Source organism: Gorilla gorilla, chromosome 21 (genome assembly GCF_029281585.2).
Source record: "Gorilla gorilla gorilla isolate KB3781 chromosome 21, NHGRI_mGorGor1-v2.1_pri, whole genome shotgun sequence".
Lineage (NCBI taxonomy): Eukaryota > Metazoa > Chordata > Mammalia > Primates > Hominidae > Gorilla > Gorilla gorilla.
The window spans coordinates 13,347,290-13,634,383 of NC_073245.2; the positions used below are offsets into that span (position 1 = coordinate 13,347,290).

The 287,094-nt window shown below is 44.5% G+C and overlaps 4 protein-coding genes and 2 pseudogenes across 57 annotated transcripts; 1 reads left to right on the forward strand and 5 right to left on the reverse strand.

Moving 5' to 3' along the window:
• Window positions 1-24,358: 24,358 nt before the first annotated feature.
• LOC134757833 (transcription elongation factor A protein-like 9) lies at window positions 24,359-24,675 on the reverse strand (annotated as a pseudogene).
• Window positions 24,676-30,234: 5,559 nt separating this feature from the next.
• On the forward strand, window positions 30,235-206,892 carry ATRN (attractin). Of its 3 annotated transcripts, XM_031004868.3 has the most exons (29): window positions 30,235-30,769; window positions 91,411-91,494; window positions 96,351-96,464; window positions 101,586-101,714; window positions 103,119-103,324; window positions 104,995-105,163; window positions 114,859-114,949; window positions 116,128-116,371; window positions 117,734-117,917; window positions 118,667-118,821; window positions 120,808-120,892; window positions 128,205-128,425; window positions 131,323-131,444; window positions 132,324-132,462; window positions 134,059-134,249; window positions 137,611-137,830; window positions 139,378-139,563; window positions 140,130-140,363; window positions 146,657-146,794; window positions 149,960-150,053; window positions 151,856-151,908; window positions 153,382-153,476; window positions 156,374-156,452; window positions 159,525-159,682; window positions 180,178-180,239; window positions 189,981-190,059; window positions 194,484-194,591; window positions 199,794-199,908; window positions 202,482-206,892. In XM_031004868.3, exons 1-29 carry the CDS (start codon window positions 30,357-30,359, stop codon window positions 202,604-202,606), a joined length of 4,293 nt encoding a protein of 1,430 aa, XP_030860728.2. In that variant the 5' UTR covers window positions 30,235-30,356; the 3' UTR covers window positions 202,607-206,892. The 3 variants fall into 3 exon arrangements, with proteins under 3 accessions (XP_030860728.2, XP_030860730.2, XP_030860731.2); XM_031004870.3 differs by lacking the exons at window positions 189,981-190,059; window positions 194,484-194,591; window positions 199,794-199,908; window positions 202,482-206,892 and adding an exon at window positions 184,573-185,135 and having other exon boundaries at window positions 30,253-30,769; XM_031004871.3 differs by lacking the exons at window positions 180,178-180,239; window positions 189,981-190,059; window positions 194,484-194,591; window positions 199,794-199,908; window positions 202,482-206,892 and adding an exon at window positions 171,230-175,547 and having other exon boundaries at window positions 30,253-30,769.
• On the reverse strand, window positions 47,968-49,522 carry LOC101153850 (splicing factor 3A subunit 3-like; annotated as a pseudogene).
• An 8,122-nt stretch (window positions 206,893-215,014) lies between the features above and the next one.
• Window positions 215,015-219,176, reverse strand: GFRA4 (GDNF family receptor alpha 4). Of its 2 annotated transcripts, XM_063702103.1 has the most exons (6): window positions 219,131-219,176; window positions 216,724-217,069; window positions 216,523-216,632; window positions 216,294-216,428; window positions 215,926-216,017; window positions 215,015-215,757 (listed from the first exon to the last, which is right to left on the reverse strand). In XM_063702103.1, the coding sequence occupies exons 1-6, from the start codon at window positions 219,174-219,176 to the stop codon at window positions 215,677-215,679; spliced, it is 810 nt and encodes a 269-aa protein (XP_063558173.1). In that variant the 3' UTR covers window positions 215,015-215,676. The 2 variants fall into 2 exon arrangements, with proteins under 2 accessions (XP_063558173.1, XP_063558172.1); XM_063702102.1 differs by having other exon boundaries at window positions 216,294-216,439; window positions 216,523-217,069.
• Window positions 219,177-223,723: 4,547 nt separating this feature from the next.
• On the reverse strand, window positions 223,724-237,875 carry ADAM33 (ADAM metallopeptidase domain 33). 50 transcript variants are annotated; one of them, XM_019017532.3, is made up of 22 exons: window positions 237,610-237,875; window positions 235,194-235,273; window positions 232,782-232,858; window positions 230,758-230,836; window positions 230,529-230,605; window positions 230,260-230,449; window positions 229,976-230,041; window positions 229,821-229,892; window positions 229,502-229,668; window positions 229,331-229,415; window positions 229,110-229,252; window positions 228,477-228,654; window positions 228,293-228,382; window positions 227,894-228,089; window positions 227,637-227,745; window positions 227,341-227,539; window positions 227,179-227,256; window positions 226,997-227,105; window positions 226,766-226,913; window positions 225,299-225,390; window positions 225,052-225,123; window positions 223,724-224,750 (listed from the first exon to the last, which is right to left on the reverse strand). In XM_019017532.3, exons 1-22 carry the CDS (start codon window positions 237,704-237,706, stop codon window positions 224,716-224,718), a joined length of 2,439 nt encoding a protein of 812 aa, XP_018873077.3. In that variant the 5' UTR covers window positions 237,707-237,875; the 3' UTR covers window positions 223,724-224,715. The 50 variants fall into 50 exon arrangements, with proteins under 50 accessions (XP_018873077.3, XP_004061783.4, XP_055228466.2 ...); XM_004061735.4 differs by having other exon boundaries at window positions 223,724-224,753; window positions 237,610-237,854; XM_055372491.2 differs by having other exon boundaries at window positions 230,758-230,833; window positions 237,610-237,839.
• A 4,807-nt stretch (window positions 237,876-242,682) lies between these two features.
• On the reverse strand, window positions 242,683-262,913 carry SIGLEC1 (sialic acid binding Ig like lectin 1). 2 transcript variants are annotated; one of them, XM_055372494.2, is made up of 21 exons: window positions 262,771-262,913; window positions 262,038-262,397; window positions 261,436-261,732; window positions 259,519-259,785; window positions 258,886-259,140; window positions 257,032-257,331; window positions 254,910-255,167; window positions 253,507-253,842; window positions 252,792-253,049; window positions 252,293-252,595; window positions 250,365-250,625; window positions 249,923-250,234; window positions 249,145-249,396; window positions 248,560-248,829; window positions 248,219-248,470; window positions 247,601-247,900; window positions 247,038-247,298; window positions 245,664-245,966; window positions 245,302-245,404; window positions 244,858-244,930; window positions 242,683-244,322 (listed from the first exon to the last, which is right to left on the reverse strand). In XM_055372494.2, the coding sequence occupies exons 1-21, from the start codon at window positions 262,817-262,819 to the stop codon at window positions 244,263-244,265; spliced, it is 5,130 nt and encodes a 1,709-aa protein (XP_055228469.1). In that variant the 5' UTR covers window positions 262,820-262,913; the 3' UTR covers window positions 242,683-244,262. The 2 variants fall into 2 exon arrangements, with proteins under 2 accessions (XP_055228469.1, XP_063558141.1); XM_063702071.1 differs by lacking the exon at window positions 244,858-244,930 and having other exon boundaries at window positions 244,214-244,322.
• Window positions 262,914-287,094: the final 24,181 nt, after the last annotated feature.

Below are 287,094 nucleotides of genomic sequence, written 5' to 3' on the forward strand. Positions count from 1 at the left end.
GTGTGCATATACACACACCCACAGATGGGTAAATACAGAAATAACTTTAGAAATAAATGTGTGTCTAAATGGATTAGTATACACATACATATTATTCTAACCCTCTGCTAAGAGATCCAAGAGCAGTGACACCCAATAAAACAAGCACATCCAGTGCCCAGATCTTGGTTTCTAAACCAAGAATGGTTTCTAAATACCATTCTCTGATTTTAAAACACCAGGGCTTCTTGAAAAAATGACTGAAGCTATTTCAAGGCAAGGAAAATACAAGATGAGCCCAGAGCACCTGATAGACCAGAAGGCAAGGAAGTACTCAAGAAAAAAAAAAGTCAGAGGGATACCAGAGCCAACTTTGAGGAGTTTCCAATGGCCAAAGCCAGACCAATTTGGGAACCAAAATAAATAATGTGGTATTGGATTGTAACCCAAAGTGTAAATAAGTATAGATGAGGCCATATTTACAGAGAGAAAATGATTGAAAAATAAATGACAGAAAAGGGACAAATTTCCTTATAGAAGAATTTCAAATAACATAAGTAGCTATGCTCTCCACCTTGCAAAAAGAAGTTTACTTCTTCTCCCCAACCCCTTTGAGGGTAGGCTGGACTTTGTGGCTCACTTCCAAATAACAGAATATGGAAGTGGGAAAAATGGTTAACTGTGTGATGGAGAAACCTGGAAATACCACCTTAACCAAGTGATCATGGTTAACATTATCAGTAATAAGAGTATACTACTTGTGCTATTCTTCTCAAAATCCCATAAGCCCAGTCTAGTCCTGAGAAAAATACCAGACAATGCAAACCGAGAAACATTCTACAAAATGCTGGATAGTACTCCTCAAAACCGTCAGGGCTATGAAAACAAAACAAGACTGGGAAACTATCACAGACCAGAGGAGACTAAAGGGACATGATGAATAAATGCAATATGGTGTCCTGGATTGGATCTTGGAACAGAAAAGGGGCATGAGTAGAAAAACTGGTGAAATCTGAATGAGGTCTGGAGTTTAGTGAATAGTAACATACCAATATTGGCTTTTAAATTTTCACAAATGTACCATGGTAATCTCATATGTTAACATTAGGGAAAACTAGGTGAGGGGTATATAGGAATTCTCTATATTATCTTTGCAAATTCTCTGTAATTTTTTTTTTTAAATAGTGGCAGTATCTCACTCTGTCACTCAGGCTGGAGTGCAGTGGTGCCATCATAGCTCACTGCAGCCTCCATCTCCTGGACTCACGTGATCCTCCTGCCTCAGCTTCCCAACTAGGTGGGACTACAGGCATGTGCTACCACACCTGGCTAATTTTTTTTTTTGTAGAGACAGAGTCTCACTATGTTGCCCAGGCTAGTCTTGAATTCCTGGGCTCAAGTGATCCTCCCATCTTGGCCTCCCAAAGTGCTGGCGTTATAGGTGTGAACCACCACGCCTGGCTGTAAATCTTAAATTATTCCAAAATAAAATGTTTCTTCACATAAACAGTTAGTGGCGCAACACATAAAATTTCAGAATATTAGAAACAATGGATTGTATGAGCTTCCAGAGAAGAAAAAAAAGCAGATCACATAAAAACAATCAGGAAACAAAATGGCATCAGACTGCCCATCAGGAACCCTGAAGCAATCCCCCACAACCTGGGAGAAGTTACAGTCACCTACTTGCCTCAGCCTTGAACAGGCCAACCCTGCCACTGCATAGGCCACATACTGCTTAGCCCCGAAGTCACCCTGGACTTCTACATTAGGGCAGCCCTGGCTGTGGACTATGTTTGCATAATGATAATAACATAAGTGCTAAATACCAGCATAATTATATATATTATAACTATTATTTGCTGGGAGTGTGATTGTAGGAGTAAAATTACGTGAGTATGTGACTGTGTCTGTGTGGTAGGGAACAAGATAGTGCAAATTAAGTTTATATGGTAAGGAGTCAGACAATATTTAAGAATGAAAAATAAAAAAATAGGACTTCCATATCTGGTAGAAAAGACGAGGTAATTGAATCAATTTTATAATGAAACTATTTAAAAACGCTTAAGTATCTGTATCTATTTGTCTCTAGTTCTCCATTTATCTATCAAACTGTATCTATCTATTTATATCCCTAAAAATATTGAGCTAAAAACGTAAGGGGAAATACTGAAGTCAAATTTTTCTGTTTTGAGCGTAATATCAGACTACCAAAGCTGCTTCTGTCTTGCTAATACTGCATACTTGGGCTTTTGTTCAGTGGTGTTGGGAGACAGGGCAAATGGATGAAAGTAGAGACTTAGGCCGGGCACGGTGGCTCACACCTGCAATCCCAGCACTTTGGGAGGCCAAGGCGGGTGGATCACCTGAGGTCAGGAGTTTGAGACCAGCCTGGCCAACATGGTGAAACCCCGTCTTTACTAAAAATAGAAAAATTAGCTGGGTGTGGTGGTGATGGTTGCCTGTAATCCCAGCTACTTGGGAGGCTGAGGCAGGAAAATCGCTTGAACTCAGGAGGTGGAGGTTGCAGTGAGCCCAGATGGAGCAACAGCAGCGAAACTCTGTCTCAAAAAAAAAAAAAAAATTTTTTTTAGAGGCTTAGGGCTTGTTTAAGGTGGGTAGACTCAAAGACCCTGTTCAAATCAAGCTGGGACCCCCCCAAAGGCCTATACTCTCAGGATAAAGGTAAATCAGAACCAAACTTGTTCCCTTCCACTACCCCAGGGGAGTTTGGAGAAGGCCGTCTTGGTCCTGAACAAAGAGAAAAAAAGATAGGAGAAACAAACAAACAAAAAATCTGTCTTTGAGAATTTGTGGCTACCGATCAGTCCTGACTTGTACCCGGAACAGTCTGTGCTACCTGGAGGGGACAGCTGTGAACTTAGTTTGAGGAAGTCATTGAGTGATGAAACAGAAGCAAAATAGAAGGTCTATCTGGAACTTGATATATCCATTCTGGGCCTTAGGGAGCACCTAAAATACATTTTCAAGGGTGATGACCAGCAGGAGGTCAAAGATAATAAACAAGAAAATAAGATAACATGAGAAAGAAACAGCAGAAACAACCAACTCTAGAAACAGATTCACACAGGCTTAGGATATTAGAATCGTCAGACAGATTATAAAAAGTACACTTACAATATTTAAAGAAATAAATGAAAAGCCTGAAAAATATCTATAAGAGATAGCAAATGCTAAAAGTTGACCAACAAGTTTTAGAAAAATATCAATTAAAGTTTCTAGTAAATAAAACCTAGAATAACTGAAGTTATTCTAATAAGTTATTCTAGTAAATTTTAGAATTTACTAGAATAACTACTAAATATTATATTTACTAGTAATATAATAGTAACATTTATAGTGTTATATTAGTATATTCAACATCATATTAAATATAATATATATTATATTTACTAGTAATATAGTATTATATTTACTAGAATAACTAATAATTTTCTAGTAAATATTAGTTTACTAGAATAACTGAAGTTATTCAGTTATTAGAGTTTCTAGTAAATAAAAACTGGAATAACTGAAGTTTAAAGCTCAATGAATGCTGGGTGTGGTTCATGCCTGTAATCCCAGTGCTTTGGGAGGCCAAGGTGAGAGGATCCCTTGAGGTCAGGAGTTTGAGACCAGCCTGGGCAATAAAGCGAGACTCCATCTCAAAACAAAACAAAAAATTAGCCAGGTGTGGTAGCACATGCCTGTACTCTCAGCTACTTGGGAGGCTGAGGTTGGAGGATTGTTTCAGCCCAGGAGCTGGAGGCTGCAGTGAGCCCTGATTGTGCCAATGGACTTCAGCTTGGGCGACAGAGCGAGACTCGGTCTCTAAAAAATACAAAATAGAATTCAGAAACAAATACTTTGTCATCTATAGATCATAACTAAATGAAAGTATAAGAGGTGTGTTTCTGGTAGAAAGAAAATGACTCTAATATAGAAGACCAGAAATGCAGAAAGAAATAATGAGTAACAAAATGGAACATATGTGGGTAAATATAAGTGTAAAATGTGGGTAAATATTAATGTACATTGGTCATTTAAAATGATAGTCATGATGTTTTGTTGGATAAAAACTATAGTTTTATCCAACTATATAGTTTTTTTTACAGGCTCATGCCTGTAATCCCAGCACTTTGGGAGGCTGAGGCGGGCGGATCATGAGGTCAGGAGATCAAGACCATCCTGGCCAACATGGTGAAACCCTGTCTCTACTAAAAAAAATACAAAAGTTAGCTGGGCGTGGTGGTGTGTGTCTGTAATCCCAGCTACTCGGGAGGCTGAGGCAGGAGAATCGCTTGAACCATGCAGTTGGAGATTGCAGCAGTGAACTGAGATCACGCCACTGCACTTCAGCCTGGTGACAGAGCAAAACTCAGTCTCAAAAAAAAAAACAACAAAAAACTATATGTATATGTGCAACAATGGCCATATGTCAGGTGTTTGTAAAAGGACTTAAAAGTGTTCTAAGGTCCTTGCATTGCCCAGGAGGAGGGTTAATGGATCAATTCACATTAGACTGAATGAGGCAATGATAAACATTATGATTTTGAGGGTCACTGCTAAATTACTAGAAAAAGATTGCTTAACATTCAAATTAGCAGAAACAAAAAATGGAATAATGAACTATATTAATCAGTCAGAAGGAAAGAAAGGAGAGGAAAAGGTGTTAGAAAAGCTGAGACAGGCCAAGCACAGTGACTCACACCTGTAATCCCAGCACTTTGGGAGGCTGAGGCAGGAAGATCACTTGAGGCCAGGAGTTTGAGACCTACCTGGGCAACATAGCGAGACACGGTCTCTATATATTAAAAAGGAAAAAGAAGAACTGAGACAAATATAAGACTCATAATTCACAATGATAAAATGTCATTTTGGCTGGGTGTAGTGGCTCACACCTGTAATCCCAGCATTTTGGGAGGCAGGTGGATCACTTGAGGCCAGGAGTTCAAAACCAGCCTGGCCCACATGGCGAAACCCTGTCTCTGCTAAAAATATGAAAGTTAGCCGGGTGTGGTAGTACATACTTGTAAGCTCAGCTACTCAGGAGGCTGAGGCACGAGAACTGTTTGAACCCAGGAGGCAGAGGTTACACTCTGTGAGCCGAGATCACACCACTGCACTCCAGCCTAGGTGACAGTGAAAGACTCCGTCTCAGAAAAAAGGCAATTTTCCAGGAAGATGTAATAATTCTAAATTTGTAGGCACCTACTAATATCGTCCTCAAAATAAAATGCTAAATCAACAGAACCAGAAGTAGAAATAGATGTGTCTATGATCATGGTGAGACATTTTAACATATTTCTTGCAGAAACTGACAAAATAGATCTACAGGCTTGTTGTTTGCCATTCTTTCTTTCTGCCTATTCTTTTCTTCCTTTCTCTTTTCTACTCTGAAATACAGGGAGCTACATGTCCTAGACTTTGGTTCAGCCGATAGGGGCATTCTCAGAAAACTAGCAGGTAGAGGGGAGAAAGCCATTTTCTCTCTACTTTGAGTGGTGTGTGTGTGTTTTCTCCACAGCCCCAGCTTCCACCTGGAAAAAAATTAATTAACTAGAAAACAAGCATACAAAAGAGAGGATTAATGAAGCCACACATTGGTTCTCTGAAAAGACTAATGAAATTGATAAACCTTTTGTGATCCTGATCAAGAAAAAAGAGAACAGTCTCAGGAATATAACAGAGGCATCACTTCTGATCCTATAAATTCTAAAAACTAAAAAGAGGATATTATGGACACATTTTATATCAATCAATTTAAAAATTAAGGTGGAAATCCTAGGGAAAATACAAAAATGATACAAGAAAAAATAGAAAACTTGAAAAACTCCTATAACTTTTAAAGTACCTGAATTCATAATTTAAAACCTCTCTTCAAAGAAAATTTAAGGCTCACATGGCTTTACTGGCAAGTCATATTAACATTTAAGGAATAAATAATTTCAGTCTTACACAGACTCCTTCGGGTAATAGAGAAAAAAGCATTTCCTTAATCACTACAGTAATGGAGCGTGATATTGGCTCAAGGTGGGAGGACTCGTTCTACCAGATACCAAGACTTACTAAAAAGTTAGAACCTGGGTGTGGTGGTTCATGTATGTAATCCCAGCACTTTGGGAGGCCAAGGAGGAAGAATCGCTCGAGCCCAGGAATTTGAGGCCAGCCTGGGCAAAACAGCGAAACCCTATCTCTACGAAAAAGAAAAAAAAAAAAACAACCACAAAAATTAGCTGGGCAAGGTGGTGAGTGCCTGTGGTCCCCGTGATTAGGAAGGTTGAGGTGGGAGGATCACGTGAGCCTGGGAGGTGGAGGCTGCAGTGAGCCGTGAGCACGCCACTGCACTCCAGCCTGGGTGACAGAGCGACACCGTCTTAAAAAAATAATAGTAATAAAATAAATTTTAAAAAGTTAGTACTCAAGACAGTATGGTATTGGCGTTAAGATAGAAAACTAGACCATATTTAAACAATTTATGACAAAGATGGCTCTGCAGAGCGGCAGGGAAAGGAGAGCCTTTTCGGTTAAATGGTGCTGAAACAGAAAAGTTGGTATAGAGAAGTGGTTAGACAGGTGATGGAAATCTGAAAGATCAAAAAGAAGATAAGGTAACCCAGAGAAAAGTAACTCCAGTCTCTTCTAGCATTTAGGGAACAAATGTAGGGGAGGTGGTGCCACCAGAATCTAAGAGTGCAGAGAAAGGAGCTGGGCCCAGGGAGGAGGAACATGTTGCCAGAGATTCGACTTTGAAGGAGGGGCCTCCCCTTCAAAGAGGAAGAAGGAAAGAGAGAAGAAAGGAAAAAGAAGAAAGACTTCTTTCTGCTGCCTTCTGATCTCCTGCCCATGTATCTCTTCTTGGAGAGCCTAATGGGAAACAATCAACAAGGAAGGCTGAGAAACATAATTCACAGGCCCGGGTCCCAGTGTTCACAAGCAGAAAATGGAAAGGTAAATTATCAGCACTAGTATCCATATGGAGAAATGAAAATTGACTTCTTTCTCATACCATACACACTATAACATCTAAATATTAAGGGCAAACAATGAAATGGTCAGAGAAAAAATGTAGGAAAAATGTTTCACTGTCAAAGAGTAGACAATTTTTTTTTTTTTTAGATGGAGTCGCTCTCTGTCACCCAGGTTAGAGTACAGTGGCACAATCTTGGCTCACTGCAACCTCTGTCTCCCGGGTTCAAGCGATTCTCCTGCCTCAGTCTCCCGAGTAGCAGGGATTACAGAGGTGCACCACCACACCTGGCTAAATTTTGTATTTTTAGTAGAGACGGGGTTTCGCCATGTTGGACAGGCTGGTCTCGAATTCCTGACCTCAAGTGATCTGCCTGCCTAGGCCTCCCAAAGTGCTGGGATTACATGTATGAGCCACGGCACCTGGCCTGACAAATATTTCTTAAACAGGTCACAAAAACCACTAACTATAAAGGAAACAATAAATTCAAAGACATAAAAATTAAGAATTTTTTTTTTTTTTTTTTTTTGGAGTTTGGCTCTTTCCTCCAGGCTGGAGTGCAATGGCGTGATCTTGGCTCACCGCAACCTCCACCTCCCAGGTTCAAGCAATTCTCCTGCCTCAGCCTCCCAAATAGCTGGGATTATAGGCATGTGCCACCATGCCCGGCTAATTTTGTATTTTTAGTAGAGACGGGGTTTCTCCACGTTGGTCAGTCTGGTCTCGAATTCCCGACCTCAGCCTCAGGTGATCTGCCCACCTTGACCTCCCAATGTGCTAGGATTACAGGTGTGAGCCACCGTGCCCGGCCTTTTTTTTTTTTTTAAGAGAAGGGTTCTCATGTTGCCCAGGCTGATCTTGAGCTCCTGGGCTCAAGCAATCCGCCTGCCTCAGCCTCTCAAAGTGCTGGGATTACGGTGTAATCCACTGCACCTGGCCCTGAAAATTAAAAACTTATGTCCACCAGAAGATGACATTGAATAAAGAGGTAAGCCAGAGAGTGGAAGATATTTGCCATATATATGTCTGAGAAAGGACTTGTATCCAGTATACCTACCCATTTTTCTATTGAGTTGTTTGCTTTTGTCTAATTGATTTGTTAATTTATTATTTATTTATTTATTTATTTTTATTTTTATTTTTTGACATGGAGTCTCGCTCTGTCGCCGAGGCTGGAGTGTAGTGGTGCGATCTTGGTTCACTGCAACGTCTGTCTCCCGAGTTCAAACGATTCTCCCGCCTCAGCCTCCCGAGTACCTGGGATTACAGGCACATGCCACCATGCCAAGCTGATTTTTGTATTTTTAGTAGAGACAGGGTTTCACCATGTTGGCCAGGCTGGTCTCGAACTCCTGACCTCAAGTGATCCACCCACCTCAGCCTCCCAAAGTGCTGGGATTACAGACATAAGCCACTGCACCCAGCCAATTTGTTAATGTCTTTAAAAGTCAAGAATTGGCAGTATAGGCCAGGCGTGGGTGACAAGAGCAAAACTCTGTCTCAAAAAAAAAAATTGGCACTACAAGCATGTTCCTTGGAACTATGGGTGTAAATGCAAGGAGAAATAATTTTAGCACTCACCTTGGGTGGGATTGGGAAAGGGAGTTTTTCTTTTCTTCCTTCCCCTCCCCTTCCCTCCCATCCTTGTCCCTTCCTTCCTTTCTTTTTCTTTCTAATAGGCTCCTGCTCTATTGTCCAGGCTGGAATGCAGTGGCATGACCAGGGCTTACTGCAGCCCCAGCCTCCTGGGCTCAAAGAATCCTACTGCCTCAGCCTGCTGAATAGCTGGGACCACAGGTGGGTGCCACCATGCCTGGCTAATTTGTCATTCTTTTGTAGAGACAGCATCTCACTTTGTTGCCCAGACGGGTTGCTTTTCAGTTTGAGCTTCACAGCACTATTTTACTTTTTAAACCATTTTCATTTGTTGCTTTGGTAAGAATTAACAATTAGAAATCAGTTTTAAAATTATTGAAAAAATAAAGAAAAATTGGCAGAATCAGATTAATGGAACACAAGACCAGAGAGAATCAAAACATACCAGTTAGAAGTTTAGGATCAAGTAAAAAGCAGGGCTTCCCAATGAAGTTAACCGATAATCCCAGCACTTTGGGAGGCCAAGGCAGGCAGATCACTCGAGGTCAGGAGTTCGAGACCAGCCTGACCAACATGGTGAAACCCTGTCTCTATTAAAAAAAAAAAAATACAAAAATTAGCCAGTCATGGTGGCGTGTGCCTGTAATCTTAGCTACTCAGGAAGCTGAGGCAGGAGAATGGCTTGAACCCGGGAGGAGGAGGTTTCAGTGAGCCGAGATCGCACCACTACACTCCAGCCTGGGCGACAGAGCAAGCGAGACTCCATCTCCAAAAAAAAGAGAAGTTAACCAATATTTAAACAACAGGGAATTGTTACATGCATAGAAGAACAGATCAATGGAGCAAACTGCATAATCAAGAAACAGACCCACAGAAATGTAGAATTTAGCTTTAATGAATGCAGCATTTCCAACTGTTGGGAAGAAGAGAGTACTCAATATACGGTTTGGGGACAACAGGTTTTATATATTGGAAAAGAATTAAGTTAGGTTTCTACCTCATACCATCAATAAAAATAAATTCTAGGTGACATATAGATCTAAAATGAAAATATCAAAAATTCTAAAAGCAAATATGTTGGAGGATTAAAAATTAAAATTCAGAGGGAGGAAGGTTTTCATAAGTGAGACACGAAAGGTTGAGATGAATATGGCAGCTGTTCAATACTTACAGGCTTTTTCTTCTTCTATTCTTCCATGACAAAACTCTTCTGTCTTGTGTGGAGCAGCTTGAGTAGTTTGAAATGCCTCATCCAGACACAGGAATGGATATATGATACACGTCAGTCAGAGTGCCCAACCTGGTTCAAAGACTCTTCTGGAATTCCTACACCCAGTCTGTCATGACAGTCTCTCTCCCTTCCTTTGAAATCATGAACTATAAGAATATGGGCCATATTTCCAACAAGGTGAAGGGAACTTCAACAGAAAAGAAGCCCAGAGAACTGAGAGATTCAGAGAGAAATAGTTCTGTTTTTCTGTTTTTCTTTTTTTTTGAGATGGAGTCTTGCTCTGTCGCCAGGCTGGAGTGCAGTGGCACGATCTTGGCTCACTGCAACCTCTGCCTCCCGGGTTCAAGTGATTCTCCTGCCTCAGCCTCCTGAGTAGCTGGGACTACAGGCATCCGCCACCACACCGGCTAATTTTTGTAGTTTTAGTAGAGACGAGGTTTCACCATGTTGGCCAGGATGGTCTTGATCTCCTGACCTCGTGATCCACCCACCTCGGCCTCCTAAAGTGTTGGGATTACAGGTGTGAGCCACCACACCCAGCCCTGTTTTTCATATTTATTTATTTATTTATTTATTTAGAGACAGTCTTGCTCTGTTGCCCAGGCTGCAGTGCAGTGGCCAATCATAGTTCACTGTAGCCTCAAACTCCCGGGCTTAAGCAATCTTCCTCCCAAGTTGCTGGGACTATAGACAAGACCCACCATGCCCAGATAATTTTTTTTTTCTTCTTCTTTTTTTTTTTTTTGTAGAGACAGGGTCTCACTCTGTTGCTCAGGCTGGTCTCAAACTCCTGACCTCAAATGATCCCCCTGCCTTGGCCTCCCAAAGTGCTGTGATTACAGGTGTGAGCCACCACACCCAGTGAGAAATAGCTCTAATGATATGGTTGGAATTATGATTCTGGTTGTGGCTTAATACTAAATAACTCCAGAATTCTCAATTTTGTTACCAAAAATTGTCTTTTTATTTGAATCAGATTGAGTTGGGTTTCCATCACCTTCAGCCCAAAGAACCACGTCTGATAAATCCAGAAATGATGTTGGTTAGCTTGTCAATTTAGACCACATAAAATTACAGCCTTCTCAACGTGAGAAATAGCAATAAACAAAGTCAAAGGTATGAGATGGAGTGGAAGAAATTACAGCAAACAATGGACAAAAGATCAATGTCTGGGCCAGGCATAGTGGCTCACACCTATAATGTTAGCACTTTGGAAGAGGCCAAGGTGGGAAGATCACTTGAACCCAGGAGTCTGAGACCAGCCTGGGCAACATAGGGAGACCCCATATCTATAAAAATTTAAAAATTTAAAAATGATGGTGTGTGCTATAATTCCCACTACTCAAGAAGCTGAGACAGGAGGATTGCTTGAGCCTGGGAGATGGAGACTGCAGTGAGCCGTGTTCATGTCACTGCACTCCAGCCTGGGCAACCGAGCAAGACCCTGTGTCAATAAAAGAAAAGGAAAAAGAAAAATCAGTGTCCAGAATATACAGAGTACCTCCAACTCAATAGGGAAAAAATAAGATGACTCAAAGGAAAGACGAGAAAACAAAAAGGGTACTGTGGCTGTCAAAGTTCTTTCCTTTAGGAATGATAAAGCTTAACTCTTACCCTTTTAAAGTTAAAAAACAAACAAAAAAAGGTGGTGGGGAGTGGATTTGTTGGTTCAATAATTGAATGAGAACCCAAGGGAGCAGTATGCTTCAGAAACAGCAGGATCCTTGTTCTTAGACACTGCTTACAGCTATTGCTTGCTCTCTCTTCCTCTCTTGGTTCTAATTCTTTCCTTTTTATGAGTAGATTTTATTGTCTCCCAGAGTCTCTCCACATGGCAGTAATGTATTTTCCAGCAGCTTCAGGCTTGCCATCATTGCAGTCTGTCAGAACTGTTTGGGTTGTGAGTGTTATAAAATTCATTGTAAATTAGCTTAAACAAACAAAATAAGAGAACTTACTAGCCTGTATAATCAAAGAGGTGTAATCTAGGATAGGGTTGGCTTGTAGGGGAGCTTAAGCTAAGAGCTCCAGCGATGTCAACCATTTGGGCTTATTTCACTCCCTCCATTAGGAGCCTGCCTGCTGCTGTGTTTGTTGGCTTCATTCTCAGAACAGTCCCTCATGCTACCTTCCAGCAGCCCTAGGTTCTTCTCATCCTTGATGCTCTTAGTCCAGGGAAAAAGAGTTTTTCTCTCTCTTAACAATCCCATATTTCAATGGCTCTCATTGGGACGCAAGGCTATGCCAAACAATCTCTGTGGCCACGGGAACATGACGAATCAGATGTGGGTTACATGCCTAACTATGGGCTCAAAGAGAATTCGCCTCCACTCAAAGTAGAGGAACTGAGAATGAGAGGAAGGTAGCTGCCTCCCCTTTCCTGCACAATGGGTGTAGTGTTATCAGGGGTGAAATACATGTTAGAGAGTAAAATTAACATGCACCTACCACAATTTTCTTACATCTAGCTCATAACCTTAGAAAGAGACATACCTGCTTCTTCCCAGAGTCCATATCAACGCCCCAGAAGGCTGTAGCTATGTTGGGGTCATGTGTCTTCCTCTGGGTCAAGCCATCATTGTGTCCTACTGAAGGGCTGTCTTTGGCTGGGCATCTTAGAAGCAGAGCCTGAGACAGCAAATTCACTGCCCCTGATTAATGGTGGGAGCACTCTCAGGAAAAACCTATAATGGAGGGAGGGATGGATAGGGCAGGGGAAGGAGTTAGGTGAAGATGAGTCCAACTGAAGTCTAGCTTCAGCCTGATCCCTAGGAGAGCTCTGAAGCATCAGTTGCCCTTATCCTTGTCCCCCATTGAGGTAAAGGGGGCTGACTTTTGTACCCCTCATCTTTGGATATGGAATGTCCCCTTGAGGGATAATCTTTCAAGCAAAGTGACCCTCTCCTGCTGAGGGCAATTTTCTGATGAAAGGTGCAGTTGTGAGCCTCTAGCACTTAGGGGAACTGGGGGCTGCGTGCTAGGGAGAGTAAAAGGGATCTGGCTGGGCCTCCAACTGTGCCTACCACAATGAACTAGCGAGATTGATCTTCTGGGGACATTTGTCAGTCTTGTGACAGAGGACGTGGTTGTTTTTGTTTTATTGTATATATTTAAGATGTGCAACATGATATTTTGACATACATGTAGATCAGGGGTGTCTGATCTTTTGGCTTTCCTGGGCCACATTGGAAGAAGAATTGTCTTGGGCCAACCATAAAATACACTAACACTAATGATAGCTGATAAGCAAAAAAAAAAAAATCGCGAAAAAGCTCATGATGTTTTAAGAAAGTTTATGAATTTTTGTTGGGCTGCATTCAAAGCTGTTCTGGGTCACACGCAGCCTGCGGGCCGCGGGTTGGACAAGCTTGCTGTAGACAGTGAAATGGTTACTATAGTCAGGGAAAGTAATATATTTATCACCTCACATAATTACCCATTTTTTGTGTGTGTGGCAAAAGCAACTAAAATCTATTCTTTTAGCAAAAAATCTCAACTACAATGCATTATTACTAACTGTAAATCTCATGCTGTTTGTCAGGTCTCTGGACTACTTAGTCCTACATACCTACTCTTTGTATTCTTTGACCTGCGTCTCCCTATTTCCTCCTCCTCACCCCCATAACCACTGTTTTACTGTTTTATTCTCTATGCATTCAACTTTTTTCCCCCCAGACAGGGTCTCTCTCTGTTGCCCAGGCTGGAGTACAGTGATACAATAAAGGCTCACTGCAGCCTTGACCTCCTGGGCTTAAGTGGTCCTCCCACCCCAGTCTCCTGAGTAGCTGGGACTATAGGCGTGCGTGGCCACATCCAGTTAATTTTTTAATTTTTTCGTAGAGATCAAGTTTCACCATGTTGCCTGGGCTGGTCTCGAGCTGCTAGACTCAAGTGAGCCTTCTGCTGCAGCCTCCCAAAGCACTGGGATTACAGGTGTGAGCCACCACCCTGGTCTTGCCTTTTTTTTTTTTTAAGATCCTACATATAAGTGAGATCATGCAGTATTTTTCTTCTGTATCTGGTTTATTTTACTTAGCATAATCTCTTCCAGGTTCAACCATGCTATTGCAAATGGCAGGATCTCCTTTTTTTATTTTTTATTTTTTTGTAAAGATGGGGTTTGCTATGTTGCCTAAGCTAATCTCTAACTCCTGGGATCAAGCATTCCTCCCACCTTGGCCTCCCGAAGTGTTGGGATCACACTGCACCCTGCTGCATTTCACTTCTTTAACTGCCTGCTATTCACACGTGTGCCTACCAATTTCAAAAATGCTAAAAAGTCCCCATTTAAGATAACATAGCTAGTTCACAATTGAAGAAAAGCTCTCCCACTTCTTGCAATAAACACTGTCATTGCTCTGCCCATACCCTTGTTCTTGCCACTTTAGTGCATTCTGGGCTGATTTCCAGCTGCCAGTATGTGCATTTCTTTGCCTAAAGGCTTTCTCTGACTGTTCCCTACTTTGCCACCTGCACAGCAGGCCAGAAGTACGAAGAATGAATGTTTCTCCCTCCTTGGGAGCTACTCTTAACCAATGACTGATGGGAGTTGATGTATAAATACCGCAGCCCCCTCACTCCTTGTAGTGGGATAACACTGTGGTGTGTGTTCTATGCAGGCTCCCAGAGTTCCCCATGAGATTGTGCTCCAATTGTACACAGTGGTAACTGGCTTGATAATGCGCCCTATATTAGTTGTCTTACTTTCCCCCTCTCCCACCAGTGTTTTCCCTTACCTCCCAAATAAACTCCTTGCAATGGATTCCTTGTCTCAGAACATGCTTCTGGGGACACACGAACAAAAACCTCCCCTCCCCAAACTGAAATAGCTCAAGTCAGGCCGTGTCTGCTGTGGGAGGGAATGTGTATGTGTGAGGGGGTGGCTTCCATCACTTGTGTGTTAGCTGCATTCTTTTTATTTTTTTAAAACGCATTTATTTTAAAATTTTACATAATCTTTGGGTAATTCAGAATTAGCTTAGGCAGGTTTCAGAAGTTTCTGAGACTGGTGTCTCAACTTTAAAGCAATAGCATACTCTAGTTTCTTTTCAGATCGTCTTAATCTTTCATCTTTTACTAAAAATAAAGATTGAAATACACCAATAGGCTGGGCACTGTGGCTCATGCCTGTAATCTCAATACTTTGGGAGGCCGAGGCAGGTGGATCACCTGAGATCAGGAGTTCAAGACAACTCTGGCCAACATGGCTAAAGCCCGTCTCTACTAAAAATACAAAAATTAGTCGGGGTGGTGGCAGGCATCTGTAATCCCAGCTACTCAGGAGGCTGAAGGAGGAGAATCACTTGAACCTGGGAGGGAGAGGTTGCAGTGAGCGGAGATTGCAGCACTGTACTCCAGCCTGGGCGACAGAGTGAGAAAAGAAAGAAGGAAGGAAGGAAGGAAAGAAGGAAGGAAGGAAGGAAGGAAGGAGAGAGAGAGAGAGAAAGGAAAGAAACAATGAAAGGAAGGAGAGAAAGAGAGATAAAGGGAAGGAGAGAAAGAAAGAGAGAGGAAGGGAAGGAAGGAAGGAAAGAAAGAAAGAAAGAGAAGGAAAGAAAGAGAGAAAGAAAGAAAGAAAGAGAGAAAACACCGATAGAAATAGCTTATTTGATTTGTGGAAGGATTAGAGAGGACCCCATGATCTAGTATGCATGGATGGCTATTGAAGAAGACAGAACCCCATAGACAAAGGAAGCATTAAGATGTAATTTTTAGGCTGAGCGCGGTGGCTCACGCTTGTAATCCCAGCACTTTGGGAGGCTGAGTCGGGTGGATTACTTGAGGTCAGGAGTTCGAGACCAGCCTGGCCAACATGGCGAAACCCTATCTCTACTAAAAATACAAAATTAGCCGGGCGTGGTGGTGCATGCCTGTAATCCCAGCTACTCAGGAGGCCTAGGTAGGAGAATCCCCTGAGCCTGGGAGGTGAGCCTGGCAGTGAGCCAAGATTGCGCTACTGCACTCCAGCCTGGGTGACAGAGAGAGACTCCGTCTCAAAAAAAAAAAAAAAAAGATGTTAATTTTAAATTGTCTGCCACAAATATTAAACAGCTCACCAGACCAACAATAACACCCATATCTTATTTGTATTTTACCAAAGTTCCCACATACAGATAGCATAGAAGTTCCACAGCTAAAAGTTTCATACACTTCAGAATCATATTTAAATTAATCTGATCTCTTGTATTAATAATAAAAATTAAAAACTAGATTCCACTCAGTGTGGTCTCAGTCTCCACACCAACATGTATTTACTACTGACAGAATGCCACCTTCCTCTGTACTCAGTGATCATGATTTATGATCTGATGTGTCAAATCAGAACATAAAGCAAACCAGGAATTCACGGGCCCAGAGAAGGGTAAAGAACTCGTCCCATCCAGCAGGTAAGCAGCCCAAGTGCTCTGCCCATTCCCAAGCAGAATCAGACCTGAGCAGCAGGCAGTGAGGAGGAGAGCACGTTCTTCCTTGTCCATTGCCTTGGGTGGTTTCTTGAGTGTCCCAAGTGGGGTAGTTGTTTCTCAATAGGAAAGTTAACTCTCTGAGGACAGGACCTCCTCCCACCTCCCTCGCAGAAGGGTCCAGCCCAAGTGTGAGGAGACAGCAGGTCCTTAATAAAAGAAGGAACCAGCATATACGGAGCACCTACTATGTGCCAGGTACAGAGCCAGGGCAGGTGCGTTCAGGTAATCCTCGCAACAGCACTGGGGGTGGGATCATCATCCCTTCTTTACAGATGTGGAAACAGAGGCCAGGGAACGGAATCTGCCCAAAATGGCACAGCTAGTAAGTAGGGGAGCATCAATTTGAAAACCCAGGTCTTCTCACTCCAGGGCTCTTTCTCCTACCTGTATAAGCTGAGGGTTTGGCAGTAAATGAGGATCCCAGCTCCAAGGTGGTTGCTTTGGAGCTCACACATTAGATCCCCTTGAGCGCGTGGGGCCAGCCCTGAGAGTCCAGAGGCCTGGGTCCGGGAACCCTGGCTCTACAGCACGACTTCATCATGATCTCGAGTGAGTCCTTTAACTTCTCTACACCAGAGCCAGACTAATCCAGTGGGGTTCCCTACCAGGGAGAGGGGATTCAGCAAAACCATCAGGGGAGTATGTTTGCAAACCACAGGGAGCCAGTGTCTGCCCACAGACTCTGATGTTGTTCCTTTGCAGGGAGTACGTGGTGTGCCATACTCCACTATCAGATTGGCATAGCAATCTGATATCACACCCCTCACACCTGTTGAGAATCAGTTATGATCTCCAAGGTTCTGACCTCTGAGAGTGACATAAGTCCTAGGGAAGCACAGCCCCACTCCCTGAGACACCTTTTTCAGAAGTCCCATGAGGTCAAAGACATTGGGGTCAGGATACTTTAAAGCCAAAAATGCTTAAAAGTAATTTGGGAGGGAAGACAGGTTTCAAAGGGAAAAGAAAGGTGATCGTTAGGAGGAGGTTTGGGAGTGGGTATTAAAAAGGAAGGGTTGGAGTATGGTATGCAAACCCAGCTGGTAGGACAGGGTCAGGCCAGGCCGAGCCTAGAGAAATCAGGTTTTAGGGATCTGGCTTGCCTGTTGTCTGTTGTGAGGTTGCACTCACTACCTCAGGAATGGGCAGGGGGCTTTGTCAAAAATGTCTTGAGGCTGGGTGCAGTCAGTCGCACACGCCTGTAATCCCAGCACTTTGGGAGGCTGAAGTAGGAGGATCACTGCAGCCTGGGCAATATAGGGAGACCACATCTCTACAAATAACAACAACAACAACACCACCACCAACAACAACAACAGCCAGACTTTGTGCTGCATGCCTGTCGTTCCAGCTACTTGGGAGGCTGAGGCAGGTGAATCAGTTGAGTCCGGGAGGTTGAGGCTCCATTGCACGAGGGCTTGTGATTGTGCCACTGCACTCTATCCTGGGTGACACAGCGAGACCCTGTCTCAAAAAAAATATATATATATAGATACATAGGTATATCCATATCCGTCCACACATACATACGTACATGTCTCTTGAGCCGCTAAGTTCAGGCAGGTCTTAGATAGTGAATACGGGAAGAAAAAAAAACACAACTCACATTATTCAGACATAATCTGCTTGCCATGTTTCTCCTCTTCCTCTAAGACACACTCGAATGCCCCAGTGCTATGAAGCCTTGTCTGACCCACAGACACCGTAAGTGTGTGGCCCTCCTGGGTGCACTGACAGCAAGCCCATCTCTCTACAAGCCCCCGTGCAGTGAGCACTCTGAATCCTAACTGCCTGTTTAGATGTCAGTCTCTCACACTGAACTGTGAATGACTAGAGGGAACTGTGAATAACTAGAGGGCTTATAAGCAAGCCCTTTTGCTTATAAGCACCCAGACTAAGGACCAGCCCAACCAACCAGAGTGACAGGAATATGTTCCAGGGGCATGGAACTCAGGAGCAATTTTGTTCTGGAGGAGTTGAGCATGTTTCTAACGCCCTGTACTGTTTACTTACCCCCCAAGAGCCACCCTACATCGGGCATAATTGTAATTTGGGAGAGTTTCTTTAAAACATAAAATCATTTATTTATTTATTTACTTATTTAGAGACAGAGTCTCACTCTGTCCCCCTGGCTGGAGAGCAGTGGTGCGATCTTGGCCCACTGCAACCACTATCTCCCAGGTTCAAGCGTTTCTCATGCCTCAGCCTCACGAGTAGCTGGGATTACAGGCTCCCACCACCATACCCAGCTAATTTTTGTATTTTTAGTAGAGATGGGGTTTCATCATGTTGGCCAGGCTGGTCTTGAGCTCCTGGCCTCAAGTGATCTGCCCACCTCGGCCTCTCAAAGTGCTGGGATTACAGGTGTGAGCCACCGCGCCTGACCCACAACATGAAATCAATATCTAGGTGCAGATTTCAAACAATATAGAGAATTGGTTTGTGAGAATGATATCATTCAGTTGGAACAAAGTCCAGCTTTGGCAGCCCTGTTGGGAAAGGTAGATCCGGCATCTACCTGTGTGGAAAGCAGGGAGGATGCTGTCTGGAAAGAATGCTGGTGTGTGTGTGTGTGTGTGTGTGTGTGTGTGTGGCAGGAGGCTCTCGGCTCATACACTCTTTGTGACTATAGGGGAGGCTGGGCCTGACTTCTTGCCATCAGGCTCCTGAGTCCCCAGAAATCTTGCGGAACTTTCCACATGAAAAAAACACCGAAAAACAAAAAATGACAGCCTCCCTTAAAATGCCTATGGGAGACAGGGACTGTTGGCTGGGGACCCAGACTATGGCCACAGCCACAGACTTCAAAGCTGCCTCAAGCCTAGGACTCCAGCTTGTGGACATCTTGCAGGTCTGCTTTCTTTCTGTCCTCTTTGAACCTTGTCCACAATCAGTGCCCTTGGCCCTGCCTTGCTTGGGTTCATAGCTAAACTCTCCCTGTTCCTTGAGCCATTTTTGATATGCCAATCTGGCTGCAGTCTGTTTAACTTGGTAAACACTGTAATCTGGGCTATACCTCCAGTCACAGGCTTTTGGTCAGCTAGTTCTGCACACAGGGTTATGTGCCACCCCTCCCCCATCTTGGGGTTCCTGCCACAGTCACAGCGCAAGTGAACGCAAGAACCACTTCACCATAAAAAAGGCTGCCTCACTGCCAGTGGCTTCTCAGATAATGGGAGTTGGTGCCAGTGGCTTTGGCAGCAACATGAGATAGGGACCTCTGTGCAGGCATCAGAGGCCTTGATCGTAACCTTGGCAGTGGTCTGTATCAGGGCCTTGAGTAAGCATGAGAAACAGAGATGGTGCTTCTGGTGGTGCCAGGACAATGTGCTTTGTTCTTTTTTTTGTTTTATTTTTTTGAGATGGAGTTTCACTCCTGTTGCCCAGGCTGGAGCGCAGTGGCATGATCTCGGCTCACTGCAACCTCCACCTCCTGGGTTCAAGCAATTCTTTTTTTTTTTTTTTTTTTTGAGACGGAGTCTCGCTCTGTTGCCAGGCTGGAGTGCAGTGGCACAATCTCGGCTCACTGCAAACTCCGCCTCCCGGGTTCACGCCATTCTCCTGCCTCAGCCTCCCGAGTAGCTGGGACTACAGATGCCCGCCACCACGCCCGGCTCATTTTTTGTATTTTTGGTAGAGATGGGGTTTCACCATGTTAGCCAGGATGGTCTCGATCTCCTGACCTTGTGATCTGCCCGCCTCGCCCTCCCAAAGTGCTGGGATTACAGGCGTGAGCCACCGCGCCCTGCCGGGTTCAAGCAATTCTTGTGCCTCAGCCTCCCAAGGAGCTGGGATTATAGGCGCACGCTGCCATGCCCGGCTAATTTTTTGTATCTTTAGTAGAGTTGGGGTTTTGCCATGTTGGGCATTGCTGGTCTCAAACTCCTGACCTCAGGTGATCCGCCCGCCTCGTCCTCCCAAAGTGCTGGGATTACAGGCGTGAACTACTGCACCCGGCCAATTTCTTTAGGTAACAATTAGAATACTTATCTGTTCTTATTAGGAAAAAAACCAATGTCTTCCTCTTGAGACCCTCTCTTTTCTACTGAATAAACCCAAGAAATCTGGGGCTTATTAAGTCTAAAACAGCCAGTCCAGCTTCCAAACAAGTCAGCCAAGCCCAGGTTGTGTATCTAACTTGTGAAAAACAGGTCACCTGGAGGGGACACTGTCTGAGAGCCACCTCACATCTACATGGAGATGGCACAAAGGAATGTTGCCAGTTGTGGCAACCGTGAAAATTCACTGTTCAGCTCTCCTGCTGTGGGGAGCGGAGTTGACTGGCAGACCCAGCTGCTCCCCCTCCGGGTCCCCCACTGCGTTTGTGCTACTGCAGGCTGATTCCTGCAAGATACTGCTGCTCTGACAGACAACTCTGGCTCCAGGACTCCCCACTGGCCTGGGAGAGCCTTCATTGAAACTGCACTGAGATCTGACACTCTTCTTAACCAATCTTTTCTTCCCGCTTTCCTTCACAGCTGTCAGATTTTTATTCCTGTCTGAATCCTCTCTTGCCATTTCCTGTTTGCTTCCGCTTTATCCTTCACAGACATTTCCCCCAGTAAATCCCTTGTATGTCTAATTTGGTTTTGGCATCTGTTTCTCAGTAGACCTCCCAGGCGTACATGGTGCTGGAGCTGGTTCCCACTGGCTTGTGAGGGCTGAGCCTATGTCTCTCTTTCCAATTCCACACTCAGTGACATCATGATGGGAGCTCGAAATAGGTCATGGTGGGAGTATTTACACCATAGAAATCAACTAGTGCTACGCATGAAGGCTTTTTCTTCTCAGTGAGCTGGTTGCTAAACATTTATGAGCAAACCTCTGGTATCTACCCAATAGAAATGTATGTATACTCACCAAAATACCTGTATTTGATTTCCAGATGATCATAGCATCATGATTCATAGTAATCTCAAACTGGAAACTGCCCAAATGTCCAGCAGGAGAATTAATCAATAAATTTTCATATCATGATGTGTGTATATAAGTTTCTATTTTATTTTTTTTAGACAGGGTTTCCCTCTGTCGCTCAGGCTAGGGTGCACTGGTGTGATCACTGCAGCCTCAAACTCCTGGTCTCAAGTGATCCTCCTGGCTCAGCCTGTCAAGTAGCTTGGACTACTGGTGCATGCCACCATGCTCTGCTAATTTTTATTTTTACTTTTGAGACAGCTTCTTGCTCTGTTGCTCAGGCTAGAGTGCAGTGGTATGATCATGGCTCACTGCAGCCTCGATCTCCTGGGCTCCAGAAATCCTCTTTCGCGTCCTAAGTAGCTGGGACTACAGGTATGCACCATCATGCCTGGCTAATTTAAAACAATTTTTCTTTTGTAAAGACAGGAGTCTTGCTATTGTCGCCTAGGTTGGTCACAAACTCCTGGCCTCAAGCAATCCTCCTGCCTTGGCCTACCAAAGCATTAGGGTTACAGCCGTGAGTCACCACGCTTGGCCCATAGTACTTTTTTTTTTTTTTGAGACAGAGCCCTGCTCTGTCGCCCAGGCTGGATTGCAGTGGAACAATCTTGGCTCACTGCAACCTCTGCTTCCTGGGTTCAAGCAATTCTCCTGCCTCAGCCTCCCAAGTAGCTGAGGTTACAGGCACCCGCCACCATGCCCAGCTAATTTTTGTATTTTAGTAGAGATGAGGTTTCGCCATGTTTGCCAGGCTGGTCTCAAACTCCTGACCTCAGGTGATCTGCCTGCTTCGGCCTCCCAAAGTGCTGGGATTACAGGCATGAACCAGGGTACCCGGCCCCATTGTATGTTTATACCACATTTTGTTTACCCATTCATCTATCTACAGACACCTGAGTTGCTTCCACCTCCTGGCTCTTGTGAATAATGTTACAATGAACATGGAAATACACCTATCTCTTCAAAATCCTGCTTTCAATTATTTGGGAAATATACCCAGAAGTGAACAGCTGGATCATATGTAATTCTATTTTTAACTTGTTGATGAGCCCCCATACTGTTTTTCGTAGTGGCTGCACCATTTTATATTACCACTAACAGTGCACAAGGGTTCCAATTTCTCTACATCCTCACCAACACTTGTTATTGTCTGTTTGTCTGGCTTTTTTGTTTTTAGAGATGGGGTCTTGCTATGTTGTTGCTCAGGCTGGCCTCAAACTCCTAGGCTCAAGCAATCCTCCCGTGTTCGCCTTATGAATAGCTGGGACTACAGGCACACACCACCACACCACCATGCCAGCTATTGTCTGTTTTTTTGTGTGTGTTTGTTTTTTTTTTTTTGAGACAGAGTTTCTCTCTCTTGTTGCCTAGGTTGGAGTGTAATGGCGCGATCTCAGCTCACTGCAACCTCCGCCTCCCGGGTTCAACCAAGTCTCCTGCCTCAGTCTGCTGAGTAGCTGGGATTACAGGCATGCGCCACCACACCCAGCTAATTTTTGTATTTTTAATAGAGGTGAGGTTTTGCCACGTTGGCCAGGCTGGTCTCCGACTCCCGACCTCAGGTGATCCACCCACCTCAGCCTCTCAAAGTGCTGGGATTACAGGGGTGAGCCACCATGCCCGGCCTGTTTTTTTTTTTTCCTTTTGTTCTTCTTTTATTTTAAATACAAGCTATTCTAATGGCATGAGGAAAGAGAGGAATTTTGATATCCTTTTTCATTTCTGCCTCCCAGAGCATAGATCAGTGTCTGGTATATAGCAGCCACTCAAAAAATATAAGTTGCTTAAATGAATACATTGAATGAATTGACTGCCTGTGTAGTGTGTGAAGTGGGCTGAATGGTGGCTCCCCCAAAAGATTTGTCCATGTTCTAATCCTTGGAACCTCTGGATGTTACTGTATTTGGAAAAAAAGGTCTTTGCAAATGTTGCCAGGCACGTTGGCTCATGTCTGTAATCCTAGCACTTTGCAGGCCAAGGCGGTAGGATCACCTGAGGTCAGGAGTTCGAGACTAGCCTGGCCAACATGTGAAACCCCGTCTCTACTAAAAAAAATACAAAAATTAGCTGGGCGTGGTGACGGTTACCTGTAGTCCCAGCTACTTGGGAGGCTGAGGCATGAAAATCGCTTGAACCCAGGAGGCAGAGGTTACAGTGAGCCAAGATCATGCCATTGCATTCCAGCCTCGGCAACAGAGTGAGATTCTGTCTCAAAAAAAAAAAAAAAAAAAAAAAAAAGGCTTTGCAAATGTAATTAATTAAGGAGCTTGAGGTGAGTTCATCCTGGATCATCCAGGTGGGCCCTAAATCCAATAAATGTCCTTATAGGAGATACACACAGAAGACGGACATACAGGGGGAGGTGACGTGAAGGTGGAGGCAGATATGGGATTTGTGACCACGAGCCAAGGAAGCCAAGGAATGTGGACAGCCACCAGGAGCTGGAACAGGCAGGGAAGGGTTCTTCCCTAGAGTCTCCAGAAGCCTAGCCTGCTGATACCCTGATTTCAGACTCTGGTCTCCAGAGCTGTGAGAGAATACATTTCTGTAGGTTGGTTTTTGTGGTTGTTTTAAAACTTTTATTGTTTTTAGCGATAATCATGTGTGTTCATTTTAGGAATATGGAATACACAAGTAAGCAGATAAAAAAAATCTTTTATAATCCTCTATGGAGAGATTGTACCTTTTGTCTTTCACCCTTCACGAGTTTTTATGTGCATATATGTAATATCCAAATGTACTCTTACCTTTCAAAAATGTTATTCACAATTGGGCATGGTGGTGTGTGCCTGTAGTCCCAGCTACTGGGAAGGCTGAGGCAGGAGGATCGCTTCAGCCCAGGAGTTTGAGGCTGTAGTGTGCGATTATCACATCTGTGAATAGACACAGCACTCTAGCCTGGGCAACGTAGCAAGACCCTGTCCCTAAAAACTAAAAAATTAAAATGATATTAGCATATTACTAGTAACCCTTTTTTCATTTTATATCCTATCAGGAACCTCTTTTTTTTTTTTTTTTTTTTTTTTTTTTTTTTTTTTTTTTACAAATGAGTAAAGCTCTTCTACAAAAGAGATTTGAAGATTGGTTCAAATATGGTAAACAATGAGATATGGATAAATGATGCATCTGAAACCACTAACAGCAACAGGTTAAAAGTAGAAAGATGGACAAAGGTATATCAGAAAAACGCTAATAAAAAGAAAGTTATATAGCATTGTTAATATCGCATAAAATAAAAATAAAAGGAAATTGCATTAAATAGGGGCAAGGATGGTTTTGATCAATTTTCCAGTACATCCCTATAAGTTTGTTTCTTACTCTCCTTATCTCGTCTATTTCATCCACTTCTCTAAACATATCTTCATTGCTTAAATGCCTCTTATGTACATGTTTATATTCTGGAGAGATGGAATTAGCCTTTCTCTAAAAGTTCCTTCTGCATTTTCCTCCTCCTCTGGCTTTTCCTCAAAATTTGGTTCACTATTTTCTGGCCTTCCTTCCATTTTTGGACAGGGTTTCATCTCATGTCTGTGGGGCTTCTCTTTCTTCCTTCTATTCTTTCTTTCTTTTTCCTTCCTTCCTTTCGTTTTCCTTTCTTCCTTCTTTCCTTTCTTTTTTCCTGCTTATTCCCCTTTGAGTGCAATAACTTCTGGCACTGATCAGGTAAGTTTCTTTCTCCTCTTTGTCTAGCCTTGGATTGTGCTAAGAACAACAGACCTGCACAATTCTCACAAGTTGACTCTTCCCTTCATTGGCCCCCAGCACCTTGGCCTACACTGCTGAAGGAAGCTGGTACCCAGGTGGGATCAAGAACCAGACTAGTAGGACTTCTGCACTGTCAACTTTTAAATTTCTGTGGTTTTATGCCACCAAGTTTGTGGAAATTTATTATAGCAGTCACGGGAAACTAATATGTTATCTGTAATTAGGAGAAATTATAAGGGATTTTAATCCAAAAGGATGGCTTCAGTTTGGGAACTTCTAATTTGAAGTACTTCATGGCCATATTTAGCAAAGTCATTTGTCTTTTAACAGTAGTACTGTTTTCACAGTATCTTATCTATACACAAGAGAAAATTTTTGTTCTCTGTTGTAGAAGTTTGAGGGAGGGGCATGAATCTAGCTCATCCAGTAGAAATTTCAAGTCTTCTGCCTTTAAATTGACGTGCTCATCCCAGTGCAGGGTCTTGTCCCTTGAGCCGACATAAAGGTGAACTCCTGTACTTGTGGGACTTGACTGAGGAGGCCACCAGGAGCTCTGCCAACTGCTCAGAGGTATAACTTTATGCTCCCAGATCAGGGACTCCTAAACACTTTCTCTTACAGTCTGCCAAGGACTATTGGAATCTTATTGCTGGTTGGTTGACAGTGGGATATCCATTGGAGCTTTCAATGGCACTTTATTCCTACCTAGAACCCTCTCAGTTGTGTTTGTTCCAAACCTTCAGGATCAACCTCTTTCACAGGCAACATAGTACCTTACCTTCTAGGTGAGATTTTAACACCTATAATTAGAGAATTGCTTGGTCACACGTTGACTAAAAGTATAAGGATAACTTTGGGACAATAAAATATATCGATGTTCCAAACAGTGCAGAATGAGGACCGGTGATGTTTGCGGGAAAGTCAGATGGTCAATCAGATCTTACTTGAGCAGTATTCAATCTTTGCTTTCTAGTAGGTATTTGATAAACAAACATTTGTTATATGTATTACACATACATGGAGCTATCTATTTGTATCTATTGGTACCCCTCCCAAATTTCCTTTATAGGATCCTTCTTATTGCTGTGAATGTTATCTGCTGAAAGAGATGTGTGTACAAAATGCTGCTCCCTTACCTCAAAGTGGAATCAATTCTATGGTACAATTCATGCTCTAGGGCTCTCCATAGGATCAGGCTGAAGCTCAACTCTAGATAAGACCAGACCACATCTTTTCTCAACCCCCTCCTGGGCTCTATCTTGCTTCCTTCACTGTGTTTCTTCCGAGAGCAATCTTCCAATGAATTATGCACTCAGATCCTGTTTCAGGGTTCTGCTTCTAGGGAATCTGACCAAAGACACTGCATGAGTAAAAGCCAAAAATTATAAAATCCATCTATGTCCATGACTTGGAGACAATGCAAGCAAAGATACAGGAAGGGATGACATGAAATCAGAGAAAGGGCCAAGGTGAGTAAGATGCCTTACTTAAGTGAAAAAGAATAGGCATAGGCACCTTCAAACCATTCTGCACTAACCTAGTGGAGACAAACCCTTTTGGTCATGCAGTTGGCAAGAACAATGTTATTTTAGTGTCTGGACTTAGAGTAATTTGTATCAAAGCCTGGGTATTCTTTGCCACTGGCATTACAGTTTCTGGGACCTGGAAATGACCACCATGACAAAGACCAGTGGAAAAAAAGGGATTTCAGGCAGAACTGCTGCAGAATCTTGGTGATAAGGCACTTGGGGTCCAACAGAGGCACTTCTGAAGCTACGGTGACTACGGTGACCTCCTTCATGAGAAGCAACTGGACAATGATACTAGTGTATTACATATAGATGACTAGTTGTAGATTATATATTTATATACAATTATACTGTCATTCTTAATTCTTAATCAAGTCCACATCACAAGACTTATTCTTGTCCTTGGAGGAACCAGGGTACAGAGTATTCTGGTAATTTGTTATTGTGTAACAAACTGTCCCCAGTTGGCTCATTTATTTTGCTTATGTATCTGCAGTTTGGGGCGGGTTCAGCAGGAACAACACCCCCGTGCTTCATGATTGGGGCCCCAACTGGGAAGACTTGAATGGCTGGGGGCTGGCTTCCTCACAGCATGGTGGTCTCAGGGTAGCTGGACATCTTTTATGGCAGCTGGCTTTCCCAGAGCAAGTGTTCCAAGACACTTCAGGAGGAAGCTGCAAGACTTCTTATGACCTAGCATAAAGTCCCATTTCTGGGACCTCAGAAATCCCAGTACATCACTTCCACCACAGTCTATCAGTCAAGCAAATCACTAAGGCCAGGCTAGATTCAAAGAGTGGGGTGGGGGTGGGGGTGGGGGTGGGGCCGGGGCCAAGGATTAGACCTGATCTCTCCATAGAAGGAATGTAAGAGAATCTGCAGCCATCTTTAATCTATCACATAGACATAGAATGTGTAGGGGACTTTTTGATAAACACAGTAAAGGAAAAAGAAGATAGCAGGTAAGATTTTGTTTCTTTGTTTATTTGTTTTTAGAGACAGGGTCTTGATCTGTTGCCCAGGATGGAGTGCAGTGGTCCAAACATAGCTTACTGCAGCCTCAAACTTCTGGGCTCTGTGATCCCCCTGCCCCAGCCTCCCAAGTAGCTGGGACTACACATGCACGCCACCACATCTGACTAATTTTTTAAAAAAATTTTTGTAGAGACAAGGTCTCACTATGTTGTCCAGGCTGGTCTCAAACTCCTGGCCTCAGGTGATCCTCCCACCTTGGCCTCCCAAAGCACTGGGATTACAGGCATGAGCCACTGCACCCAGCGTGTTTGTTTTTTAAGGACAAAATAATTTGAGCATGTTTGAAAGCTAAGGAAAAAGAACCAGAGAAGGGAGTAGATTAAGGAAGTAAGAAAGAATGTTTGCTGCAGCAAGATTCTAAGGCTTCAGAGTAGCAATATCTAGTCTAGGGATTGCTGTTCTTCAGATGCACACCTTTTCTGTTATCCCTGAATGTTGGTAAAATCATGTGAAACTTCCCAGTCTGGGTTCAGTCTTGCTGTGGGGAGGGAAGGGAAGGAAAGGGCTGGTTCACTTCTGGTCTGGAAGATTAGGGGGAGCAATGTCTCCTACAGCTAGGGCATGGCCTATGCCAGCCTCCCCATCTGATGGGGTCCTGCCGGAGGGTAGGGCCATGTCTTCAATTTCAAAATCCTACACGGCAAAAACATAACCTGCAAACCAGAATGTCAGTGTTAGGGCCTAGGCCGAACAATAGTTTTCCTGTAGGAATGGGGAGTATGTGTGGATGTAGAGCTGGGGGTAAGGCTTTTGTGTAATTCAGCTTCACCAGGCTTGAAGAAGATGCAGTGAGGACAGTCAGGACCTGAGTATGAGAGTGGGACCTGGGTATGAGTGTGGAAATCCATCTTAGAACCTTAAAATTCCATACTCTGAGGTAAAGCTGAGAGGCTCCACAGGTCTATGAGGGTTTTTCTTTGTTTCCCAGGGACTGTAAGGTGCCCAAATTCTGAGGTAGGTGCCATAGGAATATTCCTCATAGCACAAGCATTATGTCGGACAATGTTCTGCTTATCTATTACTGAGTAACAAACCTCTCTAAAACTTAGAGGCTTAAAATAACATAAATCATAATTTATGAAAAATTACAAATAATTCATCACTTAAGGGTTAAATGATAAATGAGTTATTTCTTAGGATTTTGGATAAGTCACAGTTAGGAAAGACCTGTTACTGTTGTAGGTAACATGGAACAGCCCAGATGGTTGGAATAACCCAACCCAGATAGCTTCTTCACTCAATGACTGATCCCTTAGCTAGGATGGCTCCACCAGCTGAGCGGCCCAGCTCTCCCTATCCAAGTCCAAGTGGTCTCTGCACGTGGTTTCTCTCCAGCAGGGTGGCTAACGGGGTGCAGCTCATGACCACCAACAGCTCAAAATCAAGGCTGCCAAGTCTTTTTTTTTTTTTGAGACAGAGTCTCGCTCTGTTCCCCAGGCTGGAGTGCAGTGGCGCGATCACGACTCTCTGCAACCTCTGCCTCCTGGATTCAAGCAACTCTCCTGAGTAGCTGGGATTGGTGCGTGCCACCACGCCCGGCTAATTTTTGTATTTTTTGTAGAGACAGGGTTTCACCACGTCGATCAGGGTGGTCTCGAACTCCTGACCTCGTGATCTGCCTGCCTCGGCCTCCCAAGGTGCTGGGATTACAGACGTGAGCCACCGTGCCCGGCCAAGGCTGCCAGGTCTTTTTTAAGCTCAGAGCTAGAAACAAGACATTGCTACTCCTACTAACTTCTTCTATTGGTGAAATTGAGTCATGGTTTCTCACGGTCTCAATCATGACCCAGCCCAGATTCCAGGGTCAAGGACCATAAAAGGCTACATTGATGGAAGACATGTCTCATTGAGGGACACCAGAGTAACAACTACCAGACAAGAAGGGGCAGGTCTGTGTGAGCGCCATTTCCTAATTCTACATTGCCCACTCTTCAGAGAAGATGGTTGGAGGGCAAATTGTGGGGAGCAAGGTAACTCCAAACTTTTACAGAATTAAAGGTAGGGGGTCTGGTCAGCTACAGTCCATCTGTTATCAAGAGGCCTGGCTGTGTGTCTTCATTCAGTTTATTAGGCATTTACTGAGCACAGCCTACATGCCAGGTTCTTCATTTTTTGACACAGGGTCTTGTGCTGCCCAGGCTGGAGTGCAGTGCTGCGACTGCGGCTCACTGCAGCCTTGACCTCTCCAGGCTCAAGCGATCCTCCTGCCTCAGCCTCTGGAGTAGCTGGGGATACAGGCGCGCACCACCATGCTCGGCTAATTTTTGTATTTTTAGTAGAGACAGTGTCTCACCCTGTTGGCCAGGCTGGTCTCGGATCCCAGAGATCAAGTGATCCGCCTGCCTCAGTTTCCCAAAGTGCTGGGATTACAGGCGTAAGCCTCCGCGCCCGGCCTATGCCAGGTTCTACATGTGTTCTTTCTTGACTCTTGTGTTACAGAGGCTCGAATGAAGCCTGGCTTCTACAGTACCGCACCCAGCACCTCGCTGCGATGCAGCCTGCTGTACCCTTTCCGTCCGGCAGCTGGAGTTAGGGCAGAGTGCCGGGTCTCTAGGAGGGCAACACTCAACGCAGTCGGCTCCTAGGCATCCAGTGGGGCTGCAACCCCGCCGCCGGGGGCGAAAAGCGAAGGGGGAAAACTAGAGCTTTCGCCGGCCGGGACAGCGCAGCCGGGTTTCAGCTCGTTCTGCGGTCCACGTCAGAAGATCGCCTCCGGCGCCGCGCGCGCCGGAGACCCCTGTCTGCGCCCCCGCACGCACGCACCCACGCACTCGCGCACGCGCGCGCCGGCCCCGCCCACCGCCCCGCTGTGGCCCCTTTGGACCGCACGAGCCACCGTCCGCACAGCCCCGCCCCGCACGGCCAGGCGAAGCGGAGCCGGCCGTGCGGTGTGTGTGTATGTGTTCGCGGGGCGCCGTCTCAGCCCCGGGAAGATGGTGGCTGCAGCGGCGGCGACTGAGGCAAGGCTGAGGAGGAGGACGGCGGCGACGGCAGCGCTCGCGGGCAGGAGCGGCGGGCCGCACCGGGACTGGGACGTGACCAGGGCTGGGAGGCCGGGGCTGGGGGCCGGGCTGCGCCTCTCGCGGCTGCTGTCTCCTCCGCTGCGGCCACGGCTGCTGCTGCTGCTGTTGTTGCTCTCGCCGCCGCTGCTGCTGCTGCTGCTGCTGCCCTGTGAGGCCGAGGCCGCGGCGGCGGCGGCGGCGGTGTCGGGCTCAGCCGCAGCCGAGGCCAAGGAATGTGACCGGCCCTGTGTCAACGGCGGTCGCTGCAACCCTGGCACCGGCCAGTGCGTCTGCCCCGCCGGCTGGGTGGGCGAGCAATGCCAGCACTGCGGGGGCCGCTTCAGGTGAGTGGCGGGTGGTGTCGGAGGGTCGGGCCCAACCAGAGGCTGGGGCTGAGGGGCGTTCGAGACAGCTCCAGGTCAGAGGGAGATGCTGGACAGAAAGTGGAGAGGGTAGGGCCGCCCTATGGGGTTTGAGGGCCATTTGCTTCCGGGGAGATCATCGTCTCTGGCCTGGGGTCTTTCTCTGTTGGAAGGTGAAAAGGTGTGGGGCAAGGGTGGGGGCACCGCGACGGTATTTGGGTGCTTAGCTTAGATGGGAAGAATGCTGAGGGACCCAAAGAGCATCAAAGCCGATCGCTCTAAAACTCGGCGTGTTTCAGCTAAACGAGGTATCCAAGGAAAGGTGATCGAGCCAGGTTTGCTTGAACACTTCCTTTTAACATCCACGTGTGCCCTAGGACCCGATGAGTTCCCCGATGCACTGGAGATGTGGGGTGCTCTGAAGAAACAGGGCCCTGGAAATGCTTTGTTGGCTGGAGATAAAAGGGAAAGGGTAGCATTGTAAGATATTAGGGATAGAAGGACCAGTGGTCCTTCTAAAGGAAAGTGAGGAAACTAGCCTTTTGGCAAAAGCTCACTGGAGGTGGCAAATTGGAATAGGGTCTGTGGTGAAGAGGGAATGGAAGGAGATTCCTATTTGCCTTGGTTTCTGGACAATATGCAGTTCTGAATTGGCTTAGTTTGGGGCAGTTCCTCTTGGAGAAATCAATAAATTAATTAGCAGTTATCGTTATTTGCTTCAGTTGTGCAATGATTTTCCAGATAATACAGACAGATTAGCCAGACTTTGGCCTTGTCCACAGGGAGTTTGGAATATAGCAAGAGAAAGATAATGTATGCACACAACCCTAGTCATAAGGGTTACAGAGTCATTCACGCCTTTGACAGGTATTTAGTTTACTGAACACATGTCTGATGTGGGGGAGTGGGGAAATGTGAACAAGACAGACAGGGTCTCTGCTCTCATTGACCTTAACATTCTAGTGGGAGCAACAGGCACTTAACAAGTAAATAAATGAGAGAAATGAACATGGTAATTTCAGGTAATGGTAAATGCTATCAAGAAAATAAAAACAGCGTGGTCTGATAGAGAATTATAACCGGTGGTGACTCTTGGAGAAGGTTCTCATTTGAAATGACGTTTGATCTGAGACCTGAATGAGGCAACAGGGAACTTGTGGGAATTCAGGGATGGAGAGGTTGTGGCTAGCTGGACGGATGCAAGGAGGACTTTGAGGAGGCGGTAACATTGGATTTGAGCATGTAAGGTTAAGTAGGATTTGGAAATGTGGAGCTGGAAAAAAATTACAGATGGAAAGAAGGGTGCAAACAAAGTTGTGGAGGCTGGAAAGTAAAGTTTTGCTGCTGCCTATGTGGAAGAGAGTTGTGAGAGAGGAGTTTGGAATAGCAAAATTGTAGACTTAGGTAATATTAGGTCTTCTAAGGAACTCAGAGAACGTTGAGCAGATGAGCTCTTTAGTTTTATGGATGGAGAAACCAAGTGACTTCAGGACCACTGATGCAGTGAGGCTGCTTTTGTAACTTAGGGTGTTCTGATTTATGAATTCCATTAATCTACATGTATTTGTTGAGGGCTCCTATGTTTTAGGTTGTGAGATACAGTGGTATACAAGACAGGCACAGTCCTGCTCTTACGGAGCTCACATTCCAGCTTGGGAGTAAAAAAATCCAACAAAAATTTTATTGTAATTTTGTTTAAGGCTGTGGAGGTAAAGAGCAGGAGACAAACAGAGGACTTGACTTAGTCTAGGGGTAAGGTAAGTCACTGAGGAAGCGAGGTGAAGTCTGAGGGGTGAGATGGTACTACCTGCGTGAGGGGTGGGGTGCTGAGGGGCCAGCAGGTACAGAGGCTTGGGGTTGAAGCGGATGGAAGGCCAGGTGGCAGGAGCAGAGAGAGCAAAGGGGAGCTTGGCAAGACGGGAGAGAAAGGCGGGAAGCCAGGCCAAGTGGAGATCTGTGGGTTGGATTGAGAATTTTGACCTTTAGCCCAAGAGCTGTGAAGTGGCGTAGTTCACGCCTATTTTCATGACATTATAGGCTTTTAGATTGGAGCCGGAATACAAATGGCCTTGAAGGTGAGGCCAGGGCATTTTCAATTTGACAAGCTTCCAAGGTCAGGGGAATGGATGGTTGAGTCAGACGAGGATCCTTCAAGTTCTGAAAACCTGGGACACTGTGGTAGGCAGTGGGGACCCGCGGTGTGGGAAGGGGACTTCATAGCAAGATCAATCTGTAATGTTCAGAGTAGGTACACTCACTTTGGGCATGAGAGATAGGGGGCAGCTGGGTGGGATCTGTTGGCATGGGTCAGAGCAGTGGTAATGAGAGCTTGTAGAGGTGAAATGGACAAGTCTTCCGTGTAAACTGGTTTGCTCTTGGAAAGGTGGGGGATGGTGAGGGAGAGAAAACTAGATCCTGTCTTGTGTGATTGAGAGGACAGTGCTACCATTAACAGACACAGGGACTCAGGAGCAGGTGTTAGACATTTAATTGCATGCATGCTGAGTTTGGGGTGCTTTCAGAGTACACACCTGGCAGATGTTAAGTTTGGAGTCATCGACCTATGAGGGAGATTGCCAGGGAGCTCTCTCTGAGAGTCCACATGGAAAGCCCAGAGGATTGGATAAGAGCTACTTGTTGCAGGGAACAGGCAGTCCTGACACTGGTTGTCTCAAATAGTGTCACAGGTGAGTGAAGGGACTCCCCTGCTTATTGTGGACATTCCCTTTGAGCTGATTCTAGGTGATGTCAGTGCTGTTTCCTGGGTAGACAGTTATGACTTTGGTCCTGATGATACCATTATATTTTGTAGGCTTTGGGATTTTGCATTTTTAAAAATGAAAGTAGGAGGAACTTATGACTCTGGTCTTTTAAAAAAAAGTCAGTAGGCCGGGTGCGGTGGCTAACGCCTGTAATCCCAGCACTTTGGGAGGCCGAGGCGGTGTATCACGAGGTCAGGAGATCGAGACCATCTGGCTAACGTGGTGAAACCCCGTCTCCACTAAAAATACAAAAAATTAGCCGGGCGTGGTGGCGGGCGCCTGTAGTCCCAGCTACTCGGGAGGCTGAGGCAGGAGAATGGCGTGAACCCGGGAGGCAGAGCTTGCAGTGAGCCGAGATCGCACCACTGCACTCCAGCCTGGGTGACAGAGCGAGAGTCCGTCTCAAAACAACAACAACAACAAAAACTCAATAAAATTTTAGTCGAGGCCGGGTGCGGTGACTCACGCCTGGAATCCCAGCACTTTGGGAGGCTGAGGCAGGCAGATCAAGAGGTTAGGAGTTGAGACCAGCCCGGCCAACATAGTGAAACCCCGTCTCTACTAAAAATACAAAAAATTACCTGGGCATGGTGGCGGGCGCCTGTAATCCCAGCTACTCGGGAGGCTGAGGCAGGAGAATCGCTTGAACCCGGGAAGCGGAGGTTGCAGAGAGCCGAGATTGCACCACTGCACTCCAGACCAGGCGAAGGTGTGAGACTCCATCTCAAAAAAAAAAAAAAAAAAAAAAAAAATTTTAGTCCAAGTATTCTTTTGGGGGCAAGAGTGAAATGTTGGTTTTGATTGCAGTGGTTTGTATCTTGATTGAACTTACAAACCTCTTTGTTATTAAATGAATACCTTTCTGATTTAGAATGGCATCAAGTTGGAGTGTTTTTTGAGCTTTTTAGTCCTGTAAATCCTGTGTTACAATTGCCGTTATAGGGTTTTTTCATTAATTGAAGGGAACGTAGGCTAACGAGGAGTGGATTTCCCTAAGGTTATCACTGAGTGCAGACTATGTGCCACAGAGCATTTTCATGTACATTGTATTATTTAATCCTCAGGACAACTCTGAGGGTGTTATATAAAATTTAGATTATTGAATTATTGTAGTTAGTAACATTTTTTCTAAATAAAAGATGACATAGAAATGACTGATTTTAAAGGATAAGTTAAAGGATGTCAGTTTAATAAAAATACCTATAGAATCTTTGGTGTGTGATTTCTAAGGCAGTACCACTTTCGTTCATTCTTATGTGAATCTTCATAATTCAGTGATCATTTTTTTCTACTTCTAAGGTCACCAGTGTAATTTTTCTTCGAAGGATAAATATGCCCATAGGATAAATTAAGCTCATTTTTGAATTTAATATTCATTCATTTCTTTTAAGTTCCTGCTGTAGAAAATGTTTGGGAGAATTGAATAGAATAATCTGGTGAATTGGATTGAGCCTGATAATGTTAAGATGTACTTTCTGTAGAAAAAAAAAGAAAGGAACTCAGCATTTATCAGACATCTGTTTTGTGCCCAGCACATACAGTAATAATAGTGGGTGGGTGTAGTAGCTCACACCTGTAATCCCAACACTTTGGGAGGCAGAGGCAGAAGGATCACTTGAGCCCAGGAGTTTGAGACCAACCTGGGCAACAAAGTGAGAGCTCCTCACTACCAAAAAAAAGAAAGTTAGCTGGGTGTGTTGGCATGTGCCTGTGGTCCCAGCTACATGGGAGGCTGATGCAGGAGGATGGCTTGAGCCCAGGAGGTTGAGGCTGCAGTGAGCCATAATCATGCCACTGCATTCCATCCTGGGCAACAAAGCGAGACCCTTGTCACAAGAAAACAAAACAAAACAAAAAATATGTATGTAGTGCCAACTGCCTATTAGAAATAACTCCCTTTTAGTCCTTAGAGTGAAGTTATTCCCATTTCACAGATGAGTAAACTTGGATGTACTCAATAACTTGTCCAAGGTCACAGAAGTTGTGCAAAATTGAGATTTGAACTCAGGGTTGTCTAATGCCCAAACCTGTGTTCTTTTTATTATACCATTTGGCGTCTCATTTTTTTCTGAGTCCAGTCACTCTTTATGGACGTTCTTTGAAGGACTGACCTAATTCCAACAAACATTTTGAGAAATAAAGGAAGGAAAATAGATTTTTACAATAGGAAAGCTAACATTTTAAAAATCTTAAATTCACTTCAGTCTCTCTGGCTGACGATCTGAGGACATAAATACCTTTTTAACTAGTGAAATGAAAATTCTTGCCTGGGCGCAGTGGCTCACGCCTGTAATCCCAGCACTTTGGGAGGCTGAGGCGGGCGGATCGCCTGAGGTCAGGAGTTCGAGACTAGCCTGACCAACATGGTGAAACCCCGTCTCCACTAAAAATTCAAAAAATTAGCCAGGCATGGTGGCGAGCGCCTGTAATCCCAGCTACTCAGGAGGCTGAGGCAGGAGAATCGCTCAAATCCAGGAGGCGGAGGTTGCAGTGAGCCGAGATTGTGCCATTGCACTCCAGCCTGGACAACAAAAGCAAAACTCTGTCTCGAAAGAAAGAAAGAAAATTCTTGAAAATAAAATGTGAAGAAGTGAAAAGTTAAAACTTTTTTTCTTATAGTAATTACTAAGTGATGTTAACCTCAAGCCCTAAATTTATGTTCACAAGTCCAATTTAGGCTTATCTGTTTTCCCCAGTACAATATAAGTTCCATGAGGGCAGGGGCCTGGAGCATAGTGAGCAGTAAATATCTGTTGAATGAAGGAATAAAATTCTGTAATTTACTTCTTATGACTTTTTAAAAAGTCATCTTTACCCACATGACTGCCATATATGTCTTCTGTCCTTATACTGCTCCTGAACTTCTCTGTCTTCCACTGTTTCGTGGGCATCTTTGCTGGGATGTTTTATTGTCACCTCATACTGAATCACGTATAACACCAAACTTCTATCCTCATTGAAAAAAATAGTCTTTTTCTTTGTGCTTCCTTATTTGTTTTAGCTAAATCCAAATTTAGCTAACCAAAGGTCAAAACTTAGGAGTAATCTTTGGCTCTTTCTACCTGTTTGTTTTTTCTGCTCTCACACTGTATAAATTTGTTTCTTTCCGTTTCTTTTGCTGCCATTCTAATGTACCTAACCCTTCACCTCATTGCTGACCTGCTTCTGTTGCACTTTTACTGTTTTCTTACACCTGCAGAGTCTGCTTCACACTTTGTCATATCAGTCTTCTAAAAAACATGTGTCTCTATGCACACGTATGTTTATTGCAGCACTATTCACAATAGCAAAGACTTGGAACCAACCAAAATGCCCATCAGTGATAGACTGGATAAAGAAAATGTGGTACATATACACCGTGGAATACTGTGCAGCCATAAAAAAGGGTGAGTTCATGTTCTTTGCAGGGACATGGATGAAGCTGGAAACCATCATTCTTAGCAAACTAACACAGGAACAGAAAACCAAACACCGCATGTTCTCACTCGTAAGTGGGAGCAGGGAGGGGAACATCACACACTGGGGCTGTCGGGGGGTGGGGGGATAGGGGAGGGATAGCATAGGAGAAATAGCTAATGTAGAGTATGGGTTGATGGGTGCAGTAAACCACTGTGGCACGTGTATGTCTGTGTAACAAATCTGCACGTTCTGCACATATATCCCAGAACTTAAAGTGTAATAAAAAACAAAAACATGTGTCTCTTATTTTGCTTCTTTTATTACCTCTAAAATGATCCTCAGCAGAAGGATCCCATTCCTTTCACATCCCTTTTTTTCCTAACCAAATCTTTCTACTTCGTAGTTTTTCTGTGTTTGCTAAATTCAGCACCTCCCTCCTCAATGCTCCCCCATTCTTTCTTTTCATCTCTACTTACCAAGGCCCACCTTCAGTTCTCTATAATCTATAATAGTTAGTTCTCCCAAATCATACCCTTTTTTTTTTTTTTTTTTTTTTTTTTTTGAGACACAAGGTCTTATTCTGTCATCTAGGCTGGAGGGCAGTGCTCCTGGGCTCAAGTGATCCTGCCACCTCAGCCTCCCAAGTGGCTGGGATCACAGGCCAGTGTGCCCAGCCAATTTTTAAATTTTTTGTAGAGATGAGGTCTCACTATGTTGCCCAGGCCAATCTGGAACTCCTGTCCCCAAGAGATCATCTCGTCTTGACCTCCCAAAGTGCTGGGATTACAGGCATGAACCACTGCACCTGACCCCTATTATCTTCTTTTGAAATGAGTCATCTGCTAATTCACTTCATAAATATCTGCTGAATACTGTGTGTTAGGTACTGTGCCCTTCCTTGAGGATATGAAGTTGTGTAAGAATCAGGCCTTGCTTTCCCCTAAGAGAACTTATAACTATGAAGGGAAGACAGCTACGTGCACAGCAATTAGAATTTCATAATAAAAATACAGGCAATATGTGGTGCTGGACTAAGATGTGATTGACTTAACTCTTTTGGGGGTTCTGGTGGAAGACATCACAGAAGAGAGGACATTTGGGCAGGTCTGAGAGGTTTAGTGTGAGTAGACCATCTGGGGGAGAAAGGCATTCCAGAAGGAATGAAGAGTTGATGTGCAAAGGCAAAGAATTAGGGATTATCATACTTAGTGTATTAATTTCCAAGGGCTGTTACAGTGAAGTGCCACAAACTCATGGCATAAAACAACAGAAATTTATTCTTTCATAGTTCTGGGGACTAGAAGCCTGAAATCAAGGTACTGGCAGGGCCACGATCTCTCTGAAGACTCTCAGGGAGGATCTGTTCCATGCCTTTCTCTTCGCTTCTGGAGTTGCCGGCAGTCCTTGGCATTTTGGCTTGTAGATGCATCGCTTCAGCCTCTGCCTCCGTCCCTTCAATCTCATGTGATACTCTCCCTCCCTTTGTGTCTCTGTCTTTTCTCTTAAGGGTACCAGTCATAGTGGATGAACGAGTATGACATCGTCGTAACTTTGTTGCATCTGCCAAGACCCTGTTTCCAAATAAGGTCACATTCACAGGGACCCAGGGTTAGGACTTTGACATATCTTTTTGGGGAACACAGTACAACCCACAGCGCCTGGAGAACTGAATGTAGGTGCATGTTGTTGGAACATAACTTGTGAGGGGTGTAATGGAAGGAAGGGGGTGAGATTGTAAGGTTATAATAGCCTCTTTTTGTCCCTTCCCAACAATCTCCAGCTTCCGGGTTTATGCTTGACCTAGGATAAGCCCTCAGGGCATTCCAGTTTCTGGCTGTGCTGATTGTTTTGAAATGGGCTTATGATTGATTTTAATGGACTCAATCAGAGTGAATCTCAGGACTTTTGTCGGAGATCCCTTTCCTCTGTGGGCGTTTAGGAGGACATGTGTTGCCTTTTCTGTGTGGCGAGGCCATAATGCCTAGAACTGTTAAGAGTTAGCGTTGCTGCTGTAAAGAATTCACCTCAGGTCAGAACAACTCCCAGAAGATGGAGGATGGCAGAGAAATGGAGCTGGAGACCTGATAACTTTCTGAATCTCTGGATCAAAACTTGCCTGAAGGTGTAATTTTTGGTTTGTGAAGTACTGCAGTCCATGTTTTTCTTAAGCCGGTTAGAGTTGGATTTCCTTCCACTTACAGTAGAACAATTCCTAACGTACAGAGGGAGGGAGGTAGAGTCAGCTGACTAGGGTTAGTCAGTTAGGGCTTCTGTAACAGATTACCATAGACTTTACCTCGATGAAAGGTTCCCAAGATGGGCAGATGCTTTTTATTTACCACAGTATAGAGGACAGGTATGTACGTAGGAGAAAAAGGAGAGTGTGTGTTTATGATCAGAACAGTTTTGATCATATAAATGTGATTAAGTGATTTAATACATTTGTAGGTTATTTTTATCTTAAGAAATACAGAAGTGAGTACCTAGTGTTATGATTGAACAGAAATCTTACACTGGTTTTTCTTTTTAATACAATCATATTTCCAAAACTGAAATGAAACTGTAGTTGTACTTTTTGAAATACTTGTGTCTGGAAATTGATTGGCCATTAACTTACTATGATACTTGTTTCCCACTTAAATAGTACTCTGCTATTTTCTGTGAATTCCCAAATGCATTTTGGCAAGTGACTTCCATCTATATACTATATACTGTTCTCATCTTTCATTTTTACTTTGTTCCTTCCATTTTCCCTTTTCTTTCTATACTTCAAACTGCTCTGTTATTATTAACATGACTTCCTTCTTATGAGGGCTTTCTTATATTTGTCTTGCTTTTTTTCCACTTTTCATTTTCTTTATGTCATATCTCTTTAACTGCTTTTCTTTTATCACTGAGACCATGGTTCGATATCCTTTCAATTAAAACATTGAAAAAGTTTTTTTTCTTTTTCTGCTAGTGGATTGATCTTCGAGTGTTTGAGACGGGCTTACCCTGTAACCCGTGCTGAAGTGCAGTGGTGCAATCACTGCTCACTGCAGCCTTGACCACCTTGAGCCTCTGGGCTCAAGTGCCTCCCACCTCAGCGTCTTGAGTGGCTAGAACTGCAGGTGCGCACCAGCATGCCTGGCTGATTCTTTAATTTTGTGGAGATGAGGTCTCACTATGTCGCCCAGGCTGATCTCGAACTCCTGGGTTCAAGCAATCCTCTCATCTGGGCCTGCCAAAGTGCTGGGATTACAGATGAGAGCCACCATGCTTGGACCCTTTAAATTTTTAATTCTTAAGTTTTCAGTTTTTTTCAGTTTACGTTTTGGGTGGACTTCAGTTCTAGCTGTTTATTTACATGCTTACCTATTGAGAATTTTCTGTTTTTCACTTAGAGAAGTTAATTTTAGTAATGGGTGAATTTCCTTTTTTTTTTTTTTTTTTAGAATTTGACATTAAAAGTATACAATTATTAAATGAATGAATTTTCCAATTAATTTCTCTTGGTCCTTTTTGTATTTTAAGAATTTTTTGATTGGTTTACTAATAAGCCAGTAAACATTAGGGGCTGGAATTCTGTCAGTTGCTGTTAAGAGTCACATAAGTAACCTCCCTTGACCTGTGTTTTCTAAATTTTTAAATTCACAGATCCTTTCACAAAAATGTATAATCTTATGGACTCCCGTAGGAATTAAAAAATAATAATCTTTTAAGAAATGTATCCTGTTTTTAAGATAATTTTAAATAAAGTAAAAGTAGTTTGTTAATAAAGATTATAATGTCTATTTTAAATATAATTTATAATAATATTCAGAGGAAAATTTGACCTTACTCTATTTAAAATGTGGTGCATATATTGTTTCATGTACTTTAATTATGTAAGGAAAAGCATGAGTTGTAGACAAAAAAAAAGACATTACATTTTGGGATAAAATGTATATTAAAATAGAGATTGAATTTAACTGTGTTTTGTGCTATTAAAAATAGTTTTCCTGTCCTAATGTTTGATATTCATAAATATGTGCTTTTACAATTATTTTTTAGAATTTTTTTGCGTGTTTTGATTCTAAATGATAAAATGATAGCGATTTTCAGCTATTTGTAAGCATTTCTCTGCAAATAACACATTTCCTGTTTGGATAGTTTTTCTCTAAATTGAATGAAAAGGCCAACCTGGCTATAATTGTCACTCAGTTTTCCCTTTTGAACACTGTTTTTGAAGTACTGGAGATATCAAGGATTTTGATCAGAAGGTTTGGCAAAGGTGATCTTGAGACAGATCTGCAGAATTAGATTCATTTTATGCCTTCTCGTAACTTATATATAAATATCATTGTGTCTTATGCTTCTCTTTTGATAGATGACATGACTGTCTTTTAATGGGAGCAGTATTTGGACAACTCTTTGAGAAACACTGACCAATACTGACAAAATGTATAACTCATTTTTTTAAAGTGATGATATGTTTAGTGCTGGTTCAGTCTCTGAACTAACTATAACTTATTAATATGAAATATTTGAAGCCTATGGAAGAGATGCGAGGAATATCTCTTTGTACTTGCAACCTGGTTTTTCTGAATTTTCTTCATATTAATGTTATTCTAAAAAATAAAATGTTACAGATACTGACCAAGGTCCCCATGTTACCACCCCTTCTTAATCCTCTTCACCATACCCTTTCCCCAGAGGTAACTAGTATGGTGAAGTTGATGTTTATTATTTCTCTTGCATGTTTCTACTCTTATTACAGAGAGTACAGAGAGATATTTCTGCAAACAATATCTTATTCCCAAAAACATGTAGCATTTTTTAATCTTGAGATGAGATATGCTGGAGATTTATCTGTTGATAAATGTAGTTCTAGTGGATTCATAGTTAATATTAATTACAGAAGGATTCCAGTTTACTTACCCATTTTCCTGCTGATGGGCATTTAGAGTTTTCCAACTTTTGCTGTTACAAATAGTACTACAATTACATTCTTTTTTTTTGTGACAGGGTCTCACTCTATGAACCAGGCTAGAGTGCAGTGATGTAATCACCGCTCACTGCAGCCCTGACCTTCAGGGCTTAGGTGATCCTCCCACCTCAGCCTCTGGAATAGCTGAGACTACAGGCATGTGCCACCACACCCAGCTAATTTTTTGTGTTTTTAGTAGAGACCAGGCTTCACTATGTTGCCCGGGCTGATCTTGAACTCCTGGCCTAAGCAATTTGCCTGCCTGGGGCTCTCAGAGTGCTGGGATTGCAGGTGTGAGCCACCATGCCCGGCCCAATTAACATTCTTTACCTATCTCTTTTTGCATACATGTGTGATTTTTCTCTAGGGTAGTGATCTTCAGTCTTTTGAAACACCTCCAAAATAACTGAAATTCTTTTTACTTCCTTGCTTTCAGGTTGACATGCAGTTGACACATATTATTTTTCAAAAAAAACGAATTTATAGAGTTGAAGAGATACAATTTCTGTATATCATAAATAGAGCTGCTGAAAAAATTCCCCATTATACAGTATTACTTTAAAAATATATATTGAGTAGAATCCAAATTCCATAGCAGTTTAATAACCATTCTCATTTTAAAAAATACATGAGGCCGGGCATGATGACTCACACCATAATCCCAGCACTTTGGGAGGCTGAGGTGAGAGGATTGCTTAAGCCCAGGAGTTTGAGACCAGTCTGGGCAACATAGGGAGACCCCATCTCTATAAAAAAATTTAAAAATGTGCAGGGCATGATAGCACATAACTGTAGTCTTAGCTACTTGGGAAGCTGAGGTGGGAGGGTCACTTGAGCCCAGCAGTTTGAGGCTGCAGTGAGCTAAGATCACACTACTGCATTCTATCCTGGATGACAGAGAGAGACCTTGTCTTTAAAAAAAAAAAAAAAAAAAAACCAAAACCCACATGTAGTAAATGTTATTATTCTTTTCCTTTATGGCTTGTCCTTTTTGTGTTGTGTTATAAAATTCCTTTCCTGTACTGACCTTGTAAATATACTCTTCTATATTTTACTTCCTCAAAATTTAAAATTTTTGCTTTATTCCATTCTGATCTTTTATCCACCTGTAACTTGTTTCTGTGAATGATTTGTTATATTGACCTAATTTAATTATCTTTATATGGTAAGCGGTTGTTGCAGTTCCATTTATAGAACAGTTTTGCCCCTGCTCCCCGTTTGAATTGAATTGCGCTATAATCATTTAAAACTTCAGACTTGTCTTGATTGTTCTTAACTCTTGGCTCCCCTAATTTCAACAAAAATCCCTGTTGATATTTTGTTGGAATTTCACCTGATGTTGAGATAAGCCTGGGGAAATCTGTCATCTTTATTATAGAGGGTCTTTCCATCCTTCGCATCCTTCTGGAAAGATGCTTTATATTTCCAGTTATTTAGGTCTCATATCTTTCGGTAAATTCTTATAGCTTTTTTCAAATGATCTGACACACTTTTATTACATTTACTACTCGATAGAGAATTTTGTTATTAGTAGAAACTAATTGATTACTATAGTACCTAGGAATGGATTTTAAAATTATTATTATTATTATTATTATTGCACTGAGTAATATTTAGCTCATGAGTATCTGTATTTATCTGGGCACCTCTCTGAAGTCTAGTAAACTTATTCACCTGTCTGGATCTAGGCAGGAGGTTGACTGGGCTCAGCTGGTGGGGATGGGGGTGTCACAGCTGTCACATCTCTTTGTACCAGAAGCTGGCTGAGCCTCACCATCATGGTGATGGCAGAAGTGCAAAGGCAGAATTTATTTCCTCGTATTTTGAATTTGTGTATCTATGAATCCTTCCTAAGCTCTTGTAGTACTGGTAGCTTGTGTGTGGATTCTCCTGTTCCCCATGTTGATAGTCATGCTGCCAATAAGTTGTGACAGTTTACTTTTAAACTGTATACACCTTCTTTCTTTTTCTTGTGTAATTAATGAGCTAGTTCATGTTGTTGAATATTATCAGTGTAGGACATTGTTGAATGGTCTTGATCCTGACTTTAAAAAGAACTATGGAATAGTTCCCTGCACATAGAAGGTGGCCTGTGATTATATTGATTTTTGTCTTTTCATCTGTTAATGTGGTAAATTACACTTACATACTTTTTAATTGTTAGACCATCTTTGTATTCCTGAGTTGAACCCATTTTGGCCATGATATGTTTTTTAATACAGATTTTTAGATTTGATTTGCCAATACATTTTTTTGAGTTTTTTTTTTTTTGAGTTGGAGTCTTGCCCTGTCGTCCAGGCTGGAGTGCAATGGTGCGATCTTGGCTCACTGCAACCTCTGCCTCCTGGGTTCAAGCAATTCTCCTGCCTCAGCCTCCCAAGTAGCTGGGATTACAGGTGCCTGCCACCATGCCTGGCTTATTTTTGTATTTTTAGTAGAGACGGGGTTTCACCATGTCAGTCAGGCTGGTCTCAAACTCCTGACCTCATAATCCTCCTGCCTCGGCCTCCCAAAGTGCTGGGATTACAGGCATAAGCCACCGCGCCCAGCCTGAATTTTTGAACTGTGCTTGTGAGCTTTTCTTTTGGCAAGCATGTCAGATTTTGTCTGTTGTTTTATTTTGTCCTCACCCTTGAATGCTCGTATAGCTGGGTCTGGAATTTAAGATTGATCATTATTTTCTTTGAGCAATTTGAATATTTTTTCCAGTGTCTTCTGATTTTTATTACTGATGTTTCAAAGTCAGCTGTCAGTCTAATTCATTCATAGGTAATTTTTTTTCTTTCTCTCTTTTTTAGCTTCTTATTCTGGAAAATTTCAAATAAACAAAAATGGAAGGTATAACAAGTCTGATGTGTCTGTCACCAGCTTCAACATTTGCAACTCATAGCCAGTCTTTTTCACTTTTACCACTGCCCCATTCCCATGCCTTCCCCTCCTCCCACCAGCCAGCATAGATTATTTTGAAGTAAATCTCAGGTGCCATTTTGTTTCCTTCTGGTTGTTTTTCTTTTCCTTTTTCTTTTTTCCTTTTTATTTTTATTTTTATTTTTTTGAAACAGAGTCTTACTCTTTCACCCATGCTGGATTGCAGTGGTGTGATCTTGACTCACTGCAACCTCTGCTTCCCGAGTTCAAGCGATTCTGGTGCTTCACCTTCCTGAGTAGTTGGAATTACAGTTGTGTGCCACTTTTTTATTTTTAGTAGATATGAGGTTTCACTGTTGTCTCGAATTCCTGGCCTCAAGTGATCTGTCCGCCTTGGCCTCCCAAAGTGCTGGGATTACAGGTGTGAGCCACCACACCAAACCATTCTGGTTTTTTATAAGTGCTCTTGCTTTTACTCATAGTCTATCTCTCTGTTATTTTTTTCTTTCCCTTTCTCTTTTGGTTGATTGTATTAATGTAGTATTACTATGATGTGACCAAATGTGGATTTATTTTTATTTTGCTCAGTGTATGTGCATTCTTTATCTGAGGACTCAAGTCTGTTATCATTTCTGGGAAATTCTCAGGTATTATCTTTTTAAAGCTTCCTTTACATTTTATTTGTTATTATCTCTTAGTACGACTTTTAGACAGACACATGTTGCCTATTCTTTTTATTCTGTTTACTTTCTACTTCTCATAATTTTTATCTATTTCCCTCTGTTGCATTCAGGATAATTTCCTCAGATCTGTTCTCTAGTTCACAAATTCTCACTTTAACTGTATCTAATTTGTGGTGTAACTTGTTAAATTTTCATTTTCAGTGACTGTATTTTTAATTTCTAGAGGTTTTATCTTTTATTAATAAAACTGGCTGCTTATTTTCATAGTGTTATTTTTTGATACTTTTGATCCTATTGTGCCTTTAAGCAATTTTAATTAATTAATTAATTTTTTGAGACCGAGTCTTCTTGTTGCCCAGGCTGGAGTGCAGTGGCATGATCTCGGCTCACTGCAACCTCCGCCTCCCAGGTTTAAGCAGTTCTCTACCTTAGCCTCGCGAGTAGCTGGGATTACAGATGCGTGCCACCACACCCAGCTAATTTTTGTATTTTTAGTAGAGACAGGGTTTCACCATCTTGGCGAGGCTGGTCTTGAACTCCTGATCTTGTGATCCACCCGCGTTGGCCTCCCAAAGTTAAATTTATTTTATGTTCTTTATTGGATTGTTCTAGTAACTGAACTTTATACGGTCTAATGCTGTTGTTAGTTTGCTGATTTTTGTTCATGGTACATTGCTTCAATTTTGTCAAAAATTTGAGTTTCTCTTCAGTGAGACTTTATCAATGGACATATGTCTCTAGAGAGAGTTTGTGATTACTTCTACTAGATATGTTTGGGGGTATTCTGACCTGGGGCTACTTTCTATGTTAATTTTATTTTCTTATGGGTACCTAGAACCCAAGTGAGGGTGGTATGTATTAGAACTCAAATGGGTGTGGGACTCGTTATGAAGTCATTGGGAGGGATTTTCCCCTGCCTTGGTCCATGCTGAAACTGCTTTCTTGTTGCTTTTCTGTGCCTAAGAGCTGGGTTTGGTTTTTAAAAGCTCTTTAAGGATTCCACCCTTCTTGAAGGGCTCTCGGTTCCAATTCCCTGCCTTACATGGACCTAGGCCTCAGTGTCTTCCTTTTGAGCATTTAGATCCAGATTATTTTATAGAAGATGATATGCTCTTGGATCATGGGGATTGACAGCCTCTCACAGGACACTATGGAGTTGGCTAACATGTTCCCTGCTCTGATTTTCAGGTCTCTATTTTTGGCCTTTACTGATTTCTCTTACTTTTTTTCAGGTTCAGCTGGCAGTTAAAATGATGTTATATTGCAGATTGCATTTACTTCTTGATTTTAACATAGTGAAATGTATTGATTTTTTTCCCTTTTTGTGTCTTGTTGAAATCTTTCCCTATTCCAAGATCGTGGAGATATTCTTCTGTATTATCTTCTGGACTTTTCATTGTTTTGTCTTTCACACTTAAATCTACAGTCCACCTAGAGAAAGAGTGTGTGTGTGTGGTGCGAGGTTAGAGACACATTTATTTGCTTTATGCATATTCAGATTCACATTTATTAGAGCCACATTTATTTGCTTTATGCATATCCAATCCCATTTTTTGAGAAGACCTTTCTTTTCCCAGTGCTCTGTAGTGCTGCGTCTGTTATCAATCAGGTGTTTATGTATATATGATCCGTTTCTGGACTTTCTGTTCTATTCCTTTGGTCCGTTTGTCTATCCTTATGCCAGTAATACTGCACTATCTTAATTAGTATGGATTTATGTTAAGTCACCTTACCTTATTCTTGTTCTTTTTCAAGTTTGTTTTGGCTCTTCTTGGTCCATGGCATTTCCATATAGATTTTAGAATCACCTTGTTCATTTTTGACAAGAAGAATATCTTGAGAATATGATTAGGTTGGTAATGAACCTATAACTCAGTTTGGAGTGAATTGACAGCTTTTATAATGTTGAGTGTTCCGAACCACAAACATGGTGTATACCTTTATTTATTTAAATCTTTTCTAATTTGTCTTAATGCTTTATAATTTTCTATGCAGAGGTCTTGTAGATCTTTTTCCAAGGTATTTGATGTTTGTTTGTTTGTTTGTTTTTTGAGACGGAGTCTCACTCTGTTGCCCAGGCTGGAGTGCAGTGGTGTGATCTTGGCTCACTGCAACCTCCGCCTCCTGGGTTCAAGCAATTCTCCTGCCTCAGCCTCCCAAGTAGCTGGGATTACGGTTGTGCGCCACCATGCCAGACTAATTTTTGTATTTTTATTAGAGATGGGGTTTCACCATGTTGGCCAGGTTGGTCTTGAACTCCTGACCTCAAGTGATCTGCTTGCCTCGGCCTCCCAATGTGCTGGCATTACAGGTGTGAGCCACAGATATTTGATGTTTTTTATACTTTTGTAAATTGTATCTTTAAATTTTTTTTTTGAACAAGGTCTGGTTTTATTTTCTGGCAGAATCTTTTAAAATATAAAACAGATAAAACACATCTCAGCCCTGCAATCTGCCAGCATGCCTTGTTTCTACAGGATGCATGCTAGACCATGAGACTACGTAGCAAAGGGTCTTTAAGAGAATTTGGTTGGGAGAAATAGAAAAAACAGATCTCAGGGAAGCCTGGGCTAGCCCAAAAGTTGAGCTACATCCCTGAGCACTAGAGCAGTCCTTGTCTTTTCAGATCCTCATATGTCTTCTTATTCACAACATTCCCACTTGAGTCTTCATATTCCTCAGTGTCAGGCTGCCATCATTCTGAAGCCTTCTGCAATTTGAGTTTGGCCCACAAGGAGACAGCATCTTCAATCTGTGTCACATTAGCAAAGTGAGCAGTGTTTGGGATGCCCAAACACCTCATGCCATGAGCATGATGCTATTCAGCAAAGTGTCACTGGAAGGCTTTGCGCCCTTGGTAGGTGTAGTTTCCACAAATCTCACAGTTATAGTTGATATTTAGGCCATGAAGCTTATATAGCCAGTAGGGAATGCGTTTCCCATCCCAGCCAAGTGGCAGGTTTTTGGGGTTGTAAATGATCTCGTTCTTTTCATCTTTACTCTCACTCTTACTGATCTGCTCTTCTTGCTCTTCTCCTGTCCTTGCTTGCTTGCACTGTGCATTTTCATGAGTGAGATGTTGCTGTTCCCTGAGAGTCAGAGTATTCATAGATCTGGGCTTCTAGAAAAGCAATGTCTTTGTTTTCTCAATGTCTCGCTTGGTGCCCTTTGATTTGGGATTTTTGGCAAACAAAGACTTATCAAGTGACTCCAGGGACTTTCCTTTGGTGCTGAATAGTCTCTGGGCTTGCTCTTCTACAGTCCGCCACATTTCAAGCCTAAAGCTAAGAGAGCAGATTTCAATCTATCCAAACCCAGAGAGGCCAACTCCTCCCAGGAGGAGAATGCGGAGAGGTCAAGATGGGCTCCAGCATGGGTCAGAGCGCTGCTTGTCTCTTTCGCCCATCCAGGAAGGTCACATTCTCCCATTTCTTCTCAAACTCAGCCTGAATCTTCCCAAAAAGTTCATTCTGATCTTGGAGAGGCTTTACTCTATCTGTGTAATCCTGAAGTTACTCAAGCAGCATCTCTAGGTATCTCTTATACTCTGCATTCTTCCTTTCTTTAGGAATGTCAAATAATTGGTCAGAGATGGACAGGTATGTGATATAATCCAGCTTCTCAGATGCCTTCACGTTAATGTACTTGAGGTAACAGTCACGGAGATCGAGGTAACGACCATATCCCTCTTCATCTGTGAACTCCACCAAGTTTTGTGCCTCTTCACTTGGATTCTCTGAGCCTTCAGGAGCTCCTCAAATTCCACTGACATTGGCACACAGATCTCATTTGGGTGCTTCTGGTGGAATTCCTTTATTTACTCGAGTCTATTATAGAATTCAGCAAACTCATTGGGTCCTGAAATGGCATTGAGTTCCTCCTTTCATAATCCATCTTTATCATCATACAGATCCCTCAGGTTCCCACTGACCTCCATATACCTATCTTGCATGGCCTGAGTGCGGTGATCAGAATTGAGCGTGGACTTCTTAGTGAGCATCTCTTTGGCCATGACGTCCATGAGCCTTTCCTTCTCCTCATGATAGCGCTGCTGCTGCTCCAGTATTGTCTCCATCTTCCTTTAGCCGCAGCCTCTCTTAAAAATTTTATGATTAGTTGTTTGCTGCTGGTTAAAGGAAATGCAGTAGACTTTTTGCACCTTTCCTAAAGTATTTTATTGATTCTAATAATTATCTGCAGATTATTAGCTCTCTGGGGGAAAAAAAAACAAAAAAAAAACCCTTCTTTGATACCCCGTGGCTTCTCCAAATGTGGCCTCATTTCTGTGTTTCATTTTACAACAAAACTCCTGCAAATGAAATTGTTCTCTTGTTAACATCTCCTACTTCCTCACTTCCAATTTTCTCATTAACTTATGGCTGCCAGAGATCATAGGAGCGGCAGTGTCCACAGCTTGTCAAATCCAGTGGTTAATTCTCTGGCCTTGTCTTACTAAAGTTCATAACGTTTCACTGCTTCCTTTTTGAAAACTTGCTTCTGGATTTCTGGGACTCCATGCTCTCTCTCTTTTTTGCCATGCTTGACTGACTGCTCATTTGCAGACTTTGTCTTCTTCTGGCTTCTAAAAGTTAGAGTTCTTCTGGGCACTTGCTATGCATCTGCACTCAGTCGTCTTTTGTATCTGTACCTGAAACTCAGATGTTCTTCTCAGTCTGGGGACTTTGAATACTGTAACATTGAACTTTTGATTTTTATTCCAAGCCTGTTGGACCCTCAGTTTTCTTAGCATTTGTATGAGACCACTCAGGCTAGAAACCTGGGTGTTTTCTTTATTCCCATTTACTCACCTGCAAACTATTATTAAATCTTGTCTGTTCAACCCCCAAAACTTACCTAAGTATCTGCTGGTATTCTTTTTTCTTCATTTGTGGGTAGAAGCAAGATTGTGTAGGTCTTTGTAGTCTTAAATAACCATAAAAAATTTCTGGAAAGTGTAAGGTTGTATGCAAATAAAAGTTATCAGATGGCTAAGAGGAGTGGAGTTAAATATCAGGATCCTTAAACTTCTTTTCTTTATCTTGCCCATTGCCTTTTCTTTTCTTTCATTGCTATATATTTACGTGGACTCTTTCAAAGAGATTATAGTTACAGAGACCTGATAGCCAACAGGTTGAATGTAAGCCTTATTTGTGCTTATTTTTGCCTAATATTCAGGGCCCTGTGAGAGATTCTGGTTGTTGAATATACAAGAAGGGTTGAGAGCATATTCTAGATAGGGGAGTGTGTGTGTGTGTGTGTGTGTGTGTGTGTGTGTGTGTGTGTGTGTGTGTGTGTATCTGTTCTCTGGGCAGGGAGGGGAATATGGTAGGAGCAAAAGCACAGGAGAGGTAGGAGTGGGCACTGAGTGTCTGGGGGACCATGAGAATTGGCTTCACAGGTGAGAGGAGAAGGATTGACATTCTTAATAGTTAGAATGTCAGGAACAGGAGGAGTTCAGACTTCATTCCACAGTCTGTGCAGAGTTATTCTAAATATTGACAAGGGTAGTGACATGGTGACATTGGTGCTTTAGGAATGTTGTTCTGCTGTAGGGTGCTTAGTAGGCTTTGTGGTCTCAGAAGCTGCTGAAGGTAGCCAGAGGTGTTAGCAATAAGACTACCATGAATTGTTTTTGAGCTTGGGGTAGAGTGGGAATGGAGATGAAGGAATACACCTAAGGAAGTCTTTGATGGCAGTTATATCATAAATTGTTCATACATGTGATGAATGAGATATCAAGTACAGGAAGAAACTAACAAAACTCATACCAACATTTTGCGCATGGGAGAATGGGGCTATTTTATCATTTCGGGTGAACTGTAGTTGAATGGGAAGAGATAATTCTGCCATAAGATCAGGGTTGAATTTTGTTGGTTCTGGAACTCAGTTTTTGCTGCTGTACTGTCCAGAGAGAGAGAGAAATAGAAAGGGAGAGAGAGAGAGAGAGGCGCACGTGCGTGAGTGCGCACGCACACACACACACACACACACACACACACACATAACTAATATATATAAATACATATATATGTGGGTATATATTATTTATTTATGTATATATAATATAATATACTATATAGATAATATATAATTATCTATAATTATGTAAAATATATTATAATTGTATATTATCTATAATTATATAAAATATATAATTATATATGTATTATAGATTATATATTATATATAATTTAATATATATAATATATATACATATGTAGGTACGTTTGTTTGTGTGTGTGTGTGTGTGTATAATTAAAAAAAATTTTTTTAGAGACAGGTTCTCACTCTGCCACCAGGCTGGAGTGCAGTGGCATGATCTATAGCTCACTGCAGCCTTGACTTCCTGAACTCAGATAATCCTTCCACCTCAGCCTCCTGAGTAGCTAGGACTGCAGGTGTGTGCCATACCACACCTGGCTAAATTTTTTTTTTTTTTTTTTGGTAGAGATGGGGTCTCACGATGATGCCTAGGCTAGTTTTGAACTACTAGCCTCAAGCGATCCATCTGCATCGGCCTCCCATAGTGTTTGGGATTACAGGTGTGAGTCACTGTGCTCAACCTATTTTTATTTTTTTGTAGAGATAGGGTCTCGCAGTGTTGCCTAGGCTGGTCTCAAGCTCCTGGCCTCAAGCGATCCTCCCAGCTCAGCCTCCCAAAGTGCTGGGATTACAGGCATGAGCCAGTCTGGCTAGCCTGAGTTTTTATTTAGAAAAACATGAACAACCTGTATATGGCTGCTGTAAACCAATGGACTTTCTTTGTTCTTGAACCAAGCTAGGCATCCACACGGCACCTATTCATCTGAGGGGATAGAGTCAGTGTTCAGATGTCTTTGAAAGAAAGGTCCACCTACAGTTCTTTAGCTTCTAAAATGTTTTTTTTTTTCCCATACTGTCATGGATACACACGAGATTGTTCTGGACTTCCTTTATAGTAAACTTTGCTCTTAATAAGAGCTTGAAAATTTTTGTTGTTGCAAAACTGTGTTAGAGTTGATACTGTTATTTATTAGGCAACAAATGTTACATGAATATCTATGATGTTTTAGGCACTGGCGAAAAAGAGGTGAATGAGATATGTTCTTGAGAAAATCTTGGCAGTGTAGTGGGCAGAGATTATTCTCTATAGCAGTAATAATCAAACCACATGATAAGTTTACCACGGAGAAGGCATTAATTAGCTCAGCACTGAAAACTTGGGGCACAGGTTCCCAGAGCTCCAAGGGACATTTGAAGTGAGATCTGAAAGGTTGGTTAGGAAAAAATAAGTTATTCTAGACAGAGAAGTCAGGCTGTGCTGAGCCATGAAGGCTTAATGCAGGTGAGTTGAGGAAGAAATACATAGTCAATATTGCCACAATATGGTCTGCTCAGTCTGGGGAGCAGTGGCTAGTGATGGAGCAGGAGGGGTAAGTTGGGGTTGGATTGTCACAGACCTTGCATGTTGTGCTAAGGCATGCAGAGGTTTCCAGGCAGGTTTTGACATGATCAGATTGCCCTTGGTAACATTATAAAGAAGATGACAGGTGGCTCTGCGAAGAACTGTCCAGACGGGGGAGCTGGACTGAGCCACAGTTAAGAGACTGTTGCAGTAGACTAGACTAGGAGGAGGAGAATTTGAATTACAGCATTGGCCTTAGCAAGGGGATCAAAGAGGGAAAAAGATGAGATTGGTTTGTAGGCTGAATGAATGGAGGTGAAGGTAAAGAAAGAGTCAATAATTTTTGGAAGATAGGGTAGATGACAAAGTTGTTTAAAGAAAGCATAAAAGAAGGGGATTTAATGACTTACATTTTTGATATAGGGAATATAAGTCTGAAACATGGGTCTAGCCTTGAGCTGGAAATACAGCTTGGGCAGTTAGCAACATAGAGATGGTAGATGAAGCCACGGATGCAGATGTAATTACCTGTAGGAGTATCATGGAGACCTTGATCTAGCCAGGACAATTTCAGGGACAGCCCAGGATTTGAGCAAAGGACTTGTCCATTGCTTTTATTGAGTCTTTCAAGGTTGATGATTTATTATTGTTTAAAAATATGAGGGAGCCATATTATGGTTGTTTTAATTATCCTTGTGGATGGGTATAGTAGAATGTCCTAAATATTAAAACATATAGAATTCATTTATAATGTTATATCATTTATAATGGTCATAGCTTTATTATTATTTTTAATAATTAGGACAAATGCTTAATATTTTACATTTTAGATCACTAGTATGAGTCAATATTCATGATGAATCTTTTTCTTTGTATTTCTTTTGAATTTAAGAAATTAGATCAAAATTTTCTGATAGAGATGAAACTTTGGAATGCAGAAATATTTTTAGTATTGGTGCCAAAAATTTAAGTCACTTACTTTAACACTTAGAAATTACAAGATCATATATGGAAAGTTTGTTATTGGTTTGGTGTATTAGAATCATTTGTGGAGCTTTTAAAGACACCAGTGCAGTGCTGGATTCCACTCAAGAGGGGTTTGTGTTAGGGCCACATCATCTGTATTTTTTAAAGCTCTGTGGATATTTTGATGTTAATCTGAGAACCCTGTATCAGGGGTTTGGGTAGGGGCTTTGTTAGCATATTTTGTGTCTTGCTTATTTAGTTAACCTTTTTGTTTAAAGCTGTTAAAGCAAAGGCCAGAATACCAGCAGGTTAGCGATTTGGTCATCACAGTGAAACCATTTGAATTTTCATGTGAATTTAAACTATAAAACAAAATTCAATAGCAGTTCAGTCTGGGCTTGTATTATTAGAGGGCTGGTTAAATAAAATATGACTTGTTCACAGAGCAGAGTACTATGTAGCTATAAAAGGGAAGGAGGAATAGCTATATACTACTGTGGGGGAGAATATATTGTTAAATGAAAAAAAAAAACCCACTGTAGCAGAACAGTGGTATTGTACACTGTCATTTTTTAAAGAAAGGGGATCTATAAATCTATAAATATATATTTTTGTGCATATATATAAACACACCAATGGAATGATAAACCAAAAACTAATAAAAATGATTAAGGAGAGAGAGGGAATGGGGTGGATAAAACAGGGATGGAGGCTAGACTTCTGAATGTACTTTACTTTGTGGATTACATTTAGAACCATGCCAATGCTTTACCATATTATAAAATAAAAATAAATTAAAATGAGAGAAAAAGGCAATCTCTAAAAATCAAGTGCATCCTTTCAAAAAACCAGCTCCTGGATTCATTAATTTTTTGAAGGGTTTTTTGTGTCTCTATTTCCTTCAGTTCTGCTCTGATTTTAGTTATTTCTTGCCTTCTGCTAGCTTTTGAATGTGTTTGCTCTTGCTTTTCTAGTTCTTTTAATTGTGATGTTAGGGTGTCAATTTTGGATCTTTCCTGCTTTCTCTTGTGGGCATTTAGTGTTATAAATTTCCCTCTACACACTGCTTTGAATGTGTCCCAGAGATTCTGGTATGTTGTGTCTTTGTTCTCGTTGGTTTCAAAGAACATCTTTATTTCTGCCGTCATTTCGTTATGTACCCAGTAGTCATTCAGGAGCAGGTTGTTCAGTTTCCATGTAGCTGAGCGGTTTTGAGTGAGAGTCTTAATCCTGAGTTCTAGTTTGATTGCACTGTGGTCTGAGAGATAGTTTGTTATAATTTCTGTTCTTTTACATTTGCTGAGGAGAGCTTTACTTCCAAGTATGTGGTCAATTTTGGAATAGGTGTGGTGTGGTGCTGGAAAAAAAAGTATATTCTGTTGATTTGGGGTGGAGAGTTCTGTAGATGTCTATTAGGTCCGCTTGGTGCAGAGCTGAGTTCAATTCCTCTGTATCCTTGTTGACTTTCTGTCTCGTTGATCTGTCTAATGTTGACAGTGGGGTGTTAAAGTCTCCCATTATTAATGTGTGGGAGTCTAAGTCTCTTTGTAGGTCACTCAGGACTTGCTTTATGAATCTGGGTGCTCCTGTATTGGGTGCATATATATTTAGGATAGTTAGCTCTTCTTGTTGAATTGATCCCTTTACCATTATGTAATGGCCTTCCTTGTCTCTTTTGATCTTTGTTGGTTTAAAGTCTGTTTTATCAGAGACTAGGATTGCAACCCCTGCCTTTTTTTGTTTTCCATTTGCTTGGTAGATCTTCCTCCATCCTTTTATTTTGAGCCTATGTGTGTCTCTGCACGTGAGATGGGTTTCCTGAATACAGCACACTGATGGGTCTTGACTCTTTATCCAATTTGCCAGTCTGTGTCTTTTAATTGGAGCATTTAGTCCATTTACATTTAAAGTTAATATTGTTATGTGTGAATTTGATCCTGTCATTATGATGTTAGCTGGTTATTTTGCTCGTTAGTTGATGCAGTTTCTTCCTAGTCTCGATGGTCTTTACATTTTGGCATGATTTTGCAGTGGCTGGTACCGGTTGTTCCTTTCCATGTTTAGCATTTCCTTCAGGAGCTCTTTTAGGGCAGGCCTGGTGGTGACAGAATCTCTCAGCATTTGCTTGTCTGTGAAGGATTTTATTTCTCCTTCACTTATGAAGCTTAGTTTGGCTGGATATGAAATTCTGGGTTGAAAATTCTTTTCTTTAAGAATGTTGAATATTGGCCCCCACTCTCTTCTGGCTTGTAGAGTTTCTGCTGAGAGATCAGCTGTTAGTCTGAGGGGCTTCCCTTTGTGGGTAACCCGACCTTTCTCTCTGGCTGCCCTTAACATTTTTTCCTTCATTTCAACTTTGGTGAATCTGACAATTATGTGTCTTGGAGTTGCTCTTCTCGAGGAGTATCTTTGTGGCTTTCTCTGTATTTCCTGAATCTGAATGTTGGCCTGCCTTGCTAGATTGGGGAAGTTCTCCTGGATAATATCCTGCAGAGTGTTTTCCAATTTGGTTCCATTCTCCCTGTCACTTTCAGGTACACCAATCAGACGTAGACTTGGTCTTTTCACATAGTCCCATATTTCTTGGAGGCTTTGCTCGTTTCTTTTTATTCTTTTTTCTCTAAACTTCCCTTCTCACTTCATTTCATTCATTTCATCAACAAAATTGATAAACCGCTAGCAAGACTAATAAAGAAAAAAAGAAGAATCAAATAGACGCAATAAAAAATGATAAAGGGGATATCACCACCGATCCCACAGAAATACAAACTACCATCAGAGAATACTACAAACCACCTCTACGCAAATAAACTAGAAAATCTAGAAGAAATGGATAAATTCCTCGACACATACACTCTCCCAAGACTAAACCAGGAAGAAGTTGAATCTCTGAATAGACCAATAACAGGATCTGAAATTGTGGCAATAATCAATAGCTTACCAACCAAAAAGAGTCCAGGACCAGATGAATTCACAGCTGAATTCTACCAGAGGTACAAGGAGGAACTGGTACCATTCCTTCTGAAACTATTCCAGTCAACAGAAAAAGAGGGAATCCTCTCTAACTCATTTTATGAGGCCAGCATCGTCCTGATACCAAAGCCAGGCAGAGACACAACCAAAAAAGAGAATTTTAGACCAATATCCTTGATAAACATTGATGCAAAAATCCTCAATAAAATACTGGCAAACCGAATCCAGCAGCACATCAAAAAGCTTATCCACCATGATCAAGTTGGCTTCATCCCTGGGATGCAAGGCTGGTTCAATATACGCAAATCAATAAATGTAATCCAGCATATAAACAGAACCAAAGACAAAAACCACATGATTATCTCAATAGATGCAGAAAAGGCCTTTGACAAAATTCAACAACCCTTCATGCTAAAAACTCTCAGTAAATTAGGTACTGATGGGACGTATATCAAAATAATAAGAGCTATCTATGACAAAGCCACAGCTAATATCATACTGAATAGGCAAAAACTGGAAGCATTCCCTTTGAAAACTGGCACAAGACAGGGATGCCCTCTCTCACCACTCCTATTCAACATAGTGTTGGAAGTTCTGGCCAGGGCAATTAGGCAGGAGAAGGAAATAAAGGGTATTCAATTAGGAAAAGAGGAAGTCAAATTGTCCCTGTTTGCAGATGACATGATTGTATATCTAGAAAACCCCATTGTCTCAGCCCAAAATCTCCTTAAGCTTATAAGCAACTTCAGCAAAGTCTCAGGATACAAAATCAATGTACAAAAATCACAAGCATTCTTATACACCAACAACAGACAAACAGAGAGCCAAATCATGAGTGAACTCCCATTCACAATTGCTTCAAAGAGAATAAAATACCTAGGAATCCAACTTACAAGGGATGTGAAGGACCTCTTCAAGGAGAACTACAAACCGCTGCTCAAGGAAATAAAAGAGGATACAAACAAATGGAAGAACATTCCATGCTCATGAGTAGGAAGAATCAATATCGTGAAAATGGCCATACTGCCCAAGGTAATTTACAGATTCAATGCCATCCCCATCAAGCTACCAATGACTTTCTTCACAGAATTGGAAAAAACTACTTTAAAGTTCATATGGAACCAAAAAGGAGCCCGCATCGCCAAGTCAATCCTAAGCCAAAAGAACAAAGCTGGAGGCATCACACTACCTGACTTCAAACTATACTACAAGGCTACAGTAACCAAAACAGCATGGTACTGGTACCAAAACAGAGATATAGATCAATGGAACAGAACAGAGCCCTCAGAAATAACACCTCATATCTACAACTATCTGATCTTTGACAAATCTGAGAAAAACAAGCATTGGGGAAAGGATTCCCTATTTAATAAATGGTGCTGGGAAAACTGGCTAGCCATATGTAGAAAGCTGAAACTGGATCCCTTCCTTACACCTTATACAAAAATCAATTCAAGATGGATTGAAGACTTAAACGTTAGACCTAAAACCATAAAAACCCTAGACGAAAACCTAGGCATTACCATTCAGGACATAGGCATGGGCAAGGACTTCATCTCTAAAACAGCAAAAGCAATGGCAATGAAAGCTAAAATTGACAAATGGGATCTAATTAAACTAAAGAGCTTCTGCACAGCAAAAGAAACTACCATCAGAGTGAACAGGCAACCTACAAAATGGGAGAAAATTTTTGCAACCTACTCATCTGACAAAGGGCTAATATCCAGAATCTACAATGAACTCAAACAAATTTACAAGGAAAAACAAACAACCCCATCAAAAAGTGGGCGAAGGACATGAACAGACACTTCTCAAAAGAAGACATTTATGCAGCCAAAAAACACATGAAAAAATGCTCACCATCACTGGCCATCAGAGAAATGCAAATCAAAACCACAATGAGATACCATCTCACACCAGTTAGAATGGCAATCATTAAAAAGTCAGGAAACAACAGGTGCTGGAGAGGATGTGGAGAAATAGGAACACTTTTACACTGTTGATGGGGCTGTAAACTAGTTCAACCATTGTGGAAGTCAGTATGGCGATTCCTCAGGGATCTAGAACTAGAAATACCATTTGACCCAGCCATCCCATTACTGGGTATATACCCAAAGGACTATATAAATCATGCTGCTATAAAGACACATGCACATGTATGTTTATAGTGGCACTATTCACAATAGCAAAGACTTTGAACCAACCCAAATGTCTAACAATGATAGACTGGATTAGAAAATGTGGCACATATACACCATGGAATACTATGCAGCCATAAAAAATGATGAGTTCATGTCCTTTGTAGGGACATGGATGAAATTGGAAATCATCATTCTCAGTAAACTATCGCAAGAACAAAAAACCAAACACTGCATATTCTCACTCATAGGTGGGAATTGAACAGTGAGAACACATGTACACAGGAAGGGGAACATCACACTCTGGGGACTGTTGTGGGGTGGGGGGAGGGGGGAGGGATAGCATTGGGAGATATACCTAATGCTAGATGACGAGTTAGTGGGTGCAGCGCACCAGCATGGCACATGTATACATATGTAACTAACTTGCACATTGTGCACATGTACCCTAAAACTTAAAGTATAATGATAATAAATTTTTAAAAAAATTAAAAAAATAAAAATAAAAATCAAGTGCATATGGAATAAGTGAATGTATATTAAGTTATGTTATATATAACTAAACATATGTTTACATTTAGTTATATATAACTAAATGTATATTAAGTTTGAGGCTGAAGCACATGATCTTTCAAATGACTTAGAAACATAGTAATTTGATTATACATTTCTAGAGGGACATATCCTCAAGGACAAAGAACTGCAAAAATATTGTAAACTGTTTTTAGTAATCGTATAACTGGTATTATTGGTATTGTTCTGGAAGCATGCATTGTTAAGTAAAACAAATGGATAATTATATTGGATTGGTGCTCTGGATTTTGGTGTGGAAAAGAGGAGATACAAAGGTAGAAACAGAGAAGTTGTTGATTAAGGATCTTGGGACCATAAATTTGAGTTGGAGATGTCCGTATGAACTCATGGTATTTTTTCTTTATTGAAAATGTATTTTCTGTTTTTCTCTGCTGGAAAATCCCAGAAAGCAACCTAGGTAGCATTGAGCACTTCTAATGCCAGACTCTGTTCTGTAAATACTAATTCCCACTACAAGGAACTTAGGGTACCTTAGAAAAATGGCTTATTTCATGTTGGGGTCAAGAATGATATAAGATGATCCTGGGACATCTTTTTATATCACAAAACAGGCTACTAGGGAGATTTTCATTTCTGTCAGTGGTAGAATAGCTTTTTCTAAGCCAGTGCTCCAACTGAGAACAACTAGTAGAGAAGCTGGGAAATATTGTTTTAAAAATCTGCTTGAAGGCTTTGGAAAGTGAGCAAGGCAAAGAAAGGGACTAGAGAGACCAAAATTTTGGAGAGAAGGTAAACTCAGGGGCGAGGGCCAACTTTTGGTACAGCTTTTCCCTTGGGGGGACTGGCCGATTTGAGATGTGCGGCTGAGAGATTGAGCACAAAGTAATGGCAGAGAGACTGAGATTCTAAGCAGAGTTTTGGTGGTTATGCAGCATCGGGGGACACAGTTGGATTTCAGGGGCTGCAAAGAAAGAAGGGGCACTGGAAAATACCTCAAGCTTTTAGTTGGGAACCCTGAAGGATGAGCTACACCCTGTGCTTAAGGGTGAACTCAAAATAGATCAGCTCTTACAAAGGCTGAAGCCCAGCTTTCACATTACCTCAATCCCTGATTGGATTAAAGAGTTTGCTCCTAGCTTTATTGTTTGCTAGAGGCAAATGTAGATCTGTGGAGGAAGACAGCATCAAGCATTGCCTCAAGTTATTATTATAATTACTATGTATAATATTTTACAACAAGTAATAAATATTTACAGTTATACAACTTAGTCTGGAATTCAATTAAAAAAAGACCTGAAAATTTAAAAATTGGCTGAAAATGAAGAGAGAAAACAGATAATTGAAACAGACTCATAGGGAGGCTTTTATTACAAATGAGATGGTATAGACTCAGTTTTCCTGCTCTTCCCTGCTAAGTACAACTCTAAATCTTGGAATTGGTACAAAAGACACCCAAAGGAGAATTCTTGAAGTTTATAAGAAGAAAGTGAACTGACTTGGGATCACAGCATTGGAAGAGCAACATAGTCGTAGAGCATCTTGCATCCTCCCATCCACCTAGACCCGGTGTTTCCTGACCCTCCCACCTAGCAACAGAGTGCAGGCTAGGTAGGTTGGCTCATTCCTCCCCTGAATCAAATGGAAGTCCCCCCGAAAACATCTGCCAAGGCCGACAGCATTGACAAAGGGGATCAGTTGGGAACTCTAGCCCTAATCTTAACCCTATAAGTGGTGAGAGGAGGCACATTCCTTCCTTGCCTGTCCTGAGATGTCCCTTTTCCACTGAGGCAGGTTGGCAGAACTGGTAAGAGAGACCCAACTATAGCTAGCAGTCCAGTTTGAGAAGACTCTTCTTCCCTGTGGATGTGAGATTTTCCTCTTCAGCCCAGAGACACCAGGGTGGGCACTGCCTGCAAAAAGGACATAGCCACAGCAAATGGCCTGGTCTGAGAAATCTGTGGCCATGTGGGCCTGAGCCTTTTCTCCCCTACCCAGAGATATGGGCAGGTAGGTGGAACTGGCAAGAGCAAGTGGCCCATTACAGAAGACCTCTTTGTCTCTGTGGGTTCAAAGCTTGCCTTTTTCACTCCAGTGATACTGGGGAAGCTAGGAGTAACCTAGGACTACCACACCCTCTTCCACCAAGAGACAACTGGCAGCCTGGCTCAGGGAACTTCTTTACCCTCTCAGGCAGTGCCAGCAGAGACCAATGGGAGCTCAAAGGCACTAGATAAACAAAGCAGGCTAAATAACACTGCAAAGGCTCTGTAAATTAGTCTGCTATTGCAACGATAGCCTAGAAAAGTAGACCAAGATACTCGTGCTAAAACTAAACAGGGTGGCTAACTGTTAAAATAAAAGATTTAATAGAAGCCTATGTTAGAGACTTCTAACATAATAGACAAAATGTTCATGATATAATAGCAAATCACTTGTCATACCATCAACAAAGGAAACCACAAATTGAATCAGAAAAGACAATCAACAGTCACCAATACAAGATGAATCAGATGTTGGAATTTTCTGACAAGGATTTTAAAGCATCCATCATAAAAATGCTGCAAAATCAATTAAAATTATCCTGAAACAAAAGATATAAAAATCTCAGCAAAGAGCCATATAAAATTAATTAAAACTAAATAAATGAAATAAAAAAGCACCAAAATGGAAATTTTAGAACCGAAAAACAACAGGAAGAAAAATGCTTACTGGACCGGCTCAATAGAGTGGCAGTGACAGAATCAGTAAACTTGAGGAAGGAACTATAGAATTCACTTAATATATTGGAAGAAAGCAAACTGCAAAAAAAGTGACTTGTGGGGCAATAACAAAAGACTTAATATTCACATAATTGGATTTCCAGAGGAAGGGAGAGTAAGTAGGTCTAAAAGAGTGTTTGAAAGAAATAATAGTGGAAATCTTACCACCTTTGGCAAAAGAAACAAACCTAAGGACCCAAGAAGCTATGCAAACTTCGTACAGGATAAACCCAGTGAAACACCAAGATACATTATAATTAAACTCTTGAAACCTAAAGGCGAAGAGAAAGTCTTGAAAGCAGCCAGAGAGAAATGATGCATTACCTATAGGGAACACCAATTCAAATGGCAGTAGATTTCTCATCTGAAAACATGGAGGCCATCTGAAATGTTACATTACCTATAGGGAACACCAGTTCAAATGACAGTAGATTTCCTGTATGAAAACACGAAGAAGGACAAGACATGATATTTTTCAAGTGCGGAAATAAAAGGACTGTCAATCGTGAATTTCTGTATCTGGTGAAATTGTGCCTCAGGAACTAGAGGAAAATAGAAACATTCTCAGATAATGGATACCTAAAGAATTTGTTGCTAGCAGAACAACCCTTAAAATTGGCTAAAGGAAGTTCTTTAAGCCAAAAGGAAATGATAGTAGAAGGAATCTTGGAGCATTAGGAAGGAAGAAGGAACAATGGAAAAATAGAAATATGGGTACATAAAATAATAGACTGTCGCAGGCCGGGTGCAATGACAACGCCTGTAATCCCAACACTTTAGGAGGCCGAGGTGGGTGGATCACCTGAGGTCAGGAGTTCAACACCAGCCTGACCAACATGGTGAAACCTCGTCTCTACTAAAAAAAAAAAAAAAAAAAAAAAAAAAAAAAAATTAGCTAGGTGTGGTGGCAGATGCCTGTAACCCCAGCCACTTGGGAGACTGCGGCAGGAGAATCGCTTGAAGCTGGGAGCGGGAGGTTGCAGTGAGCTGAGATTGTGCCATTGCACTCCAGCCTGGGCAATAAGAGTGAAACTCTGTCTTAAGATAATAATAATAATAATAATAATAATAATAGACTGCCCCTTTCCTCCCAAGTTTCATCAGTCCTATTTGATGATAGAATAAAAAATATAAAACCATCTAACACTGAAGATGATAATATTTAAATCAAGACAAAGGACTTAAATGGAAGTGAGGTTTCCACACTTTGTTCAAAGTGGTAAAATGTTGTTACTAATAAGCAGATTATTATAAGCCGTATGTTTATATTGCAGTAATTGAAGTAATCACTTAAAACTATACAAAAAGATAAACTCAAAAACAATATAAACAAATCAAGCTGGAATCCGTGATGATTAATTTTACGTATCAACTTGACTGGGTTAAGGAGGACCTAGATAGCGGGTAAAGTATTCTTTCTGTGTGTATCTGTGAGGGTGTTTCCAGAAGAGGTTGGCACCTGAATCAGTGAACTGAGTAAAGATTACCCCTGCCTAATATGGGTGGCCACCATCCAATTGTTTGAGGGCGTAGATAGAACAAAAAGGCAAATCTCATTTCTCTTCTGGAGCTGTGACACCTGTCTTCTCCTCTCCTTGGAAATCAGAACTCCAGACTCTCTGGCCCTCAGACTTCAGGACTAGCATGAGCAGTCTCCCAGGTTCTTGGACCTTTGGCCTCAGACTGAGTTACACCACCAGCTCCCTTCGTTCTCAGGCTTTGGGCTTGTCCTGCACTGCGCCATTGGCTTCCCTGGCTCTGCAGCTTGCAGACAGCCTGTCGCGGGACTTCTCAGCTCCTGTAATTGTGTGAGCCAATTTCCCTAATAAATCCTCTCCCATATACCCAATTTGTTCTGTTTTTCTGGAGAACCCTAATATAGGACTCTAAAAAATGTTCAAGTGACCTATAAGAAGGCAAGAAGAGAAGAACGAAAGACCGAGGACTTAAGCCTTAATGTATTGATAATTAACTTAAACGTAAATGGACTAAATATACCAATCAAAAGACAGAGACTGGCAGAGTGGATGAAGAAACATGACCCAACTATATATTGCTTATAGAAAAGTCACTTCAAATTGAATAATGTAGGTAGATAGAAAAGGATACAAAATTATACCATGCAAACATTGATTTAATAAAAAAGCAGAAATGGCTGTATTAATATTTGATAAATTAGACTTCAGAGCAAAGACAACTACCAGAGACGAAGAAGGGCATAATGATAAAATGCTACATTAAGGGTTGCCAGGGCACAGGGATAGGAGGTATGCTGATTGTAAAAGGGCAATGTGGGGAATCCTTATAGTGTTGAAACTATTCAGTATCTTGACTGTGGAGGTAGATCCTTGAATCTGTACAGGTGACAGAATTGTATAGACTTGACACACTGACACATACACATTCACACACACACACAAATGAGTACAAGTAAAACAGTAGAAACCTGAATGCAGTTGACTTATCAATGTCAATATTCTGGTTGTGATACTGTACATTTTTTAAAATGTTGCCATTTAGGGAAACTGGTCAAAGTGTACAAGGAATCTCTCTGTATTGCTCCTTATAACTACATGTGAGTCTGCTATTATCTCAATTAAAATTTCAGTTATTTAAGAAACAGACTCAAGGAGACTAAGAAGACATTAAAACTAAATGCACTGGCCTGGCATGGTGGCTCATGCTGGTAATCTCAGCACTTTGGGAGGCCGAGGCAGGTGGATCACCTGAGGTCAGGAGTTCGAGACCAGCCTGGCCAACATGGTGAAACCCTGTCTCTACTAAAAATACAAAAATTAGCTGGGCATGGTGGCAGGTGCCTGTAATGCCAGCTAATTAGGAGGCTGAGACAGGAGAACAATTTGAACCGAGGAGGCGGAGGCTGCAGTGAGTTGAGATCATGCCACTGCACTCCAGCCTGGGTGACCAAGTGAGACTACATCTCAAAAAAAAAAAAAACGTAAAAATGCACTGTGGGGTTCTGGATTGGATTTTGGAACAGACCAGAAAAGGCCATTAGTGGACACACACACACACATACACAAGTCAGTTTTTAGAATGATCAGAAATAGACTTTAAAATAAATGATTAGTATCTTTAAGAATTTATATAACAAGATCAATAATTTCAATAGAGAAATAGAAAGTATAAAAAGAAGCATTGGAAACTAGAAATACAATAATTGATTTTGAAGAGCCTTAGAAGAGAATTAGTTAACTGTAAGATATGCTGGGAAAAAATACCTGTATAGAAGCACAGAGACAAAGGAATGAAAAATACTAGTTTGGTGCAAAAGTAAATGTGGTTTTTGCCAGGAGGTTTTTTTTTTTTTTTAATGGCAAAAACCACAATTACTTTTGCACCAACCTAATATTTAATAATTGGAGTTAAAGGCCGGGCACATTGGCTCACGCCTGTAATCCCAGCATTTTGGGAGGCCGAGGTGGGTGGATCATGAGGTCAGGAGTTCAAGATCAGCCTGGCCAAGATAGTGAAACCCTGTCTCTACTAAAAAATACAAAAAAAATTTAGCCGGGCATGGTGGTCGGTGCCTGTAATCCCAGCTACTTGGGAGGCTGAGGCAGAGAATTGTTTAAACCCGGGAGGCAGAGGATGCGGTGAACCGAGATCGCGCCACTGCACTCCAGCCTGTGACAGAGCGAAACTCCGTCTCAAAAAAAAAAAAAAAATTGGAGTCAAAAAATGGCAAAAACTGCAATTACTTTTGCACATACCGAAAAGAGTGTGAATGATGTGGAACACAGTTGTAATTAGAACTCCAAAAGGAGAAAAAAAGAGTGGAGCAGAAGCAATACTTAATGAGATAATGTCCTAGAATGTTCACAAAGTGATAAGATGCTTAAAGCTGCCAATTCAGGAAATGCAACAAACACCAAACAGGATGAGGAAGGAAAAGCATACTCAGCATTTTTGCTAACAACCAAAGACAAAGTTAAAAATCTTTTTTTTTTTGAGACAGAGTCTTGCTCTGTTGCCAGGCTGGATCTCGGCTCACTGCAACCTCCACCTCCCGGGTTCAAGCAATTCTCCTGCCTCAGCTTCCTGAATAGCTGGGACTACAGGTGCGCCACCACGCTCAGCTAATTTTTGTATTTTTAGTGAAATACGAAAAATTAGTTTTAGTGAAACGGGATTTCACCATGTTGGCCAGGATGGTCTCGATCTCTTGACCTCGTGATCCACCCGTCTCGGCCTCCCAAAGTGCTAGGATTACAGACATGAGCCACCGCGCCTGGCGAAAGTTAAAAATCTTAAAGCAACCAGTGGACTGAGACACATTATCTTTACACAAGCAAGAAAAAGGCTGGGCGTGATGGCTCATACCTGTAATCCCAGTACTTTGGGAGGCTGAGGCGGGATGATTCCTTGATCCCAGGAGTTTTGAGACCAGCCTGGTAACATAGTGAGACCTTGTCTCTGTTTAAAAAATTTATTTTCTTATTAAAAAAAAAAAAGCAAGGACAAGACTGAAAACTACCTTCTTAATATAAACAATGGAAACCCAAACAATGGAATGACAGTTTTAAAGTGCAGAAAAGAAAATAAATGCCAGCATAGAATTGTATACCAAGAGTTGACAAACTTTCTTTTTAAAGGGCCAGGTAGTACATATCTTAGACTCCTGGGCCATGTAAGATCTCTGCCACAGCTATTCTGCATTGTTGCATGAAAGCAGTCATAAACAATCATAAGCGAATGGGCATGGCTGTGTTCCAATAAAACCTTACTTACAGAAATAGGCTACTAGTCCACGGGCTGTAGTTCCCTACCCTTCTATATCCAGTAGAAAATATACTTTAAAAATGAAGAACTAAAGATATTTTCAGATGAACAAAAACAGAGGGGATTAATCACCGGCAGCCTTACAGTAAAGGGAGTTCCGTAAGCAGAGGAGAATGACTGCAGAAGGAAATACAGAGATTCTAAGAGGAATGAGGAGCAGTGGAAAGAATAAAGTGTGGGTAAACTTAACTGAATGTTAATTGTATGCAATAATAATGTCCTCTGGGATTTAGAATATAGAATTGAAATATACACCAACAAAGCACAAGCAGCTGGTATAGGTGGATGGAAGAAGTGAAGCTTAAGGTCCTTGAATTGCCCAGGAAATGGTATAAGTACTAATTTATATTAGGCCTTGATAAATCAGGGATGCAAGTTATAATTTCTAGGGTAATCACTAATAGTAGTAAAAGTAAAGGTAATAGCAAAATAAAAGTAAATAGTAAAAGGATGCATAACATAATAGTTTATAAAGAAAAAAATGGAATAATAAGAATATTTAATCCAAAAAAAGGTAAAACAAGATAGGAAAAGGAACATAGAGTAAGTAGGCAGATAGAAAACAAATAGCGAGACAGTAGATTTAATGCCAGTTATGTCAGCACTGGAATGAAAACTGACTCAAGATACCAGTTCAATGACAGATTTGTCTAAGTGGGTTTAGGAAAACCAATGAACTATGATACAAAACTGTACTTAACTGTAATGAGTCAGAAATATTGAAAGCAAAAGGATAGAGAAAAAGGTATATCACACTCTTAACCCACAGACAGCTGGTTTATGTCTATACCTGACAAAATAGACTTAAGGATTGCTAGAGGCAAAATAGTAACTTTTCATAATGATGAAAGCACAGTTTACCAGAAAGAATGATTCTAAATGTGTGTGTACCTAATAATGTAACCTTATGTTATGTAAAGTGAAAGATGTCAGAGGTACATGTTAACAATTTTTTTTTTTTTTTTGGAGACAGAGTCTTGCTCTGTCGCCCAGGCTGGAGTGCAGTGGTGTGATCTCGGCTCACTGCAACCTCCAGCCCCTAGGTTCAAGTGATTCGTCTGCCTCAGCCTCAGCCTCCCGAGTAGCTGGGACCACAGGTGTGCACCACCATGCCCAGCTAATTTTTGTATTTTTAGTAGAGGTGGGGTTTCGCCACGTTGGCCAGGCTGGTCTTGACCTCCTGACCTCAAGCTATCCACCTGCCTTGGCCTCCCAAAGTGCTGAGATTACAGGTGTGAGCCACCACGCCCAGCCACAATTTTTTTATTTGTAAATAATTTTAAGCTCACAGAAAAGTGCAAGAATAAAAACAGTGCAAAGCACAACTTTGTATTCTACCCAAATTCATTGTTAACATCTCACTACATTTGCTTTATCATTCCTCACCCCTCCCTCCACATAAGCACACATACACAGATATGTGTGTGTATACATAATTTTTCCCTCTGAACCTTTCAAGGGTAAACTATATATATCGTGGCTCTTGACCCAAAATACTTTAGTATGTATTTTCTGAGAATAGTGATAGTCTTAAGAGTCTTAAGGTACAGTTTTTACCTTCAATATATTTGACGTTGTACAATGCTTTAATCTACTGTTTGTGTTTCATTCTGTCAGTTGACCTGCAATGTCCTTTGTGTAATTTTCAACGTGCAGTACAGGATCCAGTCTAGGGTTAGGTATTGCATTTGATTGCCACACTTTAATCTAGAACAGAGGTCAACAAACATTTTCTCTACAGGGCCTGATAGTAAATATTGTTGGCTTTGTCTGTGTCATAGATCTCTGTCACATTTAATCACCTCTGCTGTTGTAGAGAGAAGCAGCCATTGACTATAAGTATGTGAAAGGATACAGCTGTGTTTCAGGAAAACTTTATCTGTATAAGCAGACAGCAGGCCTGATTTGGCCTGGCAGCTGTAGTTTGCCGGTCCCTGATTTAGAATATTTGTACTGCCTTTCTTTTTCTTTATTTTTTGTTTTTTAATGATATTGACATTCTTTGATTAATACATTCCCCTTCTTTTAATCCAGTTCCTTATTTTGCATTTGTTTTGTTTTCCCATCATTAGATTCAAGTTACGAATCCTTGACCAAAATACTGCATAGGTGAAGGGGTGTTCTTCTTAGATCTGGAGGCATACGTTGCCCATCTGTCTGATTTTTTTAATGTTGATTTTATTCTCCTGTTTGAGGTGCTGTCTTATTTTTCCACTATATAATTACTATTTTTTTCCTATTTGCAATCAGTAAGCAGTCTGTGGGGAGATGCTTTAAGACCATGCACATATGCTGCTGCTCATCAGAATTTCCTTCTACTTTTTAGCATCCACTGCTAATGGGAAAAGTAATTTTAATACTCTCTCAGTAGTTCATAGAACAAAAAGATTTGAAAACACTTGGCCTAATTGACATATACAGAACATTGCACTATATAGTTTCTGTATACTTCTAAATATTCATGAATCAAAGAAGAAATCACCTTGGAAATTTGAAAATGTTTTGAGTGGAATGGCAATGAAAGTATTATCTGTCAGACCTTTGAGATACAGCTAATGGCATTCTGAGAATTAAAATTGTAGCTTTAAATGCATACATTAAAAAAGAAAGGTGAATATCTAAGTTTTCAACTCCAAGTAGAAAAAGCACTGTACAATATGTTCCTAAAGGGAAGAAAACAATAAAGATAAATTAGTTGAATATAAAACAGGTACAGAAGCAAGGATTAACAAAGACAAACGTTAGAAAAGACTAATAAAACTGATCAACTGCTGGAGAGATTGATAAAGGCAGAAAGAAAACAAATGACTGGTATCAGTAATAGGAAAGGGGAGATCATGGTAGATCTTAACAGACACTGACAAAATCAGGAGGATTTTTTTTAGTAGGTTTTTTTTTAATATAAGCTACATTTTCAGTTCGTTTTGTTGTATAATCTTTAAACTATATGGCACAATACAGTAAATACTCATAGGAGGTCGATAAACTATACAAGAAACAATTGGAATAAATCTGGTAGATTGTTTCTATTTAGACATTAACTCTGTTTATCATTTGAGGAATTCTCCATAGTTATACCAGAGGTGATTGATTATTAAATCTATTAATTAGATACAAAATACTAATATGTTCTGTTCAAAAGAAGTCAGCAAGGCGTAGTTATCACACAAATCAACAACGAAGAAAGACATGTTTTAGGACATTTGAAAAAAATCACACGTAGCTTATTTTCTTGACAATCTTAGTCATGACAAAACCTGGGTTTCACTGACTAGATATGAAATGTGTGGGGCATTTGTTTACTACATGTTTAAGCATGGTTAGGACTACAATCTGAAAAACGTTTTAATTGTACAGCCTTACAATTATTTCAATCTAAATATCAGAGGAGTTAATAACATCAATTAATTTCAAAATTATGCTTCTGTTTTTGTGAGGCCAAGTATAAACTGTTTTTGGCAAAAAGAAAAGCTAGTTTTACCTGATTTTTTTTTTTTTTGGAAGGCCTGCACTGGGTTATGTGTTCTTTTTTCTTATATATATATATATATATTTTTTTATTATACTTTAAGTTCTAGGGTACATGTGCACAATGTGCAGGTTTGTTACATATGTATACATGTGCCATGTTGGTGTGCTGCACCCATTAACTTGTCATTTAACATTAGGTATATCTCCTAATGCTATCCCTCCCCCCTCCCCCCACCCCACAACAGGCCCCGGGGTGTGATGTTCCCCTTCCTGTGTCCAGGTGTTCTCATTGTTCATTTCCCACCTATGAGTGAGAACATGCGGTGTTTGGTTTTTTGTCCTTGCGATAGTTTGCTGAGAATGATGGTTTCCAGATTCATCCATGTCCCTACAAAGGACATGAACTCATCATTTTTTATGGCTGCATAGTATTCCACTGTGTATATGTGCCACATTTTCTTAATCCAGTCTATCATTGTTGGACATTTGGGTTGGTTCCAAGTCTTTGCTATTGTGAGTAGTGCCTCAATAAACATACGTGTGCATGTGTCTTTGTAGCAGCATGATTTATATTCCTTTGGGTATATACCCAGTAATGGGATGGCTGGGTCAAATGGTATTTCTAGTTCTAGATCCCTGAGGAATCGCCACACTGACTTCCACAATGGTTGAGCTAGTTTACAGTCCCACCAACAGTATAAAAGTGTTCCTATTTCTCCACATTCTCTCCAGCACCCGTTGTTTCCTGACTTTTTAATGATCGCCATTCTAACTGGTGTGAGATGATATCTCATTGTGGTTTTGATTTGCATTTCTCTGATGGCCAGTGATGATGAGCATTTTTTCACGTGTCTGTTGGCTGCATAAATGTCTTCTTTTGAGAAGTGTCTGTTCATATCCTTTGCCCACTTTTTGATGGGGTTGTTTGTTTTTTTCTTGTAAATTTGTTTGAGTTCTTTGTAGATTCTGGATATTAGCCCTTTGTCAGATGAGTAGGTTGCAAAAATTTTCTCCCATTCTGTAGGTTGCCTGTTCACTCTGATGGTAGTTTCTTTTGCTGTGCAGAAGCTCTTTAGTTTAATTAGATCCCATTTGTCAATTTTAGCTTTTGTTGCCATTGCTTTCGGTGTTTTAGTCATGAAGTCCTTGCCCATGCCTATGTCCTGAATGGTATTGCCTAGGTTTTCTTCTAGGGTTTTTATGGTTTTAGGTCTAACATTTAAGTCTTTAATCCATCTTGAATTAATTTTTGTATAAAGTGTAAGGAAGGGATCCAGTTTCAGCTTTCTACATATGGCTAGCCAGTTTTCCCAGCACCATTTGTTAAATAGGGAGTCCTTTCCCCATTTCTTGTTTTTGTCAGGTTTGTCAAAGATCAGATAGTTGTAGATGTGTGGTATTATTTCTGAAGGCTCTGTTCTGTTCCGTTGGTCTAAATCTCTGTTTTGGTACCAGTACCATGCTGTTTTGGTTACTGTAGCCTTGTAGTATAGTTTGAAGTCAGGTAGCGTGATGCCTCCAGCTTTGTTCTTTTGGCTTAGGATTGACTTGGCAATGTGGGCTCTTTTTTGGTTCCATATGAACTTTAAAGTAGTTTTTTCCAATTCTGTGAAGAAAGTCATTGGCAGCTTGATGGGGATGGTATTGAATCTATAAATTACCTTGGGCAGTATGGCCATTTTCACGATATTGATTCTTCCTACCCATGAGCATGGAATGTTCTTCCATTTGTTTGTGCCCTCTTTTATTTCATTGAGCAGTGGTTTGTAGTTCTCCTTGAAGAGGTCCTTCACATCCCTTGTAAGTTGGATTCCTAGGTATTTTATTCTCTTTGAAGCAATTGTGAATGGGAGTTCACTCATGATTTGGCTCTCTGTTTGTCTGTTATTGGTGTATAACAATGCTTGTGATTTTTGCACATTGATTTTGTATCCTGAGAGTTTGCTGAAGTTGCTTATCAGCTTAAGGAGATTTTGGGCTGAGACGATGGGGTTTTCTAGATATACAATCATGTCATCTGACAAGCCCCAGTGAGATGAACCCGGTACCTCAGCTGGAAATGCAGAAATCACCCATCTTCTGTGTCACTCATGCTGGGAGCTGTAGACTGGAGCTGTTCCTATTCAGCCATCTTGGAACCACCCTCAGGAGGATATTATTAATGACTATTCCAATACATTGAAAATTTTAGATGAAATGGCAAATTTCTAGAAAAACCAACTTATAAAAAGAAAACTCCATGTCCAGAAAGCTTCACCAGTCAATTCTTCCCAACTATTATAGGTATTTCACCAATCTTACAGACTCTTCCAGAGCATAGGAAAATAGGTGAAATTCTATTCTTGTTTTCATACAGCCAGCATCATTTTGTTATAAAAACCTGAAAGAAAAGGAAAACAGCAAGTCAGTCTATCTTATGAACATAGATGGAAAAAATGTAAACAGAATATTTGCAGACTGTGTTTAGTGAAATACTGAGATAATCATGACCAAATGGGTTTATTTGAGAAATTTAAGGTTGATTTAATATTTGAAAATCAGTATCATTCGCAACATTTACAGTATAAATGATTATTTTAGTAGATAGATAATTTTAAAAAATAGAATTCAATACGTTAATGATAAAAACCTTTAACAAACTAGGAATGGAAAATACTTCCTTGGCTGGGTGAGGTGACTCATGCCTGTAATCCTAACACTTTGGGAGGCTGAGGTGGGAAGATTGCTTGAGGCCAGGAGTTTGAGACCACCGTGGGCAACATAGTGAGACTGTCTCTACAAAAATGACAAAATTATCCAGGCATGGTGGTGTGTGCCTCTAGTCCCAGCTGTTGGGGAGGCTGAAGTGGGAGGATCGCTTGAGCCCAGTTGGTTGAGGCTGCAGTGAGCCATGATCCCAACCACTGCATTCCAGCCTTGGTGACAAAGCAAGACACTGTCTCAAAAAAATAAAAGAAAAAAAGATACTTCCTTAATATATTAGGAGCTTGTACAAAGAATTTAGGATAACTATCACACTGTGTGGTGAAATACTGAAAGCTTTTCCCTGAGATTGGGAATAAGACAGGATACTTCTATCACAAGTTCTTTTCATTTTCAGTATTGTAATGAACGTCTAAAACAGCTGCAGTAAGGCAAGAAAAGTAATAAAGTGATAAATGTTAAAAAGGAAAAATAGAATTTTTTTAACAGATGTTATGCTTGCATTATTCCTAGTTTTTACTTGGAATAATCAGGAGAATGGTGTTACCATTCTAGAGATGAAAATTTGGTTGTTAAAAATGTATATAGGTGGTATGTAAAGCTTTGAGACAGTGTGAGATCACCTACCTAGTGAATTAGGCAGAGAAACAGGCTTTAGGTAGAGAAGCGAGGCTACTTTTTAGAGATTGGGAAGGCAGGTAGATTTACTAAAGTGAACTGAGAAGAAGCTGCCAGGGAATCCAGAGTGGAGGGTTTTGGGGACCAAGTGAAAAGGGTTTTAAGAAGAGAGTTACTAGCTTTTTGAATGCTGTGAGATTTACCTTATGTACCTTAACAAAGGGATTTCAGAGGAGGGTAAGGGTTAAAGTCCAGTTGGAGTTGGTTAAGAAATTTGGTGAGAGCGTTGAGTCAAAGTAGACAACTTTCAGCAAGATTTTTTATATAAAAGTGAGAAGGGAAGTAGACAGTAGCCTGAAGAATATGAGCAGAAGGGGGTTTGTTTTTTAAGAAGAGAATGCAACAGCTCGTCTGTAAGCTGATCCAGCAGAGGGTAAAAGTTTTGGGTGAAAGTTAGAATTAGGTTTGGTCTGGTGATGCCCTTGATTGGGTGGAGTTTGAGAATTCTGGACCCAGGTAGACGATGCAACTCTGAATGGGCTTAAACCATTTATCCTTTGTAACTAGAGGAGAGGCATAGTACGTGCATTTAGTCATGGGGAAAAAATATATAGTTCTCTCCTCATCAGTTATTCTTTCTACAACTATTCACTGAGTGCCATTAGAATGCCAGGCATACTTTTAGGCACTGGAAATAGTCAACAGAACAGGCAAAAATCCATGCTGTTGTGAAGTTTACATTCCACTGGAAGAAAGTAGATATGAAACAAGTAAGATATCAGCTAATTATCAGCTAAAATTGAAGAGAGGGAAGAAGGTTTAGCAAATTGAGAGAAAATAAGGTGTAAAAAGTGAATTGACCAGGGAAATGAATTATTGATTGACCCACAGTGCGGAGAGTCTATATGAGATGTGTGTTTATAAGTGTGAAAAGAGACCAAATAGCATAATATTTTGTCTCTAGCCTTATCTAGCTGCTTGTTGGTATATAAGAGTAAGCAGAGAGTTGGGCTTCTCCAGGTTTAGAGTTGCCATACGTATAACTGCAGCTTACCAAGGTGCCATTGAGTGTAAAATGCACTCTTATTTTGTGAACTGAGAAAAAACACTGTTATTTAAACTGTGGCATACCATAGATTTTATAATATATCCTGATTTCTGAGCTATTAGTTTTAAAAGTGTTCATTTTAGAATTAGTAAAATAAGTAGTTGGGATACTTTTGATTGGAAACAACAGAAAACCCAAACTCAGATGCACTTTAATAATAAGGAGGAGCCAAGGGGGATATGAAGAAAATGGCAGCCTGAATGAGGCCTGCTTCCTTGACTCCCTCAGCTACCTACTACTAGCTCTCTGGTTCTCTTGAGCCAGCCTGCTGCGGGGCCCTACAGAAAACTGTAGGATCTGGTTCTGTAGTGATCCTTCCAAGCAGAGAGAACTGGTGTATAGCTGGCCATTGTAGCAAGAGGCAAGGACCATGAAGCTGCAGATCCTGGAAGATGGGACATAGCACCCATATATGTAGTATATATGTAGGCCTTCTTGATCTCTACAGGGCCAGTGTATTGCTGAATGGTTGGGCAGAGTCTTAACCTGTGCTTGAGGCTGAAGCAGTACTGGGAGATCTGAGAACGGAGAAGATTCCTATAGGTTAACACACAGTGTACTCACAGCCTGTCTGCTTGAATACATCCATGTGAGACTGGCTTTCCAAATTTTAAATTAAAAATCTAGAACATTTAAAGAGAGTTAAATGTACTTTTTCAAACAAATAACTTTCTGGAGCTGAAATCTATGATTTCCTCATTAAACAATTCAGTACATGAATTAAAAGAGGGGCAGTGCAAGAAATTTTTGGAGAGCAAATGTATAAAGATAGAAATCATGAAAGCAAAGAAACCTGGAGGAGAAATTTGAGATGTCCAAAATTTGAATAATATGACTTCCAGAAGGAGAGAAAGAAACAGATGGAAGAAAAGACTACATATTGTGTACAGTGTACACTGCTTGAATGATGGGTGCACTAAAATCTCAGAGGTCACCGCTAAAGAACCCATCTGTGTAACCAGAAACTATCTGTATCTCCACAACTATTGAAATGAAAAGAAAAGAAAAGAAAAACGAAATGGATGGATGTGGCAGTAAGCCACAGGAGAAAAAAAGACAGGTATCACATTTCAAATTTGAACACTGTAGCTAAAAAGCAGTGGATTAGCATCTAGAGCTACTGAGAGAAAAATGACTGCAATCCAAGAATACCATATCCAGCCAAGGTATTTATCTGTACAGGTAAAAGAAAGATGTTTAAGGATCTATATAAATTCAGAGTATACCACTCAAGTATCCTATTTGAGGCAAATAAATGAAGCAGAACAGAGACTATAAAATTGAAGAAGAGAGTGAAGAGCGGTGAACAGTGAACTTGTTTTTAATGTTTAAAATTATATCGTAATGGATGAGGTTGGGCTGGGAATATATAAGTGCTACATTAGACCTCTTTAATAGAATGGACATAAGGAAAAGTTTTGAATGAGTATTGAGCTGTCTCTGCAAAATATAGGAATTAGGATGCTCTGCAGAAAAAAATGTGCCAAAGGTGTCATAGAGTAGAGAGGGAAGGGAAAGGAAGAAAGGGTAGATGTATCTTAGGAGTCTCATTTTTGGGGTTGGGAATAGGAAAGGAGTGGGTAAGTGTGGAGTATTTTTGTAGGGGAAATGTTTGACATCTTGTTTATAAATTATAGTAAAGACATATGCTTTCAACAGTGAAAGGCAGGAAAGGGAAGATAACCATTGATAAGATGGAAAAGTTCAGTAGTATTTCCAGGTAAAGGGGGAAATGAAATGAATGACAACTTTTTTTTTTTTTTCTTTTTGAGACAGAATCTTGCTCTGTCACCCAGGCTGGAGTGCAGTGGTGGGATCTTGGCTCAGTGTTACCTCCGCCTCCTGGGTTCAAATGATTCTTGTGCCTCAGACTCAGAGTACTTGGGATTATAGGAGTGTGCCACCATGCCCAGATAATTTTTTGGTAGTTTTAGTAGAGATGGAGTTTTGCCATTTTGGCCAGGCTGGTCTCGAACTCCTGGCCTCAAGTGATCTGCCTGCCTCAGCCTCCCAAAGTGCTGCGATTACAGGCATGAGCCAGCATACCTGGCCTGCACGCCAACTTTATCACACTAGTAAAATAAGGAAAAAGAAAAAAGAAGAGAGCAATGTAAATAGGCAACAAACAAAATATAGATGGAAAGAACAAAATTAATATTTAGGTCATCTACTAAATGTGAATAAATTATGTAGTCTCATGAAAAGAAAACTGGAGTGGCTATATTAAGATCGAAGTCGACTTCATGTGAATTAACACAGGAACAGAAAATGAAACACCTCATGTTCTTGTAAGTGGGAGCTAAACAATGAATACATGTGGACACAAAGATGGGAACAATAGACAGGGGGTACTACTTGAGAGGGGAGGTTGGAAGGCGGGGTTGGGTTGAAAAACTACCTATTAGGTACTATGCGTACACACAGGTCAAAGGAGAAATAAGAGAAATTAGAAAAAAAATTTTGGAATGAATGAAGGTGTATGCAAAGTATTAGGTACTTTGCATACAAAGGATTCTTTGTACATCAAACCTCAGCAACACGCAATTTACGCATGCAACAAACCTGCACACATACCCCTGAATCTAAAATAAAAGTCAAGAGAAAAAAAAAAACCCAAAAACAAAGTAGATTTCACACAAACAAGGAATATTAACAGAGATAGAAATATTTCATAAAGACAAACATGTAAATTCTTCAAGAAGACAGAACAGGCCTACGTTTGTAGGTGTTTAGCAACAGAGTTCTAAAATACATGAAGTACAAATGGTCAGAACTAAAATGGGAAATGTGCAAATCCACAATTATAGTTGCAGATTTCAACATTTGCCTTTCAATATCAATAAAACAAGTATACAGAAAAATAGGAAGGTTATAGAAGACTTGAATAACACTATCAATTAACCTGACATAATTGGTACTTAGAGAACATGATACATATCAACTGCAGATTACACATTGAAGTGCCCTTGGAACATTCAGTAAAATAGACTATATGCTGGATAATAGAACAAGTCTCAATACATTTAAAAGATTTGAAACCATATGTCATGTGTTCTGTTTTGAAGACAGGGTCTCGCTTGCTCTGTCACCCAGGCTGAAGTGTTGGGATTGTAGCTCACTGCAGCCTCTATCTCTGGGCTCAAATGATTCTCTCACCTCAGCCTCCTGAGTAGCTGGGACTACAGGTACACTCTACCACATTCAGCTAATTTTTTTTTTTTAATTTTTAGTAGAGATGAGGTCTCACTATGTTGCCTAGGCTGGTCTTAAATTCCTGGCCTCAAGTGATTCATCCACTTTGGCCTCCCAAAATGCTAGGGTTATAGACGTGAGCCAGAGTTTCTGTGGAATTGCAATAGAAATCATTAACAAAAAGATAACTAGAAAAATTCCCCCAAACATTTGGAAATTAAGCAACATCTAAATTACACATAGGTCAAAGGAGAAATAAGGGAAATTAGAAAAACATTTTGGAATGAAAGTGTAAACACAGTCTGTTACATTTGTGGAATGCAGCTAAAGCAGTATATAGAGAGGAATTTGTACCTGCAAAAGTTTTTATTAGAAAAGAGAAAAGATATAAATGATCTAAATTTCCATAGCCAGACTACCTCTCTAGATTCCTTCTCTCTGGGCAGAGCATCTCTGAAAGAAAGGCAGCATCCCCAGTCAGGGGCTTATAGATAAAACTCCCATCATCCTGGGACAGAGCACCTGGGGGAATGGGCGTCTGTGGGCGCAGCTTCAGCTGACTTAAACATTCCTGCCTGCCGGCTCTGAAGAGAGCAGCAGATCTCCCAGCATACCACTCGAGCTCTGCTAAGGGACAGACTGCCTCCTCAAGTGGGTCCCTGACCCCCGTGCCTCCTGACTAGGAGACACCTCCCATCAGGGGTCGACAGACAGCTCATACAGGAGAGCTCCAGCTGACATCTGGTGGATACCCCTCTGGGATGAAGCTTCCAGTGGAAGGAACAGGCAGTAATCTTTGCTGTTCTGCAGCCTCCAGTGGTGATACCCAGGCAAATAGGGTCTGGAGTGGACCTCCAGCAAACTCCAGCAGACCTGCAGCAGGGGGCCTGTTAGAACAAAAACTAACAAACAGAAAGGAATAGGATCACCATGAACAAAAAGGACGTCCATACAGAAACCCCATCCGAAGGTCACCAACATCAAAGACCAAAGGTAGATAAATCCACGAAGATAAAGAAAAACCAGCGCAAAAAGGCTGAAAATTCCAAAAACAAGAACGCCTCTTCTTCTCCAGAGGATCACAACTCCTCGCCAGCAAGGGAACAAAACTGGATGGAGAATGAGTTTGATGAATTAACAGAAGTAGGCTTCAGAAGGTGGGTAATAACAAACTCCTCCAAACTAAAGAAGCATGTTCTAACCCAATGCAAGGAAGCTAAGAACCTAGAAAAAAGGTTAGGGCAATTGCTAACTAGAATAACCAGTTTAGAGAAGAGTGTGAAAGAGCTGATGGAGCTCAAAAACAAAGCACAAGAACTTTGTGAAGCATACACAAGTATCAATAGCCGAATCGATCAAGCAGAAGAAAGCATATCAGAGATTGAAGATCAACTTAATGAAATAAAGCATGAAGACAAGATTAGAGAAAAAAGAATGAAAAAGGAACAAACAAAGCCTCCAAGAAATATGGGACTATGTGAAAAGACCAAACCTGCGTTTGATTGGTGTACCTGAAAGTGATGGGGAGAATGGAACCAAGCTGGAAAACACTCTTCAGGATATTTTCCAGGAGAACTTCCCCAACCTAGCAAGAAGGCCAACATTCAAATTCAGGAAATACAGAGAACACCACAAAGATACTCCTTGAGAAGAGCAACCCCAAGACATATAATCGTCAGATTCACCAAGGTTGAAATGAAGGAAAAAGTGTTAAGGGCAGCCAGAGAGAAAGACTGAGTTACCCTCAAAGGGTAGCCTATCAGACTAACAGCAGATCTCTCAGCAGAAACCCTACAAGCCAGAAGAGAGTGGGGGCCAATATTCAACATTCTTAAAGAAAAGAATTTTCAACCCAGAATTTCATATCCAGCCAAACTAAGCTTCATAAGTGAAGGAGAAATAAAATTATTTACAGACAAGCAATTGCTGAGATATTTTGTCATCACCAGGCCTGCCTTACAAGAAGAGCTCCTGAAGGAAGCTCTAAATATGGAAAGGAAAACCAGTACCAGCCACTGTAAAAACATACCAAATTGTAAAGACCATTGACACTATGAAGAAACTGCATCAACTAATGGGCAAAATAACCAGCTAGCATCATAATGACAAGATCAGATTCACACATAACAATATTAGCCTTAAGTGTAAATGCCCCAATTAAAAGACACAGACTGACAAATTGGATAAAGAGTCAAGACCCATCGGTGTGCTGTATTTAGGAGACCCAACTCATGTGCAAAGACACACATAGGCTCAAAACAAAGGGATGGAGGAATATTTACTAAGCAAATGGAAGCCAAAAAAAAAAAAAAAAGCAGGGGTTGCAATCCTAGTCTCTGATAAAACAGACTTCAAACCAACAAAGATCAAAAAAGGCAAAGAAGGACATTACATAATGTTAAAGAGATCAATGCAACAAGAAGAGCTAGCTATGCTAAATATATATGCACCCAATACAGGAGCACCCAGATTCGTAAAGCAAGTCTTTAGAGACCTACAAAGACACTTACACTCCCACACAATAATAGTGGGAGACTTTAACACCCCACTGTCGATATTAGACAGATCAATGAGACAGAAAATTAACAAGGATATTCAGGACTTGAACTCAGTTCTGGACCAACAGGACCTAATAGACATCTACCGAACTCTCCACCCCCAAGCAACAGAATATATATTCTTCTCAGCACCACATGGCACTTATCCTAAAATTGACCACATAATTGGAAGTAAAACACTCCTCAGCAAATGCAAAAGAATAGAAATCATAACAGTCCCTCAGACCATAGTGCAATCAAATTAGAACTCAGGATTAAGAAACTCAGAACTGCACAACTACATGGAAACTGAACAACCTTCTCCTGAATGACTACTGGGTAAATAACGAAATTAAGGCAGAAATAAATAAGTTCTTTGAAACCAGTGAGAACAAAGACACAACATACCAGAATCTCTGGGATGCAGCCAAAGCAGTGTTTAGAGGGAAATTTATAGCACTAAATGCCCACAGGAGAAAGCAGGAAAGATCTAAAATCGACACCCTAACATCACAGTTAAAAGAACTAGAGAAGCAAGAGCAAACAAATTCAAAAGCTAGCAGACAAGAAATAATTAAGATCAGAGCAGAACTAAAGGAGATAGAGACATGAAAAACCCTTCAAAAAATCAGTGAATCCAGGAGCTGTTTTTTGAAAAGATTAAGAAAATAGACTGCTAGCTTGACTAACAAAGAAGAAAAGAGAGAAGAATCAAATAGACACAATAAAAAATGATAAAGGGGATATCACCACTGATCCCAAAGAAATAGAAACTGCCATCAGAGAATACTATAAACAACTCTACGCAAATAAACTAGAAAATCTAGAAGAAATGGATACATTCCTGAACACATACACCCTCCCAAGACTAAACCAGGAAAAAGTTGAATCCCTGAACAGACTAATAACGAGTTCTGAAATTGAGGCAGTAATTGATAGCCTATCAACCAAAAAAAAGCCCAGGCCCAGACAGATTCACAGCCGAATTCTACCAGAGGTACAAAGAGGAGCTGGTACCATTCCTTCTGAAACAATTCCAAACGACAGAAAAAGAGGAACTTCCCCCTAACTCATTTGATGAGGCCAGCATCATCCTGATACCAAAACCTGGCAGAGACACAACAAAAAAAGAAAACTTCAGGCCAATATCCTTGATAAGCATCGATGCGAGAATCCTCAATAAAATACTGGCACACCGAATCCAGCAGCACATCTAAAAGCTTATCCACCACAATCGAGTTGGCTTCATCCCTGGGATGCAAGATGGGTTCAACATAACGGAAATCAATAAACGTAATCCATCACATAAACAGAACCAATGACAAAAACACATGATTATCTCAATAGATGCAGAAAAGGCCTTCAATAAAATTCAACAGCTCTTCATGCTAAAAACTCTAAATAAACTAGGTATTGGTGGAACTTATCTCAAGATAATAAGAGCTATTTATGACAGACCCACAGCCAATATCATACTGAATGGGAAAAAGCTGGAACCATTCCCTTTGAAAACTGGCACAAGACAAGGATGCCCTCTCTCACCACTCCTATTCAACATAATATGGAAGTTTTGGCCAGGGCAATCAGGCAAGAGAAAGAAATAAAGGGTATTCAAGTAGGAAGAGAGAAAGTCAAATTATCTCTGTTTGCAGATGACATGATTGTATATTTAGAAAGCCCCATCGTCTCAGCCCCAAATCTCCTTAAGCTGATAAGCAACTTCAGCAAAGTCTCAGGATACAAAATCAGTGTGCAAAAATCACAAGCATTCCTATACATCAATAATAGACTGTGCAAAAATTACAAGCACTCCTATACATAATAATAGACAAACTCATGAGAGCCAAATAACGAGTGAACTCCCATTCACAATTGCTACAAAGAGAATAAAATACCTAGGAATCCAACTTACAAGGGATGTGAAGGACCTCTTCAAGAACTACAAACCACTGCTCAAGGAAATAAGAGAGGACACAAATGGAAAACATTCCATGCTCATGGATAGGAAGAGTCAATATCGTGAAAATGGCCATATTGCTGAAAGTAATTTATAGATTCAATACTATCCCCATCAAGCTACCATTGACTTTCTTCACAGAATTAGAAAAAACTACTTTAAATTTCATATGGAGCCAAAAAAGAGCCCATATAGCCAAGACAGCCCCAAGCAAAAAGAACAAAGCTGGAGGCATCTTGCTACCTGACTTCAAACTATACTACAAGGCTACAGTAACCAAAACAGCATGATACCAAAACAGATATATAGACCAGTGGAACAGAACAGAGGCCTCAGAAATAACGCCACACATCTGCAACCATCTGATCTTTGAGAAACCTGACAAAAACAAGAAATGGGGAAAGGATTCCCTATTTAATAAATGGTGTCAGGAAAACTGGCTAGCCATATGCAGAAAACTGAAACTGGACCCCTTCCTTACACCTTATACAAAAATTAATTCAAGATGGATTAAAGACTTAAACGTAAGACCTAAAACCATAAAAACCCTAGAAGAAAACCTAGGCAATACCATTCAGGAGATAGGTATGGGCAAAGACTTCATGACTAAAACACCAAAGGCAAAGGCAACAAAAGCCAAAATTGACAAATGGGATCTAATTAAACTAAAGAGCTTCTGCACAGCAAAAGAAACTATCATCAGAGTGAACAGGCAACCTACAGAATGGGAGAAAATTTTTGCGATCTATCCATCTGACAAAGGACTAATACCCAGAATCTACAAAGACCAAATTTACAAGAAAAAAAGCAAACAACCCCATCAAAAAGTGGGCAAAGGATATGAACAGACACTTCTCAAAAGAAGACATTTATGCAGCCAAAAAACATGAAAAAAAGTTAATCATCACTGGTCATTAGAGAAATGCAAGTCAAAACCACAATGAGATACCATCTCCCACCAGTTAGAACAGTGATCATTAAAAAGGCAGGAAACAACAGATGCTGGAGAGGATGTGGAGAAATAGGAACGCTTTTACACTGTTGGTAGGAGTGTAAATAAGTTCAATCATTGTGGAAGACAGTGGGGTGACTCCTCAAGGTTCTAGAACCAGAAATACCATTTGACCCAGCAATCCCATTACTGGGTGTATACCCAAAGGATTATAAATCATTCTGCTGTAAAGACACATGCACACATATGTTTATTGCAGCATGTTCACAATAGCAAAGACTTGGAACCAACCCAAATGCCCATCGATGATAGACTGGATAAAGAAAATGTGGCACATATACACCAGGGAATACTGTGCAGCCATAGAAACAAGTGAGTTCATGTCCTTTGCAGGGACATGATGAAGCTGGAAACCACCATTCTCAGCAAACTAACACAGGAACAAAACCAAACACTGCATGTTTTCACTCATAAGTGGGAGTTGAACAATTAGAACACATGGACACAGGGAGGGGAACATCGCACACTGGGGCCTGTTGGGAGGGTGGGGGGCTAGGGGAGGGACAGCATTAGGAGAAATACCTAATGTAGATGACGGCTTGATGGGTGCAGCAAACCACCATGGCATGTGTGTACCTGTGTAACAAACCTACATGTTCTGCACATGTATCCCAGAACTTAAAGTATAAAAACAAACAAAAAAACAACCAGAAGGCCGGGCGTGGTGGCTCACACCTGTAATCCCAGCACTTTGGGATGCTGAGGTGGGTAGATCACGAGATCAGGAGTTCAAACCAGCCTGGCCAAGATGGTGAAACCCCGTCTCTACTAAAAATAGAAAAATTAGCCGGGCGTGGTGGTGGGCGCCTGTAATCCCAGCTACTCAGGAGGCTGAGGCAGAGAATTGCTTGAACCCAGGAGGCGGAGGTTGCAGTTGACCGAGATTGCGCCATTGCACTCCAGCCTGGGCAACAGGGCGAAACTCCGTCTCAAAAAAAAAAAAAATGTGGTACATATACTCCATGGAATCCTACCCCCTGTAAAAATGAATGCAGTTGTGTCCTTTGAGCAGCATGGATGCAGGGAGGCCATTATTCTAAGTGAATTAATGCAGTAACAGAAAACCAAATACCACATACTCTCACTTACAAGTAGGAACTAATCATTGAGTACACATGGACACAAGGGAGCAACAGACACAGGGAACTGCTTGAGGGTGGAGAGTGGGAGGAGAGTAAGGATTGAAAAACTGCCTTTCAGGTATTACGCTGATTACTTGGGTGATGGAATTATCTGTACATCAAACCCCTGTGAAACCTGCACATGGACCCCTTGAACCTAAAATAAAAGTTAGAAAAAAGGGCAAAAATAATAACAAGCACATTACAAAATAATATGTGCAAATGATCAGTAAACACCAGAAAGGGTACTCAAAATCTTTTTTGTCTTATTTTTTTGAGACAGTTTCTCCCTCTGTCGTCCAAGCTGCAGTGCAATGGCACCATCTTGGCTCATGGCAACCTCTGCTTCCTGGGCTCAAGCAATCCTTCTACCTTAACCTCCCAAGTAGCTGGGACTACAGGCGCATACCACCACACTTGGCTAAGTTTTTTGTGTTTTTGTAGAGACTAGGTTTCACTATGTTGCTTAGGCTGGTCTTGAACTCCTGGACTTAAATGATCCACCTGCCTTGGCCTCCCAAAGTGCTGAGATTATAGACATAAGCCACCGTGCCCAGCCTCTGAAAATCTTTAAATATCAGAAAAATACAAATTTATACCATAATGAGATAGAATAGTGCATACCTACTGGAATAAGCAATAAAAAGTCTGATTATACCAAATGTGGGAACTGATGTGGAATAAGTAGAACTCTCATATCTTGAAAATGTGATTGTAAGGTGGAAACAGTTTGGCAGTTTCTTAAAAATTTAAGTGCATATCTATACTTTAATCCAGTGATTTCATTTTGTATATTTATTCAAGAGAAATGTACATACCTGTCCACAGAAAGATACGTGTCTTAGCTTCATTTATAAAAGCCTATAATTACGTAATCCAAGTGTCCACCAATAAACAAGTTGTGTATTTTCATACAAGAGAATACTACTCAGCAGTGTGAAGGAGCAAACTATTGATACAATACTTAGAAAAGTTATGTTGATAAAAAGAAGCAAGACACAAAAGTGTCTTTGATTCCATTAAGTCAAATTCTGTAAAACTGATCTATAGTGGGAAAGATAAGATCAATGTTTGAGGTGGAGGTTGGGAGGGATTACCTGGAGAGGGATATAAGAGAGCTTTTGGGGGTGAGGAAACTGTTTTATATCCTGTTTGAGGAGATTACACTTTGTGTATACATTTGTCAAAGCTTATCAAATTGTACACATCAGTGGCTGCATTTTATTATATGTAAATTACTTTTCACTAAGATTGATTAAAGATTTGGTTGGAAGGAATCAAATTGGTATAGCAGTCACTAAACTAAACGCAAACAGATTATATATTGTGGCAGTAAAATACTGTCAGGTTAGTTTAAGAAACAAAACCTAACCAAGTCCTGTTTCGAAGAAGCAAACTATTGAAAACTTGATAAGTAAAGCTGAAAATAAAAGAGTTGAATAAAGATGTAAGATACAGGAAAATAACCAAAAGATCAATAATTATAATAATATTAGACAAGGTGAAATTTAAATATCAAACTAGGTAAGTGGATTGTTACCATCATAAAAGGCATATTTTATGAAAATCCAATAGCCATAATCTTGTATGGCTAAAAAGCTTAACACATAAAGCAAAAATAATCTGAGTACTGTGGTAGAGCAGGCATGGTATGAGATTTATATATATATATATATATAATACATATATAAAAATTATATATATATGTTTTTTTCTTTTGGAGACAGAGTTTTGCTCTTTCTCCCAGGCTGGAGTGAAGTGGTGCGATCTCAGCTCACTGCAGCCTCTGCCCCACAGGTTCAAGCGATTCTCCTCCCTCAGCCTCCGGAGTAGCTGGGATTATAGGCGCTTGCCACCATGCCTGGCTAATTTTTTTTTCTTTTTTTTTTTTTTGTATTTTTAGTAGAGATGGGTTTTTGCCACGTTGGCTAGGCTGGTCTCAAACTCCCGACCTCGTGATCCACCCACCTCAGCCTCCCAAAGTGCTGGAGATTACAGGTGTGAGCCACTACGCCTGGCCAGGATTTCAGTACATGTTTATCAGAATTAGGTCTAGTAGATGAAAATATGAGTATAAGGAATTGAATAGTGCATTTAATAAACTTAATTATATGTGTATAGAAATAGTGTTTTAAATTCCTGGAATAGATCTTTTTTTAATGTCCAAGGAACTGTGGTCAAAGTTTAATGTCCAAGGTACTTGACCATAAAGAAAATCTTAACAGATGAGAAAAGTTGAGATTTTATAGGCTGCGTTGTCTGGTAATAATACTGGTAAAGTAGAAAGAAATAACTATGAGACGAGTCCTTTGAAACCTGCCTGCTGTTCCCCTATTCTCCCTATATTTGTTTCCACTGCAGAATTACCTCAGTATTCTTGAACTAAGAAATTGGTGGTGGCAAGGTCTTTATTCTTCATATTTTAGCCTTACATTATTGAAATGCCTTTCAGTTTGATGCCTTTGTGTGACTGCCAGTGAACTAGGTTTTCCTAGTGTACAGGTGTTGCCCATGCCCACACCTAGATTATCAATGATACTGTAAAACTTGACCTGAAATTTTAGGTTGATATTCCTGGCCTTTCTCTTTCAAATTCCTTTAAACTTTCAGTAACCACTTGTTGGCCATTTATTAGAACACAGGGAATTTTGAATTAAAAACTCACATAATTTAAAAGAAACGGGAACACCTAGTGCTGAGAGGATGTGGGGAATAGCATATTCTCATACATTGCTGGTGCAAATGTGAATTGTTACAGCCTTTTGGAAAATAATTTGACAGCTTGGTTAACAATTAAAATTCATATTCCTTTTGGCCTAGTATACCTCCTCCTAAGATTTCTACTCTTAGACATAAAAGCCCAAATAAGGCCATATGTATAGGGATATTTATTGCAGTGATGTGCATATTGTCAGTCAACTGAAAACAAAATGAACATTAGTAGGGAAAGGCAGGAAAAAATGATACCTCCATAGGTGGGATATTATGCTACATAAAGAAAAAATAAATTAGACTAATACCAGATTAGTTTGAGAAATTTCCTTAAGGTTTTGTTGAGTGAGCAAAGAAAGATGCAGAAAAGTATATAATAATTTGTGTAACCAAAAAATAATTTAAGAGAACCATGCCTATATCATAGGCTCGTGAGTATGAAGAAAAGTATTTAAGAATTCCTGGTAGGTGGTTAAATGTTTACCTTGGTCAAGGGTGGGTCAGAGTAACTGGGGAAGTGGGTTAAAACAACAACAACAACAACAACAAAAAAATTTGTCTGTGATCATATCTATGCATTATCTGTAAAATTATATAAATATGTATGTTTAAAGATACTAAGTAAACATTTAAAATAAAACTGACCTATTTCCCAGCCTGGACAACATAGCAAGACTCATCTCTAAAAAAAAAAATTAATTAAAATAAATTAGCTAGGCATAGTGGTGTGTGCCTGTAGTCTCAGCTACTCCAGAGGCTTTGGTAGGAGGATCACCTGAGCCCAGGAGTTTGAGGCTGGAGTGAGCCATTGAGCTTGCCACTGCACTCCAGCCTGGGTGTCAGTGTGAGATTCTGTCTCAAAAACAAAAAACAAAAAACACAAATATTTGTTTTATAAAACTGATGCTGATTTGCAAACCTAAGTGTTCACGTGAAGTCCACTGAAACTCTTAGGAGCAGAAGAAGCATAGTGGAGAGCCATAAAACCTTTTATATTAGGCCCCAAGACAAAGAATCAAGGAAGTGTGTACACACACACATGGAATAAAACAATAACCAGTGGGAAATTTACCTAAGAAACTAGAAGCCTAGAGTAAGCTGGTTTTTGTGGGTGGTTGATACTGTTTTTCAGGGACTTTGCATTCCTTTGATTTGTCATTCTTGGTGTTGGCTTTGTGTTCAGGCATAGCACAGGCGTTGTGTTCAGGCTGTAGTACTTCCAGCTGTAAAATCCAGCTATAGCAAAGTCCAGATAGAGAAGAATGGTCTCTTCTTGGATGTTTATCATAGGTTGTTTTTTAAAAAGCATTTGCTAAGGCTGAGTTTGGGTTACAACTTGATTATAGTATTGTAGAGGAAGGTGTTATTGGAAGGAAAAGCATAATTAGGCAAAGGAAGAAGTTGAGCTCCAGTGCAGGCCTGACAAAGGGGAACTGTGGGGGCAGAATTGCTTATTTGAGTTGTCCCATGTTGGATTGAAATGCTTGGGCCTTTATACTCTTTTTTTTTTTGAGACAGAGTCTCACTCTGTCGCCCAGGCTGGAGTGCAGTGGCGCGATCTTGGCTCACTGCAAGCTCTGCCTCCTGGGTTCACACTGTTCTCCTGCCTCAGCCTCCCGAGTAGCTGGGACTACAGGCGCCCACCACCACGCCCAGCTAATTTTTTGTAATTTTAGTAGAGATGGGGTTTCACTGTGTTAGCCAGGATGGTCTCGATCTCCTGACCTCGTGATCCACCCGCCTTGGCCTCCCAAAGTGCTGGGATTACAGGCGTGAGCCACCACACCCGGCCTATGGTATGGGCCTCTTCGTGGTGTGGGCTGCCATGGGAAGGGCATGACCTGTAGCAAGGCAGCCCCTGAAGGAATTGATGTTCTGCTGACCACATTCCCTGCTGCTGCTGGCAGCAAGTCCTTCCTTGAAGAGGAGATCTAGGTGGCATGTCTCCCTGTCCACACACTTTCCTAAGAATAAGAAAATATTTCCTGGAAATCATCCATCAGATGTGCCCTCACATCTAAGTATTAGATTACATTCTGTGTCAGAGATTCATGGTTACACATCATAGCCTTTTTCTACTTCTCTAGTAAAAATAATTCTGATTTTTTGATGGGTACATGATCATCTGGGATAACGGCTGCATTTTTCAACCTTCCTCTACTTGTAGACATGTCAGTAACTTCTGGCTAATCGAATGTAAGTTGAATTTTCATGTGTGACTTAACAGAGGGAGAGAGGGTGTATCCCCCCATTTTCTTTTCCTCCTTCCTGCTGGGTAGAATTTGGGTATAATAGCTGGAGCTTGAGCCGCTATCTTGGATTATGAGGTAGAAGCCACATGTTGGGGATGACAGAGCAATAGTATAGAACAGCATTAGGTCCCTGATGATCATGGAAATGCATTGCATGCTCTGGATTGCTTATCTTTGGGTTTTTTTATCTTGGTGGTTAGTCCATTACTATTTAGGTTTTTCTGAGAGTTGCATTAAAGCCTAATCTTTTTTCTACATCTATATCTATATATGATGTATATCTATATCTATATAGATACATATTCTTTTTTTAAAATAGATATGAGGGTGTTGCTGTGTTGGCCAGCCTGATCTTGAACTCATGGCCTCAAGCAGTCCTCCTGCCTCAGCCTCCAAACTGCTGTGATTTCAGGCAAGAGCCACCATGCCCGGTCCACACCTAATTTTAATTAATACACATTTCTAATCAGTCAGTGGCAAGGGGCATGGGAAAACATGATTGGCTTCGACTAACATTTTGGGGTGGAATGGATTTTGGGGAGTAGGGCATGGATACATCTCTATCAGGCAAGTACAGCAGAGGAAGAGAAAGGCAAGAACATCAAGGAGTTTGCAGGATATGATTCTCGTGATGGATTATGGAGTCTTAACTAGGTATGTGAGAAAATGAAATGTGTGGATGGTAGGTGGTGAACAGTGAAGAAATGATAGTTCAATGGATTGGTGGTCTCCATGGGGCCAAAGTCTCGTTGGAAAGGGGGAAATAAACTGGAGAGATGAGATAGTAGTCAGAGGTCAGGGTGCTTTTTTTGTGGTAATGTTATTACTGGTAATAGCAAGGGCCAGAGAAGGGGATGGCTAAAGAGGGGTGGAGGAAAAGATAGTTAATGGTGAGGTTAAGAAATGGAGAGACTGGATTTTGGATGGAACATCTTAGATGTTGATGCAGATGAGTGGAAGAGAGTGAACGATTTGTTAATATCTTTAGTGCATTAGGAGTAGCTGGGAGATGACTCAGAAGGTAAGGGAGGCAGATCCAGAAGCGAGCATGTGTTCAGAGTGGCTGATGTTAATGAAAGAGGGAAGAAAAATATCTGAAACAGCCATGATGAAGGAAATAGCGTCCTTCTTAAATATTAAACATTTTTATATAGCAACAGATACTTGCTGGTTGCAGTGCTCATGCCTGTAAGCCCAGCATTTTGGGAGGCCAAGATAGGAGGATTGCTTGCGGCCAGAAGTTCAAGCCTGGGCAACATCGTGAGACTCTGTCTCTACAAAAAATAAATTTAAGAAATTTATCGCTGGGTGTGAGGGCTCAAGCCTGTAATTCTGGTGCTTTGGGAAGCCGAGGTGGGAGGATCTTTTGAGGCCAGGAATTTGAGACCAGCGTGGGCAACATAGCGAGACCTGTCTTTACCAAAAGGAAAAAGGATGACATAAAATTAAGATAAGATTTAGGTATGTTTTGTTCTGTTGGTTTTAATATGTTTCTGTCTTCTTTTTTAATGTATGCGATAAGTATTTGTTTCATCTAAATTTATGCAATCTGAATATAACTAGTTATTTTCTACTGGTTATAGTGTGTGTTAATGTACCCATTATGTTTAATTTGTATTATATTAAGAATTAAGAAATATTAATATATGAAAATATATAAAATATAAAAAAATATGAAATTAATATAGCAGACTTAAGTTTTCTTTCTTGATTTAAATTACAGACTAACTGGATCTTCTGGGTTTGTAACAGATGGACCTGGAAATTATAAATATAAAACGAAGTGCACGTGGCTCATTGAAGGACAGTAAGTAGAAATGGCTGACTTAATTTTTGTTTTTTTAGCATAGAAGTCAGTGTGACATTAGTTTTCCCACAAGTAAAATTAACAAACTGTAGCATAAAGTTCTTAAAACATTACTTGATAACCTTTCATTTGACAAGTGAATTTTATCTTAGCCTTCATTAATTTAAAAGTTTCATGTTGATTTAATGCTGCAAATGAATTGTACACACCACAAATTTGTGTATTTCCAACTGTAATAGTTCAGAAACGGTTACACACACACACACACACACACACATATATATATATTTATTTATTTTTATGGGACAGAGTTTTGCTCTTGTCACCCAGGCTGGAGTGCAGTGGCGTGATCTCCGCTCACGGCAACCTCCGCCTCCCAGGTTCAAGCGATTCTCCTGACTCAGCTCCTGAGTAGCTAGGATTACAGGTGCATGCCACCACGCCAGGCTAATTTTGTATTTTTAGTAGAGAAGGGGTTTCACCATGTTAACCAGGATGGTCTCGAACTCCTGACCTCAAGTGATCTGCCCGCTTCAGCCTCCCAAAGTGCTGGGATTACAGGTGTGAGCCACTGCGCCCAGCCACGGTTCCATATTTTTAATGGTTTGCTTAAAGCATTAGAAAATTGCAATATTGTGTTATTTCTCTAAGTATCTATTTTTGTTGTGGATAAGAAAATTGTAATAACTGTTATTGCCTAAATGATCCCTTCTCTGGACCCACTGTGTCCCTCTAGCTGTTGGCCTTTTTTCTCCTTGTCTTCATGGGAGACTTTTAAAGCAGTACTTCTCAGACTTTTTTGGTCTCAGGACCTCTTTACACTTTTAAACTTTGAGGATTCCAAATAAGTTTATTTATTATTTATTTATTTATTTATTTTGAGATGGCATCTCGCTCTGTGGCCCAGGCTGGAGTGCAGTGGTGTGATCTTGGCTCACTGCAACATCTGCCTCCTGGGTTCAAGTGATTCTTCTGCCTCAGCCTTCCGAGTCGCTGGGATTACAGGCATGTGCCACCATGCCCAGCTAAGTTTTTGTATCTTGTAGTAGAGACAGGGTTTCACCATGTTGGCCAGGCTGGTCTCGAACTCCTGACCTCAAGTGATCCGCCTGCCTTGGCCACACAAAGTGCTGGGATTACAGGAGTGAGCCACTGCACCCGGCCCCAAATAAGTTTATGTTTTTCTATTTGTGTTCACCATATTAGAACTTACAACCAAGAAATATTATTTATTCATTTAAAAGCAACAATTATAAGCCATGTTAGTACAAATGATATTTTAATGAAAAAAACCCTATATTTAAAAAATTGTAGTGAAAAAATGGCATTGTTTTACATTTTTGCAAATCTCTTTAATGTGTAGCTTAATAAAAGACAGCTGGATTGTCATATCTTCTGCATTCACTTTGTTGCAGTATGTTATTGTGGTTGAAGTGTGTCAAGAAGATGAGGCCTCACTTGAATATGAAATAGGAAAAAAGAGATTTTAATAGTACAGTATTTTAAAATTATTGTATATAGTCTTCTTTGATACCATATCAAAACTTAACAAGTAGTAATTTCTTAAAAGTAAATTGCAGTATGGAATCTGAAACTATGTTAAGGAACTTTTGGTACTTGTTAAATTAAAATCCATTGGTTTTCTTGCACTGAATGGATCTTTTACCCATCCATATTTTGGTAACATGATATGTAGGTCATTTGGAAAACAACAGGTCATTGAATTATGCAGATCTTCCATATGTTGATATATTTATTCCATTACATAATATTTTAAAAATCACATTGGTTAGTATCCCCATCAGTCTCCTCAAAAAGTTCTAAGTATGGCAGTTAACAAATTTTCCAAAATTCTAATTACTACTTGAAAGCTTGTATTTTATCTTTGGCAGCAAATACTGTCAGTTGTTTTCTTTGAAGTGGCAGGCTTGCTTTCCTCATTTTTAAGAAAATGTCTGCCAGATATCCAACTCTGAATAACCGTAGTTTATTGATTGTTCTTTCAAGTAAACATGGTAAATGGTGTTCTAAGAAAAAAGTAGCTAGTTCAGCTAGCAACTTAAACAGTTGCAAAAGTGGTTTTCATTGAGAAAACCACTGTGCTTCTATTAAGCAAAAGAAGTGTTTTATATTTTTTTCTTTTTTTTTTTTTTACATTTTTTTGTTTTATTTTTTTATTATACTTCAAGTTCTAGGGTACACGTGCACAACGTGCAGGTTTGTTACATATGTATACATGTGCCATGTTGGTGTGCTGCACCCATTAACTCATCATTTACATTAGGTATATCCCCTAATGCTATCCCTCCCCACTCCCCCCACCCCATGACAAACCCCTGTGTGTGATGTTCCCCTTCCTATGTCCAAGTGTTCTCATTGTCCTGTTCCCACCTATGAGTGAGAACATGTGGTGTTTGGTTTTCTGTCCCTGCAATAGTTTGCTGAGAATGATGGTTTCCCGCTTCATCCATGTCCCTACAAAGGACATGAACTCATCCTTTTTTATGGCTGCATAGTATTCCATGGTGTATATGTGCCTCATTTTCTTTTTTTTATTTTATTTTATTTTTTATTATTATTTTTTTCATTTCTTTTTTTTTATTTTTTAATTTTTTTATTATACTTTAAGTTTTAGGGTACATGTGCACATTGTGCAGGTTAGTTACATATGTATACATGTGCCATGCTGGTGCGCTGCACCCACTAACTCGTCATCTAGCATTAGGTATATCTCCCAATGCTATCCCTCCCCCCTCCCCCCACCTATTTACTCTCCATCTTGTCAGAATATTAAAGAGATGTCTACTAACTGGTCAGGATTTAATAACATTAGAAGTTTTTAACTGCTTAATCAAGATATCCTTAAATGAAACTGGCAGCTTTTCTTTTTTCTATGAGTGGTTCGTGGTGAAGAATAGCAGTGATCACTAGTACCATTTGCTGCTGTTGTCTTGATTTGTTCTAAGATGCCCACAGTTTCACCCACCATTTCTCCTTGAACCATTAGTAAATGCCAGCATGGTTATAAAATATATGCTATCTTAGTTTTACTGTAAATATAGTTTTGACCTCCTGGGACCTCCCGTAAGGGTCTCAGGGCCTGTAGCATTTTGTGGACTTCATTTTGAGAACTGCTGCTCTAAGGAGCTCTGCTGTGTCCTATCAGTTCATTGCCACCTGACACCCTCCTCCACTGTTTTTCTGAATGTGCTCTCAATGGTTGTTCCTCCTCAGTGTAAGTGAAAAACTAAGCAACAAACTCTCATTCCCCCTTTTCCTTATTCCCTACATTTAGCCTGTCAGTAAGTTCTGTCAGTTTTCCCTTTGGAATGTCTCCCCAATCCGTCACCAGACTGCTTTTCACCTCCATCTCTGCAACTGGGAGACCCACCATCGTCTCTCTCCTGGGCCACTTAATAGCCTTGAAATTGGCCTCCTGAGTTCTGCTTTTGCCCCTTGCCCACCTCCCGCTTCTCATCTCTTAAGGTTTTCTCTGTTTGCTGTGTTTCAGGCATGCTGATTTTCTTCATGTTGCTTGGACGCATCAACCTCTTTCTCCCTTAAGACCGTGCTGTTCCCTCCGTCTGAAACGTTTTTCCCAGCACTTTTCACATGGCTTGTCTCTTGTCATTCTCACATCTCCAAAGCTTACTGGCCTATCTCCCTACTACTTTTTGCACTGCCACATCACCTTCTTTTAATTTCTTCACAGTGCTCATCACCATCTGAGTTTACTTGTTTATGTATTTATTTAGTTGTCAACCTAGAGATGTTAGAAAAGTGTGGGGTATAGGGAAGGTCTAAGCTGGAGAAATAGAATTAGGCATCAGCAGGATATAATGATGTTGGTATTCCCAGAGCTTTCTGAGTGGAGTGTTGGGCTGAAGCCAGGCTAGAGAGTGAAGGGGTGAGTGAGATAGAGTCACTGGAGGAAGCAAAGTCTTCTGCGAAGTTTTACCTTTTTAGGAGGAGAAAGGGTAGGGCAGGTATTTGGTAGAGGGAGAGTTGAGATTTGAGGCTTTTTGTTTTTATTTTTGTAAAATATGTGATACTTAAGCAGATTTGAATGTGGATGCAAAAGTTCCAGATGAGAGGGAGATGTCAACTATTTGAGAAACAGAAAGAGAATTTTGGAAAATGGGAATTTTAGGGTTTTTTTATCTGGTTGCTGAGCATAAGCAGGGAGGTGGGACTGGGTGGTTTGAAATAGTCGTTGAGAGTAGCAGTTGTGGAGAGGGAGAGAGAATTGGTAGGACTGCTGGCAGAATCTAAGTGCCATTTGCAGTTGGAGAGCAGAGACCATTGCTGGAACCAGTCTACCCAGTGGTGTGGTATAGAAGTTTGGCTTTCTTCAATACAGCTTAGTTTTGTTTTTTTTTTCCCTCCACCGCCCCCTCCCACTTTTTTTTCCTGGTTCAATCTTAGAGCAGATAACTGGTTTCCTGTACAACAGAGCTTTTGCCAGCCAGTGTCATGAAAAATCAGAGGGGCTGGCAAATTTAGAGGATTGGCAGGCATGTTTATGAAATGACGTAGTGTGGAATCTGAAGTTGAATAAGGAAGTGCAGAAATGCAAGGGCTGATGGGTTGGTTCAGAAGCTGTTAAAGAGTGGCCACTGAATGGACTGTAAGGCCCAGAATCATGGACCACATCAGTTTTGTTTCCCATTGCATGTTTAGTAGTCTCTTGCACTTGGAGAATACTAAATAAATCTTTCACAAATGGAGGAATACTGGTGGGGCAGTTGTTAGACTGTGTTACATATTATTAATTTAAAAATCTGAATTTTTATATTCTCAAATGTCTGATAGTTGTGATAACTTTATTATAAATTACTTTTTTTTATTCTTTTCAGGCCAAATAGAATAATGAGACTTCGTTTCAATCATTTTGCTACAGAGTGTAGTTGGGACCATTTATATGTTTATGATGGGGACTCAATTTATGCACCGCTAGTTGCTGCATTTAGGTAAGCTCAGTCTTACAAGCCTTCTTTCATCGTTTGATTTCTAAATTTAAACATATCTTCTGGATTGCATTCTTACTGGGTTCACCTTTATTATCACTTAACACATTTATTTAATGGAAAGAATACTAGTTCTTCAGTCCCATCACTTGTGTGTTAGTGCTAACTTGGTTTCTGTAGCCCTGGGTAAGTTTCTAGGCATAGTACTTGACTTCTCTTTTCAGTGCCCTGATCAGTAAAATTGTGATAGTTCTATTAAGTTCACCTGCTCCTTGTGGTGGTGGTGAAGTTTATCGTTACAAAATGTTTTGAGAGTGATATACTGAATGATACTATTTCTGTGAAAAATTTAAATCAGGAATAATATCCATCACGTTCCTTGTGTATTGCCCACTGCATAGGCCTTCAGGAGTTATTTGTTGAATTCAAATATAATTGTGTGTGTGTGTGTGTGTGTATGTGCATCATGAGTGAGGGAAACTTTTTGGAACAGTACATATAAAATGAACAGTGGCTACCTGTGGAGAAATGAGGAACATACTTATTATATATATTTTTTTTCAATAAGTACATTTACATTAGTAGTTAAACAGAAGCAGTTTAACACCAAATATATGGACTGTTCTGAATTGTTTGGGTGTTTTACTTTTGATTAGCAGCAAGTAGCTGTGTTGTTTATTATGTTTTTGGCCACATTGGAATTCAAAACTATCTCTAGTTTTCTTCCTTTTACTTGATAGAGGATTTTAAGATACAGTCATGTGTCACTTAGCAGCAGGAATAGGTTTTGAGAAATGTGTTATTAGATGATTTCATCATTGTGTAAACATTATAGGGTATATTTATACAAATAGATGGTATAGCCTACTGTACACCCTGCTTATATGGTACAGCCTATTGTACCTAGGCCACAAATCTGTACAGCATCTTACTGTACTGAATACTGTAGGTAATTGTAACCCAATGGTAAGTATTTGTATATCTAAACATATCTATACATGGAAAGGTACAGAAAAAATACAGTATTATAATCTCATGCAACCTCTGTCATATATGTGGTCCATTGTTGATCATATGTCATTATGTGGTGTATGACTGTATATTTTCCTAAAATGCATTTCCCCTTAGGAAACCATAGTTTTCAGTTTTTCACCTGCAACTGGCTTTCTAAATTTCTTTGTCTCAAACATTTTATTTCCTTTACTTTAAAAAGAAATCAGTTCAACAAATATTTTTTGTGTTTCTCACATGGGGCTCGTCTGGCTGATGTCCCATGTGGGTGAGGGAGGTAACAGAGAGCAAACAGTACACAAGGACAGGAGATCAGGCGACTGTTGTGCCCTCGTGTTTTTCTACCCGCTTTGGCTTAGAAATCTCTCTGACATATCTTTGAACTGAGAACCAAGGCCATTTTCTGGGTTTAGAGGTTCACTTACAAGGCCAAAGAGCAGGGTGGAGGGCTTTGCTGAGCATTTAAAATGGCATTGGCCAAGTGTTGGAGTGTATATGTTTATGCCAGCATTTGAAACATAACTTGTAGCAAAAAGCACCCCAGACCTTAATACAAGCCCCAAAACTAAGTGTGATGTTATCATAATAGTACTTGTTGGGGATTCACTTGTTACTGTGTTTGTTAATCAGAATTCACAGAGCTCTTGTTGTATGCCAGGCACTTTGAATCAGCTTATCAGGAGCCTTATAGGAACATGAGCCAAGCAGGTATACATCACTCTGTGGTTCACCTGGACTGTGTATTTGATAAACAGTGGTAGCGGTGGTAGAGCAGAGAGAGTGGTTGAGAAAATTCTTCAAAAGAACATTATTCCTTTTAGAGTTTTTTTTTTTTTTTTTAGGAAAGTTATATGCTGGTGGGGCAGTTGTTAGACTGTGTGATCTAGAGGAACCCTTCCCCTTCCACCTCCCCTTCCCCTTTCTCCTTCCCCTTCTCTCTTCCCCTTCCCCTTCCCCCTTCCCCTTTTCCTTCCCTTCCCCTTCCCCTTCCCTTTTCCTTTTCTTTCTCCCCCAGGCTAGAGTGCAGAGGCAGGAATGTAGCTCACTGCAGCCTCAACCTCCTGGGCTCAAGAGATGCTCCCACCTCAGCCTCCCCAGTAGCTGGGACCACAAAAATGCAACACTACGCCCAGCTAATTTTTGTATTTTTTTTTTTTTTTTTTTTGTAGAGACGGGGTCTCACCATGTTGCCCGGGCTGGTCTTGAACTCCTGGGCTCAAGCAGTCCTCCCACCTTGGCCTCCCAAAGTGTTGGGATTACAGGTGTGAGCCACTGCACCCGGCCGAAGATTGCTTTTGACATACCTGTTTCCAGGTGGCCCTGATGTTGTCAGTACTTATTCCTTCTGCATTTCAAGGGATTCTGGTGTATATAACCAGTGAAAGCCTGATGATGGTTAACCCTTCATTTACATCTCCAATCAAATGTCACCTCTTCTAAGAGGCCTTCCTTTCACCCTTTCTAAAGTAGCACCTTCTGTTCTTTCCCTCTGCTCTCTTTCACTTCATAGCATTTGTCTCTACCTGGCATTACATATACACACACCTGTGTGGGGAGTATCTGGGCTTATCTGTTGTTTTTCTAATGCGAACTACATGAAGGCAGGGACATAGTCTTATTCACTGTTGTATTCCTGGTACCTAGAACAGTGACTCACATGTAGTAAGTGCTTAGTAAATATTTGTTAGTTGAATACATAGTAGAAAATGCATCACTGTTTTGTAACTCCTGGAGCACCAGAGTTTCAGAGTTCCTAGAGTTCTGTCTTCATATTAAAAATTGAAGGGTGAGGCGTGGTGGCTCACACCTGTAATCCCAGCACTTTGGGAGGCCAGGGTGGGCGGATTGCCTGAGGTTAGGAGTTCAAGACCAGTCTGGCCAACATGGTGAAACCCCGTCTCTACTAAAAATACAAAAAAAAATCATCTGGGCATGGTGGGGTGCGCCTGTAATCCTAGCTACTCAGGAGGCTGAGGCAGGGGAATTGCTTAAACCAGGGAGGTGGAGGTTGCGGTGAGCCGAGATTGTGCCACTGCACTCCAGCCTAGGTGACAGAACAAGACTCGGTCTCAAGAAAAAAAAAAAAAAATTGAATGAAGGGCCAGGCACAGTGGCTCAGGCCTGTAACCCCAACACTTTGTGAGGCCGAGGCAGGAGAATTACTTGATCCCAGGAGTTCAAGACCAGCCTGGGCAACAGGGTGAGATCTCATCTGTACAAAAAATCTTAAAAATTAACCAGTCATGGTGGTGTGTGCCTGTAGTCCCAGTCACTCAGGAGGCTGAGGTGGGAAGATTTCTTGAGCCCAGGAGGTCAAGACTGCAGTGAGCTGTGATCATGCCACTGCACTCTAGCTTGGGCCAGACCTTGGGTCTAGCTAGACCTTGGGTGAGACCTTGTCTCAAAACAAAGCAAAACAAAAGGAACGAAAATCCCTTCCCCTCCTCATTTTCATTCCTTGCTTATGGACTCTTCCAGCGATTTTTGTATGCATTTATATAGGTATGTGTAAGTATACACATGTACGGTCCATTGTTTTGCAGCTTGCTTCTCCCCCATGCCCTTATCAGAATGCCTGTTGAGCTTCTTGTTAGTCCCGCAGACCTAGGTAATATGCAGTGACTCATGCAGTCAGATTTCTGGGCATGAGCATTTAGATGGGTTTCAACCTGTTGCCATCTGAACAGTGCTGTGGTTCGGATTCTTGTATATTGGTCATCGTGTACATGAGCAAGTATTTCTTCTACAAAGAAATAGAATTGCTAGGTCAGAGTGAATGAGCATGAGGTTGTGTGTCTGGGACAGATTGCGTAGGGCCTGGCAAGGATATAGGCTTTTACCAAATGTGGTGGTGGTGGTGGTGGTGGTGGTGGTGGTGGTGGTGGTGGTGGTGAATCAATAATGGGTCAAAAATCATGGACATATGAAGAAATGCAACAGCAGGCAGACATAAGAAAAACAATTAACCTCAGGAGTAAAAAGAACTCAGAACCACAATTTAAAAATTGCTTTTTACTTATTAAATTAACAAAATAGAACTAGTAGTCCTTGCTGTTGGCAGAGTGAAGTGGGATGGACCCTTCATTCTGTATTGATACGATTTCAAATCACATATCTCTTCTGGAAAGCAAGTTGGTATTATGGCTCTAGAGTCTTAAAGGCATCATTTAGACCCTTTTACTCAGTAAGGTTTTTTTTTTTTTACCAGTCACACAACAAACATTTAGAATCTGTCATGTGCTGGGTTGTGAGTGAGGTCTTAAGAAGAACCTAGGGAGCTTTTAATGATATAGAAAATGCGTTAAGTTTTATTTGTAAAATGGAATCTACAATGTAAATAACATCAATTAGGCTAAGAAAATGCATCAGAATACTAACAGTGTTGGAGTTATGGGTGTTTGTTTAGCTTCTTCATATTCTTATATAAATATTTTATATAAAATATCTTGGGCACAATGGCTCACGCCTGTAGTCCCTACATTTTGGGAGGCCAAGGTGGATGGATCACCTGAGGTCAGGAGTTCAAGACCAGCCTGGCCTACATGATGAAATGCTGTCTCTACTAAAACTATAAAAAATTAGCTGGGCATGGTGGTGGGCACCTGTAATCCCAGCTACTCAGGAGGCTGATGCAGGAGAATCGCTTGAACCCCGGGACGCAGAGATTGTACTGAGATTGCACCACTGCACTCCAGCCTGGGCAACAAGAGCGAAACTCTGTCTCAAAAAAAAAAAAAAAAAACACCTCATGTCTTTCAGCAATATATGTGTGGTATTCATCACTCATAAAATTTGTTACTTTATGTGATTGTGGAGGTTTATTTTTTCAAAGAAGCAGTATAAAATTTTATAAGAAAAAGAATAGGGCCATTGATTTCACATCTCATTAGAAATACAACTCAGAATAAAGGAAGCCTAGCAAAAGATTCAGATCTATTCCTCAAGGATCCAGAACTGATAGGGTAGCACTGTGTGTTTATCACAGGAGTTTGCCTGTCTTCCTGGATGTGGTTTTTAAATTGTAAGGACGGATTTGTTTTTAATTTCTGTCTGCTACAATTTGACATGTCTGTGCTTGTGCTTCCCTCTGTAAGAAGTGTGTTTTCATTTCAGTGGCCTCATTGTTCCTGAGAGAGATGGCAATGAGACTGTCCCTGAGGTTGTTGCCACATCAGGTTATGCCTTGCTGCATTTTTTTAGTGATGCTGCTTATAATTTGACTGGATTTAATATTACTTACAGGTAAGATACTTAAGTCTAGTATTTGTGATTTCATTCAGGAGACTATCTACTATGTTTTAACAACAATAATGGCTAACATAGATTGAGAGCTTACAGTGTGCCAGGCATAGCGTCAGGCAGTTTACATGGATTTTCTCATTTAAAATTCTTCTATAAATTCAGTGAGGTCTGGGCTCTGTTTTTCTGCACATTTGTAATTGAGAAAACTGGCAGGAAAAGGTTAGTAGATTGTCAAAGTAACTGGTGGGACCACAATTTAAACCCAGGTGTTGGTGCTGTTGAACTTCTAGAAGAGAGGGACTTTTCTGCTAATGGACAAAAACGTTGGAATTTTACAAAGTACAGCTCAACAAATATTAGTAGTTGTCATGTACTCGATAGTAGAAGAAATCTATACTCATTAAAGTACCTTGATAGTCCATTTATCCCCCCCTTTTAAATTCTGAATTACATTGTTTCAAAGCACTGTCAGTACAATTATATTATTATGAGATGCGTTATAGTTCAACTATTTTTTTTTTTTTTTTTTTGAGACGGAGTCTCACTCTGTCACCTGGACTGGAGTGCAGTGGCATGATCTCGGCTCACTGCAACCTCCACCTCCTGGGTTCAAGCAATTCTCCTGCCTCAGCCTCTTGAGTAACTGGGATTACAGGCACCCGCCACTTCGCCCAGCTAATTTTTTGCATGTTTAGTAGAGACGCGGTTTCACCATGTTGGCCAGGCTGGTCTTGAACTCCTGACCTCGTGATTCGCCAACCTCGGCCTCCCAAAGTGTTGAGATTACAGCCGTGAGCCACTGCGCCTGGCCATAGTTCAATTCTTACATTAAGTTAAACTAGCCTGCCTTCTTCCATCTGAAATGAGTAGATAAAATTACTAAGGAATTTTAAATATACCAATCTGGGCAGTAACCTTAAATTCTATTAAATACAAATTTTCAGAGAGTGTACAGAGGAATATGTACCATGAGGATGGTAGTTTATTGTTGGCAGTTTGTTTTATTCTTTTCCTTCCCAGACTTCCAAGCATGAATTCAGCAACTCTGTAAAGCTTATCATTAGGAGGCTACCAAGAAGAATAGGATAGTCCTCCCACCCATGAGGAGCTAACAGTTCTGCACAAATCTCCTACCTCCTTTAATTTCTTTGACTTTATGAGTTATTTATTCTTATCCTCTTATTATGAGAATCCAGCAGGGTTGATTTGATTTCATTACTTGTACCTCAGGCTCTAGCTATGCAGTGCTGAGCAAACCCATTTGGACTGAATCCTTAAGTACTGCAGTTACACTTGTGAATGAACTGAGACAGTGAGATTCTTAAACTTGTGTGGGAGGAAGTTATGCTAAGTTAACAGAAGCGTTGCGTTGTGTTAATGTAATTTTCCCTGCTATTTTTACAGTTTTGATATGTGTCCGAATAACTGCTCAGGCCGAGGAGAGTGTAAGATCAGTAATAGCAGCGATACTGTTGAATGTGAATGTTCTGAAAACTGGAAAGGTGAAGCATGTGACATTCCTCACTGTACAGACAACTGTGGTTTTCCTCATCGAGGCATCTGCAATTCAAGTGATGTCAGAGGATGCTCCTGCTTCTCAGACTGGCAGGGTAGGAGCTTCTTTCATTTTTATTTTTTCTTCCATTTATAGAACATTCCCACTAAATAAATTATAGATTGACTTTATTCTTAGCACCTATATAATTTATATTAATCAAATACGAGGTAGCATTTAAGCTTGAAACATCCCTCTATCTAGCTGCTTATGAATTTCGGTTTCATACATGTGTGGTCGTGGTCTTTAGAATTATGGAGGGTTGGCCATTTTTTGCATCCTGTTTGTGAAAGTTGGAGAACTTAGACTCAGTCATAAAAGGATGTAGCAGAGAGCCAAGCTGGGAGATCGGACAAGAGCTGACAATAATGATATTTCCTCAGAAACACACTCTAAGTTCAGAGAAAATTGGTGTCAGTTATACATTAGAATCTTAAAGGAGTTAGCTAATAGTTATCTACAGAAATAATTAAAGAAGCTTTAGGGAATTATTTAAGGGGTGAGTGATAATAACTGTTATTAATTTGGTGATTTTCCTTGTAAACTTACCCCTTCCTCAGAACCTTTTTACTTCGAAAGGAAATATGCTGGTTTAAATACCTTAGTTTGTTGGGTTTGGCTGACATTTTAGAGTTAATAGTTGAAGAATTTCAGTATCTACCATTGTGCAAATATTGCAGCAGAAGCCAAACCTCCCAAGAATGGAGTCTGTTTCTTCAATTTGTTTAAGTTTTTTGATTTACCAGAAGATGGATAGTTTGTATGATTGCTCCCGGGTCTAGTTATCAAACTTATTCCTCCATATCCACAAGTTCTGCACCTACAAATTCAAACAACCATGTGTAGAAAATATTCAGAAAAAAAATAGAATAAAAGATAATACAGGCTGGGTGTGGTGGCCCATGCCTGTAATCCCAGCACTTTGGGAGGCCAAGGCAGGCGGCTCACTGAGGTCAGGAGTTCAAGACCAGCTTGGCCAACATGGTGAAACCCTGTCTCTACTAAAAACTACAAAAATTAGGTGGGCATGGTGGCAGGCACCTGTAATCCCAGCTACTCGGGAGGCTGAGGCAGGAAAATGTCTTGAACCCTGGAGGCGGAGGTTGCAGTGAGCTGAGATCATACCACTGCACTCCAACATGGATAACAGAGCCAGACTCCATGTCAAAAAAAAAAAAAAAAATACAAATAAAAGATACGCATATGAAAACAACCATTTACATAGCATTTACATTGTGTTAAGTATTATAAGTAATCTAGAGGTGAGTTAGAGTATATGGCAGGATGTGTGTAGGTTATATGCAAGTATTACATCACTAGTTTATATTAGGGACCTTGAGCATCTGTGGATTTTGGTACCAAGGGGGTCCTGGAGCCAGTCCCCTGTGGATATTGAGGGATAACTGTATATTTTATCCTTAAGATTTTTCATGTGAGTTAATTATTTATTTATCTGTGCTTTCTCCTGAGAGTTGCTTAAGCAGGTATTTCATTACCAAAAAAACCCTAACCTGGATATAGTCAAGTCATCATTAGAAAGTATGTGATTTACCCTTGGTCAATACCCTGAATAAATTAAAATAACAAATTAAAGGATTTGTCTGATATTTAAATGCTAAAGGAAAGACTTATTTAAATATTTGTTACATTTAGATAATTAAAACTTGAAATGCAGTAAGCTTTAAAGCTGTCTTTTGTGAAGCTAATTCATTATGTTTTTGTTAGGTCCTGGATGTTCAGTTCCTGTACCAGCTAACCAGTCATTTTGGACTCGAGAGGAATATTCTAACTTAAAGCTCCCCAGAGCATCTCATAAAGCTGTGGTCAATGGAAACATTATGTGGGTTGTTGGAGGATATATGTTCAACCACTCAGATTATAACATGGTTCTAGCGTAAGTCGTTTTAAACATTTTTGCAAGAAGCTTAGTTTTTTATTTTGAAAATTTATAAAGCACAGATAAGCAAAAATAAATCACCAGTCATTCTACTACCTAAAGAAAATCCCTGTTAATATTTTGGTAGTAGTCTTTCAAATTGTTTTGACATGTTGAGTTTTTAAAATTGAATGCTACAAAAAATTCATTGTCATGATAAGCATTCACCTCTTTTCAAATACTGTCTCTGATGTTTTGCTTTAAGTATATGTAGTAAGTTCTATATAAGTAGGGGATTATTTTATCTTTTAATTTAATTAATAGTTCCAAGGTCAAATGGTTTGAATTTATAGTTTGCTAGTGGAAATTATACCATTGTCTACTATGTCCCAGGGTTCAAGGTCTATTTGCTAATCTCGTGCTGCTCATTTTGTAGGGAGAATATGTGTTGTCATAGTGGAATTAGCTATGGAGGTGGACTTGTAGAAAAAAATTTATAAACGTTTAATCTTGCTGATTTTATTACCTGGAACTTTTTTCTAGGCATTTTCTATTAATGAAGATTGTCAAAAAACCCAGCATCTGTTCTTTAAGGGATTCTGGAAATATGGCAGTGGTGGCCTAGTTTCTGCATCCCCCCAAACATAGTCATTAAAACACATCACACAACTAGTCTAGCAAAATCAGAGAAACATGAGCAACATCTATAATAAAATTTGGTCAGGCTAGGCGCAGTGGCTCACGCCTATAACCCCAGCACTTTCAGAGGCTGAGGCTGGCGGATCACTTGAGATCAGGAGTTTGAGACCAGCCTGGCCAACATGATAAAACCCCATCTCTACTAAAAATACAAAAATTAGCCAGGTGCGGTGGCCGGCACCTGTAGTCTCAGCTGCTCAGGAGGCTGAGACGGGAGAATTGCTTGAACCTGGGAGACAGAGGTTGAAGATCAGATGGTTGTAGGTGTGAAGCCTTATTTCTGGGCTCTCCATTCTGTTCCATTGGTCTATGTATCTGTTTTTGTACTAGTGCCGTGCTGTTACTGTTACTGTAGCCCAGTAGTATAGTTTGAAGTCGGGTAACCTGTTGCCTCCAGCTTCGTTCTTTTTGTGTAGGATTGAACTGGCCCAATCTCTATTCCCATTGCTGCTGCCTTTGTTCGAGCCCTTTAATTTCTGATGAGACTCCTGCAGTGGTCAGGTCAGGTTAGTAGATTTCCTCCAGGTTCTTTTCTTTCCCCATACATAGATTCAAACTATTTTCTTTGCCTGGAACACAAATGCTTTCCTGAATATGAATTTAAAGTCACATCTTATTACAGTTTTTAGGTACACAGATTTTTGGCATTTTCATGTTTTTCATCAGAAGAGCTGTTTGCCAGCCCTAGGAGTGGCACAGGTGGCACCCAGAGATCTCGTAGGAGATTGGATCTCTACAGAGCTTTTCTTACACATCCCCCTTCCCTCTGGGGGAAAGAGACCTGTCAGGGTCCGTTCTTTCTTGGCTGGACAACCCAGAGGAAGCCCCAGAGTTGTTCAGGGGCTCATGCTCTTTCCAGACTCTACCTCAGCAAGTCATTTGTGTGGGCACCTCTTAGACTGTGTCATTATCAATAACTGCAGCCCCTCCATAATCTCATTTCTAAACGTTCCACATTCCACCCTGCTTCTTCTGTGGTGGACACTGTTGGTGCCTTGCCCAGATCTGTTTATCTTTACCTGGCTGGTGCAGTGTACCCAGTCACCTGATGCTGTGCAATTTGGCTGTTGTCAGTTCATAGCTGACCCTTTCTCTGAAGAATTCTCTCAGCAGATTGGAGCTGTCTTACCCAGGAACACCTAGAATACTATGCTCTATCCCCAGGATGTCCCCTAGTGTAGTGACCAACCAGTTTGCCTGGAACTCTCCCAGTTTTAGCACTGAGTCTTGTATCCCAAGAAACCCCTCAGTACTGGATGAAATGGGATGGTCACCCTGGCCCCCAGCTGCTGACTGGCTGGATGGAGGTACGTGAGTCTGACCCTGCTTCTACATGGGAAAATTCATGTTCCAGGGCTCCCCTTGGGATCAGGCCAAAGCTATACTTCAACTGAGACCACCTTTTTACTTATCCTCTCCTTCCTACTACCTTGCTTGTCTCACTTCCTGATGTTTGTCAAAAGAGTATTCCCTCAGTAAATCACTTGTACAGGAATCTCTATCTCCAGCTCTGCTTGCAGGGAATCTTACCTGAGACACTTTTCAATCTTTTCAGATATTTCTCTCTAATACCCTAACAGTGTTTGATCTCCACATGGGTCCATAATTCATTGATTCTTTCTCTTTCCCTCTCCTGTTCTCCTTCTTAACTCTAATATCTTCTTTTCATTTTTCAGATTCCTACCACCTTCCCTTCTGTTTTCATTCTCAGTTAATGGCCTTGCTTCCTGCTTCTCTTTTGAAAGATAAAGGTCAGAAAACGATTTCCACAAACTCCTACCACCACATTTCCCCTTCACCTATATCTGTGCCCCTTTATGGTCATCTTTTCTGTAGATCAGTGCTGTCTCATAGAAGTTTCAGGCATCATTCAAATGTTCTGTATTTACCCTGTTGTGTCACTGGCCACATGTGGTTATTTCATACCTGAAATATGGCTAGTGTGACTTAAGAGCTGAATTTTTTATTTTCCATTCTTAGTTCTTATCTTACTTGATCTGGCACCAACATTTGATACAGTTAATCCTTCCCTCCTCTTTTAAACACTTTCTTTAGTTGGCTTCTAGGACACCACATCCCCTTGATATTTTTTTTAATTCCATATTCCTTCTCAGCCTCTTTAGCTGGTTTCTCTTCAGCTGACTGACTTCTGAATGATGTCAGACCAGGGCTTAACCCTTGGTCCATTGCTGCCTGTTTATTCACTCTTTTGGTGACCTCATATAGTATCTTGGCCTTTATACTTGGTGACTCTCAAATTTGTATTTGCAGCCTAGACTTTTTACCTGATCCCCTATCTCCAGCTCTTTAATCGACGTCTCAACCTTCTGGCTGTGTACTAGGCATGTATGCTCAGCATGTCCCACACTCATCTTTTTCTCAAGGCTGCTCTTCCCCCAGATGTCCCTATCTCAGTTAATGGCCACTCCATCCTTCTATTTACTTAAGGCAGAAATCTTGGGTCATCTGTGACTTCTTGTTTCTTCACACCCCGTATTGGTATATTTATGAGTTATCTCATGCTACATAACAAATTACCACAAACTTAGCAGCTTAAAACAGTTTGCATTTATTATCACCATTTCAGTTGGTCAGGAGTCCTCTGTAATCAAGGTGTCAGCTGGCCTGCATTCTCATCTAGAGGCCTGAGTGAGGAAGAATTCATTTCCAAGCTCACTCAGGTTGCTGGCAGAATCAATTTCCTTGTAGTTATAGAACCGAGGGTCCCAGCTTTCTGCTGGCTATTGACTTGAGGCTGTCCTTAATTTACGGAGGCTGCCTTCAGCTCCTAGAGCTTACCTCAGTTCCTAGAGGCCACCCAGTTTCTTGTCAGCTGAGCTTCACCAGTATAGCTGCTTACTTCATCAGGCTACAAGAAGAGTCTCTAGACTGAGTCTGCTAGCAGGATGGATGTCACAGAAATGATATCCTATCATCTTTGCCATATTCTGTTTGTTAAAAGCAAGTCATAGATCCTGCTTACCTCCTAGGGGAGGGGATTGTACATGGTTATGAATACCAGGAGGTGGACGTCATGAGGACTACCCCAGTGTCTGTCTGACACGATAGGTCAAATCTTGTTAGCTCTACCTTTAGAATCTGTCCCAAATCTGATCACCTCTAGTGCTGCCACCATGAGAAGAGAAGGTAAAATTAAAGGCATGAAAGTGATTGTGCCTTCTGCTGTTATACTAGATGTTATGAAAGGCACATATTTACCATTATGTGATTTTACCCTAACATCCTCCCTGTCTCTTGAAGCAAGAAATCTGGGAGTCTTTAGATATTTCCATATGTTCTTCTCTTCGTACCGTAATTTCATATTAAGCCCTCTCAACTCTGTCACAAATACATGTCATATTTATTCTTTTATCTTTATGTACAGCCTGCTGTTATCTCTTACTTAGTCTTCAGCAGTAGGTTTCTATCAAATCTGTTCATTTCCATTTATTCCTGTTAATCAAATTGCTAAACATGAACTGGGGTGCCATTTAACAATATAAATAATATCATTTACTACCTTCTTAAAACCCATCAGTGTCTTGCCTTTGGACTTAATGGCCCTGCATGATGTGACCACTGTTTACCTTCCCAGACTCAGTCTTTTCCTCTCCTGCCATCATTCACAGTACTCCTGCCCCACCAACCTGCTTTCTTACCCAAAACGTACAGTGTACATCATTACCTTAAGAGCCTGTGTGTTTGCCATTCCCTTGGTCTAGACTGTTCCTGCTATTGTGCCTCAGGGCTGGTGTCTTCTCACCCTTTAGATCTCAGTGTGGTTTTCCCAGAGAGATCTTCTCTGACCATCCAGTTCAGACATTTCTCCCTGTTCTTTTTTATAGTCCTCATCTTCTTTATGGCAGTGTTAGTGATTGTTTGTTATGTCAGTGCACACTGTTGTACTTGCTCTTTGTCTGCCTTTGCCAAGTTCTTCAAGGTTAGGGACCTTGTTTACTCACTGCACTCAGAGCTTAGCTCATAGAAGGTACTCAGATAGGTATTTATCAGATAAACGGGGGAGTAAATGATTTATTTCCTTCACAAACATCTGTTCCTGGAAATATTAATATCACCTATTACTTTTTTTTGACTGACATACTTCATGAGCCACATTGTTTTTTAGATCATAACTTTTTTTTTCTGCTGATCAAAACATGATTTTCTACAGCTTTATTTGTTTCACGTAAATATTAGCATAGTTCCAAATAATGAACTTTCATGAAAAGTTAATTTAGTGATTCATTTTAGAAGTAGTGTTTCTGGAACTTAGATTACAGATTTTTATTTATTTATTTATTTATTTATTTATTTATTTTTTTTTTTATTTTGAAATGGAGTCTCGCTCTGTCGCCCAGGCTGGAGTGCAGTGGCACAGTCTCGGCTCACTGCAGGCTCCGCCTCCCAGGTTCACACCATTCTCCTGCCTCAGCCTCCCGAGTAGCTGGGACTACAGGGGCCTGCCACCATGCCCAGTTAATTTTTTGTATTTTTAGTAGAGATGGGTTTCACCATGTTAGCCAGGATGGTCTTGATCTCCTGACCTCGTGATCTGCCTGCCTTGGCCTCCCAAAGTGCTGGGATTACAGTCGTGAGCCACTATGCCCAGCCAGATTACAGATTTTATAGTCATTTATACTCTTACATAAAAGTATTTTAGGAATTGCTCTTCCTGTCATTTTCCTCACAGTCCTGTTAACGCAAAACTTTTTAGTTGCATTAGAAAGCAGTTCCCATTTTGTTACCCAATGGTCCTCTTGTGAAATAAGTGGTCTTGGTCCCCTGGATTGAGATTGCCAGTTGAAACTTCATTACCAAATTTCCTTCTCTTGGGCAGAAAAGCTTTTTTTTCTTTTTTTAAGTTAAAAAAAAAAAAAGTAAGAAATCAATCAGCAGTCAACCAAATAAGCAAAGTAGCATCACCGAATCCAATAAATGTTAAAGCAGACTCATGGAACACCAAGTGTGACCTGACCTCTTACATACCCCACAGAAACCACACTGGGGGAGATTCTGATAATTCTCGGTGATAGCCCAAAATCTAGAAGGAAGCAAACTGAGTGAGCATTACTGTTTTTGACTGTAACTGAAGAGTAGGAGACATAGTTGCTGGGGAGGATCAGGTGAAAGGGGGAGAAATTGACCAAGTGGCTGATTCCCTACCCAGAACTCAGAGCTTCTATTTAAATTAGAATATGATCTGAGCACTGTGGTAGACCACAAACAAAATCTCAGAGGAGAGGAGAGTCTGGGTATTTTATTCTGACAGACTGCATTCTCATCTGAGCCCCAACATTTCCTTAGACTTCAGAAGAGTAGATAGAACATAAAATACCAGCCCTCACACTAAAGCTGTGGAAAGGATAGAAATTCGATAAACTTGTCTTAGATACAGTGGGAACAGAATTGAGAAATCACCCACACTTTGCAAATAAAATGTCTGGAGAGCTATGTCTAACCTCAAACAAGATGAAAGAAGTGGCATCGTAGCTAGTGCAAATATTCTATGATGAAAAAATAAAGAGGAAGAAAGACTGCAGCCTGTAAAATCTAACAAGAACCCATCATGGAGGAAAAGCAGCTTCAAGGAGCAGAAGGAAATTCCTTCCAACTGCTTCGTGCTGCAGATCAACTTAATGAGAATTTGAGTTCAGAAAAACAAGCTAGAAGACAAGATGATAATAACAGAAGAATTGGGAGGTTGTAGGCCTAAAGAAATATGAATAAATTAGATACAGCAAAAATTAGAATGAAAATTTAATTACTGACAGGTTGAGATAATTGTAGTAATACATTGGAAAAAAAAAACAGAAAAGCAAAAACACACAAAGGACAGAAGGTGATCAAATAGAACTATAATTGCGGTCACTGAAGAAAAGAACCTAACATACGTAGCAGACGGATTGAAACAGCACAAGGTGTTTCAGAAAAATTTTATAGTTTCTTCATGACAAAACCTGATTTGATCAAGTTATTGAACTTTTTGTGCTTGGAGTGTATCCAAGAAAAATAAAGTCATTGAACTTTTGGGATAAAGGACAAATTATTATTTGGGAGGCCTCAGGTAGTTCTGTGCTATCTGCTGTCTGGGGTCATGTCTAGTCTCCACAGAGCCTTTGCCTTGGTCTTTAGGTGGCCCGATTGGGTTACCAGGCCATTATGGAGTTTGAAACCTGTACCCTGTGGTACATGATGGTCATTGGCTTGCCAGCCATCCTAGAGGGGTCGAGGGAGGTGCTGTCACTCTATGGAAGACATCTTTTTCTGAATTTCTGGAATCTATCTTTGTTTATTTGCTTGCTTAGGTCTTAGAATTAGTTGTTCACTATTCTGTTATCTTGGATTCAGCTCCCAGAAGGAGCATTTATCTCGTACTTGGAATTTATGTTTTATTGCATCAGTATCGTTCTTGTCTTATGTTTTTTTTCTCTGTGTTGAGAGACGATTAACAGCATGTTGTTTAAGTGTCTTCTGATGGTTCACCTTAGCCAGATTATGGGGACCTGCCAGCACCTAAGTGTCTCTGACAAGCTCTTGGTCTGACTTGTTGACAGAAGAGGAGCAAAATACATTAAGAGACGGATTGGGCACTCTCCGTGCCCTTTAACATAAATGTGGAGACCTGTTTCTGTGCTTCCTCTGTTTCCTTTCTTTTAAACATACAGAAACAAGCCTCTGGCTTGAACATAAAGTCTATATGTGTAGTTGGAAGCTATATGAGTCCTCAGGAAACACCTTTCATAGCCAGAATTCCAAAAAAGCTTTGCAGTGGTATGCAGTCCATTTTATAAAAACATATTCCTGGATGGATTTATTTCTATTTGAAGTAAAATACAATATCATGTCATAAAAAAAATAGAGGTTGCGGGTAGGCAGAGAAGAAGAGAGAATGAGAATGATTCAGAATTCTTCAGGCTTCCAGGCAGAAAAGCAAACCATGAAAAAAGAGGGAAATAAGCTGACCACAGACTTCTCCGTAGCAACATTTTCAGTACCAGCAGTGTTCAAGGGAGCAACATCTGCAGAGTTCTGGAGGAAAAAAAGGATCGTCCAAGAATAGTGTACCCAGCCAAGGTGTCATTCTGCTGTAAAGCTGGCAGGCGGATATTCTCAAACAAGAGTGAATTCAGGGAAAGAGTACTATGAGCTCTACTGAAACAAAACAAAACAAAAACCCTCTTGACAGTGAAATCCAGAGGAGAATTGAAGAGCTCAAGAAAGAGAAGTTGTGGTAAAAGGACTGTGAGGAGATTGAGTCAGCTAAAATTCAGGACTAAATAACTAGGGAATTACTGTTATTGAATGTAGTGCAAATGTTAAGGACCTGGACATTGTAAAAATTTTATAACAAAAATTGGAAGAAGAAATGAGAGGCAATGTGAGTGCTAAGATTTTTCAACTTTCAAAGCAAGAAGTTAGTGAATTCTGTACAAAAATAAATTGCATATAACTTTAAATTCAACCTCTAAATAATTTTTCATGTATTTTTAAGTGTGCAATATTCCAAAAATATGTAAAATAATAGTTATGTGCAATTAATATTTAATAGTTGTCACCATTTGTTGTATTTGCTTCAGATCATGTATAAAATATTTAAGATAAAAGGAAAGGCTTAGAGAAAATTAACACCAATGGATTCACCACCGGGTTAGAAATTAAAACACTGCTAACACAGTTGAAGTCCCTTGCATGTCCCTCCAAAGTCCCAGAGATAACCTGTATCCTGATTTTAGTGTCAGTTGTTCATACTTTCATATATAGTTATACTTTACATATATGTTATACATTACAGATATATGAAAGTATAGTAGAATTAATAAATTTTCTGTTTTTAGTCTTTATAGAAACAATATTCTGCAGTGTGCTATTTTAGCTTAACATTGTTTTGAGATTTATGTTGACATATGTTGCTGGAGTATATTTTTCATTCTGTATACTTATTCTTTATGTTATCTATCTGGATATATTACCATTTATTTGTTGATTTTCAATGGATGGACATTTATTTGTATTCTTTTTTGCTATTGTGATAAACTTTCTTATACCTTTGTGCTTATATGTGATAATGTTTTTCAAGATTTTTTAAATACTTGGAATATCCAGGTAAACTTTCATAGAAAAGAAACATTTACTTAAGATATAACAATATCATTTCTTTTTGGTTTTCTTTCTATTTTATGAAAATAATTAAAATTAACACTTTATTAACAGTATCCTCATATGCATAGAAAGATGTCTGGAATGATGTTTACTTAATGATATTTATTTCTAGATCATGGAATGTGGCATCTTTTTAAAAAAACTTTTAGCTCTTTATTCTTTGTATTGGTTACATTCTTTATAATGAATATGTATGATTTTTATAAAAACAGTAGAGTTTTTCTCAAAAGCAAAAACTCAAAAGTGAGTACTTTAAGATATTGAATGTGATTATTGAATAATGCATGAATAAGTATAAATTGCATGGCAGGATTATAAATTATTTTCTTTTTGGCATTTTTGTATTTTAAGGTCTTTATATTTGTAGTACAAGTGAAATGCTATAATGGTATTCTGGCTTTTGAAAATGTATTTTTAGTCAATTATATAAAGAAAAGGAAAGATTAGTAATTTTCTTTTACTTAATTATTATCCCTTTTTTGGTACCTATCTTCAGTTTCTCATGATTAAATAAAAGAAAAGTTATTGTAATAAAATTTTGAGTCCCTTGAGTACAATGCAACCTTTAAATGATTTAGACTGTGTATAGAAGAGGTTTTCAGGAAGTGTTAGAACCTTCCAGTAGCTTTGTATTCCTTTCTTTTCCCAGGATTTTGTAGTCCAGCTCCTCTTCCTGAGTTATCACTTGTCCAGTGGGCCCAGGCATCAGGTTTATTTGTGAAGGTGACAAGTGCCTCCCCTACATCCATGGCAGATTTAGTGAGCATCTCCAAACCGGATTATGTCACAAATAAAATAGTATGAGATGTTCTGTCTTATTAGTTGGGTGAAAATATGATCTGTTTGTTTTGTAGGTATGACCTTGCTTCTAGGGAGTGGCTTCCACTAAACCGTTCTGTGAACAATGTGGTTGTTAGATATGGTCATTCTTTGGCATTATACAAGGTAAAGCATCTCCACTCTGTGCTAAGCAAGAAACTAAGTTTTCCTCAGTTACTTCATGTATTACATGGTTGAAAAGCTACGTCAGTGTTGGTTTTTAATTGGGGAAAACTTTTTATTGGGGGCATTATATAATTGGCTAAGTTATAAGTAGAAATTAAAATGGAAACTTTTTTAACTCGAGATTTTAATGGCTTCAAACTGTAATGGGGTATTATAATAATGGCACTAAATGGTTAAAGATGTAGATTAAAAAGTATAGATTAGCTTTTATTCTCATAAGCAAGTTTAGCCAAGAATAGCCACATTGTAATGTGGCTGAACAAACATTTTCATTTCCTCATTTTTATAGATAGATGGTAGGATGAGGCAACTTTATTTTTCCAAGTCCTTTTATACTATAAAAGATTCATGTGAGGAAGTCCAAGAAAACTGGTGAAGTATTAGAGATGTAAAATATGATTAGTTTTATTTCCCTTTTTCCTTTTTTTATCCTTTTCCTAGTAACTCACTGAAAGGCGCCTTTTGCTAACCCTTAAAATTTTTTTTAATTTATTTTTTACTGAGGTAAAATATACGTATATAATGGTACCATCTTTACCATTTTTAAGTGTACAGTTTGGTGGTAATAAATATATTTACATTCTTTTTTTCCTTCTTCATTCTCCCCCACCAGCCTGCCAGCCTCTGGTAACCACCAGTCTACTCTCTATCTTCATGAGATCCACTTTTTTAGCTCCCACATATGATTGAGAATGTGATATTTGTCTCTCTCTGCTTGGCTTATTTTACTTAACATAATGACCTCCAGTTCAGTCCATGTTGCTACAAAATGACTGGATGTCATTCTTTTTAACGGCTGAATAATGCTCCATTGTGTATATATACACCACATTTTCTTTATCTAATTATCCATTGATAGACACGTTGATTCCATGTTTTGGCTATTGTGAATTGTGCTGCAATTAACATGGGAGTGCAGATATCTCTTTGATATGTTCATTTCCATTCTTTTGGATATATACCCAGTATCGAAATTGTTGGATCATAGGGTAGTTCTATTTTTAGTTTCTTGACTAACCTTTTTTAAGCTGAGAGTAATATTGAGCTTTTGTTCTTCTCTGTTCTCAGATTTAATCTTTTCAGTGTTTTTAAAAATTTTGTTTGCATTTTTTTCCTAGGATAAAATTTACATGTATGGAGGAAAAATTGATTCAACTGGGAATGTGACCAATGAGTTGAGAGTTTTTCACATTCATAATGAGTCATGGATGTTGTTGACCCCTAAGGCAAAGGAGCAGTATGCAGTGGTTGGGCACTCTGCACACATTGTTACACTGAAGAATGGCCGAGTGGTCATGCTGGTCATCTTTGGTCACTGCCCTCTCTATGGATATATAAGCAATGTGCAGGAATATGATTTGGGTAGGTATATTTTTTCCAGTAGATGCCTTTTGAACATCAGATTTAAAACCTCTAAGCTTATTATTTTCACTGTTTAGAAAGGTTCAACCTAATCTTGATTCAGTACTATATCTTGAAACATAGTAAACACTGGGCCCAGGCGTGGTGGCCCACTCCTGTAATCCCAGCACTTTGGGAGGCTGAGGTGGGCGGATCACCTAAGGTCAGGAGTTCAAGACCAGCCTGGCACCAACATGGTGAAACCCTGTCTCTACTAAAAATACAAAAATTAGCCTGTCCTGGTGGCGGGCATCTATAATCCCAGCAACTCAGGAGGCTGAGGCAGGAGAATCGCTTGAACCCGGGAGGTGGAGGTTGCAGTGAGCCGAGATTGCACCACTGCACTCCAGCCTGGGGGACAGAGTGAGACTCTGTCTCAAAACAAACAAACAAACAAACACAACATAGTTAACATTGATGTATTACCAGTGAAATGCAGATTATCGATGCTTCTATGTAGTATGTATTTGTTACTGTCAATTTGGTAAGGAGCCAAAGATGACGCAAAGTGCTTTGGGTATTTAAAATAAATAAATAAAAATGGTTCAAAACAACAAATATTGAAGAAAAAAAATATTTGCCCAGCCCTTTAGAGATTGGTTTAGTGGAGTATGATTTACCCTTAATATAAAATATTTCCCTTGGTTAAATTTCATTGTATCTGTTGTTGTGCAGTAGGAATACCAGGTATAATTAACATTTTGTGAAAGTAGGCCTATAAAATATATCTGTATATTGGTCACCAAAGGTTGTAGGGAATTAAATGTTCATTTGAGTGAACATTTTATTTATTGAGACAGGCTCTTGCTCTCTCACACAGGCTGGAGTGCAGTGGCACAATCATAGCTCACTGCAGCCTTGATGCCCTGTCCTCAAGTGATCCTCCCACCTTAGCCTCCCTAGTAGCTGGGACTACAGGTGTGTGCCACCACTCCTGGCTAATTTTTTAATTTTAGTAGAGATGGGATCTTGCTATGTTGCCCAGGCTGGCCAACATAGCAGGCCTCAAGTGATCCTCCCACCTTAGCCTCCCAAAGTGCTGGGATTACACATGTAAGCCACTTCGCCTGGTCCTGAGTGTTTTAAATTTAGTTAATTCTTTTCCTACATGGCATATTAGAACATCAGAACATAGAACAGACTGGAATTAGGCCACATGGCTTTGTTATAAGTTTTAGGTGGCTTTCTTTAAAATATAAAGATAAAAAAGTATATGTATCAGGTCTCCTGAAATCCATTCTCATGCCCTAAGCTCTTTGGACATTTTCAATAGTAGAGAGGAGGAGCCTGCCATGCTTGCCTTTAACTGTCTTTCCTTTCCAGATAAGAACACATGGAGTATATTACACACCCAGGGTGCCCTTGTGCAAGGGGGTTATGGCCATAGCAGTGTTTACGACCATAGGACCAGGGCCCTATACGTTCATGGTGGCTACAAGGCTTTCAGTGCCAATAAGTACCGGCTTGCAGATGATCTCTACCGATATGATGTGGATACCCAGATGTGGTGGGTACTTTTTCTTGAGCTTTCACTTTAAGGTGTAAATTCTGTAGAGGCAATTGTTGAGAAAATATTGTGCTATCTTTTTGTTTTCATGCCTGGCAGATAATTCTGTTCAGCATTATATATAGAGAAATTGGGAAATAAACAGAGGGTAATAAAGTAGCTAGTATTTATTTTGTTACATTGTTCTGTAATTCTGTAGCAGGTTGGTTAGAAAATACTTAGAGTTTTTTAACAAATGTAAAGCAAATTTGAGTTATGAAATAATGTAATTATAAAGCGATGGTTTCTCCTCTTTTTCATCACATATTTGATACCTTGCTATGGGTACTGTTTTATATTCTGTCATAAAAATTATCATTTTTAGTAGCTGTGCAATACTCCATTTTGTGGGTATGCTGAGACTATGCAGGTGAAAGTTTTGGTTTCTTTCTAGTTTTTATGTCATTAAGAAACCATTATGCATTAAGCTTCTGTCAGTATTTCACATGATTTCTGCCCAGAAACTGGAATTATATAGCTACAGGGTATGAAGAGTTTAAGGTTCTTAATATATTTTGCCAAAACTCTTACAGGTCTTTAAAATTATCTATATTTATTGTTGAAAAACTTACTTTTATGTAGGGAAAACTCTGGAAGGATTTGTACCTTTGGGTCTGAGGTTAATAAAGTGGTTGTGCTTGCATTAGCAGATACATAAATATTCTTTAAAAACTAACCTTGTATTTATTATTTCTAAATAAACTCAAAAGGACCATTCTTAAGGACAGCCGATTTTTCCGTTACTTGCACACAGCTGTGATAGTGAGTGGAACCATGCTGGTGTTTGGAGGAAACACACACAATGACACATCTATGAGCCATGGCGCCAAATGCTTCTCTTCAGATTTCATGGCCTATGACATTGGTAAGTTTCCCAAAACCATTTTCACTTCAGGCATCTTTTTGCCTATACTATAAGCAGCATTTAAAAGGAGACTGACAATATTGCCAGTTCAAAATGATCAGGCCATTTGAAAGAGGTCCAAATGGTATTTTGTATATTCATTTGACTAATGTTACGCATCTGGTAAAAATTATTTCTACATTAAATTCTTTTTGAAATCACTCCTGTTAATTGCTTGAATGCTAATTTTTAAGGCTGAGTTGAGGTGTCTAGTCTCTCCTTTGTCATGTTATGCCTACCTGGTAATGTTACATAGTTGCAACCACCAGGATTGTGTTAAAATTGGTTCACGTATTAGCTTTATCTCATTCCCTAGAAAACTGGTTTCTCACATGGTCTTGGTGTGGCAATATACCAGACCAGAAGAGGGCAGTATTTGTTCATGCAAAGCAAATGCATACCGGATGATCTCTTTCATAAAAATTGTCAGATGTTCATTTTAAACAAATTATTATTTTTTTGATTGTGGTAAAATACACATAAAATTTACCATCCTAACTATATTTAAATGTCTAGTTTAGTGATATTAAACACATTCATAATGTTATAAATCCATCACCGCCATCCATCTTCAGAACTGTCTTCATCTTGTAAGACTGAAGCTCTATACCCATTAAACAATAATGTCCCATTTCTTCCTCCCCACAATGCGTGGCAACCACTATTCTACAGTCTGTCTCTGTGATTTTGACTATTCCAAGTCAGACATTCGTTTTTAACAGACATTTGTGTGCCAGCCACTCAGTTTGTACATTGAGGAGATCAGATGAATAACTTAAAGCCCTTAGCCTCAAAGTAGAAGAGGTAGAGAAATGAGCAGACAATAGAATTGCACTTCAGGGTGTTTCTGGCTGAAAAGAATGTATGAGAGCACCTCTGAGTACCCTTTAAGTCATGGAGGATGGAGTGATAAACAGGGAACACTTTCTTAAGGAGGGGCCATCCCCTCTGGGTCCTTGGGGACACTAGGTGTCAGGTAGGTGAAGTTAGGCAGCACTCTCCAGGCAGAGGAAACCCACTTTGCAGAGACACAGAGGTGGAAAAGACCGGCACATATTTAAGGGCTCAAAGAGTGAGACACTGAGTGTGAGGTTGGCATGGTATAGCAGCACCAGTTGGTATTAGATCCAGAAGAGAAGTTGCTAGTATGGGTCACAACAAAGGAAAATTAATCAATCTATGGGATCTAGGAAACAACTTTTTAAAAATTAGGTAACATTTAAATTTTTTGAAATTTCATTTTCCACCTTTATTTTTCCATTTTAGCTACTAAATTTGAGCAAATCAATATAGAAAAGAGTGGAAAATAATTATGAAACCCATATGTTTTGCTGACATAAGCTTTGTAGAATGTAAAATTTGCTTGCTTTAAAAAACATTCTTGGCTGGGCGTGGTGGCTCATGCTTGTAATCCCAGCACTTTGGGAGGCCCAGGTGGGCGGATCACTAGGTCAGGAGATTGAGACTATCCTGGCTAACACGGTGAAACCCCATCTCTACTAAAAATAAAAAAAATTAGCCAGGCATGGTGGCAGGTGCCTATAGGCCCAGCTACTTGGGAAGATGAGGCAGGAGAATGGCGTGAACCTGGGAGGAGGAGCTTGCAGTGAGCTGAGATCACACCACTGCACTCCAGCCTGGGCGACAGAGTGAGACTCTGTCTCAATTCTAGTGCATCAAACTGATAGGCAGTTGGGTGAGTGATCCAGATGTCATGGATTTTGGGTGCGTTTGCTAGTTAGAATTGTGGTATGATCCCGCCTTTCTTCCATGCCCTGTTGCTCTGCTGCTGCTTCATTTTAACCCAGAAATGATGTTGTAATTGAGAAAATTGAGAGGCATGTTTTATGAGGTTATCTTTGTTGTAGTATTCTTCCGAAGGAAAATGTCAGGTCCTGTTGATTAGAAATGGTAGTCCGTTTAAAAATATATTTTTCTTTCTCCTAGCCTGTGACCGCTGGTCAGTGCTTCCCAGACCTGATCTCCACCATGATGTCAACAGATTTGGCCATTCAGCAGTCTTACACAACAGGTAATTGGAGAAGTGATTGCTCCTTTTCTTTTGTGTTTAAAATGAAAATAAAGGGCCGGGCACGGTGGCTCACGCCTGTAATTCTGGCACTTTGGGAGGCCGAGGCGGGTGGAATACGAGGTCAGGAGATCAAGACCATCCTGGCCAACATGGTAAAGCCCCATCTCTACTAAAAATACAAAAATTAGCTGGGCTTGGTAGTGCGTGCCTGTAATCCCCCCTACTTGGGAGGCTGAGGCAGGAGAATCGCTTGAACCGAGGGATGCTGAGGCAGGAGAATCACTTGAACCAGGGAATTGGAGGTTGCCGTGAGACGAGATCGCGCCACAGCACTCCAGCCTGGCAACAGAGCAAGACTCTGTTTCAAAAAAAAAAAAAAAAAAAAAAGAAAAGGAAAGTAAAGTGGAATTGGACTTAACATATTATTCACAAGATTCCCTCATCCCGGTAGTTTTTTTACAGGATTATGTGGGTATAAATTTTCTGATTCATGTTTAAAATATTTGATGTGGAGGTGAATTACTTTGAATGCCATGTTTATTGATCTGGTTTTGTTAGCACGCAAGAGCATGCTTTTTGGTGTGGTCTGAGTGCCTGGGGCAACAAAAGTTACGTGCATGTCATTGTCTTATGTCCTTTGTTATTGTTAGTGGTATTTAGGTTGTCAAGTTCCTAGTAGTTGTATCTGAATAGTAAGAAGTTTGGAAAAGAGGAGAGAGGGCACTTCAGATGGGGGGATAAGGTAGGAGAACAGAGGTGGAGAGATTGTGAAGTTTAATATAGCTCAAGTCTGTAGGCTCTGGATAATCAGAAGTCTGCAGTTCATTGCATTTTATCGCTCAAAAATGCCTGGCCCAAACTACCAGAGCTCTTTAAAAAATCGGCCCTTGGAGAAGTCTCAGTCAAATAAGGGAGATTCAGAGCGGCCACTCTACTTGTTCCTTACAGTGTGCTTTAAAGATTTTTAAGAAGTTAAACAGCCTAATCACGTTATTAATTTTTCTCATTCAGTTTCTGCTGTTACTACTGCTGTCTACTTTCCCTTTTTTAAAATTCTAAGCCATATAAATCCTAAGGATGTTTAAGCGTTATAATGCCTGCATCATGTTAGAACTCCTTTGGCTTTTGAAATTTCTGTTGTAAGGATGGAAGACAGATGAGGTAATTTAACTTAGATTAGGAAAGATGAGAGGCCAGGCACGGTGGCTCACGCCTGTAATCCCAGCACTTTGGGAGGCCGAGGAGGGCCGATCACTTGAGCCCAGGAGTTCCAGACCACCCTGGCCAACATGGCAAAAGCCCCGTCTCTACTAAAAATACAAAACAATTAGCCAGGTGTGGTGGCAGGCACCTGTAGTCCCAGCTACTTGGGGAGGCTGAGGCAGGAGAATCACTTGAACCTAGGAGGCGGAAATTGCGGTGAGCCAAGATTATGCCACTGCATTCCAGCCTGGGCGACAGCGAGACTCCATCTCAGAAAAAAAAAAAAAAAAAAGGAAAAGTGAGAAGGTGACATATTTTGGAGATGTTGTGAAGGAAGAGTTGAGACAATTTAGGAACTAGCTACTAGGAAAAGGTGCTATCTTTTATAAAGTAATTATTTCGTTTTTTAGCAATGTGTATGGTTTTACTATGAGAACATTTGACAGCTAGAGACTAAAATGGAAGGATTTCTGGCCACCTTGCTAATTTGAAGTGTTATTATAAATCATAATCTTGAACTTCCTCAGTACAGAAGACCCTTAAAGCTTTCTAGCAAGTGCCTCTTGAGATTTTCATCTGAAACACAGTGGGACCATTTTGTCATTATCATGCCTGTGGGAGCCTGGCCTCAACTGTCTTCGTTTGTGTTCCTAGTTCTCCTAGCACAGGATTTGGCACATAATAGACATTTGCTAAATGGCAGGTATTAGTACAGTAATAACTAGCAAACAAATGAATCTTTTATAAAACATTCTTAGGTTTTATTCAAACTCAGAGAAGTTGAGACTTTACCATAAAATATAATTTAACCATAAGTCAAAATTGGGAATGCCTTGCCTGAGTTGTAATGTTTTCATTTTATGTGATTCCAGTGGTATGTTTGAACCCTGATATGTAAGTATCTGTGTGTGTGAGACAGGATTGGGTAGGTGGCAGGAGACCCTGAGGGAGGCCAGCTACTAAAAGGCCATAGTTTTGGTTTAACTTTATGAAATAATTTACTGAAAAAGAAACTTTGATTCACAGCATTTCTTCATGCTTCAAGTGGATCAACAGCATTGGGTGAGCTGTGCCTTCCTTGGTTGTCATTGAGGTTTTGAGGGAGGCAGGAAGGAGGAGGAGAGATGGCTGTGACATACCAAGGCGGCAGGAGATGCAGCTGTGCCTCTCAGTTGCCTGCTCCATGTGTCTCTGAGAGACTCTCCCTAACTTTGCAGAGCCCCTGTGCAACCAGATGGATTCACAATTGCTGAGAACACCAACTGTACTGGGAAGAGGAGGTTGCTTATTTGGTTTAAGCAACAAATTAACTAGTTGAATCTAGCCTGCTTAATGTGGTACTGAGTAAGCCTATAGCAAGGTAAAAAATGAAACCTGGCCGGGCGTAGTGGCTCACGCTTGTAATCCCAGCACTTTGGGAGGCCGAGGCAGGTGGATCACGAGGTCAGGAGATCAAGACTATCCTGGCTAACACTGTGAAACTCCATCTCTACTAAAATTACAAAAAAATTAGCTGGGCGTGGTGGCGGACGCATGTAGTCCCAGCTTCTCGGGAGGCTGAGGCAGGAGAATGATGTGAACCCGGGAGGTGGAGCTTGCAGTGAGCCGAGATCGCGCCACTGCACTCCAGCCTGGGCGACAGAGCGAGACTGTGTCAAAAAAAAAAAAAAAGAGAAAGAAACCTTATATTAATTTTTTAGTTTTTGAAATCTACCAGTAAATATTTCAGATTAGGCCGGGCATGGTGGCTCATGCCTGTTATCCCAGCACTTTGGGAGGCTAAGGCGGGAGGATCACTTGAGCCCAGGAGTTTGAGGCTGCAGTGAGCTGTGATGACGCCACTGCACTCCAGCCTGGGTGACAGAGTGAGACGCTAACTCAAACAAATATATATTTCAGATTACAATTTGTTTTCATTATTCACAACTCTATAAAGTAACTATAAACACTGAATTCTTGAATATTGAATTATTGCTCCTAGGAGAAATACAGGGTTATGTTTCTATAAACCTCTGATGACAACATTTTCATCAACCAGTCAGCATACATAACTTTCTTTTATGTGTGTTTCTATTTAAAAACATCTTATTGAATATATATTCTTGATTTATTAACATTGAGCTCACAGCCAACAGCACTTTAACTCATGCCTGAACAAAGCTTATGTAACACACGTATTTTCTCAGTAAGGCTCGTCACAGCCTTCTTACACTTAGGAACACTAGACAGCACTTCAGCACTGCATAGGGGGCCATTTTCAGCAGTGAAAGCACTAACATAAGGCACAAAAATGCATAAAACATGGCACTAGATACATCATGGAAGGGACACTTGTTTGTAGTATGATAGTTGAAACAAGAAGGGAGAGCATCTCCTTGTTTGACCTTAGCCGGTAATATGCATGTGTGTCAACTGAAATTTTTTGCCATTCTTTGCACACACATGCTGGTAAATGACCATGAAACTACTGCAAGTATTGATTTTGGAGTTAGAAATAGATTTTATAAGTACGTGAATTTGCAAATATGGAATCTACAATCTGCAGATATGGTCATGTGTCACTGAATGATAGGGATACATTCTGAGAAATGCATCCTTAGGCAATTTCATCATTGTGCCACTATCACAGAGTGTACTTACATAAACTTAGGCTACACATCTAGGCTATATGGTATGGCTTGTTGCTCCTAGCTACAAGCCTGTGCAGCATGTTACTATACTCAATACTGTAGGTCATTGTAATGCAATGTAAGTATTTGTGTGTCCAAGCATATCTAAACATAAAGAAGGTACAGTAAAAATGCAATATAAAAGATAAAAAAATGTACACATGTACAGGCCACTTACTATGAAGGGAGGGAGCATGCAGGACTGGAAATTGTTCTGGCGAGGTCTGTGAGTGAGTAGACTGTACACTACTGTAGACTTTGTAAACTGTACACTTAGGCTACACTAAATTTATTTTAAAATTGTTTTCTTCAATGATAAATTAACCTTAGATTACTAGATGACAGCCATTGTACATGCCATCCATCATTGATGGAGACATCGTTATGCAGGACCACATACATGACTATAATGAGGATTGGCTGTCTTTTAAAGATGAAGACTTAATTTTTAAAACACAACCCCTATACAGTTATTACACTTTTAAAGTTAATTCTTTAAGCCAGGGGTGGTGGCTCACGCCTGTAATCCCAGCACTTTGGGAGGCCAAGGCAGGAGGATTGCTTGAGTCCAGGAGTTCAGCACCAGCCTGGGCAACACAGCAAGACCTCATCTCTACTAGAAATACAAAAATTAGCTGGTCATGGTGGTGCGTGCCTGTTGTCCCAACTACTCAGGAGGTTGAGGTGGGAAGATTGCTTGAGCCCAGGAATTTGAGGTTGCACTGAGCTATGATGGTGCTGTTGCACTCTAGTCTGGGTAACGGAGCAAGACTCCAACTCAAAAAAAAAAAAAGTTGTTCTTTAATATCTCTCAGTGTCCATTCAGTGTTTACATCTCCTAATTGTCTCAATTTTTTTTTAAGTTTAGTTTGTTCAACTCAGAATCCAAATAAGATCCATATGTTACAATTGGTTAAAATGTCTCTGAAGTTTCTCTTGATCTGTAGGGACCCCATCCATCATTTTCCCCCTTACTTGTTAAAGAGACTGGATTGTTTGTCCTGTAGAGTTTCCCATAGTCCAGATTTTGATTATTGTATCCTGGGCTTTCATATAACATATTGGTCTCTCTCCTAAACTTCCTACAAATTAACTTGATCAGATTCACTTCAGTATTTTGGCAAGATCACTTCATAGGTTTATTTCTTTCCCTTTGTTTACCAATCTTCAAAATAATGTAGTGATTTCTTAGCATTGTCCAAAGATGACAAATTAGGTTTTTTTTTTTTTTCAGGAGATGGGAGATGTGTATCATGATGAACTCATGGATTTAAAAATATTTCATGTGTTTTAATCTATTGTAGTTTGTGTTTTTATTAAATTTCAAACATTTTCCATCTTTAGCCAGTGAGGGCATCTTTACGTTAGCTTTTGAGTTTATCTGATACTACCCTCGTTTTCTTTTCTTCCCAGTAAAACAAGATCTGCTAGACTCATCGTGAACATTTCTTCATCCAGACATGAAATTAGGTTTTTCTCTAAAAAGTTCTAGTTTTTAAGGGGTGACAGGAGGGAGAAAGAATGGTTTTTAAATACGCACAATCTAAGCACTAGTTGTATTCATTGCTCCTGGGTTGGCTGTTGTTTCTAGGTTTTTTAAGAAGGCAGGTTAAAGAGAAACTGTGGTGTTCTTCTTTTTAAAAAGGAAAATGAATTATTTGTGCACGTTTGTGTGTTTGACCTTCTAGTTCCCTCAATAGATAAATGGCTACATTGTTTGAATACTTTTCTCTGCGTTCCATTTTTTCCCCCACGTAGCAGTATATACTGGTGCTCACTCCATAGAAGTATGTAGAAATTTTCCTCATTCCTTTTACATCTGCCTAATATTTCATTATGTGGATGTATTATAGTTTGTCACATCCCCAATTGATGGACATTTGGGGCTGTTTGAGTCTTTTGCTGTTATCATTAACCCATTTATGCCTAGTGTTCCATTATTGGAATGCTAAGCTTGTGGGAGTTATTTATATCCTGCTGCTCAAGGTCATCCCCAAGGTCTGATTTTTCACAAAAAAATTTGCCCTCTGGCATAAGTGGGTTAATGCTGTAGTGAATAGCCTCATGTACTTCTTTTTGTATTTTTGCTATTCTATCTTTGTGCTAGACTTCTAGAAATGTGATTTCAGGTTCAAAAAGTAAATGCAAAGTTTTGTTAGAGCTTGCCAAATCCCTCTGTAGGCTGCACCATTTTACATGCCCAGCAGTAGTGTGTGAGAGTGCCTTTTGCCCCATAGTCTCACCAATCCATATATTGTCAATTTTTTGTGCTTTTTTTTTTTTTTGCTAGTCTTATAGGTGAGAAATGCTACCTCAGTATAGTTTTAATTTGCATTTTTCTTACACTGAAATTAGAGCATCTTCTCATATGTTTAAGGTCATTTGCATTTTTTTCTCTGCAAACTGGCTGAAGCCCCCCTCTATGTTAGGGATAGTCCTTTTCCTATAACATAACTTGTAAATCTCTTTTTCATAGCATATCATTTGTTTTTTTACTTTGCTTATAGCATTATTTCCATGTAAAACGTCTTTTTAATTCATATGACCAGATTTTTCAATCTTCTTTTCCCCTACCTGCTGGATTTTAAGTCAGTTTTTTTTCACTCTCAGGTTATAGAGAAATTCACCCATTCTTCTACTGCTTGTGTGTTTTGTTTTTCTCAGAAGATGCTCTAATCCATGTGGAAATTATCCCAGAATATAGAGAAATAGATTCAATTTTATTTTTTTCCATATGTTTAGTTATCTTGATACCATTTACTAAAAAGAACATCTTTTCCCACTAATGTAAGATGCCACTTTTACTGTGTACTAAATGTACATGTGTGCTTTTATCTGTTTATGATTGGGCTCATATTCATGTACCAGTATGACACAACTTTAATTACAGAGGCTTTTACCTGTGCTTTAAATTTGTACATTTTTATTTTTAATATTTAAAAAATGAAGATATAGAATTGCTGTTTAGCATTAAAAGACGTGAGCATATCCTGACACTAAAATTTTCCAGTGACTCATGCTTAAAAGTCACCAGGCTATCATGAGAACTTTTTAATACAGTAGCTATGACGAGGAGGCAGATTATTGGAACTATTCTGGGTGTGTTATAGGCCAGGATGAAAGGATGGAATTTGGAAAGGAAGGGAATAATAATGTTTTTTAAGACCTTGAAAAATAATTTCTTAGAAGACTTATGATATGTAAGATTTGTTTGAAGATTGTCTGTAAAAAGTGTATCATGGTAGCTGGATGTGGTGGTGTGTGCCTGTAGTCCCAGCTACTCAGGAGGCTGAGGCGAGAGGATCTCTTGAGCCCAGGAGTTTGAGACTAGCCTGGGCAACAGAGTAAGACCCTGTCTCTTTAAAAAAAAAAAAAAAAGTATAGCATCCAATTGTTATCTGAGTCTCTAGTAAATTTCTTCTCTCCCTTTTTCCTCTTAGCACCATGTATGTGTTCGGTGGTTTCAATAGTCTCCTCCTCAGCGACATCCTGGTATTCACCTCGGAACAGTGTGATGCGCGTCGGAGTGAAACCGCTTGTTTGGCAGCAGGACCTGGTATCCGGTGTGTGTGGAACACAGGGTCGTCTCAGTGTATCTCGTGGGCGCTGGCAACTGATGAACAAGAAGAAAAATTAAAATCAGAATGTTTTTCCAAAACAAGTATGTTTTTTTTTCTCTACTTAGATTTTAATGAATTTGAGACCTCGTTTTATCTGAATTGTGAAGGAACTTAACATATGTATACTTTTTATGTTCACCTTATCCAAAATTAGTCAGTAATAACTTGTACAAAGTGTTTTTGGATATTTGAAAATTGGTTTGTAAACATCTCGGATGGGAACATGCCATGTGGCTCCTAGAAGCTGTCTGCGAGTGATAGAGACATAACCTTTTTGGCATTGCATAGGCTTTGCATACTGACCCCAGATTCTGGCTGCAGTTGCTCTGAGGCAGTGCCATCCAGTAGAACTTTATTTTTGATGATGGAAATGTTGTGTGTCTGGACTGTCCCGATATGGTAGCCACTAGCCACATGGGCTGTCAGATACTTGAAATGTAGCTAGTGTGACTGAAGAACTGAATTTTTAATTTAATTTAATTTTAATTTTAAAGACATTTGTGGTTACTGGCTACCATATTGGATGCAGATCTAACATTAAGGATGAAATTAGGAGAGTCAGCCCAGAAAAGCCATGTTGAAGTAAATTTTTTTGGTGGAGGGAGGGAGAGCTGCTGTCCTTGCAAAGTATTTTTGTCTAGCGTCTCTAGTTGGATACAACAGTGATATCAAGACAGACAGTTACTGAGGATGGGCGATGATCCCTGCTTCTAGAACCTCCCCCATGTTTTTCAAGCTGTTTCCTTCCTTCTGCCTGCTTTGCTTCTTGTCCTATATTGCTGTGACATAGAGCACAATGCGGTACAGTGAAGCGATATATTAAAAATTTATTTTTTATTTTATTTAATTAATTAATTTATTTATTTATTTTGAGACAAAGTCTCTGTCGCTCAGGCTGGAGTACAGCAGCGTGATCTCAGCTCACTACAACCTCCACCTCCCAGGTTCAAGTGATTCTTATGCCTCAGCCTGTAATCCCCGAGTAGCTGGGATTACAGTCACCTGCCACCATGCTTGGCTAGTTTTTGTATTTTTAGTAGAGACGGGGTTTTACCATGTTGGCCAGGGAACTCCTGACCTCAAGTGATCTGCCCGCATCAGCCTCGCAAAGTGTGCGAATTACAGGCGTGAGCTACTGTACATGGCCAGAAAGTTCTTTAAAAGTAAGAATGTTGTCTCTACATCAATTAATTTAAAGTATGTTGGCTGAATTTCTTACTAGTAGGATTGGTGTTGCAGTTAACTTGAGAGTTATGATGGATAGAAGCAGCTTTCATTCCTGGGATGCTGCTCCAAGTTAAACTTTTCACGAATATAAATTCTCAGTAAGAACACCCAGGGTCAGCCACAGGGGCTCATGCCGGTAATCCCAGCACTTTGGGAGGCTGAGGTATGGGGATCGCTTGAGCCCAGGAGTCTAAGACTAGCCTGGGCAACATAGTGAGACCCTGTCTCTACCAAAAACACAAAAATTAGCCAGGCATGGGCATGGTGGTGCACGCCTGTAGTCCCAGCTACTAGGGTGGCTGAGGCAAGAGGGCTTGAGCCCAGGACGTTGAGGCTGCAGTGAGGCATGAGTGTGCCAGTGCACTCCAGCCTGGGTGACAGAATGAGATTCTGTCTCAAAAACAAAAAAATAGGCCACCCAGGCAACCCACTCAGGTTCGTTGGTGGGCTGGTAGGTGTTGGAGAACCAAGATTACCAGAACTTAGCAGGGTTAGCTTGTCTCTTGAAAGGGATAAAATCAGTGAAATAGTTAATTTTTAAACCAAATTTTAAAAGTTCAAATTAAATATGCATGTTTATAGGAAATAGTGTTGAATTACCTTAGGTGTTCATATCAACCCATTTGCTGTCATCTCACCTGAGACTTCAGTTCCCTGTTTCACCCCACTTTCTGGGTGGGCCCAATCTTTGGGATAATGACCAGGACAGGAAGAGCAGCCTAAGGAGCCGACTGCTGGGGTCTTTGTGAGGGTGGCACCTGCCTTTTCCTGTTTGTGAATTCCCCCATGTGCCATGTCCACGAGATGGTTGAACAGATGAGACAACATGGTTGTGCAGCTTCTCTTTTTTTTTTTTTTTGTCAGACGAGTCTCACTCTGTAGCCCAGGCTGGAGTGCAGTGGCGCAATTTCAGCTCACTGCAACCTCCGCCTCCCAGGTCCTGATTCAAGCAGTTCTCCTGCCTCAGCCTGCTGAGTAGCTGGGATTACAGGAACGCGCCACGATGCCCAGCTAATTTTTCTAGGTTTAGTAGAGACGGGGTTTCACCATGTTGACCAGGCTGGTCTTGAATTCCTGACCTTGTGATCCACCCGCCTCGGCCTCCCGAAGTGCTGAGATTACAGGCATGAGCCACCGCATCCGGCCATGCAGCTTCTCTTTTCTAGAGTTAACAGGAGATGCGGCAGGTCTGTAGTAGCCCAGAAATTCTCAGACTTGCACTCTTGAATTTACATGCATGTACAAAATGCAGCTCAGCCTAATGCCTCCTGTTCAGTTCTGTGGTGCTGCCTACTTCCTGTGCCCAAATTAGCCTTGCATTTATAACTAGGAGGAATGACTTGGTATCCTACAATATTTTGGCTCCTGGGCTTCTTTGGTGTTCATTCTATTACTAGTTGATTTTTTTTTTTCTTGGAAAGAAAAGTATTCAAAGAGCCAGAATTTACTTTCATTATATCTTACAGTTGTTAAATTAACCTATCCTTGTTTTCACTTTCTGTGTACTTCTTTCTTTGGGGTACAAAACAGTGTTTCTTTAGATTGTCTATTTCTAAATATTATTTTAACCAGAACATACCAAATATATTTTCCTGCCAGTTTCATTCTTCATTTTACTTCTTAACCATTGTTACGATTTTTTTTTAACTTCGGTCTCAGATTTTGCTCAATTGAAGTTGTCCCAGTTCATGAGATTTTGTTTTCTTTGCAGCTCTTGACCATGACAGATGTGACCAGCACACAGATTGTTACAGCTGCACAGCCAACACCAATGACTGCCACTGGTGCAATGACCATTGTGTCCCCAGGAACCACAGCTGCTCAGAAGGCCAGGTCAGAGGCTGTTTCTTAAAGATTTCAGAAAAATCCTAATTTGTCATAGGTTTAGCTTTTATAGTGTATATGGTATAAATAATGGCCCAGAGTTACTTTTCAAATGGGTTTCTATTTGGATTTTATTATCCCTGAGGTTTTCCTTTAGGAAGAGATATTCTGTATATTTCAAGGGTCCTACTAGCCCTGGGAATTTGTGTATTGGGTTTTAGAAGAAGGTAGGACTGTTGTCCCTGGGCATGGCTGTGACTAAGCACTGGATCCTTGGTTTGAGGCATCTAATAGTGACCTCACTTTACCAGTGCCAGGTTTTGATAAAGTTAGGGTTTGAGACTGAGTCAGGTGTATAGCGGCCCATATTGAACTGTGGAAATGACAGACTTTGCAAAATCTCCTTGTTTTATATCTTGGTTTGGCATAATCTCACTGCTCATCATATATAGATTTTTAAATTTAAGTTATAAGATGACCCAGGCTTTTATAGTTTTTGACAGCTTACAAGACCTTTTTTTTTGTCAGTCTCATACAGTTCATAAAATAGAAAACTTTCAGACTTTTGAAGTGAGCATTTGAAAAGCACCAAGTTCGACATTCCCATTTTACAGATGAGCAGGTTGAGGCATGGTGTTTAAAAGAGTGGGCTGCTTCCTTGCCAGTTAAAAGCATGTCCTTGAGCAGAACATTCCATTGCAGTGTTCCCACTGCAGAGCTACTGCAACTTATCTATCTATCTATCTATCTATCTATCTATCTATCTATCTATCTATTTATTTGCAGTTTGCTTCCTCATAGATTTTGTTGTCTATAATATCCTGTTGGTCCTCACCATAAGTTCTCTCTGTGGATACAAAAGAAAAGCTTTTGTCCACTGTGTTCTAGATCTCCATTTTTAGGTATGAGAATTGCCCCAAGGATAACCCCATGTACTACTGTAACAAGAAGACCAGCTGCAGGAGCTGTGCCCTGGACCAGAACTGCCAGTGGGAGCCCCGGAATCAGGAGTGCATTGCCCTGCCCGGTAGGCCTTGCAGGGTCATCTTGGTGTGTGTGGGTCCATTACTTCACCCTGCTTCCCCCAACACTGTGCAGCCTAAGTTGAACCTAGCAGAGGGGAAGAGCTAATTCTGTCCATTCATCCCCCACACCAGTATTATGGGCTTTTTTGTTTTTAACTAAAATACAGTTCTGAAGTATTTGTTCCTACTGTCCTTTGAAATAAAGTGAAACATCCTTTGCTGCTCTGTAGAATTGAGTGACAGCTTGGTTCTGTATCACTGAGCCTGCTCCTTGTCTCTTTCCCATCCACCTTTGATAACCTGGGACTAGAACATGATGTCTCAGCAGTCAGTCTGCTGAGCACTTTATGGAGAGTACTTCTTATTAACCACTGGGATTTAATTGTTGGCACCTGCTAATGGGCCTTCTCTGAGCAGGAAAGGATAGATACTTCTGTCAGCAGCACCTTTTAGGGGTGATCTCCAGCCCTGAAAACCTCAATATATCCTACTTCTGAGGTTCAGGATGATGAACTCAGGGCCTGAGACCAGCCAGCCATGATCGAACCATTGTGATATATTTGGACCAGGATGGTCCAGAAAGGGGAACTTCCTTGTCTCTGCACAACATCTGAGCTTGTTCAGGGAAGTTGGTTTGGACCAGGCCCTTTTTGAATGTCCCTTGGAAGTTTTTGATTCAGCTTGCAGAGTGGGACTCTTTTCTATATCTCAGTGTGTCTCAAATTTTAAGGTACAGGAAAAGACCTGGGAATCTTGCGAAAGGCATATTCTGGTGCAAGTGTGGGGTGGGGCCTAGAGTGTGCATTTTATCTAGTCGACTGCTACACTGTGAGGAGCAAGTCTTTGTCTGTTCTTAAATGATCTCTTTCCCATGGTACCTTTCTTTTATCTCAGTGACTGTTACTGTTAATGAACATTGTTGATGTCTCCAAAGTACTTTGGTTCTGGTGAAGTTGCTTTGTTCTTTCATTGTCTTCCAGGAAGCATTCATAGCTTCTGTGCAGTACCTTGTGTGGGTTCAGGATGATCACAGGTAGCAGATTACAAGCTTGCCTTGTATGCTATAGCCATATCACTTGGGTTGTTTCTCAAGAAGGACCTTCTCACCTTGCTTTTGGGATGCTTTGTACACTTGATTGTACCTTCCACCTGATGATATGAAAACAGTGCAGCTTTTGGAGACTATAGATTTGTTAATTCCTTGATTCATTTCCATTCTTGCAGTTTTTACCCCAGCCCTCCAATATGCATATTCATTTGTCTGCTCTTCACTTAGGATTTTAGTTTTCTAATTGTTCTTCAGAAGGAAGTGTACCAGTCTGATATTGGCACCAAACTGGTGTTTTCCTCTAAGACATAGGATAAGTGACCTCAGAATATGCTTTTTAGGATCCGGGAGATATCACCAGTAAACATTTTAAAATTCTTGTATTCTGCATTTGGTCCTTAATAATGTGTCAGAGGCTCCCACATCCTAATGAAGTACCTAGAATTTAAATTAGAAAGGCCATTTCGGTATTCAATAATTTGAACTCGTAATACAGTAGTTTTGTCTGATTTCTAAAATTCTTTTTTTTCTCTTTTCCCCTTAATGAAAGAAAATATCTGTGGCATTGGCTGGCATTTGGTTGGAAACTCATGTTTGAAAATTACTACTGCCAAGGAGAATTATGACAATGCTAAATTGTTCTGTAGGAACCACAATGCCCTTTTGGCTTCTCTTACAACCCAGAAGAAGGTAGAATTTGTCCTTAAGCAGCTGCGAATAATGCAGTCATCTCAGAGCATGGTGAGTTAAAATCCTCAAAACTTAAGTTTCTGGTTATCCACCTTTCTACCAAGGGCGTGACTGCAGCTTGCATGTGGAAGGCTGTGGATATGTGTGACGTGCTTGGCAAGAAGGGGAGTGCTGGTGAACGCAGCCTGAGGGACTGTGGGTTTGTGCTGTCAGAGTCTCTTCCTCTTAAAATTGTTAATACTTTGTATATATAAGATCTATGAATAATTATATGGGGGATGAATTGTAACATGTATATGTGTACATAATCTGGTGACATCAGTAGATGATTTCATACCTGTTTTACCTCTGGATTCTGCTAGGGGAGAAAGAGAGGTCACTGATAATTAGCTAGGTTGAATTAAACCACCTGAGTTCCTTGGAGTTAAGGTATTATAATAGTGCATAAGACTGTATAATTACCACTAAGAAATGTACATCTCGGCTGGACGCGGTGGCTCACGCCTGTAATCCCAGCACTTTGGGAGGCTGAGGTGGGTGGATCGCCTGAGGTCAGGAGTTCAAGACCAGCCTGACCGATATGGTAAAACCCCGTCTCTACTAAAAATACAAAAATTAGCCAGGCATGGTGGTGTGCGCCTGTAATCCCAACTACTCAGGAGGCCGAGGCAGGAGAATTGCTTGAACCCAGGAGGTGGAGGTTGCAGTGAGCTGAGATTGCGCCACCGCACTCCAGCCTGGGTGACAGAGCGATACTCCATCTCAAAACAAAAAAAGAACAGCAAAAAAAAGAAATGTACATCTCCTTGGGTCTTTCATAGCCCAGCCATCTCAAAAGAAGAGAGCACCTTCTTGTCAAGAGTTTCTAAGCCCACAAAGGCTCAAGTTCTCTGCCTGCCCACGCAGTGCTCTCAGGGGGCTTATAGTCAATATTCCATGATCACATTTTGTCATTTTTAGTCTGGAGTCATAAACTGTGATCCTACCATCAGTTAAGTAGACTCATAGAACAAAGCTCTTTCAGCAGTTTCAGCTGTGGTACAGAAATGTTTAGTGGAAATGTTCTTACCAAGCAGGGAGGAGTTGAGGGCAACACTTCCTTGGGTACAGCCTCCTTCATGTGAAGGTATGGAAATGTGGCCTGGGTCTTGGCTGCCTGTGGCCTCTGTGTACCACCTATAGGGCCATTCTGAGACTGGTAGGAGGTGCCCTGTATTTAGTTTTCTCCAATTAGTCCCTTTTTTCAGTGCAACTTAGATAGGGTATGGACACTCAAACATTGGTGATATATTCTTAGTGTGTTTACCTCAGGCTACTGTGACCACATTTGGTATTTCATAATATTTTGATAGCTTTTTCAGATTTCAGAATCTCCATTGGTGACTGTCTCTGTTGTTTCTCTTTCCATGTCCAAATGTGGGTCTCTTCCAGCATTCCATCCTTGGCTGGCAGCTGACCTTTCCCATAGTTATTCACTCCCTCAGAAAATGGATGGCACCCAGCTTTGCTTATTACCCTGGCGTCTCTAACAATGACTCTCAAGTCCACAGAAGTTAAAAGGGTTCAACCAGGTGGCCACAGATATACTTCTGGTACCCTTTCTCTCTTCCTTAGGTTTTCTAACTCTAAACGTTTCTGGGTATTCTAATCTGCTGTGGCCACGTTTATGAAACAGAAATTCACAGTCTTAATGATAAGACTGACAGATGAGAGACAACTGAAGTGTAATGTCCTTCCACAGCTATACCTCTAGATGTAGCCCAGTTAGTAGAGCCCAGATTTTTATGGAAAAACAAGAAAGGACACCTAGCCTAACCCTTAGGACAGAGACTGGCTGGTAGAAAGCTGGAAGGAGGTGACCCCTGAAGGTGAGAAGGAGTGAATTAGGATGTCGAAGAGGGAAGGGCTTCCTGTGCATTAATTAGTGCCCCCATCTGTGAGATGTAGAGGGAGATGATTAAGGGAGTGGCTCTTTGAGTGAGCTGCAGGTAAGTTTGCATGGTTGGCTGCAGGCTGGATGGGAGGGGATTTTTATAGTTGAGCCTCAGGAAGGAACCAAGGCCAGACCCTGCGAGGCCATGGCTACAATAGTAATGGATTTGAATTGTATCATGAAGGCAAAGAAATTATTGAAGGGCCTTTAAAAAGTATTTTTAATTTTCTTTCCTTCTTTTGGATCTATTTATTTTTTAGGTATTTTAGTAGGCATGTGTATTTTTTCCTCTCAAAAATGGAAATAGGCTGGGTGTGGTGGCTCATGCCTGTAATCCCAGCATTGTGGGAGGCCAGTGAGGGAGGATTGCTTGAGCCCAGGAGTTCAAGACTAGCCTGGGCAACATAGGGAGACCCCGTCTCTACAAAAAGTTTTTTTAAAAAATTAGCCGGGCATGATGGTGGCACATACTTGTAGTTCCGGCTACTTGGGAGGCTGAGGCAAGAGGGTTGCTTGAGCCCAGGGGTTTGAGGCTGTAGTGAGCCATGATCATGTCCCTGCACTCCAGCATGGGCAACAGAGCGAGACCCTGTCTCAAAAGAAAGCAAAGGGAGGGAAATACAGTATATCTTTTGTTTTATAACTACCAAAATTAGGAATACTTACAATTTCTTGGCTAAACTTTATATTTTGATTTTTAAAACTTGTTAAAAATTGCAATGAGAAGGAAATTTCAGGAGAGCAGAAGACAGACTGTCCCAGGTGTCACTGTCCTATTATTCCCTATAAAATCCAGTGCCAGGATGGATGAATGGATAAAGCAAATGTGGTATAAGTTGAATATCCCTTATCTAAAATGCTTTGGATGAGGAGTGTTTTGAATTTTAGAATATTTGCATTATACTAACCAGTTCAGCATCCCTAATCTGGAAATCCAAAATGCTGTAGTGAACATTTTCCTTCAGCATCCATCATGTTGGCACTCAAAAAGTTTTAGATTTTGGAGTGTTTTGGATTTCAGATTAGGGATACTCAGCCTGTGTTTGGGGGTAGCCATCTCTTCATATAGACATTTCAGAACTTAAATACTGCTTTGCTATAATTTCTGTGAATTTTTGATATATTATCTTCTCTGAGCTACATTTTTATCCTTTATAAAATGGCCATATTGAAGTGATGATCTATCCTAATCTACCATGGCTGAGTCAAGGGATAAAGAGGTTTTCCTGTGTCTGTGGGGTATACTTAACTTGGTGGTTTTTATCTAGAAGCTTGTTTTGGTCAAGATGTTGGTTATATTCAGGCCAGGCATGGTGGCTCATGCCTATAATCTCAACACTTTGGGAGGCCAAGGTGGGAGGATCACGTGAGCTCAGGAGTTTGAAACTAGCCAGGGCAACATGGCAAGACTCCATCTCCAAAATTTAAATTAAAAAAAGATACTATCTGTATTCATAGTTGTGTCTCTTTTGCCTTTAGTCCAAGCTCACCTTAACCCCATGGGTCGGCCTTCGGAAGATCAATGTGTCCTACTGGTGCTGGGAAGATATGTCCCCATTTACAAATAGTTTACTACAGTGGATGCCGTCTGAGCCCAGTGATGCTGGGTTCTGTGGAATTTTATCAGAACCCAGTACTCGGGGACTGAAGGCTGCAACCTGCATCAACCCACTCAATGGTAGCGTCTGTGAAAGGCCTGGTAAGTTCACAGGTGAATTAGGTGGTATTCAGAGTTTATTGTGAGAGAAACCATAGGAGGCATAGTTCATTGCTGAGATGTGTGAAGTAGTCATGAAAACAGATGAAGTATTGATTTCAAGCATGCAAAGAAGAGTATAACCCAGATTTCAGAAGCAGAAGGAAATATTCTGGGACCCTGAATAGTTTTAATTATAAGCAAAACTAAAAATAACTAACACTACTCGAAGAAACTGATATTCTAATTAACAATGAGATTGATAGGTTTATTGACCAGAAAAACTATTGAGAATTGCTCTGAAAAGCAAATTTATTGGTGTTGGCAGAGAAATGCTGTGGAAGAAAAAACAAAAAAGGAAAATAAAAACAAAGAAAAGATTAGTAAAGCAAGCAAGTGACTGCAGGGACAGTGTTCAGAAAGGTAGTGTCAACAGGGAGAAAAATGATGAGAGCAGTTCTATAAGCGAGGACAGAAGCAACCCAGAACTACGCGAGAGCTGTGGGAGAGTACTGAGCAGACAGACACTCGGAGTAGCTTCCCAGCTTTCAGTCTCTCTGGGCTACATTTCGGCTAACTAAAGGCAGGCCCAGGGGTAGCTGCTGCAGCATGAAGACAACCCAAAATAAGCCTCCTCCTCCTGCAGAGGGACTCACAAGCAGTCAGTGGAATTGTGGGTTATTTTGGGAGGCTGGACTCCATTTGCATTGTGTCCAATTTGGGGAAAGTAATTTGTCTGAGGAATTACAGAGGTATAGGAGAGAATTCATAGCATTGTAGATTTCTAAATATTGATTTCTAAACTTCTCTAGGGGAGCTGCCCAGCAGCCTTTCGGAATTCTGAATCCTTTGTTGAACTTAATGAATGCCGTGGACCTTCTTCCCTCCAAAATTGCAAACATGAGATTTTACATATTCAAGGGGATTGTAAAACCCCTAAAGTTCATCCTGGGTCCCCAAATTCTAAGGGGCTTACAGCCCTACTTTTATGGAAAGATTCACTGTTTCCTCATCTTTGTCCTTAATGCTCTTTGAAAAGAAAATTTATTTTTTCCACAAGTGTGTAAATACACTTGACTAAACAGTACTTGATGACTTTTATTGTTTTCTATTTTCTCTCGTTTAATTGATTTCATGGCACATTAATGGGTCATCACCCACATTTGAAAAGTCTTGGCTGGGCACAGTGGCTCACGCCTGTAATCCCAGCACTTTAGGAGGCCAAGACGGGTGGATCACAAGGTCAAGATATCAAGACCATCCTGGCTAACATAGTGAAACCCCATCTCTACTAAAAATACAAAAAATTAGCCAGACGTGATGGCGCACCCCTGTAGTCCCAGCTACTTGGGAGGCTGAGGCAGGAGAATCACTTGAACTGGGGAGGCGGAGGTTGCAGTGAGCTGAGATTGTGCCACTGCACTCTAGCCTGGAGACAGAGTGAGACTCTGTCTCAAAAAAAAAAAAAAAAGAAAAGAAAGAAAGAAAAGTCTTTGACCTTAGCGGACATGGTGGGAGCTCTAAGTGTCTCTCTTGGGTTTCATTCCCAGCAAACCACAGTGCTAAGCAGTGCCGGACACCATGTGCCTTGAGGACAGCATGTGGAGATTGCACCAGCGGCAGCTCTGAGTGCATGTGGTGCAGCAACATGAAGCAGTGTGTGGACTCCAATGCCTACGTGGCCTCCTTCCCTTTCGGCCAGTGTATGGAATGGTATACGATGAGCACCTGCCCCCGTAAGTGAAAAAGGGAGCCCTAGGCACTTATGCATGCCCTCTGTATAGGCAACAACTCAGCCATGAGGCTGTGCTGTCAACCTCTGAACATTTTAGAAACAAGACTGGACATGACCTCTGCTCAAACCTGACCAGAGACTGCCATCGAGACATTGCTGCCTATTGAGAACCTTCATACAGAATCAGGCACATTGACAGTAAATAAATGTAGGATAGATCACAGAGTACAGAAATAACTTGTCCAACTTCAGTGTCATATTGCTCAATCCATGTAATATCTCCATATCTGAATTTCCTAATTTGTAAAGTAAATGCTTTCCAATAGATAATCTCTAAGGTCCCTTTTGCCTTCAACATCCTGGGATTGAGAGAGGAGGGAAGGATCATCTCTGTTATGTATTGGGCAAAATACTGGGCTCTTTACATTCATTATCTCTTTTAAATAATCAAGACAATAATATTTTTGACTCAAGCCAGTTGAATAGTCTGTTAAAGAAAAATGTAATTTAAATACAGTGAATTCAGATCTACCTGTGATAGTCAATTGCAACTTTTTTTTTTAATAGCTGAAAATTGTTCAGGCTACTGTACCTGTAGTCATTGCTTGGAGCAACCAGGCTGTGGCTGGTGTACTGATCCCAGCAATACTGGCAAAGGGAAATGCATAGAGGGTTCCTATAAAGGACCAGTGAAGATGCCTTCGCAAGCCCCTACAGGAAATTTCTATCCACAGCCCCTGCTCAATTCCAGCATGTGTCTAGAGGACAGCAGATACAACTGGTCTTTCATTCACTGTCCAGGTAAGATGCCTTGCATATCCAAATTCAAGTGTTTCACTACCGATTTATGAAGAATAAAACCTTGAAAGCTACGTTGTGTATATGTAACTCCCTGCCCTCAGCCCCTTCCCTTCCTCCTAATGGTTGGTACAAGAAGGAATAGACCAGAAGCTGGTCCAAGGCCTGACCTGGACCTGCTGAGAGTGGTGGTGGGTTCCTAAGAAACCAATTCTAAGAAATTGGCCTTTGATTCAGACTTGAAGTGACCACTCAGCAATGTGTCTGTGGGCTTCTAGAACAGTTGGGAGAGGCTGGGCTGGTGCAAAGACTCCTCAGAGATTAGCAGTCAAGAACTTCTCTAAGAGCCTGTCAGACAGTGCCATTGACAACAGGGCTCTTTGTGAGGACTTTGTAAGGGAAAGTCCACTGTAAACAAAGCTAAAAGGGCAGAGACAGACTGGGAGAAAATACCTGCACTGTATGTAACAACTGATGATCATCCAGAATATGTAAACTCCTACCCTCCAGGGAAAAAATAAGAAGCTAAATGTGAACCCAACAGAAAAAGTGGTTATTGGAGATAAAGAAGCCATTCTCAGAAAAGGAAATAGAACAGGAAAATGTAAACTAACACCAGGAACCAATTTTTTGTCTACTAAACTGGATCAAATTTTCCGTGTTCCCTTTTTTCCATACTAAGTTATGGGGGACCTGCAATTCTATTTTTAATCTACTAGGAGTTAACTTTTTAACGAAATATTTAAATCTCTGCTTTTTCATGAATATCACGAATATATCTGGTAAAATGACAACCCGGAGAATGGGAGAAAATATTTGCAAAGTATATATCTAATAAGAATCCAATGTCCAGAACACATAACTCTTAAAACTCAACAATAGAAAGACAACCCAATTAAGAAATGGATAAAGGATTTAAATAGACATATGTCCGGAGAAGAAATACAAATGGCCAATAAGCACACGAAAAGATACTCAATATTATTCATCATTACCAAGAAATGCAAGTCAAAGCCACAATGAGATACCACTTTACACCCACTGAGATGGCTGTAATCAATAAAACAGGTAATAATGAGTATTGGCAAGGATATGTAGAAATTGGAACTCTCATGCAGGTTGGCAGGTCCTCAAAAAGTTAAATCATAGAGTTATCATACGGCCCAGCAGTTTTACTCCTAGGTACATACCCAAGAAAATTGAAAACGTATGTTACCCAAAAACTTGTATATAAATGCTTATGCTTATAGCATCATTCTTCATAGCATCATGCTCAAAGCAACATTATTCATAATAAGCAAAAGTGAAAACAAGCCAAATACCTGTTAGCTGGCGAATGGATGAACAAAGTGTTGTATATTCATACAGTGTAATCTTATTTGGCAATAAAAAGGAATGAAGTACTGACATATTTTCTGACACGGATTACCCTAAAAAACATGCTACGTAAAAGAAGCCAGGTGCAAAAGATTATGCATTGCATGATGCCATTTATATGAAATGTCCAAAGACAGAAAGTAGATGTTTAGTGGTTTCCTAGGGCTGGGCATGGAAAGGAAGAATAATAGGCATGAGGTTTTCTAGAGTAGCTGCAGCATTATTTTCTGACATGGATTACCCTAAAAAAAATGCTATGTAAAAGAAGCCAGGTACAAAAGATTATGCATTGCATGATGCCATTTATATGAAATGTCCGAAGGCAGAAAGTAGATGTTTAGTGGTTTCCTAGGGCTGGGGGTGGAAACAAGGAATAATAGGCATGAGGTTTTCTAGAGTAGCTGCAGTATTATTTTCTGACATGAATTACCCTAAAAAAACATGCTATGTAAAAGAAGCCAGGTACAAAAGATTATGCATTGCATGATGCCATTTATATGAAATGTCCAAAGGCAGAAAGTAGATTGTTTAGTGGTTTCCTAGGGCTGGGGATGGAAACGAGGAATAATAGGCATGAGATTTTCTAGAGTAGCTGCACCATTTTATGCTCTCACCAACATCATATGAAGGTTCATATCTTTCCACATCGTTGCCAACACTTGTTACTGACTATCTTTTTAATGAAAACTGTTCTAGTGGATGAGAAATGGCATCTCACTCTTGTTTTGATTTGTATTTTCCTGATAACTAATGAAATTGAACATCAACTTCATTAGTTAGCCTTTTGTATATCTTCTTTGGAGAAATATTTACTCAAATTCTTTGCCCATTTTTCAGTTATGTTGTCTTTTTTATTATTGAGTTGTAAGAGTTCTTTATGAATTCTGAAGTCCCTTATTGGATATATTATTTGCAAATACTTTCTCCCATTATATGGGTTTCTTTTCACTTTCTTAATATGCCTTTTGAAATCAAAAGTTTTCAGTTTTGATTAAGTTCCATGTATCAATGTTTTATTTTATTCCATGTGCTTTTTGGTATTGTATCTAGAAAATCAGTGCCCAAGTAACCCAGGATCACATAGATTTGCTCCTAAGTTTTCTTTGAAAAGTTTCATAGATTTGTGTGTTACATTAGGTCCTTGATCCATTTTGAGTTAATTTTTGTGTATGGTGTGAGGTAGGGGTCCAAACTCTCTTTTTGCCTGTGGATGTGGTCCCTGCACCATTTGTTGAAAAGACTTTTTTTTTTTTTTAACCATTGAATTTTCATGGCGCATTTGTTGCAAATCAGTTGACTGTGAATCTAGGAACTTTTTTCTAAGCTCTCATTTCTGTGCTGTTGACCTATGTTTCTCCTTTTGCCAGTATTACACTGTTTTGATTACTGTGGCTTTGTATAAGTTTTAAAATTGGGAAGGCTAAGTCCTCCACCTTTGTTCTTATTTTACAAGACTGTTATAGCTATTCTGGGTTTCTTGCATGTTCATATTAATTTTAGGATGAGCTTGCCATTTTCTGCAACAACAAAAAGCCAACTGGTTTGATAAGGTTTGCATTGAATCTACTGACCAATTTGGGGTGTATTGCCAGTTTGTTTGTTTGTTTGTTTGTTTGTTGAGAGAGGGTCTCACTCTGTCACCCAGGCTGGAGCGCAATGGTGCTATCTTGGCTCACTGCAACCTCCGCTTTCCCAGGCTCAAGTGATTCTCCAGCCTCAGCCTCTCGAGTAGCTGGTACTACAGGCATGAGCTACCAACACCCAGCTAATTTTTGTATTTTTTTAGAGACAGGGTTTCGCCATGTTGCCCAGGCTGGTCTTGAACTCCTGAGCTCAAAGCAATCCTCCTGCCTCTGCCTCCCTAAGTTCTGGGATTACAGGTGTGAGCCACCACGCCTGGCCCTTGCCATCTTAACAAGGTTAAATCTTCTAGCCTATGAACCTGGAATGTCTATTTATTTACCTCTTTACTTTCTTTTGGCATTGTTTTATAGTTTTCAGTGTACATCATTGTCTTGTTCCTTTTTCTAGGGGAAAATAATTCAGTCTTTATTAAATATGATATTTGTTTAGTTTTTTTTATACATGCCCTTTATTGGGTTGAGAAAGTTTCCATTCTAGTTTTTTGAGGGTTTTGTAATGAATGAGTGCTAGATTTTGTCAAACACTTTTTCTGTGTCTACTTAGATGATCATGAAGTTTTGTTCTTTATTAATACTATGTATTACATTAATTAAGAATGTTAAACCAGTTTTGCATTCCTGGGATAAAGCCCATTTAGTCATGATGTATACTTTTTTATCATGATGTATATTTTTAATCTGCTGTTGGATTCTATTTGCTAGTTGGGGATTTTGTGTGTACATTCATGAGGGGGATATAAGTTTGTGGTTTTCTTCTTTTGTGATTACTATCTGGCTTTCATAGCAGGGTAGTACTGGCCTCCTAGAGTAAGTTGGAACGTATTCCTCCTCCTCTGTTTACTGGAAGAGTTCGTCAAGGATTAGCATTAATTCTTCTTCAGATGTTGATCGAATTCACCAGTGAAAACAAATGGGCCTGGCCTTTTTCTTTACAGGAAAATTTTTAATTATTAGTTCAATCTGTTTGTTATAGATCTATTCAGATTTTCTTTTTCTGAGTGAGTCAGTTTTGGTAATCTCTGTTTTTCTAGGAATTTGTCTATTCTCAGTAATCAAATTTGTTAACGTACAGTTCATGGTATTTTCTTTTTTTTTCTTTTTTTTTTTTTTTTGAGACAGAGTCTCACTCTTTCACCCAGTCTGAAGTGCAGTGACGTGATCTCTGCTTACTGCAACCTCTGCCTCCAGGGTTCAAGTGATTCTCCTGCCTCAGCCCCCCAAGTAGCTGGGACTACAGGCGCATGCCACCACTCCTAGCTAATTTTTTGTTTTGTTTTGTTTTGTTTTTTAGTAGAGACAGGGTTTTACCATGTAGACCAGGATGGTCTCGATCTCTTGACCTCGTGATCTGCCCGCCTTGGCCTCCCAAAGTGCTGGGATTACAGGCGTGAGCCACCACGCCCAGCCAGTTCATAGTATTTTCTTGCAGGTTGCTCTTTAGCAATATGTAGTCTCCTGTTTAACCTGTTAACGATTTTTTTTCTGTCTAATTTGGTTTTATTATTCTTTTACATTTTGCAAGGGCTCTAAATATTGTGAGGGTTTTTTTTTTAAGAACTTGCTCTCTTATGTTGTGGATGCAATAATTTAAGCCTTATTGAATGTACTAAAATTCGTATTTTTCATTCTCTCATATTTCTTGCATTAACCCTTCCTTCAGGATTTGTTGCTGTGCGTGTTTATCCTGGTGATATTCGGAGATTGAGAGTTTTCTTATACTGGTTAATCCTCAAGGTTAATTTGTATTAATAACTAAATGTGTAGATCTGTCAATATTGGTCAGTGGTTGGGTGTGCCGAGCTGTTGTGAAAGTGTGGTATGATGTCCTGGAAAAGCTAGCAAGCCAGCCTCAGGACACTCCAGCTCTGGTCCGCTTGGACTGTTGTTGACTGGTGTGTGCATCTCCCTCATTGGAAGAAGGAAGGAGCAATGGACCTGGGTGGCTGGGTGCGATTAGCATGTTCATGGGTGTGCCAAGTGCCTCCCAGCCTTGGGTGGTAGGGCCACCTAAAGATAGGTGGCACATTGCCTTGAGTTTTCTTTCATTCTTGCTTGCTTGCTTGCTTTTATTTTTGAGATGGAGTTTCACTCTTGTTGCCCAGGCTGGAGTGCAATGGTGCTTTCTTGGCTCACTGCAACCTCTGTCTCCCGGGTTCAAGCGGTTCTCCTGCCTCAGCCTCCCAAGTAGCTGGGATTACAGGCACCTGCCACCACCTCTGGCTAATTTTTTGTATTTTTAGTAGAGACAGGGTTTCACCGTGTTGGCCAGGCTGATCTCGAACTCCTGACCTCAGGTGATCCACCCACCTTGGCCTCCCAAAGTGATGGGATTACAGGCATGAGCCACCACACCCAGCTGAGTTTTCTTTCAAACACTCAAATACTAACAGGTGCATAAACAGAACAAGTACAAGGCTATGGAAGGTTGCCAAGATGGTGAAAAACTGCATCACACTGATCAACCAAGGCAGATCTGAAGAATCAGATTTTGCTTACAGTGCAGGTTGTGCACTATGTAAATGTTTCCCCCATCCTATTCCCCCCGAGAGTTCTGCAGTGCACAGCCTGTGCAGCTGTCCTGAGCAGTCCTCAGAGGTCCAAGCTTCATATACCTTTCTAGTTGTAAAGGCCTATATCCATTAGGAGTCTTAGTAATCCCACTTGTGGAAATGTTTATCCGTAAAGATGGTTATTTTTCTAATAATGAAAAATGTAAAGCAAACTAAATATTAGAATATAAGGGAATGGTTAAATAACTGTTAAGATTCATCAAAATCATTCTACCATTTGAAGTTTTGTTTATAATTGATGAAATAAGGTGGTAAAATAGTTGTGATCTAAGTTAAGAAAGGTGAATATTAATATGAACATAATTGTGCAAATTATGTTCTTCTGCTATAGAAAAATACCAGAAGAAAATATATCAAATGTGAACAGTGGTCTCTGAGTGGTTGGATTGTATATGATCTTTCCCCATCCTTCTATTTTTTAAATATACTGTCATGAGCATACGTTATTTTTTAGTGAATAACAACAAAAAATATTTTTTAATATCACTATGGGCTTTCACCTTGCCGTGATACATTTTCAATTTTCCTGGACTAGCTCTTCTTTGATATTTTTTATCTTATTTCTCAAATTAGTTTTTAGTGGGCCAGTTTTGGTGATTTATCAAAGATAAATTAACTACAGAGATAGTTGCGGATAAATCTTATTGAACTTAACTACATGCAGTTCTTCCATGGTACAGACCCCTTGAAACTCTTTTTCTTCCAGCTTGCCAATGCAACGGCCACAGTAAATGCATCAATCAGAGCATCTGTGAGAAGTGTGAGAACCTGACCACAGGCAAGCACTGCGAGACCTGCATATCTGGCTTCTACGGTGATCCCACCAATGGAGGGAAATGTCAGCGTAAGTCAAATTGGTCAGGTTTACTCATGGCAAATCGGTGTGGAACACAGCACTTCTATTTGACTTGAATATCTAGGAGGAAAAAAGCCACTTTGTTTTGGATACCACATTTCTTATTAAATCATACTGGTCAGAAGCTCAGCTGAGCTGGAAGAAAGAACCAGGGTTTCAGTGTAGCTGGTTAAAGCAACAAGCCAAAAATGTTAGAGTCAAGCCTTTGACCACATTCTGCAGTGGTATAAGCAAGGGCCCAAAACCAGAGAAAGTGCCAACTTCCCCTGTTTCCTTTCCTCCCATTGAACAGGGCACAGGTCAATAGTCAGAGGGATCAGCTCAGACATGGGAGTCTTGGGGCTCATCTCACTGAGGCCCGGACAAAAGGTTCCAGCAGTATATGGACACTAAGGTTGTGGGAAGGGCAAGGTGTAAGGGCTAGGACTGGGAAAGTCCTGGGTTGGAGTCAGAGTTAGGAAAGTGTCTTCTGAATTCCCCCTCCTCCCCGCATCAGGAGGCCTTGGTGCCTGAAGAAGACCTCAGCCCAAGGCCTCAGATAGGGAGCCTGGGAATGAAGGCTCCAGGGCTAGGAATGTAAACATGTGAAGGAGCGTGACCCATGAGGTAGACCTGAGTCCTTAACTGCACCTCTCTCAGAGCCCCACACTTAGGCCCACCTCACAGGTCACGCTCTGCCAGGTAAAGCCTGTGTCATTGCTTGTGGTCAGGCCTGAAAAATCACACACAGGCTTTTTAACCAGAAACCAGACTCCTCAATACTTATAGTGTATTTTAAAGGTTTAAATAGTCCCGTGTTGGCTGGGTGTAGTGGCTCACGCCTGTAATCCCAGCACTTTGGGAGGCCAAGGCAGGTGGATCACTTGAGGTTAGGAGTTTGAGACCAGCCTGACCAACATGGTGAAACCCCATCTCTACTAAAAATAGAAAAATTAGCTGGGTGTGGTGGCGGGGGCCTGTAATCCCAGCCACTCAGGAGGCTGAGGCATGAGAATTGCTTGAACCTGGGAGGCGGAGGTTGCAGTGAGCTAAGATCACGCCACTGCACTCCAGCCTGGGCAACAGAGTGAGACTCAGTCTCAAAAAAAAAAAAAAAAAAAAAAGTCCTGTGTTTCCCCATTTATGTCAAATAGAAGCCTGCAAGCAATAGGACATTTTATTATGAGAACAAAAATTATGACAAGTGATATTAATGAACTGCTTTTTTTATTCTAGTTTCCAGCCAAAAAACATAATGAGTACTATAGTTGAAAGACTTTTCAAAGTTCTGAGCAGGAAAAGTAAACAACATAGGGGAATCTCTACCTACTCCCCAGATCCCAACTCCAAACTCTTTGGCATGGCCCTTCAGAATCTGATCTGATCCAAGACCAGCCAGGAGAGAGGCAGGGTTCTAGCTGTGTGTCCCTTACTCTCCCTGGGGTTCAGTTTCCTCCTAATAATAGGGTGGTTGTTAAGATGAAAGCAGAGCAGCACATGACACATGTTCCACAGGGTACTTAGTCAATACTCAGTAGATGTGGGCAATTCTTATTACCCTTCTAATGCCATTCCCCACTACTCCTAAGTAAAAGTTCTTGCTCAGATTAAAAGGTATTTGGTGAAAATGTTTTCCCCACTCTTTGTGAATAGACTTAATCCGTTAGACAGTAACCAGAGTACCTAACAGAGTGGTGGAGTGTACAAGGCATTGTGCTGTTAGCCACTCAAGATACAGGTGCTTTTATTATCCCCGAGATCAAGTAAACTGCCCAGGGTCTCACAGTGAGATGTGACCAAGCTAAGAACCACGTCCAGTCTGTGCTGAGCTTAATTACTTGGCTGGTTGTGCTTCCAGATGCCATCACACCCACATCAGCAGCTGCTATCTAGAAGCATCACATTTTCCTCTGTGAGACCTACAGGGCCTGAGTACAATTTGCCTTATTTTTCAGAGTCCTAATCCACGGTAGAAAGCGTGGTGTTTATAGAATACTGCAAATGGTACCAAGTCTTTGATGTTTTCTTCTTAAAATTGTATAGTCCTTAGGTAACGATAGTAGCCATGATTTCTTGAATGCTTACTGTGTTTGAGACATCATATACATATCATCACAAACACCCCTGTGAGATAGGTACTGTTGTTATCCCCATCATATGGACAAGGAAGCTGAAACTCAGAAAGGTTAACTAGCATTCCCAGAGTGACAGAAGAGCCAAGTAGAGGATGCTGAATTCAAACCCAGGCAGATGGACGTAAGGCCTTTGCTTTTCACTATACATTACACACCTTCCCCCAGTCTCAACAGAGCCAAGCGTCAGACACTCATGATTCTGACTTCAGCATCCATTCTGTTAATCTCTGCACTATTCTGTTTTATAGTTTTCTCTGGGTGATTCCAAAGGATTTATTTTTAAAGCATACCTCTCTCCAGCTGAATGCCTTTCATTTATTCACCAGCAAAACGGTATAAAGTGAAAAGGTGTTGACCAAAAAGGCTTTCACTTTTTTCAGCTGGAGTATAATATTTATCACAGCTTGTATTACGTTGGATGATAAAAGGAGAGATGTTGAGATGGCCAGATGAGGGAGATGGGAAGAGCTGTTTTCTGTAAAGGCAAAGGAAAAGGTGAAGCAAGGGTGGCGTGTCCTGAGGGCCCCTAAAGCGCTGACCCTGGCATTGGATCCTGGTTCTGAGCCCTGCGGTGATTCCAAATGTGGCCATCGTGGAGAAGGCACCTCAGCCAAGACCAGCCCTCCTTCAGAGGACAGTCACCTCCAGAGCACCTCCCTAGGGGCAGCGGCTATGTCTGTGTCCCCACACCCAGCACCTGGCATTCTAGAGATGCTTCACAAATATTTATTGAATGAATGAAAGAATCATAGCAGTGAAAAAGAGAGTCTATTGAAAAGATCAAAATAGTCATTGCTTCAGAAGGCAGTGGGTACCAGCATTCACTTTCCTCCTGTCCTTTGTTTGGTTCCTTTAATGTTACCTATACATTATTATTATTAGCTGAAAAATCATGAATCTTACCCATTGAATGCTCTTACTTTAATCTGTCTTTCCTACTGAACTCAATTCAGATAAAATTGCTTGTTTTGGAAAAAGTCTCCAATAGTCAGAATTTTTTAAGCCAGTTGTGACCTCTGTTCCTTTTTCTTCTCTGCAGCATGCAAGTGCAACGGGCACGCGTCTCTGTGCAACACCAACACGGGCAAGTGCTTCTGCACCACCAAGGGCGTCAAGGGGGACGAGTGCCAGCTGTGAGTACCATACTCCCTGGACCACCAGGGAGGACCAAGAGGCTGTGCAGCTGCCTGAACCCCACCCTGAGAGCCACCCACTTCCCTGTGTCTTGTTGCTGTGGGCTCTGAGGGATCCCTGGGTTGATTAGTTTGAAATTTTGCCCATTCTATTTCAGACAGGTCAATCCCCAAAATGAGGAGGTCGTTGAGTTAGCAGCAATTCCTTAATGGCTCTTGAATTCACATTTTTGTTTGAATGATACTGACATTTCCTGGGTTGTCCATTTGGAGTAGTCATTTTAACTTCAGCAACTACTTGATTTTTGTCATGTCAAGAGATTATACTCTTTCCCAAAGAGTAGAGATGGAAGAGCTGGTGTTTTGGTGATGGCATTTATTTGGCGTTTGGTTGTCTGATTGTGGAAATGATCCTCTTACCTTTAACATTTCCCATTACTCTAGCATTTTCTTTGTTGAAGCATGTCAGGCATCTTCCTGGAGAGGGTTTGAAGTCCCCATCCATGAGGATGCAGGTGCAGCAGCATCAGGCACGTTTAAGATTTCAGACCTGGCCCTGCCTCCACTGAGCAAGGTGCTCTTGAGGCAAATCACTGTTCCCCCCATCTGTCAGTAGTGGGACTAGCAGTAATTGTTTTTGGTGTCCTGGTAAGTTGAAACAGGAAGGATAGTTCCTCAATCAATGTATACCGGGCTGTCTCACTGGGAAACCTCATAAAATGCATGTATCCGCATTTACTCATTCTCAAGAAAAAACTTAAAAGTGTTTAGTGTCAAAACACTGAGCTGATTAATCATTGTAAACATCATTATTTCTTAAATAATAGTAGTAATAATGCCACCAGTGATTGAGACATCATTGCTGGTGCTACTCAGCAGGGTTTGGTCTGTCTACTTTTTAGTTTATATCTGCATATATGTTTACTAGTTTCATGTTGCCCTAAAGCCAATATGTGAAGAAAAGTCTAATCCAACGTTAAATTTAACTTTTAGGTCCTCATTCCCTTAAACAGAAAAATGTCATCGAGCAAAATTAATCACTCTTACCCTCAGTTAGCTGATGCAACAAAGACATGAGGTGGCATCAAGTAAGACTTTCAAGTTCCTTCGAGATCACAGATGTAGGCAGGTGCTGCTCATCACCCTGGCTAAAGGGACACAGCATACCTGCCTGGGAAAGGCCGTTACCTGCTTCCCACCCTTTCCTCTTCGTGCATAGCTGTTGTGTTTACCTAAATGCTTCATGAAGTGGGAGGCTGGGTTTTGCTGATGTTTATAGATGATCTGTATGGGGAAATTGTTTTCTGAGTAGAACATATTTTTTTTCTACAAACTGGTGAACACTTGTTCCAGGGTTTAAAAAAACAGTGATTCTTGGTATTTAGTCTTCTCTCACTTGTGTTTAAAGAGAGAATTAGTTTATCCAGGGAACATAGGAAAGAAGTGAGAAATTAGTATTTGAAAAATGTTTTGACTGCACTTTTAGAAGAATATGTAGTCCACACAAAATTGAAAATGTTTTTCATTATAGTAAATAGGTTTATTACATTTGGATTTCTCTCATTGCTTTGGCAAATGCTTGTCAATTGTCCTCATATAGTTGGTGTGTGAACCGCTGAGCAGTCAGTATTGAAGCGCTCATGCGTGCTCTTCCTAGACTACCTGAGCTGAGTTATGGTGAAGGATGCAATTATAATGGCTCCAGACTATCTGTACTTTATATAAAAGGATCTGTTTGGTTTTAAAATGAATTCAGTTTCTGTTTTAAATAGGAGTATAAAATAGTCTTTTTCCCCCCCCAGATGTGAGGTAGAAAATCGATACCAAGGAAACCCTCTCAAAGGAACATGTTATTGTAAGTGGTTTTGCAATTCTTATTTCTAGAAGCAAAGTAGTTCAGTAAAACTTCATTGTTTAAACTGGTTTGAGAATAGTAAGTGCTATAAGACTATAGCAGCCACCAATGAAGTGTTCCCAGACTTGATATGTTTACATTCTGTTAAGTTTACTACATATAGGAGCACTGTTTTAAGCTGTTTTAATTGTGTTTGGGGTTAACGTTAATGTGTCCATAGTAGATAGCAGGAGAGAGTAGAGAGGCATGCATCTTTGTCTTTCCACATTTATGTTCTCTTAAAACTTTACTTTATTTGCCATTACCTAGTTGGGGTCATCATATTTCGTGTTTTAGGATATAGATCAAAAACAGAATTCTTACAATATGGTTGAAGTTTTTGTCATTCTGTCTGGAACTGATTTGTGTTAACCACGTTGAGGTGAAAGGTGAGTCTGACAAGGTGACCATGTTTTTATGGGTAAATGTGTTTTCTCCTTATGGGAGAATCCACATGGTAGACCAGAGTACGGGACCAGAAAAAAGGAGTTAATGTTATGGCATATCCATTGTAATTATATACCTGCTGTACTGGGTTGAATAACGTCCCTTCAAAATTCATGTCCACTTGGAACCTGTGAATATGACTTCATATATATATATATAAAACTTCTAAAAGAAAACAAGAGAAAAGCATCTTGACCTTGGGTGGGGAAAAGTTGTTAGATATGATTCTAAAAGCATAATTCATAAATAAAAAGTAGACTAATGAAACTGTATAAAAATTTAAAACTTGTAGGAAAAAACCATCCAAAACATAAAAAGCCACAGACTAGAGAAAATACTGACACATCATCATATATTTGATAAAGAGTTTATATCCAGAATACATGAGGAACTCTTAACAACTGAATAAGATGACAATTCCAGTTAAAAACAGGCAAAGATTTGAAAAGACATTTCATGAAAGAAGATATTACAGTGGCCAATAAGCACATTAAAAACAACTTAACATCATTCGTTATTTGGAATGGAGATACTAAAACCACAGTCAGATACAGCCCTAAAGTGATTAGAATCCAGCGCTAATGCCATGGCTTTGTAGAAGACAGTGGTAATCTCATGTCTGCTTCTGCATTCAGTCTGTTGCAGTACATCTTTTTGGTTAAACACATGAAAAAAAACCTGGCCTTACCAGGCATGCAGTTGGAAAAGGGTATAGCCCTTTTAATAGCCTTTTCAGATAATTATGGATGTTACTTGATATTATGCTGAAACTGGACAACTGGTCATTTCTTTAAAGCGGTTTGATGGGTTAACCCAAATAAAATGATACTGCCCACAGACTTGATTTTCTTTGAGGAACCTGGGTACAGCTGAGTTAAAGTGCTTTCCTCGTTACTTAATTTATAAGAAAAGCAGCCTGTATCTCTAAAGACCTGTTCTATTTTGTGTGTGTTTAGTTTTTAAATATGCATTTCTTTCTTTCCATAGATACTCTTCTTATTGACTATCAGTTCACCTTTAGTCTATCCCAGGAAGATGACCGCTATTACACAGCTATCAATTTTGTGGCTACTCCTGACGAAGTAAGATTTTTTAAAGTCTTCCTATTTTGTTTTGAATTTGTATGGATCTTTTTCTTGGTCATTATGGATGGACGTACTGCCTTAACAGTGCTCTTCAGACTGGAGTACACGAGATGATCTCTAGAGGTATAGGAAAGAAATGTTAGAATCTACGTTATCTCCTTTCCACATAAAAGGCAAAAGTGATGTTAATAAGATTTACCAGGATCTTAGACACAGACTGACATTGATTCCACGCATACTTACTCTGCCTGTCAGCCAGCCCATCACGGCCTCATACAGAAAGGGGACTCCACCATCAGAGGGCAGATAGCAGAGCCTGGGTTTACTCTCTCAAGAGTGACCAGAGGCTTAAAGACACTGCTGATTGAAATGCCAGTGATGCAGCCCCAATCAGACAGCAAGGGAGGGGACACTTCTGCTCCTAGAGTGAGTTCTTAGCCTCATTAGGAGGCAAAACAGCAAAGGCTTAGTTGGGTCCATTAAGAAGTTAGCCAGGAATAATTTAAATTGTTAAAATATGTATGTAAAATGTGGATTTTTTATCTGCTGTCGTTAACGATGAAGCCCAACCTGCCTTAAGGTATTACCTAGTGGTAGAAGGAAGGCCACACTGCATGACATTTAAAACTGAAACATACAGAACACGAAGATGCACCTGTACAGTTTCTTCAATGAAATATAAAGTCATGCAGTACCCACTTCAGTATTTAAAGAAATTTTGCTAAACATAATGGTAAATTATTTAGGAACTTCCTTGGAGATTTCTTACTTCTCATGAACATACACAAAGCCATTTACCATTACAAAATTCCATTAACAATAAATGTGACAAATAATACATGGAAAACAATATGGCAGTAAGCCAAAGTATATTGCTTTGTTAACAAATGTTATCTATAAACATTGCTAAATTTAATTTTAAAAGTAGAACAAAGTCTATAGTGTGGTATGTTTACTATACAAGTAAATGAAAATAGGATTTGTTTTTAATATTCTATTTCAAAGATAAAATTAAGAAAAAATGTACTAGAAAAGATACATTCTCAAAAGTAAATTGCTTTTTAAGTAAAAATAATAAATTACTTTAAATGAATTATTTTATGGAAAAACTATAGGTATTAATATATCATTTGAGTGGCTGTATTGACTGGAATTTTTTTCTTAACGATTTTAGAATAAGATTGTAACAAAAGTACCATATATGAAATGTATTCACTGCCTCATAAGCAAGCGTTTGAAGTGCTCAAAATCTTTCAGGATGTACTTGATGCCATTAATGTCATTAAAAAAATAAATATAGTAGAATCTTTGTAATACTTCTTAACCAGGTGGGAAGCAACCATGAAAGTATTTGGACCTTTCTGGATTTCCCAGTTTATCTTACGACAGAATACTTACTAGAGTTATCCAAATGCATATGTTCTGTCTTCTATAAAAGCACAAGGATTTTAAGTTTATTGATTCTTTCTGTGGAAAGACATATAGTTGACCCTTGAGCAATACAGGTTAAAACTGTGAGGATCCACTTATACGCAGACTTTTTTCAACCAAGCATGTAATGAAAATACAGTATTTGCAAGATGTGAAACCTGAGTATACGGAGGGTGGACTTTTCATATGCAAGGGTTCTATGGACGGACTGCGGACTGGAGTATGTGTGGATTTGGGCATGCTCAGGGGGTCCTGGAACCGATGACCCACGTATACCAAAGGATGACTGTAATTGTTAGTTGTGTGCTGCCAGCAAATACTAAATACAAATAAGTAAACACTTGAGCTGTCCTTTCAAGATGAAGGTGAGGTCTTATCAGTAAATGAGAAGGTAAATGCTTTGTGAGAGAAACTTCTGGTTTAATGATCACATTTTAAAAACAGCTGTTTGGAAATGTTTCCATTGTTGTGATTTTGTGCTATTAAAATGATCAAAACAACACCCTTAAAAATCTTATTCTAACCTCTCAAGATCTTTTAAAAATGAATAATTTCAGTACAGTCGGATGCATCTGTAAAAGATAAAAATATAACATTGATTAGTTTGCAAAAATAATTGTTTGACCCCAGTTAAGAGATGTACTAGTCAAATTTCAGTTTGACTAATTATTAATGTTATAATTTACCTAACATCACCAACAGTACACTTCCTCCATTGGCTTAACAGATTCCTCAGCAATATCTTTATTAGTCATTAAGACCAAGGATCAAAATAAATTAAGTTAGATTAGCCCTGTGAACTGCTATATCTCTAAGTGGTAGACAAGGTTTTCAAAACTAAGAAGCCATACTCCATCATATTTCTCTTGAAATAATATTTTTAGTAAGAGAAAAATATTTTTCAAATCATGAATATAATAAAATTATTTTTTAAATTAAGTACATTTCAGCTCTATATGCCTTTTTTAAAGGCTGTTTCCAGTTTTGGAGAAGTTTTACACTGTATATAATCTATGAGTTTAGAATTATATGGGTTTCAGTTATAAATAAATATAATTTTGGGCACTTGATCAAGTGTTTTATTGGTAGGAGTGAACTTCAGACATTTGAAAACAGCTGCCCAGAGAATCCTTAGGAGGGTGATTCCCCAACACAGGTCAGAAGATGCAAATCATTGTGCTCTGATAGGGGTCTTTTTAAAAGGCACTTTCTCATGCAGTTAGGCATTTGATAAAGCATTAAATTATGTATACTTTAATGGGAGGGAATAAAATTTTATTAGGATATATTGCTTGTATTAAGGAAAATTGGTTAGAAATTTTGCTAACTCTTCTGTGAGTTTCTCTAAAGACATCATAAAATGTTTGTGATTAAGAACGTTTAGAGCAGTAAACTTTATTGCTTTATTTTAAAATCTAGAAATTGTTTTAATTAATTTTCTAATAATTTGTACCTCTCATCAGCAAAACAGGGATTTGGACATGTTCATCAATGCCTCCAAGAATTTCAACCTCAACATCACCTGGGCTGCCAGTTTCTCAGGTAAAGACATACCTAGAGAAGACCCCCCAAATGAAGGTGTGATAGATTAAGAAATGTAATATAGGAATTGAGAAAGCAAGCTCAGGAGACAGATTGGTTTGAAACCCACCCTTGCCACTTACTAGCTATGAGACCTTGAGCAAGTATCTAAATCCCTCTCTAAACCTTAGCATTATTTTATTCATCTGTAAAGTGAGGATAATGATACTTACCTCTTAGAATTGTTGTATAGATTAAATTAGGTTATACCTACCAGAGCTTGCTGTGGTGTCAGGCTCAGCGTGTGGTTACTACCCTAGCCCACCACCACCATTTCTGTTCTTGCTGTGGCCACTGGCACTACCATCATTGTCTACATCCGTGCTTCGGAAGTGAAAAATTCAAATGATTCGTTTCAATAAATGAAAACATTTTAAATAAAATGAGATTTTAGTAGGTGCAGAGAAATGTAACTTGGGAATTACATCAAGCTCTAAAAGCACAGCTCTTGCTGTCTGCCTTACTGTGATTCACTGAAGATCTACTGTATAGAAAATCTAAAGAAATAAAGGATGAAGGCCGAGTGCTGTGGCTCATGCCTTTAATCTCAACACTTTGGGAGACTGAGGCAGGAGGATTGCTTGAGCTCAGGAGTTTAAGACCAGCCTGGGCAACATAGTGAGACCCTGTCTACAAAAAAAAAAAAACAAAACAAAAAAAACCAGGTGTAGTGACTCATACCTGTAATGCCAACTACTCAGGAGGCTGAGATGAGAGGATCACTTGAGCCCAGGGGTTGGAGGTTGCACTGAGCCATGATCACACCGTTGTACTCCAGTGTGGGCAAACAGAGCAAGATCCCATCTCTTTAAAAAAAAAAAAAAGAAAGAAAAAAGGATAATCACTACTTAACTTGATAACTCAACAAGTAGATATAGGTTTGAAATTTGTCCATTAAATTTACTTGCACCGTGCTGTTAGGCAAGTTACTTAAGGTTTCTGAGCCAGTTTCCTCATGTATAAAGTAGGATAGTAAAAACACCGTCCTGGCAGGGCGTGATAGCTCATGCCTGTAATCCCACTGTGGGAAGCCAAGGTGGGCAGATCTCTTGACCTAAGGTCAAGAGTTTTGAGACCAGCCTGGCCAACATGGTGAAACCCCGTCTCTACTAAAAATACAAAAAATCAGCCAGGCGTGGAGGCACATGCCTGTAATCCCAGCTACTCAGGAGGCTGAGGTAGGAGAATCGCTTGAACCTTGAAGGTAGAGGTTGCTGTGAGCTGAGATCACGCCACTACACTCCAGCTTGGGTGACAGAGTGAAACTCCATCTCAAAAAATAAATAAAAAAACACCTTCCCAAGTAGAGTGATGTGAGAATTAAATGAGATAATAAATGAAGTACTCAAGATAGTGCTTGAAATGTGGTAAATGGTAACTATATTTTATCATTATTACTATTACAATACTGGGTTTCTTTTTTAATCAAAAACACAAACCAATGAGATTGATGCAAAATAAGAATATTGCCTTGTGCATGCCACTTATGTTTATCATCTTAAAACATTGTGTAGAATTTGAGAAAAGTTCAGAAACTCTCAATGAGGAGAGACTTTTAAGAAAAAGTCTGAATTATCAGAGTATTTGGAGAAAGGCAACATCTCCAGGCATGTGAAAGATTTGCAATGAGCCGGGCGGTGGCTCATGCCTGTAATCCTAGCACTTTGGAGGCTGGGGCAGGTGGATTACCTGAGGTCAGGAGTTCAAGACCAGCCTGACCAACATGGTGAAATCCCGTCCCTACTAAAAATACAAAATTAGCTGGGTGTGGTGGGGCATGCCTGTAATCCCAGCTACTTGGGAGGCTGAGGCAGGAGAATTGCTTGAACCTGGGAGGCGGAGGTTGCAGTGACCCAAGATTGCATCATTGCACTCCAGCCTGGGCAACAAAAGCGAAATTCCATCTCAAAAAAAAAAAAAAAAAAAAAAGATTTGCCATGAGTGTCTCAATGAAGACGTGATAATGTGGGCTCTAGTCACAGGGTCTAACTCAGACATGGAAAAAAGTCCATTTCATTAATCTTTATCGGCACTTGAATTCCTGGCTAAGGGAGAATGTGGAACATTGAAGGACTCTCTGGGAATAGGATGGAGTTATACCAGATTAGGGGGACTTAAATACTGTGGTAGCTGGCGGTAGAAGGGAGGACTGAGTGACCCCTTGAGCCCCTCCTCCCTGCTACTGTGGGTTAGGCAGTGAGCGGTACATCAGCATTACTGGCATGCGAGTCTGGCGCATTGCCAAGGAGGTGTAAAGGGGAAATGCAAAGGAATTGAAGTGGTGTGGGCAAAGTGAATGCCAGTGCTTGTTAATAGGATTCTAGTGGTATCTGTATTTTCATGATCATGTGTGTCACCTGTTTGGGAGTGGGGCAAGGGTGGAAGGGAGTTACATGGATTCCTGGTAAAACCATTTTTCTTTCTTTTTTTTTTTGAGACGGAATTTCGCTCTTGTTGCCTAGGCTGGAGTGCAATGGCGCAATCTTGGCTCACTGCAACCTCTGCCTCCCGGGTTCAAGCGATTCTCCTGCCTCAGCCTGCTGAGTAGCTGGGATTACAGGCATGCGCCACCACGCCTGGCTAATTTTGTATTTTTAGTAGAGACGGGGTTTCTCCATGTTTGTTAGGCTGCTCTCAAACTCCCGACCTCAGGTGATCCACCCGCCTCAGTCTCCCAAAGTGCTGGGATTACAGATGTGAGCCACCGCACCCGGCCAGTAAAACCATTTTGGTTAGGGGCATAGGCTTGTATATCAGCCTTCCCAGCTTTAAATCTTATCTCCATTTCTTGTTGGCTGTGTGACTTGAGGGAAGTTACTTAATTTCTGTGAACCTCAATTTCCCAGTCTGTAAATGAAGATAATAATAGGGCAGCTGTGAGGATTAAATGAGATTGAGCTCTTAAAGGCTATTACTGAAACACAGGAAATGTTTGATAAATACTATTGTCCTTATTATTAATGAGGCCAGATTCTGTTCTCCCCCTAGCCCCCCAAAAAATGTCTCTTCTCTTTCATGTTTTTCTTTTAACAGCTGGAACCCAGGCTGGAGAAGAGATGCCTGTTGTTTCAAAAACCAACATTAAGGAGTACAAAGATAGTTTCTCTAATGAGAAGTTTGATTTTCGCAACCACCCAAATATCACTTTCTTTGTTTATGTCAGTAATTTCACCTGGCCCATCAAAATTCAGGTAAGAAGAGGCTTTTGGTCTCATACCTGCAAAGGTGGTGAAATCTCTTTAGTAAGACTAAATTTACTAATTTGGAGCTTGTGGTAAATGAGATGTGCAATGTGGCTTTGCCTTTGTAATGTGTAGGGCAGAGGAGTGCTGAGCACATGCATGCTGCACAGAAGATTGGAGTGGGGATGGACTGTATCACTCATGAAAGACATTCGCAAAAGCACTGTTGAAAGCAAGTTGGCATGTAACAGATTTGGTCATTATAAACGTATTCACTTCTTCAGTGAGCATTTGCCATGTGAAAGCCTGTAGGGCTACACAAAGAACTTCAATTCTAGAGTAAGGTGGATGAAAGTGAAACAAACCCACATATAACAACTGAAAGCCAGAGTGTGGAAAGTGACATGAGATGATCCCAGAAATGCTATCAAAGTTTAAAGGAGGACAAATGGGAAGACTATGTTGAAGAACATCAGCCTTCTAGTCAGACAGAGGTAGATTGATTCCTGGCTCCTATACAAATCATACAGCCTTTCCAAGTCTCCAGTTCTCTGTGCATGTGACCTGAAGGGTAGTTGTAAGGGGCTGTGCGGCTGCTGCAGTGTCTTGTTGTCAGCCTGCTCCTTTCCTCTGTTCCCAGGGGGCCAGTGTACTCCCTCTTGTCTGAGACCCATGGCCCCATTTTAACTTTTTATACTCATGTCCCCTGGGGCCTTTCCTCAATACGTTCTGCTTCTTACCTTCTTCATTTAGGTGAATGTGGAGGTTAGGGATAGGTGGGCTTTCAAGGACTGGTTCACCTTTAGCCATGGAAGCATGGTCACTGGACGGAGGCTGTTGCCGTTTGCCAACGTTCAGAAGCATAATTAACCTCAGAAGCAAGTCATCACAAACATATGAAAAAAGTTCAACATCACTGATCATTAGAGAAATGCAAATCAGAACCACAGTGAGATACCATCTCACACCAGTCAGAATGTCTGTTATTAAAAAGTCAAAAAAGAACAGATGCTGGCAAGGCTGTGGAGAAACAGGAACGCTTTTACACTGTTGGTGGGAGTGTAAATTAGTTCAACCATTGTGGAAGACAGTCTGGCAATTCCTCAAAGACCTAGAGGCAGAAATACCATTTGACCCAGCCATCCCATTACTGGGTGTATATCCAAAAGAATATAAATCATTCTGTAACAAAGATACATGCACATGTATGTTCATTGCAGCACTATTCACAGTAGCAAAGACATGGAATCAACCTAAATGCCCATCAGTGATAGACTGGATAAAGAAAATGTGGTACATATACACCATGGAATACCATGCACCCATAAAAAGGAATGAGATCATGTCCTTTGCAGGGACATGGATGGAGCTGGAGGCCATTATCCTCAGCAAACTAATGCAGGAACAGAAAACCAGGTACCACATGTTCTCACTCATAAGTGGGAGCCGAGAACACATGGACACATGGTGGGGAACAACACACACTGGGGCCTATTGGAGAGTGATGGGGAGGAAGGAGAGCATCAGGAAGAATAGCTAGTGGATGCTGGGCTTAATACCTAGGTGATGAGATGATGTGTGTAGCAAACCACTATGGCACACGTCACCTATGTAACAAAACTATACATCCTGCACGTGTACCCCTGAACTTAAAAATTAACAATAACAAAAAAGCAAGTTATCACTCATCAATTAGGACGCCTTGGGACTGTGACTGAAGAACAGTTGATCTTTCCATTCTGGAAATATGGAGGACAAAAACTATGTTGTAGTTTTTCTCACCACCCTCTCTCCTTTTTCCTGTCTCCATGGTCTAAGATTTGTTAATCCTCTCATCGGCTTCTCCCTTTGCCCTCGCATACTCCCTGTGTCCCTCATCAGCCAGTCTTGTAAGCATCAGCCACGCTTCTTATTCCTGTTTTCTCTTGTCTCGTCACACATCTGCTCACAATGGTCTGGCCTCTTCCCTCACCACATCCTGAAACTGTCCTGTCATAGTGGGCCCCAGTGATGGAATTTTTCAGTCCCCTTTTTCTCTCATTGCATGGCTTTGAATCATCATCTTTCTTGTCTTCCTGGATTTTTCTTTCCCTCGTTTTCTGGCCAGTCTTTTTAGGGAATCCTCTTCCTCTTCCTTAAACACTGGGCTTGTCTAGGATTCAGACCTGGTCCTTTTCTCTCTTCACTCTGTTTCCTGCATGTGGGACTTGTGGTGCCACATCTATTCTGGTGATTCTCAGTGCTGTCTCCAGACCAGCACTGGCAGTTGTTGCCTGGACAGCCCTACCTGGGTAGTCAAAGCTCCCCGCGTTCGGTGCATATTCCTTCTTGTGATCTTAGCCCCAGACTTCCATGCTTCCTTTCTCTGTAAGCAGCACCACCATCACCCTGTTGTACAAGCTAGGGCCTGATGATCATTTGCATTCCTGGGATAAACCCAACTTGAGCATGACGTATTATTTCCTTACTTTACACGTTGTTGGATTCAGTTTGCTAATATTTTGGTTAGAATTTTGTATCTATTTCATGAGTAAGAATGTCTGATAATTTTCCCTTCCTGTCCTTGTTACGGTTTTGATATCATGTTAAACTAACCTTTAATAATTATAATTTGAGGAGTTTTCACTCTTTCTCATCTCTGGAGATGTAAGATTAGAGTTAACTGAACCTCAAGTACTTGGTAGCTCTCTCCTGTAAAATCATTTGATCCTAGTGTCTTATTTGTGGAGATACTTTTTAGCTGCTGATTCAGCTTCTTTAATAGTTATAGGATATTTTGAATTTCCTCTTTATTTGATTCACTTTTTAATATTTTTTCTAGGTTTTTATATCATGTTTTTAAATGTATTTTTAATTTTACTTTTTAAATTGATACATAATTGTACGTATTTATGAGGTACATGAGATATTTTGATACATGCATACAATGTATAATGATCAAATAAGAGTAATTAGGATATCCATCACCTCAAACATTTATCATTTCTTTGTGTTGAGTACATTTCACATCTTCTAGCTATTTTGAAATAATGAATAAGTTATTGCTAACTATAGTCATAATGACTATTGTGCCATTGAACACTAGAACTTATTCCTTGTAACTCTATTTTTATACTCATTAACCTCTATCTCCCCAGCCCCCCAGCAGCTAGCTGGTAACCACCATTCTGCACTCTACCTCCATGAGATCAGTTTTTTTAGCTCCCACATCTGAGTGAGAAAACATATCTATCTTTCTGTGCCTGGCTTGTTTCACTTAACATAATGACCTCCAGTTCCATTCATGTTGCTGCAAAGGACAGGATTCCACTCTTTTTGTGACTGAATAATATTTCATTGTATAATATATACAACATTTTATTTGTCCATTCATTTGTTGATGGACACGTAGGTTGATTCCATGTCTTCACTCTTGTGAATAGTGCTGTGATAAACATTTAGAGCATGCAGTATCTCTTCAGTATACTGATTTTCTTTCTTTTGGATATATACCCAGCAGCAGGATTGCTGGATCATGTGGTGGATCTATTATGAGCAGTCTTCATACTGTCTTCCATAGTGGCTGTACTAAATAATTTACATTCCCGCCAGCAGTGAACTAGTATCGTCTTTCTCTGTATTCTCGCCAGCATCTGTTATTTTGTCTTTTTAATAATAGCCATTTTAACTGGGATGAGATGATTTCTCATTATGGTTTTGATTTGCATTTGCCTGATGGTTACTGATGTTGAGATTTTTTTCATATGCCTGTTGGCCATTTGTATGTCTTCTTTGAACAAATCTCTATTCAGATCATTTGCCCATTTTTAAATCAAGTTTTTTTCCTATTGAGTTGTTTGAATTGCTGGTATATTCTGGTTATAAATCCCTTGTTGGATGGATAGTTTCCACATATTTTCTCTCATTCTATAAGTTGTCTCTTCACTCTCTTGTTTCCTTTGCTTTGTAGAGCTTTTTGGCTTGATATAATCCCATTTGTCGATTTTTGCTTTTGTTGCCTGTGATTTCGACATCTTACACAAAGCATCTTTGCCCAGACCAATGTCCTGAAGGATTTTCCCAATATTTTCTTGTAGTAGTTTTATGGTTTTAGGTCTTATACTTAAGCCTTTAATCCATTTAAATTTGATTTTTGTATGTGGTGAGAGAGAGGGGCCTAGTGTTATTTTTCTGCACATGGATATCCAGTTTTCCCAGCACCATTTATTGAAGAACCTGTCCTTTCCCCCACTGAATATTCTTGACTCCATTACTGAAAACCAGTTGGCTGTGAATATGTGGATTTATTTCTGAGTTCTTTATTTTGTTCCACTGGTCTGTGTATCTGTTTTTATGCTGGTATCATGCTGTTGTGGGTACTATAGCTTTGTAGCATATTTTGAAGTAAGGTGATATGATGCCTCCAGTTTTGTTCTTTTTGCTCAGAAATGCTTTGGTTGGCTGAGTACAGCAGTTCATGCCTATAATCCCAGCACTTTGGGAGGCCGAGGCTGGTGGATCACCTGAGGTCAGGAGTTTGAGACCAGCCTGGCCAACATGGCAAAACCCTGTCTCTAATAAAAATACAAAAATTAGCCATGTGCAGTGGTGGGTGCCTGTAATCCCAGCTACTTGGGAGGCTGGGTCAGGAGAATCTCTTGAACCCGGGAGGAGGAGGCTGCAGTGAGCCAAGATTATGCCACTACATTCTACCCTGGGCAAACAAAGCGAGACTGTCTCAAAAAAAAAAAAAAGAAAGAAAAAAGAAAAAAAAAGAAATGCTTTGGCTATTTGAGGTCTTCTGTGGTTCCATACAAATTTTAGGATTGTTTTTTCTATTTCTGTGAAGAATGTCATTGGTGTAGAGATTACATTGAATCTGTAGGTAGCTTTTGGTAGTATGGTTTTTTTCACAGTATTAATTATTTCAGTCCACAAACGTGGTGTCTCTTTCCATTTTTTTGTGACCTCTTCAATTTCTTACATCAGTGTTTTATAGTTTTCCTTGTAAAGAGGGCTTTCACCTCCTTGGTTAAATTTATTCCTACAGTTGTTTTTGGAAGTTTTTTAAAAATCTATCGAGAATGGGATTGCTTTCTTGATTTCTTCTTTTGCTAGTTCGTTGCTCCTGTATAGAAATGATTCCGACTTTTGTGTGTTGATTTTGTATCCTGCAACTTTACTGAGTTTGTCAGTTCTTAGTTTGGTGGAGCTTTTAGGGTTTTCTGTATATAAGATTATATCAGCTGCAAATAGGGACACTTTGACTTCCTCCTTTCAGTTTGGATGCCCTTTATTTCTTTCTTTTGCCTAGTTGCTCTGGTTAAATATGTTGATAACTTGTTGATGCTGTCCTCTAATCCTCGCAGCATCTGTGTTCATGAAACCCTTTGTTGTATTCCAATGTTGATAGCATTATTCACAGTAACCAAAATGTGGAAACAACCCAAATATCTATCAGTGGATGAATGGATAAACAAAATGTGGTATGTATGTATGTATGTATGTATGTGTATGTGTGTGTGTGTGTGTGTGTGTGTGTATAAAATAAAATGTTATTCAGCATTAAAAAGGAATGAAATTCTGATACATGCGACAACACAAGTGAACCTTGAAAACATGCTAAGTGAAATAAGCTAGTTGCAAGAGGACAAATATTGAATGATTCCACTTAACATGAAATATCTAGAGTACACAGATTCTTAGAGACAGAAAGTGGATTGGATGTTGCCAGCAGCTAGGGGGAGCGGGAAATAGGGAATTACTGCTTCATGGTTATTAAAGAGTTTCCCTTTGGGGTGATGAAAAAGCTTTGGAAGTAGGTAGTGATATTGGTTGCACAAAATTGTGAATGTAATTATTGCCACTGATTTGTACACTTAAAAATGGTTCAAGTGATTTTATGTTATATCTTACTACAATAAAAAAAAGTCTTTAAAAATCACAGCAAGATGTTTTTGTAGCTATAGACAAGCTTATTCTGAAATTTATATGAAAGAGCAAAAGTTCTAGAATAGCTATAACAATTTAGAAAAAGAAGAATAAAATGGGAAGAATCAGCCTACCCAATGTTAAGGCTTACTATTTAGGTACAGTAATCAAGACATTGTTTCAGGTAGAGGGGTAGACACACAGATCAATGGGATAGGCTGATCTATAGATCCCAGAAATAGAACCACATAAATATGTCCAACTGATTAGGATTTGATTTTGTTTTTGGTGTTTTTTTGAGACAGGGTCTCACTATGATGTCCAGGCTGGTCTTGACTCCTGGGCTCAAGTAACCCTCTCACCTCAGCCTCCTGAGTAGCTGGGATTACAGGTGCACACCGCCACGCTAGTTCCAGCTGAATTTTTTTTTTTTTTTTTTTGAGACAGGGTCTCACTTTGTCGCCCAGGCCAAAGTGCAGTGGTGCAGTCACAGCACACTGCAGCCTCAACCTCCCTGGCTCAAGTGATCCTCCTGCCTCAGCCTCCCAAGTCCTGGGACTACAGGTGCATACCACCATGCCTGGCTAATTCTTTTTTTTTTTTTTTTGATAGAGATGAGATCTCCCTGTGTTGCCTAGTCTGGTCTCAAACTCTCAAACTCCTGGGCTCAAGTGATCCTCCCGTCTTGGTCTCCCAAAGTGCTAAGATTACAGACATGAGCCGTTGCGCCCAGCCCCCAGCTGATTTTTGACAAAGGCGCTGCAAAGGCAATTCAATGAAGAAAGGATAGCCTTTTAACAAATAGTGCTAGAGCAGTTGGACAACCATAGGCAACCAAAGGAATCTCTAAATCTCACATCTTATATAAGAATTAACTTAATATTGATCACAGATCTAAATGTAAAACATAAAACTATAAAACTTTTAGAAAAAAATATAGGAGAAAATCTTTGAATCCCAAAACGAAACAAAAGCTTTTTTAGACTCAATACTAAAAACATGATTCATAAAAGGAAAACTTGATAAACTGGACCACATAAAACCAAAAGTTTTTGCTCTGTGAAAAACCCTGTTATGAAGATGAAAAGGCAAGCTATGGACTGGGAGAAAATATTTGCAAACCATATTTCTGGGAAAGCACTTGAATCTAGAATATAAGAACTCTCAAAACTCAACAGTAAACAAACGAACAATTCAGTTAGAAAATGGGCAAAAGACATGAATAGACATTTAACCAAAGAGGATATACATATGGCAAATAATGACATAAAAGATGATCGGCATCAATAACCATTAGAGAGGCCAGGTGTGGTGGTTCACGCCTGAAATCCCAGCACTTTGGGAGGCCAAGGCAGGCAGATCACCACTTGAGGTCAGGAGTTCAAGACCAGCCTAGCCAACATGGCAAAACCCCGTCTCTACTAAAAATACAAAAATTAGCCAGGCATGGTGGCACATGCCTATAGTCCCAGCTACTCAGGATACTGAGGCAGGAGAATCGCTTGAACCTGGGAGGCAGAGGTTACAGTGAGCTGAGATTGTGCTACTGCACTCCAGCCTGGGCAACGGAATGAGACTGCCTCTCAAAATAAAAATAAAATAACCATTAGAGAAATGCAAATTGAAAGCACAATAAGATAACACTACACAGCTATCAAAATGACTAAAATTAAAAATAGTAATAATACCAAATGTTGGAGAGAGTGGGGAAAGATTGGATCACTCATACATTGTTGGTGGGAATATAAGATGGTACAGTCACTCTGGAAAATACTTTGTTTCTTAAAAAACTAATGTTATACTTATCATATAACCCAGCAATTGCATTCCTAGGCATTTATCCTAGAGAAATGAAAACCAGTGTTCTCACAAATATCTGTACACCCGTGTTTATAGCACTTGAAAGCAATATTTAACAGCTTTATTTATAATAGCCCCAAACTGGAAACAAGCCAAATATTCCTCAACAAATGAATGCTTAAATAAATGATGTTACATACACACCATGGCCTAATACCCAGCAACAAAAAGAAATGAACTATTGATATACAGAAACACAACAACTTTGATAAATCCCAAGCAAATTTTGCTGATTGAAAAAGAAAATCTTAGAAATTTATATACTGCATGATTGCATTTATATAACATTTGAAAATGAAAATTTTAGATCTTATATACCTGTGCACATATTGAATATGTATCCTGAAGTTTCAAATTTCTCTGACTTCTTAGGACTCTGATCTCTAGATCGTTTTAAAGGAGCTTATCTGATTAGGTCAGGCCTACCCACACATGAGTAGGGAAGATACAGAGCGTGCCCATCAAGAGGTGGAAATCTTGGGGGCATTCTTAGAATTCTCCCTGCCGTAGGCTGCATTTGGAATGGAGCTTGCAGGGGTTTCAGTAGTTTCTCCAATCCGAAAGAGGTTGAGCTCTGGGTTCCAGTCAGTATAATTTCAGTTTGGCAACATCTCCTGACACTATTAAGATATAGATTATATATATTTGTTAGGTTATTTTCATGTAAAACACTTGATTAGGGTTCTAGTAAATAAAATTTATTTATTTACTCATTTTAAGTTGAGATTGTTGAGATTGTTTTTGTACTGACATACCTCTCCATATTCTCAGTCTAATTGAACATCGTGCTTTGTTGCTTATAGCTGACAAATGATTAATACTTTTTAGATTCTTAGTAAAAATCTTGACTTATGCTGCTGACACTTTTCCCAGGCTGTGCCTATAAGCAGGCTTTTGTGCTGGAGATGGCCATACTTGTTGCCAATGCCGAGTTTTTTTCCTCCCAGTTCCCTGTTGCTCCACCCTCTGCAAGTCACTGAAGTGGTTTTAGAGCTTTCATTCTAGAGGGAGCTCTTCCCCACACTTACTTCTAAGAAGTAATAATTTTAAGTTTCATAATCAAGGAGATGTTGATTTTCTTCCTGGTTTTCTGGTGCTCCTTATCTTTTCTGGATCACTAACTTAAATTAAGATCCACTTATGGATGCTGCATTCAGGAGCACTTGTGAAAATAAACGATGGCATGCCCACCATTTAGTTTGCCAAGCTTTCCTTGAAAACGCAGGTAAGTTCTATTGCAAAGGTGTCTTTCTGCTGTTTGGTACAAATGACTGCACTATTCACTGTGACTAGACCCGTGTCACCGTGTGTTCTCAGTCCTCGCATGAGAGCCTGGTTGACACTGGTTCTCTCTGCTTTGGGGACCGTATCTGGCTGTGCGCTATGTGGAGGGCTGAGCTCGTGTCTTCCTGGGTAAATACATCATGTTCTCAACAAGGGCTGCATGTTTCTTTATTGCTGTTTTTTCCCCAGAGACTTAGCTTTTCTAGGTATGTAGCATGGCTCTTAAATACACACATTTAGCAACTGTGCAAATTCAGTAAAAATGGAGAGACTTATTTAAGGAAGAGAGTAGGGAAATGTCTAAATAGTGCAGTGTAGGCCATTCAGTTAAATTTCAGTATGGCTTTCAATGCAGGCAAAGCCGTTTTGCCTTTGATTCTCATTTTTTAAATGAGATTTTAAAAATTGAGATTCTCATTTTTTAAATGAGATTTTAAAAATTGAGATTCTCATTTTTTAAATGAGATTTTAAAAATTGAGATTCTCATTTTTTAAATGAGATTTTAAAAATTGAGATTCTCATTTTTTAAATGAGATTTTAAAAATTGAGATTCTCTTTTTTTAAAGCAAAGTAACTGAGGAAATCTAATTCTCTACTTGGAAATTTGTGTAAGCATTGGGGCTTTAAAAATGGTAATACTAAACTCAAGTTCCTTCACTCTGAACCAATCCCAGGATTCTTTTCCATAATTAGGAACAGATCAAAACCTATAACTGCTGAGGGAATTTGCAACTGACTATAAAAATCTTTGTAGATGCAGCTAAAAAACAAACAAACAAAACCCACAGACTGAAAAGTCCTGTTTCTGGGAGGGTGGCGGGTGTGTTGGGGTCGGTTGTGCCTGTTTTTTGATTGGTTGTTCCTGTGGGTGAGCACCCTTCCCTCTGCCCCTGCTTTCTGAAAGCTATCCTAGTTGTTCTCCCCAGGAAGCCGGGGCTCAGCCGGCTTCAGCTATGTCCATAGTTTGGGGGGGGTGGGAGGTAGGTATTCAAGATAGAAGATGGATGGGCAGAAAGTGTGTGAGGTGGGAAGGTGGGGTGGTGAGGCTCTGGCTTGTTCCCGACTCTGCAACAGAGGTTGTTACTGTAATGTGGAGCTAATATAGAAGTTGTCTGCATGCTGGGTGTTTCATCTACTGTTTTATGTAAGAGGCCAGTGTTCACAAGTAAAGGCAACACAGAATTGGTATTGAGAACTGGGCATTCATTTAGATTTTAGAGTTCTGTTTATGGGTGCTAACAGGATCGCTATACTGAGCAAGGGATGTGTGAAACTTTTGTTCACTTGGATGTGCTTTTTTTCTTATAACAGCTTTATTGAGACATAATTTACATACCATACAGTTCGCTCATTTAAAGTACACAATTCAGTGGTTTTCAGTATATTCACAGAATTGTGCAGCCACCCGTCACTACAGTCAATTTTAGAATATTTTCATCACTTCCAGAAGAAGCCCCTTAGCAGTCAGTCCCCATTCCTCCCTCTTCTGGCAACCCCCAGTCTGTGTTTCCTGTCTCTATGGATTTGCCTATTCTGGACATTTTATACAAATTGAGTCACATGATATGCTCTCACTTAGCATAATGTTTTCAAGGTTCACCCGTGTTTAGTATGTTTCAGTGGTTATTCCTTGTCATAGCTGAATAATCTTCCTTATATGTATATACCACGTTTTGTTTATCCATTTTTCTATCGATGGATGCTTGGGTGGTTTTCACTCTTTGGCTGTTATGAATAGTGTCAGATGTACTTTTAATGTTTATATTTATTGTATAATAACAGTGCATATCCGTACCTCCTGGTGTTAATTATCTGTATCTTAAGAGTTTTGAGAATTATAAGGTTGTGCTGTAATTCTAGCACTTAGGGAGGCCGAGGCGGGCAGATCGCTTTAGCTCAGGAGTTTGAGACCAGGCTGGGCAACATGGTAAAACCCTGTCTCTACCAAAATACAAAAAATTAGCTGGGTGTGGTGAAGTGTTCCTGTAGTCCCAGCTACTCGCAAGGCTGAGGCACGAGAATCACTTAAACCCAGGAGGCAGATGTTGCAGCGAGCCAAGATTGCACCACTGTACTGCAGCCTGGGCGACAGAGCAAGACTCCTGTCTCCAAAAAAAAAACAAGAAAAAAACATTTTTCTTTATGATGAAACCCACAAGGCTGTACAAGAACCTTAAATATAGTTTGAAACAAAGAAAGACACATGCTTTAAGTACAGTTTAATTCTTTTCTTTCTTTTTTTTTTGGAGACAGAGTCTCACTCTGTCGCCCAGGCTGCAGTACAGTGGTGCAATCTTGGCTCGCTGCAACATCTGCCTCCTGGGTTCAAGTGATTCTCGTGCCTCAGCCTTGCGAGTAGGTGGGACTACAGGAGCACATCACCACGCCCAGCTAATTTTTTGTATTTTAGTAGAGACAGGGTTTTACCATGTTGCCCCCCATCATTCTCGGCAAACTATCGCAAGGACAAAAAACTAAACACCGCATGTTCTCATTCATAGGTGCAAACTGAACAATGAGGACGCATGGACACAGGAAGGGGAACATCACACACCAGGGCTTGTTGTGGGGTTGGGGGAAGGGGGAGGGATAGCATTAGGAGATATACCTAATGTTAAATGACGAGTTAATGGGTGCAGCACACCAACATGGCATATGTATACATATGTAACAAACCTGCATGTTGTGCACATGTACCCTAAAACTTAAAGTATAATTAAAAAAAAAAGAAAAATGTATTATTCCTTTGTCTCAAAAGTCCCCTGCTTTTCAGCTTTAGCTTTGGTTGTCTCTTGTCAGCTCTTTAATGCTGTTGTTCCCTTGGGTTTCATCTGGACTCTTTTTCCGTGGGTAATCTCATCCACACCATCTGGGAACATTGCCTTTGGCTGGACGGGTAAATCTTTGTCTCTAGCAGACTTCTCTCCTGTGATCTCCAGAGCCAGGAACCCACTAGACTTCCTTAAAATTCATTCAGCCAGCAGACTTCCTGGCCCAGAGCAGCAGCTGTGAGTGGACAGCAGGCACCTCCATTAGAAGCTCGGTGTTGGAGGTGTGCCCATGCATTCCTGGGAGCCATGAGAGGGGAGGGGAGTGCCCTGTGTCACCTGAGTCCAAGTTAAGAGAGATCACACCAGAGCTGATTCCTAAGGAGCATGGGGGTGGGGGAAGGGGGTGTTCGTGGTGGGGAAAGGAAATGACCAGCCCTTTCAGGAACTACCAGGAGTTTAGCAGAGCTGGTGACAGTGCTATGAACAAGAAGGTGGAGAGCTGGGGAGGGCCATTATGAAGAGACTGGAGATTGCAGGCTGTGAACTTGAGTCCTGATGTGACTGGGAATTGTTGAGATGTTTTAAGCCGAAAAGTCACCGACGATCAGTGTTTAGAAAGACCCCACTGGCAGCAGTTGGGAGTGTGGATTGGAAGGAGCCAGGCCTAAGTCCTGGGAGGACTTAGGAGGTCCAGGAGTCCAGGGAGTCCAGGTGGAATTCTTGTGTAGAAACCCAGGGAAGGGGACCATCTGATGACACACATCCCATAGCAACTTCCTTTCCTCCTCTGCACCTCCACAGCAGAGTGTCTGTTTTCACTATACGAAGATTCCTTAATGGCAAGGATCGTACTTTATCCCTCAGTGTCCTCAGTGTCATGTGCTAATCAGTTGGAGACACCCTAAATGTATGCCAGATGAGTATATAGTTGTTAGTATAAGGGCTTTACGGTAGGTATCAGAACTTTTTCTTTTTTACAACTTTTATAACTTTTATAAAGGAGCTGACACCTTTTTCTGATATTGTCAGAACAATTGCTGACCAGTGCTATGGGCTGGCTGAGGTTGGCAACCAAGAATCTGTTATCTCAGTCTACACAGTGTGGAGTTAGAAGATTGGATTGTTGTTGGTTAGAATTTTGTCCAGAGAGTTAGAAGATAGAAGAAAAGGGAGGGCTGAGGACATAAACATCCAAATTTTACAAAGAAGAAAGTTCAGTGCTCCTGTCTATATTGAAATAGTTAAGAGGGAAATGATTGGGTCTGGGGTATGCTTCAAAATAATATGATCATAGGGAAAGTAAGTATAGTGTGGGTGAAACAAGGTTGGCCTTGAGCTGATAATTTACTAAAGCAGGATGATGAGCATGTGAGGTTCATTATAGTGCTCTTTCTACTTTTTAAAAAGTTTAAGATTTTCCAAAATGAAAAAGAAGCTGAGCATGGTAGCTCATGTCTGTAATCCCAGCACTTTGAGAGCCTGAGACGGAAGGATCACTTGAACCCAGGAGTTCGAGACCAGCCTGGGCAATATAGTGAGACCCCCCCATCCCTACTAAAAAAGAAAAAAAAATACACAATGAAAAGAATAATACAGGTGGTAGAAGAAGAAATAAAGGTATGAGTATATGATTTGGCCTCCTCCAGACAGCTACAGGAGCATGCCTCTGCTGGGCGGGCCTGCAGCATAGTGCACCCTGGAGCTGAAGTTCTGTTCACCTTTACAGGAAGTACACAGCATTGTACGGGGGTTTTACCAGTTAACAGTGGGCAGTCTCTAGAACTCAGGGGTCAGGGGCAAAACTCCCTCTCCCTCAAACCAGTCCACCTGTCTTGGTGAGAATGGAAAACGGACCTTCCCAGCAAGCCTCCTGCCTTCACCCCCACGCACAGGTGCATCAGGGTCTGAGGGCTCCTCCCCGTGGGGCCTGGGAAGCCGCCCTTCAGTGGGCTATGGCTGCATTGTCTTCTGATCTTGTAGCTGTGTGTGGGTAACAGGCACATCGTCTCCCCATATCCCAGAGAGTTATGTCCACTTCCTGTCTGCGGTGGCATCTTTCCATCACTGTCACCCTCAGGATAATGGCACAGGAACTAACAGAGGCACTAAGAGCAGTGATATATACTGGAGGGAGGGGCGGGGCTGATGACCAAAATCACCTTCTGTTTCAGTAAGAAGTTGGTTAAAGTGATGCCTAAAATGGATAGATCAGGAAATAACAATAAAAACATTAATGATAAAAAGGCAACTCCCAGAAGAACTGAAAAGTAACCTAGTTCAAGGTGGGGGTCCCTGGAGAGAAGCCTTCGGAAGATCAGGGAACATTGCTTTTCATGACTAGCCCTTCAGTACCTTTTGATATTTCAGCTAAGTATGTAGTTCTCTAATGATTTCTAAATTGTTAATGAGTGTGATAGAATAGGAATTCTGGAGAATGGTAAAAAGGAATTGCTAGGAGAAAATTAGGGAAAGAAAGCACAGAGCAGTATTGAGGTGGGAGGCTGGGAGCAGACAGATGGTGAGTGTTCATTTGCATGGCAGGAATGAGTGGCTGAATGGCATTAACTGGCCATGGGGCTCTGACCAGAGCTTGGGTATACAGTTTCTGTGCCAGCACAAACCAGCATTAGGTGCGTGGTGTGTGAGGCCAGGTGATGGTCATATGGATCTGGTCCAGAGCTGTGGTCTTGACATAGAGTTCCATGTATGAACTTTGGTGGTGGTTGTTGTTTTGTTTCATTTTTTAAGAAAAAAAGGAAGAGTTGTTTTATGTCACAGCCAAACTCAAGGAGGTGACAGAACAAGACCCAGGTTAGAATGTACTTAGCCAGGGCTCACGGAATCTTCCATCCTTTGCAAAGCCAAGGAGAGTAGAGGCCTCAAGGAGAATAGAGGAGCACATGGGCTCCTTCTGGGCTGAGCTCTCACCCTTGGTGGAGCCGCTGGTCCCAGGGGGCCGTGGGAGCCTGCGGAGATTCTGCCCAGTACCTACATACCTTGCGTTTTCTCAGAGCCTGACAGGTGCTGCCTTGAAGCGGAAAGACTTCACCTCACAGGGTGGCCAGCTGTCCTTTCTCTTCCTCTCCCTGTCTTGTGTGCTCATGATAATGGATAGATAGACATCTCCATGGTAGAAATAATGCAGCCCTTTCTGCAGTCCATGGTTCCACAGCATATGGTCAGTAGACTTAGATGAGTGCTACATAAAGTGTAATTAGTTCTGCACCAGTGTCTTACCTTCTGAAAAGGAAACTCTGGTATTGACTTAGAAATGCCAGTTTTATCCTTCCGACCAGAACCCAAGTCCTGAATGAGGCCAGAGGCCAATGAGAGGTCCTTTCTTCTCTCTTTTCAAATCTGCTGTATTAAACAGTGACTTTTCCTAGTCATTCAGTATTCATTCATTCATCCATTTATTCAAGCTTTTGAGTACCTTCTTTGTGGATGGCACATAGTAGATGCAAAAATACAATCATTTTTAAAATGGAAAGCATTTGTTATGTGGTAGTGGAATATAAGAAATGCCATGCTTCCATATTTTTATGGTAATCTTGGACTCAGGTTCTACCCACCATACTTAATTAGAAATTCATTCTCAGCCTCTGTTTTGGCAGAGACCCATTCTCTTCCCTCAGGAACATACAGAAACCTCAGGGCTGAACTGAGCTCAGAGGTTGGGGAAGGTCCCCTGGTCTGATCTTCAGTCGCTGACTGCTGCGCCCGATTCCCTGGCCCCTCACTCTTGAGGGCAGCATCCTCACTCTTGTGTGGCACAGGCTTGGACACAGAATGACACTTAAGCACCAGAGCCTCCCTAGCCTGCCACAAGGACACCCTACATTCCCAGGCACTTTCAGAATGCGAAACCTCCCCTCCATTCCCTCCCTTTCCCTGCCTCCAGGTTTGGGCTCTGCCTCTCCTTTTGTTTCAAAGCACTGTCCTCTCTTCCTCTACCCTTATCCTTCCCCATCTCCCTCCCACTCCCCAAAAGAGCCAAACTAATTATGGGGATTTAACCTTCCAATTAAAGGCAAGGATTTTTTTTTTTTCAATGCAGTTCCTGAAATGCTAAAGAAATTGTCCAGGGAAAGGAGCACAGGAGGAGTTTTGTTTTGTTTTGTTTTGAGACAGTCTCGCTCTGTCACCCAGGCTGGAGTGCAGTGGTGCGATCTTGGCTTACCGCAACCTCTCCACCTCCTGGGTTTGAGCAATTCTTGTGCCTCAGCCCCCCAAGTAGCTGGGATCACAGGTGCACACCACCATGCCAGCTAATTTTTGTATTTTTAGTAGAAACGGGGTTTTGCCATGTTGGCCAGGCTGGTTTCGACCTCCTGGCCTCAAGTGATCCACCCACCTCAGCCTCCCAAAGTACTGGGATTACAGGCGTGAGCCACTGCATCCAGCCTGATGTTTAAATAATTTCTTACTTCAGAGTTTCCTGAAGTGTGGCCTATGGAGACTAGCATCAGAATCACTTGAGGAGCTTAAAGATATAGAGACAGGGATAGGGGCTGAGATTCTGACTTTGTTGTAAGCTATCCAGAGTTTGAGAGCCATGGCCTAGTTCTTGGAATACAAAAGTGTATCTGCTCTTGTATGGGAGGTAGGAAGTTACCTTTTCATTCATTCTTCTACAACAGTAATTTAAAAGTTAGGAATTGGCTGGGCACGGTGGCTCACGCCTGTAATCCCAGCACTTTGGGAGGCCGAGGCGGGCGGATCACGAGGTCAGGAGATCGAGACCATCCTGGCTAACACGGTGAAACCCCGTCTCTACTAAAAATACAAAAAATTAGCCGGGCGTGGTGGCGGGCGCCTGTAGTCCCAGCTGCTCGGGAGGCTGAGGCAGGAGAATGGCGTGAACCTGGGAGGCGGAGCTTGCAGTGAGCTGAGATTGCGCCACTGCACTCCAGCCTGGGCGACAGAGCCAGGCTCCGTCTCAAAAAAAAAAAAAAAAAAAAAGTTAGGAATTGGTGTCTTCATAGACAGAAGAATGCAGGAATCCTCTTCTCAGGATGTCTGTCTTTACACAGCCATGGTATATGGTAGATCAAGTTTGTCCAACCCATGGCCCACGGGCTACATGCAGCCCAGGACGGCTTTGAATGCAGCCCAACACAATTCATAAACTTTCTTAAAACATGATTTTTTTATTTTATTTTTTTTTAAGCTCATCAGCACTATCGTTAGTGTTAGTGTTAGTGTATTTTATGTGTGGCCAAAGACAATTCTTCCAGTGTGGCCTAGGGAAGCCAAAAGATTGGACACCCCTATATAGACCATAATTATCACACGCCCTGAGAGGGAAGCAGATCAATGGTGAGGGAGCGTAGAGGAGAGCCTGCCAGAGTTTCCAGTGGGGCCGGGGATGCTTAAAAAGGGAGGCAGTGATGTGCTGAGCCAGAAAGGACAGGGAGGACCCCCATGCACACAGGCAGGGAGGCTCTCTGGTGACCATCTGCCGTCAGGTACAATAGTACAGTAGTAGAGTGAGCAGAAGCACTTTTGGCTGAAGCGCAACATTAGTGATTGAGGAAGTGCAGGTCCGTAATATCGTACCCCAAACCCTGGGGCTCACTGAGCTTCCGAGTTCAGAGTTTTTCCGAATTGATGAACACATCCAGAAGGCCCATGGGGCAGATACACCTTAGACATATTGATGAAAGTGGAGTTGGAATTGGGTTGTGGAAGTAGTAGGACGTGAATTCTAGGTTTCTTGGAGTGTGGAGTATGGTGTCTACTGTTTGGAAACAGAGAAGAATGACATTATGAGTTTTATTTATAAAATAAGAATTTCTTCTTTGTATTAAAATAGATTTTTATATAGGAAATTTTCATTACCTTCAGTATCAGAAAGGCCCCCAAATCTATTTCACCATTTCCATAATAAATTGTGAAAGAAAGATTTGATTGGGATATTGTCTTTAAAAATGAAACCAAAAAGTATTGGAAAATACTTTAATTTTAGAGTTAACAACATTTATAGTTACAATCATGAAGCAGGTATGGTGCTGCTTCATGAGCCAAGTTCATAAAAGAAAAAAAAACCAGATCTTACTGAGTTCTGTGAGACAGATCATTATTTTTCTTATTAACATATTCATTTATTCAGCAAATGTTTATTAAGTGCCAATTAATGTATCAGTGGCTGCTTTAGGCACTGGAGATATATGGTCAGTGGGGTAAGGGGAAATCTCTGTCTTCAATCCTCACAGATCTTATTTTCCATAAGTAAGTGTACAGATACGGGCTATGAATTAAATAGAGCAAGATAAAGAGATGGGGGTGTGGCTTCAGTTGTGCACATGGTGCCCAGAAATCTGATAGCTCCATCATGGAGTCCTTCACTTGAGACTTCACAGCAGGATGTAAAAAGCAACAGCCAGGCAACTCCTTAGTTTTCCCAAAGTCCTCCCTTAATCTCGTTTAGAGAATTATGAAACACTTCCTACGCCTTCATCCTTTATCCCTTCTTCAGTTGATAACTGAAGGGCTAAATCTGCCAAGTCTTCCTTTGCCAATGGTTTTGTGTGAGCAGTTCTCCAACAGCGCTTCCACTAAAATCTTGTCTTTTGCAAGATTGATTTTACAGTTGGTTGGCATTGTATGACAGTCTGTGAGTAGGGACAGCCCAATTTATGTTTGTTAATCAAGTTTATGCTTTTTACATTGAGTAATTTTTAATTACCTAATGTAATTTTTAACAGCACTCCCCTTCATTTTCAGAAGTGTTCAGTTTGAACAATAAGTTCGTCATCTTATCAGTCAAAGATTGACCAACAAAGACTGACAACAGTGGGCGGGGTATTCAGCAGGGTTAGATGTTTCTAAGTGGTCATTGCTTTCATAAACATTTTCACGTTATGACCTTTGCCTCCTCACACAATCTTGTAACTATGGAGACTTAGATGATAAAGATTCAACTAAGAGGATCCCTTTAAAGTCTTGGGTACCAGCCATACCAAAAGCTGTTTTATGTGAGGTTCTTTATGATTATAATTTGGACATGAACATGGAGTGGTCCTGCTTCAGCAAGAAATCAGGCTAATAACCATTAGCATCCAGTGTGGGTAAAGGCGGGGGCTGCCCTGAGGAGTGTTGTGTGGCACAGGGCACATGAACACCAGATAAGTCCTCAGACAGTGCCCTTAGCATCCAGTGGTTTTTGGCATCTAGCAGGGAGTAAAAGTATCTCATAGATTATTTAAGTGTAAACACTGAGGACACACTTAACGTTTTAAAAGATTGAAATCCAGACAGGGCTGGGGTGGACTCTAATCTGTTTCCTTCTCTCTCTTTATGTGTTATAACTTGGATTCTTCATTCCCCAAGATGACCTTGTTTATATAATTCTCCAATCTTATTTAAAACTTTTATGTGAGGACCATGGCTCATATTCCGCAGCTTTCCTTCTCTCAAGGAGCTGGGTTATTGTGATAAATGAAGGAAAAGAAAAGAAAGTGGGTTTCTGTTTATTGTATGAAATTGATGTAACTTTGTATTTCTGATTATAAATGGTAGCCAGAGGGAGGACACAGAAACTTCAAATTCCAAGCCCCATAATATATTATGGCCTGAATAATGTTGGAATTTATTTATTTATGGAATGTCAAAAAGAAAATAGGGCCATCGAAAAAGCAAACAGTGGAAGTCTATTTTCTGGCCCCTGTGAGTCTGGCTCTAAAAACAGTGCAAGGGGTTGGGGTTTGGTGGGACTAGGAAAGCAGATGCTCGTCATTTACCTTCCTGTGTTTGTCATGAGAATTGTCTGTACTGGGATTGTCACCTTGGTCAGTAATTGTTTCGTTTATAGTACCATTGTCTCTCCAAAGAGGGCTGAGTTCCCTAAAAAAAAGCAGGCAGTGCACCACAACGTCTGGCTAGTAGCGCGTATATTATCGGTGATAGTAAGGACACAATTCTCGTATTTAATCAATTTGGAGGTATGCATTTTTTCATGGGCTAATATCCCTGAAATCATGATGCATCTTATGGTCAGTGACTTAAAAAGCATTATGTCATAGTTAAATTGACAGTGTTTTTCCTAAATTATACACAGAATAATGCCTTTTTCAGCCAATGTTATTTTAGAGTTGATGAAATGTGTTGCATTTTTATATTCTTGGTATGAAGACTATTAACTGTAAAATAAAATTATTTAAGTTCTGATGACGTAGTGTCAGATGATGTTCAGTGTAGCAAAACGTGAGGCACAATTTTTTGTAAAAAGGACAATATCTTGCAGTCAGTACACACTGAGTACATAAATGTTGACCGAATGAAGAGCACAGAATGGGGCTGCCCACCTGGAGGCAGAGCCATGAATTGGTACTGAGGCAAACAAGGAGAGCTTTGTGTGGGTGGAGGCGCAGGGAGGGAGCGCCAGGCTTCATGGAGGCATGCGAGGGTCTCCAGGGTCAAACAGAGAGAACCTCAGAACTGGTGTGAAGCTTAGAAGGGGCTGCAGGAGGCTGTGCTAAAGCCTCAGTGTATTGCTATGGGACTGGCAACTAGACAAGTAAACTACAGGGGTGAGGTACTTTTCCTTAAGTGAAAAAAGTTTCCGTAACTTCTTTAAAATGTAAACTCTGTTTTCAGCTTCACTCTTGAAATGAGAAGCCTGAATCCGTGGTGGTTTCATGACCTGCATAATCACACTACCTGTTTTTCTGTCACAGATTGCCTTCTCTCAGCACAGCAATTTTATGGACCTAGTACAGTTCTTCGTGACTTTCTTCAGGTAATTTTGCTTATACAGACTCTCTCTGTTCTTTTGATTTAGGCACTAGATCCATTAATAGAGTATCAGCTCCTAAAAGATAAAAAGAATAATCCTGTGTTTCCACCACAGATTAAATTTACTTCATATGTGTTCCTGAAAAGTTAGATGTCAGTTACAGTAATATAAACTCAATCTAGCATGACAAAGTGAAAACGTTTGGTTTGTATGTTCTGGCTTCCAGCGGGGGGCTTTGCATGTATCCTGTATTAATTTTGCGTGTATCCTATAGATAATTTGGCTCTTTATATGGGGAGAATTTGGGACTAAAACAACATTTAATGAATAATGGTTACTGATGTGAGCTACACATACGCTTATTCTTGTTCAAGAGATGATTCTGGTGATTATCCAAAGTTTTAAAGCTGAAAGTGATTTTTTAGTGCCCTGGGATTTTCTTTTATTTCCATAGTTTTTTTCTTAGTCTAATTTTATCTTTATGAAAATACTATATACAAGTAACTGAAAAAGACAAAAACAGTGCTGCAGTTTTTAAAACAGAAAGCAGCAATAGCCTGCCCTGCGCCTTCCCCACCCCACGTCCCCCAATTTAAATTGTTTTGTTTTTTACTTCTCTGTGTTTACACTTAGTTTTTCAGTTAAGTTCTCTTTTGATGTCCTACTGTAGAAGATGAGGATGTACTGTGTTACATGGCCTCGCCTAGCATCTCCCCTCACACCACAAAAGCATACAAAAGCCCCTTCTCTTTCATTTAATACCATTGTATCGCAATGCATGGCTAAATCAGTGATCCCTATCTATGTTATGGCCATAAAACTCTTATTCACAGCTGCATTGAACGGTGATTACACTACCACATTTTTTGGGTAGAAGGATCATTCTTTGCTTATCCTAAATGTAGTATTTGCCATGTTTTGGCTTTTTAATTGTTTGATTTTTCTATGTGCCTACCCCTGATTTATCACTATACTCTTGCTGATGTACCTTTAGAACAGTAAAAAATAAAATAAAATAAAATAAAATAAAGTATCATTGTACTGTGACAGAACTGAGAAATCTCACAATGGTCACACACAGGAAGGTGCTCTCTTGGTTTGAATTTCTCTTGGAGTTGCCCACCCTAGAACCTTCCCACCTCCTGCCCCCAAGTGCACTTGTTCCTGGGGCCTGCTGCACAACTGTCATTTGGAAACTTCCTTTGCCTTCCTCCTATATTGAAGTCTCTGTTTCCCAGATCCCATGTCTTCATCTTCCTATCCATTCCCTCTTTTTACTGGAGCACATTCTCCAGATTTATGAGAAAAGATGCCTGGGAGATAACTTTTCTGCGAGCTCTCCTGACTGAAAATATATTTATTTTATCCTACAATTTGATTGAATTTCTGGGGGCAGGTGCTATGGCTCACACCTGTATTTCTAGCACTTTGGGAGGCCGAAGTGGGTGGGTCACTTGAGCTCAGGAGTTCGAGACCAGCCTGGACAACATGGCAAAACCTTGTCTCTACAAAAAATACAAAAATTAGCTGGGTGAGGTGGCACAAGCCTGTAGTCCCAGCTAATCAGGAGGCTGAGGCAGGAGGATGGCTTGAGCCTAGGAGGCAGAGGTTGCAGTGAGCGGAGATTGCACCACTGCACTCCATCCTGGGTGACAGAGTGAGACCCTGTCTCAAAAAAAAAAAAAAAAAGTCTGACTACAGAATTCTAGGTTCAAAATCATTTTCCATTAGAATTTAGAAGACATTATACTATTTTTTCTAGTGTCCAGTATAATATTGAGAAGGCTAGTGCTGTTATAATTCCCACTCTTTGTATGGGATCCGTTTTCTCTCTTAAAAAGAAAAGTATATTTAAGTGTAATATAAAGTTACAGAAACATTTGCAAATCCTATGTGTGTAGCTCAGTGAATTATCACAAATTGAACACTTCTAGAGTATTGGTAATATTATCTCTTGTTCACCCAGAACATTTCAGGCTTATTTCTTCTATGTCGGTTTTGGCAAGTTGTATATAGTTTTCTTCTAATGATCCCATTCCATCTGTTCCATTCTCTTGTTCACTCAGAACAAGAGTTAATATTACCGATACTCTAGAAGTTCCTCTTGTGTTTCCCCTCACTCACAACCCCCTGCCTCTTCCCCAAAGGTACCATTTACCTGACTTCTCAAACCATACATTGCATTTGCTATTTTTGAAATGCATATGAATTATTTCTTTTCTTTTTTTTTTTTTTTGAAACTTAGTCTCTCTCTGTCGCCCAGGCCAGAGTGCAGTGTTGTGATCTTGGCTCACTGCAAGCAACCTCCGCCTCCCGGGTTCAAGCAATTCTCCTGCCTCAGCCTCCCAAGTAGCTGGGATTACAGGCACGTGCCACCACGCATGGCTAATTTTTGTATTTTTAGTAGAGACGGGGTTTCACCAAGTTGGCCAGGCTGGTCTCGAACTTCTGACCTCAAGTGATCCACCCGCCTCTGCCTCCCAAAGTGCTGGGATTACAAGCATGAACCACCGCGCTCAGTCAAAATGTATATAAATTAAATCACAACATAAATTTTAAGATGATTTGGTTGATGAAGAAAATATTGAAAACTTGTGGGTTGCAGTTAAAGTTGTACTTAGAGGTTACAGCTTTAAATCTGTGGTTCTCAACCTTAGCTGCACCTAGAATCACTTGCGGAGCTTTTGATGTCCAAGCCACTTTTCAGACCATTTGCCTCAGAACCTCTAGGGGTGCACCCCAAACATTTGAAAACTCTCCAGGTGATTCCAATGTGCAGCTAAGGTTGAGAATCACTGCTTTAAAAGCACATATTAGAAAGGAAAAAACATTCCTCTCAATAACTCAGAACTGCTAATTAAACCTAAAGAAGTAGAAGAAAGAAAAATATAAATAAGAGCAAAAATTAATGATCTAAGGGAAGAAGTACAGTAGAGAGGATCTTAAAAACTGTCAATTGGATCTTTGAAAAGAGTAAGAATAATATTGACAAACCCCTGGCAAGATTAACCAAGGAAAAAAGAGAGAAGGTATATGGTATATGTAGCCAATGTCAGAAATAAAAAAGGGGGCATTCCTCCAACTCCCGCAGACGTTTTTTTCCTCCAGAAGGGTATTTGATGAACAATTTTATGTGAATGAATTTGAAAATGAAACAGATGGAACGGGACCATTAAAAGAAAAATATGCAACTTGCCAAAACTGACACGGAAGAAGTAAGGAGCCTGAATAGTTCTATATCCATTTTTAAAACAATACTAATTTAAGTTTTGTCATAGTGAAAACTCTAGGCCCCAGGTGGCTTCATTGGTAACATAACCTTTTTAGGCCGGGTGCAGTGGCTTACGCCTGTAATCCCAGCACTTTGGGAGGCCGAGGTGGGTGGATCACGAGGTCAGGAGATCGAGACCATCCTGGCTAACACGGTGAAACCCCATCTCTACTAAAAATACAAAAAATTAGCCGGGCGCGGTGGTGGGCGCCTGTAATCCCAGCTACTCGGGAGGCTGAGGCAGGAGAATGGCGTGAACCTGGGAGGCAGAGCTTTCTGTGAGCCGAGATCGCGCCACTGCACTCCAACCTGGGCGACAGTGCGAGACTCCATCTCAAAAAAAAAAAGGAGAATACTGTGATCATCTTAATCAATGGAGGAGATAAAGCATTTGATAAAATTTAATACCCATTCATTTTTTTAAAAAATTCTTAGAAAACTAGAAAGAGAAACTTCTGGAACGCTGATAATGGAACAACATAAAAAGTCAACAGCAAACCACTTTCTTAATGGTAGAATGTTAGAAGTTTGAGTTTGGGAACAAGACAGAGATCCACTTTCCACAGTTTCAATTACTCAGGGTCAACCGTGGTCCAAAAACATTAAGTGGAAAATTCCAGAAATAAACAATTTATAAGTCTTAAATTGTACTCCATTCTGAGTAGTGTGATGAAATGTCGTGCCATCCTGCTTCGTCCCACCTGGGATAGGAATCATCCCTTGGTCCAGTGTATCCACGCCCCTATGCTACCCACCCACTAGTGTCTTGGTTATCAGATCTAAAAATCATAGTATATGTAGGGTTCAGTACTATCCATGATTTCAGGCATCCACTGGGAGGCTGGGAATGTAACCCCACAGATTAAGCAGGACACTATATTGCCAAATCCAAAGGATACTTTTTGGTTCTCCTCTTCTTGACTTCTCAGTAATATCAACCAACTGACCACTTCATGAGCGAGACTCTTCCAGCCGTCTCTGACCCATGCTGCCCTACTGCTGCTTCTTAGCCTGCCTACTGTGCAGTCTTTTCTATTCAGCCTCTCACTGTTGATTTTTTTCCAGACCTTGACCCTGGCCATCTTCTCACTCTGTGTTCTCTGACTGGACTCTGCCTTCCCCATCTGCAGCACGACATGCCCAGAAGTGACCAATTCCATCCTTCCTCACCAGTGTTCCCCACCTCACTAACTGGCAACATGGCTCTGCTGGTTCCAAGCCTCTTCTCTTGCTTTCACTCAGCAGGCACTCCCTTACCAGGCCCCAGAGCTACGGCCGTCAGTGCACTCTCCACCTCCACTCCCCACCCCACCAACCCTAGCATCACAGTCTTGCCTGGACCTTTTCACTTGACTTTAGCCCCTCCAGAATCCACAAAAAGTCCAGAGAAGCCCTTTAAAGATCGTGTATCTAGCCCCTTACCTTCCTGTTGTATCTAAAATAAAATTCAGCGTCCTGGGTGAACTGGCGTCCGCTTTTCCATATTCAGCTTGCACTCTTCTCTTCCACATTTCTGCTACCAGGACCATCTCCTATGTCTTCAAAAGCACAAGCTCTTTCCCTACACTGAGCATTTGTACATGCTTATCGCATTTTCTAGAACACTCTTCTCACTACCCTTCATTCTGTATACTTTCATACCTTGCTTGATTTTTCCAGACAACAACAAATTCTCCAATTCTCTGACACCAACTCAGTGTCTCACAGTTCAGTTCCATTCAGACACTACCCATGGTTGGAGCAAATCCTGCAGGTTAGGGGCTCAGTCCCACAAGACTGCTCCCACTTCAGACACTAAGCACAAATGGGTCCCCAGGCTACCTCACTGCTACTGGGCCAACTACAAATTCAGGGCTTCTGGTGACTGCTCACTCCAAGATTTGACAATTTGTTAGAACAGCTCACAGAACTCAGGAGAGCACTATACGTAGAATTACAGTTTTATTATACAGGGTACAACTCAGGAACTGCCAAATGGAAGACGTGAATAGGACAAGGCATGGGGTGGGTGAGCACAGCTCTTTCATGCCGTCTCTGGACAAGCCTCCTCCCTGCACGTGGATATATTCATTATCCTGGAAGCTCCCCCAAGCCTCATCATTCTGAGTTTTTTTATTGAGGTTTCATTACATAGGCATGATGGATGAAATCACTTTCTACTGGTGACTGAACTCATCTCCAGCCCCTTTCTGCTTCTTGGAGGTTGGGGGATGGAGCTGAAAGTTCTAACCCTCTAACCACCTAGTTGGGTTTTCTGGTGACCAGCCCCCGTATCTGAGGCTCTTTAGGCCCCTCTCCCCATGAGTCATTCATTAGCACACAAAAGACACTCCTGTCCCTCTGAAAATTCCAAGGGGTAAGCTAAATTGTCTCCCCTTGTTCCTCACTCCTGTAGAACTGTATTATTTTTCATCGTGGTGTTCATCACAATTTGAAGAATATATTCATATGTTTACTTGCTTAGTATCTGGGTCAGTAGACCAAGCTTCAGGGGAGCAGTGCACTGTCTCTCGTTCACTCCTATACACACACAGCTTCAGCATCTGGTACATAATCTAGTAAGATATTTGTGGGAAGTAAACTTAGACTCTTCAGGGTAAGTGCAGAGTGAGGAGGAACCATAGGCACCAACCTCTCAGGGAAAAAAGCTTGTGTCAGTGGCTTGCTTTTAAGGGATGTAGGGGCTGTATTGTAGCTCCAGTAGACATCCTTAAATTCTTGGAGCATGTGTATGGAATAAGATGGCCCTGCTGCCAAGTACGTACAACCTGGTGAGGACCCGCCACTTCTACTGGACATTCAGTCCCTGGGCGACCGAATGACACTATCAGAATAAGTCGAGGAAGTACTTTTCAGGCCCATGGCCTCTTGTGTAGTAAACAAGGACAGATGGCATTTTCATTGCTTCTCCCTTGTGGGGGTTGAACTTCTGGAAAAGAATCCGGAACTTTGGTTTTTCTAGACGATGTTTACTAACTAGCGATGATAAACTTTTAGCTAAGAATAGAGTTACTTTCATGGCATGGGGAAGAAAATATTTTCCCAGGACAAGTTAACTATGTCTAAAAGAATTTATTTAGCCTTTTTTTTTTTTTTTTTTTGAGATAGGGTCTCTTTTGCCCAGGCTGGAACACAGTGGTGCAATCATAGCCCACTGCAGCCTCAAACCCCTGAGCTGGTCTCAAGCAGTCCTCCTCACCTCAGTCTCCCAAGTAGAGCTGGGACTGCAGGCATGCACCATCATGCCCAGCTAATATTTTCTTTTTTGTAGAGTTGGGTTCTCACTATATTGCCCAGGCTGGTCTTAAACTTCTGGCCTCAAGCAGTCCTCCCATCTCAGCCTCCCAAGGTGCTGGGATTACCAGCGTGAGCCACTGCTCCCAGCCTGGTCCAAAAGAATTTAAAATGGAGCCTATAAGGAAAAGGGGAAAGGTATCCAGATAATCCTAAGCACTCTGAAGAATGGCTCATATAATATGTGGAAAAAAGAACAAAAGTCGGGGGGAAATTCGATGATTCAAATGAGAAAATCAATGTAAGGTGAGTTAGAAAAAGTATTTCCAGACTCAGGGCACAGAAAAGTAAACTCTAGGTCCTGACGCAGTCTGTTGAGACCTGTGTCCTAATGAGATGCTTTTCCAGCCTCAGGAAGGAGCCTCCATAAAGAGGGAAATAAAAGACTCTCCTCTGCTTGCTTTTCTGTAGCTTCTTGTAGCTGGAGCAGCAAGTAGAAGGAACTGGGTAACTGGTGTTGTCAACAGATCTTCATTGAATACAGAAGGGCCCTCTCACCTTCCCTGAGGCATAGAGGGAAGCAGGCACAGACTGTATTACGGGTGGACCCAAGAGAGGTTTCTGAGTGACACCAGGGTCCTCGCCTCTCAGCAGCAGCAGCAGGCTCTTGACCAACTTAGAAGCTGTTCCTGTTGGCTTCATGCTCTTCCTTGTGGATTTGCTGCCTCCTTATGTTTATCTATTAGAATAAAAATAACAAAAATCAGGATTATGCATGGAAGCCAAGAAAGACTGAGAAGGTTATTCTCAGACCTCTTTACTGGTTCTTCCTGTTCTCCTCAACTTCTCATTGTTAGGGTGGCCCTAGGACGTTCTCATCTATCTGTATTCACTCTCTTGGTGAATGTGGCCAGGTTTATTGCTTGAAATACCATATATATCCTGATGCCTTCCAAATGCCATGCCCAGCCCAGACCTGGCAGCCAGCCTCCAGGTCAGAATATCTGCCCAGGACATCTCCCCTGGGCTGTCCGGTAGATATCTCAGGGTTCTGCATGTCTAAAATGGATCTCCTGATATGTCCAGATTCCAAAGTGCTTTTCACACCCCTGCTTCCACCGCTCTGGTTTGAGCCACCATCATCTCACCTAGACTGCTGGTCTCCCTGATAATGCCATTGCACCTCTAATGGTCTTCTCAGCAAACGTTAAATCACAACACTCTGTTTAAAAACCTGCACTGGCTCTTTCTCTCCCAATGCCCTCATAGTGCTTGCAGTGCCCCACATGATCTGCCCTTCACCCTCACCCTTCTCTCTGCCTTTATCTCTGGCCTTACACACCCCACTCCAAACATGCTGGCCTCCTGAGGCTCCCCAAGCCATCCCAGGCACAGCCTTGCCTCGGGCTTTGCACTGACTGCCCCTTTTTCCAGATGCACTTTTGCAGGCGTCCATGAGCCACCTCCCATACCTTCTCCAAGTCTTTGTTCAAATGTCACCTTCTGAGAAAGAAAGGCCCACACACTCTGACCATCCTGCTGTGGAGTGCCACTGGTACTCCTGAACCCCTTGCTCTTAGCATCTTTTTATTTCTGTAGCACTTACCTACCTTTTGGCATGCTCTGTAATTTGCTTATTTACTTACTGTTTGTCTCCACCTGCTGGAATGTAAATTCCATGGGACAGTAATCTTTGCTCTGTTTATCAGTGTTTTCCATGAGCCTAGAACAGGACCTGACCCAATTAAAGTATTGATTAAAAAGACAATGTAGGCCAGTCACGTGAGGCCTGTAATCTTTGCCAAGGCAGGCAGATCACTTGAGGTTAGGAGTTTGAGACCAGACTGGCCAATGTGGTGAAACCTCATCTCCACTAAAAATACAAAAATTAGCTGGGTGTGATGGCACACACCTGTAGTCCAAGCTACTCAGGAGGCTAAAAGAGGAGAATAGAATCGCTTGAACCTGGGAGGCAGAGGTTGCAGTGAGCTGAGATCGTGCCACTGCACTCCAGCCTGGGTGACAGAGCGAGACTGTGTCTCAAAAAAAAAGACAACGTAGACTGTCAGAGAGAAGAGTTGGCAGTGTCCTGATAGCAGAGAGGCCCAGAGATGAAGGCTTTCCACCAAGTGACGATCCTGGGGGGGTTGGAAGGCAATCCTATTGAATTGCCTTTTGTCAGGGCACCCATTGGAGGAGTCTGCGCCCTTGTACCCCTTACCTTGTACCCCTTAGGGAGGCAGTGAGCCTTGAGATAAGGGCAGTTCAGTCATCCTAGCATCTTAGAGTCCCTCTCTCCAGCCAGCCCAGGAGGGCTGTGCTGGTGTCAGCAGTTGGGTGCACTGAGGTGCCATTCATGAAGCTGACCCCATCCTACAAACGCAGAGCTCAGCCAGCAAGAGAGTACCTTGATGACATTGGCAGAGAGCCTTATGTCTGTCTACATGTAGCACTCTGGAAAAATACCCTGTAGCTAGCCCCTTTTACAAGTTAATGAGTAAAAATGCAGTTATAGCAGTTATCTATTTTTTTACTTGTTAAGCTTATTCTTCCTTTTAACCGCAAGTCAGCTGTTCTCTTTGCCATCACTGTAGCTTTTCAAATCATTCCACACCTGGTTTATACATGAGAGAGCATTGAAATCCTCTGCAACTATTAAGGCCACTGGGATTTATTTTCTCTTAATATTTTTAAGAAAGTTGTTGGCTTGGGTTTGATCATTTCAAATGTGTTTTATTTTACTTAAAAATAAAATATGTATTTGTAAAAATATTGAATATACACTAATAATTACACATATTTCTTCTGTTTGCCTCTTCCTTATGAAAAGTTGTTACTTTAATAATTAACTTTTTCACCTTCTTAGATTTTACCAGTAAATATTTGCTAACTTGAATAAACAGCATGACTAATATTTGTTATAATTATCTTAGAATTATTTTTCTTATTTGGGATAAGCCACTGTGGGCCATTCTGATGAAGGCCGAGTGGAAGGTCAGGGCTCTCTCTGAATACCACATGGGAACGATACAGTCTAGAGGCCTGGTTAGGAAGCCTGGCTTACCAAAGTTGTCTCACTCATTACCTCCTGAGCCGGCACATTGTTGTGACAAAGCATCAGAAGGGAGCCCGGAGGTGGCATGTGGGAGCTGTTTTCACTGCCTGGCCTGAGGTGTGGGCAACGGTGGGAGCTGATTCTGGGGGCTGGGATAATAACTCAGTACTTTCCTTTCTCACAGTTGTTTCCTCTCTTTGCTCCTGGTGGCTGCTGTGGTTTGGAAGATCAAACAAAGTTGTTGGGCCTCCAGACGTAGAGAGGTAAGCTTATTGGGTAAAGATTAAAGAATCCCTGGAAGAGCGTTTTTTCCTTCTTTTTCTCTTAAGCAAGTGGGTTTTAGCTATTTAGTGATAATGGACAGACAGACATCTCCACAGAAGGAATAGTGCAGCCCTCTCTGCAGTCCATGGTTCCGCAGCATATGGTCAGTAGACTTAGATGAGTGCTACATAAAGTGTAATTAGTTCTGCACCACAGTGTCTTACCTTCCGAAAAGGAAACTCTGGTATCGACTTAGAAATGCCAGTTTTATCCTTCGGACCAGAACCCAAGTCCTGACTGAGGCCAGAGGTCCAAGGGCGTATCAGCACAGCACAGCCACCGCGTGATTGGGCACCGCCTTCACAAGAACTTTTCATGCGAGAGGGAAATCAGCCATTTAAGCATCTCAAAAATTTTTCATTATTCAAGGAAAGATAAATGTGTGTGTAGTTAAGTTTTTAACTTGAGTTTTATTTTTAAATAAGTCTTGATTTGTTTCCAGAGCTTCATTCCAAAAGTAATAAGCAAATATTTACAGTTGACAAATTTAAATAAATAAACTTGGTTGCAAATTACAACATATCAAATGCCCATCAATCAATGAGTGGATAAAGAAAATGTGGGGTGTGTATGTGTGTGTGTATGTGTGTATATATTTATATACATTTGCAGCAACCTAGATGGAATTGGAGACCGTTATTCTAAGTGAAATAATTCAGGAATGGAAAACCAAACTTCATACATCCTCACTTACAAGTGGGAACTAAGCCCTGAGGATGCAAAGGCATAAGAATGATACAGTGGATTTTGGGGACTCGGGGGAAAGAGTGGGAGGGGGATGAGGGATAAAATACTATACATTGGGTACAGTGTACACTGCTCGGGTGATAGGTGCACCAGAATCTCAGAAGTCACCACGAAAGAACTTATTCATGTAACCAAACACCACCTGTTCCCCCAAAAACCTATTGAAATAATAAATAAATAAATAAATAAATAAATATTTTTAAAATAACCACCATTAAAATAATTACAACATAAAAACTTTGTTTATTGCAACTTTCACTTGCATCATTACTTTGCCTTTCATTTAGTCATGCCTGTTGCATTGTTGCTAATGGAAATGCTCACGTGTATATAAGATCTAGACAAAGAAGCTGTCTGGGGTTTTTTTGGATCTACTCATGCCTTTTTCTATATAAAAATGTATTTATAGATAAGATTTAGAAGAGAAGGGAAGTATGTAAAATCACAACTCACAAGCACTCAGCACTGTTGATAGGATATTCATGTCTGAATAGGGTTAAGACAGGCTCCAGGATATGGGCCTCTTGTTGTGGGCCACAGTACCACCTTTTCTGACCCACATAAAGATGATGTTATCATAGAGGGAATGTTGCACACTCTTTATTATTATTTTTTAAATAAGGGGATAACATATTCAAAGGGTTTTTTAGATAACTGTATTACTGATATACTTTAAAATCCTAACGAATTACGTGATGTTCTGAAAAAATTATATTTTCAATTTAATTTAAATGTATATTTATTCACAATGGAGTAAGAAAGAAGTAAGAAGCCACAGTAAACCAGTTATCAAGAAAGGAGTTGAAAACTTTTGAGTGCTACTCTCTCCAAGAAGGACATTAGAGCCAGGGAGTTTCAAGGTTGAGATGAGCTTATGGAGATTATGACAGCCTGTTCCTCCCTGAGTGCTTATGAGAATTAATTGTTTCTAAAATCTGTAAAGCAAAGGAACAGATGGAAAGCTTGAAAGAGTCCGAATTGATTTTATACACAGAAATCTTGGTACCAAAACCTGACAAAGGTAGCACCAAAATACAAAGGGCAGCTGCATAGTGAATGTATGTGCAGCAGTCTAATTGCAGTGTAATGAAAGAGTCACTTAATACCAGAAAACCTATTAGAATATATCATGTCAAAAAAAGAATATATCATGTCAATGGGGAAAAAATAACACCTGAATTCTTCCTAGTGGCCCAGAAATCATTTCATCATTTATTGAAACTCAGTATCCATTCCTAATTTGAAAACAAAACTCACAGTAAAATCAAAAATACCTTTTTAACGCTATGAAGAATATCTGGATAACCAGCATCACTCATGATAAAACAAACAAACACCAGAGGTTGTATCCAGGCAAGTTAGTTTTAACAAGAGCTGACATCTGAGCATTTAAAAATTCCAGGCACTGAGTTCTAAGTGGTTTTACATAGATTAACTAATCCTTATCTCAAACCTATGAAATAGGTATTGTCCCTAGTTATGTTTTATGGATGAGGGGACTGAGGCTCAGAAAGGTGAAGTGACTTACACCACATAGTTAACTAAGAGGCAGACGAGGCTTTAACTAGGGACTTCTGTCTTCACAGCCCAAGTTCATTATCTTCATGTAATCCTACAGTCACTCAGCTTTGTGCTGGATGTTCTAGACTGTGCACTAAGTGAAAGGGCACTAAGAAGTGTTGTTACTATTGGAAAGGAAACAAAATTATTATTTTCATATAAAGTTATTAAAACAGTGTAGTAGAGATTTGCCTGCATAAAAATGAAGGCTTAAGTATATAAAAAAATAAATGAATAACACAGAAGCTAAACAATCAACTGGAAATTGTTTGCAGCGTGCATGAGAGAAAGTAAGATGCACAGCCTATAGGAAAAAGATTAAAATATATATGTGTGTTTAGTATGGGTTTGGTCATCTAATAAACTATGCTCTTACCCGTGTGATTTGGAATTTCTCTGTAACTGTGAAGCTGACCATTCAGAATATATTTCATCATTTCTAAAATGTCAGCCATTATTTATTCCCTCTCAGAATTGTAGAAGCAATGATTTGATGTTATTTTTAAAAACAACAGTAGTAGCGGCTGACGCTGTTTAGTCCTTGCTACACACCAGCCCCGGTTTTAAGTGCTTTTACACACATTGCCTCCTGAACCCTGTCTTATTGCAACCCCAGCACTTAAGCACAGACCCCAAGGAGCATTGCTGCATATATTAGTCGAGTAAATGGACCTACAGCTTTAAAAAATGTAAGAATGTTGGTATTTTAAGAAAATACTTATAAAAATGCCCTTCTAGAACAGAGCCATATCTATCCAGGCCAAGACTCTGTCTTCTACAATAGTTCCAAGGAGGCAGTTTGAAGTAAGGCCTACTTGTCTCCCAAGGCATAACCTCAAAGCTTCAGCATCATGCCCAGAAAGATCTCTAATATCCTTAATGATATGTGAACGGCCGTTCACCATGTGCTAGGCGCTGTGCTGTAGTATCTCATTTGATCCCAGTGACAACCTTATGGGCTAGGAACACATTTCAGAGGGAGGACACTGATGCCCAGAGACTTCAAACACCTTTCTTAAGGTCACACAGCTGTAGACTATTGGAGCAGGAGTTCACACCAAGCCTCCCTAAATCCCGAGCCCCTGTTTGTCCCTCTACTCTGCAAAATTTCACATTTGTTTGTTTTTAGCTTATACCACGTCTCTGAAGGAAGGGTTCTTTCAGTTCCTATCTGCTGTATAATGAGGCATAGGTTTTTGTTGCTCCGTGAATCCTTGGTGCAAGTTTCAGTAGGAAGAAAGCAAGCCTGACTTTAGTAGTAGAAATACGAGGAGATAGGGCCACACCATTTTATGTATTTGACAAGTCGACATCATAGCATTAAATCCACAGTACTTTTATTTTTATCTTTATTTTCTTATTTTACTTTAAGTTCTGGGATACATGTGCAGAACATGTAGATTTGTTACATAGGTATACATGTGCCACGGTGGTTTGCCGCACCTATCAACCTGTTATCTAGGTTTTAAGCCCTGCATGCATTTGGTATTTGTCCTAATGCTCTCCCTCCCCTTGCCCCCCACCCCTGACAGGCCCCAGTGTGTGATGTTCCCTTCCCTGTGTCCATGTGTTCTCATGGTTCAACTCCCACTTAAGAGTGAGGACATGGAGCATTTGGTTTTCTGTTCCTGTGTTAGTTTGCTGAGACTGATGGCTTCCAGCTTCATCCATGTCCCTACAAAGGATATGAACTCATTTATTTTATGGCCGCATAGTATTCCATGGTGTATATGTGCCGTGTTTTCTTTATCCAGTCTATCATTGATGGGCATTTGGGTTGGTTCTAAGTCTTTGCTATTGTAAATGGTGCAGCAATAAACATCGTACTTTAATATGTATCTCTAATGGGCTTTTTAAAAATATAAGGACAATGGTGTTATCACATCCAACAAAATTTAGTAATCCCTAATGTTATCTAATATCAAGTCTAAAAAGTATCATTTTGGACTTGATTTGTTTGAATCAGGGAGGATGACGTGTTTTTAACATGTAGCATTAACTAATAAAACCCCTTCAGTACTCATTCCATTAATGGCTTTGCCGTATTATTTATCAGCAACTTCTTCGAGAGATGCAACAGATGGCCAGCCGTCCCTTTGCCTCCGTAAATGTCGCCTTGGAAACAGATGAGGAGCCTCCTGATCTTATTGGGGGGAGTATAAAGGTGAGAATGTGACTCAGAAGTCCCTATAACTTGACTTTTTAAAACTTAGGCTCCTAAGTCTGGGAAACCAGAGAGAGCAAAAGCCCTATTCCATTACCTCCTTTTTTTCCTCTCTTTCTTTTTAACAATAAGCTAAAACCTGAAGTTGCTGGGTACTCTTTTGCTTTTGTTTTTCAATCTTTGTTTCATGTCGCTGAGCAGTCTTGTGTTCAGGGGATTTTAAAATCTAAATGATTTGTCTGCTTTTCTTTTAAGTATTCTGTGGCATACAAAACTTTTATTTGAAAAGAGCTACATTGAACATCGAATCATTGTTTTTTTGTTTGTTTGTTTTTTTGAGACAGAGTCTTACTGTGTCACACAGGCTGGAGCGCAGTGGCATGATCTCGGCTCACTGCAATCCACCTCCCGGGTTCAAGCGATTCTCTTGCCCCAGCCTCCTGAGTTGCTGGGATTACAGATGTGCACAACCACGCCCAGCTGATTTTTGTATTTTTAGTGGAGATGGGGTTTCACCATGTTGGCCAGGCTGGTCTCGAACTCCTGACTTCAAGCAATCCGCCCACCTCGGCCTCCCAAAGTGCTGGGATTACAGGTGTGAACCACCGCACCCAGCCTATTTTTCTTTATATTTTGGGGAATTTTTTAAGCAGCAAAATGATAATACACTGTGTATTAATACTCTGCGGAAAATATTTATCACCCCCCCTCCCCAAAATGATGAAGAAAATGGTAAGACTTTCTCCTTGGGCAAAATGATGGAATATTTAAGATACGCTGGAGAAATAGCTATGTATCTTGAATAAAACATACTTACTTAAAATGTTACTGAGCTCACAGGAAGTAGGTAAAATCTCCAGGGAATACTCTCCTTCCCTACCCTAAAAAGAACAAACCATAAACCAAAACCAGAACCATGATTTGTCCTAAGTGGTTCCAGATGGTAAACACAACGCCCACCTGAATAGATGGAAATCCTCTCTATAGAAAAACATCTTCAATTCAGCGCTGTTGAAGTCCCACAGATCAAGATGAAGTAATTAAAGATCACCAGGGACAAGAGGCAAGCCACCATAAATAAGAGTAGCAGAAACAACAGATGATTGATGTAGACAGGACTCCAAATGTTAGAACTGAAATCTAAAGAATATAACTGTGTATGAAATGTTTAAAGAAATAAAAGATGAAATCATAAAGATGAGAGTCAAGTATGGCCAAGCAGATCTGAAGAAGAACCAAATGGAACTTCTAGAAATGAAAAATATACTTGTTGAAATTTTTTTAATAAATAAACTCAATTTACATGTTAAACAGCATATCAGACATAAGAGAATTTACAAAGTGGAAGATGAATCTGAAAAAAGTACACAGAATGCAGCCCAGAGAGACAAGGAGATAGAAAGTACAATAGATACTAAGAATATGGAGGATGGAATGAGAAGATCCAACTCATATATATTTCCAGAATCCCAGAACAAAGGAGAGGCAATATTCAGAGATGATAGCTTTCCAGAACTGATGGAAAACATGAATATACAGATTCCAGAAGCAAAGCATATTGTGAGCATGATTAAAGAAAGAAAGGGAAGGCAGGAAGGAAAGAAAACAAGTTGGATTTCTCATAATGAAATTGTATAACTCCAAAGACAAAGAGAACATCTTAAAATCAGCCAGAGAAAAAGTATCACATACAACGTGGAGAAACTGAACGTTAGTGCACTGTTGATGGAAGTATAAAGTGATGGAGCCACTGTGGAAAACAGTACCACTATTCCCCCCGGAATTAAAAATAGAATTATATATGATCTGGCAATCTGGGTTTATACATAGAAGAACTGAAAGCAGAGTCTCAAAGACATATTTGAACGTCAGTGTTCTCGGCAGCATTATTCACAGTAGCCAAAAAGTGGAAGCAGCCCAAGTGTCCACGGATGGATGAATGGATAAGCACAACGTGGTCTATGCATCCAATGGAATGTTATCCAGCCTTCCAAAGGGAGCAAATTCTGACCCATGCTACAATATGATGAACCTTGAAGACATACTAAGTGAAATACTCCAGTAACAAAAAAATAAATATTGTATGATTACACTTTTAAGAGATACACTTGTAGTAGTCAAGCTCATAAAGACAGGAAGTAGAACAGTGGTTCACAGGGGCTGGGAGAAGGGGAAAATGGGGAGTTAGTGTTTAATGGGTACGAAGTTTGAGTTTTACAAGATGAAAAGAGTTCTGGAGATGGATAGTAATGATGGTTGCACAACAATGTGAATATACTTAATACCACTGAACTGTACATTTTTAAATGGTCAAGATGGTAAATGTTATGTGTATTTTATCACAATTTTTGTTAAAAATGGGAAAAGAGGCCGGGTGTGGTGGCTAACACCTGTAATCCGAGCACTTTGGGAGGCCGAGGCGGGCGGATCACTTGAGGTCAGGAGTTCAAGACCAGCCTGGCCAACATGGTGAAACCCCATCTCTACTAAAAATACAGAAATTAGCCAGGCATGATGGCACACATCTGTAATCCCAGCTACTTGGGAGGCTGAGGCATGAGAATCATTTGAACCTAGAAGGCAGAGTTCACAGTGAGCTGAGATTGCACCACTGTACTCCAGCCTGGGCGACAGAACAAGACTCTTGTCGCAAAAAAGAAAAAAAAAAAGGGGAAAGATCACCTGCAAAGGAATGACAAGCTGACCGCTGACTTCTCAGAAGTCAGAAGAGAGTGAGAGAATGTCTTTGAAGTACTGAAAGAAACCTCCCAACCTAGAATAGTGTGCCCAGTAAGCACCTTCCGAGAACAAGGATGAAATAAAGATATCCTCAAATTAGAATAAAAATTGAGAATTTGCCACCAGCAGACCTGCACAAAAGAAATGTCTGAAGGATGTGCTAAAATGAAGGAAAATTACCCCCAGGAGGATAGACTAAAGTGTAAGAAAGAATAGTGAGTAAATAAAAGTATAATCATATATAGAAATCTAAACAAACATTATCCTGGTAAAATAATATTTGTGGGTTAAAAAATAGACAAGCCTAAAGTATTGAACAACATGATATATGTCAGCAGCATATGACACAGTTAGTTGCTCCTTAAAACATTTTCTTGATTTTCTTCCAGGACACCACACACTTGCCGTCTAGCTGTTCTTGCTCAGTGGTCTTTGCTCAATCCTCTTCATCTTTTGACAGTGGTGTGCATCAGGCCCTGTCTTTGTCCCCTTCTTGTGTCTTTTACACCCACTTCTTCAGTGATCTTCACTATCACAGGTTTAAGCACCATGATCCTCTCACCTGGACTCTCCCATGAGCCTCCAACACAAACATCAGTTGCCTACTCAGTGTCCCCACTTGGATATCTTAACATGGCCGTGGCCAAACTGAGCTTTGGATGTTTATTTCTCAGACATGCTCCTCTGACATACCTTCCGCCTTTCAGCACATAACACCTCCATCACCCTAGTTGCTCAGGCCAAAATCGTGGAATTGTTCTTGACTCATTCTTGATGTCATGTTCTCATAGGACAGCCAGTCTATCAGCAAATCTTGACTCCGTATTCAAAAATGTTTCCCAGCCACTGTGTCCCACCTCTGCCACTATTCCCACTTGATCTAGGCCACCACTGTCTCTCACCTGGATTCTTGCAGTTACTTCATAACTGATCTCCCTGCCTCTGCCATTCACCCATCTAGTCAGTTCCTTGTGCCACAGCAGAGTGGTACTGGAAATTATTTTCTTGAGCCAAACTGAAGAAACTGATGACATTTGTGGGTATAGTCAGCAGAATTCTAAAGGTGGCCCTCAAGATTTCCATCCCATGTTTATTCAGTCACACACTACTCTAGGTACTGCTAGAGGGATTTTGCAGATGTGATGAAACAAGGGAGTTGACTTTAAGATACAGAAAGTTTCTCTGGCTGGTGGCAGAAAGAGGAAGCCAGAGAGATTGGAAACATGAGAAGTACTTAACACACCATCCCTGGTTTAGAGATGGAGTGGCCACAGAAGTTTTTTTGTTTTTGTGAGACAGAGTCTGGCTGTGTCACCCATACTGGAGTGCAGTGGCATGATCACGGCTCACTGTAGCCTCAAACTCTTGGGCTCAAGGGATCCTACCTCCTGGGTCTCCCAAAGTGCTGGGATTACAGGTGTGAGCCACTGCATAAGCCCTGAATGCATTTCAAAGCAGAGTCTTCCCCAGAGTCTCCAGATAAGAGTCCCATCCAGCTGACAACTTGACTTCAGCCTGAGAGACCTCAGGAGATAGCTGATAATTCCCCAGAACTCATGGAAGACATGAACAGACCTGTCTCTCTCGGCAGAGAACCCTACAGAGCTTGCTGGGACTTCTGACCTCTAAAGCTGTGAGATAGTAAGTGGGTGTTGTTTTAAGCAACTAAGTTTGCAGTAGTTTGTTACACTAACATAAGCTGGGCGCGGTAGGTCACACCTTTAATCCCAGCACTTTGGGAGGCTGAGGTGGGAGGATCGCTTGAGCCCAGGAGTTCAAGACCTGCCTGGACAACATAGGGAGACCCCATTTCTATTCTTTAAAAAAAAAAAAGAAAAGAAAAAGAGAAGAAACTAATATAGGGGACAAATCTCATCTAAAGGCTGCAACAGAAGATGAAAACATATTTTCCAGAGCCAAATGCATCCAGAGAGTAGACAAAGAATCTACTTGGTCAGCCACCCACCTTTTACAAGCTTTTACATCCAGCAGGCTTGTCTACTTAGTGTCTAAAGGACAGATAAAATAGAATGTTTTTTAAGTCTCCATGATATCTGCATCTGTGTTTGAGCCAGGTATGCAGAACTATCTGACAGATCTACCAAGCACTCACCACTGCCATTCCTGTGACCTACAGTTATGAATTAGAATTTCAAATCAAGCCAAAGTATAGCATCCAGAAGAAATCCACTTGGCGTGGCCCCTTCCCTACAGTTCAAGCAGCCCTCTGGAAGGGGACTGCGAGACCTCAGTGGAAGGTAGCAAGCAGTACCACCCATGTCACTGGTGCTCAGAGAGTACTGTTAGCTCTCTCCTGCCCTTTTTCATTATCTTAAAAAACTGCAATGTACCTTTTTTATATACCTAAAATTGATGGTTCTTATAAGCACAAATGACCGTTAAGTTGTCCGTGTACATTAAAGCTTGAGTATCACTTAAGGTAATTTTGTTTTCTTCTGCCAGACTGTTCCCAAACCCATTGCACTGGAGCCGTGTTTTGGCAACAAAGCCGCTGTCCTCTCTGTGTTTGTGAGGCTCCCTCGAGGCCTGGGTGGCATCCCTCCTCCTGGGCAGTCAGGTGAGTAGATGCGGTCCAGCGAAAGACACCTTCTAAGCATGTGAGGGAGCTAAGCATAGGATACTTCCCTTTCCTAGAGAACAAGGTTGTAAAGGTGATAACCAACCGTGCCTGCCCATGCCATGGCAAGGATTCAGTGAGATAACCCATTTTCACCTATATGCCCAAAACTGTTTTCCCGAGGTCATCGTCCCTTCCTGGGGGGACGTCCCGGGACCTCCTCACCGTTCTGGCCTCCCCAGCCTCTCAGTGCTCGTGGATGCCTCTGACCACACCTTCCTTTGCTGTCGGAGTTTCTGGTCCCCCTTTGCCTCTGCTGCTCTTTCCCTGTCTCTTTTGCCCTGTCCTGCCCCTGAATCTGGGTGTGCTCCCTTCACCCTGCATGTTCTTCCTCAGTTGCCTTCTCCACTCCACAACTTCCAGCCATCTCCCCTGGGCTGGTGTTTCTTCAATTGGTATTTCTAGCCCTCCTGCATTTCTTTTGCTTTTTCACTGTTTTAAATATAAGGCACAAATACAACGATAACATAAAGGAAACGTCTGAAAATCCACGCACAGTTCTGCTATCCCACAACCCACCAATTTTCATTGTTCTGTGTTCTTTCCAGCCCTGGCCAGCAATTTAGTTGAAATGATTGTATAGATCTAATTTTTATTCTGCTTTTTTCATATAACTATCTTAAACATTTTTATAGCCTACTACATAATATTTTACCAATGCATGTGACACTTCTCCATCAAATATATGAATCATGATTATATAAACTCCTATTTTGAAGACAGAAAATATGGAATACAGTTTTGAAAGTATCTCGTTTAATTACAGAGTGCTTTGGAGGACGCCTCAATGTGATCATTTTAGACAACTTTCAGTTGAGATGATTCTGGAGTCAGGGTTACCTTAGCCAGAGAGAACCCTGTGTCTGGTGGAAAGGCTGCCCCAGGATACTGGTCCAGTCCCTGAGCTCCACTGTCCCTTCAGTGCACCCTCAGACCCAGAAGATCCTCCAGCCCAGCTTTAGAATGGTTAGGATCTATAGTATCTTCACGAGGGAGGCCTTTCGGCATGGCTCGGCCAGGATTCATTGTCTTCATCTCACCTAGGGATTCCTGTGAGTTGAGCCCCTAACTCGGCCTTGCCTGTGTTGAGGACAGGACAACTCTCATCTGTCACTCAAGTGCAGTTTGTGTCTCCTGCCACCACCCAGCCCAGCAAACAGTGGCTGGTGCGCCCTGAGGGCAGGGTGGCGGCTGGGGCGGCAAGGTGACAGGTGTGCAGCCCTGTAGCCTTTCCTGCTCCAGCCTTTGCCTGACATGCCCCAACCACCTGAAACACCTAATAAAGGTCTGCTCAATGCTTGAGACCCACCCAACAGTGGGGCCGTCCTTGCTGCCCCTTCTGTACCCCCTGTTTTAAGTGGTGCCCTTTTCTAGACTCCCATAGCATTCCCCACTGTGTGCCAGGCACTTACAGCTGTCTACCCCCACCCCCACTCCCCTTCACAGGCTCAACAAGGCAAGTAACACGCTCCACTAACACAGCTCCTGGCAGGTCTCAGCAGAGCTCCGAGCCTGCGCTGGCCATTTCCCACGTGTATAAGGAATCCAGGGTGCAGCACACCAGCATGGCACATGTATACATATGTAACTAACCTGCACAATGTGCACATGTACCCTAAAACTTAAAGTATAATAAAAATTAAAAAAAAAAAAAAAATAAGGAATCCAGCTCCCCCAGAACCGTGCCTTCCCTAATGGATGTCAGATTACTCCGTTATCAATACAGGAAGGAAAATGGGATTGCAAGTCCCCAAAGCAAAGTGGGCGGCGGGGGCAGTGATGAGCATAAAGGGTAGTTGCTATTGATCGTTGGTTGCTGCGTGCCAGATACTAAGACTTTATGCGTGCCAGGTACTAAGACTTTGTCAGTTCACTCATTGATTCTTCACACTAGCCCTGTACTATTATTATCCCCATTTTACAAATGAGGAAACCGAGGTGCAGGGAGGTTAAAGAACCTTGCTTATTCCAAAGCCTGGCCCCAGAGCCTGCCCTGCCTGTATCGTGGTATGGAATGGAAGTGACTAATGCTGACTGAGTGATAGGGGTGGATCTGAATCTCGTCATAAAGCGTGCTGCTGTTTCTCGGCTCCTTTTGGAGGAAGGCAGGAGAAATCGGGCACTTAGCACACGTCTACAATCTCATTTATATGTTCCCACCACCAAGCACAGCACTGTGCTTGGTTGATGTGCTGAAAAGCAAACTACACCTTTTGTGTAAAAAGTAGGGAAAGGAGAAGAATATGTATTTGTATTTGCATAAGTATACCCTCAAAGAATACATAAAAATTAGTGAAAGCGTTTACCCAGATGGAGGGGAAGGCGGAGGGAGGGTCAGAGTGGAAGGAAGACTTTTCCCTGTGTATATGTACCTTTTTGGGGGTTTTTTGTTCTGGTTTTTTGGTTTGTTTGTTTTGCACCATGGGATTGAAAAATAAATGTTTAAATTATTTTTTAAAACAAAATAAAAGCCAGCTGCTCCCAACATATGTTCTCTCTGTGGTTCTCCCAAGGTCTTGCTGTGGCCAGCGCCCTGGTGGACATTTCTCAGCAGATGCCGATAGTGTACAAGGAGAAGTCAGGAGCCGTGAGAAACCGGAAGCAGCAGCCCCCTGCACAGCCTGGGACCTGCATCTGATGCTGGGGCCAGGGACTCTCCCACGCACGAGCTAGTGAGTGGCACACCAGAGCCATCTGCAGGGAAGGGCGTGGCGGGGAAATGGCTGTGCGGTGCGGGACAGAAGACTGGAAACCCTCAAAGCATCTGACTCACCTGCATGATCACAAGCTTTCTTTGACGGTTTCTCCCATCCGTGTTCCAGCATCTAACCTTTTACTTTTGCATAGGAAATACTTGATTTAATTACAGGTCCAGGGATGAGCTGACGGTTGCTGGAGGAGGCCGGTGTAGAGCCAGTGAGGGAACTAGGAATGACACTCAGGTTCACTGTGGAAAACTGTTCTTAGGACTGTCTCAGCTGTGCAAAAAACGAAAGATGGAGTGTTTACAAGTAGACATTCGTCATCAGTTGTTCTTGAACACGGTCTTTTAAAAACTAGTCAGATGAATTAACTTGTTTTCATCTGAAGCCTGCTATCTTTTTTAAAAGATGTGCTATTTATTCTTGCACGATTTAGGCAATTATCTCTCTTCCAGGGAGTACCTTTTTTTCTAGTTGAGAATTAATAATGGTCCATCTCTTTTGATCATATCAAGCTAGGCTAGAAGGGGGGCTATTTTAAATGTCAAGGTCAGCGGTGTTACTCTGAATGTAAACTGGTATAATAGGTAGTTTTCTATAGTAACTTGATTAATTTAGTCTTAATCCATTTGAAACTCTCTCTTCCTTTCTCTCTGCCTGTCCCTCTCCTTCTCCATCTCACCCTCCCTCTCTCACACATACACACACAAACACATACACACAACACTAAGTGCCTAGACTTTAAATAGATCTAGCAATTGGAAAGTTAGTAAGCCTAAGTTTTTACATAATTGCATTCCTACATTCTTGTAAAATTTAAATAGCTACCATTGGCAATCTGCTTTTTTTCTAAAATCCGATTTGCAGCCAGGAAAGAATTTTCTCACCCAAGGAACATTTGATCTAGCAGCAGGGATGAGAGGAAAGCAGAAATGAATGAACTGTGAAAGCTCCTGTTTTTATTATCAAAAAGGACACTGTCAAGAAGGCGCCCCCTGCCCCCACCCCCGTGTCACCCTAGGCCTGATAAGTGATCAGAGGAAAGGACTCATTCATGTCACGTTTCCTTGAGCTGAAAAGAGCACTGAGAGCACTTGGGACCCCTGGATCAGAGAGCAGCTGTGTGTCCTGCAGCCTCCTCTGAACTTGTGGTTCATTCTCAGGCTGGGGTGGACTCAGATGCCAGGAAAGGGACAGCCTCCCATTGTCAGGCAGAAGCTGCCCAAAGCCTGGAGAAGGACCTGTTTGCCCTCTTTCCCCCAGGAGGGGCTCGACCCACCCACCCTCCCTCTCAGACCAAGGTGGTGGCTGTGAGGAGGGCAGCAAATGCTGACAAGGATGAAAAGCACATGGAAAAAAATGGACGAGGAGGGAAAACTCTGCCAAATGGAAAATGACCAAATTTAAGAGGGTGGGACAGTCCCCTGCTCCTCTCCCAGAGGGCACTGCGTGGAATTTGTGTTTTCCCCATTTACGGTGCTCTGTATTCTGGCGTTATGCAGCAGCCTCCCAGAAGCTCTCTTCTGCTTCAAAACCTGGGATCTCTGGCATTACCCTATTGGGATGGACCGCTGGACAGCAATGCTCGAGTTTGTGAATTTGGAGAGATACTCAAAAGAGCTAAAACTGCGGCATTTTACCTTTAAATGCAGTGCCTAGAGAGAGAGTATTGTCTCTTCCCCAGCACTAACCCCACTCCCATGAAGAATTGCCTGGAAAGTTGTTTTCAAGGAATTTGAACCATAAAACACTATCTGATGCACAAAACACCTCTACTTTGAGACTCACCTCTCATAAAGCTTTTCACATTATTGTTAAAGAGCAGACGTTCTAGAAAAGACCCCTCCTCTCATGAGCTCCCCCATCCCTGCTACAGAACACAGCACCCATGGCGCCTGCAGTGGACTGGCCCCTTAATTCCCACAGGCCCCCCCAGCAAGGCCAAAGGGAGGCCCCTGGGTATTGTCCTCCTACAAGGAAGATCCTCTTTGTTTGTTCAAAGGACCAGTTTTCCTAGGCCAAAGAAGTCTCTTCCCCGTGTTAGTCCTATGCCTTGAAATATCATGCACCATGACCCACAGCCATCTGGTTATGTCTTATTTTTTTCCTAAAAGATAAAATGTTTATTTTTAAAAAGGAAGGAAGGAGCAAGTGAAGTTTCATTCTGCTCCAGCGGTGGGGAAGCCGCTGAATCCACCTGCTTCTCCTTTGCAACCAACAGCAAACAGCTTTCTCCGGCCTCAGGGCAGAAAAAGGGAATGGCAGGGAGTAAGAGGCGCTGGGCTCGGAGCCTGTTTCCAAGAAGGAATTGGTTGTCATCTGGCAATGTTGCGCGTCACAAGAGAGCCTGTATATAAATTAAAATAGTCAAGACAACACTGACCTTGCACTTGTACATAACTATACAGTAGTGTCCAGAATGTTCAGACATTCGGAGTGTACATAAAACAGAAAAAACCTTCATGTATTTTTATTAAATATAACAATGTCTGAGTTTCACCTAAGATGTTTTTGTGCCATATGCTGGATATCCAGGTTCTCGCCAGGCCCCGATACATGAATAACAAACCCAAGAAACACATCCCCATTGTGTGATGTGTTCAGATGCATCTGGCACCAATTAGGTATTTCTTAAAACAGGACTCATCTGTCAGAGTGCACATGAAAAATCAGGCAGGGAATCGAAACGACAGCGCTTGAGGAGACTCAGGAAGCAGAGGCGTCCCTGCCGCTGCTCTTGGCCCTGCAAGCACATCATGACCCTTTCTGGCAGCCTCTTGGTGCTCTGGGTAGTGAGGGATGACCAGTCTTGTCCTGAGAAATGTTTCTCTTAGTCTTTAAGTTCAAAGACTAACCTGTGGCAATCAGACTTTCCAAAAGGGGGTTCTCCATTTTTTGTAGGTTTGTCTAAATTTTTAATGACCATTTCCTGGAATCAGTTTATTATACTGAAAACTGGGGGTGGGAGTAGGGAGGTAGTTTGTTGATAAACAGTTCCCATTTCCCCGTGGAGAATTTGACATACTCTGGACTCCTGTGTGCCTCCTGTGTGCCTCCTGCCATCCCTGCACACAGCCTGGGGAGAAGCCTGTGCCTCCCCGTGTGGAGAGAAGGCAACCCCAGATCCCCTGAGCTAACCCGGAGGAAAGGCAGTCCTGGACAGAAGACTGTCAGCAGAAGGAAAGTACTGGACTACCCGTGGGTAAGGCCTGCCATTCAAGACTGGAGACACCTGGGAAATAAAAAGAGCAGGGCCCTGCTGGTGGGAAGAGGCATTTTACCTTCCAGTGCAAATCCTGCTCCTTTGATTTAATGGGGTGTACTGGGGCCAGGGGCTGATTCACTTCCTTGGGAGATGGTGGTGTTTTCATGAACATCTTTGATCCTTCCATTTCATTTATTCATCCATCCATTCAACAAGTATTTGCTAAACACTAACTTAAGCTAATGCTAGGGTGGTGACTGAGATGTAAAAATAGATTTTAGAATTAAAACAAAATCCAAGTCCTCACACCCCTGTCATCCCAGGAGATCTTTCCTTGTGGTGGTTTCTGTGAGAATTGGCCATCCTGAGGACACAGCCAGGACGGCAGAGGCCTCCTGGCCTCAGGGCATGCCCTGCCTACCTTCTGAAATGTTTACCCCATTGACCAAACTTGGCTCCAGCCATTGCGGTGGTTTCTAGATAGCCGGGCTCACCAAGAGATATTGCCCCTTGATGAGAGTCAAACACCCTGCCTACAAGGAGATGTTTTGAAGTGGAGAGGAAAATTGGCACCTTATCTTTTAAAGGCAGTAATGGAATTGATTTTCAGTAACTGAATTTGTGCACAAAACATTCTAAACACTAGTGAAGCCTGTTTCGTTGAACTAATTCTGGCTCTGGAAATGTTTTTGTTTTATAGTTATTTACGATTTCGTTTGTTTGGATTCAAGCTTAGTTTGTTAATATGTATAATTTAGCATCTATTACACTCATGTAAATATGGAGTAAGTATTGTAAACTATTTCATTGCTGGGGATTGTGGGTGTTATACATACATTTAGGACTGCAATTTTTTGGTATTTTTTGTATTGTAAAATAACAGCTAATTTAAGCAGGAACAAGAGAACTAAGGGATGTCTGTGCATTTTAAACACAAATGTGAAGAACTTGTATATAAACAAAAGTAAATACTATAATACAAACTTCCTTCTGAAATAAAAGTAGATCTGGTAAAAATGTGGCTTTTGTTCTGAGTGTTTCATTTTGATTTTGCATTTTTTGCCTATATTTACATTTTGGTCATTAGAACCTTAAGGGAAAAAAAAAAGCGTTTACCAGTTTTCAGACTGCCTCAGAGGGAGCACTTGACAGTTAACAGAGGTGAGGGTGAAAACCCCTGGCAGGTACCTCAGACACCACTCCAGGCAGCTTGTGAGCCACAGACCTTCCACCACAGCCTTTGTGTGCCTACAGGGCAGCTGGGCCCGTGGGGACAGGGACAGATCTGAGCAGTGAGGTATGGACAGCCGTCTCACTCCTCCACTAACCACACCACTGTCTCCAGTGGTGCTGTTATCCCTCCACTTTGCGCTCTCCTCATAGGCTCCTGAATGTCCCTCTAGGTTGTCTCCAAACTGCTAAATCTCAGGTGTGCTGACAGGTCTCAGCTGTGGCCAGTGTTTTCCTCGGCCTTGAATTTTTGAGGAAGTTACTCCCATTGGCAAGGCCTTGTTTGGGGGCCTCCTGTGCATCCTGCCCCCTTTTATTTGGCTCCTGCCCTCAGAATGGGTCAGAGTCATGCATTTCGGTGCAGAGTGCAGATTCCCAGTGCTAGCAGTTCCTTCCAGAAGGATGAGGTCATTGAAAGAAGGAGGAAACACAAGACGGTCACTCCTATAGGGGAAGATGGCAGGGTACTAGGGCCAGGGCCTGAGGTGAGGGCAGGAGCCTGGAGGAGGCCTGCCTACCAGAGCTCAGGTCTGGCTTAGGGAGGGAAATGGCTGGACTAGTGGCTGCAAACAAGTTGAGAAGGACCTTGAAACTCTTCCAGGGAGGGTTATGAGAGCCACCAACAGTAACAGGATAGAAACCCTGTGATTTGGTGGTACTGTGGCAGAGACAATGCTGTGTTTACCAAACCTCCTGGGCCTACAGCGCATCATTTCCCAGCCTCCCTGCAGTTAGGTTGGGACCAAGCTAAGCCATGGCCAAGGAAAGGTTGGAAGAAGTGATGGGCACCAATTCCAAACTTGGCACACAAATGCTCCCACAGGGGACTCTCCTACGGGCCACATGTTAAAGACACTGGAGGGACTGTGGGTCCCTGAGTCACCCCTTAGAGGCCGGCCACCTGATCAGTAAGAGCTGTGCTGGCCTTTGCATCACTGGAAAGCAAACTCACTCTACTGATCCACTGAGATTCGGGGCTTTGTTACACCAGTTAGCTTTTCTTATTCTCACTAATATACAAATCAGCACTTTGAAGTGCAGTGCACCTGTAACCAAACCCTTAAGTACATGGCACTGGCTCAGCGTGTGGCCAGGTGGCGAGCAGTGAGAAGACAGGTGCAGCTGGCAGGACAACTGAGGTCCCTGCCAGGCGGAGCAAAACATCTGGTAAGGCTGTTTCACTTGGTAACTCGGAAAACTCCATGTCTGCTGACTTTTTGACTTGAGGGGAATAAACAACAACAACAACAACAAATATGTGTTGATTGTTACTGGCTGCTTTTGGCGAGGCATCACGAGAAAAAGTTTACTTCAAGAAAGAATTAGCCAGTTTACAAGCAGAAGGGAAAAAGGTGGAAAGATGGCAACCAGGGCCTTGCAATTCTGGAAAAGCCAACTGCCTAGTCTCCAACCAGTAAGAGGTGCAGGTGAGCAACAAAGGCCCCATGAGACTTAGTTGAACACAGTGACTGGGCCTCATGGTGACCATCCAGTGAAGGGTGTGGTCCTCCCACTGGAGCATGGAAACTGCAAAGCCACCAGCTTGAGGGAGGGGCACGTGGTTAAGGAAGCAAAGAAAAAGCTGACATGAGAACTGTTTCCAGGAACAAACCACGAATGTAGTCACTGACCCTGGACCTGCCTGGAAATAAATCAAGATGTAGTAAGTTTAAGAAACCATTAGCAAAGCCTTAAAAAAAAAAACCACAAAAAAAAAACGGTGGCGATTGAGGAAGTCTTAAATCCACCTTCAGGCAGGAAAATGGTTGTGAAAGCTGTGTCTAGCGAGGGCTTTACAAGCTCAGATGTGGGCCCAAGAGCAGAACCGGGCCTGAGCGAGGACTCCCCCCAGCCCAGGACAGGGCCCAGCAGGATTGCAAAAACACTGCAGAGCAGCAATTGCTGCATCTGCACCCGCTCCTTCCTGGGTAGGAGGGCCTAGGAGGGTGTCCTGCCTGTTCTCATCACTACCTGCTGGGTGGGAGGTGGAGTAAGCTGTCTTGTTAATTAAGGATTGTGGACTTCAAAGAGCCACCTGAGGGAGGCTGCATCACCTGGAGGTCTGGGCGGGGTGTGACCTCGTATTGTCCCCCTAAGAGAGGGTGCCTGTGACCCATGTAGGAGAGGAAGTACAAAACTGGTTTTGGTGATCAGAATAGCAAACTGGGCCAGATGCTTACCACACATTTCCTCTTCCTGAGTCCACAGCTTCGACTGCATGGCCTGGGCCCGTGGCATCTGGGTAGAGCCTTGGGACCAGCCCTCACCAATGATGTGTCATTTCAAGGCCATTCACAGTGACAGTGTCTCCTCCACTGTCTCCATCAACCTTGAAGGCTTATGGTGAAGATGGTAATACAACAGGATTGAAGGAGACTGGGTCCCTGAATGACTTTGTGGAACAGAGCACTATAGGCCAAAGGTAGTAGAATTAGGTATCTTGTTTTACGCTGCTTAAGTGAATTAATTCTCTAGATTTATTCACCTAGTTATTCAACAAATTTTTATTGAGCACATCAGGGCTAGGGCATTGTGTCAGGATCAGAGATTTTGCAATGAACAAAACAGAGAAAAACTCCATGTCCTCCAGGGGAGTTGATAATACAATGTCAGATAAGCTCTGTGAAGAAAGGTAAAAGTAGGGTTAGGGGTAGAAAGTGCTGGGGGGATTGCTACTTAACATAGTGTGGCCAGGGGAAGCCATTCTGCTAAGGTGACAGCTGAGCAGAACGATGAGTGGAGGGGGCAGGAAGGAATGTGGAGGTCTGGGAGAAGAGCATTCCAAACAGGGATGGCAGGTGCAGAGGCCCTGAGGGGGCAGCATGCCTGGTAGGCCTGCTGGATATTTCTGAGAATGAAAAAGTCCATTCCCAGTTGTTTGCGTGGAGAACCTAACCCAGTTATAAACACAAAGTACTTGAGAGCTGGTTTAATATACAGCCAGCTTTCCAGCAATGCAACTACTGTGTACATCAAGGGAAAACTGAACTTCGTTTTCCTTAAAACTTATCACCAGCTGGTCATCATTTTGACAAATTCTGTCAACAACAGCAATGTCATTCCTGGCATCTGTATGGGTCACGTCTGAACAGACGCACGCCCTGCAGCCCTACAGGTACCAGCTGTATAACAAGAATTCCCTTCCACCCTGTGTCCTGGAAACAAGAAAGCGATTAGACCGGAAGATCCCAATGGCTGTCTCAAATGTGCTGGATGGAGTTGCCAGGGCCCACTGGCATGCCCTGTAAGCCTTTCCTTCCACGTTTGGTTCCTGCCCCTTGAAGACTCCATTTCTGAGTTTGTATGTGTTTTACTTTCTAGTGTGTGTCCTCATCTTAATTTTTCTCTCTCTTTTCTGCCTTGAACTGAAGGTTCACTTGGGTGTGGAGAGACATGCCCCCAGCAGAGCAGCTTCCCAAGACATCCTCCGATCCAGGGCTTCCCAGCAGCCCGGCAAGGCAGGGCTGTGCATTTCTGCTTCAGCTCACAAGCATGCCAGGCTCACTGGCAAGCTGCTGTCTGGTTGAGGGACTGCTTCTAAAGCCCTGCACAGCCCCTGTCCTCCTGGCCCTCTGGAAATTTCACCAACCCGTGTCCACATTTCATGCAAAAATGAGCTGGTTCTGTGAGCATGGCCCGGCCTGACTCGCTTGGTGGGCGGTAAGTGGTTTCCACTTCAACCTTGCACCTAATCACTGGGCTCCACACCAGGATGGACATTCATGAGCCGTGAAGTTTCCAGTAATAAATCCACGGATGCTTCCAGCACCTGCCTTTTTGCATCACCCCCACTCCCAGCCACCTGCCAGGCAACAGGTAACAGAGACCCAGTCACAGGAGGGTAGTGTTGGGGCAGGACTGCAGTCTCCCAAAGCCCATGCACAAAACCGACAGCTCCCTGGCAGGACAAGGAGGCTGACATTCAGATGTGGAGGAACAAGGCATGACCCATTCCTGGTCATGGGGGCCACAGCTGGACTCAGCCTTGAGGCTTGGCCAGACTTAACACCATGTATAAACCAGGACCTTTTTAGGTAGAGTAATGGAAGCCAAACTCTAATGATCTTAGACAGTGCTATTAGTCTCCTGGGGCTGCCAGAACAAATGACCGCAACTTCAGTGTCTTGAAACAAGAGAAACTGATTCTCACAGTTCTGGAGACCAGAAGTCTGAAATGCAGGTGTTGCCAGGGCTGTAGTCTCTGGAGACTCTATGGGAATCTGTGCCTACCTCCTCCAGCTTCCAGTGGCTCCTGACATTCCTTGGCTTGTGGCTGCATCACCCCAATACCTATCTCTGTCTTCCCCTGGTCTTTTGCTCAAAATGTCTGTGTTTAGTTTCCCTCTAGGCACTTCTGCATCACTCTCATAAGATGCAGAGGTGCGACATACAGGTGTTGAGAGCCCACTTAGATAATCCAGGATAAGATCCTCTCAAGATCTGTAACTTGGCTGGGTGCAGTGTCTCACGCCTGTAATCCCAGCACCTTGGGAGGCCAAGACGGCAGGTTCACTTGAGGTCAGGAATTGGAGACCAGCCTGGGCAACATGCGGAGACCCTGTCTCTAATAAAAATAGCCAGGCGTGGTGGCACACACCTGTGGTCCCAGCTACTCAGGAGGCTGAGGTAGGAGGATTGCTTGAGCCTGGGAGTTTGAGGCTGCAGTGGGCTATGACTGCACCACTGAATTCCAGCTTGGGTGACAGAGTGAGACTGTCTCAAAAAAAAAAAAAAAAACACATAAAACATAACTTAAATCACATCTCTTGCCACAGAAAGTAATACTCTTTTGCCTACATATAAGGTAATATTTACAGGATCCAGGGATTAGGATGTGGACATATCTTTGGGACCACTGACCGCCATGAAGCAATCTCATAATTTTCAAATAGGTTCTGTCCTTTTTATCTTTCCAGTCTTTTGGAAAGCATATGCCTATATTTTTAATCCACAATTCTATTTTTATTTGAGGTCATTTCATTTCTGGTTTTTATTTTTTATTGAGACAGGGTCTCACTCTGTCACTCAGGCTGGAATACACTAGCACAATCATGGCTCACTGCAGCCAACTTCTGGGCTGAAGTGATCCTCCAGCCTCAGCTTCCTGAGTAGCTGGAACTACAGACACACATCACCATGCCTGGCTGATTCATTTTTTAATTTTTTCTAGAGACAGGCTCTATGTTGCCCAGGCTGGTCTCAAACTCCTGGCCCCATGCAAACCTCCAGCTTCGGCCTCCCAATGTGCTGGGATTATAGGAGTAAGCCACCTTACCCAGCCTCCAGTTTTATTTTGTTTTGTTTTGTTTGAGACAGAGTCACGCTCTGTCACCAGGCTGGAGTGCAGTGGCACGATCTCGGCTCACTGCAACCTCTGCCTTGCGGGTTCAAGGGATTCTCCTGCCTCAGCCTCCCGAGTAGCTCGGATTATAGGCATGCACCACCACGCCTGGCTAAATTTTTGTATTTTTAGTAGAGACGGGGTTTCACCATGTTGGTGAACACAAAGTATTTGAGAGCTGGTTTAATATACAGCCAGTTTTCCAGCAATGCAACTACTGTGTACATCAAGGGAAAACTGAACTTTGTTTTCCTTAAAACTTATCACCAGCTGGTCATCATTTTGACAAATTCTGTCAACAACAGCCATGTCATTCCTGGCATCTGTATTGGTCACATCTGAACAGACACACGCCCTGCAGCCCTGCAGGTACTGGCTGTATAACACACCTGGCAAGAATTCCCTTCCACCCTGTGTCCCGGAAACAAGAAAGCGATTGTGATCCGCTCACCTCAGCCTCCCAAAGTGCTGGGATTACAGGCGTGAGCCACTGCACTCGGTTTCCTCCAGTTTTTTTTTTTTTTTCAATGCTTATATTTTACTCTAATTAACTGAGTCAAAAATGGAGAATAGTTGAATACGCTTTCATGTAAGGCGAATCATTTAGCCGATACTTAATTCTGCATTTGGGCTACCATGCCACTGTGGTTAGCAGGGCAAGGTGATGAGCCCTCTCTCAACACACACACCCCGCCTCTCCCCAACCCACTTACAGGTGTCCATTCCCACGCAGGTGTGGGGGCCTTAGAGGATTCCCTCTTCTTCGTAAAGTGAGAATGGGCTGGACTCAGCTTCACTGCCCAACAACTCCTTTTTTTCCTTTGGGAAACTGTCCTTCCCATTCCATATAACCATCGTGGGCTGAGATCACTCACCGAGCTACAGGAAGAGGCCCATTACTATGGGCCCATCAGGGTTCTGCCTGGGACAGTCCATAAATGCTGGAAGAGAGAGGTGCCTTTCCCTACTGAGGCTGCTAAAAGGAGACACTGCAAACTGGGGCTGCTGGTGGCAGTCTTACACTCTCAGTGAAAGCCTGCCTGCCTGCAGGGGAAACCAATGCACAGACCAGCAGGGGCAACATCATTTGAACCCCTGGAGACAGCTGTGCCTGAAGCCTGCATGGCTCAGGCACATTCTCAAGCCACTCTGATTTGCTTGTTACAGTCAAGAGAGTCCTTGGCCGGGCACAGTGGCTCATGCCTGTAATCCCAGCACTTTGGGAGGCCGAGGCAGGCGGATCACCTGAGGTCAGGAGTTCAAGACCAGCCTGACCAACATGGTGAAACCCCGTTTCTACTAAAAATACAAAAATTAGCCGGGCATGGTGGCATGTCCCTGTAATCCCAGTTATTCGGGAGGCTGAGGTGGGAGAATCGCTTGAACCTGGGAGGTGGAGGTTGCAGTGAGCCAATATTGCACCACTGCACTCCAGGCTAGCTAACAAAGCGAGGCTCTGACTCAAAAAAAGAGAGTTCTGACTGAAGCTGAGAGGCTGGTGGACAGCTGCCAGCAAGTAGTGTTTGTGGGTCTGATGTGAGCTGCGAAGTCCACACCTGATTTCAGAGCTGGTGGCTCTTTTTCCAATCAGGACAGCTCCAGGCCTGAGTTTTGGTGTGGTCTGTACCTAACCGCTGTGTCTTAGGTCAGGATCTCTAGAAGCCAAGCCCAAGACAGGAGTTCTCAAATGCCATGATTTACGGAGGGAATGCCTTCGGGGGAACCTGCCAGTGAGGAGAGCTGGAGGAGGCGGGCAGGGGCGGGAGCTGAGCCAGGTGGGGGTCCCTGCTGGAGTCTAGCCTGAGCTTGACCCCACAGGGGCTCTGGAGCAGGAACAGTACACTGCATTGTCCCTTGAGGCAGTCACTGGCTGCAGTTGCCTCTGGGAGCGGAGTAAAAGTGGACAGGCATTTCTGGGAGTATAATTCCCTAGAGAAGGGGACAGCTCTGAGCTGTGTTACCAGCCACCATTTCCAGGGGCTGGGGGATGCGCTGCACTGGCCCAGAGAGGTCTCTGAGCAAGGCCCCCACGACCTCCACTTCAACCTCCTGCCAAACCTCAAGCAGACTGAGAAGGAGCCACTAGAGACACAGGAACCCTTTCCTCATCAGAAGTCTCCAAGCTTTGGAGGAAGAAGGAGGCAGGCAGGAGGCGGGAGGATCGTTTCACCCCAGGGGTTCAGGGCTGCAGTGGACTATGATCATGCCACTGCACTACTGCCTGGTGACAGAGTGAGACCCTGTCTCAAAAACAAACAGACAAAAAAAATCAATGCTCTTAGCATCTGCTGGGTCCACATTGGGTAGTGTGTGTGACATGGTCCAGCTGCAAGGGAGGCTGGGAAATGCAGTTTCATTATCTGAGTACTAGTGGAGAAAGAAGAGAGGAAAGCAATGAAAATCCCTGTAATGAGGAGGTGAGAGCTGATTCATTTCAGCTTCCTTAGGTGAGGTGATGGGGCCCAGACAGGTTCTGAGGCCACTGGAGGTCACACAGGCCAGCAGGGATACACCCAGTGGCAGACCCTGGTCTCCAGGCTCCCAGGACACAGACCACATAAAAGCAAGGTCAGTCTCAGCACACAGATTTAATAAGCACTGTATATTATTCCTACAGCTGCAGGAAACCAGGGGGAAGATGGCCACAGGGCCAATGCCAGGCAGGGCACAGGGTGGGGCCCAACAAGCAGCATATGGGGAACAGGAAAGACTCTGCCAGCATGGTCATGGTGCACAGGTGGCTACAATGGTGGGTAATGCCCAGTTGGGAGGATGCAGTGTTAGACGGGGTGTTGTCCGATGGATTCCTTAGGGGGTTATGTGCTTGGGAGGCTGATACAATTTCCTAGAATTCGGGGATTCTGGATGGTCTCTGACCTGCTCTAGGGGATCTGGGTCTCCAGAGAGGTCTCAGCTACAAAAGTGACCCTCTCCTGACCCCACCTTGTGGGAGACCCCAATGGTTTCAAGGTCTGTGGATAAAGGGACTTACAACCAAGATGCCTCCTGACAGGGAGACCGGGGGCTTTACAGTCAGGCCCCAGCCTACATCCCTTGCCCCAGGGGATGGCACACAGGGTGTCCAAACCTACAAAGGGCAGCGGGGTGAAAGCACCAGGGCCGGCTTGGGGGGTAAGCCAGTCCCTTCTCAAGGGGCCAGTAGGCCACAGAGGCGGCCCAGGCAGGCAGGGTGGAGTAGCTGGCTGTGCTGTCCGAGGTCGCTGTCCTAATCAGAGCAGGGCCGGGAGAGCCAGGACAGCAAGTATGGAGAGCAGGGAGCGTCTCTCCAGGGCCCTGCCTGTGGAGGACACCTTGGGGGTGGGAGCCAAGTGCAGACTTGGGGCAAAAGCCTGTCTCTGCCCTCTGCCTGCACCCCCACCCCAGGCCCTTCATGCCTCCACCCAGGCCCACCAGGGACGGAAGGGTGTGAAGGTGACAGTGGGGGAGGTGCCAGCTCACCCTCCCCTCCCTGCACCTACCTGCAGGAGGCTGTGCTCCGGGTCTCCCTGGGGGTTCAGCTGGTCCAGCAGGACTGGGGGCCACCCGCTGGCAAAGGCCTGAATGGCACCATCTATGGACGGAGGGGTCCAGGGTGGACTTAGCTGGGAAACCCTAGCACGGGGCTCAGCACAGGGGACAAAGTGAGAGACCCCGTGCTGCAAAGACTGGCTCCTTGGACAGAAGGTGTGTGGTGAGGAATAACAAAATAATAAGGACAGCTGTGACAGAGTGACTCAACTGTACAGTCTTCCATTCTCCCCTCTAAAATGGCCCCCAGCCAGGCGGCTTGGGAGTGGGCAGTAAGCGCCGCCCCAACTCCCGCTCCACTCCCGCCCGGGCCCCTCACCCAAGCAGCGGTTCCTTGTAAAGAGCCCCCGGAAGGCTTCGCAGTCCTCACGCCGGTTCCCGCTGGCTCCGCAGTCGCACCAGGGCGCCACGCGCGCGCTCACGTTGTCCACGTAGTTAGGGGTGACGGCGGTGCCTGCGGGGACCCTGAGGGCGAAGTCATCGGCCCACCCAGGCGGAGATATCCCCTGGAGAACCCCCGCCCTCGCCCGGATCCCGGCCGCGCGTACCCACGAGGCCCGCGTAGGCGCGCAGGCAGCGGGCGCCCTGGTCCAGCAGGCAGCCGTCGGGGGCGCTGGGCGCTGGGGTGCACGAGACCTGAAAGGCCAGGAGGCGAGGCCTGCGCGGCAGGAGGGCGGTGAGCGGGAGAGAGGCCCCGTCCCCACCCTCGCCACGGCCCCGCCCCCGCCCCCGCCCCCGCCCGCGCGCACCTGCAGACCCGGCTGCGCTCGCAGAAGTTTAAGGGCTCAAGGCAGGAGGGCGGCGCGGGGCCGGGCCCCGAAAAGGCGCAGGAGGGCACGAAGGTCTGGCGCCGACGCTCGGCGCACGCCGGGCCCGCGCACGGGCAGAAGAGCAGTGCGTGGGTGAGCGCGGGCGGCCCGCGGGCGAAGAAACGGCGCAGGGCCCGGCGGCAGCGGGCGCGGGGACAGCCCCCCTGCGCTGCCCGGCCCAGGCACTGCGCCACATACTCGGAGCGCAAACTCTGGCACCGCGCGTCCGCCGTGCAGGCTTCGGCCGCGTCCACACATCGGTTCCCTCCGACCGAGCTCAGCGACCCTGGGAAAGGCGCGGGCAGGCTGCAGGTCTCAGTGCGCCCCGCATGCACACTTCACCCAGCCCATCCACGCCCCTGGAAGGTGGGGGACACTGAAAACCCCAGAAGGCACAGAGTGTGGCCCAAAGGCGGGGCCGACTCGCACTGATCGGCTCTCCGTCGTGGGGATGGGCAGCGGCGGGCTCTGGAGGGCTCTGCAACACGTCAGGGATGGAGAGGGAGCATGGAGGCTGAGCCAGGCCTTCCCCAAAAGCTGAAGCCCCTCCTTCCCAGGCATCACCACCATTCCCAGAATGGCCACACACGTCCAAAGACGGGTCCAGGGGTTCCTCCTATACTCACCGGCACTACCTGACGGGGGAACAATGAGGCTTTCTGGGGATCTGGCCAATGGAGACTTTAAAACCAGAGATGGCATAGAAGACAGTGGCTGCTCCTAGTCTCTTAATGACAGGCTGTGACGCCATACCTTTCCCCGTCTACCCCCTCCACCTCGCCGCTTATCCTCCACCATGGAGACCCCTCTGGGTGGGTCTATTGATTCCTGTTTCTCCCTCTTTCCTGACCTCCTGCTCCTCCTCCTGCCCCCTGCATGGGTGTCTCCCCTCTCCAGCCCTTCCTGATGCTCCCTTGAGTCGAGGTCATCCTGCCCCATCTGGACTGGCTTCCTCCTGCCCCTCCACCCTTCATCAGCCAGGGGAGAGCGGATTCATGCAAGAGCTCTGGCCACTGAAGAACCCACTGAGTCCTGGCTGCCAGGGTGTGGATTCAGATAAGTCCCTGACGACACCCTGCCGGGCTTTGTCCTGAGCCACAGGAACCAAGGGTTCATCAGTGGTTTTAGTGACCAGGCCCCATGATAGGTGACACCCTCCTGGAGACAGAGAAGGTGTCTGGCACCCCAGTCACACACCAGGGGTTGGGTAGACAGAGGGTGAGCTCTGCCCACATGCCCACAGGCTATGTCTAAATAGAGCCAGGATAACTGGAAGTTGGGACTTGGCAGCCCCTTCCCAGGATTTGAGTCACAAAAACCAGGCTAATCGAATCCCCCCCAGCCTCCACAAGTTCTCCAGTCTGGAGCATCTCATTCAGACTAGAAGCCTTTATGGTGCCCAGCCTGAGTGGATGTGCACAGCCTGGCCCCTCATCCATCTCCCTGTGTGTTTGTGCACAGCGGCTACGGGGTGGTATCCCACCCCAAGGCTGGGAGCAGGGTGCCTCTCTGGCAATGGCCGTGTCTTTCAGGCTGTGGATTGGACCGCGTGGTGAGAGTGATTCCTGCTGTGACTTCAGCACCTGCCTCTGCAGGAAGGATGAACATAGCTCGAGGGCTTAGAATGGTCCCTGAGTGGAGGGGATAGATGGCAGCGGGGTGAGTCCTCCCTTCCTCCCCTCCCCAAAGGGCGCACTTTGCTTTCCTCTCACAGCCTTGCCAGGCACATCCTCAGGTCTCAGCTGCACACACCAGCACCTGATGTTGCCTAAGGGTTTGAACCCACCTCTGCCTGTTGCTTACCTGTCACCCTTGCCCAGAACACCCTTACCCAGTATCCACCCTCACAGCAGCTCATCTCAGCTGCAAGGTCTCCTCCACCTCAAACCTTTACCAGATTCCACTTTCCACACTACACTCAATAAAGTGACCCCTCCCTCCGCGACATCCATGCAGGGAAGGAGCAGTCCAAGAAGGTGGAACAGCAGATGAACAACACCGAAGATTCACCAAGGAATCTGTGTGATGGGTAGGAGGGCTGGGGCTGAGGGGAGGGTGAGAGAGTTGGGAGATGGCAGACAATAGGCAAAAGTTCCTGGGGCAGGGGTGCCAAGGCTGGACTCGGGAGGGGGGTGGCGGTGGTGGCTTGACTGGGCTGGGAGGTGAGGTGCTCAGCACATAGTGGGGTCAGTTGCCAGGTGTCCCCAAGCCGTGCGCACAGGCCTCTCACTGGCAACCCTTCTGTGGTTCAGCTTTTCCTGGAATATCTTGCCCTCCCACCTTGTCACTGAGGAGCAGGGACAGAGAGGCCAGGGTTCGGGGTCCAGGGGAAGAGAGGGGCACTCACCCAGTAACAGCAGCAGCAGCAGCGCAGGCCCCAGGCAGCGGACCATGCTGGACCTTCAACAGAGAAGGATGGCTGGCAGAGCCCTAGTCGGATAGGCGCCCCCTTCCTAGTGCCTCTGGAGCAGGAGCACAGTGAAAACCCAGCTGTCTGTGCTGATACCCCTGGGAGGAGCCTTTGCTGCAGCAACTCCCCACCCTCATTAAGTCTCCACCCCAGGCTGCACCTTCAGGTAAACCTGGGAGCCACGGGATTCGGCGCCTGAACGTGCCTAGATGGACCCCAACACGCTAGCCCTGCCACGCACACCCAGCAACACACAGACAACCACCCAGGGAGACCTGGTCTCTCCCATGCTAAACTAGGAACGCTATGAAACAGCATTTTTCTTTTCCTTTTTTATATAATTCTATTTTAAACCTAAAAAAATTGTTTTGAATAGAGTTGGGGTCTCGCTCTATTGCCCAGGCTGGTCTTGAACTTCTGGGCTCAAACCATCCTCCCACCTCTCAAAGTGCTAGGATGACAGGTGTGAGCCACCATGCCTGGCCTATTTTAAACTTCTTATTGTTGACTAATTTTAGACTTGCAGAAAAGTTGGAAAATGTAAGCATTTTCCTTACACCCTTCACCCAGCTTCCCCTGATGGTCCATCTTACTTAATCATAGTCCAATCATTACAGCTAGGAAACTAACCTTGGTACAATCCTGTTAACGAAACTGTAGACTGTTTCGCGTTTCTCATTTTTCCACTAATGTCCTTTTTCTGTTCCAAGATCCATTCTAGGATCCCACATCACAGTTGTCTCCTTATTCTCCTCAATCTGGGAGTTCCTTCATCTTTCCTTATCTTTACCCTTGACACTTTTGAAGAATCCTGGCCAGTTATTTTGCAGAATGTTTCTCTTGAGTTGTCTGATGTTTTATTCTGATCAGAATGAGACACAGCATTGTTTTGACTAACCAAAAAGTTATTCTATAAGTAAATATTGAGGTTAAAAATCTCATCCAACCTGGGCAACAGAGTAAGGCCCTGTCTCAAATAAAGTCTCAGCATTAAGATTTAAAAAGTGACCAGAAAAGCCCCCACTATGATTTGTCTTGACTTTTTTTTAAAAAACAAACAAACAAACAAAAACGATGTCTTGCTCTCTCCCTCAGGCTGGAGTGCAGTGGCACGATCTCGGCTCACTGCAACCTCCGCCTCCCAGGTTCAAGTGATTCTTCTGCCTCAGCCTCCCAAGTAGCTGGGATTACAGGCGCCCGCCACCATGCCCGGCTAATTTTTGTATTTTTAGTAGAGACAAGGTTTCACCATGTTGGCCAGGCTGGTCTCGAACTTCTAACCTCAAGTGACTCACCCACTTCTGCCTCCCAAAGTGCTGGAATTACAGACATGAGCAACTGCGCTTGGCCTCATTAGCATCTTAAATCTCCACACAGGGGTGTGTTTCTTACTATTATAACGAGCAAAGGATCAGTTTGAGGACAGGTAAAATAAAAATGCGCTTGCTGCCTAGAGGGAGAAGTCCCTGCTGAAGATAGCTTTGCTTGAATGAGCTCAATTGCAATGCCAGTGCTGAGGATTGTTGACTGTACGGTCACCACAGTTGCTGCTGCGCACCTAGAACATGGTCACTTTCTTGACTACCTATCCTGTCTCAGTACATCTGTCTGTGGTTTGTGGTGGTTCATTTCCTAATGTTTTTTATGAATCGGAAGACTGTGATGTGCTTTCTGCTGTGCTAACCATGGCCACTGAAGCAAAATGTAAACCAAGATGCCCCTGCAGTGGTTGTGCTTCACTCTACGACATCTGTTACCGGAAAGGGGTCCAGATTCAGACCCCAGGAGAGGGTTCTTGGATCTCATGCAAGAAGGAATTTGGGACGAGTCTGTAAAGTGAAAGCACGTTTATTAGGAAAGTAAAAGAATAAAAGAATGGCTACTCCATAGAGAGCGCAGCCCTGAGGGCTGCTGGTTGCCCGTTTTTATGGTTGTTTCCGGATGATCTCCTAAACAGGGGTGGATTGTTCATGTCTCCCCTTTTTAGACCATATATGGTAACTTCCTGATACCGCCATGGCATCTGTAACCTGTCATGGCGCTGGTGGGAGTGTAGCAGTGGAGACGACCAGAGGTCACTCTCATCACCATCTTGGTTTGGGTGGGTTTTAGCCAGCTTCTATATTGCAAGCTGATTTTTTTGTTTGTTTGTTTTGTTCTTTGAGATGGAGTCTCACTCCAGGCTGGAGTGCAGTGACACGATCTCAGCTCACTGCAACCTCCACCTCCTGGGTTCAAGCGATTCTTCTGCCTCAGCCTCCCAAGTAGCTGGGATTACAGGCGCACACCACCATGCCTGGCTAGTTTTTGTATTTTTAGTAGAGATGAGGTTTCACCTTGTTGGCCAGGCTGGTCTCGAACTTCTGACCTCAGGTGATCCGCCCACCTCAGCCTCCCAAAGTGCTGGGATTACAGGCGTGAGCTACCGCACCTGGCCTACTGCAAACTATTTTATCAGCAAGGTCTTTATGACCTGTATCTCCTATCTCATCCTGTGACGCAGAATGCTGTAACTGTCTGGAAACGCAGCCCAGTAGGTCTCAGCCTTATTTTGCTCAGCCCCTATTCAAGATGGAATTGCTCTGGTTCACAGGCCTCTGACACATCCTCTTGTGTTTTGGCGTGTGGGAGGAAAGAGGGGTGAGGGAAGGAGACTCAAAACCAAGCTCTGACCACACAGGGCAGGTACACTCTCCCACCTGTCTGTGGGTGCCACAAGTCAAGGGAGGGGCAGAGAGAGAAGAAGTTGTGACAGATGGCCGCAGGCCGCAGAATGTCAGAGGAAGCCCAGTTCCTCCCGGGGCAGCCCAAGTAGCTGGTAGCTGGGTGGCCAAAGAGAGGGCGTCACAGCTAAGCTGGGCTCGCTCACTACCCCCAGCTCAATATCCACTCTGCCCCTCAGCACCTCCTGCTCAGCCTCAGGGTCCATGCCTGCCCTCCTGCTTCGCAGTCACTTCTGCGTGCCTCCTGCTTTTCTGCTGTTGGCCCCATGCCAGCTCCTTTCTGCTGAGCTTCTCTTCTCCAGTTCTCCAGCACAGCCAGGTGATCCCGGGCTCCACACAGGCCTCTCCCCCAGACTGGGGCCTCCCTCTTAGAGCCCTCTTTCCTTCCCACGTGGCCTCCCCAGAGTTCGCCACTGAATGGGGAAGGGGTGGAAGGGGTGCTGGGCAGTCTTGGGGAATAGCCAAGAGGGCAGAGTTGGCCTCCCCAGGGTCCCTTGTAGCTGGAGTCCCGCAGGGTCTAGACACCCCCTCCTGAAGGGTAAGAGCGGGGGAGGTATATTAACGTGTATTTTTAGAGTCTCTCTTTTTTTTTGTTGTTTTTTTTTTTTGAGACGGAGTCTTGCTCTTGTTGCCCAGGCTGGAGTGCAGTGGCGCGATCTCAGCTCACTGCAACCTCCATCTCCCATGTTCAAACAATTCTCCTGCCGCAGCCTCCCGAGTAGCTGGGATTATAGGCACGTGCCACCACACCAGGCTAATTTTTGTATTTTTAGTAGAGATGGGGTTTCACCACATTGGCCGGGCTGGTCTCGAACTCCTGACCTCAAATGATCCGCCCGCCTTGGCCTCCCAAAGTGCTGGGATTACAGGCGTGAGCCACCATGCCTGGCCTTAGATTCTCTATTTTATGATGGTTTAACATCTCGGGGTGGGGGCTTGTTGGCTGGAGAGAAACTGCTTGATTCCTGGAGATCAGAAACAACTCATGCCTTTCATATGCAAACCGACCAATCTTGAGTCCATACACCAACCACCCCCTTCAAGGAACTCTCACATACGAAACCAGTATTTCCCCTGCCCTAAACCAGCTCAGGGCCAGGCACCTACCCAGACAATTAGAGCCCAACCCCACGCCCCAAACCCCACCAGAATGATTCAAAATGCCAACCCTACCCTCTTCCCCTGGCCTGCCTTGCCTCCCCAGTGGAAACAGCACTGCGGGCTGTGGCCTGTGCCTTCCACTTGCTCCTGATTCTGTCCCTGGACCAAACCTAGTGCCTCCCCACTGTGGCCCTGCATGGTGGGAAACTGTGAGTAATAACTTCTTTCAACAGCATTGGCCTCTGTGTCATCATTCAGTCACCTTCATAAATTAAAATTTTGCAACTACAACTGAGGCAGGAGGGGGCTTTAGAGAGCACTCTCACCTGGCCCCTTGAGCTTGTGGAGTGGAGCCCGAGGTGAAGTTGCCTCCCTGCACTCAGTTTTGGGATGGTTTTGTTATGTGGCAACAGCTGGCTGATATATATGGCCACTCAGCAGCTCTTGCATGAAGCAATGGGAGAATGTGAATGCCCAAGGGAGGCAGGAGTGACAGAGCAAAGAGGGTGTTCAAACTAGGCAACACCGTCCTGTGCCCAGACACATGCCTGGGGCTCTGGCTGCCATCTAGGCTCGGCCTGCCAGCCACCACCCCGTCAGCCACCACCCCGTCAGCCACCACCCCGCCAACCACCACCCCGTGTGGTCCTCAGGGCACCCCATGGGTTGAATTTACATACAGAAAAGACTAACCAAGGTCCAAGTGTAATATGTCTTTTTAAAATTTATTTTAGAGACAGGGTCTTGCTCTGTCACCCAGGCTGGAGTGCAGTGGTGCCACCATAGCTCACTGCAGTGTTGAACTCAGGCTCAAGTGATCCTCCTGCTTCAGCCTCCTAAGCAGCTAGGCCTACAGGTACACACCACCACGCCCAGCTAATTTTAAAATTTTTCTGTAGATGCGGTGTCTTGCTATGTTGCCCAGGCTGGTGTGGACCTCCTGGCCTCTAGTGATACTCCTACCCCGGCTTCCCAAAGTGCTGGGATTATAGGCATGAGCCACCACGCCTATAGCCAACATGTCTTTCTTTTGACTTCTACTTTGGTATCTTTTCTTAAATGGTTCCCTCTGTCCCCTCCCACACACAGAATGGGGGAGAGGCTGTCAGATTCTGAACTCCAGAACCTCAGGTGTAGCACTGGGATTGGGAGTGGGGGCTCAGGAACCACCTAGGGGAGAAGACAGGGTGGGAAGAAACAGGAAGGAAGGTCCCCAAAATTATGTTTGTTTGCAGAGGCCAGCCAGGCTCCAGAGGAGTGTGGACTCAGTCGAACCATAGGGCCCCAGGACCACTAGCTTCTGGCCAGCAGTCATGCCCTCCACAGAGCTGGGTCCGTGGAAATTGCATGTAGGAGACACACCAGACTCCCAGGACAGAGCCCTTTTGGGGTGGCCAGCAGTACCCAGCCTCCATTGGTGAGGGAGGTCAGGGGCTGTGTGACCTTTGCTTCTGGGACTGATGGTTTACTGAGCTGGAGAGTGTGCCCAGCAGTGTCCCCCAGCCCTCAGGAACTTCTAATGTGGCTCTGGGTTCCTGGAGTGGGTGGGTCGAAGCTCCACTCGGGGAAGAAACTTCCAAGCTGCCTGCAGGTGCTGGAGGTCCGGTGATTCACTGGCTCTGCCCCTGGAGTTCAAGTTCCTGGAGTGGCTGTCAGTGGCCACCTGTCTTTAAATCCGTTCATTTTAGGAGCTACCTCTCACCAGAGGCAGGATCTTGGCATCTGGACTTGATCTGCTGAGAATGAGGAGGATATGTTGTCCCCTAAGGACGGGGGCCCCAGGCTGCAAGCTGTGTGGCAGGGAGCCCATCCTCACTCAGTGAGGACCAATGATCCAGGAAAAGCCACAGCTTCTCCCTCCCCAGCCCAGAGGCTTCCAGCATCCTGGTCTCCATGATAACTAAGAGGTCATAAACTCATTTCCATAATAACCTGAGCCCAGAAACCTGATTAGGGGGCAGCAAACTGAGGGGTGGGAGAGGTGGGAGGGTGGGCGTTGAGAGGGGGAGGCTTTGAATCCAGGTCCCTGCCTACCTTGGGGGTCAGGCGAGACTGCGGGCAGAGGCTTCTCAGGGTGGCTGCTGGGCTCATGAGAGTTCTCAGGGTCTGGGAGCAATGGTGGAGGGTAAATGTTGTGAATATGGTCAGCAGGAGACCCTGGGGCTGGGGTGGGGCACAGGGGACTCAAGGTGACTGGGTGCTGCCCACCTGGAAGGAGGCAGGAGGCAAGAGCCCTTCCCTTCTCCCTTCCCTCTCCACCTCCCCCTGGTGCCTCACTCACCCAGGGGCCAGGGCTTTCCAGTGGCTGTGGGGCCCAACTCCATGGGGTGAACGCCGCCCAGGGGGTGGTCCCTGTGTGGGCCATCTTTGGGGCTGAGCAACGTGATAAGAGTCCAGGAGGTTGGCACAGTGATCCTGAGTGGGTTATTGCCTCCCCGCAGCATGGTGTCCAGCCCAGGGAGTTCTGCGTTTACTGAGTTTCTTGGGGCACCCATCTGCTCCAAGTCACCCTCTCAGCTCCCTTCCTGCTCCCTCCTCAGGGGAGCCTTGGGATCCAGGCTCCAAGTGAGCCTCATACCCTCAGCTGGCACCTCCTCTCTGTAGTCCTAACATTTCTTCCAGACTCTGGCACCACCCAGCAGCCTGGCACTCTCCAGATGCTGGCATCGCTCAGCTTCCAAAGAACCTTGGATGTCCGCCCCTTTGGTAGCTATGTCTGCTCTCCTTGCCCCTGGATACCCTGCTGCCCTTGATGATTCCAAGCCATCTTTGACTGTCCCCATCCCATCTCCCAGGGCCTTGTCATTTCCTGTGATGTTCCTTCAAAACATTCTCCCCTGCCCTGAGACTCCCGCCTGGGGATGAGAAGCAGCCACCGCCCTCTGCAGCGCGACCTCCATGCTGACACGCCAGGCTCTGGCCACCTTGCTCCTCTGCCCACAGACCCTCAATCACGACTCGCTGTGTCAGGGTCCTCTTAGCTGCCACCCGGAGCCCAGTTGGTGCCCTGCCCCTGTCTGTTATGCCCTCTGCCCCCATCTCTGGCCCAAATCATGCCATCTCCCTTGGCTTGCCCGGAGCACTCCCAAGACCAGGCTATGTCAGACACGGCCACAGAGTGCCTGCCCTGCCTAGGGCCCTGGTGCAGGGTGAGTCCTAGGACCGCCATGCTTAGTATTATGTGACTCCCCACTCCGCCACCACCCAGGTCACAGAGAACTGGGTTAAGGCAGGGCCCTGGCACAGGGGCAGCCAGCGCCACAGCTGACCAGTGGTATGGAGTGAAAAGATGTGCTGGGCCCAGCATTTGGGAACTTCAAGGGGGTGACAGAGGTGATTTGTGCAGAGGAAGTGGCAAAGGGCTGAAAACTGGTGAGACAGAGGCTGGACAGGCCTCCGGGGGCAGCATGGTACAGGGACTGCAATCTGAGCCAGGGAAAAACAGGGCGAAGTCAAGGGTGAGGCAGCCAGCTGGTGGGAGAAGCAGGAGAGTGGACAAGAGGAGCTGTACTGGGAGGTAGAGGGCCATGCCTTGCGGTGCTGGTGGTGGGGCAGGGATCCACCCCCTTGCTTGACTGGGAGGCCACTGGAACCTCCTGTTCAAAGCTACTTCTTTCCATGGCCTCTGGGGCTGCTCTCTGTACCTGGGGGCAAGGCTGAGGGCCTGCCCCAGCTCCCACAGCCCCAGCAGAGCTCTGAGGAGGGGAACCGCAGGAGTAGGCTCAGGAAGCAGGCGCTCGGAGCCTACCCACTGCACGCAGGGTCCCTCCTGCAGCCCCAGCTGCATCGCTGCAGATGGGCTCCTGGGAGTCGGTAGCAACACCAGGCCAGGCCGGCCCCTGGGAGCAGAGGCAGCAGGACGCTGAGGAGCATGGCCAGCAGGAAGGTGTCATGGTCTGCGGGGATTGGGGGAAGGGGCGCTGAGTCCTGAGCAGGTGCACCACCCCAGCTCCTGCCCACATGCCCCCCACTGGCATACTTTCAGCCTGCACAGGGCCACTGTCCATGCTGCCACCAAAGCCTGGCTTGTCACAGAAGGGTGGAGCCCAGCCTGGAGCACAGTGGCAGTTATGGTTGCTATTGCAAACCTGCAGAGAAGAGAAGAGGAAGGTCACGTAGGATTAGGAACCCCAAGGTCACCCCCACTCCTCGGGCTCTCACCCCGTGGCTGTGGCAGGCAGTCAGGCAGCGCTGAAGCTCCTGGAAGGCATTCTTCCTGCAGCGCCTGCTCTGGCACACCTACGGGCAGTGCACCAGGCAGTGAGGGGGACACTGGCCTGCAGGATTCAAACGGCAAGGAGGGGTCGGGTGGACAGAGCTCACCATTCTAGGTCCACACTGGGTGCCTGGCTCTACCAGGCCCAGGCCAAGCAGGTCCAGCTGGGCACTGGGGAGTGCCAAGGCTCCCCGACAGGTCACTTCGTGGCCATCTAGGTGAACGGTAGAGTCCACTGGCACCATGTGCGGTGCGAGCAGGCTGGGCTTTCCACCCTGGCACTGCAGCTTCCCACACAGGGCATCCCTGGGGAGGAAGTAGAGGGGGGTCAACAGCTGCAGTACCCCCCTTCCCCAAACCCACTCCATAGCTTCTGCTCCCTCCACTCAGCTCCACTCCCTACCTCCCTGCACAGGGCAGGAAGTGGCCCTCACTGTCCTGGCCGCAGTTTCCATGAGCATCTCCCGCAGAGTTCACCACCTGGAAACAGGCCTCGGGAGCTGGATGGGAGCCTGAGGAAGCATGGGCCAGGCTGGGGGCAGCTCGGAGAGGGGCCGCGCTCAGCGGGCCTCAGTTTCCCCTGCCCATCTTCCCCACAGTAGAAAACTGGCCCCACCAGAGGATGGGGGGCAGGGTGCAAGGGTGCTCGTGTCCTCTCACCAGGCCCCCAGAGCTGCTGGCACTGCTGCTCCAGCGTGGGACATGCGCCATCCCAGCAGTAGCCACTGCCCCTGGCACAGGGTGAGCCGTCCAGTAGGTAAACGTCTGGGGGACAGTGGGAGGAGGTGCCCGTGCAAAACTCAGGGAGGTCACAGTCACCCATGGCCTGGCGGCACAGCGCTCCAGCCGGCTTCAGCTGCGCAGGTGACGGGTGGTGGGGAAGGCAGAGAGAGGCCACGTGCAGTGAGAGGTCCATGTCGAGAGCGCGGCTCGGAGCTGGGGGAGCCAGGCCTACCCAAGCCCAGCACCCAACGGGGAAACCTGAGGGCACCAATTAAGGCCAACAGGCCGGCTCCCAAGCTCCCCGAAACCCTCACCCTGAACCTTCCATGCCCTCACCAGGCAGTGCACGCAGCAGTCCCCGTGGGCGCACTGGGCCCCCGGGCGCAGCGAGCAGTTGTGAGCAAAGCAGCAGAGGTCGCGGCACTCCTGGGACCAGAAAAGCAAGAAGGGACCAGGTGACGGCGCAGCGCCCCAGACCTGAGCGGAGAGGGCAAGTGGGGGCCGGGCGAGCCGACTTAACCTGGCCAGAGCCGCAGTCACACTCCTCGCCCGCTTCCACGAAGCCGTTCCCGCAGAGCGCCGGCGGCACCGGGAGTCCGGGGTCCGGGGCATTGGAGAGGCAAGCGCCGCCCCCCTTGCGGAAGAAGGCGCGCAGCTGGCGGCGGCTGCAGGCGCTGAACACGCGCGGAAACGGGTGCCTACCGGCACGGGGAGGGCATTGGGCATGGAGGGACAGTCCCCCAACCCCCGCGCTTCTCTGATCCCCACCTCTGGGCTTGGCTACAGCCGCCAGATGCGCAGAGCCCAGAGAGGGGAAGTAACCCGCGCAAAGTCACACAGCAAGCGGGACAGGGGACGATGTGGCCCCAATAGTGAGCAGCCCCGGACCCCAGGTGGAATCGCGACCCGACGGTGCTCCTCCCGGTGTAGGAGTAACCTCGCCAGGTTACTCGGAAAATAATCTTCATACCGTTGAGAATCCACTTTGCCTGAGCTTCTTCCCTTTAAGCCTCATAAACCACCCTGAAGCGGACACTATGATCATTATCCCCATTTTACAGACGAGGAAACTGAGGGACGACCGAAGAAACGCAGCGGAGGAAGTCCCCAGGACTAGCCGCCCCGCCGCAGCCCCGACCCCCCACCCGCGTACCCGGTGGCCGCAGCCATGACGCAGCCTCCGGACTCGGCCGCAGCCTCCACGCAGCAGCCGTCGGGGTCGTGGCTGAGGCCGAGGCTGTGGCCGATCTCATGGGCCATGGTGGCTGCGGCGCCAATGGGGAGCTCCGAGTGGTCCTGGGGGGCCGTGGGAGGGCGGTCACTGCGGCCGTAGAGTCTCCTGTCTCTCCCCTCGCCCCCGCCCGCGGGGCTCACCGTGCTCACGCCTCCCGAGCTCTCGGCGCGGCACATGCCCTCGACGGGCGCCAGGCCCACTGTGGCGCCCTGGAAGGCGCGGCCCCTGGGGGCGGAGTGCGGCGTGACCAGGCGGGGCCGGGAGGTGAGGCCGCCCCGCCCGGGACCCGCGTCCGGGTCAGAGGCACCCACGTGAGCAGCTGCGCGGAGTCGTGGGGCCGCTGCGCCCACAGCCCCCGGCGCCACTGCAGGAAGGCCCAGAGCGTGGCGTTGGCGTCCTGCGTGACGCGGCTGCGGTCCCGCTCGGTCCACACTTCCAGGCCGGTCAGCACCACCTGAATGTCCAGGGTCCTGAGAAGCTGAGGGCGAGCCGGGGCTGAAGCCGGGACAGGGCGCCCCATCGCGCCGGTGGTCCTTCGTGGGGCGCCCTTCCTCTTCCCCAAACCCCACCAGCACCTGCCTGTCCTGCCGCCGCCACCCCCATCACCGCTCTCTCCCCGCCGCCCCCAACCTGGTCCACGTAGTTGGCGACTTCCAGGAGACGCTGTTTGGTGTGGTTCAAGTTTCGGTGCCGAGTCAAGAACTGGGAAGGCAGAAATCCCGGTGGCTTGAGGGGCTGAGCTGGCCCCATCCCTGACCCCGCCAACCCCTGGGGTCTCTCCTCACCAGGGTGTGGTCTGCCACAATGTACAGTTCCAGGTACTTCCGGGTCCTGCGCGCTTCTCGCCTGTCCTGCGGAGGTGCAAATGGGGACCCTGAGTGGAAGCTGCTGGGCTTGAGCCCTGACCACCAACCCCAGCTCCCAGAAGGAAGTTTAACATGTTTTCTGGAACTTGTTTCTTCAGACTCCAATAAAAATACTGGGACTCGAGGCCTGTGAATTCCTGTCTCTTCTGATTGGTGGGCTATAGATACAGCATTCCCACTCCCATCCGCTCCATGCCCCTGACCCTGATCTGGGGACCACCAGGAAGGCTGGTCATGCCCGCTTTGTTCCCAGGATCCCTGTGGCCACAGGCTCCTTTCCAGGTGAGCAGCTGCTCCATCCGAAAGATCTTGTGGGTTGAGAAGTCCTTGGAGCCCCGGGGTGGCCAGGGACGCAGATAATAGCTGGCATTCCTGCTGAGGGTGATCAGGCCACTAGGGTGCAGAGGGGTAGGAGCGGGTGTGAGGGAGCTCTTTCCCCATCCCAGGCCCAGCCTCCTCTCCCAGAGCTCACCTCATCCCAGAGCAGGTGCAGAGGACTACCCAGGAGTCGGGGAAGCCCCTTACTCGCCCTTGGTAGTGGCAATGATCCTAGGGAGGAAGGGGCCAGCCCCAAATCTCAGCCAGGGCTGGAGCAAGAGGGGCAAGAGGGAGGGTGTGGTAGGAATGCAAGGAGGAGTAGGGGTAGGAATGGTGGGGGGTACCTCTGGGGGTGCATCCCAGAGCCCATGGAAGCATCTCACCGTGTGGCTGGGGGCCAGCACCACTGGCTGCCCATCTGGGCCGTAGTGGGTTTCTATGTATCCTGGGGCCAGCAGCCTGCTGAGAGTGGGTGTTACAGGGAACACTGAATTCAGCTTCCTCCTGCCTCCTCCAGGATGTCTCCCAGCCTTCCTCCCTAAATGCTAATGGAGCAGCTTTATGAGTGAGACACTCACAGTGTGTCTTAGGGAAGGGACAGGAGCAATGGTGACTTGCTCAGATCAGAAACTCTTGGGGCTAGAGGAAGGAGCCTTGGTGATGGCTTAGTTGTGGGAGGTGTGAATATGGGAAGCACCAGGGAGGATGCCAGGGAGGAGTGGGAATAGGGGAAGAGTTTGTGGTTCCCAGGGGACCTGCAGCAGGCGGCAGGATCCACAGGTCGGGAGGGGAGGAGTCAGGAGACACTGCCGAAGAATGGGACTTGGAGTTGGGGAAATGCAGTGACCTCCCCTGGTTCCCCTGCCTGCTGCCCTCCTTTGTTGGGCATCTGGTCGACCCTCTTGCCCCCACCTGCCCTAGATCCTTGAAATATTTTCCTCAGACTTCTAGACCCCACATACCTCCCACCTGTCCTTCAGTGATGGATGCTCACCCCCTGCCTCCAGAGAAAACAGAATCGCCACCTGCCCACGCTGCTTCCGCCCTCCCTGCCTTCTCCACACCCACTCCGGTAATGATTCCATTTTCAGGCTCCATCTCAACAGGATCTTTCCCACATGGATGGATCAATCATGAGTCAATCTGTCTTCTTTAAAGAAAATCCTTAACCCAACCTCACCTTGGCCTCATTACCTCCAGACCACCCCCTAATGATGGCTGCTTCCCCCCTCCCAGGCATTCCACCACCTGCCCCAGCTCTGCCCCCCACCCCTGCCCCACACACACCCACCACCCTAGGAGGTAGGTGATGTGACCACCCCATTGAAAGGGTAGGGACATTGGGAAAATATGGTTGGGCACAGTGGAACTAGAGTTTGTTCCCGGTCCATCCGACTCCACGAGGGAGAATAAAATAACGTGTCAAGTGCTCAGACCAGCGCCTGCGGTCAAGCACTCAGTAGGTGATATATACTGATAACATAATCTGGGTGGTTTTAAGAGCCTGCGCTCCAGCTCGGACACCCACCCCACCCAGCCCAAGGCACCTTCCTGAGCACAGGTCTGCCTGTCCCTTCCCCAGCTCAAAATCTTTGACTCTGGATGGTCCAGGACACTGAGCACTAAAATGGCCTTCTGTGATCTGGCCCTCCTGGGACTCCCCAAATTCATTCCCCCCTGCTCCCCTCCCTGTAGATGGAGACCTTCCAGGCAGGTCAGACAAACTGCTGCCCCCAAGTGTAGCCACTGCATCTTTTTCTTTTTTCTTTTCTTTTTTTTTTTTTTCTCTTTTTTTGAGACGGAGTCTCACTCTTTGCCCAGGCCGGAGTGGTGCAGTGGTGTGATCTTGGCTCACCACAACCTCTACCTCCGGGGTTCAAGCGATTCTCCTGTCTCAGCCCCCTAAGTAGCTGGGATTACAGGCGCCGCCACCACGCCTGTCTAATTTTTTGTATTTTTAGTAGAGACGGGGTTTCACCATGTTGGCAAGGCTGGTCTCAAACTCCTGACCTCAGGTGAGCCGCCCGCCTCGGCCTCCCAAAGCCACCGCATCTTTGTCCCGGCCATTCCCTTAGCCTGGAGTGCCGGCTCATCTTTTCCCTCTAGGATTTCTTTAGACTCAGCATATCTTGCAAATGTCCACTAGGTGGTGTTCACTCATCTCCAGCAGGGAGCTGACAAGCTGCTCCTGGGGTTGGGAGGGCGGAGGTGCCCCACAGCGGGGCTGACAGCCTCAGCGGTCCTCTTCAGCCTCCAGGGAAACAGCCACAGGCCTGCGTGACTCTCCCTGTCATCTGCACCCTCTCTGGGGTCCTCTGCCCATCCAGCCACCTGCACAGATCTGTGTCAGTCCCTGCCCCCCAACACTGATCCCCTCCTCCCAGCCCTGCCCCAGCCTGGCACTCACTGGTTCTTCTCCAGCTCAAGCAGGAGCTCCTGGCCTTCAGCCTCCAGGGCCACCAGCCCCATGTCTGGCTTCGAGACCTGGGCAACAAAGAGTGTGGAGCTGAGATGGTGGCCTCCAGGCCTCCTGCCTGCCAGGGAGTAGGTGGCCTGTGGAGCCGGCTGGGGAGGAAGTTCTTGGGGAGAACGTGGGCTGGGGAGTCAGCAGGACCCCCCACATACTATGGAGGGCATGGAGGAGGTGAGAACATACAAAGATGTTCCCAAACTCAGGATGTTTGCAGTCCTGACAACAGCCACTTGGAAGGGCGTTGGCACAGCCTGCCAGGCGCACCAACATCCTCCCTAGAGACCAGAGGTCCCAGAAAGGTACCCCTCCCCTGGCCCGCCCTCTTCTTCCATGCCCAGAAGGGGCATCAAAAGCAGGGGAAGACAGAGGGGTGCTGAGGACATTATGGGGGCATCGGGTAGCCATGGTCAGGGCCTCCTCAGAGCCTCTGCTACCTGAGGCTTGTTTCCAAATGAGCTGCTGCTCATTCCCTGTAGAATTCAAATATTACTCCTCCACTTCCAATTTTGGCAAACTGCTCCCTCTTCCAAAGTTTTCCTGGGCCTCCAGCAGCCCCCGTCCCTCCTTCACTGGACCCACGAAGTAGACATGGACGCCATTCCAGCCAAGAGAGCACACTGGCTCTCAGCTAGGTGTCAGGAGGCTGGCTTGGCCGGCCAGCCCTCTCTCCTTCCCCCACCCTCTTGGCGTCTCCCACCCTGTGGGAACACCCCACTTCCCCCTTGTCCACTCAGCCTGGCTGGGGGCCCAGAGTTGGAGCCGGCCCAGGAGCTTCCTGGGAGGCTGCTGTGCCTTCGGAATGTTTAACCCCCGACTCCTTTTCTCCAAAAATGCACTGAGCTGGGGCCCTGTCCAAGGGTCTCAGAGTCTTTGGAGGGAGTTCTTCCTTCACAGGTGGGGAGCAGATGGTCCTTGCCTCCCTGGCCACAGGCCCCACAAGGCCTCCAGCATGAGCTCATGTGGCTGGAATGCCACTTGCTTTATTGGGGAAAGGTCTGCACTGGGAGAAAGGCCATACTCGAGGTCCCTGTTCCTCTGCAGCCCCTGCTGTCTTTACTCTTGCCCTCCTGGTACACTGCCCCTCGATATATACCCCTCATCTTGAAATGTGAGTGTTTCCTGCCTGTTGGAGGGGATACCTAGCCTCTACTCTTTCTTCTGTACCATCTTGGCAGGCTTCCTGGGGGCAGGGGCCCACAGTTGGGGGAAGCAGAGCCCCTTTGGGGCTCTCCTCTTGGTCACAGCCCAGGCCTGACAGACAGGCAGGCTCAGAGGCAGAGTGACCCCAATGTGTGTCCAGCCTTCCCCTCCTGGGGATGGGGAGGGCAATCTCAAAGCTCAGGCCAGTGCTGTGCTTGACCAGTGGAATGGGGGCCTTATGGGCCTAGGGGATCCCAGTGAGAGCCCTGGGTTGGGAGCTGCTGGGTCTCTGGGGGCCTCTCAGCCTTCATGGCAATGCTCCCCTGCCTTCCCTCTTGCTGGATTTGGACAGTAGGGCTGAAAATCCCAAACAAAGGGGGCTCTCTAGGAGGGGCAGGGGTGTAGCCAATGGTTTAAAATCGTTCAGACCTTAGTGGGTCTCAGGCTCCCGGCCTAAAGAGCTGTGTGACCATGGACAATTTCCCCAAGCTCTCTGGGCTTCCGTTTGCCCCTCTGTAAAATGAGCATATCGAGGCTACTGCCCTCTTAGTTTGCAGCACAGATATTATGGCACAAACAGATGGGGCATGGTTATTCTGGAAGCGTGTGAAGGGCAGGATTGGGAAGAGGCTGGGGCAGAGCGTCCTGCAGAAGAAGCACATGGGGTGGTCTTATATCTGGGGGGCACCAGGAGAGTGACCACTGCCCCCCCCCCATACCAGAAGTGGATTCCACAGGAGCCAGTGAGGCTGAAGGTTCAGGCCTTCAGCGGCAGGGCCCTGAGAGGGACAGCAGTGTGTCCACAGGGTCACATGTTCTGGTCAACTTTGCAAAAGGTTTTCTTTTTGGTGCTTTTTTTTTTTTTTTTTAGAGGCTCCTGAAAAGCTTCAGGACCCACAAACTCTGGACCCATTTCTGCCTGGTGGGGGTGGGGGTGGCCCAGATCATCCAGGGAGGGAGGGAAAGAGGGAGGTGGGGTGGAGAAAGCTGAAATGACTTCCATGTGTGCGGGCTCACGAGATCTAGATGTCCAAACCCCAGTGCCTTCTTCTGCCCACTTGAGGGGCAGGGGAGGCAGGGGCCTATAGGAGTAGTGACTTGGTGGTTCTGGGGACCTCAGCAAAACTAGAAGCTGTAATGTAGGGAGAGACAAAAGGGCTGGGAGGTTCAGGGCCCCTGTGGAGGGCGGGGTGACATGGCACTGACCGGCTCCTCCAGGCTGACGGCGCGCCAGGGTTGTCCATCCAGGACCCAGTGCGGGGTGACTGGCTGCCCAGGGATATGTCCTGGAGTGAAGACAGAGCACAGGGTGAGGGGGACCTGAGGAACACAGGGGCATGGGACAAAGCAGAGGGAGGGGGTTAGAGGACATCCCCAGTGAGGCACTGGAGGCCTTTCGGGGCAGACTTCATCTTCAACACTCGTGGGCTCAGCCTGGAGAAGGAGGGACGCCCGTGGGCATCCTTGGATCTGAGGAGCTATCAAGGAGGAGGAAAAGAGAAGGCTGGAAAGGGACAGCTCAGCTGGGGACACGGGAGTCCCCTGACCTTTGTCGGGGGGCAGGCTTGGGCTCGGTGATCACAAGGAAGAGGCCAAGGCCGCCAGTGCAGAGGGGAAGGAAAGAGCGCGGCAGCCTTAGGGATTTTTAGATGGGCAGCAGATGCTTTTAGGGTGAGAGATCTACGAAGAGAGGACACTTGTGCCTCCCCGTCATCTGAGAAAAACAACAGCCAGATGTTGCCTTGTGAGGTCCACCTTGCCCAGAGCTCCCTCGGGGACTCTGTCCTGGTGGCAGGGTTTTGGTACCCTGGCCCAGAAGGCCCCTCCTCATCTCTTCAAGGGGAGGGCATGCTTCCGGACGGAGCCTTGGTGCTCCCTGGCCGGGTGTGCCTAAGGGGGCTCTAGGAGGAATCCCAGAGCCAAGCATTACTCAGAGGGCGCCTGGAATGTTCCCCTGGAATGCTCCCAGCCCTCCACTGGCCCCAACCACTCTCACAGGCCTGCCCTGCAGGAGCCAGGCCCCAGGCACCCAGAGCCTGCAGCAGCCCTCCTTCCCCCGGTACCCAGTCCCAACTCCCAGAACAGACAGCCTCCCCCCTCCACACAGCCCTGGCCTCAGTCCTGCTGGGCTGATGGCTGCCTGTGGAAGTGACTCAGCTCCTGCTAGGCCACCCCAACTCCTTTTTTCTCCTCCACCTTCTCTCCCAGACAACAAACATCAAAGACCCTTCCTCCAAGAAGCCCTCCTTGATTGGATGAGTGAATTGCCATCAGGCAGATGAGGGCCGAGAGGAGTCTGCCACCTTGGAAAGGAGGCTAGAGGGGCCAGTGCAGGGAGGGCTCTGAGTGGATCTGGGGGAGGGGAAAGAGGGGAGGTCTCTCAGCCCAGAGAGCACTTAACTGAGAGTAGAGAACCAAGCTTTGCTGCTCCTAGGCCTCTAAGGGTTTGAGGAAGAGGTAGGGTGGGCCCGGGCACAGGTGTGGTGTGGGTGCAGTGTGGTGTGTGGGTGCTCTCCACATGGCCTTGCACGCATGTGCTGGCCACGGGCACCCTGACCCCAATGAGGGAGAGAGGGGAAGAGCTGGAGCTGGAGCTGGAGCTCCGGTGACCGGGTGGATGGGAGTGGAACCCGAGGGAGCCAGGTTGGTATTGGGCACATAGACGCCCCTCTCGCAGGGGTCCCATCACCTCCCCTGGCCCCAGGATAGGGCTCAGAGTGGAGGGAGCAGTGGACCGCCTGGGGCCCTCCCCTGGGGCCAGAACAGACCAGGCCCCTGTACCTGTTTGTTCCCCACACAGTGCTGTGGAAGCCACCGCCCAGTCTGCATAGCCCAGCCCAGCCCCGCATGCCTCCTCCCTGGTTGCCCTCCCTGTTCCCGGCCAGGCACTTGCTGTGCAGGACTGGCTAATCCTCCCACCGGCTTGCAGAGGTTGTTCCAGCCCCATCTTAACATCTTTGTTTGGAGGGGTTACCCCGAGGAGACAGCTGCAGTCTTCCCAGAGCACTGCTAAACAGACACCTTCTATCTGGAGAGGCCCTTCTCTATCTCACCAAACAAGGCAACAATATAAACAACATACACACTGCCCTGCCGCCCTGGGAGGAGGGACGAGGGGTGAGCAGAGTGGAGGCCACAGCTAGTTCTGCAGCCTGAGAGCAAAGCAGGGACTCTGGGGGACTCTTGGGCATGGGGGCTTCCTAGAGGATGGAGCCCCGCTGAGTCCTAAGGGGTGGAGGTGCAGGAGCGGGTCACACGGTGGCCTGCGGATGGAAGCTGGTTGTGACAGCGAGAATCCAGGCAGAGGGGGCTACGGGCTACGGGCTGGGGGCTGGGCTGCCCCCGAGGGGGAGGGGGCCATGCCCTCTGCTTTGCCAGCGGAGTGGCAGCCGGGCAGTGTGGGCAAGTCCGGGCCCGAGGCCAGCCCAAGCACACTTGAGCGTCCCTGGGCAGATCCCACGGAGACCCCCCCAAACAGTCCCCACGCCCTGACCTACTGGCCGTATGGTGCCGGGGCCGTGAGACCCTCCGCGCGCTGACCCGAGCTCTGAGCAGAACCCATCCCCGCCACCACCACCTGGCCTAGCCTGCCCCTCAGGGCGCACCCCGCCCGCGTCCTCACCTTGAAGCACCCCGGCGCTTGGCACTGGCCAGAGCAGCAGCAGTAGCAGCAGCAGCAGCAACAGGGTCCCCCGAGCTCTCCGGGGCCTCCAGCCCATAGCTGTGAGCTCCACGGCCTCTAGGCAGCGGCTCGCAACTCCGGCTCCGCCCAGGCTGGATGACGGCCGACCCACGCCCCGTGCAGCCCCAGGCCGCCGCCTTCGGACCTTCCCGCCCCCACCTCCCACCGCCCGCCCTCGCTCCCGCCTCCCCTCCCCGCCAACCCCGCTCGGAGCCTGGCCAGGGGCCCCGACGGCGCGCGCCATGGGGGAGCCCGGTCGCCACTCCCGGACCGCCGCCCCTCGAGGGGGTGGAGCTGGGCGGAGGAGGGAATCCGTGCGGCCCCTCGGATGACCGGCCCGAGCCGTCCCTCCCCGTCGGTCTCAGAGGGCCTCTACTCCTGAGAGGAGGAGAGAACCGCTGGGAAGGTTCTTGGAGGACCGCGGCGTCGTGGGATGAGGCGGTGGGCAAAGGCCGCCTCTCGCTGCTGAAGTTGGCCCCAGGAGCGCGATCTTCCGTGGTCTCCTGGGGCCAATCTCTGTCCCCTCCTTGCTACCCGTCCTGCCCCGAGGGTACCCTGGCGGAGGCTGAGTCGGGTCATCCACCTGCACTGGGTGCCCCCAAGGATAGGAAGGTTCAGGCAACCGGCTGCCGCTGTCTTGGGGGCTTCATTGCTGGGCAAAGGCGATGCAGCAGACGGAGACAACCTTTCTTCCCTGGCGGCGGCCAGAGGGCAGAATTGTATAAAAGCTGCAGACTCCCAGACCTGGGAGACCCTTTTGGCCTCAGTAACATCTGTTTCATGTTTTAAAGTTTTGTTTTCCTACTCGGTGCAAATTTGGATGAGATGTTAACTTTTTTTTTTTTTTTTTTTTTTTTTTTGAGATGGAGTCTCCCTCTGTCGCCAGGCTGGAGTGCAGTGGCACGACCTCGGCTCACTGCAACCTCCGACTCCCTGGTTCAAGCGATTCTCCTGCCTCAGCCTCCCGAGTAGCTGGGATTACAGGCACGCGCTACCACCCCCAGCTAACTTTTGTATTTTTAGTAGAGACGAGGTTTCACCATTTTGGCCAGGATGGTCTCAATCTCCTGATCTCGTGATCCACCCGCCTTGGCCTCCCAAAGCGCTGGGATTACAGGCATGAGCCACCGCGCCCGGCCGGAGATGGTAACTTTTAAGCAAATTTTTTTTTTTTTTTTTTTTTTGAGACAGAGTTTCTCTCTTGTTACCCAGACTGGAGTGCAATGGCATGATCTGGGCTCACTGCAACCTCTGCTTCCTGGATTCAAGTGATTCTTCTGCCTCAGCCTCCCGAGTAGCTGGGATTATAGGCATTCGCCACCACGCCCGGCTAATTTTGTATTTTTAGTAGAGATGGGGTTTCTCCATGTTGGTCAGGCTGGTCTCGAACTCCCAACCTCAGGTGATCTGCCCGCCTCGGCCTCCCAAAGCGCTGGAATTACAGGCGTGAGACACCGCGCCCGGCCTACTTTTAAGTAAATCTATTTGTTTTTGAGAATTTGGAATGTAGTAATTTGGTTAGTGAAAGTTCGAGCAGTGAGAGAAACCTACATTCACATATCTCAAAATCAAAAAGTACAGAAAGCATAGGGAAAAGTCTCCGTGCTCTTAGCCCTCCTCGCCAACAGGAAACCAATATGATTAGTTTCTTTCATAGGCTTTTAGATTATTTTTTTGCGCACTCAAGATAATACAGACATATTTTTTCTCTTATTAACATTTTTCTGCACCTTGATTTTCTTTTTTTTTTTGGTCGCTTAATACACCTTAGATATCAGTGCATTTAGAGGGCCCCTTGTTGTTCTTATGATTATTATTTAGAGACAGGGTCTCACTCTGTCACCCACGCTAGAGGGCAGTGGCCTGATCATGCCTCATTTCAGCCTTGAAATCCTGGGCTCAAGCTATCCTCCCACCTCAGCCTCCTGAGTAGCTGGAACTACAGGCACACGGCACCAGGCCCAGCTAAAATTTTTAATTTTTCTGTAGACAGGGGGTCTCACTTTGTTTCCCAGGCTGGTCTCAAACTCCTGGTCTTGGCCAGGCGCAGTGTCTCAAGCCTGTAATCCCAGCACTTTGGGAGGCCGAGGCGGGCAGATCACTGGAGGTCAGGAGTTCAAGACCAGTCTGACCAACATGGTGAAACCCCATCTCTACTAAAAATACAAAAATTAGCCGGGCATGGTGGTGAGCGCCTGTAGTTCCAGCTACTTGGGAGGCTGAGGCAGGAAAATCGCTTGAACTCAGAAGGTGGAGGTTGCAGTGAGCCGAGATCCTGCCATTGCACTCCAGCCTGGGCAACAAGAGCGAAACTCCGTCTCAAAAAATAAAAATAAAAAAGAACTCCTGATCTTAAGTGATCCTCCTGCCTCAGCTTCTCAAATCGCTGGAATTACAGAAGTGAGTCACCACACCTGCCAAGCTACAAGATTATTACTTATTATTACTACTTTGGATTTTCAAATCAACTTCATTAAGGTATAATTTACACACAATAAAATGCACTTATTTTAAGTGGCCAGTAAGATGAGTTTCGATAAGTGTATATAACTACATAAGCATCACTATAATGCAGACACATTCCCTCACCCACAGAAAGAGCCCTGTGCCCTTCCAGCCAAACTTCCCCACTCCCAACCCCAGACAACCACTGATCTGTTGTTCTCTGTCTATAGATAAGTTTTGCCTGTTCTAGAATTTCATATAAATGGAATCATGCGGCATGCACTCTTCTGTGTCTGGCTTCCTTCCCTCTTTCCGATGTTTTTCAGATTCATTTACACTATTTTGCATATCAATAGTTTGTTCCTTCGTATTGCTGAATAGTGTTCGGTGGTTTGAGGGAACCACAGTTTCTCTACTCACCAGTGCACCATAGGGTTATTTTCCAGTTAGGGGCTCTTATAATTGGAACTATATTTGCACAGAGAGAGAGAGAGGAAGAAAGAGGGAGAGAGATATTTATTATAGCAATTGGCTCACTTGATTATGGAGGCCAAAAAGTTCCCAAATCTGCCATCTGCAAGCTGGAGAACCAGGAAAGCCAGTGGTGTGATTCAGTTTGAGTTCAAAGGCCTGAGAACCAGGAGCACCAATATGGAGGTGGCTCAAGATCAGAACAAGTTGGGGACAGGAAAGCAGAGCAGCGCCCCAGAGCAGCCCCTCAGCGACACCTCTTCAGTAAAGCAAGGCTGAACACAGAGGGTCTGGCTTCAGTGTGGATGTCAGGTGCAGAAGGCAGCTCGAGGAGCTACTCTGGCGTTCTTGCTTAGTGGTATTCTTACCTCAAACTGGCCAACTCCTACTTAAACTGCAGGCCATGGCTTTAATGTCCTGTCATTCAGAGGCTGTCCCTTACCCAAAGCCAGGTTAGCATCCCCTGAATGACATTTCTCCCTGCAACACATTTCAGAAGGCACTGTAGTCATCCACTTCCCTGTCTCTCTCCCCAAGCTCCTGAGCTCCATGTGGTCTGGGAATATGTGTGTTACTCACTTCCTAGCACAGTCAGTGCTAATAACTGACTGTAGAGGGGACGCAGTCGGAAAGCCACATGGGGATCAGAGTCATCCTTACACAGTTGACACCTCCCAAACCCAGATGAGCTGTGTCCAAGTGCAGGTCAGAGGAATTTTCTGCCGAAGTCTCTGAGAAAGGGTTTATTTACATTTTGAGGTTGCAGGGGAACAGATGAGGCCATCAAACCAAAGCTGAGGAAGAGGGATCCTAGGATGCACCGAGCAGCTCCGGGGGCGCCTGACAGTACCTGGGAAAGATGGCTTCTCCACTGGCTTGTTGGCGTCACCCTCCAGAGGGGCATCAGGAAATGTCCTGGGAACCAGGCAAACCAGTGAGCATTAACCCTTAGAAGTGCTTGGCATGGGTGACACCCACCATCTGTAAACACGACTCCTCCCAAGGAGTGATGCAGAACTGGATGTCTGAGGGAGGCACTCTGACTCCAGCCTTCAGATATCGCCAGGGTGGCACCTGGTGATGACAGGCTGATGCTTGGGTGCCCCAGAAAAAGTCATGTGTGTGAATGGGGGCCCCAAAGCCAACGCTTCATCCCTGACAGCCTGGTGCATTTAGAGGGGAACTTTTTGTCCCTTGGCAAGATGGGTGGAATTTCAGGTTCATAGGGTAAGGGTATTTTAGCTTTAATAGATATTGTCAAACAGTTTTCCAAAGTCATTGTACACACCCTGTGATTCTACTTATGTAAAGTTTAAAAACAGGCAAATCAAATCTATGGTGTTCGAAGTCAAGACAGTAGTTACCCTTGTGGGGGCTGCAACTGGTACAGGGTGTAAGTGGGGGGGACTGTAGGATGGTCTGTTTCTTGATCTGGGTGTGTTCGCTTTTGGAAAAGTCCTTGAGTTGCATTTATAATGTGTGAACTTTTCTGTATGTTACACTTTAATTAAATGTACAAAAAGTCTCAGGAGGCCTCAGACCACTGGAAGCGGACACAACTAACCCCTCTGAGAGCCCTCCAATCCAAGATGGACATATGTCCCCCTGGAAGTATGCAGAAGCAGGTGAAGACTCCTAAGCCGGATATTCCCAAATCCCCCCAGTAGCCGCAGCTTCAGCAGCTGCTTATGGTCCTCCCCACACCCTCTCTTCCCCAGACAGCCCCAAACATCTGGCTGCATTTGACTTGCTCTCTCCCTGTCCCACCTCCGGATTTAGTCCGTGTTCTCCACCCTCCCCACTGTCAGCAATGTAGACAAGACAAATGCTTAGTTCACGTGCCCACCTACTGCGTGCCATGCACGGGGCTGGTCATTGTGGGTGGCAAATGTGAGCAACACACGAAGCCTCAAGGAGCAGAAAGGGACACAGATCACTTCAGCATAAGGTAATTTGTGATAAATGTCATGTAACTTGCAGTCCCTGGCCCCCTCCTACAGATGGTGTCTAAGAATAAACCCCACTAACATGTGACTCCTCTGTTCTAGCCCAGCTGTTTGGGTTGCAAGAAAGAGACTCACTCCAGTTGCGTCATAGGATGGAGTTTTATTGGGAGGACATTCTGGACGGGCTCCCAGCAAGAGTCTGGCAATGGAGCATGAAAATGAATGGGCCTGGAATGAGGGAGGGTGCGGCCTCGGCTACACAAAGTTCACCCGGCCCCCAACTGCCTCCCAGCCTGTTAGCTCCTGAGGCAGCTCCCCACTTCTCTCTCTGTTTTTCAACCCAAATCCTAGAGCAGAGGGCTCTTAGCTCCTCCCACCATCTCCACCAGGCTGCAGGGGGAGTCACTAGCCCACTCAAGAGCTCTCTCCTGTTGGTCCCTGATTCGCAGGGGCACGTCATTCCTTCTTGGTAACTCATTCTCTTTAACAGCCCGACACAGGGTCTCCAGGAAAAGGACAGGAGCTCACGCAGTCATGAACAGAGATGCACCTGAAGCAGGAATAAGGATGCTGACTACATCTGTGTCTGCCCTCCACTCTTGTAAGTGCTAGTAAGGTAGTACCCAGTCCCTGGGGGTAGGGGGGTTGGTGGTGGGAATGAGGGCATCTCTTCTTTCAGGGGCCAAATCTGGCACAAGGATGTCTGCTTAGGCAACTCCACTGCCTGGCATGCTCTCTCCCTAGGAAAACACCAAACCTTTTTTATTTCCTCAGTCTTAGTGTGAGAGTGATCACCTCTTCCAGGAAGCCCACAACCAGAATGGCCAGGGGCACACCCTGGCCCTCAGTAGATGGGCACTGAGACAAAACATGGCCTGCTGGTGGCATTCCCAACAATGTCAAAAGTCTCAGGGATGAGCTCACAGTTGGGAGTCCTTTGAAAGTCCAATTCCAAACGTCCTCTGGACTCAAAATAAAAACTACATTTCCCAGTCTCCCTTGTAGCTTGCAGTAGCCATGTGACAATACTCCAGCCAATGGGAAGTGAGTGGAAGAGTCCTGTGCAGCTTCTGAGTTGCGTCCACCATGGGCATGGGTGTGCTTCTACCTCCACTCTTCCTTCTTCTGGCTGGAGGGCATGTGGACAAAGCGGGGCCATGGTGAGCCTCACAATCAAAGGCATCATTTTAGGGATAGAGAAAAGGAAGATAGAAGGATCCTGAGCCCCAACATCATAAACCATCGTAACAGCCAGACTAGCATGGGAGAGAAAAATAAAATTCTATCATGTTGAAGTCACTGTATTTGGTCTCTTGTTAGAGCAGGCTGACTGATACTCTGTTGAATACAGAATGCCTTGGTGAGCCTCTGAGGATGCAGGATGCTGCAATCCAACCAAAGTCCAGGGTGACTTTTGAGGAGAAGGATGTGAAAGGGCAGGGCTTCCTTTGAGGGAGAAATGGAGAGAAGGGAGGAGATCCAGAGAAGAGACAGCGAGATCAGCTCAGTGCTCTTCAGTGTCCTCCAGGGTCAACACCCTCCTGGGTAGACCTCTCACCACCCATTTTTGGGGGGGCAAGAGGCTTGGGGCCAGGTCATAAAAAGTCAGATGTCACAGAGCTGTTTTCGTAGAGGCAGGCAGGACCCAACACTGCCTCATTCACATTCATAGGCTGGAGTCATCACAGATGCTGGCCACTTTCTCCTCCGGAGGGCAGGCAACACCACTGGTCAGCCCAGGGGTGGGGCACAGGTTGAGGTCTCACATGTGGCTGCATCAGGATCAATGAGCTTCCCACAGAGAAAACCCTGGTCACAGGAGGCCTCTGGGAGCCAGGGCAGGCCCCCAGGCCCCCAGCCTCAGGTAGGGTCCCAAGAGGATTGGTGGGAGTGTGCATGGCTGGAAGTGTGACTTGGAGCCCTGGCCTACCAGGTGAATCAGCTGCAGAAGGGACACACCACAGGGGAGGAGAAACTGACTTTCACTTCTGCCCAGGTGATGGGCAGGCTTGGGAGTGGGGAAGAGGCCTCAGAACAAAGGTGGGGGAGTCACAACATATGTGTCTTGGAAATAGAGGGGATGCTGCTAAGTCCAGAAAGTCTCCCCTAGTCCTCTAAGCCAGCCACCAGCTGACACAGGGATTCTCTCTGCCCCAAGCACAACAGGGCTCTCCTATCTCCTGAGGGGCTCCTGGTTCCCTGCACACTCTCCCCAACCTCCCCTTGGTCCCAGGCACCATCCTCTAAATGACAGCAGTCTCCAGATGCCACTTGGCACTGTGGGTTAGCTGGGTATTATATCTGCCCATGTGTGTTGAATGGATACCTGCGTGGTCTCTTTCTGAAAAGCCATCTCCACCGAATTCTCGCCCATGCTCTGCTTACAAACACGCCTCCTTCTGCAAGGCCCAGAATGGACTCAGAGAGCCTCTCCGCTCCCCACCTCCTGCCCCCATTCCTCTCCTGCTCCCCACAGGCTGGCTCCAGACCACCAGAGCGTGGGAACCTCATGGAGAGTGGGTGCTTCCTCTGTCTTCCTCCCTAGCCCTTTTTTAGCACAGCCAGGGCAGAGAGGAGGAAAGAAGGAAACTACAGCAAGGAGGATTTAGGGACAATTCTAGAAGGGATTTCCAATTTGGAGGGGCAGTCTGGGAAGTAGGCAGCTTGTGAACTTAATAGGAGGTCCTAAAGGACCTGGGGGAATTTGGGGAGAAGACGAGGTGGGCTGCCTTACCCCAATCTTCTGGCCCACTCCCAGCTCCAGACCCACCTCCAGGTGTAGCAGGCCCCCAGGCCCAACAGCAGGAGCAGGAGGCCCACCAGCAGTCCCAGGACCCAGAGCAGCTGCTGGAACTGATGCAGGCGGTGCAGGGCTGGAACACAGAGAGGGGCTCAGAGCAGCCACAGCTGCAGGCCCCCAGTGCTTCCTTCCAAGGGGACCCACCCAAGATGACACCTTCTAACTTTTGCTTTATCGCTGAAGCTCTCCACACAAGGGTGCTCCTAGCAATCAGTTTAGAGTAGACAGGCAAATCATGCTGCAGCAGGAGGGATACAGGGAAGGAAGCCTTTGGGCCTAAGAGCTGGGCTTTTGTGCAGAGTGGCCTGGGAGATGGAGCCCCCTCCCCTCACCTCTGACCCCAAAGTAGGTAGAGGTAGAGGCAGAGCCCAGGACATTTGAGGCAGAACACACGTATTCCCCTTGGTCGCTGGGCCTCAGCGCCTCGATGTCCACCCTCAGGGCATTGGGGGAAGCCAGGACATGGATGTGTGGCTCTGCAGGAGCACCCTGGGGCTGACTGGAGGCCACCAGTCGACTGCCAAGGTGGAGAGTCAGGCTGGCGAGCGGCTCGCTGTCCACTCGGCAATCCAGGATGCCCCGGAGGCCACCCTCAGGCTCCACGAAGACCATCATGGTGGGCGTCCTGGGAGGGTCTGTGGGGAGGAAGGGAGTGTGGTGATCGCAGAAAATGACCACAAATTCCTCCCTCCCTGTACCCATGCACAGTGACTTTGCTGCTCCTCCCATTAAGAGGCAGAACCTATTTCCTCACTCCTTGAATCTGTGACTCAGTTTGACCAATCGAAGAAAGAAGTGATGTTGTGCAACTTCAGAGCCAGACCTCAAGAGGCCTTGTAGCTTCTGCTCTACTTGTTGGAACACAACAATGTGGGAAACCCAGGCCAGCCTGCTGGGCACATGTGGCCCAACTGGCAGCCAGGAGCGTGCAGTTGTCTGAGACCACTGGATAACTGCAGCCACATGAGGTGTGAACAACAGAAGAACTCCCCAGCTGAGCCCAGCCCACAGAATTGAGCAAATAACATGACTTTTGTTTGAAGCAGTAAGTTTTGTTGTGGTCAATAGCAATAGCTGACTGATACAGTGTAGGCCTTGGTGAAGGCTGGAGTGGGAGACCAAGACTGATGAGGGCTTATTGTGTGCCAGACACTCAGCATGCTTTATTTCTTTTGGTTTTTTCTCTTCTTCTTTTTTTTTTTTTTTTTTTTTTGAGACAGAGTCTCAGTCTGTCACCCAGGCTGGAGTGCACTGTGGTGATCTTGGCTCACTGCAACCTCCACCTCCCAGGCTCAAGTGAGTCTCCTGCCTCAGCCTCCTGAATAGCTGGGATTACAGGTGTGTGCCTTCATGCCGTGCTAATTTTTGTTATTTTTAGTAGAGACGGAGTTTTGCCATATTGACCAGGCTAGTCTCGAACTCCTGACCTCAAGTGATCCGCCCACCTCAGCCTCTCAAAGTGCTGGGATTACAGGCATGAGCCCCTGCACCCAGCCATTTATTTCTTATACTACTTGCAAGATGAGGTGAATGATGTATTCCCCATTTTACAAGGTCACCCAACCAGACAGCGGGAGAGCCAGGATTCCAACCCAGGACTCAATATCCGTGAAGCCTTCACTCTTGGCAGACAGAAGAGGAGGAAGAACTGAGGTGGGCGTGTGAGATGTGGGGAGACTAAGGCGGAGGAGGGGGTTCACACTCACAGAGCACACGGAGCATGACTGGAGCAGAGGCAGCAGCCCCAGTGGGGAGCTCAGCCAGGCAGTGGTACATCCCAGCTTGAGCACGAGCCACGTGGGTGAAGGCGAGAGTGGGCAGAGGCTCCGCGTGCAGCCGCCGGTCATTCCAGAACCATGCAAAGGTGGAGTTGCCCACAGGCCCAGGGCCACCCAGGAGGCGGCAGCTGAGGTTCAGGGCAGCGCCCTCAGGCACGTCCAGGCCAGGCTCTGCCACCACGCGTGCACCTGCGGGCGGAGGATAGAGAGATGATTGGGGATCTGTAGGCCTTGGGGGCTGGAGCCTCTGGGTGGGACCTCTGAGGGGCCTCTGCACATTGTGGGAAGGTCTCAGTCTGACTTGGTATAGGGCTTTCCAAGGTGGAACCGTGCCCCCTCCGGTGGGAGCTGCGTCTCCTCCACCAGATTAGGCTTCTCGAGGCAGAGCTTTCTCAGACCAGACAGCCCGCTCTAGTGGGAGCTCCAGCCCCTCTCGTGGACTTGGACCTGAGAGCATCAGAGCCCCTCCTCCTCCCCTCTCTTCCACTCACCTTCTACCTGCAACCGCCCGGTGGTGCTGATTGAGCCCAGCAAGTTTTGGGCTGTGCAAACATAGGTGTCATCACCTGCAGGCACATCTTGCACCTGCAGCCGTAGGGCGTTTCGGGCCACCTGGACATGGCCTGTCCCTGATGCCAAGCTGTGGACCCCGCTGCTCGTGGCCAGCACCTTGCCATCATGAGATAGGGCCAGCTCAGCAGGTGGCTCACTGTCCACAGTGCACTGTATCACAGCCATGGATCTGGCCCTGGAGTCCCGGAAGGAGGACAGGACAGCGTCCTGGGGGGCATCTGTGGGCAGGCAGGGCACAGATGGGGGCCTTGCTTAGGCACCCTGTACTGCTCATTGCCTAGCTGCCTGGGGTTGGCCAGGCTGAGGCCTCTGGACCAATGGCCACTTCCTAGAAGTGACACCTTCCCAGGAGTCCTGTGGGCAGAGTGCTCCAGGCAGGGCTTATAGGACTGTCTCTTTCTCTAGCACCTATGTCCTCTTTCCCCAACTGCCCATTCCTGGGCCCACTGCAGTCCTTTGCCCACTCCCACCAGAGCCCAGAAGCACCCTCCACCACCCTCCTCCTGGGCAGCCCTGGCCAAGGACCCTCTGCTCACAGAGGACTTGCAGGGCAGCAGGACGGGAGCTGCGGGTGCCCTGGGCATCCTGGGCCTGGCAAGAGTAGGCGCCTGCATGAGCCCGCGTAGCCACCAGGAATGAGAGTGAGGCAGCTGGACCCTCCTGCAGCCAACGACCATTGTGGTACCAGGTATAGAGGGTGGGTGCGCGGGCAGCAGGGTCCTCACAGGTCACTGTGATGGGGGCACCTTCAGGCACGGTAGCCTCTGGAGCCAGGATCACCCGCACACCTGTACCAAGGAGGCCAGGATCAGCTGGGCCCAGCCAGACACCACAGTGGGTTTCCATCTCAGTGGGCTTGGCCTAGGCCCTGCCTTACCCTCCAGCCGCAGCTCCAGGGACGTGTTGGCCTGGCCCAGAGGGCTGCGGGCAGAGCAGCTGTAGAAACCCTCATCACTGGGCTGTGGCTCCCGCAGCTCCAGGCGCAGGGTGTTGGGGACAGAGGCTGCTGTCGAGGAGGCCAAGAGGCGACCGGCGTGGCTGAGGGCCAGCTGGGCAGGTGGGCGGCTGTCCACAGTGCACAGTACCAGGGCCAGCTGCCCACCATGGCTCTCCAGGAGGTAGGTCAGGCGCAGGTTGCGGGGCGCGTCTGCAGGGCATGAGAGGCTTACACGGAGTCACAGGCGGCAGCCTGCAGGAGGCCAGTTTGCAGGTGGCATTCAAACTCAGGAGGGCCCTGTCTCCCCACCCCAATGGTTCCCAACCACCCAGTCTGAGGCACTGCTCCTCTGCCCAGACAGGACTCACCCCAGTGCCCCCTACTCTTAATGCTCCTTGCCCAGTGCTCCACTAGCTACTGGGTACGGAGTTCCCCACTGGACACCTGTCGGGTTCCGGCCATGCCCTGATCCCTGTGGGCTTCTGTCATTCCTGTCAGTCCCACCCTGCATCCAGCCAGACTCACAGAGGACGTCCAAAGTGATAGGTCTGGAGAGGCGGGGTGCCTGACCAGGGGGGCCCACACCGCAGCGGTAGGAGGTGGCATCCCTGACTGTGACGTTGGGCAGGAGGATGGAGTGGGCATCCAGGCGCTGCTGCCCATCCTGGTACCATGTGTAGGTGAGCTGGGCCGGGTGAGTGGTCCACACAAGGCAGGTCAGGTTCACCAGCTGCCCCTCCCGCACGGTAGCCCCGGGCCACACCTGCACATTCACAGCTGGGGAGAGGGAGGGCACAGGACACCAGTGAGGGTCTTGAGGCTGTGTACAGCAGGCTACCTGTCTCCATGTGGGTGAGCTACTCCTACTGCTGGGGAGCCCCTTGGCCTTTGGGAGCCTTGGGTGGCCCACCTATAAATGTGGCTTAGAAGTCAAGCTTGGGAATAGCCCACTGGCTCCTGAGTGGTCCCAAGTAGAGTTCCACAGAGTCCTGGAAAGCCCTGAGCCCCTCCCTGACCCTGGCTGGGGGCAAATGGGGAGACCACAGACCTCCCCTCCCCTGCTGCACTTTCTCCTGAAATTCCCTGTTTAGTTTTATCCACTGGGCATACTTGTAAAATTTGGTGTTTATAAAAGGTTCTCCCAAGAAACTCAAGTCTGGAGTCCACCATCGTTAGGAAGGGTGGGAACGGGGACTATTCCCATGCCCCCAGGCTTCTAGAACCCTGTCCCACCTCCTCTCCTCTTTTAAAGGACACACACACACACACACACACACACACACACACACACACACACACTGACCTTGAGCGTGGAAGTCAGCTGAGGCCGAGGCCTGGCCCAGGGTGTTGGAGGCCTCACAGATATAGACACCCTCATCCTCCAGCATAGCCCCGTGGATCTCCAGACGCAGTGTGTTGGGGGCCACAGCCACATGCAGCCTGGGAGAGCTGCCTTCGGGTCCTCCCACACCTTGTAGGGTGGAGGCCACAAGGCGGTCCCCGTGGAGCAGCCGCAGCTGGGCCGGAGGGTCACTGTCCACACGGCACAGGAGGAGGCCCAGTCGCCCAGGGCCTGTGTCCATCAGGGTAGTGAGTGTGATGTGGCGTGGGGCGTCTACACAGGGTGGGGAGTGGTCAGGACCCAGCCAGGGGGGTCCCTCATCCAGGGCTCTGTCATGTGACACAGCCCAGGACTGGGTGACTGCATTCCTTCCCCCACATCTGGATGGGACAAAAGTCCTTACAGGACACGTGGAGGCTGATGGGTGCAGCTAGGCTCGTGGTGGCTGAGCCTGGCGCCTGGGCTTGGCAATGATAGGCCCCAGCTTGTGTCAAAGTTATGGCTGCAAAGCGGAGCGTGGCCGAGGTCGACTCCTGGAGGGGCTGGCCATCCCGATACCAACGATATGAGGTCCCCTCTGGGACTCCTGTGGGTACCTGGCAGCTCAGGACCACAGCCTGGCCCTCTTGGAGCTCAGGTGATGGTGACACCTGGACCCAGGCTCCTGCAGGGGAAAACCAAGAGCAGGTGAGGGCTCTCCACCACACCCCTCACAGTCTGGGACCATGTGCGTGTCCACCTAGGACTGCACAACCCAGCCCCATGTGTTGGAGCCGCAGCCCCCTTCCAGACCACCGCCAGGGCCCACTCAGCCCCATGCCTTGGCCCCTCCTGCTCCCCACTCTCCTGCACAGGCTCCATCCTGGCATTTACCTCCCACCACCTGGTGGGATGGTTTTACTGTGTCAGTCATATCTCGCCTACCAAAGCGTAAGCCCTATGGGCACTGGACTTGTGTGACCTGTAACCCCAGTTCCAGGCACTGTGCCTGCATGTGTTAGCTCCTGACAAATGTTGGTTCAACCCATAAAGTATTGAAAAGGGAGGGATTTAGATCATCCCGGGGCCACTGTCCTAACTAGGAGCTGGACTCAGCATGGGTGACCGAGGGCTTGGAAGGGAATGTTAGCAGCTATATTATCTTGAGCGCTCTCGCCAGACCAGCCCTGCATCCAGACTCCAGGCCACAAGAGCACAGGACCTGGGGACCAGGCAAAGGGCAGCTCCTCAGTGGCCCCTGGGTGTGAAGCAGGAGAACCCCAGGTTGCAGGGAGTGAGAGGAGGGACAGCTGGAATGCTAAGCAAGAACACAGACCATGCCTGAGACCACAGCTAGCAGGGTCATGCAACTGGGGAAAAGCTCCTAAAACTCAAACCTTCAATTTCTTCCTGCGAAATAGGTATGCTAAGTAAGAAAAGATACACAGAACCAAGGCTCAAAGTAAATGTCCCAAAATTGGTGCTGTCGGTCACCGTGGTGGAAGAAACACACATGTTCCTTTGACCTTCGCATTATGGGCATTATCTTTCCTTTTTCCTGGTTTATTTGTTTAGGGAGAATTTTTTTTTTTTAAGACAGAGTCTCACTCTGTCATCCAGGCTAGAGTGAAGTACAATTTTGGCTCACTGCAACCTCCATCTCCCAGGTTCAAATGATTCGCCTGCCTTAGCCTCCCGAGTAACTGGGATTACAAATGCCCACCACCACACCTAGCTAATTTTTGTATTTTTAGTAGAGTGTTGGCCAGGCTGGTCTTGAACTCCTGACCTCAAGTGATCCGCCCACCTCAGCCTCCCAAAGTGCTGGGATTACAGGCATGAGCCATGGTGCCCGGCCTGAGGGAGGATTTTTATAGAGACTATATATACACACACACACACACACACACACACACACACACACACACACGTATGTGTATATAAATAAAGAATATGAATATATTATGCATAAGAATATACATAATGTATATTTGTATGTGTATATACTCATACATAAACATATATGCATAATATAAATATACATATGTATGAGAATGTTTACTATGTAACAAAATTATATGATCACAAAACAAGTTATTTCAGAAAGCGCTCCCACCAAGCAAGCCACTTTGTGAATTGCCATTGCCTCCTAGTGGCTGCTGCAGTTATTACAGGTGAAAATATCTAGCTGGAGGCAAAGGGAGGCCTTCTGCTGGCTGGCTGGAAACTGCCCTTACCAGGACTGAAAAAGACATATTTCTGCACAAAATTCACAGCACCCAGCCCAAAGTCTGACCAGAGTAGTCCCCAGGGCATCAGAGTCTACCATATCTTCAGAAGACTGACACTCACCTCGGACCTGGAAGAAGAGTGAGGTGTTGGATGATCCAAGAACATTTGTGGCCTCACAGCGGTAGCTGCCAGAGTCCCCAAGGCCCAGTTCTCGGACCTCTAACTTCAGGGAGTTGGCCTCAGCCTTAGCCTGGAACCGACCATGGGATGGGACCTGGGGACCCAGGCTGGTGGCCAGGAGGTGCTCCCCATGGAACAGGGCCAGCAAGGCCAGGGGGCGGCTGTCCACAGTGCAGATGAACAGAGCCATGTGGCCCTGGCCCATGTCTAGGAGGGCTGACAGCTTTGGAGGGTCCGGGGGATCTGCAGGAACAGAGGGAGCTGAGGCCACCCAGCCTAGCTCACCACATTACAACTGCCACACTATGTCCCCCACCTCCTGCCACACACACAGCCTAAGCCATGCTCTTTCCTCTCCAAACCCCAGCCCAGCCCCTGCCTCTCCCCAGACCACCCCTCCACCCTCCAAGTCCCCAGGCTGCCCATGCCAGTCACCCACAGAGTACACTCAGGAGCACGGGAGTGGAGAGCTGGGCACCAGCCTCAGTCAGGATGCGGCAGGCGTAAAGGGCAGCATCAGTTCTGGCCACGGGCAGCAGTGTCACGGTCTCCAGGGGACCCTGGGCCCACAGCACCCCATTTCGGAACCAGGAGAAGTTAGCAGGGCTGCCAGCAGCTTCCCGGCTCACGTTGCAAGTCAAGTTGGCTTCTGTGCCCTCCTGAAGCGTGTGTGATGGTGCAATGGCCAGGACAGTGGCTGGAGAGCAGGCGGCACAGCTTACTGACCACCCCCGGCCCCCAGAAGCCAGGGGTCCAGCCGCCCAACCTGGAAGGAACAGGAAGGAGGCCCCCTGGGGTGCCCACAGGGTTGGGGAGAAAAGCAAGCCAGCTCACACAGGGCAGCCTAGGAGAAGTGGGCCCTGGGGACTGTGGGGGCCCGGGGCAGAGAGGGTTGCAGTACAGGGAAGGAGGACAAGGCAGCCCAACTGTCCCAGCTGGGGAGTCCTTCCTCAGAGACCAGCTGTGTCGCCTATCCCCGGCCTGAACAGAGATCATGGGAAGGAGCAGCTCCGCTCTTCCTGAATGTGGAGGAGGGCAGCGAAGGGCCCCCACTGCTGCACAGAGTGGTTTTGCCTGATTAGATCCTCCTCGGAGCAGAACAGTCCAGAGCTCCAGCCCCTGCCCCCAGGCCACCCATTCCCTGCCCGACTCACCCTGGCCATTGAAGGTGGCTGAGATGGAGGCGTTGCCCAGGGCGTTGCTGGCCTCACAGAGGTACAAGCCCTCCTCTTCCAGCAAAGGGTTGTGAATCTCCACACGCAGCAAGTTGGGGGCTTTGGTGACCTTCATGCGTGGGGAACAGCCCCCACAGGTGCTGCAGCCACCCCCTGACGGCAGGGAAGTGGCCACAACATGGTCCTTGTGGAGCAGCTGCAGCCTGGCGGGGGGGTCGCTGTCCACACGGCACAAAAGGAGGCCTCGCCGTCCAGCCCCGGCCCCAGCGGCATCAAGGTCCAGCCTGGTGGTGAATGTTGGTTGTCGAGGTGGGTCTGCAGGGAGGAAGAACATGGGCACTCATCCCACGGATGCTCCAGGGCCCCACAAGCCTGGCTAGGCTCCCAGAATACACTGGACAAAGGCAGATCCCGAAGGCTGCCCCAAGCAGCTGTGCAGACTGTGCACTGCACAAGGGCAGCCAGACCAGGGTGGGTGGAACTCAAGCTAGGCTCATGCTCCTCAAGCTAAGCTGTGCCCTGATGCTTACTGAGTCTCCCCAGAAGAAGGAGCACCATTTTCTTGCTCAGACAAAGGTGCTGTGTGGGCTGGCTGCCACCTTGCATAAGTCCCATCTGCTGCTGAGCAGCGTGCCCACCTAGCAATCCCTGGGGGTCATGCTGTCTGCTCCCACCCTGCACCCAATGCCTTACCACGGAGCCTCCCCTCAAGATCTGCCCTGCAGCTTATCTGTGATCTCCAAGCCAGCTCCTGTGATACTAGTGAATGCATAGAATGGCCTCTTCCTGAAGGCTTCTGGAGACAGTTGGCCAAAAGAGAGCAATCAGCCAAGGCCCCCATGTGATCTCACTCAGACACCAGAAAACTTTGCAGAGGCAGCTGCCCTCTGACAGTTCCGGGACGTGGCTCTGGCACACGTGTCAGGGGAAGCCTCTGGAATCAGGCCCTTGGTCTTACACGGAGCCTCCCCGCTTGGCGGATGCAGAGGGGCTGTCTGTCCCTGTGCTGAGGGGCTTTGCCTTGGTGTCTATGGGAGCCCAGCGCAGCCTGTGGGGCATGTGCACAAATAGAGGAGTGTGGTGTCCCAGGGCTCACCCATGAGGACAAAGCATGGATGTGGTGCCCATGCTGAGCTTGAGGCTGGGACAGAGGAGCCCACAGGGCTGGCATTGGAGGGTAAAGACATGGGGAGGTAGAGAAGGCCCCAGCCTCATTTCCTAAACTTCAGCCCCACATGGAAAGGCCCACTGTGGCCAGGTCTGTGACCCAGCCCTCCTGATATAGACCGTGGGGCAGGGCAGGACAGGGCTGGGGGGGCCTAGAGGAGGTGGGGTGTCTGGTGGGTCCCGGCAGGAGGCTGCAACAGGTGGTGGCTGCTCACAGAGCACAGTGAGAACAGCTGGCGAAGAGGGGCCACTGGCACTGTGGCCGTCCCGGGCCCGGCAGTGGTATGAGCCGGCGTCAGTGCTGGAGGCCGCGGGGAGCAGGAGGCTGCTGCCAGGACCCTCGTGAAGCAGGGCTCCATTCAGGTACCAGGAGAAGCGGGCATCAGGTGTGGGGCTCAGGCCGCTTCTGCAGCTCAGTGTCACTGCCTGTCCTTCCACCACCTCGGCTGCCGGGCTGATGAGGAGACGGGCGGCTGCGGGGAGAGGAAGAGGCTGGGAAGGGTCCCGCCTCTCAACCCCACATGCTGCCCTATACAGAAAGCCTTCCAGAGTTCTCCTTTCCCCACACTACTGTAGGTAGCTCTGGGCTTTGTGGTGCATCAGGAGGGTTTGCCCTTTAATGCCAAATCAGATCTATTGGTAGTAGGTGGCTGCAGCGTGGTTGAAGATTCAGAGCCAGAGCCCAGGCTTATGTCCAACACCTGGCTTGGCTGGGCATGGCAGCTCATGCCTGTAATCTTAGCACTTTGGGAGACTGAGGCAGAAGGATCGTTTGAGGCCAGGAGTTCCAGACCAGCCTAGGCAACATAGTGAGACTCCATCTCAAACAATTTTTTTTTTTTTTGAGACTGAGTCTCACTCTGTCTCCCAGGCTGGAGTGCAGTGGCGTGATCCTGCCTCACTGCAACCTCTGCCTCCCAGGTTCAAGCGATTCTCCTGCCTCAGCCTACCAAGTAGCTAGGATTACAGGTGTGCCACCACACCCAGCTAATGTTATACATGTAGTAGAGATAGGGTTTCACCATGTTAGCCAGGCAGATCTCGAACTCCCGACCTCTGGTGATCCACCCGCCTCAGCCTCCCAAAGTGCTGGGATTACAGGTGTGAGCCACTGTGGCCAGCTTTTTTTTTTTTTTTTTTGAGACGGAGTCTTGCTCCGTCAGCCAGGCTGGAGTGCAGTGGCGCAATCTCAGCTTGCTACAACCTCTGCCTCCCAGGTTCAAGCAATTATCCTGCCTCAGCCTCCCTAGTAGCTGGGACCACAGGTGTGCGCCACCACACCCGGCTAATTTTTGTATTTTTAGTGGAGACGGGGTTTCACCACGTTGGCCAGGCTGATCTCAAGCTCCTGACCTCAGGTGATCTGCCTGCCTCGGCCTCCCAAAGTGCTGGAATTACAGGCATGAGCCACCATGCCTGGCCACAATTTTTTTTTTTTTTTAATTAGCTGGGTGTGGTGACATGGGCCGTAGTCTCAGCTATTTGGGAGGCTGAGATGGGAGGATGGCTTGAGCCCAGGAGTTAGAGGCTGCAGTGAGCCATGAACATACCATTGCACTCCGGCCTGGGCAACAGAGCAACACCCTATCTCAAAAAACAAAAAGAAAAACCTGGCTTGATCAATTAGCTACCATGCCCTCAGGAGGAGGGAAGGACAGTGCACATACCGAAAGTTGGAAGACCCTACTTTTCTTTTTTCTTTTTCTTTTTTTTTTTGAGACAGAGTCTCACTCTTGTCACCCAGGCTGGAGTGCAGTGGCGCTATCTTGGCTCACTACAACTTCCACCTCCTGGGTTCAAGCGATTCTCCTGCCTTAGCCTCCCAGGTAGCTGGGACTACAGGAACTCACCACCATGCCCAGCTAATTTTTGTATTTTTAGTAGAGATGGGATTTCACCATGTTGGCCAGGATGGTCTCGATCTCTTGACCTCGTGATCCACCCACCTCGGCCTCCCAAAGTGCTGAGATTACAGGAGTGAGCCACCACGCCCGGCCAGAAGACCCTACTTTTCTATTTGGCTTCCCACATCTGACTGCTAGCATAGAGCCTGCTCCCAAAGTTTCATAATTAAAAAACAATGAATGCTTCTGAGGGACTCTCCAAGTTTAGGGTCAGGGTAGGCGCAAAAGGAATGATGTGACCTGTTGTGTTTCCCTTTTTCCCTTGACTTTCAGGAAGCTCTGACGTTGGGTCACTGCACAGCCCCTGTCTTTTATGTGACGTAGCCAGTTAGCTCAGTCCTGTGGTTGAGTCCACTAGACTTCTAGAAGGAACAGACTGGAGGCTCCTCCTCAGGCTCCCTCCACTCTCCCTGGCTGCCAGTGCCCATCTTACCATTGGCATGGAAGTCCAGGGTGGAGGTTGCATTTCCAAGGGAGTTGGTGGCTGAGCACTTGTACTCCCCACTGTCAGTTTCCTCCAGGTCTCGGATCTCCAGGCGCAGGGAGTTGGGACCAGAGGTACCACTGAAGCGTGGGCTGTGATCACTGTCCCCGGAGGTGGAGGCCAGGATATGACCCCCATGTGACAGCACCAGTGTGGCCAGGGGCTCACTGACCACAGAGCAGTGAAGGATGCCCACAAGTCCCGCCTGGGTCTCCAGGAAGGCTGTCAGGACTGGGGTGAGAGGCGGGTCTGTGTGGAGACGAGAGGTGGGCCTGTCACCCTCAGACAAGGGCATTCCCTGGATACCCTGATACAACCCGTGACCTCTGCACCGCTTTGTCCCACACTGCCCTGTGAGAAGGGGGTGATCCCAAAGTGCCTGAGTGCCTGCTGAATACACTTTTGTCCTTGGCTGGGCTGGGTACATCACTCTGTTGTCCCAGTCAGTGTTCAAGGCCACCCTGCAAGTGGGGATACAAGCCCCACTTCAAAGATGAGAAAACTAATGGAGAGACCTGGTGAGGGACAGCACCTCAGCCAGGTGACCAAAGTGAGCATCATCAGCAATGGGACAAGCTGACACAGAGTGCCTCCTGACAGGGCAGAGCAGCATGTCCGCGGCCTTCCCACCCAGAGGGCATGGTCTCAGGCCGTTCAAGTCAGGCAAATGTGGAGTGAGGGACCTCCTCAGAACAGCAGGCCTGCACTCTGCAAGTTTCAATGTCAAGAATGACAAGGAAAGACTGAGGAACAGTCCCAGACTAACGGAGAATGAAGAGACGCAACGACCCAATGCAATATGTGAACTGTGATTGTATTCTGGACCAGAAAAAAAATGGCTACAAAAGACAGTATTAGGTCCATTGGTAAAATGTGAATATGGATTATAGCTTAGATAACAGTCTTCTATCAGCCGGGTGTAGTGGCTCATACCTGTAATCCCAGTACTTTGGGAGGCCGAGGTAGGTGGATCACCTGAGGTCAGGAGTTCAAGACCATCCTGGCCAACATGGTGAAACCCTGTCTCTACAAAAACACAAAAATTAGCCAGGCAGGATTGTGGGTGCCTGTAATCCCAGCTACTCAGGAGGCTGAGGCAGGAGGAGAATCGCTTGAGCCCCAGAGGCGGATATTGCAGTGAGCCAAGATAGCACCATTGCACTCCAGCCTGGGCAACACAGCGAGACTCCATCTCAAAAAAAAAAAAAAAAAGTCTTCTATCAATGCTAATTTTCCTGATCATGATCATTGCATTGTGGATATGTAAGAGAATGATCTTAGGAATTTAGCAGTAAAGAGGCATCATGTCTGCAACTTCAGGAACATAAATATGTAGGTAGATACATAGATAGCATATGCATATGTATATAGAGTGTCCATATATGTATAAGTGCACGTGTCCACATAGAGTGGATGTGCATACACATAAGTGCACATGTATATATGCAAGTCTATATCCATACATTTATATGTATGTATGCGCGTGTGTGTGTCTGTGTAGACAGCGAGAAAGATTAAGCAAATGTGCCAAAATGTTAATAAATGGGAAATCTAGGTTAAAGGTATATAATCATTCTTTGTCTTTCTCTGCAACTTTTCATAAGTTTAAACTTCCAAATATAAAATAGGAGGGAAGTAGGGAGGTCAAAGCATTGCCCAGGTGTGCAGAGCTGGGACATGAGCTCAAGGCCACCTCCAGGTAAGTGGCCTTGAAGTTCCCACGCCCAGGACCCCAACCCTTCCTTGGGGCTCCACCATCTGGTCCTGCTCTGTGTCCAGTGCCACCCCACCCTGGCCTCTTACGGTTGACTACCACGCTGACAGGGCCCGAGCGCTCGCTGCCATGTGCGTTCTGCACCTCACAGAAGTAGAAGCCAGTATCAGCCCTAGTGGCCAAGTGCAGCCGGAGGGTATGGGAGTGGGCATCCTCCAGCAGGACATGGTTCTTGTACCAGCTGTAGCGGAGATCGCTGGGTGCCTCGTTGGGTGTGTTGCAGACTAGTGTCACTGTCTGGTTCTCCAGGATGGGACCTGCTGGGCTCACCTGGACCTCAGCCACTGCAAGGGCAGCATAGGGAGTGCTGGGGGGTCCCAGCCGACTTCCAGCCCCAGCCCCATACAGTCCCCGGGTCTCAGCCAATCAGCCTCAATCTCTGCACATCCTACACCACCCGCCTGCTACTACAGTGGAGCCTCCTGGAGTGCTCTGCATCTCTTTGTCCTGCTCACCAGGATCCCCCTGACACCCCACCCTTCGGGGGGGTATTGTCACCTGTCTCATGGTAAGGCAGGGCTGGGACTCCACACCTGCATCCAGGAAGCACTGGGTTATGCCAGTTGCTGGCCCTGCCCTGCCCTGCCCTGTCTCCCCTCCGTCCCTGAGGCCTGAGCTCCTCCCTATTCTCTGGCCAATACACAACCTTCCCAAGAACTCACTGAAGATGTGGAGGCTGGCGGGGGCTGAGACCAAAGAGCCCACGCCATTCTCAGCTTGGCAGGTGTAGACGCCAGCATCGCTCCAGGCTGCCTGGGGCAGGTGCAGCACACCAGTCTTGGTTTGGAGGCGTACCCCATCCTTGAGCCACTTAATGGAACTGACTGCAGGGTAGCTGCTGTTCACCTGGCAGGTGAGTGTGACCAGCTCACCTGGAAGGATGTTCCTCCCCGAGGGGCTGAGGAGGATCTTCACACCCTTGGGGGCATCTGCAAGTCACAGTAGGGGGTATTGGGTAAGGTGCTTGGGGAGGGCAGAGGATGGCACACTTCTTCTTGCCCCCCCTTAAAAGCTCAGTCCTAAGGAAGTATGCCCAGGTAAAACAGCAGTCCCCTTCAATCCTCACCCAGGGCATGCTCTGTCTGCCCATGTCCGTCCCTTTCCCGCCCCCTGCGCCTGATGCATTCCTATGCCCATTGAGAGCTGATCGTGTGACGCTTGGCCAGCGTCCAGCCTACCCCACCAGCTGTAGTTTTCTGCTTCCCAATGCTGTCCATTGCTCCTGCTCTATTTGGGATGAGCTCCACACACAGGGTCATGGGTATCCCACTGCTAGCTTTAGTGGCCTCTGGAAGCTATTGGTAAGGGACCAACCACCTAGTGGGAGGGGGCCAAAGGCAGCATCAAAGTAGCTCTGAAAATAGTTACCCAGTTTGTAAGCAAGAGGCCAACAACACAAAGAACTGCATTTCCTTAAATCTTGTTCCAAAGCCTCTCTCTGTGTATTCAAGTGTTTTATTCTTATTTTTTTCGAAACAGGATCTGGCTCAGTCACCCAAGCTGGAGTGCAGAGGCACAATCATAGCTCACTGCAGCCTGAAACTCCTGGGCTCAAGTGATCCTCCTGCCTCAGCCTCCCGAGGAACTGGGACTACAGGTGCAAGCCACCACATCCAGCTAATTTTTGTTTTTTAATTTTTTTGTAGAGACAGGGTCTCACTATGTTGCCCAGGCTGGTCTCGAACTCCTTGCCTCAAGCAATTCTCCTGCCTTGGCCTCCCAAAGCACTGGGGTTACAGGTGTGAGCCACTGTATCCGGCCTCAAGTGTTTAATATGTGCCAGACACTCTTCTAAATACTTTACCTGGGTCATCTCCTTTATTTGTTGTTGTTGTTGTTGTTTTTTGTTTGAGACATAGTCTCACTCTGTCACCCAGGCTGGAGTGCAGTGGCACAATCACAACTCAATACAACTCCACCTCCTGGGTTCAAGCAATCCTAGTGCCTCAGCCTCCTTAGTAACTGGGATTACAGGCATATGCCACCACACCCGGCTAATTTTTGTATTTTTAGTAGAGATGAGGTTTCACCATGTTGGCCAAGCTGGTCTTGAATCCCTGGCCTCAAGTGATCCACCCGCCTCAGCCTCCCAAAGTGATGGGATTACAGGCATAAGCCACCGCGCCCGGCCCATCTCCTTTAATTTTTATCATAAATCTGTGAGACAGGAACCATCTATTGTTATCTTCGCCATAGACTGAGAAAACAGAGCCAGGCAGGAAAGGGATAAATCCCACCTCCCCAGCATCCTCCAGCACGGGGTAAATCCCGGGGCACTTGCTGCCAACCCTGAAGCTGCGTGGGAGCTCCTGTTCCCCAACCCTTTGTGTCTCCCTTTCTCTGCCCAGCCTGGCCTCAAGGACAAGCCCCTTCGAAGCAGTAGGAGGTGGAAGGGAACCATTTAACGAAGCCCTTGGGGCTCAGCAGTGTCTCTCCACTTGCCCTACCCTGGAGGCCCAGGAGCAGCCTGGTTTTGCATCAGGAGCAAGGGTTCCGTTTCTGTGGGCTGGAGAGGGGCTGGTTTCTGTCAGGAGCAACAGATGCGCTCAGCCACAAGGGTGTGTCCCCAGACAACTCACACTTCACTTGGAGGTGAATCTCGCTCTGAGCCCTGTGATTGGCCACGGAGAGCTGGCAGCGCAGGATCCGGCCGTGGTCCTGCCAGGACATGGCCATGTGGAGGGTCTCCAGGTGGCCGACGCCGGTGGGCTCAAACTTCTGGCTGTTGAAGGTGACAGAGCGAGCAGGGTCCTGGCCTTGCCACTGCAGTCTGACCTGCTCCTGCAGGCATGCATAGGGAGTGGAGCAGTTGAAGTCCACCTCTGTGCCCTCGAGAAGCTCCACCGGGGAGGCAATGGTGGGCACCCTGGGCTCTTCTGAGGACAGAGACAGCAGTGCTCAGGACCCGCTTTGCCACCCCTGAGATCCCTCGCCCTGGAAACCCCAGCTGAGGAGAGAGCCCTGGGGAGGGGGCTTTTAGGGGAAGAAAAGGCGCTTTCTACTCCAACCCCACTTGGGTGAATACAAGGGAGAACCAGGCCTGGGCCTACGCCGGGGCTGGAACAGAGGCTGAGACTGGCTGGGCTTAGATTCAGGACAAGGGCTGGGGCTGAGAGCCAAGGGGTCCAGAAGCAGCTTGGGAATCCCTCCCGGGGGGCAGCCAGGCCACCCCACTTATCACCTGTTACTGTGACCAAGGTGCCTTTCACATCTGACCAGCGGTTGACCTCACTGATCTCGAAGCGGAAATTGTAGGAACCAGAGTCCTCGGGCTGCAGGTCCTTCAGCAGCAGGTTGCACACCCTGTGCTCGGGGTTCCCCATGAACTCGGTGCGGCCGCGGAAGCGGGCCTCCACCAGCTTGGGGTCCGCCGAGTGGCTCACCACCTGCCGCTGGCCTGAGTAGTCGTAGTACCAGATGGTCGTGATGCCGTCGGGCACCTCCACGTCGGCAGGGAAGCTGAAGATGCAGGGGATAAGCAGGCAAGACCCCTTCACACCCTGCACGTCCTGGGGACTGGAGACGCCCCATGAGGTCTGGCCTGGGGGAAGAACGGCAGGGGGACAGAGAGGAGGGTGATACAGGCCTCAGGGTGCCACAGAGCCCTGCGACCTGCCCCAGGGAAGGTGCCCCAGCTGGGCTCCCAAACTCTGCCCTGCCCCGAGAAATGCACACTTAGAGCAGCCCTTCTCAGTGCCCCAGGGGTCAGTCCACTGCCCGAGGCTGCTCAGAGGTTTGATAGGGTGGCTCGAAGACAGATCGCAGCTTCCTGCCCAGCTCCCGGCCACTGCCCGGTTGGGCCCTCCCTTGACCTCAGCAACCAAACATGTGACCCAGGCATAGTCTAATCTGCCAAGGGCCGGACTTATGAAGGCTGGACCCTGGAAGACAGGCACTAGGCCCGCAAAGCTTACCTGCTGGGAAGAATGAGGCCAGGAGGAGAAGCTTGGGCAAGAAGCCCATAGCAGGTTCTTGTGCTGCTCCTGTTGCCTAAGAGGGTGGTGCGCGCTGCACTGGCTGGGCTCACAGGGGCCTCCAGGGACACCTCTGGGCGCTTTAGCCCCAGCACCTGCTAGAAGTCCGAGCCTGTGTCCCCACCTCCTCTGCTGGCCAACCCAGTAAGAGGGCAGGGCTCTTAAAGACCTCTGAGTCAGACACCAGCAGAGAGCCAGGAGGCCACGTTCCCAGCTCAGGCTGTGCCCAGGAATGCCCTCACTTGGTGACCTGCCTCAGAAAAGCCTGTGTGTCCCTTGGCCCTATCCCAAGTTCTGCTTTCCCAGCCCCTCAAGGATACCACCCTAAGGCAGACGAACAGCTGTTTCTCCCTCTTCCCCACTTCCCTGCCCCCTCCCCACCACCCAAACCAACAGGAACTGGAGCCCAGAGATGCCCAGTGACTCACCCCAAGACACCCAGCTAGAATGATGGTTTCTTCCTGAGGCTTGTCTCCTACCACCTGCCTTACTAACTATAGACCATTATGGGGCTTTACTGAACTTGCCTAAGTGCTGCCTTTAACAGTCACTCCCCTGCTCAAAAACCTTCTGTGGCTCCCCATTGCCCGTGAGATGTGAAAAGTCCTCATTTCCTGCCCCCAGCTCTGTCCCCATTCCCTGCTCTCCGCAGACCCACTCTGGGGGCAGTTCTGTCTGCTCACGGGCTCCCTAGCTGCCCAGCTCTATCTCCACCACAGATAATCTTTGCCTACTGAAACCTTATTCAACCTTCAAGGAGCAGCATGAATTTGGCTTCCAGCTGGAACTTCTCCTTTGAGGTTCCTGTAGCTACCCCAGAGCTATCTCTATTTTCCTTGCCTTGTTTTTTACAGCTTGTGAGAGCCCATTTCTCAGGACCTAGAACTGAAGATATGCGCCCCATAGCAGTGCAGAGCCTACCAGGCATTCAGCAAACCCCTTAGTGACTAAGAGAGGGGTGAGGTCTTTAGGGGTTCAGAGCTGAGGTTCAGAGTTGGAGTGGGGAGGTGGCAGGGCAAGTCTAGGTTTGAAAGATAGCATGAGAGCGCTGTGGAACACATACCCCACAAATATGAGCTCAATGTGTGCGGAGTGTACCATATCCAAAAAGGCAGGCCCTCAACCATGGAGTGCCCCTGGTCAGGGAGTGTCTAAGGGGTACCATAGACCTGAGCCCAAAAGGAAGAGATGCCAGAAACACATATAAGTGAAACTACAAAACTCTTAGAAGAAAACAGGTGAAAATCTTCATGACCTTGGATTAGGCAATGCTTTCTTAAGTATGAAATTAAAAGCACGAAAAAAAAAATAGGTAACTTGGACTTCATCAAAATTTAAAACTTGGCCAGACACAGTGGCTCATGCCTGTGAACCCAACAGTTTGGGAGGCTGAGGCAGGAGGATCACTTTAGCCCAGGAATTCAAGACGAGCCTGGGCAATACTGCAAGACTCTGTCTCTTCGAAAAATTAAAAAACAGGCCTGTGGTCCCAGCTACTCTGGAGGCTGAGGTGGGAAGATCGCTTGAGCCCAGGGGAGGGGTCGAGGCTGCAGTGAGCCATGATTGCACCACTGCACTCCAGCCTGGGTGACAGAGCAAGACCCTGTCTGAAAAGAACAAACAACAGCTGGGCGCGGTGGCTCACGCCTGTAATCCCAGCACTTTGGGAGGCTGAGGCATGCAGATCACAAGGTCAAGAGATTGAGACCATCCTGGCCAACATGGTGAAACCCCGTCTCTACTAAAAATACAAAATTAGCTGGGTGTGGTGGTGTGCACCTCTAGTCCTAGCTACTCCAAAGGCTGAGGCAGGAGAATCACCTGAACCCAGGAGGCAGAGGTCACGGTGAGCCAGGATCACGCCACTGTACTCCAGCCTGGTGACAGAGAGAGACTCTTCTGTCTCAAAAAAAAAAAAAAAAAAAAGGATATGAATCAAAGGACACTATCCAGAGAGTGAATAAAAGGAGGACAACCCACAGAATGGGAGAAAATATTTGTAAATCATTTATCTGATAAAGGACTAATATCCAGAATATATAAAGAATTCCTACAATGAACAACAACAACCACCAAAAAAACCATGAAATCCAACTCCAAAAATGGGCAAAACACTTGAATAAACATTTCTTCAAAGAAGATATATAACTGGCTAATAAGGACATGAAAAGATGCTCAACATCACTAGGCATTAGGAAATGCAAATCAAAACCAAACCACAGTGAGATACCACTTCACATCCGTTAGAATGGCTGTTTACAAACAAACAAAGCAACACAGAAAACAATAAATATTGGTGAGGATGCGAAGCTGAAATTCTTGTGTATTGCTGGTGGGAATATAAAATGGTTCCGTCACTGTGGAAAACAATTTGGTCATTCCTCAAAAAGTCAACATAGGATTACCATATGATCCAGCAATTCCACTCCTAGGTATATACCCAAAAGTACTGAAAACAGGGACTCTAACAGAGTACACCAACGTTCACGGCAGCACTATTCCACTAAAAGGTGGAAACAGGTCAAGTGTCCATCAGTGAATGGATGTGGATAAACAAACTGTGGTATGTACATACAATGGAATATCAATCGGCCATAAGGAGGAATGAATTCTAACATATGTGAACCTTGAAAACATTATGCTCAGTGAAACCAGCCAGACACAAAAGGGCAAATATTGTAGGGTTCCAATTACATGAAATATCTAGACTACATATATTCAGAGACTGAAAGTAGAATAGGATAGAGGTAACCAGGGGCTGCAGGGAGGGGGAGCTAATGTTTAATGATTGCTGAGTCTCTCAGATAATGAAAAAGTTCTGGAAATAGTGGTGATGGTTACACAATATTGCAAATGTACCTAATGTCACGGGGTGTACACTTAAAGACAGTTAAAACAGTAAATTTTATATTGCGTATATTTCACCACATACACACCCATGTTGCCAACTTTGCAATCCTCCCTGGTCCTAAATGCTGACTTGGCCAAGCGAACGGGGAGGCTGGAAGTGGGGACAGGAAACTCATGACCTCCCAGCTCCCAGCCCATCCGCCTCAGGGGCTGGGCTCAGCAGATTCCGATGACTACCAGGGGGCACACCTGGGAAGGGGGTGAGCCGAGGCCCAGGGCCAGTCAGGCTGACCAGGTGGGACTTAGCCTGCTGCAGAAGGCAGAAGGTGCCCCGGCAGGGGGCACAGTACAGGGCGGGATTGGGACAGGAAGGATACCGCTCCCCAGGGGACCCAGCCCTCTCGCGGGCTGCTGGAGTGGACTGATCTGGCCATTTATGGAGGCCCAAGGGCTCGTCTCCAGTTCTCTAGGAAGCCCTAGGCCTCCTCCTCTTCTGGGAAGATGCACCCCCAGCCTCCACACCAGGTTCTTGGCCACTGGAGAATGACATAGCTGGGGCCCTGGGACCTGGACACCTCACCGTGAAGAAAAGCAGCCTGCTGGGCACACTGGGGGTCAGATGTGTCCCTGGCCACAGGGGATGTCAGGGTCAGCTCTGCTATGGCCAGGGCAGCTATCTTGTCCCAGCTCCCCTGTTCCTCCCATTTGGGGTCCTGAAAAGGGCAATCGTGAACCTGATGGAAGAACGGTGGGGTTCTGGACACAGCGACCCTGGAACAGGGCGCGGGGGAGGACCCTTTCCAGGGCCTATCCCATCACATAATGTAGAGGCCACCTATGCTTAGCCCGGCCCTAACCCCAAAGGGGTCAGCCCCACCGGAGTCCATCCTATTGGCTCAGCCTGTTCCACCACAAAGGCCAGCTTCAGCCCAGATAACTGTTCTGGAAACAGAAAGAGCAGGGACAGCCCAGAAAGGAGATCTCTGTCCCTGTTTGAAAGCCTGGAGTTGAGGGGACAGTGCCCCGCCCCCCCGCAACTTGGGTTGCAGCTGTGGCCTAGTGAGCACTCAGCGCCCCCTGGTGGTCGAGGGGGAATTGCGGGTCCCGGGAAAGAGCGCGGTGCTAGCAACAGGAAGCAAGCAGCTCTGCAGCCCGGAACCATCCCTCCCTTGGGTGACTCTTTTGGAAATCATTGTCCCCCAGACAGGAAGTTCCTGAGGTTCATACTTGGGTCTCCAAGTCTTGGGTGCTCTGAAGACAGGATTTTAAATCCCCACTCCTACTACTGGTATGTGTTGCATCAGGGTGGCTTGAGCTGGCCTGGTACAGAGTGGGCACTCATGTTTGCTGCCTGTTTGAGACCAAGTGCCTCAGGAGGTCTTGGAGGGTTGGCTGGGGCCCCAAGTCCCTGACCTCTGATTCCAGAGGCCAAGTTTAGCTGGAGAAGAAAGGGCAGAGGCAGTTTCCCTGTGGACAGCTAGGCCCAGGTGTAGGATTCAGTTTCTGTTTCCTGACACCAAGGCTTCTCCCCAACTTCCCCATTGGGCTAGAGAAGGAAGAACACAGGGTGACATGGCCAGCTGGAGGTTACTGGCCCACAGATAGGGAGTCAGGGTACGGATGGGCAATTCCTGGAGCAGATTATGGTCAAAATAGTGGAAATCCTCAATCACAGGCCAAATGTTTAATTCTCAGAGCCATAGAATCCATAACTAATGCTTATTGGCTTTGACATGGGCAGTAGAAATTTCACACTTCATTCCTTAATCTGGCTCTAAATGCTTCTGGCTGGAGTGCCCACTCTCCAAACTGTGCTGGACAGCACCAGAAGCCCTCCTGTGGACGGACGAAGTGGTGATGGATGAAGTGGAATTGTGCTGGGGTTAGAGTAAGGAGAGATTATCGTTGGGCTGGGCTGGGGCTGAGGTCAGGGTGATGATCAGGTTGGAATTCTGGAAGCAAATTAAGGCTGGGATTGGGGTGGACATTGAGGTTGAGTGATGGGTGGGGGTAAGGGTGAAGGTTGGAGTTGGGTGCAGGTGATGGTTAAGATACAGTGGAGGCTGGGTTGAGATGAGGATGATAGAGTCGGAGCTGTGTTTAGGGTTGGGATGATGGATGGTTGGGATTGGATGAGATGAGTAAATGGTTAGGGTTGGGGTGCAAGTGAGGTGAGGGTGAGGTAAGGTTGGAATAGGGGCTGGGGCTGGGGCTGGGGCTGAGGTAGGGTCAGAGCAGGGTGATGGTCAGGACTGGGATTGGGATGCAGGTTGGAAGGATTTGGGGGTGGTGGAAGGGTTTCAGTTGAGTCCAGCTTTGATTAGTGTCTTGGACTTGGGTTGGTTTGGGGTCCGCCACTCGCACCCAGATGGACCCCCCACCCCCACCCCTGCCCCTACCCCGCTCAGCCAGTTTCAGCCCAGCCCTGCTCCTAATGCTCCACTCACCCTCCGGGCCCAGGGACCAGGGACAGGGGTACCTGCTCCACAGAAGGAAGTGGCTGCGGGGGTGCTGGACCTGCGGAGAGGAGAACAGGAAGGACGGCCAAGAGCTCCTGGTGCAGCTGGCTCCCCAGGGCTCTGCCGGCTCAAGAGAGAAGGATCCCGTATCAGGGGCTGCTTCCTCTTTCCCAAAGCCTCAGCTCTACTGTCCAACCCGGAGGCTGGTCAGGGAGGCAGCTGCAGGCCTTGCACAATGCCAAAACGGGAAAGACCTCCGTAGGGGAAGGCCCTCGGCAAGGCTAGGGACTTAGGGACTCCAGCAAGCAGAAGTGGGACCGCTGCAATGCTGGAGCCTCCCCAGGCAAAGTGAGAAATGGAGTGGGGGACTCCCATTCACCAGCCAAATCCACACCCCACTCTCTCTGAGCCCCTTAGGGAGGCTGGGGGAGGTGGAAGGGGGCTTCCTGCACACAGCTCTCCTCCCTGACACCTGAGAGGGAGGCGCGCCCAGCCTGGGGTGGGGATGCACTACACGATGCCCAGACCAAGGCAGTTATTCTCCAAGCCATTCAGGAGCCTCCCTGTACCACTGAGTACTCTTAAGAGCCCCCAAGAGGCAGTCCCTTGTTGTGGCGGACATAAGGCCCCAATGTCCAGGACACTCCTCAGGTTTTCTCTTTCCCCCCTCACTGTCCTGTACGTTTTTTGGTTTTTGGTTTCTTGTTGTTGGTTTTTTTCGTTTTGTTTTGTTTTTGCTTTTGAGATGGAGTCTCGCTCTGTCGTCCAGGCTGGAGTGCAGTGGCACAATCTCGGCTCACGGCAACCTCCACCTCCCGAGTTCAAGCGATCCTCTTGCTTCAGCCTCCCGAGTAGCTGGGATTACAGGCATGCACCACCACATCCGGCTAATTTTTGTATTTTTGGTAGAGATGGGGTTTCACCATGTTGTCCAGGTTGGTCTTGAACTCCTGACCCCAAGTAATCTGCCTGCCTCAGCCTCCCAAAGTTCTGGGATTACAGAGGTGAGCCACTGCACCCGGCCACTATCCTATACCTTCACCCCCACCCTGGGACAGGAAAGGAAAGCCCCCACCACAGCTAGTTACTGTTACATTACTGCAGCCCATCTTATTGAGGGCCTAGTTTGTGCAGGCACTTGACATGTGAAGCAGATGTTAATTGCTCCAAGCAATCCCAGATACCAGCAACAAGACTTTTTTTGTTTTTTGTTTGTTTGTTTGTTTTTGTTTTTTGAGACAGTGTCTTGCTCTGTCGCCCAGGCTGGGGTGTCCTGGTGCAATCTTGGCTCACTTTGGCTCACTGCAGCTTCGAAATTCTAGGCTTAAGCAATCCTTCTGCTTCAGCCTCCTAAGAAGCCGGGATTACAGGCGCTTGCCACTATGCACGGCTAATTTTTTAAGTTATTTTGTAGAGACGGAGTCTCCCTATGTTCCCAGGTTGGTCTCAAACACCTGGGCTCAAGTGACTCTCTCACCTCGACCTCCCAAAGTGCTGGAACTACAGGCGTAAGCCACCACTCCTGGCCATTTTTTTTTTTAATTTCACAACTCAAACTTAATTCAACTCAGTCCCTGCCTACCTGTACTGGTGGGGAGCTGGCCACAGCAAATTAGGCCCCTGTACCCTGAGGGCAAGGCCACGTGTGCAGGTATAAAAGGATGTGAAACCCTAAATCAGGGTGGATCCAGAATCGCAGGCCATGGTGCCCCAAAGCAGATGTCTGGTGACATTCCACCCTGAAATGCTCAAGCTACAGAGATATTAGGTCTCTATCACTCTGTTCCTCTTTATAGCCCCTGTGTCCACTCCTATGCTTGGGCCATTTCCTCTTTTGGCCAAAACACAAAGGGTTCATCCCATTACTTCCTCTCTCAACAGCTGGTCCGGAGACACCCAGCTCTAGGCCTGTGGGGTTGTGACACATGGGTACCAATCCTTCATTCCACTGGGACTGTATACATCCACCCCTTGGCTTCATGGTGGGAAAGCATCCCTTGACTTTGACCTTAGTCATATGACTTGCTCTGGCCAATGGATATGCACGGACATGACACAAACTAAGTCTTGAAACGTACTTAAGCAGTTTGCCTTCCCCCCTGAATTTCTGTCATTGCCATGCGAGGGGCAGGCTCCAACTAACCTGCTGGTCCAACAGGATGACGAACACGTGCAGATGACCTGAATCAGACCCATGGATTCAAACAAAACTCAGCTGAGCCCAGCCTACGCCCACCAGACCAGTCAAGCTGTGGATGCGTGAATTTATTGCTGGATGCTGCTGAGAATTTTGTGGCTACATTAGCAAGATGATACAAGGCCTAAGTCCCAGAACAACACACCCAGAACTTGCTTACCTTTCCTTAGCGTGAGGAGAGCAAAGACTTGTCTACCTTGATTAGTCAGGGAGCATTGCTTCCTGTCATTTCCTTGAGTATACAGCAAACTAGTAAATAAATAAAAATAACTAGGTAGGCTGGGCACGGTGGCTCACGCCTGCAATCTCAGCACTTTGGGAGGCCGAGGTGGGCAGATCGCTTGAGGCCAGGAGTTCAAGACCAGCCTGGTCAACGTGGCGAAACCCTGTCTCTACGAAAAATACAAAAATTAGCCGGGCCTGGTGGCAGGCGCCTGTAGTCTCAGCTACTCAGGAGGCTGAGGCACGAGAATCGATTGAACCCGGGAGGTGGAGATTGCAGTGAGCCGAGATCACACTACTGCACTCCAGCCTGGATGACAGAGCGAGACTCTGCCTCAAAATATTTTAAAAAATGTAATTTCTCAATAGGTCACACTGTTACACATTCATCTAATAATAATTATTCTTTTTCTTTCTTTTTTTTTTTTTTGGAGACAGGGTCTCACTGTCACCCAGGCTGGACAGGCTGGAGTGCAATGGCACAATCTCGGCTCACTGCAACTTTGACCTCCTAGGCTCAAGTGATCCTCCTGCCTCAGCCTCCCAAGTTGCTGGGACTACAGGTGAGTACCACCAGACGCAGCCAGTTTTTGTATTTTTTTGTAGAGATGGGGCTTCACCATGTTGCACAGGCTGGTCTCACACTCCTGAGAGTTCCCAGTCAAGTGATCCACCCACCTTGGCCTCCCAAAGTGCTGGGATTACAGGTATGAGCCACCATACCCAGTGAATTATTCTCATTCCAGATAGGAAAACCAAGGCATAGGGAGGTTAGAGAATTTGCCAAAGGCAAAACTTTTTGGTTGAAAAAAAATAAGTTTTGCTACAAGTACAGAAAACACCAAATAACAGTGTTTTAAATAAAATAGAAGTGTTTCACCCTCTCCCTCAAGTAAGTGTTGGCATCCAAGATGATATGACAACTCCACAATCATGAAACTAGATCCCTTTTTATTTTTTGGCTCAGTCATTGTCAATGGGCTGCTTCCAGTCATTGTCCAAAGTGGCTGCTTGCGCTCCAGCCACTGTATCTGCATTCGGGAAAGCAGGATGGAGGAAGGGACAAAGTAGGCCATGCCCTCTACTTTAAGATAACTCCTTAAATTGCTGATGTGGTGGGTCACTCCTGCAATCCCAGCCACTCAGGAGGCTGAAGCAGGAGGTTCACTTGAACCCAGGAGCTTGAGGCTGCAGTGAACCATAATTGTGTCACTGCATTCCAGCCTGAGTGACAGAGTGAGATCTTGTCTCTTAAGAACAACAAAAAAGGTAATTCTTTAAATTGTACACTTTATTGCTGCTTATTTTCCACTAGAAGCTGGAAGTTAGTCACATGGTCTCGTGTCTTTATTCTAACAGGTGATGTGCCCAAGTGAATCCTGGGGGCCCGGTGCTAAGAAGTAGGGGGAGATGAAGCCCTGCCCTCCTGTGGAGCAACCAGGACCTTAATTCAGTCATTCATTCCTTGGATCTACCCAGATTCCAGCCTCAGGCCCCTGCCCACCTCCTTGCCAGTATCTCTGCAGAGCCTCCTGCCTCCCCCAGAGGGTGCCAGAGCCCTCTGCTTCCTCAGCCTTCAGACCCACTTGCTGCGTCTCAGGTGGGGACAGCTCAGTCTATAGAGGCCCAAGGGAGATCTTTGAGACCCATACTGCAGTCAGCTTGGGGCAGATGGGAGTCATGTAGCTCAGTGGCTAAAAGCCTAGGTCCTGCATAGAGCTGGGTTCAAATCCAGGCATATCCATCACCTGCTGTATGATCCCAGGAGTCACTCAATGACTCAGAAGCTAGAGTCCTCCGGAAAGCTTGTATGAAGAGTTCCCAGGGCCTGGAACATCAAAAGAGCTCTGAGAATGTTGGCTCTGCTGTTGCTTCTCTTATTGGGTATCTGAAGGCCGTACTCTCCTCTCTCCTCCACCCGAGATGACCTCTACTCTCATAGCCACACCCTGGACCCTCACTCATTCAGTCACCTCACCCAGTCTGTCATCTGTCCCTCTGGCTCTCCTCTCCTGTTCATGCATCTTGTACTCACCCACTTCCATCCCTGAGTGTTTCAAGGCTCTGGGGTTTTCAGAGACACTGAAGGGACCTCCCTCCCCAACACAATCACAAGGTCTAGGTGGAATGACCTACTAAGGGACTGGCTCTGAAGCCAGAGACTTCCAGGGAAAGTCAACAAGCCCAAGGATGCCTGTTACAAGAAAGTTAAAAAACCCATGTACATGTCCTCCCTTTTTATTCCCTGCTCAGGGTCTGGGCATACAGTGTGAACACATGCAGTCCCCAAGGGACACCATCTGTACAGAGTCAGATGGAGTTAAGAACATTTAGCCGGCTGGGCGCGGTGGCTCACGCCTGTAATCCCAGCACTCTGGGAGGCCGAGGCGGTCGCATCATGAGGTCAGGAGATCGAGACCATCCTGGCTAACACGGTGAAACCCCATCTCTACTAAAAATATAAAAAATTAGCCAGGCGTGGTGGCAGGCACCGGTAGTCCCTGCTACTCGGGAGGCTGAGGCAGGAGAATGGCGTGAATCCAGGAGGCGAAGCTTGCAGTGAGCCGAGATTGCGCCACTGCACTCCAGCCTGGGCCACAGAGAGAGACTGTGTCTCAAAAAAAAAAAAAGAATATTTAGTCCGGGCACGGAAGCTTATGCCTGTAATCCCAGCACTTTGGGAGGCTGAGGTGGGCGGATAACCTGAGGTCAGAAGTTTGAGACCAGACTGGCCAACATGGTGAAACCCCATCTCTACTAAAAATACAAAAATTAGCCAGGCACCTGTAATCCCAGCTACTCAGGAGGCTGAGGCAGGAAAATCACTTGAACTCAGGAGGTGGCGGTCACAGTGAGCCAAGATTGTGCCAGTGCACTCCAGCCTGGGTGACAGAGCAAGACTCCATCTAAACACACACACACACACGCACACATATTTAAACCACCACACCAACATCTGGTTCAAGATGGTGGACTGAGAACTTGTCTCTGCCATTCCTGGCCCATCCAATACCACTGAGAGCACAGTAAGCAAAGGGAAAAGGAGATAGAAGGGCTGGGAACAGGATGGCTGGGGGATGGGAAGTATCCACTGCACAGGATTTTGATTGACTTCTAGAAGATAGAAAGAGGGAGGATCACGTTCAGGAACAGATGCAGGTAAAGGAAACCAGAGCCAAAGCACGCTGAGAGAAAGCTGCCCCAGAGGCCGGAGCAGAAGTGGACTCTCTACAGGGACTCAACACACCCCAAAGGGTTGGTAGCTGGCACACGTACCTCTCCACCCCCACATGTAACACTGCAGGGCAGAGGAAATACCCTACGTGAGTTCCAGTATCAATCAACCTGCCCTTTGTTCATAAAGATGAATTGGTTACCAGGTATTACCAGACAGGTGAGGAAGACCAACACAAAGAGAAAGATCCAGAAACAAACAGGCCAGGCGCATTGGCTCACGCCTGTAATCCCAGCACTCTGGGAGGCCAAGATGGGTGGATCACCTGAGGTCAGGAGTTCAAGACCAGCCTTGCCAACATGGTGAAACCCTGTGTCTACTAAAAATACAAAAATTAGCTGGGTGTTGTGGGATTCTCCTGCCTCAGCCTCCCGAGTAGCTGGGAGGCTGAAGTAGGAGGTTCACTTGAACCCAGGAGCTCGAGGCTGCATTGAACTATGATTGTGTCACTACATTCCAGCCTGAGTGACAGAGTGAGATCTTGTCTCTTAACAACAACAAAAAAGATAATTCTTTAAATTGCACACTACATTGCTGCTTATATTCCACTGGCTAGAGGTTTAGTCACATGGTCTCATGTCTTTATTCTAACAGGTGATGTGCCTGAGTAAATCCTGGGGCCCCAGTGCTAAGAAGTAGGGGGAGATGAAGCCCTGCCCTCCTGCTTGAACCCTAGAGGTAGAGGTTGCGGAGAGCCGAGATCGTGCCACTGCACTCCAGCCTGGGTGACAGAGTGAGACTCCATCTCAAAAAATAAAAATAAATAAATAAAAACCAACAGCAAAGAGCAAAGAGCTATTGCACCATTACTGTGGGCCTGGCAGTATTATGACAACTTTTTTTTTTTTTTTTTTTTTTTTTGGAGATGGAGTCTTTCTCTGTCACCCAGGCTGGAGTGCAGTGGCTCAATCTCAGCTCACTGCAACCTCCACCTCCTGGGTTCAAGCGATTCTCCTGCTTCAGACTCCCAAGTACCTGGGATTATAGGCACATCCCACCACACCTGGCTAATTTTTGTATTTTTAGTAGAGACCGGCTTACAACATGGTTTCACCATGTTGGCCAGGCTAGTATCAAACTCCTGACCTCAGGTGATCCACCCGCCTCAGCCTCCCAAAGTGCCAGGATTACAGGCATGAGCCACCACGCCCATCCAGTGTTCTGACAATTTTATACTTATTAACTCACTTAGCAACCCTCTGAGCTAGGTGCTATTGTTATCTCCACTTACAGGAAACTGAGTCACAGAATGGTACAGTAAAATAACCTTGATCGAGGTTTACATGGCTGGTAAGTGGCAGAGAAATGAAACTTGAACCCAGGCAACCTGTTTCCTGAGTTGGGCTCTGAACTACTCAGCCATACTGCCTATTTATTTATTTATTTATTTACTTATTTATTGAGATGGGGTCAGCCGGGCACGGTGGCTTACGCCTGTAATCCCACCACTTTGGGAGGCTGAGGGGAGCAGATCACTTGAGGCCAGGAGTTCGAGACCAGACTGGACAACAAGGAGACAGGGTCTCGTTCTGTCACCCAGGCTGGAGTGCAATGGTGCAATCATGGTTCACTGCAGCTTCGACCTCCCAGGCTCAAGCGATCCTCCCACCTCAGCTTCCCAAGTAGCTGGGACCATAGGCACCCACTATCATGTCCAGCTAATCGAAAAAAAAAATTGTATAGAGATGGGGGTCTCACTATATTGCCTAGACTGGTCTCTAACTCCTGGGCTTAAGCAATCCACCCACCTCGCCCTCCCAAAGTACTAGAATTACAGGTGTGAGCCACCGTGCCTGACCAATACTCCCTCTTTAATAAACTAAACAAAAAGTGAACAAACCAATCCTGGAGGGAACAGATAATTCAAGGAATACAAGAAAATTTATGAAAAGAAAGATTCTAGTGCCAATATATTCATAAAACAAAAAAAGTAGCTATGAAAAGAAAGCAAAAAATAATTCTTGGAAATTTAAAATAGAATTGCTGAAATAAAAAGAAATTCAATAGAAAAGGGTGTGAACATCTGTGGTTTTGGTTTCCAAAATTAGTTCACTCTTCTTTTGGTAAAAATACCCTGATTTTCCTACTGTATTCTCAAGCCCTGTGGGTTGGTGGAATTGACACCTCTTCCATTTACTGCACAAGAGAAGCATGTTGCTGCTCACAGTTCATTATGAGGAACCAGCAGGTAAAGACAACACTGAGGGCAGACGAAAGATATATACTGACCCTGGGTCCTTGTGGACCTCATTGAGTCCCTGGATCAAGCCTTACCTGAAGCTAAAGGGATGAGTGCTTCTCACTGTTAATAGCCGCTGATCAAATTCCATAGAAGGACTCCAATTATCCTTGCCTCAGTTGTGTGTCCAGCCCTTGGATGAGCTACCATCAAGGGAAACTGCCAGACCTTGGTGACAAGCCCACCCACTGAAAATGGGGAAAAAACCCAAGTCACATCATTGAACTGAAAGAGCTGCAGTTCCCCAAAAGACAGGAGAGAAGGAATGCTGGATAAACACAACTACTTCATCTCACTGCACCTGCAAAGAATACAGGCACAGGAAGGTGGGCACAGCAAGTAGTCTTTCTGGTTGACATAACAGAGACAACATCTGTTTCTTCTCTCAGAAAGAAATAAGAAAGGCAATTGGAGAACCAGAAACAACAAAATCTATTCCAGGACCAAATAGACAGAAAACACATCTGAGGCATGATTTTGAACAATTAGTGGGGTGTAAGAAAAGAGAATCCATTTGACCTTGACATCTGAAACAGCAAATATTCTCCATCAAGCCACTTTAGGGTACAGGAAATGATACTATGTTTCCTTCTCAAAGGAGCTATCTGGTTACATGGTTCTGCAGTAAATAACGTTTGTACAATCATAACATCCGTTGGTTTTCAATTTTCAGAATCAACCTGAAGATAAAGCATGGAAGATTTCATTATAATTACCGAAAAGCATGCAAATGTTACAAACTTTGACCATGAAAATGTAAAAAAGAGGCCAGGCGCAGTGGCTCACGCCTGTAATCCTAGCACTTTCGGAGGCCGAGGCGGGTGGATCACAAGGTCAGGAGTTTGAGACCAGCTTGGCCAACATAGTGAAACCCCATCTCTACTAAAAATACAAACATTAGCTAGGCATGGTGGCACGCACCTGTAGTCCCAGCTACACGGGAGGCTGAGGCAGGAGAATCACTTGAACCCAGGCAGCGGAGTTTGTGGTGAGCCAAGATCACACCACGGCACTACAGCCTGGTCAACAGAGCAAGACTCCATCTCAAAAAAAGAAAAAAGAAAAGAAAAGAAAAGAAAAGAAAACAGCAGAAATTAGAGGGAGATGGCAGGTGACCTGGGGCTGGGGGAGGCACAATTTTTCTTACATAGTGATAGGGCTCAAGAAATTCTTTCTAAAATTGATGTATGAGGAATGAAATTTTAAATATAGATTGTTTAGAACTATAAGTAGCACCAACACAGGACTCCAGTAATCACACAGCAAACAAAACTGAGAAAACAGACATGGGATGGAGATGAGAAAGTGTGATTTCCATTCCCTGCTTTAATGATGAGGTGTCAGTAGATGCTCTCTTGAGTTACTAAATTGAGAAACAAAGATAAAGTATATTGTTTAGAGGTGTGATGTTCAAACTCCAGAAAAGGCTGGGCACGGTGGCTCATGCCTGTAATCCCGGCACTTTGGGAGGCCGAGGTGGGCAGATCACTTAAGCCCAGGAGTTTGAGACCAGCCTAGGCAACATGATGAAGCCCCATCTCTACTAAAAAAAAAATACAAAAAATTAGCAAAGCGTGGTGGTGCACACCTGTAGTCCCAGTTACTCAGGATCTCACTACTGCACTCCAGCCTGGGTAATGAGAGTGAGACCCTCTCTCAAAAAAAAAAAAACAAAGAAGAAGAAAACTCCAGAATGTATAAAAATGAAAAGAGGGCGGAAGAGTGGAACTGCGGGGTAGAAAATTTTGCATTTTGTTTCATCTCTGTGTATATGTTGAACTTTTTTTTAACCTACATGTACTACGTCATATCCACAGCCCCCAACCATCCACCAGGCATCAACTGCTGTGTTTATATGGAGGGTTGAGCAATCATTCCTGCCTCCTTCCAGTTCGTCTTCCTGTACTGCAGAGGCTAGAAAACTAAATTTATATCACCCAGATTCCCTTCCAGCTACCTTAATGCTACCACCTCATTCAGCCATCATTGATTCTCCACTTCACCAAACTGGTCAATAATTGTCTCTTCTAAAAATATTAGAATTGGGACTAAGAGACACTACAGCTGACCCTTAAACAACATGGGTTTGAACTGTGCTGGTCCGCTTATACACAGATTTTTAAAAAAATAAACATATTGAAAAAAATTTTGGAGAGATGTGACAATTTGAAAAAACTCGCAAACCACAGAGCTAGAAATATCAAAAAAAAAAAAACTGAAACAGAGTTAGGTAGGTCATGAATGCATAAATATATATGTTAATTGGCTGTTTATATTATTAGTAGAGATTCCAGTCAACAGAAGGCCATTAGTAATTAAGTTTTTGAGTCAAAAGTTATACACAGATTTTTGATGAGGAGGAGGATTAGTGCCCCCAACCCCCATGTTGTTCAAGGGTCAGCTATATTTGAAATCTGCTGGTAGCTGGAATTGGGCAACTAAATTCACGAGATGTGGAACGGTCGTATACATGGAGAATAAATAAATAAATAAATAAATAAATAAATAAATAAGCATTTGTTGGCCTGGTGCAGTGGCTCATACCTGTAATCCCAACACTTTGGGAGGCCAAGGCAGGCAGATGACTTGAGGTCAGGAGTTCGAGACCAGCCTGGCCAACATGGTGAAATATCGTCTCTACTAAAAATACAAAAATCAGCTGGGCGTGGTGGTGTGCACCTGTAATCCCAGCTGCTTGGGAGGCTGAGGGATGAGAATTGCTTGAACCCGGGAATCAGAGGTTGCAGTGAGCCGAGATTGCACCACTGCACTCCAGCCTGGGCGAAAGAGTGGGACTCTGTCTCAACGACAACAACAAAAAAGCAGTTGTTAAGAGAATAAGAAAACAAGCCACAGATTGGGAGAATATATTTGCAAAACAAATATCTGATGACCCAAAACACACAAAGAACTCTTAAAACCCAACACTAAGAAATCAAACAACCCCATTAAAAAATAGGCAAACGGGCCAGGCATGGTGGCGGTGGCTCACATCTGTAATGCCAGCACTTTGGGAGGCCGAGCAGGGCAGATCACCTTAGGTCAGGAGTTCTCAACTAGCCTGGCCAACATAGTGAAACCGTCTCTACTAAAAATACAAAAATTAGCCGAGCATGGTGACGTGCATCTGTGGTCGCAGCTACTTGGGTGTCTGAGGCAGGAAAATAGCTTGAACCCAGGAGGTTGCAACGAGCTAAGATCGTGCCACTGCACTCCAGCCTGGGCAACACAGTGAGACTCCGTCTCAAAAAAAAAATGGGCAAAAGATGTGAACAGACACCTCATCAAAGAAGATATACAGATGGAAGATAAGCATATGAAAATGTGCTTAACCTGATGTCATTAAGGAATTACAAATTGAAGCAACAAGATACCACTAAACCCCTATTATAATGGTCAAAATCCAGAATGCTGAAAACACCAAATGCTGGTGAGGATGTGGAGTGACAGGACTCTCATTCGTTGCTGGTGGAAATGTAAAATGGTATGGCCATTTTTAAGACAGTTTGGCAGTTTCTTACAAAACTAAACATAGTCTTACCATACAATCTAACAATTACACTCCTAGATAGTTACCCAATTGAGTTGAAAACTTATATCCAGGGCTGAGCACAGTGGCGCACACCTGTAATCCCATCACTTTGGGAGGCCAAAGAGGAAGGATTGCTTGAGGCCAGGAGTTCTTTCTTTTTATTTATTTATTTATTTTCTTTTGAGACAGAGTTTCACTCTGTCACCCAGGCTGGAGTGCAGTGGAGTGATCTCATCTCACTGCAATCTCTGCCTCCCAGCTTCAAGCGATTCTCGTGTCTTGGCCTCTGAGTAGCTGCTGGGATTACAGGTGCATGCCACCATGCCCAGCTAATTTTTATATTTTTAGTAGAGACAGGGTTTCACCATGTCAGCTAGACTGGTCTTGAACTCCTGACCTCAAGTGACCTGCCTGCCTCGGTCTCCCAAAGTGCTGGGATTACAGGTGTGAGCTACTGTGCTCAGCCAAGGCCAGGAGTTCCAGACCAGTCCTGGCAACACAGTGATACTCTGTCTCTACAAAGAAAAATTTTTTTAATTAGTCACATGTGGTGGCACACACTTGTAGTGTCAGCTACTGGGGAGGCTGAGGCTGAGGATCACTTGAGCCCCAGGAGTTTGAGGTTGCAGTGAGCCACGATTATGCCTCTGCACTCCACCGTGGGCAACAGAGTAAGAGAAAGAAAGAGAGAGAGAGAGAGAGAGAGAGAGAAAGAGAGAGAGAGAGAGAGAGAGAGAGAAAGGAAGGAAGGAAGCAAGGAAGGAAGGAAGGAAGGAAGGAGAAAAGAAACAAAAAGAAAAGAAGGAAGGAAGGAAGGAAGGAGAAAAGAAACAAAAAGAAAAGAAGGAAGGAAGGGGAAGGGAAGGAAGGGAAGGAAGGGAAGGAAGGGAAGGAAGGGAGGGAAGGAAGGGAGGAAGGAAGGAAGAAAGAAAGGAAAGAAAGAAATAAAAAAGGAAAAGAAAAGAGAGAGAGAAACCTTATATCCATACAAAACCCTGCGCAAGAATATTTATAGCTGCTTTATTCATAATTGCCAAAAACTGGAAGCAACTAAGAAGCTCTCCAGTGGGTGAAAGGATAAACAAACTGTGGTATATCTATGCAATGGAGTATCATTAAGTAATAAAAAGAAGACTTAGCAAACCACAAAAAGTAATATGCATACTAAATATGCATTTAGTAATATTAATATGCATTAAGCAATAAAAAAAGACATGTCAAGCCACAAAAAGTAATATCCATATTACTAAATGAAAGAAGCCAGTCTGAAAAGGCTACGTGCTGTGTGATTTCAACTATTTGACTTTCTGGAAAAGGCAAAACTACAGACAGTAAAAAGATCAATGGTTGCCAGGGGTTCTGGGGACAGGAAAGGATGAATAGGTGGAGCACGGGAATTTTAGGTCAGTGATACTACTCTATATGATACTATAATGGTGGATCCATGATATGCTTTTGTCAAAACCCACAGAAAGTACAACACAAAGAGTGATTCTTAATGTAAACTATGTGCTTTAGTCAACAATGTATTGATATTAGTTCATTAATTTTAACAATGTACCACACTAATCCAAGATGTTAATCATGGGGAAACTGCATGTGAGGGAGGGGATACATGGGAACTCTGTACTACAGCTCAATAATTTTGTAAATCTAAAACTTTTTTTTAAATAAAGTCTCTTAGAAAACAATAAAAATAAAATAAAAAGTCAATTTTTTTTTTTTTTGAGAGGGAATCTTGCTCTGTCACCCAGGCTGGAGTGCAGTGGCACAATCTCTGCTCACTGCAACCTCTGCCTCCTTAGTTCAAGCGATTCTCCTGCCTCTGCCTCCCGGGTTCAATCAATTCTCCCACCTCAGCCTCCCAAGTAGCTGGGACCACAGGCATGCGCCACCACGCCTGGCTAATGTTTGTATTTTTAGTAGAGATGGGGTTTCGCCATGTTGGCCAGGCTGGTCTAGAACTCCTGACCTCAGGTGATCCGCCCGCCTCAGCCTTTCAAAGTGCTGGGATTACAGGGTTGAACCACATGCCTGGTCTAAAATGTCCATTTTTAAAAGGCTGGGGCAGTGGCTCACGCCTGTAATCCCAGCACCATGGGAGAAGGCTGAGCAGGGAGTATCTCTTGAGTCCAGGAGTTCGAGGCTGTAGTGTGCTATGATGGTGCCACTGCACTCCAGCCTGGGTGACAGAGTGAGACTCTGTCTCTAAAATAAATAAATAAAAATACAACAAAATTTTAAAAGGCAATCCGCAGCAAGGGAAGATGAAGTTAGCAGGTATACAGAGAGCAGGACAGAGGAGAGTCCATGAACAGGGAGAGGAAAGTGGTCATGGTGGCAGCTCCCAGGCTCCTGGCATATGTTCAATTCCCTGTTCCCAGCCCTCAGGAAGCCCAGATGTCCCCACCTGCCCCTACATACAAACCCTGGATCCTTGACATCAACTTCTCCTTTCCTTCATGTGCTCTAATGAGTTTTTGTTACTTGTGGAACATTTAACTAACATCATTAACCAAGTGGACCCGTCTCAGAGTGGTGTTATGAGAAGACAGCAACCAAAAGACAGCTGCAGCCAAGCACAGTGGCTCATGCCTGTAATCCTAGCATTTTGGGAGGCCGAGGTGGGTGGATCACCTGAGGTCAGGAGTTCAAGACCAGCATGGCCAACACGGCGAAACCCCCTCTCCACTAAAAATATAAAAATTAGCCGGCTGTGGTGGCGAGCGCCTATAATCCCAGCTACTCGGGAGGTTGAGGCAGGAGAATCACTTGAACCCAGGGGGCAGAGGTGGCAGTGAGCCGGGATCATGCCACTTCACTCCAGCCTGGGTGAAAGAGCAAAACTCTGTTTCAAAAAAAAAAAAAAAAAAAAAAAAAGACAGCTGCAACAAATGTCAAGTTCTGTGTGTTTTCTTTTCTTTTCTTTTTTTTTCTATTTAATTAATTTATTTTAGAGTCAGAGCCTCCCTATGTCACCCAGGCTGGAGTGCAGTGGCACAGTCACAGCTCACTGTAGCCTCAACCTCCTGGGCTCAGGCGAACCTTCCACCTCAGCCTCCTTCCTAGCTGGGACTACAGGTGTGTGCCACCACATCTGGCTTGTGTGTTTTCTTTTCTTTTTTTTTTGAGACGGAGTCTCGCTCTGCCACCCAGGCTGGAGTGCAGTGACGCGATCTTGGCTCACTGCAACCTCTGCCTCCTGGGCTCAAGCAATTCTCCTGCCTCAGCCTCCTGAGTAGCTGGGAATACAGGCGCACACCACCATGCCCAGCTAATTTTTGTATTTTTAGTAGAGACGGGGTTTCACCATGTTGGCCAGGATGGTCTCGATCTCCTGACCTTGTGATCCACCTGACTCGGCCTCCCAAAGTGCTGGGATTACAGGCGTGAGCCACTGCACCCTGCCTCGCTTGCGTGTTTTCTGACATACTGTCAAAAGGATACTCATACTAAACGGCAACACATTCTCAAGCCCCTTCCTTTTCTTCTCCTATCTGCTTTACCACACACCATAGCTGCTCTTACCGTTTTCTCCTTAAAAACTCATAAAAACCTTCCCCCAACCTATCTATCCACTTCTTGTCCTCCCCTCAAACCCACTCCATTTTGATTCTGCATCATAAAAACCAAGCAGAGTTCTGGGGAGGCAGAAGCCTCCTCGTATGATATTGGAAGGGGGTGGATGAAACTGAGCAGACAAAGCCAGAATCCTCTTTTGTGGAAAGATGGGGGCAGTGGGCAGAGGGAAGCAGGCTCATCTCTTTCCCTCTCTTCCCTTCCCTTCTCTTTCACACCACACGCTCCGCCTGGGTGAGCTCATCGTCCTCGTGTCTTCAATTTCCACCTCCAGGAGATCGACTGCCAAATTTCTACCCGCAATCCCAAACTCCACTCTGAGCTCCAGACCCATCTACTAATTGCCTAGTCAACATTTTCTCTGTGGGGTCGGATCAGATAGGATTATATTCTGCTGTGACTAACAGAGACTGAAAATTCAGAGTCCTAAACAAAGACTTTCTTTTTCTTGTGCTGAAAAGTCTGGAAGTACACAGCCCTAGGCTGGAATAGGGATACTGCTGGGGGGCTCCGCCTCCTTGCAGGCTGCCCCTCTGCTATCACCAGGGTGTGTCCCTCAACCACACTGTCCAAAGTGGTGACTGAAGGACCAGTCCTCCCACTGACATTCCAGGCAACAGAATGAAGAAGAACAGGCTGAGGAAGGAGGAACCACAGGCGCCCTCCAGCTGTTTCAAGGAAGGTTCCTGGAAGATGCTAAATAACAATTCCGTTTATATCTCATTAGCCAGGCTTAGTCACGTGGCAACACCTAGAAGCAACAAAGGCTGGGAAATACACTGTTTCTGCTGGGTTACCGTATGCATGACTAAAAAGAGAGCGCTCTGTTCTTAGGAAAATGAGAATAGACTGGGTTGGGGGAGGATAACCAGCATTGGCTACACTGCAGCCCCACAACCTCCTCATGCTTGATGTGGCTGAAATAAAAAGAGCATCTCCCCCCAACATTTCCTTTCCCTTAGTCTTGTTCCTTTTCTGTACCCCATACCCTAGCAGAGGGGCAATTCTGTGGGGTGGGCTCACTGGCAAGGGGAGGTCTCACCCAAGCTCAGTCAAGGGTGAGCAGAGAGAATTGTACAAGGAAGCTGAATTTCCAGCTAGTCTGGAGGAAACACTGAAAACCCCAAACAGAAGATGTCCAGGTGGAGCAAATGCAGCTGAGAGTTCTTGTCCAAGGGGACAGAATGTCAGCAGAGTAGGAGACAAGGGCAGGTCTCTACTGAAAGCACCAGGGGCAAAGTCACCCAGCCCTTCATCCGGCTGGCCACCAAGCACATCGGCTCCACTCTGCCTCCTGCCCGTGCCACCCTTTGCACTTTTGTCTGTACCATCTCCTCCACCAGGAGTGCCCTTCCCACTCCTCCATGTGGTATACTCTCAGCCACCCCTCAGGCTCAGGTCCAGAGCCACCTCCTCCAAGAAGTCTCCACCTGTTTGCTGGGAACCCTCACATCACACTGGGAGAAGAAGCCAAAAGTGGGGGGGTCAGTACAGAGGTGTGGGAGGTAGGTCCAATCCTGGCTGGACCTGGCTTTGGGTGTCATTTGGGACAGGGTATTGGGGAGGTTCAGCAGGAAGGTGGGACCTCAAGGCTTTCTTTTTATGAAGGAGGAGGCACCAGCTGTTGACAGAGCAGCAACAGCAGGGAGCCACCAAGGCTGAGCCTTGAACCCTGGGCCACCAGACTCCTGCAGGCAACTGGGAGCAGCTCAGCCTCTCACACTCCCATTTCCAGGGAGGAAGATGATGCAGCCTGAGGCAACTGGCCACATGGAGGAAGTTCAGCTGGGCGGGGCAGGCAGAGGAATTCCTGGAAGGAAGCTCACCCCTCAGCACTGGGGTAGAGGGACACTACAGACAGGGGTGGCCCAGGAGCTGCCCACCTCCTATCCCCATGAATAAGCAGGTGGGCCCGGGTGACCAGCTGGGAGCCACCCCTGGGTGCTCAGGTACCATGCTTCTGGCCCAGCCTCCTGAGCTGTGGCACAGGCAAGAGCACCGGCCCACGGGGTCTGCATGGGGCAGTGACCTGTTCTCTCTAAGCTTCAGCTTTCTCATCTGTAGAAAGAGGGTGAAGAGTCCTTCCCCACCATGGTTGTGGTGAGGGTAATTGAAGTGTCAGGGTAGGGGACCCAGCGGGGCACCAGCACACCTGAGGTTCAGTCAACAAGGCCCACTGGTGAAGAAAACCTCGCCCACCCTCCCATCCCTCCTGAGGCAGGTGGTGGAGGCACATGCCCTCTCCATTGTGTGTGCATGAGTGTGTGTGTGCATGCATGTGTGTGTGTGCATGTGTGTGTGTGCATGCATGTGTGTGTGAATGTGTGTGTGTGTGCGCACATGCATGTGTGCTAAGCTCTGGAGAACAAGCAGCCAGGCTTGGGCAGGAGTCTGGGGGCAAGGGGGGGACATGCAAAGTTCTCTCCACAGCCCCTCAGTGCTAACAGGCTGAGGTGGGGGATGACATGTCTTAGAAACAAACTTCACCCTCTGACCTAAAACTGCCTGCTGGTCTGCCACATCGGGCCAAGCTGTGGGTACTTGGAAAGAGGGTCCTGCTCCTGCCTTCCAAACCCAGGAAGTCTTCTTGAAATCCCCATGGAGGGGACCTGGGGCCAGGGGACTCCCCAAGCAGACACAGCACCCACACAAGGGTCGAAGGGACCCCTTTCTCCCCAACCGCCTGAGGTAGGGATGGATGTGGACAAGCAGCTCAGGGCTGGGGCTGGCCTAGGTGGAAGGTTCAGAAGCACAGAAGGCAGGATGTGCCCGAGGGGCCGGACATGGGGTTGGAGGCTAGGGCTGGGAAAAAGAGTTTGGGAGATCAGCCAAGGGCAGTCCACGCCTTGGCTCTTCTCTAGGTCATGGGGAGCCATGGAGAGTATAGGAGTGGTGATGGGATGGCACCAGATTTGTGCCTTTGAAAGTCACCTCTGGTTGCAGATAGAGATGGATTGGGGGCAGGGCTGAGAGGAAGGGCATCTCATGAGAGGGGAAATCCCTGACCACAGTCCAGAGGAAAACAGCGGGCCTGGGGAGAGGCTGCTCCTGGGGAGGACCTACTCAGAGGCTGATTCTTCCTCGTGCTACCCCACCCAGGGAGATGCAGGAAGCTGGTGAGGTCAGTGGGTGGGCCCATAACCATGCTGGACAGGAGCAGGAGGGAGACGGGAGGGCACAGAGAGGTAGAGGGCAGGGACTCTGAGGACCCTCATCCATGCCCACCTGGACAATTGAATCGAGCTTCCTCTAGTGTGGAATGTGGGCTCACTGGAGCTATTTGCTATCCTTCTCTGATGTCAGACTGGATGCGGCCCAAGGGTGGGGTCTGTGACTCCCTCATCAGACTGAGGGGGGCTGAAATGTGGGGGTGGGGGAAGGAGGGAGCTTCCAGACAGGAAGGTTTGGAGGGCACTGGCACTGAGGACAGGGGATACGCCCTGCATGAGTCTTCACCCCTGCTCAGAACCTGCTGCTGTGGCCCTCAGAGACGAGCCCATCTTTGGAGCTGGAGGTGGGGACAGGGAAACCAGGTGGAAGGGAAAAAGAAAAAAGGGGCAGGCATGAGTGTGAGGGGCCAGACCCTGCAGCCCCCAGGACATGCACAGCAGACACACACTTCAATCCCTCCTGGCTCTGCTCAGCCTCAAACGAGGTGCAGGCCTGCAGGCCCTGACCAAGGACCCCTGTTACACACAGACACAAAGACACAAGATGCAGCAACACACACACATAATACAGAAACACAGTCACACACTAGCGCACAGACACAGTCAGACAATCCAAGAAACACACTCACACATGAACAGACATATAAACAAAGTCTTACACATACAAAGACACACTTAAGCACAGACACAAACACACCAACAGATGCACAGACGGACACACATAGACGCACACTGGGAGGCGGCCTGTGGAGACTGCTGATTGGATACCATGTTGGCTTGG

What these genes read in the sequence shown, in the direction of transcription:
- ATRN (XM_031004868.3), top strand. Translation starts at nt 30,357, where the DNA reads ATGGTGGCTGCAGCGGCGGCGACTGAGGCAAGGCTGAGGAGGAGGACG. An exon ending in CCGCTAGTTGCTGCATTTAG is followed by an intron (nt 96,465 to 101,585) that starts GTAAGCTCAGTC and finishes TTTTCATTTCAG; the next exon opens with TGGCCTCATTGTTCCTGAGA. An exon ending in GATGTGGATACCCAGATGTG is followed by an intron (nt 117,918 to 118,666) that starts GTGGGTACTTTT and finishes TAAACTCAAAAG; the next exon opens with GACCATTCTTAAGGACAGCC.
- ADAM33 (XM_063702118.1), bottom strand. Translation starts at nt 235,231, where the DNA reads ATGGACAACCCTGGCGCGCCGTCAGCCTGGAGGAGCCG. An exon ending in GACTCCGCGCAGCTGCTCAC is followed by an intron (nt 229,416 to 229,501) that starts GTGGGTGCCTCT and finishes CTCCGCCCCCAG; the next exon opens with GGGCCGCGCCTTCCAGGGCG. An exon ending in AGTCTCGCCTGACCCCCAAG is followed by an intron (nt 224,754 to 225,051) that starts GTAGGCAGGGAC and finishes CCTCATTCTCAG; the next exon opens with CAGATCAAGTCCAGATGCCA.
- SIGLEC1 (XM_055372494.2), bottom strand. Translation starts at nt 262,819, where the DNA reads ATGGGCTTCTTGCCCAAGCTTCTCCTCCTGGCCTCATTCTTCCCAGCA. An exon ending in CACCTTGGTCACAGTAACAG is followed by an intron (nt 261,733 to 262,037) that starts GTGATAAGTGGG and finishes CTCTGTCCTCAG; the next exon opens with AAGAGCCCAGGGTGCCCACC. An exon ending in CGGGCGGTTGCAGGTAGAAG is followed by an intron (nt 247,299 to 247,600) that starts GTGAGTGGAAGA and finishes CTCCGCCCGCAG; the next exon opens with GTGCACGCGTGGTGGCAGAG.
- GFRA4 (XM_063702102.1), bottom strand. Translation starts at nt 219,176, where the DNA reads ATGGTCCGCTGCCTGGGGCCTGCGCTGCTGCTGCTGCTGTTACTGG. An exon ending in GCTGCTGCTGCTGTTACTGG is followed by an intron (nt 217,070 to 219,130) that starts GTGAGTGCCCCT and finishes CGCCTTTCCCAG; the next exon opens with GGTCGCTGAGCTCGGTCGGA. An exon ending in CGGAGCACAGCCTCCTGCAG is followed by an intron (nt 215,758 to 215,925) that starts GTAGGTGCAGGG and finishes CCCACCCCCAAG; the next exon opens with GTGTCCTCCACAGGCAGGGC.